The 288,358-nt window shown below is 39.2% G+C and overlaps 3 protein-coding genes and 2 pseudogenes across 3 annotated transcripts; 2 read left to right on the top strand and 3 right to left on the bottom strand.

The window, feature by feature from the left end:
• Positions 1–33,013: 33,013 nt before the first annotated feature.
• Positions 33,014–160,783, bottom strand: SH3BGRL (SH3 domain binding glutamate rich protein like). The gene is made up of 4 exons (XM_008155342.3): positions 160,562–160,783; positions 56,249–56,434; positions 51,082–51,162; positions 33,014–35,247 (listed from the first exon to the last, which is right to left on the bottom strand). The coding sequence occupies exons 1-4, from the start codon at positions 160,604–160,606 to the stop codon at positions 35,215–35,217; spliced, it is 345 nt and encodes a 114-aa protein (XP_008153564.1). The 5' UTR covers positions 160,607–160,783; the 3' UTR covers positions 33,014–35,214.
• Positions 160,784–192,393: 31,610 nt separating this feature from the next.
• On the bottom strand, positions 192,394–194,666 carry LOC129149132 (mortality factor 4-like protein 1; annotated as a pseudogene).
• Positions 194,667–198,988: 4,322 nt separating this feature from the next.
• Positions 198,989–203,023, top strand: LOC103298558 (60S ribosomal protein L7a-like; annotated as a pseudogene).
• Positions 203,024–214,699: 11,676 nt separating this feature from the next.
• Positions 214,700–219,232, bottom strand: LOC129148897 (adenosine kinase-like). The gene is given in 3 exon segments (XM_054715378.1): positions 214,700–214,815; positions 217,266–217,562; positions 218,788–219,232. Coding segments are annotated over 3 exon segments (858 nt in total).
• Positions 219,233–258,970: 39,738 nt separating this feature from the next.
• HMGN5 (high mobility group nucleosome binding domain 5) lies at positions 258,971–266,312 on the top strand. The gene is made up of 6 exons (XM_028130893.2): positions 258,971–259,065; positions 260,808–260,837; positions 261,378–261,407; positions 261,693–261,746; positions 263,685–263,816; positions 265,121–266,312. Exons 1-6 carry the CDS (start codon positions 259,051–259,053, stop codon positions 265,784–265,786), a joined length of 927 nt encoding a protein of 308 aa, XP_027986694.2. The 5' UTR covers positions 258,971–259,050; the 3' UTR covers positions 265,787–266,312.
• Positions 266,313–288,358: the final 22,046 nt, after the last annotated feature.

Consider the following 288,358-nt stretch of genomic DNA (forward strand, 5'->3'; position numbering starts at 1 on the left):
TACTCTACAGTTCAGAAGAGAATGGAACCAAACATTAAAATTTCTGAAAAAGAAATTACTAGCCACGAATAATATATTCAGCAAAATTATTCTTTAAATATGAAGGAGAAGTAAAGATAGTCCAAGACATAAAGAATCTGAGGGATTTTATCAGGAGAAAACCTCCATTGTAGGAAATACTCAAGGGTGTTATTCCACCTGAAACAAAGAATATAAGGTCAATAGAAAACTATGAGTAAGATCACCAAATAACTTACAGCATAAGCAGGGATAATTTGTAACACCACAAACATAAAGGTGGGGGTGGTAAAGGTTTGAACAGGCAAAGGAAGAGGAAGATCAAATGCACTCAAGAGAAAAAAAATACTGTATTTATGCAGGTATATATTTTATAAACTTAATAGTAACCACACATAAAAATCACACAAACCAGGACACATAGCATAAGAAAGGGGAAGTAGAGGAAAGAATAATGGAATACCACCAAATAAAAACAATAGAAATAAACAAAGGAAAAGAATGAATGGAGACACAGAGCTACCAGAAAACAAAAGATAAAATGTCTCTTAGGAAATCCTCACACATCAATAACTGCCCTAAATATAAATGGTCTGGATTCACCAATAAAGAGGCACAGAAATGAGGCAGAGTGGATCAAAAAACAAAACCTAAGCATATGCTGCCTACAAGAGACACATCTAAGCTGCAAGACAAAGGTTGATTCAAAGTTAAAGGGTGGACAATGATTCTCCAAGCAAATAACATCCACAGAAAAGCAGGTGTAACCATGCTTATATATGACAAAATAGATTTCAAGATACCAAGGAACAAAAATGGACACTTTAAAATGATAAAGGGAACACTACATCAAGAAAACATAACATTTCTTAATATATATGCACCCAACCAGGGAGCACCGAAATATATTAAACAGCTACTCACAGAACTAAAGGGAGAAACAGATAAAAACACAACTATAGTTAAAGATCTTAATATTCCATTCACAGCTCTAAACAGATCAACTAAACAAAAATCAATAAAGAAATATCACTCTTAAATGAAATACTATAACATATGGATATAATTGACATTTACAGAGCTTTTCATCCCAGAATATCAGATTATACATTCTTTTCCAGTGCACATGGAACATTCTCAAGGATAGACCATATGTTGGGAAACTAAACTAGCATCAATAAATTTAAGAACATTGAAATTATACCAAGCATATTCTATGACCACAACGCCTTGAAATTGGAAAGCAACTGCAAAAAGCAAGTAAATAAACCTACAACTATGTGTAGATTAAACAACATACTACCACAAAGTAACTGGGTCAAAGAGAAAATAAAAAATAAGATCAAAAGATATATAGAGACCAATTAGAATGACAATACAACATATCAAAACTTCTGGGATTCAGCAATAGCTATAATAAAAGGGAAGTTTATACCATTACAGGTTTACCTTAAGAAAGAAAGAAAGAAAGAAAGAAAGAAAGAAAGAAAGAAAGAAAGAAAGAAAGAAAGAAAAGAAACAAGAAAATCCCAAGTAAAAAACCTAATACCATGAATAAAGGAACTAGAAAAAAAAATACCAAAGGCAACCTAAAATCAGCAGAAGAAAGGAAATAATAAAAATTAAAGTATACTTGAATGAGATAGAGAACAAAAAGATCATATAAAAATTAATAAAACAAAGAGTTGGTTCTTTGAAAAGATTAATAAAATTGACAAACCCTTGGCTAGACTCACTAAGAAAAAAAGGTGAAAGACCCATATAAACAAAATCAGAAATGCGAGAGGATAAGTCAACACAGACATCATAGATACATAAAGGATCAACTAGAATATTATGAAAGACTATACGCCACCAAATTTAATAACCTAGGAGACATGGATAAGTTCCTATATATATAAAACCTTCCTAGAATAAATTATGAAGAATTGATTGAAAATCTAAATAGACTAATCAGCAATGAGGAAGTTGAAAGTAACATAAAAATCCTCCTCTAAAAACAAAATCTATGACCAGATGGCCTCAACAGTGAATTCTACCAGACATTCAAATAAGATTTAAAACATATCCTTCTCAAACTTCTAAAAAACTGAAGAAGAGGCAATACTTCCTAACACATTCTATGAGGCTAATACAACCCTGATACCAAAACCTGGCAAAGATAGCACACAAAATAAGAAAATTAGAGATCGATATCTCTGATGACTACAGATGAAAAAAATCCTAAACAAAATACTAGCAAATCAAATACAACAGTACATCCAAAATTAGCACATCATGACCAAGTGGGGTTCATTCCAGGGGCACAAGAATGGTTCAACATATGCAAATAAATCAATGTAATACACCACATTAACAAAAGAAAGGATAAAAATCATATTATCTTATCAGTAGATGCAGAAATGCATTTGATATAATACAATATCCATTTATGATTAAAACTCTCAATAATAAGGAATAGAAGGAAAATACTTCAACATAGTAAAGATCATCTATACTAAATGCTCAGCTAATATCATACTCAATTGTGAAAAACTGAAAGCTTTTACTCTAAGATCAGGAACAAAACAAGGATATCAACTCCCACCACTCATATTCAACACAGTGCTGGAAGACCTAGCCAGAGCAATAAGACATTAGAAAGAAAGAAAAGGCATCCAAATAGGGAAGAAAGAAGTCAAACTGCCACGTTTGGTGGATGACATGATTCTGTATATAGAAAACCCTAAACACGCCACCAAAAAACAAAAAAAAAAACACACAAAAAAAACAGCTATTAGAAACAATACACAAATATAGCCAAGTTGCAGGATACAAAAGCAATGTGCAAAACCCATTGCCTTCCTGTATACTTACAACAAAACGTCAGAAAAATAAAGGGAAAACATTCATTTTGAAATTGCAACCAAAAGAATAAAATACCTAGGAATAAAGTTAACAAAGAACATGAAAGACCTATACACTGAAAATTACAAAGGATTATTAAAATAAATTGAAAAAAAAAACCCTCAACAAAATGGAAAAATATCCAGAGTTCATGGATTGGAAGAATCGACATAGTTAAAATGGCCATATTACCAAAAGCAATGCACAGATTTAATGCAATCCCCATACAAATCCCTGTCATTTTTTTTAAAGAAATAGAATGATAAATCATCAGATTTGTATAGAACACAAAAGACCCGGAATAGCCAAAGCAATCTTGAGAAAAAAGAATGAAGCTGGAGGTATCATGCTACCTGAATTCAAATTATACTACAGAGCTAGGATAATCAAAAAGGCGTGGTATTTGCAGAGAAACAGACATAAGATCAATGGAACAGTAAAGAGATCCCAGCTATAAAATCACATGTATATGGACAAATAATTTTCGACAAGTGACCCAGAAACATACAATGGAGTACAGATCGTCCCTTCAATAAGTTGTGCTGGGACAATTGGAAAGCCACATGCAAACAAATGAAACTGGCTTACAGTTTGTCTACATGTAAAAAATTTAATTCAAAATGGATCAAAGACCTAAATGTAAGATCTGAAACAATAATTTACATAGAAGAAAATATAAGTGCCAAACTTATGGACCCTGTTCCTAGAGAACATTTTATGAACTTGACCCAAAAGGCAAAGAAAGTAATGTAAAAAATAAATGAATGGCACTACATCAAACAAAATGCTTCTGCACTGGGAAAGAAGCTGACAACAAAACCAAGAGGTGGCCATCCACATTGGAAATGATATTTCCAAACAGTAGTTCAGACAAAGATTTAATTTCCAAAGTATATCAAGAACTCATAAAACTCAGCACCAAACAAACAAACAACCTAATCAAAAAGTTGGCAGAGGACCTGAAAATACACCTCTCCCAAGAAGACATATGAACAGCCAATAGATACCATACTTTCTGGCGTATAAGACGACTGGGCGTATAAGATTTTCCTGGGTTAAAAAGTCGTTTTATACACCGGAAAATACGGTATATTGGACTATATTGATGGGATTAGATATAATGGATTAGATATATTGGACTACTGTATTTTCCAGCGTATAAAACGACTTTTTAACCCAGGAAAATCTTATATGCCCAGTCGTCTTATATGCCGGAAAATACGGTTTATGAAAAGATGCTCAACCTCACTGGCAATTAGAGAAACGCAAATCAAAACTACAATGAGATACACCTGTTTAGAGTGGCCACTATCAACAAGACAAGCAATACAAGAAGTGTTGGAGAACTTGTGGGAAAAGGGGAACCCTCATTCATTGCTTGTGGGAATATTGACTGGTACAACCACTATGGAAAGCAGTCTGGCAATTTCTCAAACAATGAAGAATATTGCTACCATTTGACCCAGCAATCCCAAAAAATCTCCTTGGTGTACTCCCCCAAAATCTCGAAAACATGTTTTCAAAAATATATATGCACCCCCATGTTCATTGCAGCATTATTCACAGTGACCAAAACATGGAAACACAAAAAGTGTCCTGCAATAGAGGACTAGATAAATAATATGGCAAATATACACAACAGAATGTTACTCAGCCATAAGAAAGGATGAAATAGTGCCATTTGCAACAACATGGATGGACCTTGAGAATATTACGCTAAGTGAAATAAGTCAGAAAAAAAGCTAAGAACCATATGATTTTACTCATATGTTGGATAATAAAACGGAAACTCATGAACACAAACAGCAGTGTGGTGGTTGCCAGAGGGAAGGGGGTAGGAGGAGAAGGGGCTCCTAATATGGGGTGACAGAAGATTGGAATTTTGGTGGTGGGCATATGGTACAATATACAGATCTTATAATATAGAAACCCACACGTGAAACCTATATGTTCATGCTGACCAATGTCACCCCAATAAATGTAATAAATAAATATTTTTAAAAGGATAATAATACACAAAGGATATGCTGGAACATCCGCCAAGAATGGTCAGTTGATGGAGCCTCATTCTTTGTACCAAAATTTTGCAGGTTTGATTCCCTCTCAGGGCACATATCTGCATTATCAGTTTTTCCCCGGTTGGGGCACTTACAGAAGGTAAGTGGTCAACGTTTCTCTCTCACATTGTTGTTTCTCTTCTTCCCTCTCCCTTTCTCTCTCTCTAAAATCAATAAAAATATATATATATTTAAAAAGAATACACTGAAAGAATAAAAAGTAGATTGAATGAAACAGAGGATCAAATCAGTCATTTTTAAGATAAGGTAGAATAAAACACACCAAATCAGGACAGAAAAAAGAAAATAGAATTAAAAAGAATGAGGATATGCCTAAACCGGTTTGGCTCAGTGGATAGAGCCTCGGTCTGCGGACTGAAGGGTCCCAGGTTCGATTCCAGTCAAGGGCATGTACATTGGTTTCAGGCACATCCTCAGTAGGGGGTGTACAGGAGGCAGCTGGTCGATGTTTCTCTCTCATCGATGTTTCTAGCTCTCTAACCCTCTCCCTTCCTCTCTGTAAAAAATCAATAAAATATATAAAAAAATAAATAAAAAGAATGAGGATAGTTTAAGGGAAATTTGGTAGAACATGAAAAATAACAATATCCCCATCATAGTGGTAACAGAAAGAGAAGAAAGTGAGCAAGGAATAAATAACTTTTTTGAAGAAATAATGGCTGAATTTTCCTGCTTACAGGAACATTCACACAGGTTCAGGAGGCACAGAATCCCAGTAAAGATAAATTCAATGAGACCAACACCAAAGCACATCATAATTATAATGGCAAAGTTTAAAGACAAAGAGAGAACCTTAAAGACAATGAGAGAGAGCTAGTTAGTCACCTAAAAGGGAGTTCCAATAAGGCTGTCTGTTGGAAGCTACCCATTGTCTTCACTATCAGAGAAGTGTAAATAAGGAGCCTGGAACACTGGTGAACCTTGAGCCCTGGCAAGGGCCAGAGCTATGCACCAATTGTTTAGTCGAGACAATGGTAGCTCAAGCAATTTCCTGACCAAATAGTCTCAGAGGAAATCTTTACTTATATTTACTGACCTTTAAGATTGTCTGTTACTGGAATTGCCTGCCTGACTAAGGGTTATATGTGTATCCAAAATTGAATAAAAGGTTGGCAAGGCCTGGGCACCAGTGAAGTCCTTCCCCTTGTGTTAGACTCTCCATCTGGCCCCCATTATTTCCAAATTATTATTTCTTGCTTCACCTGTCATTTGTGCATGGCCTTTCTCTAGATCCCGGATCCTGAGCCACATGGGACGTGGCTCACACAGCTGTCAGCTGATTTCTCAAAATAAACACTTCAGACCAGAAAGAAAGGGCTTGAAGTATTCAAACTAATGAATAGCAAGGGTCTGAAGCTATGACTATTCTATCCAGCAAGGCCATCATTTAGAATTGAAGACAAAATAAAGAGCTTCTCATACAAAGAAAAATAGGCTAAAGGGGTTCGTTACCACCAAAGCAGAATTACAAGAAATATTAAAGGAACTAATTAAGAAGAAGAAAACTATATATGGAGAGAGAGAGAGAGAGAGAGAGAGATAAACATAGGTATAATAATGTCAATATATAAGTACTTATCAATAACATTAAATGTAAATGGATCGAATGGTCCAATCAAAAGATATAGAGTAGCTGAATGGATAAAAAGATATGACTATAATGCTGTTTACTAGAAAGCCTCCTAAGAACAAACATTGGACACAGGCTGAAAGTGAAAAGAAGGAAATAGATATTCAATGCAAATATATATTTTTAAATATATTTTATTGATTTTTACAGGGAGGAAGGGAGAGGGATAGAGAGCTAGAAACGTCGATGAGAGAGAAACATCGACCAGCTGCCTCCTGCACACCCCCTACTGGAGATGTGCCCGCAACCAAGGTACATGCCCTTGACTGGAATCGAACCTGGGACCTTCCAGTCCACAGGCCGACACTCTATCCACTGAGCCAAACCGGTTTCGGCTCAATGCAAATATTAACAAATGAAAGCTGGGGTAGCAATACTTATATATGACAAAATACTAGTAGACTTAAAAAAAAGCCATAACAAGAAACAAAGAAGGTCAGTACATACTACTAAAGGGATCAATCCAATAAGAGAATATAATCCTTATAAATGTATATCTACCCAATCCTAAATATATTAAAAATAACTCTTTGTGGGCTGTAAGGGAGAGATCAACAGCATTACAGCCATAGTAAAGGACTTTAACACAACAAAGTCATCACAGGATAGATCCTCCAAACAAAATATCAACAAGAAAATAGCAACCCTAAACAACACACCAGATCATATGCATTTAATTGATATTTACAGAACATTTCATCCCAAAGCCACAAAAAAAATAATATATATATATGCTTCTCATGTGCACATGGAACAGTCTTAAAGATAGACCAAATCTTAAGACACAAAATAAGTCTTAAGAATTCAAAAAAAGATTGAAATCATATCAAACATCTTCTCAGATCACAATGGCATGAAATGAGAAATCAATTACAATAAAAATAACTCAAAAACATTCAAGCACATGGAAGTTACATAGCATGTTATTGAACATCATTGAGTTAACAATGTGATCAAGGAAGAAATAAAAAATTACCTGGAAACAAATGAAAATGAACACAAAACAAAATATAATCTATATGGGACCCAGGAAAAGCAGTCCTGACAGGAAAGTTCATAACATTATAGGCCTATCTCTAGAAGCAAGGAAATCTCAAATAAACAAACAAACCACACACACAAAAAACAAACAAACAAATAAACAAACAAACAAAAAAACTAGAATAAACACCCAGAGTAAGTAGACAGAAGGAAATAATAAAGATCAGAATGGAAATAAGTGACATAAAAGTGAAGTAAACAACACAAAACATCAATGAACCCAAGAGCTGATTCTTCAAAAAGATAAAAAAATTTGATTCAAATTTAACCAGTCACATCAATTAAAAAAAAAGAAAGAGGACCCAAATAAATAAAATCAGAAATTAAAGAGGCAAAGTAACATCTCACACCACAGAAATACAAAGGATTGTAAGAAAAATATATGAATAACTATATGCCAACAAATTGAACAACCCGGGAGAAATGGACAAATTCCTATAAACATACAATCTTCAAAAACTGAATCAGGAAGAATCAGAAAACCTGAATAGACCATTAGCAGCTAAGAAAATGAAGCAGTAATCCCAGCAAACCAAAGTCCTTGATCAGATTGCTTCACAGGTGAATTTTACCAAACATTCAAAGAATTATTAACACCAATACTCATAAAAATATTCCAAAAAATTTAAGAGGAGGAAAGACTTCCATGCTGTTTTTTCGAGGCCAGCAGTATCCTAAATCCAGAATCAGAAAAAGACGCTAGAGAGAAAGAGAATTACAGGCCAATATATCTGATGAACATAGATGCTAAAATCCTCAACAAAATATTAGCAAATCAATTTCTATGTATTAAAAAGATCATACAGCATGACCAAATGGGATTTATTCCAGGGATGCAAGGTAGGTACAAAATTTGCAAATAAATAAATGTGATACATCATATAAACAAAAGGAGAGATAAAAATCACATGATCATATCAATAGATGAAGAAAAAGCATTGGATTAAATCTAGCACACATCTATATATATAAAAGCCTAAGCGACTGAATGACCAGTCGACTGGTAACTATGATGTGCAGTGACCACCAGGTGGCAGACGCTCAATGCAGAAGATGCCCCCTGGTGGTCAGTGCGCTCCCACAATGGAAGCGCCCCTTAGCTGACCAACTCATCCCTGCCACCCACCAGCCCGGCAGCAGCCACTAGCTCCCTCAGTAGTCCTGCAGGTCCAGTCTCTGGAGAACGGGCCAGGCACTGTGCAGCCATGGCCCATGTAGCTTGGGTTCAAAGGCCTGGAGAAAGAGCTGATGCACAAATTAATACACACACACACAAAAAAAAAATTAATACACAAGACAAGAAATATAAATTAAGAAATCATGGGGGAAGCCAGATGGAAACTTTGTTCTAGTGACTAAGCTCCGCTGAATCTCTGGACCCATATCCTTTTTATTTACTAGAATACACAATTATCCTTTAGGAATGCAAACAGTAAAGCTTAGTAAACAATAAAAGATTATCAGGTTAGGGGATTGCCTTCAGCCATTCATTCAAGAGCAGGTAATAATATGCAGATTTTCAGCCCTGCTGAATTTCAAAGTCCCATTCAACCTTCTGATGACTTCTTGCATTTGTATATTAATTACTGTTGATCATTGCCTCCAGCAAGTCACCAACAGACTGGCACCGTGAGCACGATCCGGACAGTGCCACCTGCCTCCTGGAAGTCAGCCTCAGTCACCTTGGCCACTTCCCCTCCCGAGAATCTCCACAAGGAAGAAATGATGTAAAAGCAGCCGCCAGGTGACTCCCATCAACCTGTGCAAATGTCAGCGGGATGGATCTGGATTCTGGGCTGGCAAGGGCATCCCCCTGCCTGTCCAAAGGGCCAATCATGTCACAGCCCCACCTCCATCCCCCTCAGACAGGCGCCAGACACAGGGCTCATGGCTGGTGATCACTGCTGCAAGGGCCAGGATGAGCGGGAACAGCAGGCAGGAATGGCAGGCAGCATTGGACTGCAGGTTTCAGCCCAATCCCCGCAGGCCACCCCAGGGACCCCACCAGTGCATGAATTTGTGCACTGGGCCTCTAGGTTATAATGAAAACTCTCAGCAAAGTGGGAATAGAGGAAACATACCTGAACATAATAAAGGCCATATATGACAATCCCACAGCCAACATCATACTCACTGAGCAAAAACTACAAGTGTTTCTGTTTTTTTTAAAATTCTTTATTATTTAAAGTATTACATAAGTCTCCTTTTCACCCATTGATTTCTCCCAGGCCACGCCCCCCACCAGCATACACCCTCACCCCCTACTGTCTGTGTCCATTGGTTATGCTCATATGAATGCATACAAGTCTTTTGGTTGATCTCTTACCACCTAACCCCCTGCCTTCCCTCATAGGTTGGACAGTCTGTTTGATGTTTCTGTTACTCTGGTTCTATTTTTGTTCATCAGTTTATGTTGTTCATTATATTCTACAAATGAGTGAGATCATGTAATATTTACCTTTCTCTGACTTGCTTATTTCACTTAGCATAATGCTCTCCAGTTCCATCCATGCTGTTGCAATTGGTAAGAATTCCTTCTTTTACAGTAGCGTAGTATTCCATTTTGTAGAGGTACCACAGTTTTCTAATCCACTCATCTGTTGATGGGCACTTAGACTGTTTCCAAATCTTAGCTATTGTAAATTGTGCTGCTATGAACATAGGGGTGAATATATCCTTTTCTGATTGGTATTTCAGTTTTCTTGGGATATATTCCCAGTGTTCATGGATTGGTAGAATCAACACTATTAAAATATCCATGCTACCCAAAGCAATCTATATATTAAATGCAATCCCCATTAAAATACCAATGGCATATTTCTCAGACCTAGAATTAACTCTCCAAAAATTCATCTAGAATAAAAAGACCCTGAATAGCTGCAGTAATCTTGAGAAAGAAGAACAAAGTGGTACCAGATATCAAGTTATACTACAAAGCCACTGTTCTCAAAACTGTCTGGTACTGGCACAAGAACAGACATATATACCAATGGAACAGAACAGAGAACCCAGAAATCGACCCAAGCCATTATACTCAATTAATTTTTGACAAAGGAGGCAAGAGTATACAATGGAGTCAAGACAGTCTCTTCAATAAATGGTATTGGGAAAATTGGACAGATACATGCAAAAAAAAAAAAAATGAAACCAGACCACCAATTTACACCATACACAAAAATAAACTCAAAATGGATAAAGGACTTAAACATAAGATGGGAAACCATACAAATCTTAGAAGAAGCAATAGGTAGCAAAATAGCAGACATTTGTCATAGCAATATCTTTACTGATACAGTTCCTAGGGCAATGGAAACAAAAGAGAAAATAAACAAATAGGACTACATCAAAATAAAAAGCTTCTGCACAGCAAAATTAACCACCAACCAAACAACAAGAAATCCCACTGCATGGCAGAACATATTTACCAATGTTATCTCTGATAAGGGTTTAATCTCCAAAATTTATAGGGAACTCATACAACTTAACAAAAGGAATATAAACAATCCAATCAAAAAATGGGCAAAGGACCTAAATAGACATTTTTCAAAAGAGGACATACAGAAGGCCAATAGACATACCAAAACATGCTCAAAGTCACTAATCATCTGAGATGCAAATCAAAATTACAATGAGTTTCCATCTCACACCTATCATTAACAAACTACAAGTGCTGGCAAGGATGTGTAGAAAAAGGAATCCTCTTGCATTGCTGGTTGCAATACATATGTTTCTTTAACAATCAGGAACAAACAGGTATGTTTCAAGGCTCTCTTATTCAACATAGTACTGGAAGTCATAGCAAAAAACTGGAAAAGAAGAACTCAAACTGTCATTTGCAGATGACATGATATTGTATATAGAGAACCCTAGAGATTCAGGGAAAAAAGTTACTAGATCTAATAAATGAATTTGGCAAAGTAATAGGATACAAAATTAATATTCAGAAATTGGTCACAATTTCATATATCAACTGGAGGCCTGGTGCACAAAATGTGTGCATGTCAGAGGGTCTCCTCAGCTCTCGGGGGATATCTGACTGCTGGTTTAGGCCCAATCCAGCCTGATCACCCCTAACCACCTCTTCCTGCTGGCCTGATTGCCCCTAACTGCCCCCCCCTGCCACCCTGGTCACTGCCAACTGCCCCCTCCCCACCGGCCTGGTCACCCCTCACTGCCCCCTCCCCCCCTCTGGCTTGGTCACCCCAACTGCCCCTCTGCCGCCCTGGTTGCCCCCAAGTGCCCCCCTGCCAGCCTGGTCACCCCAACTGCCCCCCCACCAGCCTAGTCACCCCACACAGCCTGCTGTTCAGTAGTTTGGTCGTCCCTCACTAACCCCCCTCCTGGCGTGGTCGCCCCACTCAGCCTTGCTGTTCAGTCATTTGGTCATCCCTCACTAACCCCCCTGCTGGCCTGGTTGCCCCACACAGCCTGCTGTTTGGTTGTCTGCCTGGTTGTTTCAGTCATGACGGTCCCTGGCTTTTTATATATTAGGATTAAGATAATGTACAATCAGAAAGAGAATCTAAGAAAACCTATTTACTATTGCAATAACAACAGAAACAACAAAAATAAGGTATGTAGAAATAAATTTAACCAAGAAGGTAAAATACCAGTACTTGGAAAATTATAAGGCTTTGAAGAATGAAACTGAGAAGGAAACAAAGAAATGGAAGCATATACCTTGTTCGTGGACTGAAAGCATTGGCATCATTAAAATGTCCATACTAGGGGAATTGGAAAAAAATGGCGACGGAATAGAGTCGGGTTTGGAGTCTGTTGCTGGGGTGGAGAGTCGGAGCAGCAGAGGCTCGCAGAGGGAGTGTATGTGGGCAAGCCAAGGGACAGCTGAACTCCAGGAGAAGGTGGGGGAGTGCTGGGCAGTGTTCCTCTGACCACATAGCACCCACAGGGGCTGGGTCCCCTCCTGGAGCTCCGGGCTCGCCGGGCGCCTCGCCATCTTGCAAGGAAAGGAGGATTTTAGTGGAAACCTGACTTTCCGCGACAACTGCAAACACTGAACTGCTGCGAGCACCAGACCACCGGTCCCCTATCAGCGCAAACATTCGGATTCAAAGAAACTCTTCACTGCACCACGGAAAGGTCAGATTTCGTCTGAAATAAGCTGCGGTTTCTAATCCCCACGGTGGGTGAGGGAAGCGCTGGGTGAGGGAAGCGCGGCAGCCACAGGACCGGCAGGAGCCAGGAGGTCTGTGCCTAGAAAAATAGGCGGCAGTTGGAACTGCCGTGATCCGTGAATGAGGAGGGGGGTCTTCTGAGCTGCTAACAGAAGTGACCTCTTGAAAGCAACTCATTTTAATCTGACGAGGAGGGTCAGACTAAGAATTTTCAGAGGAGTGCAGGCTCCTTAGTCTGGCGCACAGACCCACGGTCCGCACACTTGGGCTCTTTCCGACTCTGATTGCTAAGCCCAACACATAGAAAAACCCAGGTGGAAACCCTGAAAGACTGCAGGGGGATGGTGTTTTTTCGGAACCTGGGGACCAGAGCTGCGTGTGACCATCAGAGAGGCAGCTCTGAGGCGCACACCTCCACAAGCTCTGAGGCGCACACCTCCACAAACCTGTAGTGAGTGCCATAGAGGGGAAAAAAAAAAAAGAGAGCTAGAGAGGCCCGGAAGTCAATTCAGAAACACTGCCACCCAGGGGCTGAAACGCTAATTGTCTCTGGTATAATAAAAAATAAATACGAGAAATTAAGACACGGCTGGCTTAAAAAGCAGGACTGGCTTCCAACACTGAGGAGCCCTGGAATGAAGCTGAACTGAAATACCGCCCAGACTGGGAAAAAGGCGTACCAAACAGAAGAATAGAGGAAGTGAATGACAGCCGCTACTGCACATTTTAGTCTTCCTATTTTTTAATTTTCAATTCTTTTTTCAATTTTTTAAATTTTTTATTCTCATATTTTTTATTTTCATTTTTTGCATCTTTTACTTAAAAAACTATTTTTTTTCTTTTTCCTCACTCGATTTTCACCTTTTTAATTATTACATTTTTATTTTCAATCAGCACTATTATTACTATTATTTTACTTTTTTTTTTAATATCATTTGATTTTCTCTTTCTTTTATTTTTGGATTAGTGTCCTACATTCGATTTGCATCTTTCCCTTATAATCGCTTTATTCTATCTCAAAGCTAACATTATGCCATCACTCTCCTCCTAACCTTTCCCCTTTTGGTCCCCAGTTTATCTTAACCCTTTCTGGCTTTAGATTTTCCCTACTTTTTCAGTTTACTCCCTGCTAAAACTTCACCCTACTTATATATCTAATTCCCAACCCCCTGCTCCAAATCCATACAAACCTCTCTCTACGCTACCTTAAAAAAAATTATTTTTCTCTCGGGCCTTTTGTTGTTGTTTGCTTGAATGTTGATTAGATTGAATTTGTATGCTTTTTTATGAGATTGTTTTGATTATTCTTTTTGTTGGTTTGGTTGGTTCTTTTGTTTGCTTTGTTTTTGTTTGTTTTTTACTTTTGTTTTCCCTTGCCTCACTTGATATTAGCTGCTGTTGCAGTTTGTATTAATCTCCAGGCTCGTGTTGCTGGAATTTGCTGGGAATAGTGGTTGTTCTAGTGGAGTTTACTCCCCATATATATAGTTTGTTCCCCTTTTCTCTCTTAGTATCATTCTTGTCTCTCTTACTTTTTTTCTCTTTTCTTTTTCTTTTCTGTTATTTCTTTTCTTTCTTTCTTTCTGCTCTTTTCCCAAGTTCAGATTCACACTCTTTGTTTTTTTGTTGTTTTTTTTTCGTTGTTGTTCTTTCTTTTTACTCTCCCTCTTCCACTCCTATTCCCTAATTTGTCTTTCTCTGGTGGTTACCTTTATTGGAGGTGATTAATATCGTGAATACAATTCTGTTCAGTACCTTGTCTGTTGTGCCTGGTTGTGTTGTATTTTATACCTTTAAATCAACGCCAGAGAGAGAAATCTATATAACCAGACAGCCGGAGAAGAGAGACCATGAGGAGACAAAGAAACAGCCCCCACAGGAAAGAGAAGCAAGCATCACCAGAAAAGGAAGTAAACGATTTAGAGGCAAACAAACTATCAGAGAAAAAAATCAGAGAAATGGTCATAAAGTGGCTGAAAAGGATGGAAGACAAATTCGACAATATGAGTAAGAATCAAGAAGAAATGAAGAAGAACCAAGAAGCAATGAAAAATGACATCGCTGCTGTAAAGAACTCAATAGAAAGCATCAAGAGTAGACTAGATGAAGCAGAGGACCGCATAAGTGAGCCAGAAGACAAGATGGAAAAAAATACCCAATTACAACAGCTTCTAGAAACAAAAGTTAGAAAGATTGAGGAGAGCGTAAGGGAACTTCGGGACAATACAAAACAAAACAACATCAGGATAATAGGGGTGCCAGAAGGAAAGGAAACTGAGCAAGGAATAGAAAACCTGTTTGAAGAAATAATAACAGAAAACTTCCCTGATATAGGGAAGAAAAAACCCACACAAATCCAAGAAGCTCACAGAGTTCCAAGCAAAATGAACCCCAAAAGACCGACGCCAAGGCACATTATAGTTAAGTTGGCAAACACCAACGACAAAGTAAGAATCTTACAAGCGGCCAGAGAGAGACAGACAGTTACATACAAAGGAATCCCCATCAGACTAGCAACTGATTTCTCAACAGAAACTCATCAGGCCAGAAGGGAATGTAATGAAATATACAAAGTCATGCAAAGGAAGGGTCTAAATCCAAGAATACTGTACCCAGCAAGGCTATCAATCAAAATTGAAGGTGAAATCAGGAGCTTCACAGACAAAAAAGGACTAAGGGAGTTTATCACCACCAAACAAGCAATGAAAGAAATGCTAAAGGGTCTGCTGTAAAAAAAAAAGAAAGAAATAGGAAGCAAAGAAGGTACACAGGGGTATAGAATAAAAATGGCGTCAAATAAGTACCTATCAATAATAACTTTAAATGTAAATGGATTGAATGCCCCAATCAAAAGACACAGGATAACAGACTGGATAAGAAAACAAAACCCAGATATCTGCTGTCTACAGGAAACCCACCTCAAAAAAAAGGATGCATACAGACTGAGAGTAAAGGGATGGAAAAAGGTTTTCCAGGCAAATGGAAATGAAAAAAAAGCTGGGGTTGCAATACTTATATCTGACAAATTAGATCTCAAAGTGAAGGACATAACAAGAGATAATGAAGGCCACTTCATAATACTAAAGGGAGAAATCCAACAAGAAGAAATAACTCTGGTAAACATATATGCACCCAATACAGGAGCACCAAGATACATTAAAAAACTCCTGGAAGATATCAAAGGAGAGATTGACAGTAATACAATCATAGTAGGAGACTTCAATACCCCACTATCACCATTGGACAAATCCTCTAAACAAAAAATCAGCAAAGAAACATCAATCCTAAATGACTCACTAGAACAGATGGAATTAATCGACATCTTCAGAACATTTCACCCCAAAGCCACAGAATATACATTCTTCTCAAGTGCACATGGGTCATTTTCAAAGATAGACCATATGTTAGGACATAGGCAAAGTCTCTCCAAATTCAAGAAGATAGAAATCATATCAAGTATCTTCTCAGATCACAGTGGCATAAAACTGGAAATCAACTACAATAAAAACAACCCAAAGAAATCAAACACTTGGAGACTAAACAGCATGCTATTAAACCATGACTGGGTTACCAAAGACATCAAGGAAGAAATAAAAAACATCATGGCAACAAACGACAATGAAAACACAACAATCCAAAATCTATGGGACACAGCAAAAGCAGTCCTGAGAGGGAAGTGTATAGCTCTACAGGCCTACTGCAAAAAACAAGAAACAATGGTAATAAATTACCTAACCCAACAACTCAAAGAGTTAGAGAGAGAGCAACAAGATGAGCCCAGTGTAAGCAGAAGGAAAGAAATAATAAAGATCAGAGCGGAGATAAACGACATAGAGACCAAAGAAACAATACAAAAGATCAACAAAACCAAGAGCTGGTTCTTTGAAAGGATAAACAAGATTGATGGACCTCTAGCCAGGCTCACCAAGAAGCAAAGAGAGAGGACCCAAATAAACAAAATCAGAAATGAAAGAGGTGAAATAACAACAGATCCCGACGAAATACAAAGGATTGTTACAAAATACTACGAACAACTCTATTCCAACAAACTGGACAACCTAGAGGAAATCGACATATTCCTAGAAAAATACAACCTTCCAAAACTCAATCAGGAAGATTCTAAACAGCTCAACATGCCAGTAACTATGGAAGAAATTGAAGCAGTCATCAAAAAGCTTCCGGCAAACAAAAGCCCGGGGCCAGATGGCTTCACAGGAGAGTTTTATCAAACTTTCAAGGAAGAACTAAAACCTATCCTCCTCAGACTATTCCAAAAAATTCAAGAGGAAGGAACACTTCCAGGCTCCTTCTATGAAGCCAGCATCACCCTAATACCAAAACCAGATAAAGACAACTCAATGAAAGAGAATTACAGGCCAATATCCCTCATGAACATTGATGCCAAAATCCTCAACAAAATTCTAGCAAATCGGCTCCAGCAGTACATCAGAAAGATCATACACCATGACCAAGTAGGATTTATTCCAGGAATGCAAGTATGGTACAATATCCGCAAATCAATAAACGTGATACATCACATAAACAAATTGAGAGATAAAAATCACATAGTCATATCAAAAGATGCAGAAAAAGCATTTGACAAAATCCAACACCCTTTCTTGATAAAAACTCTCAACAAGGTGGGAATAGAAGGGTAATACCTCAACATAACAAAAGCTATTTATGATAAACCCACAGCAAACATCATACTCAATGGGCAAAAACTAAAACCATTTCCCCTAAGAACAGGAACAACAGGAACAAGCAATGTAGCGGGATACAAAATTAACGCCAAGAAATCTATGGCTTTTCTATACACCAATAATGAACTTACAGAAAGAGAGACTAAAAAAGCAATCCCATTTACCATCGCACCAAAAAAATTAAGATACCTAGGAATAAACTTAACCAAGGAGGTAAAAGACCTATACGCAGAAAACTACAGGACTCTGAAAAAAGAGATAGAGGAAGACGTAAACAGATGGAAGAACATACCATGTTCCTGGATTGGTAGAATCAACATCATTAAAATGTCCATACTACCCAAAGAAATCTACAGATTCAATGCACTCCCCATCAAAATACCAACAGCATATTTCACAGACCTAGAAAGAACTCTCCAAAAATTCATCTGGAATAAAAAAAAAACCCCGACTAGCCTCAGCTATCCTCAGAAAGAAGAATAAAGTAGGTGGGATCTCAATACCAGATTTCAAGCTGTATTACAAAGCCACTGTTCTCAAAACAGCCTGGTACTGGCACAAGAACAGACATATTGATCAATGGAACAGAATAGAGAACCCAGATATCGACCCAAACCACTATGCTCAATTAATATTTGACAAAGGAGGCATGAACATACAATGGAGTCAAGACAGTCTCTTCAATAAATGGTGTTGGGAAAACTGGACAGATACATGCAAAAAAATGAAACTAGATCACCAACTTACACCATACACAAAAATAAACTCAAAATGGATACAGGACTTAAACATAAGACGGGAAACCATAAAAATACTAGAGGAATCCACAGGCAGCAAAATCTCAGACATATGCCACAAGAACTTCTTCACTGACACTGCCCCTAGGGCAATGGAAGCTAAAGAGAAAATTAACAAATGGGACTACATCAAAATAAAAAGCTTTTTTACAGCAAAAGAAACCATCAACAAAACAACAAGAAAGCCCACTGCATGGGAAAACATATTTGCAAATGCTATCACTGATAAAGGTTTAATCTCCAACATCTACAGGCAGCTTATGCAACTCAATAAGAGGAAGATAAATGATCCAATAAAAAAATGGGCCAACAGACCTAAACAGAATATTTTCAAAAGAAGACAGAAGGAAGGCCAAGAGACACATGAAAACATGTTCAAAGTCACTTATTATCCGAGAGATGCAAATCAAAACAACAATGAGGTACCATCTCACACCTGTCAGAATGGCTATCATCAACAAATCAACAAACAACAAGTGTTGGCGAGGATGCGGAGAAAAAGGAACCCTCGTGCACTGCTGGTGGGAATGCAGACTGGTGCAGCCACTGTGGAGAACAGTATGGAGTTTCCTCAAAAAACTGAAAATGGAACTCCCATTTGACCCAGTAATCCCACTCCTGGGAATATATCCGAAGAAACTAGAAACACCAATCAGAAAGGATATATGCACCACTATGTTCATAGCAGCACAATTTACAATAGCTAAGATTTGGAAACAGCCTAGGTGCCCATCAGCAGATGACTGGATTGGAAAACTGTGGTACATCTACACAATGGAATACTATGCTGCCATAAAAAAGAAGGAATTCTCATCATTTGCAGCAACCTGGATGGAATTGGAGAACATTATGCTAAGTGAAATAAGCCAGTCAATGAAAGAAAAATACCACATGATCTCACTCATTTAGGGATAATAAAGAACATTATAAAGTGGTGAACAAAAAGATAGATACAGAGACAGTAAAGCATCAAACAGACTTTCAAATTACAGGGGGAAAGTTTGGGAAAGGTGGGGGAGTTATGAAATCAAACGAAGGACTTGTATCCATGCATATAAGCATAAACAATGGACGCAAAACTCTGGGGGGGAGGGCATGTGTGGGTGTGGGGTGGGGGGTAATAGTAAGATATGTACACATATAATACCTCAATAAAAATATTAAAAAAAATAAATAAATAAATAAATAAATAAATAAATAAATAAAATGTCCATACTAGCTAAAGTAATCTATATATTCAACACAATTCATCTTAAATCATCACTGCCATATTTCACAGATCTAGAGCAAATATTCCAAAAATGTATAAGGAACCAAAATGATGAAGGACAGTGCAGCCACTGTAGAAAGCAGTATGGCATTTCCTCAAAAAAAATAAAAATGAAATTACCTTTTACCCAGTGATTTCACTTCAATAAATGGTGTTGGGAAAATTGGACAGGTACATGTAAAAAAATGAAACTAGACCACCAACTTACACCATACATTTATCAAAATGGATAAATGACTTAAATGTAATTCACAAAACCATAAAAATCCTAGAAGAAAATATAGGCAGTACTAGTAAAATCTCAGACATCTCTCATAGCAATATTCTTGCCAATATGTCTCCTAGGGAAAGGGAAAAAAAGAAAAATAAACAAATGGGACTACATCAAACTAAAAAGATTCTTCACAGCAAAAGAAACAATCTACACAACTAAAATGGAAAGAATATATTCACCAATGATACATTTTATACAGGACTGGGGGCCCAGTGCATGAAATTCGTGCACTGGTGGTCGGGGGTCCCTCAGCCCAACCTGCCCCCTCTCACATACTGGGAGCCCTCAGAGGATGTCCTACTGACAGCTTAGGCCCACACCCCACAGGGAGCATACCTAAGCCGCAGTCTGGCCTCCCTTTGTGGGAGGCAAACAGGCTGGTCAGGGGAAGGCACCAGCCCCATCATCCCACTGCTGCAGCCACTGTCAGTCACCGCAGCCACCAAGGTGTTTTCATCAACATGGACTCCAGTCCCTTCACCAAGAAAAAATGACAACTTTAGGCATTTTCAAGATGTGTCTTTCATAGGATATGGATTTCTTTACTTATTTTTATACTCACCTGAGGGTATGTTTCCATTGACTTTTAGAGAATGTGGAAGAGAAAGGGAAAGACAGAGAGAAACACTTTGATTGGTTGCCTCCTGCATGAGCCCTGATCTGGGCCACAGCCAGGGAGGAGCCTGCAACCTAGGTACATGCCTTTGATCAGAATCAAACCCAGACCCTGCTGTCTGCAGGCTGAGGCATCATCTACTGAATCAAACCAGCTAGGGCAGGATACGACATTTCTTAGCCCTCCATCAGTGGACCTTCATTTTTTTCTCCAGAAGTGTGGTGGAAAAACCCTAGATCACCTTTTTGGATTCTTATTACCCAAGTTACTAAGAATATTACCAGTGGAATACAGGAAACTTGGCCAATGTGCAGTCAGAAAAGGTGTTTCCTCTATAGTTCATGCCAATGGAGGGCTGGGCCCTGCCCAGGCCTCTCCAGCTCCCTCTGATCACTGGCTCAGCCCCTGCCCAGGCCTGCCCAGACCGAAAACCTCTTGGGCAGGAGCGGACTCCCAGCTCCCTACAATCAATCGCAGGGGGTCCTCTCCTGCCCAGGCCGAAAGCAGACCCCCAGCTCCCTGCCCAGGTGATCAATCGCAGGGGGTCCGCTGGTGTACCAGGCCGAAGAAACCCCCAGCTCCCTGAAATCGATGGCAGGGTGTCCGCTCGTGCACCAGGCCAAAAGCCTCAGGTGCTTGGCCTGCAGTTGGAGCGGACACCCAGCTCCCCGCTTTCGATGGCAGGGGTCTGCTCACCACTCCCACCATCCAGTCAGAGTGAGGAGCTGGGTGTCCGCCACGCCCACCATCCATCTAAAGCGGGGAGCTGGGTGTGTGCTCCGGCTCCAGGACAAAAGCCTCTGGCATAGGCTTTCAGTCTGGTGCCACAGCGGACCCCAGTTCCCTGCAATCCGTCACAGGGGGTCAGCTCAGGGTGCCTTTGTATGAAAATTAACTGCCATTTTGGTAGGGTTTATTTGCATACTCGCTCTGATTGGTTGGTTGGCCTGGCTTGGCTGGTGGGCGTTGCTTGGGTATAGCAAAGGTGCAATCAATTTGCATATTACTGTTTTATTAGGTAGGATTATTTTCCAAAATATAAAGAACTTGTAGAACTCAACACCAGGAAGACAATCTTGTTAAAATATGGGCAAAAAACCTGAATAGACACTTCTCCAGAGAAGACATACAGATGGCCAATAGACATATGAAAAATGTTCAAGGTCACTAATCATCAGAGAGATTCAAATTAAAACCACAATGACATATTACATCATACCTGCCAGAATGGCTACCATCAATAAATCAACAACAGATGCTGGCAAGGATGCAGAGAAAAGGGAACTCTAGTTCACTGCTAGTGGGAATGTAGACTGGTGCAGACACTGTGGAAAGCAGTGTGGAGTTTCCTCAAAAAAATTAAAAATGGAATTGCCTTTAACCAGTGATGTCATTTCAAGGAATATATCTTAAGCATCCTGAAACATCAAACAGAAAGTATATATGCAACCCCATGGTCATAGCAGTGCTTTTTACAATAGCTAAGATCTGGAAACAACCCAAGTGCCCATCAGCAGATGAGTGGATAGAAGAGCCATGGTACATTTACACAACGGAATACAAACAGTCTATAATAAATAAGGAATCGCCCTAACCAGTTTTGCTCAGTGGATAGAGCATTGGCCTGCGGACTGAAAGGTCCCAGGTTCGATTCCGGTCAAGGGCATGTACCTTGGTTGTGAGCACATCTCCAGTAGGAGGTGTGCAGGAGGCAGCTGATCAATGTTTCTCTCTATTGATGTTTCTAATTCTCTGTCATTCTCCCTTCCTCTCTGTAAAAAATCAATAAAATATATTTAAAAAAATAAGGAATTTTACCTTTTGTGACAGTATCATTTTTTCTTTTTTAACAGCATTACAGTATTGACATACTGCACATATTTCATGTGTACAGTTTTGTAAGTTGGGATATATGTATATACCCATAAAACCATTACCACAATAAAGAGAGTGAGCATATCCATTACTCCAAAAAGTTCCTTAGGAATCCTTGGTAATCCCTGTCTCCTGCCTTGCCCCCTCCCACCTCCAGGCAATGACTTACCTGCTTTCTGTCACTATACATTCATTTGCATTTTCAAAAGTTTATATAAATGGATTCATACAGTATGCACTATCCCTTTTCTGGCTTCTTTCACTCAGAATAATTATTTTGAGATTGAGTCATGTTGTAGCATCTATCAATAATAGTTTATTCCTTTTTACTGCTGAATAGTATTCCATTGCATGAATACACCACCGTTTGTCCGTTCACCCATTGGTGTACATTTGGGTTGTTTCCAGTTTCTAACTATTACAGATAAAGCTGCTTTGAACATTCATGTACAAGTCTTTTTATGGATGCGTACTTTCATTTCTATTGGGTAAATTCTTAGGACTGGAGTGACCAGATTATACAGTAAATGAATGTTTAACTTTTTAAGAATCTGCCAAACAGTTCCCCAAAGTGATATTAACATTTTACATTGTCACTAGCAGTGAAAGAGTGTTTCAGATCCTTCACACCCTCACTAACATTTGGCATAATGATCCCCTTCATTGTGTGCATTCTAATAGGTGAACATTTCTCTAATGACTAATGATGTAGGACATATTTTTATTTGCTTATTTGCCACCCATATTTCTTCATGGGTGAATTATCTGCTCAAATCTATTTCCCTTTTTTTTGTTTTCTAATTATTGAGAGTTCTTTATATAGCTCATATACAAATATGTGATTTACAGACATTTTCTTCAATACTGTGGCTTGACCTCATATTCTTGTTTTATATATTTTTATTTTTCAATTATACTTTATTTTCTATTGGTTTCAGATACATAGCATAGAGGTTGACAATCATATACTTAAAAGTGTTCCCTTGGGTATTTCCAGTGCCCACCTGGCACCATGCATAGTTGTTGCAAAATTATTATTATTTATTTTACCAATTTAACCATTTTATTTTTAATTTATTTTAAATTTTTAATTACATTTTATTTTTTCCATCATTTTGTATCCACTACATTACCCTCTATGACCTCCACCCATCACGCTCCATTTCTGCAATCATCACACTGTTGTCCATGTCCATGAGTTCTGTTTCTTTTTTTTTTTAGTCAATCCTTCTACCCCAACACCAACCCTGCCCCCACACCTGAGCTTTTTGCTTGCTCTCTATCTATGAGGCTGTCTCTATTTTGCTTGGTATAGGAGTGAAATCATATGATACTTGTCTTACTCTGACACGCTTATTTCACTTAGCATAATGTTCTCCAGGTCCATCCATGCTGTCACGAATAGTAAATTTTCTTCCCTTTTACAGCAGAATAGTATTTCATTGTGTGAATGTACCATAGCTTTTTTTAAAAAAATCTATTCATCTACTGATCAACATTTGGGCTGTTTCCTGATCTTGGCTATTGTAAATAATTCTGGACTGAACCATAAGGGTACATATATTCTTATGAATTAGTGTTTTGGTTTTCTTCAGATAAATTTCCAGAATAGGAATCACTGGGTCAAATGGCAGTTCCATTTTTAATTTTTTGAGAAAACTTCATACTGCTTTCCACAGTGGCTGCACCAATATGAATTCCCACCAATAGTGCACAAAGGGTCCCTTTATCCACATCCTCACCAACACTTGTTCATTGATTTATTGATGATAACAATTCTGACAGGTGTAAAGTGATATCTCATTGTGGTTTTAATTTGCATTTCTCTTATGATTAGTAATGTTGAGCATTCTTTTAGATATCTATTGGACAATCTGTATGTCTTCTTTGGAGAAGTATTCATTCAGGCCTTTTACCCATTTTTTAATCTGATTGATTTTTTTTGAGTGTATAAGTTCTTTATAAATTTTGGATATTAACATCTTATCAGATGTATCATTAGAGAATATGTTCTCCCATTCAGTGCTTTGTCTTTTCATTTTATTGATGGTTTCTTTTGCTATGCAAAAACTGTTTCATTTTACATAGTCCCATTTGTTTATTTTTCTTTTGTTTCCCTTGCCTGAGAAGATATATCAAACCATGTGGATTCCAGCAACAGAGAGGAATTGACAAGACTACTCCAGCCATGAAGACAGAAGAGAAGCAGTCCAGAGATGGAAGACGCTGACGTGGCCTTGCCATACTAGCAGTTAGCAGCTGTGCATCACTGCAGGTTGCCCAAGACCAAACCAGAGAGAGTCGGACCTGCATTACCACCATTTCTCCACCATCCAGAACTGTAATGTCAGTGCTGATATGTACACATAAGGAACTGTTGGACATTGAAATTGGGTCTCAAAAGAACTGTTGGCCCAGAAAGAAACTCACTACAGACTGATTCATTTGCCTGTCACCATAACCATTATTTCTTGTCTCATTTTCGGTTCTTATAAGTGTATTTCTAATAGCACATGATCTCACTCATCTAGGGGAAATAATGAACAACATACACTGATGAACAAGAACAGACCCAGAAACAAGGAGGCATGGATCAGACTGTTGGGCCTCAGAGGGAGGGTAGGGAAGGGTGGGGGTAAAGGGGAGAGATCAACCAAAGGACTTGTGTGCAAGAATATGAGCCTAACCAGCGGTTAAGGACAACAGGGGGGTGGGGCATGTGTGGGGAGGGGTGTGGGCTGGGAATGGGGGGATGAGGACAAATATGTGATACTTTAATCAATAAAGAAATTTTTTTAAAAATTAAAAAAATATATATTGCTATGAGGAATGTCCAAGGTTTTACTGCCTATGATTTCTTCTAGGATTTTCATGGTTTCAGGTCTGACATTTTAGTATTTAATCCATTTTGAGTTTTTTCTTGTGTGTGGTGTAAGAAGGTGGTTTAGTTCCATCTTTTTGCATGTATCTGTTCAATTTTCCTAATACCATTTAATGAATAGACTTTAGTCCATTGTATGTTTTTGCCTCCTATCGAACATTGACTATAAAAGTGTGGATTTATTTTGGGGCTCTTTATTCTGTTCCATTGATCTATAAGTCTGTTTTTATGCCAGTACCATACAGTTTTGATTACTATGGCCTTGTAGATATCAGGTAGGAAGAGTCCTCCAACTTTGTTCTTCTTTTACAAGATTGCTATTGTTATTCAGGGTCTTTTATGGTAACACTAGAGGCCCAGTGCACAAAATTTGTGCACTGGGTGTGTGTGTACCTCAGCCCAGCCTGCACACTCTCCAATCTTGGATCCCTCTCACAATCTGGTACTGCTGGCTCTTAACCACTCACCTGCCTGGCTGCCTGATTGCTCCTAGCCACTCTGCCTTCCAGTCTGATTGCCCCCTAACCACTCCCCTGCCGGCCTGATTGACACCTAACTGCTCCTCTGTTGGCCCGATCACCCCCAACTGCCCTCCCCTGCAGGCCTGGTCACCCCCAACTGCCCCCCCTGCAGGCCTGGTCACCCCCAACTGCCCTCCCCTGCTGGTCATCTTGTGACAACGTTGGGGTGGCCATCTTGTGATGACATGGGAGCAGCCATCTTGTGGTGGCCATCTTGTGACAACCTGGGGGTGGCATCTTCTAATGATGTGGGGGTGGCCATCTTGTGATGACATGGGGGTGGCCATCTTATGGCGGCCATCTTGTGATGATGTGGGATGGCCATCTTGTGACAATATGGGGGCAGCCATCTTGCGATGTGAGGGTGTGAGGGTCAATTTGCATATTACCTCTATTATATAGGATAAAAGTTTTTGAAACATTTGATCTAGTTCTGTTAAATATTCCATTGGTATCTTAATAGGAATTGTGTTGAATCTGTAGATTGTTTTTGGTAGTATGGACATTTTAATGCTGTTAATTCTCCTGAATGCATGAACACTGTATATGCTTCCACTTATTTGTATCCTCCTCAGTTTCTTTCTTCAATGTCTTATAATTCTCTGAGTGCTGGTCTTTTACATCCTTGGCTAAATTTATTCTTAGCTATTTTATTCTTTTGAAGCAATTGTGAATAGGATTTAAGTGTCCCTTTCTGATAGTTCATTATTGGTGTATAAAAATGACTTTGATTTCTGGATATTTACTTTGTATTCTGCTACTTTACTTAACTCATTTATCAGTTCTGGTACTTTTCTGATAGAATCTTTAGGATTCTCTATTTAGAGCAGTGGTTCTCAACCTTTCTAATGCCACGACCTTTTAATACAGTTCCTCATTTTGTGGTGACCCCCAACCATAAAATTATTTTCATTGCTACTTCATAACTGTAATTTTGCTACTGTTATGAATCGTAATGTAAATATCTGTGTTTTCCGATGGTCTTAGGTGACTCTGCTAGTGGTTCTCAACTTGTGGGCTGCAACCCACAGGTTGAGAACCGCTGCTGTAGAGTCTAAGACCATCAGAAAAAAAATATATTTACATTACGATTCATAACAGTAGCAAAATTACAATTATGAAGTAGCAATGAAAATAATTTTATGGTTGGGGGTCACCACAACATGAGGAACTGTATTAAGGGTCACGGCATTAGAAAGGTTGAGAACCACTGATTTAGAGTGTTATATCATCATCAAATAATGACAGTTTTATTCTTCCTTTCCAATTTTGATGACTTTTATTTATTTTTCTTATATAATTGCTGTGGCTAGGATTTCTATCACTATGTTAAATAAGAGTTGTGACAGTGGCCATAGCTGGTTTGGCTCAGTGGACGGAGAGTTGGCCTGTGGACTGAAGGGTCCCAGGTTTGATTCCTATCAAGGACACATGCCTGAGTTGTGGGCTTGATCCCCGGGGGGGGGGGGGGGGAGCATGTAGGAGGCAGGCAATCAATGAATCTCTCTCATCATTGATGTTTCTATCTCTCTCTCCCTCTCCCTCTCCCTTCCTCTCTGAAATCAATAATAATATATTTATATATAAAAAAAGAGTGGTGACAGTGGACATCCCTGTTTTGTTTGCAATTTTAAGGGGAATGCTTGTAGTTTTTGCCCGTTGAGTATGATATTGTCTGTGGGTTTGTCATATGTGGCCTTTATTAAATATATTTTATTGATTTTTTACAGAGAGGAAGGGAGAGGGATAGAGAGCTAGAAACATCGATGAGAGAGAAACATCGATCAGCTGCCTCCTGCACGCCCCCCACTGGGGATGTGCCCGCAACCAATGTACATGCCCTTGACCGGAATCAAACCTGGGACCCTTCAGTCCGCAGGCCGACGCTCTATCCACTGAGCCACACCGGTTTCGGCATATGTGGCCTTTATTAAGTTGAGGTATGTTCATCAGGGATATTGATCTATAGTTTTCTTTCTTTTTTGTGTCTTCATCTGGTTTTGGAATTGGGATAATTCTGGCCTTATAAAATGAGCTTGAGAGTCTTCCCTCCTCTTGAAACTTTTTGGATTATTTTGAGAAAGATTGGTGTTAATTTTCTATTAATGTTTGGTAAAATTCATCTGTAAAGCCATCATTTCCAGGACTTTTGTTTGTTGGGAGGTGTTTTTTTTTTTCTGCTTCAATTTCACTGGTTGTAATCTGTCTATTAAGATTCTCTGACTCTTATTGATGTAGTTTTGGAATATTGTATGTTTCTAGATATTTATCCATTTCTTCCATATTGTCCAATTTGTTGGCATATAGTTATTCATATTTTTTCATAATATTTTCTTACAATCTTTTCTATTTCTCTGGCATTAGTTGTTACCTCTCCTCTTTCATTTTTTATTTTATTCATTTGGGTCCTCTCTCTCTTTTTCTTTTTTGTTAATCCTCACCAGAAGATATTTCTCCATGGATTTTTAGAGATTAGAAAGGGAGAGACAGAGAGAGCGAAACATTGATGTGAGAGAGATGCATCGATTGGTTGTCTCCTGCATGGAGATCGAGCCTGTAACTGAGGTACATGCCCTTGCCCAGAATTGAACCTGGGACCCTTCAGTCCATAGGCCAATGCTCTATCCACTGAGCTAAACTGGCTAGGGCTTTTTTTTTTTTTCTTGATGAGTCTAATTAAAGGTTTGTCATTCATGTTTATCTTTTTAATGAACCAGCTCCTGTTTTCTTTTATTTTTTTGTATTTTCATTTACATCTGCTCTGATTTTTATTATTTCCTTCATTCTACTCAGTCTGGGATTTGTTTGTGTCCTTTTTCTAATTCCTTTAAATATAAAGTTAGAGTGTTCATTTGAGCTTCTTCTTGTTTATTTGTTTTTTGAGCTGAGCCTGTAATGCTATGAATCTCTCTCTTAAGACCATTTTCCCTTTGTCCCACAGATTTTGGGTTGTTTTGTTCTTATTTTATTTTTTCATGACATTTTTTAATTTCTTCCTTGATCTCATTGTTAACCCATTCATTGTTTAGTAACATGTTATTTAGCATCTATGTCTTTGTGTGTTTTTCAGTTTTATTCCTGTGGTTGATTTCAAATTTCATAGCATTTTGGTCAGAGAAGATGCTTTATATGATTTTAATTTTCTTAAATTTATTGAGACTTGTTTTGTGCCCTCACATATGCTCTATTCTAGAAAACGTTCCTCTGATGCCTTGGGGTGAAATGCTCTGAAGATGTCAACTAAATCCTTTTGATATAGTGTGCCATGTAAGACCGCCATCTCCTTATTTTATCTGGAAGCTCTATCCACTGATGTCAATGGGGTGTTAAAGTCTCCTGCTATAACTGTATTACTGTAAACCTCTCCCTTTATGTCCATCAAGATTTGCTTTACATATTTAGGTGCTCCTATGCTGGGTGCATAAATAGCTACAAGGGTTATATCTTGTTGGATTGATCCCTTTGTCATTATGTAGTGTCCTTCTTTGTCTCTTACTATATCCTTGATTTTAAATTCTATTTTGTCAAATATAAATATTGCTTTTTTCCCTTTCCAGGTGCATGAAATATATTTTTTCCATTCTTTTACTTTTATTCTGTATGTATCTTTTGTTCTGAGGTTACTCTCTTGAAGATAGCATATTTTCTTCTCCATTCAGCAATTGCATGTCTTTTGATAGAAGCATTTAAACAATTTACATTTAAAGTGATTATTGATAGGTATGTATTTCTTGCCATTTTATTTTTTAACTATGTTTCTCTGTTTTTTTTTTTTCTTTTTCCATTTCTTTTTCAAAAATATATTTTTATTTATTTCATTGAGGAAGGGAGAGGGAGAGAGAGATAGAAACATCAATGATGAGAGAGAATCATTGATTGGCTGCCTCATGGATGCCCCACACTGGGAATCAAGCCTGCAACCCACACATATGCCCTGACTTGGAATTAAACCGTGGCCTCCTGATTCATAGGTCGATGCTCAACCACTGAGCCACGTGGTCTGGGCTCTTCTTCCACTTCTTAAAGCAAACCATTTAACAATTCTTATAATGCTGGTTTGGTGGTAGCAAACTACTTTAGGTTTTTCTTGTCAGGGAAGCTCTTTATTTCTCCTTCAATTTTAAATGATAGCCTTCCTAGGTAATGTAGCCTTGGTTGTAGATCATTGCTTTTCTTCACTTTGAAGAGTTAATGCCAATTCCTTCCCACTTAAAATGTTTCTGTTGAGATATCACCTGACAGTATTACGGAAACTGCCTTGTAGGTCACTTACTGTCTTTCCCTTGTGGCTTTCTAGATGATCTCTTTGTCTTTAGCTTTTGGCATTTTAATTATGATACGTTGTGATGTGGGCCTCTTTGGGTCCATCTTGTTTGTGAGTCTCTGAGCTTCCTGGACTTGCATATCTTTTTCTTTCACCAGGTTAGGAAAGTTTTCAGACATTATTTCTTGAAATAGGTTCTCAACCCCTTGTTCTCTTTCTGGTAGCCCTATCACATGGATGTTGTTGTGCTCCTTGTTGTCACAAAGGTCCCTTAAACTATCCTCATTTTGTCTGAGTCTTCTTTCGTTTTTCTGCTCTGACTGGGTGTTTTGTTTTGTTCTACTTTATATTCCAAATCACTGATTCGAACCTCTGCTTCATTGAGCCTGCTGTTTGTTCCTTTCAGTATATTCTTAATTTCAGATATGGCATTCTTTGCTTCTGACTGGTCCTTTCTTATGGTTGCTATGTCTTTTTTTCATACTCTTGAGAATCCTTATAATCATTACTCTGAACTCTATATCTGATAAATTGCTTATCTCTACTTTATTTAGCTCTTCTTCTAGAGAATGATCTTGTTCCTTCATTTGGAACCTGTTTCTTTGTCTCCCCATTTTGGTTGCCTGTTTGTGTTTGTTTCTATGTATTAGATAGATCTGATGTGACTCACAGTCTTTGTAGGGTGGAGTTATGTAGTAGGTGATCAGTGGGCCCTATTGGCACAGTGTACCTGATCACCAGAACTGGGTATTCTAAGGATGTCCCTTGTGCATGATGTGTGGTTCCTCCTGTTGTTATTGAGTCTTGATTACTATTGGCCTTTTTGTTTGTGGGCTCAACCCTCAGGCTGTCTGAGAGTGAGGCCCAACTCCCAACATAGTGTGCAGGCTGCTGTGTAGATGCTAATCACATAAAATGGAATCTACCTCAGCAGGGTTTGTTGCCTGCCACTATCTGCCTGTGGATATGCTGCTTGTGAAACTTATTGGATCCTGCTCTATTGTCTGCAGTTGGCCACTGGGTGTACTTGTCTTGGCCTCTTCAGAGGGTCTCTGGTGCAGACTAATGTCAGACACTGTCTGTGCTTGGCCCTGAGCAACCTGTTTGGAGCTATCAGCAATCCACAGCTTGTGGCTCCCTCTGCTGGGCCTGTGTACATATGGAAAGGACCAAGCTGAGCCCTATGTTCTGCATTTACTAGTTCCAGGCCCAGGAGCAGATCAGACAAAGACTCAAAGCATACACGGATCCGCCTCTGCCTGCAGGCTGTCAGTCTTAGTCACTTAATGATCATCTGGCCGTGGTCAGGGCTTAATCTCCACAGGGTGGGATGAGCGGGATCTCAAAGTATATGGCTATCACACCCCCCACCCTAAGCTAATGCTACCTGGATGGTAACTGTCTGCCTGATAATGATGGCTTCTGCAGTATGGGGGAATGGCTCAGCACAGGGATCCAGGAGGTTGTCCTCTCAGGTCTCTCACCAAGGCTACCAGCTCCAGATCCCCTCACACAGTGGTAGTCCCCTCTGCTGAAGGCCAAGGTGAATGGCTACAAACAAACTTTTTGTGCATTGGCCCTTTAAGCGGGTGCCTGCATTTCTAGCCATCTCTTCCTGGTGGACAGAAAGCCCACTTCTTTTCAAAGCCAGATGTTATGTTAGCACCTTTCCCTGTTCTGGTGATCTGGGCTGTGGAGCCTGGTTTGGGGGTTAGACTCCAGACTTCTCAGAGGGAACCCCCACAGCTGAGAATCTCTTCAAAACTTCAGCTACTGCCTGTGGAAGCTTGGCTAGCCATCTCACATCTCAACACTTCCTACCAGTCTTGATGTGGCCTCCTCTTTAAGTCCTTGGTTATAAGGCTTCTCTCAAGCTAGTCTTCAGTTGGTTATTCAGAATTATTTTTCTATATTTTAGTTGTAATTCCAGTTTGGTCCCAGTAGAAGGTCAATGTAACTTCCTCCTAGTCCACCACCATGCCAGGCTCCCTCACAATATTATTGACTATATTCCCAATGCTGTACTTTACATCCCCATGACTATTTTGTAACTACCAATTTGTACTTCTTAATCCCTTCACTTCTTTCATCAAGTTATCCAACCTCCCTAGAACATATTTTGCTAAATGAACTGTCAGTCAGAGAAAGACAAAGACCATATTATTTCACTTATATGTGAAATATAAACAACAATATAAATATAAAAAAAGGAACAGACTCATAGATACAGAAAACAGATTGATGGTTGCCAGAAGGGAGGTGGACTGAGGTACTAGCTGAAAAATGTGAAGAGATTGAGAAGTACAGATTGGTTATTACAAAATAGTCATGGGGATGTAAAGCACAGTATAGGCGATATAGTCAATTATATTGTAATAAGTATGTACTGTGCCAGACAGGTGCTGGAAATATCAGGGAGAACAGTTTATTATTTGTCTAACCATTATGCTCTACACCTGAAACTAATACAAAATAATATTAAATGTAAATTGTAATTTTAAAAATAAATTTAAAATATAGAATATAAAAAAAGAAAAGAAAGACAATCCATGGAATGGGAGAACATTTTTGCAAATTGCATATCTGATAAGACATTTTTTCTGAATATACTGTGTAAAGGACACTTGCAATTTAAGAATGAAAATATAATCCAGTTGAAAATGGATAGAGTATTTGAAAGGATATTTTTTAAAAATATATTTTATTGATTTTTTACAGGGAGGAAGGGAGGAGGATAGAGAGTTAGAAACATCAATGAGAGAGAAACATCGATCAGCTGCCTCATGCACACTCCCTACTGGGTATGTGCCTGCAACCAAGGTACATGCCCTTGACCAGAATCGAACCTGGGACCCTTGAGTCCGCAGGCTGACACTCTATCCACTGAGCCAAACCAGTTAGGGCTGAAAGGATATTTTTATAAAGTGGTTATATAAATAATCATATCACATGAAAAGATGCTCAATATATTTAATCATCAGAGAAATGTAAATCACAATTATAATAAGATATAAATTTACAGCCACTAAAATGACTATATTAAAAAAGACAAATAATAACAACTGTCAGGCAGAAAATGAAGAAATTAGGATCCTCATATACTGCTGGTAACAATGTAAAATAGTGCAGCAACTTTGGAAAATTTTGGCAGATCCTCAAATTTTTAAACATAGAACTACCACATGACTTATATACACTCCAAAAAACTAAAAACAAATTTTGAAAAAAATTGTACAGGAATATTCATAGAAAAATTATGTATAATAGCCAAAAGTGGAAACAACTTGATGTCTCTCAACTGATTAATGGATAAAGTTGGTGATATCAACATAATTGTGCAGGCAAATTTTGTGAAAATTATTTATAAAACTCACCTTAATAATCAGAAGTTACCTTCCTGTTCTTGTATCTACCAGACATATAGTGCTCAGCTGATAAAATGAAAGATTTCATTTTAGGAAGACTCAATCTTCCTAAAATATACATATCTGTTCTTTGTAAGGTACAGTCTAGTAGATACAAACATCTCAAAAAGGTCATCTATTTTTGAAGACTGTTTGTTTTTGATAGTGTTAACTTATTTGATACTAAAATAAATGAAAATGTCCACACAGATTATTGCAAGTAGCATCATTAGCATTTAATAAAGCTCAGGAAAAAAATTATTGATCAATTTTTAAAAACATTTTACAGAATCTATTACAAAACACCCTGTTTTCTCTAGTATTCTCCAGAGTATATTTTTATACACAAAACAATGGAATATGTTTTGTTTGACTCTAGTGTGTACTGCAAAATTTAGGAACCTAAAAATGAAATTTAGAAATTGCATCCAAAATGTTTTCTTTGTTATCATATCTCTAAAAATTTGCACTGCTCACCAAAATTCATTATTAAACTATTTAGAAACTCCAGGAACTCATCAATTGTATTTCTAACAGTACTGAGTTTATTTTAAGGCATCACATTAAGTTTGAATCCCAGTAAACAAAGCCATGATTTCATTATATGTTGATTTTAGCAGAGCACAGACTTAAATACTTCAAATGACAACGAAAAAGTAATTTTAAAAAGTGTTTTATTAATAAAGTAGTGTGGAACTAAAATACAATGTATATTTCTTGTGGGTAGGTGACTCAGGCCATGATGTTTCTTGTCATCTTAGAAGTCTTTCGAATTAACATTTTAAAATTGACCTCTTTTTATCTGATACTTATACTATTAACTGGAATAGAGGCAGAGAAAATATTCCCTGTACTTAGATTAATATATTCATATAGTATGTGGCCATGATGAAATACAAAGATCAAATATCTGAGAGATAGTGGCATTTGTGATCACAATTTATTTTAAAAGAAGGAAACCACTAATATACTGCTATCAAAGACCCCCAAAATAGACTTAAGCAATTAATGCTGACCTATTTTATAACAGTTAATTAAAAGTCTGAGCTCTTTACAAAAGAATGACACTTTAAATGTATTTATCATCCCACTTTCATAACATATGTATGCATATTTCACTGGAGCAAGCAACTATGAAACATGATTACATCATTATGCTGCGTAGTTAAGCAAAAAAATCTGTCAAACAAAGGCATTATTTTGTGGGAGGTCATCTCTTCTAATCACTGAAATATGCAATGAAAGGCTAAATTTAAAAGCCTGGAAAACCTGTACTCCAGTACATATAGGTTTCAACTACAAAATAATGGGAATGTTATAATTACCTTTGGAAATTACAATGTCTTCCATATCATAAAAATTACCTGCAACTACTTTTTAGTCACAATAACATCACATCAAAAAGATACATGTTTTTATTCACAAAAAAATTAATGAGGCAATTTGGGAACAAAAGACAGATTCTTTCTCTCCTTTTTAAATTCCTCAATGTAGAGCTACAGATATACTTAAGCTGCAATAATAATACCAACAAAGTACAGAAATGTTTGCTTTATAAAATCATTGAAGTACATAAAATCTTTTGGCAGATAACAAAACTATTCCATAACATCTACTTAATATTTTATGTTCATTCACATTCTCCTTATCATAACATTCACATTTCATTATGTATTCAGTTTGATTGTTAGCATGCAAAAACACCAACGAAGCTATTATTTCAAGACAACCTATTTATTTTGAAGCCAAGATAATTCTGCTATTTTTATAAAAATAATGGAGATTCCTTTTCCAGGATGCATAAGGCAGAATGTTTAAGGGTTATGCTTGCTGCTTTGCCTGCGCTTCTGCTTCCTGAAATGAAAAACAAAACAAAACAAAAGCAGTTATATTTAAATATCACAAAGCAGACATCCATATCTATGTGTATTTTGGTTGGACTACATTAGTTTAAATTATTAAAAACAGTCAAAAGCAAAAAGTGGCCCTTAGAAAAGACTCTTCTACCCAGGACATGAATCACCCTTGGTGCAACATATCTACACTATATATTATACCCACTCAGTAGTCACTTAAGTAGCTGTCCAAACAACTTCCATAGTGTATTCAAATAACCTTTACTGAACTTAATAATGGCCCCCAAAGTGCAAGAGTACTATTGCTGGCAGTTCAACTATGCTAAAGAGAAGCCATAAAGTGTTTTATTTAAGTGAAAAGTTAAGTATAATACAATAAGAGAATTTTAGAGAGAGAACACACATAACTTTATTACAACATATTGTTTAAATTGTTCTATTTTATTATTTTTGTTGTGACTCTCTTACTATGCCTAATTTATAAAGTAAAATTTACCATAGGTATGTATAGGAAAAATCATATTATATATATACTTCAATATATCCATTATCCATTGCAGGGACTGACCAGCACATCCTGAGTGACGGATGAATGATTACTCTGACACATGTTTCTGTGAAAGAGAGGGCTGAGGGACTGCTTGGCTAAAGAAACAGACAATTCCATTCACCTGCCTCCTCAGGCTTTTATTATAGCAACAGCTTGAACTAAAATTAAACTCTAGATACTATCAGCAGGGTAAGTATCCTTGAGAAAACACCTGTATCTGTAGTGTCTTCAAAACAAGGACATTTTGAAGTCTAAACATAAAGATTCCAGTAAAATACCCAGGGGCTCAGACTTGTTTGGAAAAGTCAAGGCAGGGTCTGCCACCTTTGGCAAGAATCCCCTAGAGGCCTCCGACCTTTCAGAGAATCCTCCTTACAGACTTTCCAACCAAGTCCCATGCTTCCCCACAATCCATGGTTTCAGGCATCCACTGGGGGTGTTTGAATGTATCCCCTGCAAATAAGGGGGGATACTCTACCATCAAGTACAAGAATATATATATGCAATGGTTCCAGTTGATGCCTCTGTAAAAATGTCTTAATGTCACTTCAGTATTTTGAAATTCCTAACAGCGTTAATGTCACATTTTCTGTGAACCTGTCTCCAAACTCCTTACTAGTAATGTATGATTATTTCTTCTGGACAGCTGAAGCCCTTATTTAAAACAATCATATAGGATTTTCTGTAGTATGTCTTTTAATTTTTTTTCATAATATGTCCTAAATTATAATTATTTGTAGACATATATATTGTATATTTATTTGTATACAAGGCCCTCACTAAAAACCTCGAAAGTAGGGACTATTATGTAGTATTCACTGTATTTGCTCCATCATCAAGGCTAAGACAATGCTTGACATTCAATACTTACTTGTTGAATGAACAAATGAATTAATGATTGCTACATTTAATTGAAGGAGAGTTATTGTCACATAAAACAGACTATCCTAACTTCCATACTTCCTAAAATATGTACTGAAATCAATTACTTAAATTGCATTTTACTAATTTTTAAACAAAAATGCCTTACCCAACATTTCTTGTGACTTAAATTATACAAAGCCTAAAAGAAGCAATTTTAAGAAAGTTTGACAAAGAAACAGAATTTCACAGTAACTCAGATAACAATGCAAGTAAATGCTCTCTAGTGAAAACATAAACAATAACACAGACTCTCAAAATTGGAGGAGATGGATTTAAAAGAATCTGTTCAATATAAAATCAGTTCCAGTTCCTAATAACAAAATGCAAACTGATGGAATAGGGGACATACAGTATGATCAAGCTAGCCAGTGTGGAGAAGACCTACAGTAAAAGGCAAAGGTATATTTATTTATTTATTGTTATCTCCCATTTTATTAATTTATTTACTTATATCTTTATTGTTGAAAGTATTTAGATGTCCCTTTTTGCCCCAATTGTCCCCCACTTCCCCACTCTACCCATTCTCCAGGCAGTAACCCCATTGTAGGTTATGTATATATGCATGTAAGTTCTTTGGTTAATCTAATCCCACCCCACCCCTTCCCTCTGAGATTCCTCAATCTGTTGCATGCTTCCATGTCTCTGGATCTATTTTGTTCCTCAGCTTATTTTGTTCATTAGATTCCACATATGAGTAAGATCATGTGATACTTGACTTTCTCTGACTGCTTTAGCTTAACATAATACTCTCCAGGTCCCTCCATACTGTCTCAAAGGGTATGAGATCCTTCTATTTTATAGCTGCATAGTATTCCATGGTAAAAATGTACCACAGCTTTGTTATCCACTCATCTACTGATGGACACTTGGGCTGTTTTCAGACCTTAGCTATTGTAAATAGTGCTGCTATGAACATAGGGGTGCATATGATATTTTTGATTGGTGTTTCAGGCTTCTTAGAATATATTTCTACAAGTGGGATTACTTCAATTTATAAGTTCCATTTTTAATTTTTTGAGAAAACTACACAGTTTTCCATAATGGCTGCACCAGTCTTCAGTCCTAACAGCAGTGTACTAGGGTTCTGTCAGAGTTCTTACTCCTTTATCCTGCTCAACTACACCAACTGTGGGGCCACAGGTCCTCCTCTTCTGGGACCTGGACCTTCATTGATGCCAGGCAGTGGATAAATATATTAGCAGTATATAGGTATATGGGAGAGTTTTATTGCAGCCCAAGTAGCCATTGCTAACAAGGGACCATCTGCTAGAATACTTATTCAAAGTAGCTTACAAAATATTCCAGCAAACATAGGAGCCACTGCACACACAGGAGCCCAGCCCTACATACAAGCAGCCTTGTACAAGCTGGTCAGTAACATATCTTTATATCAACTTAGATAATAAAAGAGGCTTCTTGCCAAATAGTGATATCAATAAACTAAAAGTGGAACTCCCATTTGATCCAGTGATCCCTCTTCTAGTATTACATCACAAGAAACTAGAAATACCAACCAGAAAGGATATATGCACCCTTATGTTCATAGCAGCACAATTTACTATAGCTAAGATTTGGAAACAGTCTAAGTGCCCATCAGCAGAAGAGTGTATTAAAAAACTGTGGTACATTGTTTCAGCCTCAGATTCCAAGATTGCCACATCCCCAGCTGATGGATCCTGAACTGCCTCATGATTCGAAGAGGGAAATCACTTTGGCCAGAGTCCCTCTGCCTCAACAACAGACTACGAGACACTGGCCCCCCACTGTCACAGGTTATGGGCCCCTCGAAGTGAAGTACAGAGTGATTTTAATCCAGAAAGAGTCACACAACACTGACCAGAGTTACAGTACCTGATCCTCAAGCCCCAAGACTCTGGGAACCCTCAGTGAGCACATAGTAGTGAGGCCTCAGACAACCTTTTCCACAAGAGCCAGAAACAAAATCACATCCAAAACAGCTTGCACAAAGAAGCTGAGGGTGAGTCACATTGCCAGTCTGCGATGAGACTTCATCCACGAATAAGAAACTAAAATTCAAGATGCAACAACATCAAGAGAACACCAATAGCTCAAGTAGGAAGCTCTGCTAGATCACCAAGCCCAGGAGACCTGAAAAACCACACCACTAGAATCACCCTAAAAAGAACCTGGGTAGCAAAGCAGTTGGACTTAAGACAATGAAACAATTAAAACCTTACAGCAAAAAATAGGGAGAAAAAAAATTCCCAAAGGGAAGAAAAAAAGAGAGAAATCACCAGAAAGGGAATTAAATGAAATGGAGACAAGTAACATGTCAGATAAAGAATTCAGAGTAATGGTTATAAGGATGCTTAAACTGCTGGATGACAAATACACACAACACAATGAGAATTACAAGGAGCTGAATTAGAATGTCACCAACATGAAAAGGAATCAAGAGGAAATGAAGAATAACATAGCTGCAATAAAGAGCACAATAGAAGGATTAAACGGTAGACTAACGACGCTGAGGACAGCATCAGCGAATTAGAAGACAAAGCAGGAAAAAAACAAAACAGCAGCAACGGGAAATAAAAAGCAGGTAGAGAGCCTAAGTGAGCTTTGGGACAACACGAAATGAAAGAAAATACCCATAATAGGGGTACCAGTTTGAGAGGAAGCAGAGGAAGGAATAGAAAACCTGTTTGAAGAAATAATGACAGAAAACTTCCCTGATGTTTGCAAGAAAGAAAACCATGCAAGTCCAAGAAACACGTAGAGTTCCAAACAAGAAGAACCCCAAAAGATGAACACCAATACATATCATAATTAAATTGGCAAACATCAATGACAAAGTAAGAACTTTAAAGGCTGCCAGAGAGAGACAGAAAGTTATGTACAAGGGATCTCCCATTAGAATATCAAGTGATTTATTAACAGAAACACACCAGGCCAGAAGGGAATAGAATGAAGTATACAAAATGATGCAAAGCAAAGGACTGAATCCAAGAATACTCTACCCAGCAAGGCTAACATTCAAAATTAAAGGTGGAATTAGCAGCTTAACAGACAAAAAAGGGCTAAGAGAGTTTATTACCACCAAGCCAGCAATGCAAGAAATGCTAAAGGGACTGCTGTAAAAAGAAGAAACAGATAGGCAAGAAGGAACACAAACTTAAAGAATAAAAATGGTGACAAACAAGTACTTATCAATAATAACATTAAACGTAAATGGATTAAATGCTCCAATCAAAAGACATAGGGTAGCTGAATGGATAAGAAAACATGACCCATATATTTGCTGTCTCAAAGAGACCCACCTCAGAACAAAGGATTCAAACAGACTGATAGTGAAGGGATGGAATTTTTTTTTCACAAAAATGGAAATGAGAAAAAAGTTAAGGTTGCAATATTTATATCTGATAAAATAGACCTCAAAGTAAAGGCCATAACAAGAGATAAGGAGGGCCACTTCATAATACTAAAGGGAGCAATTCAACAAGAGGATATAACTCTGGTAAACATATATGCACCCAATACAGGAGCACCCAAATACATAAAATAACTTCTGGAAGATATCAAGGGAAAGATTGACAGCAATACAATCATAGTATGGGACTTTAATACCACACTGACACCACTGGATAAATCCTCTAAACAAAAAATCAGCAAAGAAACAGCAATCCTAAATGACTCAGTAGATCAGATGGGCTTAATTGATATCTTCAGAACATTTCACCCCAAACCTACAGAATATATATTCTTCTCAAGTGCACATGGGACATTTTCAAATGTAGACCACATGTTAGGACACAGGCAAAGTCTCTTCAAATTCAAGAAGACATAAATCATAACAAGCATCTTCTCAGATCACAATGGCATAAAATTAGAAATCAATTACAATAAAAACAATGAAAAAAATCAAACACTTGGAAGCTAAATAGCATGCTATTAAACAATAATTAGTTTACCAAATACAACAAAGAAGAAATAAAAAGCATCTTGGAAACAAATGACAATAAAAACACAAAAATCCAAAATCAATGGGAAACAATGAAAGCAGCCCTAAGAAGGAAGTTCATAGCTCTACAGGCCTACCAGAAAAAAAAAAGGTAATAAATTATCTAACCTTTCAACTTACAAAATTAGAAAGAGAGTAACAAGTAAAGCCTACACTTACCAGAATGAAGGAAATAATAAAGATCAGAGCAGAAATAAACGACATAGAGACCCAAAAAAAAAAAAAATACAAAAGACCAATGATACCAAGAGCTGGTTCTTTGGAAGGATGAACAAGATTGATGAACCTCTAGCCAGGCTCACCAAGAAACAAAGAGGGAGGACCCAAATAAACAAAATAAAAAATGAAAGAAGGAAAGTAACAACTGACCCCACAGATATACAAAGGTTTGTAAAAAAATACTACGAATAAATCTACTCCTACAAACTAGACAATCTAGATAAAATGGACATATTCTTAGAAAAACACAAGCTTCTAAAACTCAATCAGGGAGAATAAAAAAACCTGAATAGGCCGGTAACTACTGATGAAATTGAAACAGTAACCAAAAAGCTTCCAGCAAACAAAAGCCCTGGACTGGGTACCTTCACAGGGGAGTTTTACCAAACATTCAAAGAAGAACTATAACCAATCCTTCTCAGACTATTCAAAAAATGCAAGAGGAAGGCACACTTCCAAGTCTTTCTATGAAGCCAGCATTACCCTAATCCAAAATCAGATAAAAAGATACTATGAGGAAAGAGAATTACAGGCCAATATCCCTGATGAACATAGATGTTAAAATCCTCAACAAAATTCTAGCAAACTGGAGCCAGCATTACATTAAAAAGATCATATACCATGACCAAGTGGGATTTATTCCAGGGATGCAAGGCTAGTACAATATCTGCAAATCAATAAACATGATATCACATAAATTGAGAGACAAAAATCACATAATCCCATCAATTGATGAAGAAAAGGCATTTGACAAAGTACAACACACTTTGCTGATAAAAACACTCAGCAAAGTGGGAAGAGAGGGATCATACCTCAACATAATAAAAGCCTTATATGACAAACCCATTTCCAACATCATACTCAATGGGCAAAAACTGAAACCATTTCCCCTAAGAATAAGAACAAGACAGGGATGCCCACTGTCACTACACCAGTTAAACATAGTACTGGCAGTGCTAGCCACAGCTATCAGACAAGAAGAAAAATTAAAAGGCATCCAAATTGGGAAAGAAGTAAAAATGTCCTTATTCACAGATGACATGAAACTGTACATAGAAAACCCTACAGACTCCATCAGAAAATTATTAGACTTAATAAATGAATTCCCCAATGTAGCAGGATACAAAATTAATGCCAAGAAGTCTATGGAATTTTTATACACCAATAGTGAACTTACAGAAAGAAAGACTAAAAAAACAATCCCATTTACCATCACACCAAAAAAATTAAGATACCTAGGAGTAAACTTAACTGAGGAGGTAAAAGACCTATACTAGGAAAACTACAGGGCACTGAAAAAAGGAAGACATAAACAGATGGAAGAGCATACCGTGTTCATGGATTGGTAGAATCAACATCATCAAAATGTCCACACTACCCAACTCAATCTATAGATTCAATGCACTCCCCATTAAAATATCCAACGGCATATTTCACAGACTTAGAATGAACTCTCAAAAATTCATCTGGAATTAAAAAAGACCCAGAATAGCCACAACAATCCTGAGAAAGAAGAACAAAGCAGGTGGGATCTCAATACCAGATTTCATCTGGATTACAAAGCCACTGTTCTCAAAACTGCCTGGTACTGGCACAAGAACAGACATATAGATCAATGGAATGGAATAGAGAACCCAGAAATCGACCCAAACCACTATGCTCAATTAATATTTGACAAAGGAGGCAAGAGCATAAAATGGAGTCAAGACAGTTTCTTCAATAAATGGTGCTGGGAAAATTGGACAGATACATGCAAAAAAATGAAACTAGGCCACCAACGTAAACCATACACAAAAATAAACTCAAAATGGATAAAGGACTTAAACGTAAGATGAGAAACCATAAAAATCTTAGAGGAATCCACAGGCAGCTATGCCAAAGCAATAGCTTCATCAATACAGATCCCAGAGCAATGGAAACTAGAGAAAATAAACAAATAGGACTACATCAAAATAAAAATCTTCTGCACAGCAAAAACAAACAAACAAAAAAACAAACAAAAAACCACAATCAACAAAACAACAAGAAAGCCCACTGCATGGGAGAACATATTTGCCAATGTTATCTCCAATAAGGGTTGAATCTCCAGCATTTACAGGGAACTCATACACCTTAACAAAAGAAAGATAAATAATCCAATCAAAAAATAAGCAATGGACCTAAATAGATACTTTTCAAAAGAGGACATAAGGAAGGTCAAGAGACATGAAAACATGCGCAGAATGGCTATCATCAACAAATCAACAAATGACAAGTGCTGGTGAGGATCCGGAGAAAAGGGAACCCTTGTGCACTGCTGGTGGGATGCAGACTGGTGCAGCCACTGTGGAGAACAGTATGGAGTTTCATAAAAAAACTAAAAATGGAACTCCCATTTGACTCAGTAATCCCACTTCTAGGAATATATCCCAAGAACCTAGAAACACCAATCAGAAAGGATATATGCACCCCTAGTTCATAGCAGCACAATTTACAATATTTAAGATTTGGAAACAGCCTAAGTGCTCATCAGCAGATGAATGGATTAAAACACTATGGTACATCTACACAATGGAATACTATGCTGCTGTAAAAAGGAAGGAACTCCTACCATTTGCCAAAACATGGATGGAGCTATAGAGCATTATGCTAAGCAAAATTAGTCAGAGAAATATAAATATCACATGATCTCAGTCATTTGTGGATTATAATGAACAACATAAACTGATGAACAAAAACAGATCCAGAGACAGTGAAGCATTGATCAGACCATCAAACCTCAGAGGGAAAGTAGGGGAGGGGGAGGGTAAGGGGTAGAGATCAACCAAAGGACTTGTATGCATGCATATAAGCATAACCAATGGACATAGACACCAGGGTGGTGTGGGCATGAGCAGGGAGGTGACAGGGTAATGGAGAATAAGGACACATATGTAATAACTTAGTCAATAAAAAGATCCTGCTGTAATAATAATAAAAACACACCCTGTGGTACATCTACACAATGGAATACTACACTGTTGTAAAAAAAGAAGGAATTCTTACCATTTGCAACAGCATGGATGGAACTAGAGAGCATTATGCTAATCAAACTAAGCCAGTCAGAGAAAGATAAATATCACATGATCTCACTCATTTGTGGAATATAAGGAGCAACATAAACTGATGAACAAAAACAGATCCAGAGACAGAAGCATCAATCAGACCATCATACCTCAGAGTGAAGGAAGGGGAGGGTGGGGTAAGGGGGGAGTTCAACCAAGGACTTGTATGCATGCATATAAGCTTAACAAATTGACACAGAAACCAGGGGGGTGAGGGCATGAGCAGGGAGGTGATGGGGTAATGGGGGGATAAGGACACATAAGTAATACCTTATCAATAATAAATAAATAAATAAACTTAGGCTACAGAAAGGCATGCCTGAGCATTGCATACAGTACAATAGCTATGTCCTTGCTTTTGCACCTGTGTATGGCAAATACACCTTGAACATCCTGTGTACTCTGGACAGGGCCCCCACAGTCAAATTGGCCTTGAACATCCAGTGTACCTTGGACAGGTTCCCCTCGCCAGCATTTGTTGTTTGTTGATTTACAATAGCCATTCTGGCAGGTGTGAGGTAGTATCTCATTGTGGTTTTAATTTGCATATTTCTCACTAGAGGTCTGGTACACGAAATTCATGCACTCGAGGGGAGGGGGGCTGGTGGTGGTCCATCATCCTGGCCTGTGCCCTCTCACAGTATGAGAGTCAGTGTGGATGATGTCCTACTGACAGTTTAGGCCGGCTCCCCTGAGATAGCTGGCCTACGCTGTCAATCGGACATCCTTAGTGCTGCTAAGTAGGCAAGAGACTCTCACATCACCGCCTTTGTGCTTGCCAGCTGTGAGCCTAGCTTCTGGCTGAGTGGCACTCTCCCTGTGGGAGTGCACTGACCACCAGGGGGCAGCTCCTGCATTGAGCATCTGCCCCCTGGTATTCAGTGTGTGTCATAGTGACCGGTCATTCCAACGTTTCATCAATTTGCATATTAGCCTTTTATTATATAGGATGATTAGTGACATTGAGCATTTTTCATTTATCTCTTTGCCATTTGTATGGCCTCTTTGGAGAATTGTCTATTTAGGTCCTCTGCCCAATTTTTAATTGGATTGTTTGTCTTCATTTGGTTGAGTTGTATGTGCACTTTATATATTTTGGAAATTAACCCCTTATCAGACGTATCATTGACAAATATGTTTTCCCATACAGTGGGTTTTGTTTTAAGTTTTATGATGGTATCTTTTGCTGTGCTGAAGCTTCTCATTTTGATGTAGTCCCATTTGCTTATTTTTTTCCCTTTGTTTCTCTGGCCTTAGGCATTGTATCAGTAAAAATTATGCTATGTGAAATGTCTGATATTTTGTCACCTATGTTTCATTCTAGGATTTTCATTGTTTTGAGACATACCTTTAAGTATTGTATCCATTTTGAGTTTATTCTTGTTTATGTTGTAAATTGGTGGTATAGTTTCAAATGTTTTTGTATGTACTTGTCCAATTTTCCCAACATCATTTATTGAAGATACCATCTAACTCCATTGTATACTCTTGCCTCCTTTAGTAAATATTAATTCAGCATAATATCTTGGGTTGGTTTATGTGTTCTCTGTTCTATTCCACTGATCTATATTCCTGTTCTAGTGCAAGTACCATGCTGTTTTGATTATAGTGGATTGCTAGTGTAGCTTGATTATCTGCTATTGTGATCACTCCAACTTTGTTCTTCTTTCTCAAGTTTGCTGTGGCTGGCTGGTCTTTTTTTGGTTCTATATAAATATTTGGAGTGTTTGTTCTAGATCTGTGAAATATGATATTGGTATTTTAATGGAGATTGTAATGAATCTATAGATTGCTTTGGGTAGTATGGACATTTTAATGATGTTGATTCTAACAATCCATGAACATGGTATATTCTTTCATTGCTTATATCCTCTTCTATCTCTTTATTCAACCTTCTGTAGTTTTTTTAGTACAAGTATTTTACCTCCTTGGTTAAATTTATTCCCAAGTATCTTAAATTTTTATTGCAATGGTAAATGTGGTGGTTTTTTTTTCTTTCTGAGAGTTAAATATTAGTGTGTAAAAATGCCATCAATTTCTGGGTATTAATTTTGTATCCTGCTATATTTCCAAATTTATATATTAAATCTAATAGTTTTTTGGTGGAGTCTCTTTTTTGGGTGGAGTCTTTAGGTTTTTCTATGTACAATATCATGTCATTTGCTAATAATAATTTTACTTCCTCCTTTCCAACTTGGATATCTTTTATTTTTTTCCTTTCCTAATTGCAGTGGTTAGTACTTCCAGTAGTATGTTTAATAAGAGTGATGAAAGCAGATATACTTGTCTTGTTTTTGTTCTTATGGGAAATGGCTTTAGTTTTTGCCCATTAAATATGGTGTTGGCTATAGGTTTCTCATATATGATCTTTATTATGTTTAGGTATGGTCCCTCCATTCCCACTTTGCTGAGTGTATTTATTAAAAATGGGTGTTGTATTTGGTCAAATGCTTTCTTTTTCTGCATCAATTGATATGATCATATGATTTTTGTCATGAAATTTATTTATGTGAGGTAACATCTATTGATTTGCGAATATTGCACCAGCCTTGCATCACTGGAATAAATCCTACTTGGTCATGGTGTATTATCTTTTTAAAATATTGCTGGATCTGATTTGGAAACATTTTGTTGAGTATTTTAGCATCTATGTTCATTAGGGATATTGGTTGGTATTTTTTTTTCTTTGTAGTATCTTTATCTGATTTTGGAATTGGGCTTATGTTGGCTTCTTGAAAAGAGATATGAAGTATTCCTTTCTCTTGGATTATTTTTGAATAGTTTGATTAAGGTTAGTTTGGCTTTGAATATTTGGTAAAACACCCCAGTGAAGCTATCCATGTCAGGGCTTTTGTTTGCTTGGAGGTTTTTAATTACTGCTTCAATTTCATCAGTAGTTATAATCCTATTCAGGTTTTCTCATCTCATTCTTCCTGGTTGAATTTTGGAATATTGTATTTTTCTAAGTATTTGTCCATTGTGTCCAGGTTGTCCAGCTTGTTGGCACATTGTTTATAGTATTCTCTTACAATATTTTGTATTTCTGTGGTGTCAGTTGTAACTTTACCTTTTCATTTTTGATTTTATATATTTGTGATTTTTTCCTCTCTCTGTTTCTTGCTGATACTGGCTGAAGGTTCATCAATCTTGTTTATCCTTTCAAAGAAGCAGCTCTTGTTTCTATTGATATATATTGTGTGTTTTTTAGTATATATGTCATTTATTTCCACTCTGATATTTATTATTTCTTTCCTTCTCCTTACTTTGGGCTTTTCTTTTATTCTCTTTCTAATTCTTTAAGTTGTAGGGTTAGATAGTGTGGGGAAGAATGGAACTTGTTTGGGAAGTCTGTAAGGAAGACTATTTGAAAGGTCAGAGACCTTAGGGCAGTGGTCAGCAAACTCATTAGTCAGTCAACAGAGCCAAATATCAACAGTACAATGATTGAAATTTCTTTTGAGAGCCAAATTTTTTAAACTTAAACTTCTTCTAATGCCACTTCTTCAAAATAGACTCGCCCAGGCCATGGTATTTTATGGAAGAGCCACACTCAAGGGGCCAAAGAGCTGCATGTGGCTCATGGGCCGCAGTTTGCCGACCATGGCTCTAGGGGATTCTTGTTGAAGATAGCAGACCCTGCCTTGACTTTTCCAAACAAGTCTGAGCCCCTGGGTGTTTTGCTGGAATCTTTATGTTTAGACTTCAAAACATCCTTGTTTCAAAGACACTACAGATACATGTGTTTTCTCAAGGACACTTACCCTGCTGATAGTATCTAGAGGTTAATTTTAGTTCAAGCTGTTGCTACAATAAAAGCTTAAGGAGGCAGGTGAATGGGGCTGTCTGTTTCCTTTAGCCAGGCAGTCCCTTAGCCCTCTTTATCACAGAAACATGTGTCAGAGTAATCATTCATCCATCACTTAGGGTCTACTGGTCAGTCCCAGCAAGATAGTTTATTAGAAATTTTTCCTGTTTTTTGAGGTGAGCCTGTAGTGATATGAACTTCCCTTTCAAGACTGCTTTCACTGTGTTCCATAGATTTTGAGTTGTTGTGTGTTCATTTTTATTTATTACCAGGAAGACTTGATTTCTTCTTGATTTCACTGATAAACCCTTCATTGTTTAATAACATGTTATATAGCCTCCATGTGTTCGAATGTTTTGGGGGTGTTTTTATTGTAGTTTATCTCTAGTTTCATGCTATTGTGATCAAAGGTGATGCTTGTTATTATTTAAATCCTCTTGAATTTTTAGAAACTTTGTGTCCTAATATGTGGCCTATATATAATAATGCCCCATGTTCACTTGAGAAGAATGTATATTCTGCAGCTTTGAGGTGAAATGTTCTGTAATTTCAATTAAATCCATTTAATCAAATGTGTGTTTTAGGTTTGCTGTTTCCTTTTTGATTTTTTTGTCTAGAAGTTCTATCCAATGATGTCAGTGGGTGTTAAAGACCCCTACTATGATTGTATTGCTGTCTATCCCTTAATATCCTCCAGAAATATTTTTATATATTGGGATGCTCCTATATTGAATGCATATTCATTTACCAGAGTTATATCCTCTAGTTATATTGATCCTTTTAGTATTATGAAGTGTCCTTCCTTATTTCTTGATATGGCTTTCACTTTGAAGTATATTTTGTCAGAAATGAATATTGCTACCCCAGCTTTATTTTTCTATTTCCTTTCACATGGAAAAAAATTCCATCCCTTCACTGTTATCCTGTAAGTGAATCTTTTGTTCTGAGGTGGGTCTCTTGTATATGGGTCATGTTTTCTTATCCATTCAACTACCCTATATCTTTTGATTAGAGCATTTAGTCCATTTACATTTAAAGTTATGATTGGTGGGTACTTATTTGTTGTCATTTTTATTCTCTTTGCATGTGTTCTTCCCCCCGCCTCTCTCCTTCTTACAATAGTACTTTAGCATTCCTTGCAATACTACATTGGTGGTAATAAACTCCTTTTGCCATTTTTTGTCTGCAAAGCATTTATTTCACATTCAATTTTGAATGATACACTTGCTGGATAGAGTAGTTTTGGATTCAGTCCTTTCATTTTCATTCCTGTGTACTGTATACTTCATGACACTCCATTCTGACCTGAAGTGTTAGTATTGAGAAATCAGCTGAGAGTCTAATGGAAGCTCCCTTGTAGGTAACTTTCGGTCTCTCTCTTGTATCCTTTAAGATTCTTTCTTTGTTTTTAATGTTTTCAATTTTAATTATGATGTGTCTTGGTGTGGGTTTTGGGGGTTCATCTTGATTGGGACTCTGTTTCCTGGACTTGTGTGACTTTTTCCTTCTTCACATTAGGGAAGTAAGTTTTATGTCATTTTTTCTTCAAACAGGTTCTCTATTCCTCACTCAGATTCTTTTCTTCCTGGTAGCCCCATGAAGCTGATGTTGTTACATTTCATGTTGTCCCAAAGCTCCCTTAAACTTTCCTTTTTTTTCCCAATTGCTTCTCCAAATGGGTGGTTTTCTACCTTGTTTTATAATTTGTTGATCCAGTCCTCAGCTTCAAATCTACTGTTGATTTCTTCCAAGACATTCTTTATTGTAGTTATATCATTTTTCATTTTTGTTTGATTCTTATTCATGGTTTCATCCTTCTTTTCATGCTTATGTAATTCTCATTAAGTACCTAATAGTTACCATTAAGTTCCTTGTAGTTCTCACTAAGTTGTTTGAACACCCTTATAGCCATTACTTTGAATTCTTTATCTGAAAAATTGCTTTCCTCCATTTAATTTAGTTCCTTTTCTATAGATTGTCCTTTTATTTCATTTGGAGGTTGTTTCTTTATCTCCTCATTTTAGCAGTCCAGTGGTCCAGGGTACTGGGTGAGACCGGCCAGGTCAAGGAGGCAGGTCCGTGTGTCTGAGAGTTTCAGGTCTCAGCTACGGGGCCAGTACCAAGGTGGCCAGGCTGGTTGTCCAGGATTTCCTTGCCAGGCACAATGATTCTTGATGGTAGGTTCATGTATCTGGGGATGTTCTGTCATGATGGCAGGTCCAGGAGCACCACTTCAAGTCACTGTGGCCTGTTGTCCATGGGTTCCAGGTCTGGCATGCCAGAAAGGGGCAACAAGTCTGTGCATCCAGGCTGACTGCACGTCAAGTTGGTGAAGCAGAGCACACGCACTGCATATCATGAGTTGGTGTAGGCCACGCATACCACTCCTCAAGATGTGGGGGTGAGTAGGGCACTCCAATCATCAAGGGGGCTGGGCAGCCAAGTTCATCTCTAGTCAAGGGCCAGGCAGTCAACTCCTTTAGGGGGCAGGGTGGGCAAGACCCTCTGCTAATGAAGGGGGTGGGCCTGGCTGGACTTGCTGCTTCTCAAGGCCTCCTGGTAGGCAGGGCACTCCTATTTTCAAAGGGGTAGAGTGGCCAGGTATGCCCTATTTACTTATTTTTATTTTACTTTTTAATCCCTACCCTGCATTGACTTCTCCTTCCCACTGGACCTGACAAAGGTATATTTAAAGTCCATAGTTCTGAGACATTTCATTATATAGGCAATTTAGTTTTTGATTCTTTTCTTTATATGGTCTTCATGGGAACACTGCAACTTGAAATATTATTTTTTGTTGTTGTTGGCAGAGGAAAAGCTCCAAATTTAGCCATCAATTTTGTGACCAGTTTGGAAACTCAAATGTCCTCAGTTAATTTGAATGGATGACTCTAACAGTTGCCTCACACAAAGAAAATAGATGCTGCCAAGAAGATTACTATGAACTAAGACGCTTTATGTCAATGTAGAACCATGAATGGCAGCTGGAATAATGGAGTCTTTAAAATGCTTACCACTTATTTGCAAATGGGATAATGAGAAATTTGCTGCCTTGAGAAGATTGATGAAGAAGTCACTCTACCTACTTCTTACTCACATACTTATGTATTTGACTGCCCTCCTAGGGATTAAGTGCATGCAGAGCAGGAACATTTCCTTTCAGTTATGTTGTCTGGCCTCGGGCTTAATCTTAGTATTTAATAAAGGTAGAAATCTTACAATTAAAATAGCTCAGCAGCAATAAAGTGGCCTATAAAGCAGGAAAATCATACCTTTGAACCTGGTGGGGCTGTCAAGCCTAAAAAGGCATACACTGCATTATTTTCTCTGGCTTCAAAGAAGGCATCATAGTCCTCGGTGGAAAGAAAAAAAAAGGTAAGAAGAATTAGCAACATGCAACCAAAAAAAAAAAAAAAATAGAATAAAAGGGAAGAAAAATAGGACATTTATTTAAAATGGCTTGACTAGTCAACCACCGTGGTGGCAGCAGGCTAACTAACTTCCATAATGCTAGAATTATGGAAAGGATAATAAAGAGGCAAGGTTTATTGGATCTCATTTAATGTAGATAGAAGATATGCTGTTCTGTTGGGAAGAAACTGCAAAATGGCTTATTCCACATCACACAGAATTGAAATCTGTCTTTGGGCAAGCAACTTTCTCCACAGCTCAAAGCAGTTTACCAGTAAGAGGTTATTTATTCTGGCATGAATTTGTTGTTCCCATTTCCCATTATTTTTGTTCTATTATTTATTAGGTAGAGGTGTCCTCAGAGCCTATGGTAGACCATATATTTGCTAGATATGTCCAGGGTGATAAGAATATTAAATTTGTGCTGTCTTTGGAGGAAGTGAATATGATTTTTATGAAATATGACCAGAAGAGCAAACAAGCTACTAAAAGGTCTCTATCTGGTGAGCCAAGCAAGCCTCATGTGACTGAATTTGTTTGGGTTTTCTTTATACTGTCATCCTCTAAGCCACCAATTATTTTCCAAAAATAACAAATAAAATACCCTAAATTTGACTATGGAGTTACCAACACACCTACTTTGGAAACTGAGTCATTATCTATACCTGGCCTTAGTTTGTTTTGATTTTAAATCGAGATAAGCTTAGCATTTAACTGACTTAATTAACATTCAATCTGCTGGCTTCTCTAGAGATTGCCTCACTAACAGATCACAGTCTTATAGGGTTCTTTTCTAGCATGTATAGTTCTTGGTACCTGAAGAATCTGGACGTATAAAGTTGAGAGCCTCTCAAGCCATTGGTGACCCTAAATTTGAGCCCCACCCCATGATACATCAGAATTTCTCCCTTATTTAGGGATTATAGTCAGAATTGTTTAGAGCCCTAGTATCTCCACAAAGATTGACTCAAATCATCTTTTTGTGTACCCTAGATGTTGACAAAGGAATAAGCCCTAAATAACAGGCATATATGAGCCTCCTATACTCTTTGAGCTTGCTATTCAAAAGTGAAACTAACTGGATCTTGATACCAGTTCCATACTGAGACACATGACCTATAAGCAACTCAAGGTAAACAAACAATACAGGTCATATCTATACTTACTCACTTTGAAGTAACCTCAAAATGCTAGTTAAAAGAATCTAGTAAGAGATATTTCTTACTAACATCAAAGCAACAAAAACAATGCATATCATTCTTTAAAATTATGGGAAAGAAAGCAGGTCTTCAGCTTTATTGAAATCTGATAAAAATGCTATGTAGGGGACTCTTGTCTTTGTTTCAAGTGTTTTAGTATCAAAGTATATTATGATTTGTTGGCCTTGGACTTAGCAAACACAAACAGGTTTGTAACTCTGAAAGAAAAGAACACTAGTTTCTCAATTAAGCCAGATTAAATAACTTAGTCAGCAAATATATATTGAGCAGCTACTACATTACAATCACTATTCTTGGTGCTAAGAATATAAGAGTAAACAAAACAGACTGTGATATAGTCTGCTTCCTATATAAGAATTCTCTTGAGCCGAAACCGGTTTGGCTCAGTGGCTAGAGCGTCGGTCTGCGGACTGAAGGGTCCCAGGTTCGATTCTGGTCAAAGGCATGTACATTGGTTGTGGGCACCTCCCCGGTGGGGGGTGTGCAGGAGGCAGCTGATCGATGTATCTCTCTCATCGATGTTTCTAGCTCTCTATCCCTCTCCCTTTCTCTCTGTGAAAAATCAATAAAATATATTAAAAAAAAAAGAATTCTCTTGAGAAAAAATAAATATAATTTATTTACATCTCTGAGATTCTAATAACATTAATACAGAATGTATTATACCATCTGTTGGTATAATATTATTTATTATTTCATGGAAATGTGTTTTGGTTCTTCATATAGAAGTGTAGATCTTTCAGGGCAAAGCTTACTTTATAAAATTTGTATCTTTTCTATCAGAGTCTCATGTATATAGATAGGGTAGTTGTTTCAGTCACATTCCAGTCTGGAAATAAGAACCTAAGCTACCATAGTTCAGTATTTCTCAACAGGGGTAATTTTTCCCACAGAGACATCTGGCAAAGTCTGGAGAGATGTTTTCACAACTGTGAGGGTGCTACTGGAATTCAAGGATAGAAGCCTGGGTTGCTGTTAAACATCCTACAATGTGCAGAGCAGTCGCCCACAACAAAGAATTGCCCAACCCAAATGTCAGTAGTGCCAAGATTGAGAAACCTTGAGATAGTTAAAACAGGCAATTTAATATGAAGAACTACTTAGAAGAGATTAAAAATCTGAAAGGCAAACAGGTGATGGTGAGACAACCCAGAGATTAGGAAACAACAGGAAGCTGCTACCAAATCTAGGGCAAAATGAAAGAGTAAAGAAGGTGATATTACAGGACCCAGGAGCTGGTACAGCTGGTACCATAAAGGAGATTCAGTCACTGTCATGGATCATCCAGATAGATAGGATGGGGATAGTTTGGTTTTTCCTCTCCTCCTGCCCTCCATTCTTCAAACTAGTACATCCTATTATCAACCAAACCTAATAGGCAGCCAGTTGGCAATGTAGATTAGAACATGTAATTTGCTGTGATCTGACCCACCACATAATGGAACAAGACAAGAATGAAGATGTAAACTTTGAATAAACAAGGAAATGAGCAATGCAGTATATAATACGCACAAAACACATAGCACAATAGATGAGATGCAACATTTTTTTGTATGAAAGGTTGCTATATACTCTTCTAAGTGTCTGTATAGGGACAAATCTTCATTCTTATTGTTTTTAAACTCCTAACTCAGTGCCTGGCACATAGCAAGTACTCACTAGAAGTTGGATTCCTTTTCCACTAAGAAATGTTTAAGCATTTGGTTGAGTTTCACCCTCTTGTCCCTTCCTTTCCATCTTCCCATTTCTCAGTGATTCTTGCCTTATTTCCAAAACATACTCCATTCCCTTGCAGTGTGGCTTCACAAGGAGAAATAAACCAGGTAAATGTGGTTTCTCAAATGTTATCCTTATAACCCAAAATGTGTTTGTTTTCAAAAATCAAACAAATTGAGCCGAAACCGGTTTGGCTCAGTGGATAGAGCGTCGGCCTGTGGACTGAAAGGTCCCAGGTTCGATTCCGGTCAAGGGCATGTACCTAGGTTGGGGGCACATCCCCGGTAGGGGGTGTGCAGGAGGCAGCTGGTCGATGTTTCTCTCTCATCGATGTTTCTGACTCTCTATCCCTCTTCCTTCCTCTCTGTAAGAAATCAATAAAATATATTAAAAAAAATCAAACAAATTGAAATGTCTGCTTTAAAAAGGAGAGGGTAAGAAAATATATACTAGTTTAGATTGCACTGTATGACCCCTGAGGCCTCTTCCAACCCCTCTAATTCACCAATTTTCAGAAATTTCAAATATAGAGGAAGTGAGATTTCAGTATCTAAATGGATAGCATACTTGCCTTTTCCTTATCTGTAGTTTGTCTTTACACATTGGCTATGTCTGCAGCAACAGATGAAATTTTTAGGACCCCTCCTCAGAAGTGACTAATTACATTCACAAACTCGTCTGTGCCAATGAACTTCTCAAGTTTGTCACACCCATCCCTTATATGGTTTGAATTGGTCCATGAAAAGATCCCCACCAAAAAGTGTCTGCCTCACTCCTATATAAACCTATGAGCTAGAACAGGCGTCCTCAAACTACGGCCCACAGGCCACATGCGGGTGTTTTTGCCGTTTTGTTTTTTTACTTCAAAATAAGATATGTGCAGTGTGCATAGGAATTTGTTCATAGTTTTTTTTAAACTATAGTCTGGCCCTCCAACGGTCTGAGGGACAGTGAACTGGCCCCCTGTTTAAAAAGTTTGAGGACCCCTGAGCTAGAAGATATGGATTGCTGGCTCTAAAAATATCTTTTCTTCACTAATGCTAATTCTGAGGATATAGCAATGCAAACAGTTCTCTATTGGAAATTCTTATTCTTATAGCCCTTACTTAGGTTTTCTCTACCATAACTTCATAACTATTCTCTAATTGTTTCAGGTATGTATGATTCTCCTCACACCCTACTCCTAATCAGCTCCTTAAGAGAAGAGGCTGTGTCTTCTTTAGATTTCTACTTGCCATTGTGCTGCCTAGAATAGCCATAAACTATAAATGGTACTTGAGTATACAATGAGAAAAGTATTAAGGAAAATGCTCCATGGTTTAAATGAAAACTAAACAAAATAGCATACTTGAAAGCACCAGTCACAAAGCAAATAAAAATAAAAATATTTCTCCCATTTCTTACATAAGTTCAATGAGCTGAATTAAAATTTTAACAAAATTCATTAATGATACCAAAATAAAAGTATTACTAGTTTCAAGCAGAAAATAAGACATTCCTCTTTTTAAAAAACTAATGTTAATCTAAATAAGTCCAACTGCTGGCCTCTTTTCAGAGTCTCCTTCATGTATATACCAGAAACATTAATATAATTGCTCTGATTGGAATTGAGATGAAGAAATGTAAAATTTTATGTCAAAAATATGTATTTCACCAAAACCAGTTTGGCTCAGTGGATAGAGAGTCGGACTGCGGACTGAAAGGTCCCAGGTTCGATTCTGGTCAAGGGCATGTACCTTGGTTGCAGGCACATCCCCAGTAGGGGGTGTGCAGGAGGCAGCTGATGGATGTTTCTCTCTCATCGATGTTTCTAACTCTCTATCCCTCTCTCTTCCTCTCTGTAAAAAATCAATAAAATATATTAAAATCTTTAAAAAAATATGTATTTCTACATTTACAGGTAATTTTAATGGGTGACTCATTTACCTCCTAGTCATAGGCAAAATACCTCAGCTGCGTAGGATGGTTGCAAAGAATGAACCAGAGAAATGATTGTATGCATATCTAGGCAAGAGAGTGAAATGGATAGGATGGATTTGAGCAAATCCATTTGAAAAAAAACACACACCAAGTATTTAAATTGATTCCTTACCCCACGGTACTGGCTTTCATTGAAAATCTGAGGTGGTAGGGGGTACCCTGAGGCTGGTCGACTATTTTCAGGTACATTTTCTCTCATCCACTTCCGATTTTCTTCATTGGCAGCAATATCTTTTTCTTCAAATCCTATTTTGTTAGCTTCTAAAAAACCAAGCACATCTTGCTGTTTCTTCTTAATCTAGGACCCAAAGGACAACAAACTATATTACTGAACAAAAAGCTTCTATTATTTTCAAATTTAACAAAAGTCAGTGTTTATGAACTAGCATAAATAAATTCAGACATGGATCAATATTTGTGGTTTCACAGAAGATACATAGTTTTCCCGCTTTATTATTTTGTTGTTAACAATGTTTCACAAGTGGATTGAAGAGCTTTCAGGTGACAGATCCTTTTATCAACCTGACTTTTTCTTTTTCTAGAAAATTTCCCACATCTAATGAGCAAAAATAAGGCTAGCTGATGCATATCAATAACCTAAAATGCAGTTAATGCAAAAGTGTGAGTAGTAGGAAGCTTTGGTTTTCTGGTTATCTAAAAGCTCTTCTTAGTTTCAGCCCTTGTTAAAAGTCTTCACAAACAATCCAAGTCTACTACCTATCTTAATAAGCATCATGTAATGAACAGAAATAAATAGTTCCTTGAGAATGTTACAAGCCTCAGAGTCATTCTGTGCTTCAATGTACATTGTTTACAACAGAAACTGAATAAGAAGATATGACCTGCCGAAACTGGTTTAGCTCAGTGGATAAAGCGTCGGCCTGTGGACTCAAGGGTCCCAGGTTCGATTCCAGTCAAAGGCATGTACCTTGGTTGCAGGCACATCCCCAGTAGGGGATGTGCAGGAGGCAGCTGATCGATATTTCTCTCTCATCAATGTTTTTAACTCTCTATCCCTCTCCCTTCCTCTCTGTAAAAAATCAATAAAATATATTTTTAAAAAAAGAAGATATTACCTAAGTCTCCTTGTATACTAAGTCTGGAATATACATGTACCACTCATTAGTCATTAACATGTGTTGCTAAGGGATCTTTCATGTGTATCTGTGCTACTTCTTCAGCTAGATTAACAGGTAGAGATAATACAATTATTTTGTTTCCTAATCATACCTAAAAGAGAGTTTTAAAATAGTAAAATTAATACTATTTAGTTAGGTTTTTCCTCTAATATGCATTTATTTTAGAATGTTAATACACACTTCTATGGTAATTTGTTCAAATTTAAAACTCTTACTTAATATTTCTGAGGTGCAGAGCATAATCAAAAAATTATTCATGGAGTCACACTAAAAAGAAACATGGAGTAGAATAATCAGAAAAATAAAATCAAAAGAAGCAGTCCTCCCAATGGAAATAAAAATACAAAATAATAAAGCTTCCATATAGCCAAATCCTCTATGGATTCACATACCCCCCCCCCCACACACACACAGAGATTTGTATATTTGTCCTTCTAACTTGCTTGTGTGTAAGTAATTTTCTCTCTCATCACATAACTCCAGAGAAAAAATTCTCAATTTCTCCCAAATAGAATTGAAATTTCCGTAGGCTATTTAGATCAGAGTATAGAATGCCCTTCTTTAAAGATCACTAATTTTTCCAATAGGAATCATATTTCCTTAAAGTGGTAATATGCAAATTGACCATCATTCCAACACACAAGATGGCTGCCCCCATGTGGTCAAAGATGGCCGCCACAAGATGGCCAGCAGGGGAGGGCAGTTGGGAGGAACAAGGCCTGCAGGGGAGGGCAGTTGGGGGGGACAAGGCCAGCAGGGGAGGGCAGTTAGGGGTGACCAGGCCAGCAGGGGAGCAGTTAGGCATCAATCAGGCTGGCAGAGGAAAAGTTAGGGGGTCATTAGGCTGGCAGGCAGAAGCAGTTAGGGGCAATCAGGCAGGCAGGCAGGCGAGCAGTTGGGAGCCAGCAGTCCTGGATTGTGAGAGGAATGTCCACCAGGATGGGCCTAAACAGGCAGTCGGACACCCCTCAAGGGGTCCCCGATTGGAGAGGGTGCAGGCTGGGCTGAGGGACACCCCCCTCCCGTGCATGAATTTCATGCACCGGGCCTCTAGTTAGCTTATAAAATCAAACTTCCAGTCCTAAATATAACATATGCTCCTTTTTTAATTTTGATAAAAATCAATGTAAAAGTCAAATATTTAGGAGTGAATGTCTAATGGACTAGACCAGTGATTTTCACTTGGTGTGCCACAAGAATTTTTAAAACATGGAATATCTGACTATTTAGTCAGAGACCCTGACCTCTTTTTCCTTAGATTGTCAAATAAAAATAAAAAAATGACAATAGCCAACACAACAATTGCCACCTGGTGTTAATGAATCAAAATTATACCCATTTTTGTCAGATTGGCAAAGAATATATATTTTGGTGTGCCAGATAATTTTAGTAATAAGTATATGTGTGTCCTGAGATGAAAGGTTGAAAATTTCTGGACCATAAGCTTGATAGAATGTTCAGTTAAATCAGTGGTTTTTAATCTCCATGATATAACAGGAAGTGTTCAGTTATTATAAATTTTATCAAGTAATTTATCTATTTTTTGCATATTTGCAAATTTAAGTAGGTATAAAGATGTCCCTAAATATGGTACTTTGAGTCACTTGCCATTTGCAACAGATAGTTTTAAATTAATGAAGAGGTAACATTTAGCTAACATGCTAAAAATTATACGTGGCCCTGGGTTAAAGTCATCTGTCATGTTTGTGTGAGAAAAAGGATAGAAGACCTTTAAGATAAATGACTCTGAAGCCTTCTTACCTTAGTGAATGCTTACTACATAGAGAGCAGTGTTCTCTCTGCTAAGTTAAGATGGTAGCCAGGCTTGTTATCACTGGGCATTGTAGTATAACTTCACTGATATCTTTACTCTCCAGCCATAATTTCTGGACCACAAGTATTTCTCCCATGCTCTGGAACTACCTGACAATAAATACACATACTTCCTATAATGCTCTGCACCTCCATAAGGCTGAAGAGAATGGATCATAACAACATTTTTAGTAGGTTCTGTCCTGTCAAATGTGAACATTTGTTCAATTTTGAATCTTCGGGGAATGTTAAAAAATATTTCCTAACTTGGTCAAATCTGTAAGTCCAAAATTTCAAATAGCAAATTTATTTCTAACAAGGCATATTTTTTATCTAAAGAGTTATTGCTTTGTTATACACCTACAAGCACATGTTCACTACAACATATTTTGATAAAGGGGCTTCAGGTGGTTCTAATTTCCTAATTTCCCAATGGGACTTAAAATAAAGAGACACAGTAAACACAGGTGACTGAAAATCATAAAATGCAAGAACAATTAGGAATGGGAATCACAAGGGTTTACTAAGGAATACAATTTAAATTTTCTACAGAAAAAATAATTTGCACTTCCAAGTAGACGATGGCACTGTCCAGAAATTCAAACCAATTTTCTTCAAAGAGCAAATCATACTGCTCACCCAAAGAATGTCAAGTATTTTTTCTCACATGTCTGGGTTTTTTTTTTTTGTTTTTTGTTTGTTTGTTTGTTTGTGTTTTTTAAAATATATTTTATTGATTTTTTACAGAGAGGAAGAGAGAGGGATAGAGAGTCAGAAACATCGATGAGAGAGAAACATCGATCAGCTGCCTCCTGCACACCCCCTACTGGGGATGTGCCCGCAACCAAGGTACATGCCCTTGACCGGAATCGAACCTGGGACCTTACAGTCCGCAGGCCAACACTCTATCCACTGAGCCAAACCGGTTTTGGCACATGTCCGAGTTTGAAATTCAAGGTATCCTTTCCTCCAAAGATACAGAGCAGGGCTACTGAGGAATGTTACCTAGAGGGAACAGTTACTTTCCAGCTAGCTTCAGTAAGCTCCTTGTCTGTCATGACAAGGGTAAAATAAATTAATTTTAAATGAAGGAAACTGACAAGGCATCTGTATGGGCTTTAAAATGGTCCAGTGTGAATGTTCAACTTTCAATGGATGACCGAAACTTTAATAACCATGCTTCAATTGGGAAAACAATTAATTTTCATAAAGTGCCAATCTACCATAAAACATTTAATAAAGGTGACGTTTTATCTTGTTTTATTTTTTTTCTTTATTGACTAAGGTATTACATATGTGTCCTTATCCTCCCATTACCCCCCAACTTCCCCGCTTGTGCCCTCACCCTCTAATATCTGTGTCCATTGGTTATGCTTATATGCATGCATACAAGTCCTTTGGTTGATCTCTCCGCCTTCCTCCACCCTCCCCTGCCTTCCCTCTGAGGTTTGACAGTCGGATTGATGCTTCTCTGTCTCTGGATCTGTTTTTGTTCATCAGTTTATATTGTTCATTATATTCCACAAATGAGAATCATGTGATATTTATCTTTCTTTCTCTGACTTATTTCGCTTAGTATAATGCTCTTCAGCTCCATCCATGCTGTTGTAAATGGTAGGAGTTCCTTCTGTTTTACAACAGCATAGTATTCCATAGTGTAGATGTACCTCAGTTTTCTAATCCACTCATCTGCTGATGGGCACTTCAGCTGTTTCCAAATCTTAGCTATTGTAAATTGTGCTGCTATGAACATAGGGGTACATATATCCTTTTGATTGGTGTTCTGTTTTCTTGGGATATATTCCTGGAAGTGAGATCACTGGGTCAAATGGGAGTTCCATTTTTAGTTTTTTGAAGAAACTCCATACTGTTCTTCACAGTGGCTGCACCAGTCTGCATTCCCACAAGCAGTGCATGAGAGTTCCTTTTTCTCTGCATCCTCACCAGCACTTGTCATTTGTTGATTTGTTGATGATAGCCATTCTGACAGGTGTAAGATGGTACCTCATTATCATTTTGATTTGCATCTCTGAGATGATTAGTGACTTTGAGCAAGTTTTCATATGTCTCTAGGACTTCTGTAAGTCCTCTTTTGAAAAGTATCTATTTAGGTCCATTGCCCATTTTTTTTATTAGATTGTTTATCTTCCTTTTGTTAAGTTGTATGAGTTCTCTGTATATGTTGGAGATTAAACACTTATCGGAGATAACATTGGCAAATATGTTCTCCCATGCAGTGGGCTTTCTTGTTGTTTTGTTGATGGTTTATTTTGCTGTGCAGAAGTTTTTTATTTTGATATAGTCCATTTGTTTATTTTCTGTTTAGTTTCCAATGCCCTAGGAGCTGTATCGGTAAAGATATTGCTTCAGCATATGTCTGAGATTTTGCTGCCTGTGGATTCCTCTAAGATGTTTATGGTTTCCCATCTTATGTTTAAGTCCTTTAACCATTTTGAGTTTATTTTTGTGTATGGTGTAAGTTGGTGGTGTAGTTTCATTCAGAAATGAAAGAGGTGAAATAACAACAGACCCCACAGAAATACAAAAGATTGTAAAAAAAAAAATACTATGAACAACTCTATTCCAACAAACTAGACAACCTAGACAAAATGGACATATTCCTAGAAAAATACAATCCTCCAAAACTCAATCAGGAAGAATCTAAAAATCTCAATAGGCTGATAACTATGGAAATTGAAGCAGTCATCAAAAAGCTTCCAGTAAACAAAAACCTGGTGCCAGACGGCTTCACAGGGGAATTTTACCCAACATTCAAAGAACTAAGACCTCTCCTCCTCAGACTGTTGCAAAAAATTCAAGAGGAAGGAACATTTCCAAACTCATTCTATGAAGCCAGCATTACCCTAATGCCAATACCAGATAAAGAAAACAAAGAAAGAGAATTACAGGCCAATATCCCTCATGAACATAGATGCCAATATCCTCAACAAAATTCTAGCAAATCAGATCCAGCATTGCATCAGAAAGTTCATACACCATTACAAAGTAGGATTTATCCCGGGGATGCAAGGATGGTACAATATCAGCAAATCAATAAATGTGGTACATCACATAAAAAAATTGAAAGATAAAAATCACATAGTCATATTAATTGATGCAGAAAAAGCATTTGACAAAATCCAACACCCTTTCTTTTTTTAATGTATTTTATTGATTTTTTTTTTTTTTTTTTTTTTTTTTTTTTTTTTTTTTTTTTTTTTACAGAGAGGAAGGGAGAGGGATAGAGAGTTAGAAACATTGATGAGACAGAAACATTGATCAGCTGCCTCCTGCACACCCCCTATTGGGGATGTGCCCGCAACCAAGGTATATGCCCTTGACTGGAACTGAACCTGGGACCCTTCATTCCATAGGCCAATGCTCTATCCACTGAGTCAAACCAGTTAGGGCTCCAACACCTTTTCTTGATAAAAACCCTCAGCAAAGTGGGAATTGAGCGATCATACCTCAACATCATAAAAGCCTTATATGACAAACTTACAGCCAACATCATGCTCAATGGGCAAAAACTAAAACCATTTCACCTAAAAACAGTAACAAGACAGGGATGCCCACTTTCACCACTCCTGTTTGACATAGTACTGGAAATGCTAGCCATAGTCATTAGACAAGATGAAGAAATAAAAGGCATCCAAGTTGGAAAAGAAGAAGTAAAACTGTCATTGTCTTGTTTTATAACCAACCTCTGTCACATTGTCTCCACTAACAATTTAAAAATATATATATTTATTTTTATTGTTAATAGTATTACGGATGTCTCCAATCTACCCGCCCCTACCACCCATGTATTTACCATTCTCTTGCCTATGTTCATAGGCTATACATATAAGTATATAAGTTCTTTGGTTTATGTCTTCTTGTTGCCCTAGCCCCTCATTAAGGTCTGTTCCATGCCTCCATGCCTTGGGCTTTATTTTGGTCATCAACTGATTTTGTTCATTTGATTGCACAAATAAGTGAGATCATGTGATATTTGTCTTTCTCAGATTGGCTTATATCAGTTAGCTTAATATTCTCCAGGTCCATCCATATTGTTCCAAAGGGTAGAGATCCCTCTTTTTTACAGCTGCATAGTATTCCATTGTATAAATGTCCCACAGCTTTTTCATCCACTCATCTACTGATGGGCACTTGGGCTGTTTCCAAATCTTAGCTATTGTAAATCACACTGCCATGAACATAAGCGTGTATACATTCTTTCTGATTGGTGTTTTGGGGGTTTTAGGATATATTCCCAGAAGTGGGATCACTGAGTCAAATGGAAGTACCATTTTCTTATTTTTTAGGAAACTCTATACCGTTTTCCATAGTGGCTGCACCAATCTGCATTCCCATCAGCAGTGAACTAGTGTTCCCTTTTCTCCACATCCTTGCCAGCATTTGTTGATTTTTTTATGAGAGCCATTCTGACAGGTGTGAAGTGATATCTCATTGGGTTTTAATTTGCATTTCTCTGATTAGTGACTTTGAGCATTTTTTCACATGTTTCTTAGACATTTGTATGTCCTCTTTGGAGAAATGTCTATTCAGGTCTTGTGCTCATTTTTTAATTGGATTGTGTGTCTTCCTTTTGTTAAGTTGTATGAGTACTTATATATTTTGGATTTTAACACCTTATCAGATGTATCATTGGCAAATATGTTCTCCCATGCCATAGTTTCTGTTTTCATTTTGATGGTGCTTTCTTTTGTTGTGCAGAAACTTTATTTTTATGTAGTCAATTTATTTATTTTCTTTGCCATAAAAGATGTATTGGCAAAATTTCTGCTACATGAGATGTCTGAGATTTTAATGCCTATATTTTCTTCTAAAATTGTTATGGTTTAATGCTTTACATTTGTTTTTCATCCATTTTGAGTTTATTCTTGTGTATGGTGTAAGTTGATGGTCTAATTTCATCTTTTGGCATTTGTTGGTCCAGTTTTCCCAACACCGTTTATTGAAGAGACTCTCTTTACTCCATTGTATGCTCTTGCCTTCTTTGTCAAATATTAACTGACCATAATCATATGGGTCAATTTCTGGGGTCTCTGTTCTAATACATTGGTCTATATGCCTGTTCTTGTGCTAGTGCCACGCTGGTTTGGTTATTTTGGCTTTGTAGTATAGTTTGATATCCTGTGTTGTAATCCCTCCTACTTCATTGTTCTTTCTCTAGATTGCTGCAGCTATTCAAGTCTTTTATGGTTCCACATAAATTTTTGGAGTATTTGTTCTAGTTCTGAGAATTATGCTCTTGGTATTTTGATATGGATTGTGTTGAATCTACCAATTGTTTTGGGTAGTCTAGACATTTTAATGATGTTAATTCTTTTAATCCATGAACATGGTATATGTTTCCTTTTTTTTTTTTTGTATCTTCTATTTCTTTTTTCAATGTCCTATAGTTTTCAAGTACAGGTCTTTTGTCTCCTTGGTTAAGTTTATTTCTAGGTATCACATTTTTTTTGGTTGCAGTGGTAAATGGGATTTTTTTTTAAATTTTCTGTTTCAGAGAGTTTATTATTGGTGTATAAAAATGCTATAAATTTCTGGATGTTGATTTTGTATCTTGCTACCTTGTTGAATTCATTTATTATGTCTAGCAGTTTACTGGTAGAGTTTTTAGGGTTTTTTATGTACAATATTACATGATCTGCAAATAATGACAGCTTTACTTCCTCCTTTCCAATTTGGATGCCTTTTTTCTCTTTTCTTTGTCTGATTACCATAGCATACTTACTATGTAGAGTAAGAGTGGTAAAAGTGGATATCTCTGTCTTGTTCCTGTTCTTAAGGGAAACATTTTTAGTTGTTGCCCATTGAGTATTATCTTAGCTGTAGCTTTGTCATATATGGCCTTTATTATGTTGAAGTATGATCCCTCTATTCCTACTTTCTTGAGAGTTTTTATTAAAAAAGGGTGATGGATTCTGTCTAATGCTTTTTCTACATCAATTGATATGACAGTGTGACTTTTATCTTTCATTTTGTTTATGTGATGTATCACTTTTATTAATTTGCAAATATTGTACCAGCCTTGCATCACCAGAATAAATCCCACTTGATTATGGTGTATGATCTTTTTAATGTATTACTGGATCCAATTTGCTAATATTTTGTTGAGGATTTTAGAATCTGTGTTCATCTGGGGTATTGGACTGTAATTTCCTTTCTTTGTAGTGTCATTATCTGGTTTTGGAATTAGGATGATGCTGGATTCATTAAAATAGCTTGGAAGTATGCCTTCCTTTTGAATTTTTTTGGGATAGTTTGAAGAGGATAGATGCTAATTCTTCTTTCAAAGTTTGGTAAAATTCTCCTATAAATCCATCTGCTCCAAGACTTTTGTTTGTTGGGAGTTTTTTACTGCTTCAATTTCATCAGTTACTATTGGTCTACTCAGGATTTCTGATTCTTCCTGATTGAGTTTTGAAAGATTGTACATTTCTGGGAATTTGTCCATTTTGCCCGGTTGTCCAGTTTGTTGGCATATAGTTGTTTATAGCATTTGCTTACAATCCTTTGTATTTCTATGATGTCTGTTGTTATAGCACCTCTTTCATTTCTGAATTTATTTATTTTGGTCCTTTCTCTTTGTTTCTTGATGAGCCTGGCTAGGGGTTCATCAATCTTGTTTTTCTTTTCAAAGAACCAGCTCTTGTATTCATTTATCTTTTATACTGTTTTATTAGTCTCTACCAGAGGCCTGGTGCATGAAATTTGTGCACGGGGGGGGAGGGTGGCTGATCCCTTAGCCTGGCCGGCATCCTCTCACAATCCAGGACCCCTCGGAATATGCCGGGCCTAAATCTGCAGTCAGACATCCCTCTCACAATCTGGGACACTGCATGTATCAGTGACCATAATTTTCATACAGGTGAAAGGCATCTTGCTGTTGTATGAGCAGGTACATTTTTTTGCCCTGATTATAAAAAGTAGTACATAATATGATCCTTCTGAGGGAGTAGTACCATTTTCCCCATCTTATTGGTGGAAAAACTGAAGCAGAGAGAAGTTAAATAATTGGCTTTGTCACATAGTTATAAGTATCAGAATCAGGGCTAATCACAAAATGTGCAAACCAGAGTCCATGCATGTCATTGTGGCATCATCCTGTTTTTTCAGTGTTAGAGTAGCCTTGCCAGGTTTTAGTTTTTAAGTCTAAGATACTGTTCCCAATATATACAATAGTGCCCCTAGGCCTGGCCAGCAATCAGGGACATCTGTGGGGTGACCGGCAGGTGGGGTGATTGGGGGGGGGGTCCCTGCTGGCACCTGCCTTGGCTGGTGGCCTGGCACTGCCCACTGGCTGTCCGCAGTCCCCGGTTGCCACCACCAGTCTCCTGCAACTGTGTTGAGCATCTGCCCCCTGGTGGTCAGTGTGCATCATAGCGACTGGTCATTCTGCCATTTGGTTGATTTGCATATTAAGGTTTTATTATGTAGGATGTAATTTATTTCTTCTCGGATTTTTATTATTTCTTTCCCTCTAATTCTACTGGGCTTTCCTTGCTCTTCTCTTTGTAATTCATTTAGTTGTGGGTTTCGATAGTTTATTAGTGCTTTCTCTTGTTTCTTGAGGTAGGCCCTGTAATACTATCAACTTCCCTCTCAGTAGTGCTTTTACCTTGTCCCATAGGTTTTGGGGTTTTGTGTGTTCATTTTTATTTGTTTCTAGGAAGCTTTTCATTTCTTGCTTTATCTCATTAGTAACCCATTCATTTTTTAATAGCATGCTATTTAGCCTCCATGTAGTTGACTGTTTTTGAGGTTTTTTTTTTTTTTATTGTACTTGATTTCTAACTTCATGCCATAATGATCCAAGAAGATGCTTGGAATTACATCAATCTTCTTGCATTTGTATAGACTTTGTGTCCAAACATGTGGTCTATCTTTGAGAATATTCCATGTGTGCTTTTAAAGAATGTATGTTTTATTGCTTTGGGATAAAATATTCTATAAATATCAGTTGGATACATCTGATCTAGTGTGTTATTTAAAGACCCTGTTTCCTCGCTGAAAGATCTATCCAGTGGTGTCAGTGGGATGTTAAGGGCCCCTACTATGATTGTATTGCTGTTAAACTCTCCCTTTAAGCCCATCAAGATATTTCTTTATGGCCCTTGCCAGTTTGGCTCAGTGGATAGACCATAGTCCTGCAGACCAAAGGGTCCCAGGTTCAATTCCCATTAAGGGCATGTACCTTGGTTGCAGGCTCCTCCTTGGCCCAGGCTCTGGTCTAGGCTCATGTAGGAGACAGCCAATCGATGTGTTTTTCTCACATTGATGTTTCTCTCTGTCTTTCCCTCTCTCTTCTACACTCCCTAAAAATCAATGGAAAAATATTCTCAGGTGAGGATTAACAAAAACAAACAAGTTTTTTTATGAACTTGGGTGTTCCTACATTGGGTTCATATACACTGAGTGGCCAGATTATTATGATCTCTGAACACATAATAATCTGGCCACTCAGTGTATATCCTATATAATAAAAGGCTAATATGCAAATTGTCCCCTCGACCAGGAGTTCGACCAGCAGACAGGCCAGCCAACCATCCATGTCCTCTCCCCCTGGCCAGGCTGGCCAGACCCCACCCATGCACGAATTCATGCACCGGGCCTCCAATATATATATATATACACACACACACTGAGTGGCCAGATTATTATGTGTTCAGAGATCATAAATAATCTGGCCACTCAGTATATGTTTACAAGGGTTATATTATCTAGTTGAATCATTCCCTTTAGTATTATGTAGTGGCCTTATTTGTCTCTTGGTATGGCCTTTGTTTTGAAGTCTATTTTGTTTGATATGACTATAGCTACCCCAGCTTATTTTTCCTTTCTATTTGCATGGAATAAATTTTCCAACCCTTCTCTCTCAGTCTGTGTGTATCTTTTGTTCTGATGTGGGTCTCTTGTAGATCGCATATATATGGGTCATGTTTTCTTATCCATTCAGTTACCCTATGTCTAGTCACTGGAGCAAATTAATCCATTTACATTTAAGGTTATTATTGATAAGTATTTATTTATTGCCATTTTTATTTTCTTTATGCGTATGATCCTCTCTCTCATTTTCTTCTTCTTAAAGCAGTCATTTTGACATTACTTGCATTGCTGGTTTGGTGGTAATTTACTCCTTTAACGCTTTTTTTTTTTTAATATGGAAAGTTTTTTATTTCACCTTCAATTTTAAATGATAGCCTTGCTGAATACAGTAGTCTTAGATTTAGTTCCTTGCTTTTCATCACTTTGAGTATTAAATGCCAGGAGTGTTTCTATTGAGAAGTCAACTGACATTGAAATGGGAACTCCTTTGCAGATAATTTTCTTTCTCTCTCTTGCTGCCTTTAAGATTCTTTCTTTGTATTTAATGTTTGTCATTTTAATTATGGTGTATCTAGATGTGGATCTCTTTGGGTTTATCTTGATTGGGGCTCTCTGTGCATCTTGAGCTTGTGTGACATTTTCCTTCACCAGGTGGGGGTAGTTGTCTTACATTATTTCTTTAACCAGGGTCTGGTCCCTGCTCACCTTCTTCTTCTTCTGGTATTCCTATAATGCAGATGTTGTTATGTTTCATGTTGTCCCAGAGCTCTCTTAAGCTACCTGCCTGCTTTTTAATTAATTTTTTTTCTATTTGCTGCTCTAATTGGGTATTTATTTCTACCTTGTCTTTTAAATCACTGGTTTGATCCTCTGCTTCATCCAATCTACTTTTAATTCCTTCCAGTGTGTTCTTGATGTCAGATATGTCATTCTTCATTTCTGTTTTGTTCCTGTTCATGGCCTCTATCACACTGTTTAATTTGCACTAAGTTCCTTAAGCATATTTATAACAATTGCTTTGTGTGTTTTTTTAAATAAATCTTTATTGTTCAGATTATTACAGATGTTCCTTTTTCCCCCCCATAGCTCCCCTCCACCTGATTCTCCCCCACCCCATGCCCTTACCCTCTGCCATTGTCCTCATCCATAGATGTAAGATTTTTGTCCAATCTCTTCCCGCAACCCTCACATCCCCTTCCCCCTGAGAATTTTCAGTCCACTCCCTTTCTATGCCCCTGATTCTATTATATTCACCAGTTTATTCTGTTCATCAGATTTTTTATTGGCTTGATTTTTAGATTCACTTGTTGATAGATATGTATTTGTTGTCATTTTGTTGTTCATAATTTTTATCTTTACTTTTTTCTTCTTCTTCCTCTTCTTAAAAAATACCCTTCAGCATTTCATATAATCCTGGTTTGGTGGTGATGAACTCCTTTAGCTTTTTCTTGTCTGTGAAGCTCTTTATCTGACCTTCAATTCTAAATGATAGTTTTGCTGGGTAGAGTAATCTTGGTTGTAGGTTCTTGCTGTTCATCACTTTGAATATTTCTTGCCACTCCCTTCAGGCTTGCATAGTTTCTGTTGAGAAATCAGCTGACAGTCGTATGGGTACTCCCTTGTAGGTAACTGTTTTTCTCTTGGTGCTTTCAAGATTCTCTTTGTCTTTTGCCCTTGGCATTTTAATTATGATGTGTCTTGGTGTGGTCCTCTTTGGATTCCTTTTGTTTGGGGTTCTCTGTGCTTCCTGGACTTGTAAGTCTATTTCTTTCACCAAGTGGGGAAAGTTTTCTGTCATGATTTCTTCTAATAGGTTTTCTCCTCTTTGTTTGGGGTTTGGAAGTTTTGGAGCTGTCTGACCCAGCTGCAATTTGTTAGGTTAAGCTGCGAAAGGGCAGGCCATTCATATGCAAAAGCCGCTGTGCACAGCTCGGGTGGGTTTGAAAATTGGGTGGGGCGGGGTCTCAGGGAATCACTAGGGTGTGACAACCAGCAATAGCTGCCAGTCAGCTGTCTCTGCGTCTCTGTGTTTCTTTTTCTCTGTGTTTCTGCGTCCCCATGTCCCACACCCCAGCACAGTAAACAATTATTCCTGCGTGCACCTCTGTGAGAAAGCCACCCACACTTTCCGACCCGATGCCAGACAGTCCAGTTTCTTCCAGTAGGAGTCTGGGTTTCCAGAGTCTTGCTGGAAACTGGAGTTCAGAGCAGTCTGGAGCTTGTATCTCCCTTCCAATTGAAAAAAACAGCACACCCAGTCACCAGTCCGATTTGCACACCAGCATACCTCTACTTTTCCATGGCTCTGCAGCTCCTACACAGTCTCAATGAGCTTTTTCCTTTCCTTCTAGTTGTAAAACTTCTACTCAGCCAGCTTTCCCATGATTCTGGGTGATAGTCGTTTTGTCTTTTAGTTGTAGTTTTGGTGTGGTTGCGAGAGGCAGCATGTACAGGTGTTTATCTTATGCCTCCATCTTGTTTTTTTCCTATAACAATTGCTTTGAATTTTATGTCTGATAGGTTTCTTACCTCCCTTTCATTTAGTTCTTCTTCTGGACATTTTGTCTTTCCTTCATTTGGGGGTTCTTTGTCTCCCCATTTTATTTGTCTCTTTGTATTTGCTTCGATGTATTACATAGACCTGCTATTGCTCCCAGTCTTTATGGGATGGCCTATGTATAAATTGTCTTGAGAGGTCGAGTGCTGCAGTCTCTTTGTTCACCTGAGCTGGATGCTCTAGGAATGCCCCTTGTGTTTATTATTTGGGCTCTCCAGTTAAAATTGGGACTTGATTGTTGATGTCCCATTCATGGTAGTGATCTCCCCTCCAAATTGCTGTCAGTGAGGTTCAACCCTAATGTCATCATGCCAGCTAAAGATCTGCAGCCTGCCATAGCTGGTTTGGCTCAGTGGATAGAGCATTGGCCTGTGGACTGAAGAGTCCCAGGTTCGATTCCAGTCAAGGGCGCATGCCTGGGTTGCAGGCTTGATCCCCAGTAGGGAGCATGCAGGAGGCAGCCGATCAGTGATTCTCTTTCCTCATTGATGTTTCTATCTCTCTCTCCCTCTCCCTTCCTCTCTGAAATCAATAAAAATATATATTAAAAAATAAAGATCTGCAGCCTCTTCGGTATCCTCAGGTCCACAGTTCAATAAGTCTAGGTCAGGGGAGGCTACATCCATCCCATGGCCTTCAGCATAATTCCTGCCCCTGATTCCTGGTGGTGGAGTCTAATAGCTGGGCTCTAAAGTGGCAGTGGTAACACAGTAGCAGTGCTAGCAGGTGAGTACACCGCAGGGGCAAAAGCTCTGCCATGTCAGTGGTGGTCGCATGTTAGTGGCACAGTGTCCAGGCTGGGTACTTTTAGGCACACGGGTTCAGGCTAAGAGAATGTCAAGCATGCAGAGGACCCACTAGTATCTGTTGCAGGCACGCAGGTCTGGGTGGTTACCTCTGTAGACACACCAGGACAGGGGCAGGATGAGTCTGGATGGTGGTGAAGCTTGGCACCTAGCCACTGCAGCTCCCCACAGTCTCCTCTCAAGGAGGACCTTGTAAAACCTTCAAGATGGTGTGCTCTCCAAGCCGGAGCTGTGCCCAGGAAGTGGTTGTGGTGGTAGCAGCAGCTCCTTGTGGAAGTTGTGTGGGGTCCTGCAACTGTTCACTTAGGTGCGGGGACCAATATTGTCTGCAGGGAAGGGTGTGTGTGCATAGGGTCTGAGTTGTGTCCTTGGGGCATACCCTAACAAGGGGTCTAGGGTGGGGTGCCTGTGTGTTCAGGCCCCAGCCATGGCTAGACTGGGTCTGACACTTTTTTAAAAGCTTTTGAAAAAACTTTATTTTTATTGTTGACACTATTACAGATGTACTACCACCACCCCTTTTTCACACCTCCACCCCGACCCACCATCTCCTCTTCCCTCTGGCCATCATCACACTGTTTTCTGTGTCTATGGGGTATGCATATATGTTATTTGGCTAATCCCTTCTACTTATTTCATCCAACTCCTCCTCCCTTCTCCCCTCTGACAGCTGTCAGTCTGTTCCATGTATCCATGCCCCTGTGTCTATTTTGTTTATCAGTTTATTTTGTTCATTAGATTAATGAACACTGACAGAGGTTCCCACTATAATGTACAAAATAGTAAAATGATTATCCAAAATTGTATTTAGTAGCCATTTCAAAAGAATGTCTTGGGTACCTATTACATGTGTAAAAATTTTATTTTAGGTTCTTTGACATGCCTAAAGAAAAATAGCAGATATGTTCTCCCATGAAGTGGGCTTTCTTGTTTTGTTGACAGTTTCTTTTGCTGTGCAAAAGCTTTTTATTTTGATGTAGTCCCATTTGTTTATTTTCTCTTTAGTTTCCATTGCCCTAGGAGCACTGTCAGTGAAGAAATTGCTTCGGCATATGTCTGAGATTTTGCTGCCTGTGGATTCCTCTAGTATTTTTATGGTTTCTTGTCTTATGTTTAAGTCCTTTATCCATTTTGAGCTTATTTTTTGTGTACGGTTTACGTTGGTGGTCTAGTTTCATTTTTTTGCATGTATCTGTCCAATTTTGCCAACACCATTTATTGAAGAGATTGTCTTGACTACATTGTATGTTCATGCCTCCTTTGTCAAATATTAATTGAGCATAGTGGTTTGGGTTGATTTCTGGGTTCTCTATTCTATTCCATTGGTCTATATGTCTGTTCTTGTGCCAGTACCAGGCTGTTTTGAGAACAGTGGCTTTGTAATACAGCTTGATATCTGGTATTGAGATCCCACCTACTTTGTTCTTCTTTCTCAAGATTGCTGCAGCTATTCGAGGTCTTTTTTTATTCCAGATGATTTTTTGGAAAGTTCGTTCTAGGTCTGTGAAATATCCCGTTGGTATTTTATTGGGGAGTGCATTGAATCTATAGATTGCTTTGGGTAGTATGGACATTTTGATGATGTTGATTCTACCAATCCATGAACACAGTATGCTCTTCCATCTGTTTATGTCTTCCTCTATCTCTTTTTCCAGTGTCCTCTAGATTTCCATGTATAGGTCTTTTACCTCCTTGGTTAAGTTTATTCCTAGGTATCTTAATTTTTTTGGTGCGATGGTAAACGGGATTGCTTTTTTAGTCTCTCTTTCTTTAAGTTCACTCTTGGTGTATAGAAATGCCATAGATTTCTTGGCATTAATTTTGTATCCTGCTACATTGCTGAATTCATTAATTAAGTCTAATAATTTTTGATGGAGTCTTTAGGGTTTTCTATATACAGTATCATGTCATCTGCGAATAAGGACAGTTTTACTTCTTTTCCAATTTGGATGCCTTTTATTTCTTCTTCTTGTCTGATCACAATGGCTAGTACTTCCAGTACTATGTTGAACAGGAGTGGTGAGAGTGGGCATCCCTGTCTTGTTCCTTTTCTTATGGGAAATGTTTTTAGTTTTTGCCCATTGAGTATGATGTTGGCTGTGGTTTTGTCATATATGGCTTTTATTATGATGAGGTATGATTCTTCCATTCCTACCTTGCTTAGATTTTTTTTTAAGAAAGGGTATTGGATTTTGTCAAATGCTTTTTCTGTATCAATTGATATGACTATGTGGTTTTTATCTCTCAATTTGTTTATGTGATGTATCACGTTTATTGATTTGCAGATATTGTACCATCCTTGCATCCCCGGGATAAATCCTACTTGGTCATGGTGTAAGATCTTTCTGATGTACTGCTGGATCCGATTTGCTAGAATTTTGTTGAGGATTTTGGCATCTATGTTCATGAGGGATATTGGCCTTTAATTCTCTTTCATTGTGTTGTCTTTATCTGGTTTTGGTATTAGGGTGATTATAATCTAAAGGGAGGGATTAGACATAGATATATTTAAAAGTTCAATTATAACATGACATTTAAATATGAAGCTAAGACAACCAGCGATACTAGGTGGTTAGGTGAGAGAGGCCTAGTGAATAACAAAGCCAGTGATTGTAAAAAAAAAACTAAGAAAAAGCAAATGCTTATTGCTATTAATGATGTCACTTATACTAAGCTTAATAATAATAGCACAAATTCTATATACTACACCCATGATGCAATTTTTAGTTTTAGTGAAAGGATGATGTAAAGCTTAATATAACTAGCCATTTGCAAAAACTGAGCCAACAAATGTTATAGAATATTGCACCAGAGCAATGAAGATATGGTAGTACAAAATAAACTTGGAAACTTTCTAAATGAATGCTCAAAAATTCTATGACTAAATTCTTACACATAATTAAGGCCTATTAATAAATAAACAAATGTATAGTTATAGTTGTATATTTTGTCATTTTCAACATGTCATAATTTGTTACCTAATTAATTTCTATAAAAAGAAATTCAGATATATAAATTCCCTCTAATTCATTCTATTTATTTCAACACTGTCCTAAGAATATCATTCTACTTGTAAAAAATAATAAGCCCATCTTTGCCTATCCTGTTGCCTAAGAATTTAACAGTGGGGTGAAAGTAGAGTGAATAAATAGCATTTAAAGCTGCATTTTCAGTTTTTTTCTAAACTACTTACAAAATTGATCTAAAAGGAAAATCAAATGTGAATCCCCAGTTAGTCTGTTTTTCACTGTGTAGCCCTTTTGGTAACCAGAGAGATATCTGTGCGTTTTTAAATGAATACTGTCATGAGTCCATAAGCCACTGAATTCCTATTGCTTAATCTAATGGCATAACCACATCATGAGACAGTTGTTTTCAGCTTGTCTGTTTTGCAATATTTTCAAAAATGCTTTGATCACAATCAGCAACATACAACTTGTAATTCAGAGCTCTTCTCCAGCAAGTCTGCAACAAATCTGAGTTAACACGAGTATCAACAATTTTCTTGATCTCCCACCTCTATTTAAAGCTCCCTGGAGTTATCTCCAAACAGATCCCAAGATGTGGCAGCAAAAGAGCACAATCTAAGGTTTGCTATTTTGCTGCTGCCAAAACAAAAAAAAATGTACTGTTATTATTTCCTTTTCAGTTGCAATTCTAACCATGTCTAAAAATATGTTAAGGCCCAAATAATTTCAAAAGTAGATCCTGGTATGAAAAGAGGAGAAATTTGATATTAATGGTAGTTTTTCAAAAATAGAAATGTCTTAACATGGCCACAGTAAAGAAAATACAGTCATTCCCATTTTCTGGGTTAAAATGTTTTTTCTTAAACAAATGAAATAGTCCTAAATAATCTCTTCTTTACAGCCTTTTGTTATCTGACACTTATATCTGCCTATACTCTTTTTTTCTAGAATCAGAAGGAACTTTAGTCCCTCTCCCATTCCTTCAGAGATGGCTTTCTGTATACTAGATACAGGAGGTTGTGAAATATATAGCACTGGGAGTACCATCCTACCTCAAAATTCTATCCTCTGCTGACTGAAACCCAACCATTACTGATTTACTAGTTTGGCTTTCATAGAAGGGGCAGGCAGTGTGCGTGTTTGGAATGTAGGTAGGGACTTCCTGGAGAGACACAGGTAAAGAGGACAGTCAAGTTCATTTGCTTGCCCTAGAATTGTGCCCATAGTTGTTCTTATATAAACTCTAACAGCGAATCACATGAAAAAGCAGCAGGAATGGCCTTCCTGTATAATCCTAAGAGGAAATTTCCAAGCCTTACTATATGTTGGTACTGGGTTAAGCTTTGCAAAAGGGAGACTAACACTTAATTGAGTGCTTGCTGAGTATCAAACTCTTTGTGAAGCTATTTACATGTATCCCTTCAAATCCTCACAATTCTGAAAGGTTATAGTATGATTACTCCTACTTTACAACAAAGGAAATTGAAGCTCACATAGGTTAGGGGACCTATTGAGGAAGCCAGATATTTTAATTGCCTACACCAAGTTATAAATCTAAATCTATCTGACTGCAAAGCCTTATTGTTTTTCACTATATGCAGTACATACTATAATTCCCAATCTAGCTGGGGAGATAATAATGGCATATATGAAAGAGTTCCTTATAAACTATATAATATTGATTAGAAAGACAAAAGTTGAGATATGTTCTCTTCTAAATAGTCCATTTTTTTTAGTTTGAATTCATAGTTATTATGGTCTCTTTCCCCTGGGCCAGTTTAAATTGACCCCAATGAATTAATTCCTCAGCCTATTAATTTGTGACCTGGCTTGCACATAGACAGCATGCACACAGAATAAAATAATTGATGAGGCCTCTGGCTTCTCATTAATTGCATGGAGAACAATGCAGCCTATGCCTTCCCTTTGTTAAGCGGTAATCCACTTTAAAAAAAAAAAAAGATATCAGGCACTTAATAGTTCTCAGTGGGCAAAGTTGGTGTAGAGGGTATTAATTTCTATACTTTAAACTTACAAAAAAACAGACAAGAAAGTTCAAAGGCATCAGAGCCTTCCCATTCTTTATTTTATTTTTAAATGAGCAGTATACTTGTCACTTAAAAAAAATTCAACAGCCTTTCTAAGGAACAAAATGATCAGACTGAGTCAGTAACAGACAAAAGGACTAAAGTTCCTGCTTCTGGAAAAGGGTATGGTCAGACAAAGATTCCAGATAAGAAAGAGCTTATAGATGAGGTTATTCAGAACTGACATATGATTCAATCAAGAAAGGCTTTTTAAATCCAGAACATGAGCATGCCTGTACTTTTAACTCTTGCAGGTAAACTTCATCCCTACACAGTCTTAACAAATGTACATGCTGAGGGAGGTGTTAGCAGGTTAATAAATGTTAGACATAGATTTCACCAAGAACTAAAAGCCACAAAATGAAACATAAACTGGAATACTACTGCTGTTACATTGGATCTCTGTGACCAACTTCAACCCGACCCCAAAGCTTAACTTTCAAGATTCTGCATAAAGGCTCTGAACTAGCTCCCTTTCTATGGATATGCATTCCCCTCCCTCTCCCAGATCAGATCAGGTTGCCTTTAATTTTATCTGAGTCTATTCTACTCAAGACCTCAGGTCTTTTTTCTGTTCCCTTCAACTGCAAATCTCCTCTCTCTCCAGGGTTGCAATTCTAAGCACTCATCCAGGTTCACTCCTGCTGTGAGGCACTTCATTGGCCACTCCAGCCCTCACTTTTTGACTTCCTACTGTCAGTATTACCAAGTTTAGAGCTTAATCAAATACATGTAATACCAATGTTTGCTAATCTCTCCTCATGTCAAATCTTCTTCTCTTCAATTAGTTATTTGACAAGCCATCTGAAAGTATGAGCCACACCTTTTGCTTATGTCTCTTGACAGTGCTAACCTTCAAGCTGGACACAAAGTAGATAATACTGATTAATAAAAATATTGTTTTAAATTCAGCACTACCAAAATGTTTTATTTTTAATTTTTTATCTTAATAAACTTCAACTTTCGAATAATTTTATATTTAGAGAATATTTGCAGCTATATTACAGAGAATAGGTGTCACTCTGTTTCCCCTGATGTTAACATCTTACCTCACAGTGGAAAATAACATTGGAGCAGCACTATTCATTAAACTACAGACTATTTGAATTTCTCTAGCTTTTCCACTAAAATTCTTTTTTTGGTTTCAAGATATCTCTTTCAAAATACCACATTACATTTGGTCATGTCTCCTTAGTCTCCTCTGGTCTGTGACAGTTTCTCAAACTTTTCTTGTTTCCCATGATTTTGACAGTTTGGAGGAGCACTGGCCAGGTATTGTATAGAATGTCCCTCAATTCAGGTTTGTCTAATGTTTTTCTTTTCTCTTTTTCCTAATGATTAGATTGGGAGTATGGATTGGTGGGAAGAATATCACAAAGAAGTGCCTTTCACATAACATTATAACAGAGGGCACATTATATCAACATGACTTATTGATATTGTTATTAACCTTGATTACTTAATTAAGAAAGTATCTTCCAGCTTTCTCCACTGAAAAGTGACTGTTTATCCACTTTCCATTCTTTGTGTTTAGGAAGCAAGTAAATAAGTCAATTATTCTATATCAGTGGTTCTCAACCTTTCTAATGTTGCGACCCTTTAATACAGTTCCTCATGTTGTGGTGACCCCCAAACATAAAATTACTTTCGTTGCTACTTCATAACTGTAATTTTGCTACTGTTATGAATTGTAATGTAAATATCTGTGTTTCCCGATGGTCTTAGGCAACCCTGCTAGTGGTTCTCAACCTGAGAACCTCTCTTGTAGAGCCTAAGACCATCGGAAAACACAGATATTTACATTACGATTCATAACAGTAGCAAAATTAGTTATGAAGTAGCAACGAAAATAATTTTATATTTGGGGGTCACCACAACATGAGGAACTGTATTAAAGGGTCGCGGCATCAGAAAGGTTGAGAACCACTGTTCTATATAATAAAAGGGTAATATGCAAATTTACCGGGAACCAATTCCAGCATGTAATAATTGCAAGAAGCTTGGGTGGCTCAACAAGGGTGAGCCACATATGTAGTTTACCTGTTGGAAATGGCTAAATGGCACTTCCCTCAAACCTGAATAGTATAATAATTTGCTGCCAGACAGCTCAGGGCATTTTATTGCCTCCTGTTGGACAAACACCTGAAAAGCTGTAGGCTATTCCCCAAACTGACAATGATTCTGTACCCTTTGATACCTTACCCTTTGAAGTGTATATTTCCACCTTGCCTTAGGACAAATTGTGTTAAATAAATACCACAGGGTCCTTAGACAAAAAAAGAGTCTTTAGCTACTTCAGTTGAAGATCCTCTGACCCCCAATGCCTTTCAAAACTATCTTTCGTCTTTGGACTCCTTCTTGAATCTACACGCAGCCCCGTTCACATCCTGAATGCTGAACCCTTTGTAAGGCTGGTGCAAGAACCGTAGCATTATGGTGCCCAACGTGGGGCACCAACAATTATGGTGACCCAACCTGGGGCTTAACCCTGGAAAAACAAACATCAATGGAAAGCTTCTGGAGAAAGAAAGATTTGCCTGAGCGGGTGGTAAAGTTTACTGTGCGTAGAGCCCTTGTGAGCTTCAGAATGCCATGGATCCAGAATTGCGTGAGTGATACTTTGTGTTTAAGTCAGATTATTATGGGGAAAAATTTGGTCAATAGGCAAAATTATAAAGAAATTGGAAAATCAAAAGGTACTTTTTAAAATCAGGCTGAAAAAAGTGCCGTGGTCATCTTTAATGTGGTTTCTTGTTCAAATCATGAAAAACCTAATTTGTTTTGAGGATCGAAAATCTGTAATTTCTAAAAAGCCACCAGATCTTCTGCCCCTGGAGAGGAGAGACTGGGCAGCTAGAGAGATTAAAGCCGTCAGCTCTCTCCCCAGGAGATTACTCAATGTTTTGTTTAAAAATTATAGAAGAACTCGCTGGGAAATTCAAAATTTGGGAAAGGTCACCTTGGGTGCTAGTAATTACTTCGGAAAGTGAAAAAGAAAAAAATTTAAGATCTGTCTTTGTTTATTAAGCATGAAAAGAAACTCAGCCAGATCTGTTACTGAATCTTCCCCGAAAGCAAGCAGGATGTGGGGGAAGGGAGACATGTGGCAAGCCACTACGGAAGCCCACTCTCCCAGTATGCTAATTTAAAGTCTCCTTTCTCGCCATAAAAATTTAGAAATGTGTCTGGGATTTCCGTGCACGTGTAAAGAGAGAAGCTAACTTAAAACCAAATGCACGCAACTGTCCAATTTTTGGACATATTAGATAGGTTTTAAGCTGAACTTGAATCTCTTTACAAGAACTGCAGAAATGAACAAACCTGAAACTGTTTTTTTTTTCTAAGAAAAATGGCGAATTTGACCCAGGAAAAGACACAGGCTAGTTCTAGCAGCCAGATTGGCATTTCCATGATAAAGAGTAGTTTTTTAAATACTAATGAAGGGTGTTCAAAAGTTAATTTTAAGGCCTTCAAGAAAATCAGTAAATTGTCTCTGTTACAAAAATTTGCCAAAAAAATGCTTTAAAATAATTATAATTGACTCTAGAATCTCAAAGAAATTGTTGAAATATAGATAAATAATGTATTAATTATAAAGATCAAGTAGCCCAGGTAAAGACTGGATACACCCTTTGTTAATGGGGGAAGGGGTCATCACCCTTCCCCCAGCAGACAGGTAAATCAGTTTCCCGCCAGGAGCCATCTTTAAGGAATGTGGTAATTTACATTCGAATATACCAGACCTGGTTTTCCAAAGCCACTTGCAAATAAAAAGTTAAGTTTAAATTTGCCTCATGAAAAAATCTAGAGGAAAAAATTTAATCTATTAATTGATTATGTCTTGTATTTTTTAAATTTATTCGTAAAAATATAAAGGTATTACTAATCAAGTAATGTTAAATATTTGACTTGCCAGCTCTAAAAGTTTAAAGTTCAAATTAAATTGGGAGAAATTATATAGTTGTGGTAATTAAATGCCTAAAGAATAAAAATTTAATTTTGAAAAATAAAATGCTGTGTTTTCTGCTGAAAAAAATTAGGAATTCAAAATATGTTGTTTATTGGTCTAATTAAAAAAGAAAGATTAATTCTGTGATCCCAAATGAAAATTTTTAATACAAAGACCAGTTTAAATTTAATTGCTATCTTAAGATAATTATAAAAAGTATTATAATCTTTAAATCATTATATATGTGTATGTGTGTGTGTGTGTGTGTGTGTGTGTATACACATACATATATATATAATTTGATGGCTTTTTCCAAGTTAAATCTCAAGGCTGTAACCAAGGGATAATTTAGAACATTTTCACAGGCCCTGAAATGTTTTCAAGAAGTTATTCTCTCTTCTTAAAGGAAATTTAACTGATCTAATATACTTGAAATTGCATGGAAAACTTTATCAAATAAAATTTAATAACTATATTTTACTTATAAATGTTATGAAAGTTTTGGCCTCTTAGAAGGGCAAAACAAATAACTAAATATTTCTTAAAATCCAACAGCAAAATTTTAAGATGAAATTTAAAACAAAAGCCTCTTGCCGCCTGCATTTTTACTTAGGCTAGAAGTACAGCAGACTTTTTTGCCTTGTGAATCAGACATAAACATTTACTAAATTTGCTTTGCTTTTTATTTTTATTTATTTATTTATTTTTAATTTCTTTATTGATTAAGGTGTCACATATTTGTCTTCATCCCCCCATTCCCATCCCACACCCCTCCCCACGGATGCCCCAACCCCCTGTTGAACTTAACCATTGGTTAGGCTCATATCCATGCACACAAGTCCTTTGGTTAATCTCTCCCCCCTCCCCCCACCATCCCCTATCCTCCCTCTGAGGCCCAATAGTCCGATCGATGCCTCCTTGTTTCTGGTTCTGTTCTTGTTCATCAGTCTATGTTCATCATTTCCCCTAGATGAGCGAGATCATGTGTCACTAGAGATATACTTATAAGAACTGAATGTGAGACGAGCAATAATAGTTATGCTGACAGGCAAATGAATCAGTCTGTAGTGAGTTTCTTTCTGGACCAACAGTTCTTTTGAGACCCAATTTCAATGTCCACCAGTTCCTTATGTGTACATGTCAGCACTGACCCCTCAGCTCTGGATGGTGGACAAATGGTGGTAACGGATGTCCGACTCCCTCTGGTTTGATCTCGGCCGGACCCAGGGGCACGGCTTCACCCGGACTCAGGGGCACGTGGCCTCACCCGGGCCCGGGACCCAGTCTCACCCGGATCCAGGGGCACACGGCCTCACCCGGACCCAGGATCCGGCTTCACCCGTACCCAGGGGCACGAGGCCTCACCCGGACCCAGGGGCGCATGGCCTCTCCCAGACCCAGGGGCGCGTGGCCTCACCCGGACCTAGGTGCGTGCAGCCTCACCCGGACCCGGGACCCAGCCTCACCCGAATCCAGGGGCACAGGGCCTCGCCCGGACCCAGGATTCAGCTTCACCTGGACCCAGGGGCGCATGGCCTCACCCGGACCAAGGGGCGAGTGGCCTCTCCCAGACCCAGGGGCGCACGGCCTCACCCGGACCTGGGACCCAGCCTCACCCGAATCCAGGGGCACACGGCCTCGCCCGGACCCAAGATTCAGCAAATAAAAATACCTACTTTAATTACTTAAATAAATTAGCTTTTTAAAATATAATCAAGGTTTCATAAAATTTCATCTAAATGAAAAGCCAATATTTTTATAAACAATTAAGTTATAATAAAGCCACCAGAAACAGCTAGTGAAATTTCTGTTTATCTGCAATATAATTTTGACTGTATCTTTTAGGAATTTTGGTTTGCTCTTCCCTTGTTTATTGTGAGAATAAACAAACCATCTTTTCTGTCAAAGAACAGTTTAGACAGCTGCCATTGTGGACTGCCTGACTTGGCAGCCACCATGTTGGTCACATGGCTTGCTGCTCCCCTGGGGGCCGCCTTCTTGAAACAGCAAAGGCCACCCCCTCCCTTTAAATAAGCAAATGTCTTTCCACCCCATCCCTTTGAATAAGCAAATGTCTTTGTAAGCAATTTGATTAAGTCTTCTAAGAAAAGTTACTGAGACCTCCCATGATCCCTCTGTATATGCAAATGAGCCTAAGGGGATACTCTAAAAATATAATTCTAAATTTAGTGAAAAGGAGAAATTTTAAAATTTTGAAATCTCTTCCACTAATATTTACAGGGTAAACTAAGATTGTTGTTAAAGTATTAAATTTAATCTGTACTAGTAGTCACCATAACCTTAAGAGAAGTTGTTTCATGTGACATGGCCTGGCAATATCTGCCAGGATTAAGCAATATCCCTGTAGGTTGCTTGGTATAAAGAAAAAGATTTTTAAATGAAACTCTCTGTAGCCTGAAAATTATTTTAGAAGGAAATAAAGAGATATTTCCTTTAAACATCCGAAGACCTGTAATTAAAAGTCAATATATTTGGCCTCATAAACTAAAGTAAGTAATTTGTGTTTTTGCCTCCCTGACAAAGTTTATGTTAAATTACTCAAAGACTAATTACAGAAGTTTAACAAAAAAATTAAAATTAAAAGTTATCAAGACTGCGTTGTAAAATTTCCAAAAGCCTCCTAATATTTAAATCAAAAAAAGGGGGGAGAGTAGAATAATATCTTGTAAGAAATAATATACTGTGAGTAAATTACATCAAGAAATATTTTACTTTGAAAATTATTTTTCATTTGTAATACTGATAGCAAGACACCCATGAAAAATCATATGTTGCCAAAATAAGCCAAAGGAAAATTGTTTGGGCAAAAATGATAAAGGATCTCAAGCCAAATTTATAGAAAAGATTCCTTTATTAACCTTTGGTTGAGAATATGTTTGTATATTTCCAGAAAACTCCAAGCCCCTGCGGATTCCTGCAACAACGGATCCCAGAGAGGAACTGACAGGACTGCTCCAGCCACAGAGATAGCAGTGGCCCACAAGAACAGAGGAGAAACAGTCCAGAAATGAAGATGGTGAAGACACCTTGCCATGCTAGCAGTCAGCAGCTGTGCGTCACTGCAGGTTGCCCAGGACCAAACCAGAGAGGGTCGGACCTGCATTGCCACCATTTGTCCACCATCCAGAACTGTAATGTCAGTGCTGACATGTACACATAAGGAACTGTTGGACATTGAAATTGGGACTCAAAACTATTGGACATTGAAACTGGGACTCAAAGAACTGTTGGCCCAAAAAGAAACTGACTGCAGGCTCATTCCTTTAATGCCTGACAGCAATTTAAAGGGATTTGATAGAATTCTGTCCTTTCCATTGAATTTAAAAAATCTTAAAACATACATTCTTATTTAATTTAAAAAATCAAAAAGGGTGAGATGCCGGGAACCAATTCCAGCATGTAATAATTGCAAGTTTCACCAAAAGGTTGGTGAAGCTTGGGCAGCTCAACAAGGGTGAGCCACATATGTAGTTTACCTGTTGGAAATGGCTAAAAGGCACTTCCCCCAAACCTGAATAGTATAATAGTTTGCTGCCAGACAGCTCAGGGCATTTTATTGCCTCCTGTTGGCCAAACATCTGAATAGCTATAGGCTATTCTCCAAACTGACAATGATTCTGTACCCTTTGATACCTTACCCTTTGAAGTGTATATTTCCACCTTGCCTTAGGACAAATTGTGTTAAATAAATACCACGGGGTCCTTAGACAAACAAAGAGTCTTTAGCTCTTTCAGCTGAAGATCCTCTGACCCTCAATGCCTTTCAAAATTATCTTTCATCTCCAGACTCCTCTTTAATCATCTACGTGCAGCCCCCTTCTCCAGAATGCTGAACCCTTTGTAAGGCTGGGGCAAGAACCCCGGCACAAATTAACCATCACTCAGTCACAAAGATGGCATTGCCTATAGCCACAAGATGGTGACGCCCGGTCCTCTCAGCCCTGCCGGAGTCCCCCAGTCCTGGGGGTGTGGCCGCTGAGAGCGGGCAGCATAAGTGGCCTGGCGGAATGCTTGCTTCGTTGCCACACCCAGCTCGGGCTGGCCCCCAGAGCCAGAGCGAACATGGACAGGGACAGGGGGGCTGGCCCGCAGCCTCTGAGGCTAAGCGCAGGTCCGGAGAGGAGACAGTGGGCCCGCCTCCCACAGAATCAGAGCGGGTCCCTCCAATCTCCTGTGGAAGCAGCACAGTTCCCAGTGGCACACTGCGGTTCCCATGGGCTCCCGTGGAAGTGGTAGGCAGCCTACTGAGCGTGATATCACACAATGGGCTACTGGTACATAAATAAAGCTGGAAAAAAGTAAGTCCAGCCATATAAAGGAAGCAAAGTACTCATTTGAAAACTCTTACGGCATACTGGAAACCTAACAATACTTTCTGGAAAGTTCGAGAAAATTGAGGTGGCTATAATCAGCAACCTATGAGACACATCAGTCTTTGAGGATGATTGGGCTGAATTTCTCATAGATTAACTGTTATCCAGAAATATGTCTTAAAATAAATTTCCTGTATTAAACATCTTGTGCATCAAATTAGATGGATGGGTTCTCCACAATGGATTGGAGATAATTCAATCTATTAGTGAATTTTAGTTATGCTTTAGATACCTTTTAACCCTTTGTACTCTCTTGCTTTTTTCTCGATTCCTTTATTCTACTCGGGATTTAATTTTTTAAATACCCCAGATTTTACAAAGCGCGGCAATAGAATAAAAATATGGAGTTTCTTTTCATACAAACTTATTTATTTGGATTTTTTATATTTCAAATTATTGATACATTCAAAGAGTAATTTTAATCTCTATAATTTTTCATGGTGTGATATTTTTTGAAACATTCACCCACATGAAGACCTGGTTTACATTCACAAGTTTTGCAAATATAAATCGTCTCTCTTCTTCCTCTTTTGATTTTTCTGTTAGAACAAACAACACAATCTTTGTGTTTTTTGTTAGGGTGAGGTGTGATTATATGGAGCTTTCCATCTAAACGTTGCTCTAAGTTAGTGGATAATAATCTACCCCTGGAAGTTAGTGTACCATCTCTGAATTCTCCAATAAGATCATGTACTAGTTTCCTAATAAATTTCACATGCGTTATCTGTTTTTCATTTTTTCTTTTTTGGCATTCTTTGTACAATATACAGGAATTTACAATACTGACCTCAAGCCCCCAGAAAAACAATTTACGCCACCATTTTAGAGTCTTCCTCATAAAACAGTATGTGCTTGTGTAGTGATCAGCTATATCAACACCCCCCATAAACTTTGTATAGTTGGTCACGACCTTGGGTTTGAGAACTATTTCCTTCCCACCACCACGCACTCTCCTTTCCACAGACTCAGTCTCTGAAGTGTCCCATGTACTGAGCATTGTGACTATCCTCTTATCTTCCACACAAGAAGCATTACATTTTCATCCCTGAAAGCCACTATCTCTCCTTTCATTAGCTTTGGATGTTTGATAACAGGTGGATTATCTTTCCTATTGGGCATTATTGTCCCTGTCAAGTGTGTTTTTTCCTTGAACAATTCCTTTGCAAGAGTGACACTAGTGTAATACCTGTCAGTGAAGAAATGATAACCTTGAGAACCAGGTACTGAGTTCTTCAATCTTTCATGAAGCTCTAAAACTATTCAGCTAGTAAAAGGGAGATCAGGTCTCACCAACGTTTCAGATGTTATTCCTCCATAATAAGGGACAAATGAATGTACGTAACCACATTTTGAATCTGAGAGGACATATAAACGAATACCCCATTTTGTTGGCTTTTTAGGATTATATGTGATGAAGTGTATCTTTCCCTTGAAACCAACAACAGCCTCATCAACAGCAATCTCTCTTCCAGGACAGAATCTCTTCCTAAATTTCATTTCAAGGTATGACAAGAAGCAGTTTCCCTTCTCGGTTCTTGTTCTCAAATCTTTACTTGACTTTTGGTCGTTTTTCAAGTGTAACATCCAAAATATTTGCAAGAACCTTTCTCTTTTGAAAACAGATCGAAAAAATGGTATATGAGACTCAAAATCCATGGACCAATAACTCTGCAAGTTGGGGTGATTCAATACACCCATATTTAGTATTACACCAAGAAAAGCCTTCATTTCCTCTATCATTACATCTTTCCAATTATTCCAAGTGGGTCGCTGGGATAGTTCTTTCTGGCTAATTTTATGCCTAGCATACTCATTTGTCTCATTCGTTATGTTTTTTATCTTCTCAGTAAAAAACAACTGAAAAAAGTCTATTGGTGTGTCACATCCAGAAGGAACTTGAGGTCCAACATGTAACTGACCAGTGGAGAAAGGGATTCTGCTAGGCTCTTTGTCATTCACAGATGTAGATGTCCACTTTTCTTTTTCCTGTTTTCCCCTAGAAACGTAACTTTCACTGGGTCTTATACCTGATTTCTCAATGATATCACCTATATCTCTATCACTCTCACTCGAATAAACAATTGTGCATCTTCGTTTTGCCTTTATGAATTCAATGTCACTGTCACTGTCAGTACTTTCAGCCAGATCTTTGGGCAAAGCAAGGGACTTTTTCCTTTCTGTAGTTCCACTAGGACCAGCGATTTGTTCATCATCTCCACTCGCATCCTCGGAGAACTCACTTTCATCACTATTACATTTTTCACTTTTTTCTTCGTTTTCGAAGTAAAATTCATCATCGCTGCTTTCTATGTCTTTGGAAAACTTATCCATCCTGAGGAGGGGAAATTCACTCAGAATGTGCGACTGCTAGGGGGCAAACCAATCATCCAACTAAACCCTGTGTCATGACAACATCTGTGATATGCTAATAGAAACCTAAACAAACCTAGGAGACGAAAAGATAAGGAAGGTTCTTTACCAAGGGAAGATGATGCAAACTCAAAAAGGCATGATGCAACGACTCATGCCTTGGACCCTCCTATTCAAGATTGCTGCCTATGCAAAAGATAAGCTTAGGTGGTGGCATCAGTTGAGACGGCATTTACATTTTACTTGTCCTTTCATGCTAATGAAAATAAGAAAAGATACTGGAAAAATAGACAAAATCCCCCTTTCCCCCGTGGTGAAACTATGTGTCGAGTGTGGCTCGACATACGAGCTGCTACCGATGCTAAACGTGTCGAGTCACACTCGACATCCGAGTGCAAAAGGTTAAAATATCAGATATTTTTGTCACTCTTAAAGTATTGATAACTGTGGAATTTTCAATATGCCTATATATATTCTATTTACCCAAGATTTGAATGCAGAGAAATGTTGCTAAGGATTACTGTTTGCACACAGACTCTTTTCCATCCCCAACTAGCAAAGTAAGTCTTTATTTTCTAAAATAATGTTTGGAAATCCTAGAACAAAGTTGATTAGAAGATAGAGCCCTTAGAAATCTCCAAAGCCCAACAGAGCACATCATTACTAGCACATTTCATGGCAAGGACACAGAAGCCGCATTAAGCAAAGTATAGATCTATTGAAGTTCAAAAGTTTCACAAGCGTTAGAGTTTCTGGGTTCACAGAAGCTTTGGGTTTGTCCAGGATAGAGAGATACTTTGGGATATCAGAAGGTACTCAATAATTATTCCCAAATTCTCAGAAATTTCAAGTTATGGTTGTGTTCAGACAAGACTGAAACAGATACTGTCTTCTTATTACTCATACCAATTATAACTACCATTTATAGAAGTCCAATTAAGTGACTGTAGCTAAAAGTAATCATTTTACATGTTATTTCATTTAATATTTCAAATAACCCTCTAAGATAGATATTATTATTGCTGGAGGATTGAGTTGGTGGGATTCCTCCATGGCTAGTGGGAGTGGGGTGGTTTTTGTGGTATCTTCAGAAAAGGTATTTTCTAAGACTTGCATGGGAGAATGAATGGTTTTTATTTGTGTGGAATTATATCCTTGCTTTGTAAAGTCCCATAGTCTCTAATGCATTCCTGGAAAAGGTACAGCTGGGAGCTCAGCAGTGCCAGAAGCAAAGCCAGTGTCCAGAGTTTCCATTCCATGGAGCTAGGTCTGATGTAGTATTAGGACAGATTTAGTCCATTGTGTTGGTACCACATGACCATGAGCCATGTGAGAGAATGTAGGGGAGCATGCCCCCTGCAATACGAGTCCTAAGACAGCATGAGGGCCAAGAATGCAAGGGCACAAGAGAGAGAACTCCCTTTGTTCTCAAGTTTAAATATTAAATCTTCCTGCACTTGTATTGGCCACGTCTATTCTGGCCACCAACTTGTCCCCAGGTGTGACTGACAGGTAAGCATCTTCCCATGTCACGCAGACCTTATAGGGCATGTGTCTATTGTCCAGTCCCTTCCCCCAGTGATTTGTAGGGAATAGACTTGGAGAGTCTTAAATTGTAGGTTTCTGGAAAAGCTGTATAAATGCCATGTCTATATTATCTAGGTTACTTTTTATTTCTTTCCTGTTATTTAATAACCATGTTACTATAATGATATTATTACCACCATTTTACAGATTAGAATACTGAGGCTCAAACAGGTTATTTATACAAAGTCATAAAGCTAGCGGGGGACAGGTCCAGCATTCAAACCTAGATGCTCCTAACTCCAAAGCTTAAGTTTGTTCCATTTATTTCCCTGCCCATCTTCATGATATTTTTGTATGAATTTTTTCTTAAGAAAATTTTACATAAGGTTAACAAACTCTTATCAAGACTAGTACCACTTTTTAATGTGTTCTTAATATATAATTTCATTCTAAATCCTACTCACAGACTATGCTTTTCCTGCCTTTATCACTGAAATGAATATGTATGTATACAATTTGATCATTCTCCACATCAATATGAATAAAAAGTGACTGTAATACCCAGTTCCACTTCTAAGATTCTCTGCCGCCAGGAAAAGATTAGTCTTAAAACCCTGCTTAGATGTTAGGGGCTACCATTTAATCAAGGATACAATTGCTACACACACACTGGGCCTCAAGGCCACTGTTCTTACCTCGATAGAAATAAAAATAAAATAGAGGTATTATTTATGGTCTTAGGAATTTAAAATTAGAATTATAGAATTATAAATTCTATACTAGCAGATAATTTAAGGGATGGAATCTAGCCAGTTCTTTTTTTAAAATCCTCACCCAATGATATGTTTTTATTGATTTGAGAAAGAGAGGAAGGGAGAGAGTGAGAGAATCATCGATCTAAGAGAGAAACATCCATCAGTTGCCGCCTATACACTCCTCAAAAGGAGATTAAGCCCTGACTGGGAATCAACAACATTCCAACTGAGCTACGGGCTGGCGCTAGCCAGTTTTAAAGTCTGACTTCTTTCTGTTGCAGGTAAGTGGGTGGATTAGGGATGGGCTAATAAAGGGAAACAAAGAGACACAGATCCCACTTTAGGGTGTGCTAACAATGGGTTGCAGAATTTTATAGGTACCAGATGCCTCTTTGCATTGTATCAAACATAATCTCACTCTAAAGTATAATAATAATTGTTTATTAAGTGCTTCCTATGGACCAGACACTATACTAAGCCCTTTATTTGCTTATCTTATTTAATTCTCATAATAATTTTTTGAGGTAGCTGTTATTATTTTCATTTCATATTTACAGATAAAGAAACAAATGTTCAAGTGATTTAGTAACTTTCTCCAAAGCACACACTTGCCCTAGATCTGTCAGAGTAAAAAGCACTTCTTAAACACTACCATGCTTATCTCATGCTAATTAGATTGTCAACTTAATGATGGCTTCTTGACTCTAAATATGGTTCATAATTTTTTGTATCATTCTTCATTCCAAAGCTTGGCCTAAAGTAAGAGCAAGAAATCCTGTTGATTATTTTATATATGGGGTATATTTTCCTATATTACCCCTTCTATCTTTCCCACTCTGAGGTTCTATGTTAATTAAACAAAGAAACATGCCAGAAACCAATAAAAGACTCCTGGGAATTTAAGTCTTGGTAAGAAAAAGTTATAGTGAAGAAGTAATGTTTGATAAGAATTCCATTGCCTGTACTAGAAAAAACAAAGTTGCACCACCATTTAAAACTGTCATATATTTGGACAAATAAAGTGTGAACGTAAGGTCATTTTAAAATGCTTCCACAAAAGTGTCAGTGACTTGTCACCTAGGTGGCTACAGGAAATGAGTGCTAATGTAGCAAGTACTTTAGGTTGTTCTGGTAGTTTGAGGAAAATCCTTAAAGCAAACGTTTTCCGTGAAACAAAGCACAATAACTTTTAAAATCAAATATCAAAACTAAATATTTGTGACAAGTGTTAGTCTAACATATGTGAGTTTATGTTTCAAAAAACTTCATACTAAGGTATTTAAAATTACTAAGAATTTAAAATTAAACAACTTCATTCCAGCCTTCACCTCCCTGCAATAATCACTATTATTAACAACTATATACAATGCATTTCTATACAGATTTTTAATTCCCTTTAGAACTCTGTCATAGTAGAAAGAAGGGAATTTGCTTGATATATGAAGAGGTATAAAATGTTTGTGATTTTATCATCAGCAAAGATGTTTTCCAACTCACTGCCTCTCAATGAAACAAATTCTGGCTGTACTAGTAAGCAAGCTTAATTTCACAAACCACTGCTTTCGCCTAAAGCCACACTTCCTGAAAATACTGCAGAGCTTCTAATTCTGGTCAGACATATTTCCAGGCTGCTTTCCCATGTAAGGATAAGCAAAAACACACAAATCCTCCAGGAGGCTGATGTAAGGTCACAGGGCAGGCTTATGAGAACCAAATATGGTAGCTAAATTCTCCAGCTCACAACAGATTTTTTTTTTTAAAGCTGTAACCACTAATTCCAAACTATCAGTTCTTGAATCACAAGAAAATAATACACAATTCATCTGTTCTTATTAGTTACCTGGGTGGCAAATGTGAGTCAGTCTGCTACATAAAACATTAACTCTGCCTTTTTCTTCTTTTCCTTTTCCACTGCAGAAAAGGCTACTGTAAAATAGCCCAAAGGCTGCTAAAGTGGACATATTGAAAAACGGGGTATTGCATCTAGGTAAATAAATTAGTCCAATCTGTAACTATACATAAGGAAATATAAAATTTCCAAATGTCTCATTTTAATAGCTCTGCCTCATTATAGGGAGGGCACGGTCCTACACTATGAACAAGAAAAATATCCATATAAGTGACATCATTTTGTACTAAGAAAAAGTCATGAGGGGATCCTTGTCATCACATAAACTCCAGGATAGAACGACACCCTGAGATCTGACTGAGGTCCATGGCCATAAAGAGAAGATAATTTCCTTTACTTCATACTATGAAACCCCCATGATTAAAAGCAAGTAAGGCCCAGCCAGCATGGCTCAGTGGTTCAGTGTTGATCTATGAACCAGGAGGTCAGGGTTCTATTCCCAGTGGGGGGATGCAGGATGTAGTCCATCAATGATTCTCTCTCATCATTGATGCTTCTATCTCTCTCTCTCTCTCTCCCCTCCTCTCTGAAATCAATAAAAATATATTTTTAAAAATCTGATCACAAAAACATTTATGTAAAAAATCAAGTAATTTTATTTTTGGATTCCTAGTCTAAGTAAATCATGGTAGAGGATAAAAACTACGTGCCTGAAGAGGTTATGCAATGTTTTAGTATAGTTTTGTTGTTGTTGCTGTTAATTTGTTTCTTAGTGGTGGAGGATTGAAAATTACCTGCATATCCAACCATTCAACTTGGTCAAGTAAACAGTGGTGTGGTCATTTGAAAGACTGCAAGGAGCACATTGAAATTGACCACTATATTATTATGTAGCTACAAGGAAAAATATGATAACATGAATGAAAAATAAGTTTAGATAATCATGTATTTGCTATGATTCTGTTAAAAGAAATGTGTATGTTTTTAAAAGACTAAACAGGAATTGAAACAATTATTATGACTGCTTAGAGATAGTAGGCATGAGCACTTAGCACATTGTTCATAGGTTAATTGAGCTGTGGTGGGATCAAGGGATTATAGGATCGCTCCACCAAACTTTTACAGTGATGTTATATTGCTTTATATAAGTTAAAAATACTTTAAAAATTAAACCATGTATATTGAACTCTTACTAAAGGCAGCATAGCATAATGGAAAGGCCACATACTATGGAATCTGTGCTAGACACACTCTTATGTTGCCCCCCCCCCCCATGATCCTCACCTCCTGTTGTTCACTACCTTGTATATACCCTTTCCAGAGTGTAGACAGAACCTGTTACTTGTTTCTAATCAATAGAATATGGCAAATGTAATGGGATGTCACTCTAGTGGTGGTACTGTCATCCAAGGCCTTATCTTTCTAGCTGATTCACATTAAAGTCTCTACCTCTCTTATTGGCTATGAAGAAGCAAGATGCCATGAGTATGTACTATCGTCTCAAGGAAATGAATTCTGCAAACAACCACATGAGCTTGAAAGTGGATTCTTTTATAGTGGAGCCTCCAGAAAGAAAACCAGTCCTGTTTGACACGTTGATTGCAATCTTGCAGAGGACCCAGCTATGCCAGGTCTCCTGACCCAAAGGCACTATCCTATATAATAAAAGGCTAATATGCAAATTGTCCCCTCAGGAGTTCGACCAACTGGGAGTTCTACCGACCTGGAGTTCGACCACTGGCTATGACGTACGCTGACCACCAGAGGTGGCACAGAATGAAGAAAGGCCCCGGCCAGCAGCCGGAGAAAGGAAGGCCCCAATCGGCCCTGATTGCCAGCCAGGCCTAGGGACCCTACCCGTGCATGAATTTCATGCACTGGGCCTCTAGTGATATAATAAATGTGTATTGTTTTAAGCCACTAAATTTATAGTAATTTGTTACACAATGCAGTACTCAACTGAGTTGGATTTGAATCTCAGAGCCTCCATTCATTATTGGTGTGGCTGAGTTGATTAATCTTCCTGTGTTTCAACGTCTTCACTCATTATGAGAAAGGCCGGTAAGACAGGACAAGTGGAATAGGGAAACAGGGAGATAGCTCAACAAAGTGGCAGAGCAATTTATAGCAAATACAGAAGGTCACATTCCTAGAGATAATATCTAAGGCCTCAGTTATATTTCAGCTCCAGGCCCAGAAAAGCAGCAAAACCGGTGGGTGACACCAGGACCAGCTGCAATGACTACTGACCCCTTGCCCTGACACTGACCAATCAGTGGAGAACACAACACTGAAAGAGCACACCTGGAAAACTGATGAATTTTCTGATGAAGCTCTCCCCTAAGATTTCTACCTGCAAAGGAGAGATAAAAGCCTCAAGACAAAGAACCCAACATGTGCCCTCTCCCTCTGGGAAACAGCCCCCACCAACATTCCCTTTCCATTCTTCTTCCCCTACAGACATGCATCTCCTAAACTCTAAAGGACCCCATGAAGCTTGCAATCAGGAGAGTAATGGGCAGCAGCAGATAATCCTCCGAGCCTGCCACCAGTGACTCCTTTTCTCTGACTTCCCAGAGAGTTAAGGCAGCCCAGCCTAGGCTCTCCTGTTGCTTTTTCTGTGATAAAACCTTCATTGTTTTACTATCCCTGGCTTTAATAAATGTTTTCCCATAGTCACCTGGACTCCTGCTGTGAAATTTTTCCTTCATGAAGTCAAGATCCCACATACTACCCTAGGCAGACCCGCTCAGGGCCAGGTTACCTATCCAGTAATAATTGGTTGAGAACTATACCCACTTCCCAGAATTGCTGCACAGAAAATTATAGATAATAGACACAATGTGCCTCTCATATTGCCTAGATTGTAAATTATAAGCACTCTCATGGCTAGAACCTTGTCTATCCTGCTCATCATTTTATCCAGTGCCTATTATCATATCTGACCCATAGCAAGTATTCTGTAAATTTGTAGCAAATGAATAAATAAATAAGAATAAGCTCTCAAAGTATGCTAGTTACTATTTTAAATATGTATAAGGTACCGTAATTATATATGATTGAGAAAGAACCCCTGCCCTCAAGGTATTAAAAACAATTAATTATACCATGATGTATCATTCATAATATAGGACAGTCCTGGAGCAGTATGATATTGAGACAATGCAAAGGAAAAGCCACAATTCAATGTAACCTTTTTTATAAACTGCTATGAATATCAATAGAAACTACTCATGAAGCAGATAAATAAGTGTTTAAAGCAGGCAGTGTAGTCCCTAAGTCTTCACTATAAGGAAAGTGATTTGTAAAATGCTGGTCTGATTCCTAAGCATTCATAAAGTTTAGTGACTTTCTTCCCTCACTGCATGGGACTCTGAGAAGCAAGATAGGCTGTTTAGCACACCCAGCAAATATTTGAGAGACCACTCAGACACTGTAAATTTCTCCTTGAGAAACCTTAGAAAGATGCAACTACTAGTATTTATTGTATCACAGTAAAATTCCAGAAGTGTTGTGCTCAAGAAAGTATCAACCAAAGTAAATTATTTTACTCTGATAAAATAAGAGTCTAACAGAAAGTTTACTGGCAGTTAAATATTGTCAAGCAATAAATTTCTTGAACCTTAGAGTTAATTTATATTAAAAATATCCTTCCATACTGTAAAATTGCTCTTTTTCTTAAATTAGCTACTTTACCTGGTATCTATTAAACTTCTCCAAATGCAAAAGAAATATAATTCCCAACTGTCAGATAAATATGCAGCAGTAGAAAAAATTCCAAAGGCAAGTCAATTTGAACCATAAATTCACAACACTCAGCTAATGTTCACTGTAAAAATCCATCAATATTTGTTTCCATGAAAAGGGAAAGACCAAAAATATTATGAAACAATGAGTAAGGATGTCATTGTCTAAATATCTGAAAGTCCCCAAAATCATTCTATGAAAAAGACCAATCGATACTTACATATATATACATGCACATTCTCAGAAATGCAAATTCTAATAACTCTAGGTTGAGAGAAAATGATTTTTCTACTTCCATTTACTTTTTAAAGGGGAAGAAAGCTATTTTGCATACATCTTAATAAACATCTCTTTGCTAGAACCTAATTCTCTCTCAGTACAATAAAATATTTTAACACAGTGGCTTTTTCAAATTCAAGAGTGGTATTATGGTGGCAACAGAAAAAAAGGGGGACAAAACATAAAGAATGATTCAGGGAGGCTTACCCTACTGCTAAGGGCATCACTCAAGTAAGGAGAGAATCTCAACCTAACACCCACCAGGTAGCAAAACATCAAATACAGGGAAGAACCAAAATCCTTTCACATGTTGATCAAAATCATGGAAATGTCACAAACTGCTTCAATTCAATGTAAATTTAATTTATTTATCCTTGAAAATTACTATTCTATCAAATGCATAATAATAGGAGATATCAAATCTTTGTACACATTATTTAACTGGATAATTTTCACAAGTGATTGTCAGATTTTTAGATCACAAGGTCAGATTTCCAAGCAATGAAAACTTCCTCTGACTAAATGCTTTATTAATGTCAGATGATGAGACAAATAGGCATGGCTTTATTCTTTTTTACACATTGAAAACAAACCCAGCCACCCAATTTTTAGCCACCCCACACTTATAATCTATTAAAAATAAAGGACTTAAGGTGGCTTTACACAAACATATGATGACTGCAATTTTTTTTTTGCTTTTTAAGGAATTTGGAAGACTCTCCAAAAAGTAATGTATATTACCAAATATTGTTTAACAATCTAAAAGTTGTTTATATGCATGCTTCTTCAAGGTTGTACAGGCTCAGTTGGTAGATAATTCTTGATACAAGTTACCTTCACAATCAAAAAATATATGCATGCCCTGGTCACCTTCTCTAGACCCTTTTGGGAAAATAACTATAACTAGAACCAGGTTATGGCACGTCCATAGTATAATATTTACACCTAAAGGGCTGCCCACATCTTCAGAAAATACACAAAAACAAACAAAAATACTATCTTTTCAGCTACCCGAGCTATAGTATGATTTTATTCCTCTACAGTTGGTAAGGTGATAACATTTCATTACAAAGGAAATTAAATACTTTCATTTAAAGGAAGCATGGCAACTCAGCAAATTGTGTATTCTGGCCAAACCAAATTCATTTGCCATAGGAAAAATATTCTGAATCTTTAGCTGAGCAGTGTGCTCCAGATGAACAATCCAAAGAACACTATGAATGCACTCCCAGATAAGAGCCAATAAAGCATGTTCTAAACTGTCAAACTGCCTAATTAGTTAAATAAGAAAAGGGTTAAATGGTCTAATAATTTAACCAACTAGTAAACTAAAGTTGCTAAAACAAAAGAGATATGGATCATGTAGTTCTGTAAGCTCTAGTTCTGTGAGTTCTCTGTGACATCAGTGAGTTTCTCGGCAATTTAATTGTTATTGCTGTTATTTGGACTATGACCATCAAGAACAACAGCATGTCCAGCAATAAGAATGGTGAAAGATCTGATGTTTTTACCTTATTTGCAAACTAACAAGTTTTAAATATGATGGCAGAAAATACGAAACTTCTGGGTCACAGCAACAGCAGAAGCCAGAGTAACAGCATTTTCTTAAATCTGTTCCTTGATACTCAATTCCTGCAGAGTGACCCCAGAAGCCAGGTTGTGGAAACCAAATGTTTTCTACTGGGCAGTAAGCATATCTTCCCTTTTCTTGAGACAGAGACACTATCTCATCTTTCAATGCTGGTTGTCTCCTTGTAAAGATAATACAGGACAAAGATATTCAATGCCTCTGCTTACAAGATGTGCACCAATGCAAAAGGCCAATGGAGAACTGTCTTCCAACACCTACCATTATGAATCCTTTATAATAAAGAGGTAATATGCAAATTAATCCTCATGCCCTCGCACAAGATGGCCACCCCCATGTGGTCAAAGATGGCTGCCACAAGATGGCTGGCAGGGGAGGGTAGTTGTGGGCAATCAGGCCAGCAGGGAAGGGCAGTTAGGGGCGACCAGGCCAGCAGTGGAGGGCAGTTGGGGGCGACTGGGCCTGCAGGGGAGAGCAGTTAGGGGCAACCAGAACAGCAGGGGAGGACAGTTGAGGGGACCATACCTGCAGGGGAGGGCAGTTGGGAGGAACCAGACCTGCAAGGGAGGGCAGTTGGGGGCAATTGTGCCAGCAGGAGAGGGCAGTTGGGGGCAATTGGGTGGGCAGGAGAGCAGTTAGGTGTTGATCAGGCTGGCAGGGGAGTGGTTAGGGGGTGATCAGGCTGGCAGACAGGCGAGTGGTTGGGAGCCAGCAGTCCCGGATTGTGAGAGGGATCCCAGATTGGAGAGGGTGCAGGCTGGGCTGAGGGACACCCCCCCACAGTGCACAAATTTTGTGCACCAGGCCTCTAGAATAGTCAATAATATTATAATAACTATGCATGGCATCAGATGGTTATTAGACTAATTAGAATATTACTTCTTAACTTTATATATGTTTAATAATTATGTTGTACACATAAAACTAATAATACTTTATTCTTCAATTACAGTTGACATCCAATATTAAAACTAATACAATATTACATGGCAAGTGCAATTGAAATTGAAAAAAACTTCTTAAAACAATACAAACTATTTGGTTATTATAAGATTCTCAGCTCTTGTCTTAGAGGTTTCTGAAGGGGAAGCTAATATGAACATCAAAAGTTTTGGGTGATGAAAGCCTATAATTTCACCACGTGGTGAAAATTTGGGGAGTTAAGTTGTATAGCAATTCAATTCAAAATAGAAATCATGGATTTATCAAAAATCTATCAAGCCAGACTGAACTCTTCTACCTCCAGGGATAACACATTATTCAGCAATTCCTCATAAGGTGGGTTGTTATTTGTAAAAATAAATTATTGTGGTCAATATTACATCTTTAACTTCTCTCATTCTAAAACCAAATATCCATATGTGTGCCTAAAGAGAAAAAGTAAATCATGACTTCATTTTAAAGTCCAGACATGCTGCAAGGCATTTATACTCTCTGTAAACATGCTTTTGTCTTAAGGATTTTGATCCTGATTCAGGAAATAATTTGTTGAATTAAATATAATACTAAAGAAGTTTATAAAAAAAATAAAAAACAGTAGTTATCACTACAGAATCCTTACTGAAAGTAGAGAAAAGAAGGACTCTAATGTCTTGTGTCACAACTAAAATGTTATATAGCAGATTTGCTTTGTTATTTTGTTTTGTTTTTATTTTAATAAATATTAGAAGTAAGCATGTTATCATAAAAACTGCAGAAATTAAAATACTTATTTTACCTTATGACTTTTTCAAAGTGTTCACTGTTTACTGCAAAGGTGGCCAAAATCTACATAGGATCCAAGCAGAATCCATATACTGAAAAGTGAGGCTCAATTATAGGCCAGTTTTCAAGGTGAGTCAACAGGATATATTCTCTTCATTAAAATTCATATGTACAAGGGAAATGAATTATTCTAATGCATCACCTAGTGATCCCACAATAGATAGGTTATTGAAATATATCTAATTGTCCAGAGCACCTGACTCATTCAGACTACAGCAAATAATCATAGCTATAATTAATAGCAAACAGATATTGAATCCATGCCTATTAAGGTCTTTCTAAAATGTGAATGTTACTGATTAACTCTGTGCAATCTACCAAAGTAATAACATATCATGTTTGTTTGTTGTTTGGTAGGTATGCAGTTTTCTGAAACTTTATGGGTCTTTTCAAAGATCTGCATCGACCCATGCACCAAGTGGTCACCAGTTGGATTCCTGGTCAGGGCACATGTGCAGGTTGCGGGCTCGATCCCCAGTAGGATTCTTGTAAGATGCGGTCTATCAATTGTATCTCTCTCATTGATGTTTCTATCACTCACTCCTTCTCCTTCCTCTCTCTCTAAAATCAATAAAAACACATTAAGAAACATAAAAAAAGTTTAGGCTTTTCACAGAAATACAAATGGATAAGGGTCTTTATGTTAGATCAGCAAGTATTTAAGAAGTGTTTGTTCTGGGCCCAGCATTGCACTAAATGCTCTGGGAACTACAACAGAGGATAAAAATACTACATAAGCAGGAGGTTATTGACATGTGCAACTTTGCAGCCATAGGAGAGGTTATTTAATTTTGAAATTCACATTTTAAGAGGTCTTCTTAATTTATGAACCATAAACCCCCTAAACTATGTTTGTATATGCCTTTAAAAACAGAGTTCGGAGCTTGCATCAGGTTATCAGCATAACTAGAATGTAAGCCCTGTTAATGTTTCAAAAAGATAGGGTGAAATAATTTCTGGTACATCTTGTAATCCAATAAGCAACAGAAAGACAAAGATTTCACACAGCACGTGAAGTTTTCACATCCCCTTCTTTCATTTGAAACAAGAAGTATTTGGAGAAGATTTCTTAAGTAATGAAATGAGATGAGAGAAACAGTGTTTGAGGAAAATTAATAGAGTAGTAGTAGGCAGGAAGGGTTGAAAACAGGTAAGAAATAGGTAAGAAACTATTGTTTAGATTATTGCAAGGTGTGAGCTGAAAATGTGCAGAGGAAACAGATTCAAACTGTCTCTATTAAAATAAAAATTGAAAGGATTCTCTGATGGATTGGTTCAGAAAGATTAAGGATTACGATTTATTTAATTAATCATCTATTTAACAAGCAAATACTTGATCTGAGCCTATTAGTTCCTGGCACTTGTTCTAGGCATCAGAGAAAGAGCAAAAAAAGAAGTCAAGGAATGTCCCTACCTCCATGGAGTTTATAATCAAATGAGGGAAAGCAGAAAATAAATAGGAAAACAAATTAATAGAAAAAATAATTCCAGATAGTGATTAAGTGATAAATGTTATCAGTTATCAAAGTATCAGTATACCAGAGGCCCAATGCACGAAATTCATGCAATGGGTTTGGCCCTCGCAGTCCCGGCTTCATCCGGAAGGTTGTCCAGAAGGACATTTGGAAGATCATTCGGCTGCCCAGTCTAATTAGCATATTATGCTTTTATTATTAAAGATATGAAAGATGACTTATAGGATATGAAGAGGACAAGTACAAGGGCACTAAGTTATTATTGGACTAGGCTTTTTTTTTTGAGGACACTCCATACTATTTTCCACAATGGTTATACCAGTCTGCATTCCCACAAATAGTGCACTAGGGTTCCCTTTTCTACACATCCTTGCCAGCACTTGTTGTTTATAGATTTATTGATGTTAGTCATTCTGGAAGGTGTGAGGTGATATCTCATTGTGGTTTCAATTTGCATCTTTCTGATGATTAGTGACATTGAGTATTTTTTCATGTCTATTAGCCATCTGTATGTTCTCTTTGGAGAAGTGTCTATTCAGGTCCTTTGCCCATTTTTTATTGAACTGTTTTTTTCTATCTGGTATTGAGTTCTATAAGTTCTTTATATGTATCATTGGTGAATATGTTCTCCCATATGGTAGATTCCCTTTTTATTTTGTTGATGGTTTCTTTTGCTTTGCAGAAGCCTTTTAGTTTGATGTAGTACCATTTACTTATGTTTGCTTTTGTTACCCTTGCCCTAGGAGGTATATAGGCAAAAATATTGCTACACAAGATGTCTGAAATTTCAGTGCCTATGTCTTCTAAGACTTTTATCATTTTGCAACTTAAATTTAAGTTTTTATCCATTTTGAGCTTATTCTTGTGTATCACATACAAGTATTTTTAACCCTACTAGATTACAATCTCCTCAAAGGTAAAACCCACATCTGATTTATGTTTCTGTCCATCAGACTACCAAAGAGAGTTTCTTATACATTGTAGTACTTAATAAACATTTTTTTTTTTAGTAAATGCCCCTTCAAAGCAGAAGACCTTATTTAATCCACAATGCATCATTCTGATGGTTCTTCTCTCATGAGAATGCTAACTAGATTTATTCTATTGATAGTATAACAACCATGAAGTCAGTTACTGTCAATATTTTCATCATTCAATCAAAGAAACTCAAAGAAAATCAGAGTATATGAACTTTTGGGATGAAGAACTAAGCCAGAGAATAGGCAGGTAAAGGTGTATAATATGTAAAAATGTTTTGCTAGCATCTCTGACTTTGCTCAGGTTTTTATCTTACTCTTCCCAAGCTATAAAATGTCTTCTGTTTGTGAACAGTAAAAAAATCTTTTGCTTGGCCGGTGTTGCTCAATGGTTGAGTGGCGATCTATGAACCAAGAGGTCATGGTTCAATTTCTAGGTCAGGGCACATGCCTGAGTTGCAGGCCCAATCCCCAATAGGGGGCGTGCAGGAGGCAGCTGATCAATAATTCTTTCTCATAATTGATGTTTCTATCTCTCTTTCCCTCACACTTCCTCTCTCTGAAATCAATTAAAACATATTTTTTTAAAATTCTTTCTTAATGTTGTTAACCAAATGCTTGACACATGAGTCACTAGATGATCTATCTATAATAGGTAAACTTCAAAGATAACTACATATATACAAGTGGTTTTTACTATCTGCCTGTCTAGTTTGAGAAGGTAAATAATTCAAAGAAGAAACATACACAATGAGGCAACAAGCATGAAATTGTGTACTGCATATAGACATTATGTCTCAATGTTCATGAAAGATGAGTCTCAGTTTAAATGTTTATGGAAATATGCTGTGTTGATCAACATTTTAAAAATCAAGTGAGAATACTAGACAATAGTCATGAATAAGCTCAAAGAGATTCAAGAAAATTCAGAAAGGCACTCGAAGGAGCTAATAAATAAAACTAATGAACAAAAAGTTTACTATACCAGATAGATTGAAACTTTTAGAACAAACAAATTCTGGAGCTGAAAAACTAAATAAGTGAGATAAAGAATGTCTTAGAAAGCACTGGAAATACAGAAGACCAGATGGATAATGGAATTATTGATCTCAAAGATGGAAATCTAGAAATAATTAAGATGGAAGAAGAGAGAGAAAAGAGTTTTAATAAATATAAACAAATTTTAAGGAGAACTGTCTGACTCTATTAGAAACAGCAACGTAAATATAATGGGTATCCTAGGAGGACAAAAGAGAAAGAAGGGAACAGAGAGCCTATTTGATGAAATAATTGAATAGAACTTCCCAAACTTAAGGAATGAGCTAGAAATATTAGTACAAGAAGCTAATAGTATGCCTAATTATTTTAATGCAAAAAAAACTTTACCTAAGACACAGTATATTAAAACTGTCACAAGTTAATGACAAAGAATTCTCAAGGCAGCCAGGGGGAAAAAAGATAGTAACCTGCAAATAAAATCCCATCAAATTTTAACCAGTTTTCTCAGTAGAAACACTATAGACAAGAAGGAGTGGAATGGAGAAACCAAGATGGCGGCATAGGTTAAACACCTAACCTGCAGCGGGGCACAACAATTTCAAAAATACAACTAGAGGTCAGAACGGACATCGTCCAGAACCACAGGAGAGCTGGCGGACTGAAATGCCCACAGCTGGGGGGAAGGAGAAGGCCACGGGGACAGTCGGGGAAGCCGTAAAAGCCTGAGGTATGGAGAAACGGGCGGAGACACGAGCACACGCGCCTGCGGGGAGGATGGAACCGGAGAGGAGGGGGCGGCTGATGACCTGGCCGGAGTTCACTGGCAGGAAGGAGATAAAGGCTCCGGAGTGCGCTGAGCACCGGCTCCGATTGCACTGAACCCCATTCCGGGCGAAACCCTGGGAAACTCACTCACTTTCGCAACTCCGCCGCCCCCGCAGGCTGCCCGGCCTGGGACGCTGGGGACGCCGCCTGCAGCGGCGGCGCCCGGAGCCCGGCGGCCTCCCAGCACCCGTCCCTGCCGCGCAGCCCCCGCGCGCCTGGTGCCGCGGGCCGCGCGCCCCGCACACCGGACGGAGGCCCGGGCGCCCTCTCCGTGCACCTCCCGGCGGCGCTAGACTTCAGTAGAGTTGACTGAATTCAAGGGATTAAGAAGTATAATTTGGGGGGACGCCGCGGCGGCGACGTCCGGAACACGGCGATGGCGGTGCCTGGAGCTCGGCGGCCGCCCAGCGCCCGTCCCAGCCGCGCGGCCCTCGCGCGCCTGGTTTCGCGGGACGCGCGCACCGCGCACCGGACGGAGGCCCGGGCGCCCTTTCCGTGCACCTCCCGGCGGCGCTAGACTTCAGTAAAGTTGACTGAAATGAAGGGATTAAGAAGTACAAATTGAGAAGTTTGAAAAAGATGGCGGCGGAGGTTAAAGGCTGTTCTGTTGCCTCGCACCCAGCGAAATCGGAGGGGATGAGGTGTGGAGGTGCGTGGGTCTGGCTGGTGGCGGGGGAAAGGGGCTTTTGTTCCAAACCTAAGGGAGATTAGCTCTCCATCACCCTGAAACTCATCTTCTGGCGAACCCCGGGAGACCCAGATGCCTGCGGGGAGAGGCGGGACTCTTGCAGAGGTGCGCCCAGCAATCAGTGTTTGCTGCGCTGGAGTGCGGAACGAGGGGACTTAGATACATGGAAGGCAGAAGGACCAGACTCACAGCCATCGAGGCTCGCCGCACCATGGCCTGTTGGCGCCCTGAGACCCCGCCCCGCCCTGGGACCCCCCCCGCAAGTCTTGAAGACCAGCCCCGCAAGTCTTGCAGGCACACCTGCGCCCCAAGCAACGGCTTATGCATGTGGGTGGACTGCCCTCTGGCAGCGGACCAGATGATCTGCTGTTCTAGTCGGACTGCTCCAGGGCCACTCAGACAGGAGGAAGAAACTACAGTTTTTGCTGTAATCCTTGCTGAGTGCCTAAGGCAGTAGCTGATCTACACCCCATTGGAGACCCAGAAACGAGGGCATCTAGTGGTCTGTGGGAGATGACACCAGATTTCAACCACGTGCATAAGGGACACATTCAACGGGAATATTCAGTGAGCGCCAAAGCTTTGCTGCACCAAGACCCGGCCCATAAACGTGTCTCCTGCACAGCAACTCTTCCTTTATAGACAAAGAGAGCCCCCCCAGTGACACCAACAACAATCAAGACTTAACTATACAAAGGAGGACCAAGATGGAGGCATAGGGCGGAAGCCTGATTGTTGCCTACCACAACAACTTTGAGACTACGACAAGAGAGCAGAGCAGACACCATCCAAGACCACCATAGGGCTGGCTGAGTAGATGCTCTACAACTAGAATAAAAGAGGGGGATGTGGGATGATGCTGATGCCGGTGACCCAAAGACCACACTTTAAGAACTACAGCTCAGGCGACACAAAAGAACTATGGCTCAGGCGATACAACAGCGGCCTGGAACGTGCTCGGCGCAGTTCCCCCGGCGGTCTCCGGCTGAGGGGACGGCTCCACTGGCAGCCAAGCACGGACAGACGAGCCCCTATGAGACATGGGGTGGGAGACTCTGCGCTTGCTGACCTCTGAGTCCGTCAAGAATCTCAACGCCCCGGAAGCGGCCAGGTGCGCATGCTCGGCGACCGGCCACCGATGCAGACCCAAGGGCCGACACAGCGACGCCAGACTGGCCCACCGCCATGCACCGGGTGCACCGGAGCTTCGCCGAGCCGCCGCCCGACGAGTTCTGCAGCAGCCATACTGGAGCTCCGGAAGGATGGCCAGGGGAATTGCTGAGGGGGGATTGACCGGCAGGAATTGGGATCGGGAAGACGGGGCCCCGCTGAGACCCGGGTGCGGGCGGGGTTGCGCGCCTCTGGGCTCGGGTGTGGTCACACGCCTCAGGGTATAAGTGAGGCCTCACGTCCCTGGGTCTAGGTGAGGCCACATGCCCCTGGGTCCAGGTGAGGCCGGACTCCGGGTCCGGGTGAGGCCAAGTGCCCCTGGACCCGGATGACGCTGGATCCCGTGCCCGGGCGAGGCCAAGCGCCCCTGGGTCTGGGAGAGCCCACACACCCCTGGGGCCAGGCGAGACCATGTGTCCCTGGATCCGGGTGAGGCCGCGTGCACCTAGGCCCGGGTGGGCCCAAGTGGCCCTGGGTCTGGGAGAGGCCAAGCGTCCCTGGGTCCGGGTGAGACCATGTGTCCCTGGATCCGGGTGAGGCCTCGGGCACCTAGGCCCGGGTGAGGCCACGTGCCCCTGGGTCTGGGAGAGGCCAAGCGTCCCCGGGTCTGGGCGAGACCATGCATCCCTGGATCCGGATGAGGCCTCGTGCACCTAGGCCCGGGTGAGCCCAAGTGGCCCTGGGTCTGGGAGAGGCCAAGCGTCCCTGGGTCCGGGTGAGACCATGTGTCCCTGGATCCGGGTGAGGCCTTGTGCACCTAGGCCCGGGTGAGCCCAAGTGGCCCTGGGTCTGGGAGAGGCCAAGCGTCCCTGGGTCCGGGTGATACCATGTGTCCCTGGATCCGGATGAGGCCTCGTGCATCTAGGTCCGGGTGAGCCCAAGAGGCCCTGGGTCTGGGAGAGGCCAAGCGTCCTTGGGTCCGGGTGAGACCATGCGTCCCTGGATCCGGATGAGGCCTCGTGCACCTAGGCCCGGGTGAGCCCAAGTGGCCCTGGGTCTGGGAGAGGCCAAGCGTCCCTGGGTCCGGGTGAGACCATGCATCCCTGGATCCGGATGAGGCCTCGTGCACCTAGGCCCGGGTGAGCCCAAGTGGCCCTGGGTCTGGGAGAGGCCAAGCGTCCCTGGGTCCGGGTGAGACCATGTGTCCCTGGATCCGGGTGAGGCCTCGTGCACCTAGGCCCGGGTGAGCCCAAGTGGCCCTGGGTCTGGGAGAGGCCAAGCATCCCTGGGTCCGGGTGAGACCATGTGTCCCAGGATCCGGGTGAGGCCTCGTGCACCTAGGCCCGGGTGAGCCCAAGTGGCCCTGGGTCTGGGAGAGGCCAAGCATCCCTGGGTCAGGGTGAGACCATGTGTCCCTGGATCCGGGTGAGGCCTCGTGCACCTAGGCCCGGGTGAGCCCAAGTGGCCCTGGGTCGGGGAGAGGCCAAGCGTCCCTGGGTCCGGGTGAGACCATGTGTCCCTGGATCCGGGTGAGGCCTCGTGCACCTAGGCCCGGGTGAGCCCAAGTGGCCCTGGGTCTGGGAGAGGCCAAGCGTCCCTGGGTCCGGGTGAGACCATGCGTCCCTGGATCCGGATGAGGCCTCGTGCACCTAGGCCCGGGTGAGCCCAAGTGGCCCTGGGTCTGGGAGAGGCCAAGCGTCCCTGGGTCCGGGTGAGACCATGTGTCCCTGGATCCGGATGAGGCCTCGTGCACCTAGGCCTGGGTGAGCCCAAGTGGCCCTGGGTCTGGGAGAGGCCAAGCGTCCCTGGGTCCGGGTGAGACCATGTGTCCCAGGATCTGGGTGAAGCCTCGTGCACCTAGGCCCGGGTGAGCCCAAGTGGCCCTGGGTCTGGGAGAGGCCAAGCGTCCCTGGGTCCGGGTGAGACCATGTGTCCCTGGATCCGGGTGAGGCCTCGTGCACCTAGGCCCGGGTGAGCCCAAGTGGCCCTGGGTCTGGGAGAGGCCAAGCATCCCTGGGTCCGGGTGAGACCATGTGTCCCAGGATCCGGGTGAGGCCTCGTGCACCTAGGCCCGGGTGAGCCCAAGTGGCCCTGGGTCTGGGAGAGGCCAAGCATCCCTGGGTCCGGGTGAGACCATGTGTCCCTGGATCCGGGTGAGGCCTCGTGCACCTAGGCCTGGGTGAGCCCAAGTGGCCCTGGGTCGGGGAGAGGCCAAGCGTCCCTGGGTCCGGGTGAGACCATGCGTCCCTGGATCCGGATGAGGCCTCGTGCACCTAGGCCCGGGTGAGCCCAAGTGGCCCTGGGTCTGGGAGTGGCCAAACGTTCCTGGGTCTGGGTGAGACCATGTGTCCCTGGATCCAGGTGAGGCCTTGTGCAACTAAGCCCGGGTGAGGCCACGTGCCCCTGGGTCTGGGAGAGGCCAAGCGTCCCTGGGTACGGGTGAAGCCAGATCCTGGGTCCGGGTGAGGCCGTGCGCCCCTGGATCCATCCGGGTGAGGCTGGGTCCCAGGCCCGGGTGAGACCACGCGCCCCTTGGGTATGGGTGAGGCCACGTGCCCCTTAGTCCAGGTGACGCCGTGCCCCTGGGTTCGGCCGAGACCAAACCAGAGGGAGTCGGACCTCCATTACCACCATTTGTCCACCATCCAGAGCTGAGGGGTCAGTGCTGACATGTACACATAAGGAACTACTGGACATCGAAATTGGGTCTCAAAAGAACTGTTGGTCCAGGGGGAAGCTCGCTACAGATTGATTCATTTGCCTGTCAGCATAAATATTATTGCTCGTCTCACATTCAGTTCTTATTAGTATATATCTAGTGACATTTGATCTCGTTCATCTAGAGGAAATGATGAACAACATAGACTGAGGAACAAGAACAGAACCAGAAGCAAGGAGGCATCGATCGGACTATCGGGCCTCAGAGGGAGGATAGGGGAGGGTAGGGGGAGGGTGGGGGGAGGGGGAGAGTTCAACCAAAGGAACTGTATGCATGCATATAAGCCTATCCAACGGTTAAGTTCAACAGGGGATTGGGGCATGCGTGGGGAGAGGGGTGGGATGGGAATGGGGGGATGAGGACAAATATGTGACACCTTAATCAATAAAGAAATTAAAAAAAATAAATAAATTAAAAAAAAAAAAGAAGGAGTGGAATGATATATTCAAAATATAGAAAAAGACAAACCACCAGCTAAGAATAATATGTATAGCAATGTTATCCTTTATTTATTTATTTATTTGCTAGCGGCCTGGTGCATGGAATCATGCACCGGTGGGGTCCCTCTGCCTGGCCTGTGCCCTCTCACAATCCGGGACCCCTCAAGGGATGTTGGAGAGCTGGTTTTGGCCTGATCCCTGCAGGCCAGGCCGAGGGACCCCACTGGTGCACATGCACCAGGCCTCTAGTGTGCATATAAAATCTTTGGTTAATCTCTTCCCGCTCACCACCCTCCCCGCTTCCCTCTGAGATTCATCAGTCTATTCCACGGTTCCATGCCTGTGGTTTCCGCTCCTGCATTGAGTGTGTGCCCCCTGGTGGTCAGTGCGCATCATAGTTACCAGCCTGTTGGACAGTCAGCTGATTGGCCAGTTGCTTAACTTTTATATAGATAGATATATAGATAGATAGATAGATAGATAGATAGATTGCTTTTTTGATAAAAAAATACACTTTATTGATTTTTTACAAAGAAGAAGGGAGAGGGATAGAGAATTAGAAACATCGATGAGAGAGAAATATTGATCAGCTGCCTCCTACACACTCCCTACTGGGTATGTGCCCTCAACCAAGGTATATGCCCTTGATCAGAATTGAACCTGGGACCCTTGAGTCTGCAGGCCAACGCTCTATCCACTGAGCCAAACTGGTTAGGGCATAGATTGCTTTTTTAAAAGCATATTTTATTTCTCCTCAAGGGGGAATTTCCAGTTCAGATTAGCATTTTTAAAAATCTTTATTGTTGAAAGTATTACATATGTACCCTCCCTCACCCTGCCATTGACCTCTTCTAGCCCACCCTTGGCAATGCTATCCTTTACAAATTAATAAGAAATAAAGGCTTTCCCAGACAGACAAAAACTAAGGAAATTGAACACCACAATAACTGCATTACAAGGAATATTGAAAGGACTTCTTCCACCTGAAACAAGATCAAATTACACAAAAGTTTGAGTAAGGTAATAAGCAGACAGAAATAGCAAATTCATTTCATGATAAGGTGTTAAACACTTAAACACTTAATTGTAACAAAAACATTAAAGGGGGAAAATAATTAAAAATAACTATTGCTGTTACAATTTGGTAACAAATGCACAGCATAAAAATGGATAATTTGAGGAATAAGAGATCTCCAAGATGGCGATTGGCAGGAAGGTAGGGAGGGAGAGAGTGTGAGAGAGTGAGGGAGCAATAGAGGAGTGTGTGGATGTGTGTAGTGTGTGTGTGTGTGTGTGTGTGTGTGTGTGTGTGTGTGTATGAGCTGGGGACAGCTAGATTCCGCAGGTCTTCCAAGGGGCTGCCAAACTGGGCAATCTTAGACAGCGGAGCCACGCTGCCACTGCAGACACTCCAGGGGCAGCCAGTATGGGCACAGAGACCATATCTGGAAAAACAGAGCTGCTTGAGACTAGGATCCTAGCCTCAGCACCACCCAGTCTGGTCTTAGATGCAAACTGGGACCCTACAGCCACTGGGGACAGAGACCTGCACCCACAGCTGAAGACCCACAGACACCAAGAATCAAGACATCCTGGCCGCAGATTTCTGTGTGTCACAGAGACCATCCCCCTCCCTGCAGGCTCACGGCAGTGCCATAGGAACTGCTAGACCCTCCGCTCACACAGGGCTGCAGTGCTGCTACAGGAATTTGAGCTTGGGCTCACACAGACACTGGGAATCTGTTCCCAGCAACGCAATCAGGCGACCAAACCCCATGCCCATGTAGGTTGGCAGTGCCACCTGACTTTGATTCTGGGAAAGCGCACACAGAAGTCTGTTTTCCACAGCACAGGAGTGGACCTCCTGCCCACACAGTGCTACTGTGCAAACCGTTCTCCAAGCAGACAGGGACCCTGATTCTCCACACGAGAGGCAGCACTGAGTACCAGTGACTTGACTCTGTTTCTCATCGTGTGTGCCTGGGATCCCTGATTCCCAGTGAATTCACACTAAGAGCCAGTGACTCCAATTTTTGGTGCATGCACACACAGGGACCCTGATTCTTGGTGCAAGGCCACACCAAGCAACAGAGACTCTGATACTCGATTCTGGGTGCGGGCACAGGGAAACTCTGACTCCTGGCACATGCTAGGGGACTCTGATTTTTGGCACACGCCAGCGGGGACTCTGTTTAAGTGCAGCGCAAGTGGGGTCCCTCATTCAAGGTGCATGCACGAGGCCACACTGAGCACCGGTGACTCTGACCTGGGGCGAGCATGGCTCCCACCAACCCACAGAAGCCACATATCTTGGTGTCGGAGCTCTTCAGTGACACTCTGGTGGTGTGAAGCTCCCACTGCACACGGCCCAGGCCCATGCAACTTGACATATGAAAATTCAGAATGGAGAGACGACACAATCCCCAGAGGAAATAAAGGAGTCACCAAGAAAAAAAAGAAGTGAAATGGAAGCATACAACATGACAGAAAAAGAATTCAGAGTAATGGTCGTACAGTTCATACGCCAGATGGATGAGAAAATCAGCAACTTATGCAAAAATCAGGAAGAAATCAAAAGTGATATAGCTACAATCAGAAACACCATAGAATGTTTCAACAGTAGACTAGAAGAAGCAAAGGACCGAATTAGTGAGTTAAAAGATAAGGTAGAGAAACAAGCTCAATCTGAACAGCAACTGGAGAAAAAAATTAAAAAGCAAGAGGAGAGCCTAAGGGAGCTTTGGGACAACACAAAACAATGTAACATACATATAATAAGGCTGCCAGAAGGACAAGAAGAGCAGCAAGGATTAGAAAATCTATTTGAAGAAATAATGACAGAAAACTTCCCTGATATGGGGAGAAAAAAGTTACACAAGTACAGAGAGTCCCAAGCAAGATGAATTCCAAAAGACCCACACCAAGATAAGTCATAATTACAATGGCAAATGTTAAAGACAAAGAGAGAATCTTAAAGGTTGCAAGAGAAAAACAGAGTTACCTACAAGGGAACCCCAATCAGATTATCAAATGATTTCTCAATAGAAACACATCAAGCTAGAAGGGAATGGAAGGAGGTATACAAAGTGATTCAGAGCAAAGGACTGAATCCAAGAATACTCTATCCAGCAAGACTATCAATCAAAATTGAAGGGGAAATCAGGAACTTCACAGACAAAAAAAAAAAAAAGGCTAAGGGAGTTTATCACTACCAAGCCAGCAATGCAAGAAATGCTAACGGGAATGCTATAAAAGAAGAAATAGAAAGGGAGGAAGGAAAACAGGCATAAATTACAGAAATGGCTACAAACAAGTCCCTATCAATAATAACATTAAACGTAGATGGATTAAATGCTCCAATCAAAAGACATTGAGTGAGTGAATGGATAAGAAAACATGACCAATATACATGCTGTCTACAGGAGACCCACCTCAGAACAAGGGATTCACACAGACTGAAAGTGAAGAGATGTAAAAATATCTATCAGGCAAATGGAAATGAAAAAAAAGCGGGGGTAGCAATACTAATATCTGACAAAATAGACCTCAAAGTGAAGACCATAACAAGAGACAACAAAGGCCACTTTATAATTCTAAAGAGATCAATACAACAGCAGGATATAACTCTGGTAAACATTTATGCACGCAATACAGGAACACCCAAATACATAAAAAAAAAACCACAAAAAACTTTTGGAAGATATCAGAGGAGAGATTGACAGCAACACAATCATAGTAGGAGACTTTAATACCCCATTAACATCACTGGATAAATCCTCTAGATAAAAAATTAGAAAAGAAACATCAATCTTAAATGACACTCTAGATCAGATGGACTTAATTGACATCTTTGGAACATTCCACCCCAAAACTATAGAATATACATTCTTCTCAAGCACACATGGGACATTTTCAAAGACAGCCCACATACTGGGACACAGGCAAAGTATCTCCAAATTCAGGAGGATTGAAATCATATCAAGCATCTTCTCAGATCACAATGGCATAAAATAAGAATTCAATTACAGTAAAAACAATCACAAAAATTCAAACACTTGGAGGCTGAATAGCACACTATTAAACAATGAGTAGGTTACCAAAGAGATCAAAGAAGAAATAAAACACATCCTGGAAACAAAAGACAATGAAAACACAACAATCCAAAATCTTTGGGACACAGTGAAAGCAATACTGAAAGGGAAGTTCATAGCATTACAGGTCTACCTCAGAAAACAAGAAAAACTGTTAATAAACCATCTAACTCTGCAATTTGAAGAATTAGAAAGAGAGTAACAAGAAAGCCCAGTGTAATCAGAAAGAAGGAAATAAAGATCAGAGCAAAGATAAATGACATAGAGACAAAAAAGAAATACAAAAGATCAATGAAACAAGATTGATGAACTCTAGCCAGGCTCACCAAGAAGCAAAGATAGAGGACCCAAATAAACAAAATCATAAATGAAAAATGTAAAATAACAACAGACCCCACAGAAATACGAAGAATCATAAAAAAATACTATGAGCAACTCTACTCCAACAAACTGGTCAACGTAGAAGAAATTGACATATTCCTTAAAAAATACGACCTCCCAAGGACTAAAATAAATCTGAATAGGCCCTAGCCGGTTTGGCTCAGTGGATACAGTGTCGGTCCTACGGACTCAAGGGTCCCAGGTTCGATTCCAGTCAAGGGCATGTACCCTGGTTGCGGACACATCCCCATTGGGGAGTATGCAGGAGGCAGCTGATCGATGTATCTCTCTCATCGATGTTTCTAACTCTCTATCCCTCTCCCTTCCTCTCTGTAAAAAATCAATAAAATATATTATTTAAAAAAAAATCTGAATAGGCCGATAACTAGGGAGGAAATTGAAGCAGTAAACTAAAACTTTCAACAAACATAATCCCTGGACAAGACGGTTTCACAGGGAAGTTTTAGCAAACATTCAAAGAAGAAATAAAACCTATCTCCCTCAGACTATTCCAAAAAATTCAAGAGGAAGGAGCATTTCCAAGCTCTTTCTACAAAGCCAGCATTACCCTAATCCCAGAATTAGATAAAGACAATACAAAGATAGAGAATTACAGGACAATATCCCTCATGAACATAGATGCCAAAATCCTCAACAAAATTCTAGCAAATCAGATCTAGCATTACATTAGAAATATCATACAGCATGACCAAGTGGGATTTATCCCAGGGATTTAAGGATGGTACAACATCTGCAAATCAATAAATGTGATACACCACATAAACAAACTGAGAGATAAAAATCATATAATCATAGCCATTGATGCAGAAAAAGCATTGGACAAAACCCAACACCCTTTCTTGATAAAAACTCTCAGCAAGGTGGTAACAGAAGGATCATACCTCAACATAATAAAAGCCATATATGACAAACCCACAGCCAACATCATACTCAATGGGCAAAAACTAAAACCATTTCCCCTAAGAACAGGAACAAGACAAGGATGCCCACGCTCACCACTCCCGGTCGACATAGTACTGGAAGTACTAGCCATTGCTATCAGACAAGAAAAATAAATAAAAGGCATCCAAATTGGGAAAGAAGAAGTAAAATTGTCCTTATTCATAGATGACATGATATTGTACATAGAAAACCCCAAAGATTCCATAAAAAAAACCACTGGACTTAATAAATGAATTAGGAAATGTAAGAGGATATAAAATTAACACCCAGAATTCTATGGCTTTTCTATACACCAATAATGAACTCACAGAAAAAGAAATTAAAAAAGCAATCCCATTTACCATTGCAACAAAAAATTAAGATACCTAGGAATAAACTTAACCAAGGAGACAAAGGACCTGTACTCAGAAAATATCAGGATGCTAAAAAAAGAGATAGAGGTAGACATGAACAAATGGAAGAATATACCATGTTCATGGATTGGTAAAATCAACATCATTAAAATGTCCATATTACCCAAAGCAATCTATAAATTCAATGCAATCCCCATTAAAATACCAACAGCAAAAAAATATATATATATACCAACAGCATACCTCAAAGACCTAGGACAAATTCTCCAAAAATTCATCTGGAATAAAAAAAGACCCCAAATAGCTGTAGCAATCTTGAGAAAGAAGAACAATGTGGGAGGGATCACAATACCAGATATCAAACTATACTACAAAGCCACTGTTCTCAAAACTGCCTGGTACTTGCACAACATCAGACATATAGATCAGTGAAACAGAACCGAGAACCCAGAGATCGACACAAGCCAGTATGCTCAATTAATATTTGACAAAGGAGGCAAGAACATACAATAGAGACAAGACAGTCTCTTCAATAAATGGTGTTGGGAAAACTGGAGAGATACTTGCAAAAAAATGAAACTAGATCACCAACTTATACCATACACAAAAAATAAACTCAAAATGGATAAAGGACTTAAATGTAAGATGGTAAACTATAAAGATCTTAGAAGAAGCCATAGGCAACAAAATAGCAGACATTAGTAGTAGCAATATCTTTACCAATACAGCTCCTAGGGCAATGGAAACTAAAGAGAAAATAAACAAATGGGACTACATCAAAATAAAAAGCTTCTGCACAGCAAAAGAAACCATCAACAAAACAACAAGAAAGACCACTGTATGGGAGAACATATTTGCCAATGTTATCTCCAATAAGGGTTTAATCTCCAACATTTACAAGGAACTCATACAAATTAACAAAAGGAAGATAAACAAACCAATCAAAAAATGGGCAAAGGACCTCAATAGACACTTTTGAAAAAGAGACTTACAGAAGGCCAAGTGACATATGAAAACATGCTCAAAGTCACTAATCATCTGAGAGATGCAAATCAAAACAACAATGAGGTACCATCTCACACCTGTCAGAATGGCTATCATCAACAAATCAACAAATGACAAGTGCTGGAGAGGATGCGGAGAAAAAGGAATCCTTCTTCACTGCTGGTGGGAATGCAGACTGGTGCAGCCACTGTGGAAAACAGTATGACATTTCCTCAGAAAATTAAAAATGGAACTGCCATTTGACCCAGTAATACCACTTCTAGGAATATATCCCAAGGAAACAGAAACACCAATCAGAAAGGATATATGCACCCCTATGTTCATAGCAGTGCAATTTACAATAGCTAAGAATTGGAAACAGCTTCAATGCCCATCAGCAGATAAATGGATTAGAAAACTCTGGTACATCTACACAATGGAATACTATGCTGCTGTAAAAAAGGAGGAATTCTTACCATTTGCAACAGCATGGATGGATCTGGAGAGCATTATGCTAAGTTAAATAAGCCAGTCAGTGGAAGATAAATACTACATGATCTCACTCATTTGTGGATAATAAAGAACATTTCAAACTGTTGTACAAAAATAGACAGAGGCAAAGAAGCATCGAATAGACTGTTAAACTACAGCGGGAAGGTAGGGGAGTGTTGGGGGGGGGTAAGAGATCAACCAAAGGACTTGTATGCATGCATATAAGCACAACCAATAGATGCAAGACACTGGGGGCGGGGGGACGAGGGCAAGTCCCAGGGGGTAGGGGAGTCCGGGGGGAGGTCAGTGGGGGAAAAAAAGAGAGACATATGTACTACTATTTGTAATACCTTAAACAATAAAATTTTCAAAAATTAATAAAGTTAAAAAAACAGATAATTTGAGACAACAAAAACATAAAAGAGAATAACAAATAGAAATGAACTTATATAGGCTAATAAAGATAAGATGTCATCAGAAAATAGGGACTATTGTATATGTGAGTCATTTTATACAAACATCATGATAAACACAAAACATTTAAAAAATAAAGAAGAAATGGAAAAAAACAACATAGAAAACACCAAACTAAAGTAGCAGACAGAAATACAAGGGAAAAGAAATGATGGAGGTACAGAGCAACCAGAAAACAAAAGACAAAATGGCTGTGGTAAGTATTTTAAATGAACTTAGGTCAAAATCAGAAGGCACAGAATAGCAGGACAGATTAAGAAACAAGACCCAATTATACCCTGGTATGTTATCTTTTGGAGACCCATCTCAACTCCAAAGACAAACATAGGTTCAAAGAGACAGTGTGTAAAATGATACTCTAAGCGAATGATACCAAGAGTAGAGTAGGTGGAACCATAGTTATATAAGACAAAATACATTGCAATATTAAAAAAGGTAATAAGATATGCCTAAACTGGTTTGGCTCAGTGGATAGAGCGTCGGCCTGCGGACTCAGGGGTCCCAGGTTTGATTCCGGTCAAGGGCATGTACCTTGGTTGCGGGCACATCCCCAGTGGGGGGTGTGCAGGGGGCAGCTGATTGATGTTTCTCTCTCATTGATGTTTCTAACTCTCTGTCCTTCTCTCTTCCTCTCTGTAAAAAAATCAATAAAATATATTTTTTAAAAAAAGGTAATAAGATATAAAGATGGACATTTTATAATGAAATAGAGGACAATTAATAAAGAAGACAGCTATTACACAAAACCTAGGAGCACCAAAATACATAAAACAATTATGAACACAACTAAAGATATAAATTCATACAATCACAATAATAGTAAGGGACATTAATACCCCTCTTAAATGAATAAATAGATCAATCAGACAATTAAGTCACCAAAAAAACATTGGTCTTAAATGACACATAAGAGCAGATGGAAATGTAACATGCTCAAAGATAGACCATATGTTGAGACAAACAAGTCTTAATAAATTTAAGAAGATTGAAATTGGGCCCTAGCAGGTTTTGCTCAGTGGATAGAGCATCAGCCTGCAGACTGAAGGGTCCCAGGTTCGATTCCAGTCAAGGGCACATGCCCAAGTTGCAGGCTCCATCCCCAAAAGGGAGCATGCAGGAGGCAGCCTATCAATGTTTCTCTCTCATCATTGATGTTTCTATCTCTCTCTCCCTCTCCCTTTATCTCTGAAATCAATAAACATATATATATTTTAAAAGATTGAAATCATACTGAACATCTTTTCAAACTACAAAGTTATGAAATTAGAAATCAGCAAGAAGAAAGCTGGCAAAAACCACAAATATATGGAGATTAAACAACATGTTACTAAAAAACTATGCATCAATGAAGAAATAAAATCCTACCTAATAAAATAGTAATATGCAAATTGACCACTCCTTCGCTATGCCCAAGCCATGCTCACTAGCCAAAGCCACGCCCACCAGCCAATCAGGGTGAGTATGCAAATTACCCAACAAAGATGGCAGTTAATTTGCATACGCTGAGGGAGGGAGGAATGAAGACTGAAGACAACTTGGAAGAGGGAGGAAAAGCGGAAAACAAGGTGGCTGCTAGAGGGAAAGCCTGGGCGGGGCGAGGCAGGGCGGAGCAGGGTGGGGCAGAGCGGGACGGGCCGCAGCGGCCCTCGGGTGCAGGCAGGCGGCCGAAACTGTGGCGGCAGTGGCAGCGCACGTGGCTGCAGCGGCCGATTGCAGGATTCTTCCTGCAAATGGGCTACTAGTAAGAAATAAAAAGATACATAGGGACAAACGAAAATGAAAATACACATATCAAAATTTGGGGGATGCAATAAAAGAGGTACTAAGAGGGAAGTTTATGCCAATATAGGCCTACCTCAGGAAACAAGAAAAACATCTCAAATAAGCAATCTAATATTACACCATAACGAACAAGTAAAAGAACAACAACAAAGTCAAAGTCAGTAGAAAAAACGGAAATAATAAAAATCAGATGAGTGATAAATAAAATAGAGAATAAAAAGATAATAGAAACACTAAAAACAAAGATCCAATTCTTTGGAAATGAAAAAAATAACCTGTCAAATCCAAACCTCTAGCTAGACTCACTAAGGTAAGAAGAGAGAAAACTCAAAGAAATAAAATCAGAAATGAAAGAGAAGTTATAATGGATACTATCGAAGTATAAAAGATTATACAAAATTCCATGAAAGGCTATATGCCACCAAACTATAAGCATCAAATGAACAAATTTTTAGAAACAGACAACCTTCTGAGACTGAATGATGAATAATTAGAAAATGTTTATAGGCCAATTACCAGCAAGGAAATTTAAACAGTAATTAAAAATCTCCCAATAGACACAGGTCTGGGACCAAATGGCTTCACTAGTCAATTCTTCCAAACATTCAAAGGAAATTTAGTATCTATCCTTCTAAACCTTTTGCAAAAAATTAAAGCCGAGGGAACGCTTCCTAACTAATTACAAGGCCTGTATTACTCTATATAAAAACCAGGAAAAGGTTCCACTAAAAATTATAGGCCAATATCTCTGATGAACAGAGATACAAAAATTCTCAACAAAATAGTAGCAAATTGAATACAATAGATTAAAAGGGTCATACAGCACAATCAAGTGGGATTCATTTCAGGAATGCAAGGATGGCTCAAAATCTGCAAATCAATGAACATGATATATGCCACATTAATAATATGAAAGATAAAAATCATACAATTATCCCAAATGATGCATAAAAGCATTTGACAAGTTACATTATCCATTTATGATTAAAGCTAACTCAATAAAATAGATATAGAAGCGAAGTACCTTAACATAATAAAGGCTATATGCAAACTGTAAGTTAACATACCCAACAGTAAAAAATTGAAAGCTTTTCCTAAGGTCAGGTAAAAGACGAGGATACCCATTATCATCACTGTTATTCAACACTAGAGGCCCGGTGCACAAAATCCGTGCATGGGGGAGGGCAGGTGTCCCTCAGCCCACCCTGAACCCTCTCCAATCTGGGACCCCTCGGAGGATGTCTGACTTCAGGATCGGGCCTAAACGGCAGTTGGAGATCCCTCTCGCAATCCGGAACTGCTGGCTCTTAACCACTCACCTGCCTGCCTGCCTGATTGCCCCTAACCACTTCTGCCTGACAGCCTGATTGCCCCCTAACCGCTCCTCTGCCATCCTGATTAACGCCTAACTGCCCTGTCTTGCCAGTCCAATAGCCCCAAACTGCCCTCCCCTGCAGGCCTGGTCACCCCCAACTGCCCTCCCCTGCCAGCCTGGTTATCCCCAACTGCCTTCCCCTTCTGGCCTGACTGCCCACAACTGCCCCCACCTGCCGGCCATCTTGTGGCAGCCATCTAGTGGTGGCCATCTGTGATGGCCATCTTGTGACAGCCATCTTGTGGTGGCCATCTTGTGACAACATGGGGGTGGCCATCTTGTGGCAACCATCTTGTGGTGGCCATCTTGTGATGACATGGGGGCAGCCATCTTGTGATGACATGGGGGTGGCCATCTTGTGACGATGTGATGGTGTTGTGCAAGAGCACGAGGGCCACCTAGGCTTTTATTAGTATAGATAGTACTAGAAGTCCTAGTCAGAGCACTTAGGCAAGAAGAATAAATAAATGGTATCTAGACTGGGAATTAAGAAGTAAAATTCTCACTATTTTCAGGTTACATGATTTAATGTGTAGATAACCCTAAATATTCCACCAAAAAAGTATTAGAAATAATAAACACAGTAAAGTTGAAACATACAAAATCAATATAAAAATGGGTTATGTTTCTATATATTAACAATGAAATATCAGAAAGAGAAGTTAAGAAAACAATTGCATTTACAATCTCAACAAATGGAATAAAATACCTAGGAATAAATTTAACAAACATGTGAAGGACCAGTACAATGAAAACTATAAGATACTAGTATTATTGAAAGAAATTTAGAAAGCTATAAAGAAATGGAAAGATGCCCATATAACCTAAAGAAATCTACAGATTTCGATGCAATTTCTATCAAAATCCCAATGGCATTTTTCACAGAAACAAAACAAAACAAAAATCCTCAAGTTATTATTCAATTACAAAAGACCTCAAATATCCAAGCAACCATGAATAAAAAGAATGAAACCAGAAGTATCACACACCCCAATTTCAAACTATACTACAAGGCTATAGTAAGCAAAATAGTATGGCATACACAGAAAAACACATAGGCCAGTAGAACTGAATTGAGAGCCCAGAAATAAATGCATATATTTATAGGCAACTAATTTATGACAACGGAGGCAAAAATATACAATGCAGAAAGAAAAATCTCTTCACTAAATGGTGTTTGAAAAACTGGACAGCCATATGCAAAAGAATAAAACTACACCACTATCTTAAACCATACTCCCAAATTAACTTAAAATGGATTATATGCTGCAGAGTAAGATCCGGAACAATAAAATACATAGGGGAAAAAAAACCACATAGGCACTAAGCTTCTGGACATTGATCTTAGTAATGTTTATGTGGATTTGACTCCAAAGGCAAGAGGAAGAAAAGCAAAAATAAACAAATAGGACTACATCAAACTAAAAAGCTTATGCAAAGCAAAAGAAGCCATCAACAAAATAAAAAAGCAACCAACCAATTAATATAAGCTATTTTTAAGTGATACTTCCAATAAAGGGTTAATATCCAAAATATATAAGTAACTTCTACAATTCAACAACAAGAAATCAATTTGATTAAAAATGGGCAGAAGATCTAAATAGATCTTTTCCCAAGGAAAACATATAAATGGCCAACAGGAATATGAAAGATGAAGTTAAACTTCACTAGTTATTAGAGAAATGTAAATCAAAACCGCAATGAGATATCACCTCATACTTGTAAGAATAGCTATTATCAAAAAGACAACCAATACAACCAATAACAAGTGTTGGAGAGGATGTGGAGAAAAGGGGAACCCTTGTACAATGTTGGTGGGATTGTAAATTGGTGCAGCCACTATCAAAAACATTACAGAGGTTTCTCAAAAAATTAAGAATAGGAATTCTATATGATCTAACCATTCCTCTTCTGGGTATTTACCCCCCAAATATGAAAGCACTATTCAAAAAGATATATGTACTCCTATGTTTGCTTCACTATTATTAACAACTAGAGGCCTGATGCACAAAATTTGTGCAAGAGGCTCAGCCCCCACCGTCGCTGCAGCCACCTCTGCCTTGGCCCCCACCACCGTGGCTTCATCTGGAAGGTCATCCAGAAAGACATCTAGTCTAATCAGCATATTATGTTTTTATTATTATAGATTATTATAGATATCCAAGACAAGGAAAAGACTGCCATGTACAACAACATAGATGGGTCTTGATAGTATTATGCTCAGTGAAATAAGTCAGATGGAAAAGGACAAAAACCATATTATTTCACTCATATGTAGAATATAAAATCAAAAAGTAATAAACTAACAAAACAAACAAAAACAAACTCATAGATACAGACAACAGAATGATGGTTACCAGAAGAGAAGGATGGTGGGGAGAAGGCAAATTGGGTAAAAGGGGACAAATATATGGTAACAGAAGGAAACTAGACTTTGGATGGTGAGCACGCAATAGAGTATACAGATATCAAAATATAATGTTGTACACCTGAAATTTATATAATGTTATTAACAAATAATACCTCAATAAATTTAAATTTAAAATAGTTTTACCCACTAGTTATGTGTTAGCAAGTCACAAATATTCTGTGCCCCAGTTTATTAATTTCCAAAAGAGGGACATGAATACTTTTGCTTATAGGATATTATGAGTCTTAAAATTGATAAACGAGAATATAAATGAAATAACTTTGTAAATATAATTAAATAAGTATTTTTAATTATTTTTTTAATGTTGAGATGGATTTAATTCAATAAAATCACTTGAATTTTCTCTCACTCGATTGTACCTAACTCCCATGGTCCCAAATCTCCAGCTTGTGTCTGCTTTCTTACTGGGTGTTCCTTAGTACTTCAAAGCCATATCAAGGCTTCTTTGCATTATTATCCTATTTTCTTTCTCTTTTCCTCTCCCTCTTCCTTTCCCTTCCCTTCACTCCCTTCCCCTCCCCCCATCTCTCTCACACACATATAACAAAAAAATTACTGACTTCAAATAATTTTCTTTCCTTGTTTCCTAGAATCCTATATATTATTTGAGGCCCGGTGCATGAATTCATGCATGGGTGGGGTCCCTCCACCTGGCCTGCGATCAGGGCTGATCAAGGCCGTCTTGCCCAGTCCTGATCAGGGCTGATCAGAGACGGTGGCCAGGGAGGGACCAGGGGAGAGCTCCAGGGCATGTCCAGCCCCCTCTCACCCAGTCCCAATTGGCCAGACCCCAGAAGCAAGCTAACCTACAGGTCGGAGCATCTGCCCCCTGGTGGTCAGTGCATATCATAGCGACCAGTAGGTCAACCACTCAGTTGGGCACTTAGCATATTAGGCCTATAGATAGATAGATGATAGATAGATAGATAGATAGATAGATAGATAGATAGATATATAGATAGATAGATATCTCAATTGGCTTCCTGGACTAATTACAAACACTGCCACTATTAGAAAGTCAGTATTCATTCTCAAAACTATGCAGTTTCCAATCCTTTAAGAAAGTCCTGGGTTGATCTTCCCAGGTCCTCAGCTCCATAACTTTAGTTATATATAGCTAATTGATGTTTTTGGATGCTGCACTTGCTGTTCAAAATGCAATGTCTTGAGTCATATTCCCATAGATTCCAATTTAATAGGTTTGCTGCATCCATACATAAAATCTTTAACAATAATTCTTAGAGATTTTTGAAGCAGATGGTCCTCATACCATAATATGAAAAACAATCAACTGTTTATAGAACACCAAACATTGAGTCATTCACCAGTCTCCCAGTCATATCTTTGCTCTTACTATTGCTTCTCTCAAGAATGCTCTTTCAACTCTGATAATGCAAATATTACTAATTACTAATTTTTGAGATCCACCATCTTAAATGAAGCCTCCCAGTCCACACTTGTGCCCTTTTCCATTGAACAAGATATGGGACATTATCAGCACGGGGCTATAAATCCTAGTATTGAGTGATTATAGAGTCTCTATGCTTCACAAACTGAATATTTACATCCAAGTCTGTGGCCTTGAGAAGTTTGCTATATGACCTGTAAACTGGGTAAACTAATAGAAAAGTAAACAATACTCAGCATCTGATTGGTCAGGGGAGTAACTCATAGAAACTGGAAAGGAGGACAGTCAACAGTGTCAAAACCAATGATTAAAAATGATAAGTAAACAAATAGAAATAGTTGTAAGCTAGAAAATTATACAAGTTCAGTAAGGTCTAGTCAAGTGATAATACCCCAATGGTTTCAGCGAAAAAGGTGGCTGGTTACATAACTACCTAAGTGAGTTTGTCTATTTGGTGTAGGTTATAGAAAGGAGACGTGAGCTAAGAGTAAAGCTGACAGTGACACATGAGAAGAATAGAAGTCATGAATACAGTTAATAAGTGCCAAAATAGGGATTTAAACCCATATCAACCTGATTTCACTATACTAGTGGATTTTCAAACCTTAGTGTGACTTGGAATATAATTCAAGAGGTATAGACCTGGGCCCAGGAATGTGCATCTAAAATACACCCCTCTAGGTATAGACGGGCAGTCTGTAAATCATATGTGAGAAACAGCTGCTCACTGTTTGCTTGAGGCACTATTTCTCTCCCTCTCCCTATTTCCATGTTAGTCTTTCAGAGATACCCAACTACCTAGCAAGCTCAAGCATTACAAAAATAAATTTTATGACCTCTTTCCTCTTTTATCCATCTTTTCAAGCTCTGGGTTCTTAAAGTTAGACTCCTTTAAACTTCATAAAAGATAAGAGATAGCTTGGTAGTTAGTGGTTTCTCTGGGGCATACCAGATCCAAAATCCTTAAGCTCATAAATACATTGTGTGTTTTTTTGTTAAAGTTAGACATCATCATTATCATCATCATCATCATTACCACCACCCTCATCATCCTCAACTTACATTTTATTGAGTGCCCTGTATGTGCTAGGCACAGTGTAAAATGTATCATATTTTCCCTTAAACTTTATAAGACATCTGTAAAGTTGATATTATTATCTTTATTTGACAGATAAATAGATTCTCTAAGAGGGATAAGTTAAGTAATTCACAAAAACTACCAGTAAATGGTAGTTTAAACCACTACATGGAATTTGAACCCATGAGGCCTGAATTGAAAGTCTGTGTTCTTGATTGTGCAACACTACAGTCTGTGAAAACACAGATGTTTCATGATTATTTGGCAACTCACAAATATCTAAAATAACAACTGGCATGGGTCAAAAACTGCCACAAAAATATTAAAGGAAAAGGACCTAGTCCAAAGCCCAGAATTATAATCTGTCATGATAGTAGAACATGCCTGACAAATCTTCATGACCAAGCTTATACAGACATAATCATGTATATTTGTGCCTCAAAGATTCAGAGATGTTTAATGATTTAATGGAAGATTTAATTGGAAAAAAGATGAATAATTCCAGTTAAGTCTCTTCTAAGAATTTTGACATTTCCATAACTTCTATGTGTATGTTAAATATCATGTGTCCTGTCACAAAACAAGTATTTCCATTTTAGTGGAATAAAACTCAATGGAAAACATTTTGCGGTGACAAATTATAAAACAAGATAATAAAAAAATCACATGTACTGGCTGCATATGGATACAAAATAATCAGAATAACATTGGAAAAAAGAATAATTAAAATCTTAAAAAAGAAAAGTTGCACAACTTTTTATAAATACACTTTGCAAAATATATCACAGACAACTAAAGATAAAGTAAAAAAAAAAAGACTTTTCTCTATGCACAATGAAGAACTGATTTTATAATGTTTGTTTTATTATTTTTAGAAAGTGAGCAAGTTAAGGTACTTCTACTTTGCTGCAAACTATTTGTAATGGGAACCTTCTTCACGTGCAATTTGAGAAATTTAGAAAGGATGATCAAGGGACGACATATGTTTCTGTGACCTGCTTCAGATAGCCTGTGAAAAAAGAGATAATTCTGGGCCATGGAAAGAGCCTAGGCAGTGGAGTTAAACATTCATATTAAAGTCAATCATATATTAAATAATGGTGGTCTAGAGATGTAAAATTTCTCAACAAGATATTCAAAAACACAGAGATAATTAATATTGGCTTGCCAAATTAGTAAGTACAAAAGCAAACAACTGCTAAAATTTCTGTGGACTCCACAATTACCAGTTCAAATGCATACTCTCTTTATCATCATTAATAGTAGTTTCCTTCTGGCCTTCTCATTCAAATAATGATAATTTAAAAGTCTTAGGTAAGAATCTTGACTCTGCAAATTTACTGGTTTTAAGAAATTGGCCAAAAGATGGGTAGAAGATTTACTGGGATGATCATTTTGTAAAGTATATAAATGTCTAATCACTATGTTGTACACCTGAAAGTAATATAATGCTATATGTCAAGTATAATTGAAAGTAATTTTAAAAACACTTTAGCCAAGTTATTCAAATATTTGAAGATTTGGTTTTGCTATATGTAAAATGGCATAATATGTCTACTTCATAAAGGTAAGGACTAAATGAGAATAGGAATGTGAAGTGCATGGATTTGAGCCTGGCACTCCAAAGGCACTCAATAAATAAAAAGTATTTCCACGCCTATTTCTTCCTTTTCTCTTACCCATTCTTCAAAATCAGGCAAAAGTCCTACATTTCCTAGAATATGTTTTAGGCACACTGATTTGCCTTGTATCTGAATTTTTATAGAAGTAGTTTCTAATCTGTGTTCCAGAGATCACTATGGGGAAGAAAAATTATTGTAAAAGGCCTACAAAGCTCTAAGTACACAAAGAATTTCTACAAACTGAAAGAATAAGTCGTGCACTGAAATATACAACTATGTTTTTCAAAATGTATAAATACTGTTTTGTAAATTAAAATGTAATTTTATTTCAAGGTGTTACCAAATTAATGGTAGCGTTTTGTTACTATTTATTTTCTTAATCAATGGAGAGTAAAAATTCAATTACTATTATTTATACTCTGAAAAGCTAGATTCACTATCACAAGTGGCTCTATAGTTGTATGGGGTGCTTCCATTGTTTCAACTAGACTAGGGTGAAAGAAGTGAGGCACTTAACTGAAGTGAAAACTTAAGGGGTACCAAAAAGCTTAGTCATCAAGATAAATAAGATTTTAAAGAAAATTTTAAAATAAACATTAATGCAAATATATATGATGACCAAAAATGCCAAATTTCAAATAAAGACATGATGTGACAGGGCCAAGATTATAGTGAAGTGAATTAAGTGAGTCAGATAAGTGCAGGGTCAAACTTTGGTTCATAAACATATTAAGAATTTGACCCTTCATGTCTAAAGAAGAAAAAAAAACCTGTTTCTATTTCATAATAAGTGCTCATTAAAATGTTCATCTGGACCTCTGAAAGAGTAGGCAAATCCATGCCATTAGTGCTTTCAGGAAGAAACATCTGCTTTTGACGTGCAAAAAAACAGAGCAAGCATGGGGGAGAGAAAGAGAGGGTATGAGAACAGAGAGAGATGGGTAAGCATGTTGAAAGTCTGAATTTACAAATAGAACAAAACAGCTCTGTGAGAGTATTAATTAAGCAGCAAAAGTCTTGTTCAGAAAGGCTGACAGCTGCCCTACATTTGTTTTCCAAAAGGCAAGTGTCATCATCTTCTTTATCATCATCATATCATCCTATCTAATAAAAGAGTAATATGCAAATTGACCATACCTCTGCTACACCCACAAACCATGCCCACAAGTCACACCCACCAGCCAATCAGGAGCGAATATGCCAATAAACCCAACAAAAATGGCTGTGGCCACAGAAAGAGCAGGAGGGAGGCTTGGGTTTCCCCAGCAATAGAGGAAGCCAAGCTTTCCGCTTGCCCTTGCTGGCCCAGGCCTCCGCTTAAGGCTACAAAGTTTCAATTATAAAAGATAAATAAATCCCAACAGAAATGGTTTCCACCACAGAGCAAGCAGAAGGCTTGGCTCCACTCCAGGCTACAAAGTTTCAATTGTAGAAGATAAATAAATCCCAGATCCCAGGGCCTCTGCTTGGGTCACCAGGGGGCATGGCCAGCCTGCAAACCACCATAGGCCCCTCACCCAGGCTGCCCCACAACCCAAGTGAACCCCCACCCTGATCCAGGACACCCTTCAGGGCAAACCAGCTGGCCCCCACCCATGCACCAGGCCTCTATCCTATCTAATCCTATCTAATAAAAGAATAATATGCAAATTGACTATCACTCCAACACACAAGATGGCAGCCCCCATGTGGTCAAAGATGATTGCCCCCATGTGGACACAAGATGGCCACCACAAGATAGCCAGCAGGGGAGGGCAGTTGGGAGGGACCAGGCATGCAAGGGAGGGCTGGCCAGCAGGGGAGGGAAGTTAGGAGGAACCAGGCCTTCAAGGGAGGGCAATTGGGGGCGATCAAGCCTGCAGGGGAGGGCAGTTAGAGGTGACCAGGCTGGCAGAGGAGGGAAGTTGGGGGAGACCAGGCCTGCAGGGAAGGGCAGTTGGGGGGGGGGGACCCAGGCCTGCAGGGCAAAGCAGTTGGGGGTCCAGGCCTGCAGGGGAGGGCAGTTAGAGGCAAACAGGCTGGCAGGGGAGCAGTTAGGCATCAATCAGGCTGGCAGGGGAGTGGTTAGGGGGTGATCAGGCTGGCAGGCAGAAGTGGTTAGGGGCAATCAGGAAGGCAGGCAGGCAAGCAGTTGGGAGCCAGCAGTCCTGGATTGTGAGAGGGATGTCCGACTGCCCGTTTAGGCCCAATCCTACTGGGATCGGGCCTAAATGGACAGTCGGACATTACTCGAGGGGTCCCATATTGGAGAGGGTGCAGGCTGGGCTGAGGGACACCCCCCGCCCCCCGTGCACAAATTTCATGCACCAGGCCTCTAGTTTATTGAATATTTACTGTGTGCCAAGCACAACACTGAGAGCTTCATCTTATTTAGTCATCACAGTGATTCCATGTTATATATGTAATTTTATTACCCTCATTTTATTAACTGAATTTCAGAGGGAATTAAATTGCTTGTACCCTAATATACAGTGCTGTACTTCATAAATGATTTTAGGGATAATATTAAATTATCCAGGTATAACAATAATAATAATAACAAAAATAACAAATATTGAACAGTTCTTGTTTTAAGCACTGTGCTACACATACTGTCTCATTTAAAGTTTATGACAGCCAAGTAATGTATGTAGGTATTATTATCCTGTTTCTACCGTGGCTTAGAGTGGGGGAGAGAAAGAGAAAGAGAGAGAGAGAATACTTGAAATAACTGTTCAGGCCCAAGATGAAGCAGTTTCTTCCCAGGATGACATGTCAGCAAACCAAAACTCAAATAACTTTCATGTCCCTGAAAATACTTTACTTGACCAGAAACTCAGTATATCCAGTCAGCCGATCCCTAAACGCCAAGCCAACTCTGTGCCTTCTCACGCCAACAAGGTTGACTATGTGGCCCCAAACAATTAGATAGTTTTCTATATTTCTCTTCCTTATTCTTTATTCTTCATCCTAGAAAGCTTCCTGCCTTCCATGCCCTTTTTGCATTTCTCTGAATGAAGACCTTTTGCTTTATGAGATATTAAATAAAATTTGTTTATGTTCCCTAAATTGTCTTCTTTAATAATTTATATATATAAACACACACACACAATATATGAACATATATATATCTCACATCTACTACATGCAAGGTATTATGTTAAGAACCACATACATTATCTCATGTGATTTAATTTTCTAATTCCCAGGGAATAGTGATACTGTAATTTTGTATCCAAAGCTGCCACTTTCACAACTGGGATTTTCTAACAGCTTGGCATTAAATTTTATCTGACTGAGTTTCATATATACTATAAGACTCTGAATGGTTCTCCTAGAGATATTACAGCTATAACTTATGGAGACTGATAAAGTTTACAAAAACCAGAACCAAGGAAGACTCTTGGAATTTAAATGGAAAACATTTGTGTTTTAATCACAAAACAAATTAGCCACCATTGTTGGATAGTTATTTTGGCAACAACTATATGTCATTTTTCTACACCAACAATCAATTTTCTGACACCAACTGGGTTTCCAAAAACACATTTCTGACACTACATTAGTTAGATCAGATGTCACAAATTAGAGGGCTCAGTCTAATAAGAATGCCCCCAATTCCAATGATAGCCACAAGTGAGGCTCCCAGGTGACCCACCTTTCTGCCTGGCCAATTATAAATTCAAGGGTTCCCACAACCCTCCCTTCAGGATAAATACTTTACTTGAACAATTCATGGAATTCAGGAATGTACTCTCTTTGCTATTAGTTTATTATAAAGGATACAAATGAGCAACCAGATGAATAGGTACATAGGGTGAGATTTGGAAGGGTCCCAATTGCAGGAGCCTCTGTTCCTGTGGAGTTAGGGTGCAACACGCTCCTGGAACATGGACATATTCACCAACTTAGAAGCTCCCTAAACACTTTTGGGGGTTTCACTTTGTAGGCATGATTGATTAAAACACTGACCCCTAGTGATTGAACTCAATCTGGCCCCACTCTCTCCAGAGTGAAAAGTTCCAGTCCTCCAATACTTTGGTTCCTTTGGAGACTATTCCACATCCTGAAGCTACCAAAAGGCCCTAACCTGCCAAGAGCCACTTCATGAGCATAAACTCATACTGGGTTGAAAGGGGCTCATTATGGATAACAAAAGGCACTGGCATTATTCATAAAACTCCACTGGGTTTTAGAAGTTCTGTGCCAGGAGCCAGAGACAAAGACCAAATATATATGTGTATTATACCACAATGGTATTCTAAAAATTATAATAAGTCATTTTGAAAATTAACACATTAATTTTTCGCAAATTGAATATTCTGTTTTGAACTTAACTATACTTAACTTTTCAGCAAAAAGTTGACTAGTTCATCACAAAATTGATGACACCATCATCATTTAATAGCTATCAATTTAGTTCATAACTGCTGGAAGCTGGTATGAGTTAGGAATCCCCTTTCCAATCAAGTATAGTATGGAGGAAAAGGGGCCACATACTAAACCTGACAAGATCAGGGGAGGCCTTCCTCATGGCTTTACAAATTCATAAACCTAAAATAACCACAAAGGATGGTCTGAAATTAAAACCTTTTAACTAAAAGTAGTTCATAATGAGTAGTCATGTCCTAGGCCAACATTTTCACTGACAAATGTCAATCTTTACCTTAACTGAGCCTGTCTATTGTCTTTTTGTATCTACAATAACATATGTTGGGAATGTCTAATTTTCCTTTTTCCGGACTCCTCAATGCACATGCACAAATACCCTCATTGCAATTACATTAATTGTTGACTGTTAACTATCCTATACCCACCTATGTAAAAGAAACATGTGTTTATCATTTTACTTTTTATCCAATCTCAGAGGTTTCCCCAGTTTGCTTTCTTCCTAATATATCACCAATGGATTACATGTAACCCACTTACATCTCCTCTTTTGATTTTAATGTATAAAATAAGGTGCAAAACTGCCATTCTCTGGAGCATTATCTCAATTCGTTGAGGTTTTGCTTCCTGGAAATTGTCAACAGTTTGGCTCAAATAAACTCAGAAAAATTCTCTATTAGGTTTGAATGTTTCATACATTGACAATAGTAACAAGTCAACTGCTTTCTAGCAGAGGACAAAATCCCATAATAAAGTTTACTATTTAGTTTAAAACCTTAGGTTCAGATATAAATGGTTAAAAAAAGAAAGTGTCCAAAACTATAACCTAACTTCTCTATTCTAAAAACGATAACAGATACCAATGCCTTTAGAGGCATTGTAATTGCAAATTTATGTATGATTACATCTTTAATATCTGCATTTTCTAATAAATGTATGCTTAATGAAAGTAGGGTATAGGTCAATCTTATTCACTGCCAAATCTCCAGGGCCTAGCACAGAGCCAAATACATAGAAAATGCTTGAAATATACTTAATGAATGAATAAATGAATTACTATATGTTCACTCATTCTAGTATACACATTTTCTAGTTGAGGTCAGTGAGGTTCACAGAAAGTAGGAGACCTGTAACATAGCTCTATGAATGGAGGAACTAAAACTGAATTTCTTACTCCAAATCCAGTTTACTTTCCATTACATATCCAGAAATTCCCTAATTACTAGTACCCCCATGTTATTTAATCATTTGCACCTCCTTCACAGCCTGTGGAAATTAATTCTCAGCAGCAGAGATAAATATGCATCACAGACTTCCTTGTAAAAGAGTTAATCAGTTATCTGTGTTCCTTTCAAAAGAAGACCACTATTCCATACAGACCACTCAGGACTCCCAAACTTCAGTAATAGTTAATCTTAAAACCTCTAAGTCCTATATGTAACTCAAAAGCTATATGTCATGTGTCACAATGTCATTTTGTTGAAATAATTAGAATTACACACCCAAAACATATGAACAAAGTAAAATGGATTAACATTATTACTGGATAAAATTGACTATTTTTCTTGTAAACACTAGGAAATGTCTATATATGTTCATGTAACATCACTGTAATTGTATATTTTAAAGCCTTGGCATATAAAATTGCCTGCTTGGTGAAATATATAAGAGAAACTGAAGCTACATGATCACAGTTTATTTTATAACTAGAAGCCCAGTGCATGATTGAATCATGCACATGTAGGGTCCCCTACACGCTTTCGCTTTTCGCGGTGGAGCTGGGTGCCTGTCCGCTGGTGCACCAGGCCTTTCAGAAGCCTCCGGCTCACGGAGGCTTCTGAAAGGCCTGGTGCCGGAGCAGACAGGCACCCAGCTCCCCCACTTTTGATGGTCCATGGCTGCTAAGGGGGGCTACCCTGCTGTTGAGAGGTGCAGGGGGCGGGACTCCTGCCCCCTGCACCTCTCAACAGCCACTGAGGGGGGCTGCCACGGACACCTGGCTACCCTGCTGTTGAGAGGCGCAGCTGGGTGTCCGCAGCAGGCCCCCTCAGCGGCCGCGGATCTGGCCGTTGAGAGGCGCAGGGGGTGGGAGTCCCACCCCCTGCGCCTCTCAACAGCAGGGTAGCCCCCTCAGTGGCAGCGGATCCATGCCTCTCAATGGCTGGATAGACCACCCCGAGTCCCGCCCCCCAGCCTCCTGCCGCCCAATCATGGGCGTAGTGGAGTGATGGTAATTTACATGTTACTCTATTATTAGATAGATAACTTCTGTAAATTGCTAGAGAGTGCAGAAACCCAAGAAATGAGATAGCATATTATCATGTGGGTTAATGCTCCAAGCATTAGTTTACTTTGCACTGTACTCAGACCACTCTTGGCTTAGGCTAGTTAAAGCAAGTCCAGCTTACATGAATTAAAAAAAGAACAATAGAATTTTAATTCCATTATTACGAGTATTTACAAGTAAATGTTATTTCTTAAAACTTAAAAGTAAATGAAATTATTGTGCCTTTTATTATTTTTTAAATATATTTTATTGATTTCAGAGAGGAAGTGAGAGGGAGTAAGAGTTAGAAACATTAATGATGAGAGAGAATCTTTGATTGGATGCCTCATGCACTGCCCACACTGGGGACCGATCCCAAAACCTGGGCCTGTGCCCTAACTGGGAATCGAACCCTGACCTCATGTTCATAGATTGATACTCAACCACTGAGCCAAACCAGTCAAGCATCATTGTGCCTTTTAGATACATATCAAGACAGCAAACAAAAATAAGTCATTTCTAAATTAAAATTAAAGAAAATGAAAGAATTAGCTAAAGAACATATGTACATAACCCATGGACATGGACAATAGTGTGGTAAAGGTCAAGGGAAGGGGAGGCAGAGGTGGGTAGAGGTTGGAAAAGAGGAGGAAAATGGGGGACATCTGCAATAGTGTTAACATTAAAAACTTTTAATACAAATTTTTTAAAAACACAAAACTGGTTTCCTTTAGGCTAGGAAGTTGTCACCAGTCCCATCTGATAGTTTATTCAAGAATTTTTGTGCATTCTTCACATAGATTAGATTCCCAAGGGTTTTGCAAGCCACAAGACAGGCTCTCTGCTCTGAAATAGACCCAACAGAGTGAGGATATATATTGGTAGGAAATGTACAAAAGGAAACATTTTATTTGCTTTTAAGAAGAAAGATAAAATAAAACTCTCAAATAAGAGACGGATTGCTTTAGCAATGGCTCTGGTGATCTCCAGATCAAAATAAAATAAGGGAGTTCCATTCTGTGGGACTCTGCACTTGTTCTTCAATAAATCTCCACCTTTGATATACCACTTTCTGTCCATGAATTTGTTCTTCGATTCCAGCGGACAAAGAATCCAAGTTCCAGACCAAAAATCGGTATCAGATGCATCCACACAAAATCAAGAAGGTAAAAAAAGTGAAACAAAAGGTAAGATTCTGATTGTCTCCCCTGAAGTCACAGCTCGGTTTTTTATCTACATTGTGCTTTTCATATTGAAAGCCCTCCATGAACCCCGAGTAATTAATCTTTGCCTTCTGCCTGCGAGTTATCTAGCATTTCAGAAGGAAAGATATGTCACCGGGAAATGAGAAATGAACATTGGGTGGTGAAACTTCACAAAATCTACAACTACAGCACCCACCGAACAGCTGCGAACCCGAGAACACCGGTCCCCAAGTGGTGCAAGCACGCGGATTCAGAGGAGCTCTACACTCCGTCACGGAAAGGAGAGAGAGAACCACATAACCAGACACCCGGAGAGGAGAGATCATGGGAAGACAAAAAAAAAAAACAGCCCGCATATGAAAGAAAAGCAGGCATCACCAGAAAAGGAAGAAAACTAAATGGAGGAAAGCAACCTGTCAGAGAAAGAATTCAGAGAAATGGTCATAAGGTAGATGAAAAGAATGGAAGACAAATTCAACAATATGTGTAAGAACCAAAAGGAAATGAAAAAGAACCAAGAAGAAATAAAAAATGACATTGCTGCTGTAAAGAACTCAATAGAAAGCATCAAGAGTAGACTAGAAGAAGGAGAGGACTGCATCAGTGAGCTAGAAGACAGGAAAGGAAAAAATACCCAAGAAGAGCAGCTTCTAGAAAAAAAAAATTAAAAAAGCAGGAGGAAAGCCTAAGGGAACTTAGGGACAACATGAAACAAAACAACATCCGCATAATAGGGGTTCCAGAAGGAGAGAAAACTGAGCAAGAAATAGAAAACCTGTTTGAAGAAATAATGACAGAAAACTTACCTGATATAGGGAAGAAAACACCCACACAAATCCAAGAAGATCACAGAGTCCCAAGCAAAATGAACCCTAAAAGACCGACGCCAAGGCACATTATAATAAAATTGGCAAACACAAATGACAAAGTAAGAATCTTAAAAGAAGCCAGAGAGAGACAGAAAGATACATACAAAGGATCCACCATCAGACTAGCAACTGATTTCTCAACAGAAACACATCAGGCCAGAGGGAAATGGAATGAAATATACAAAGTCATGCAAAGGAAGGGTCTGAATCCAAGAATACTGGACCCAGCATGGCTATCAATCATAATTGAAGGTGAAATCAGGAGCTTCTCAGACAAAAAAGGACTAAGGGAGTTTATCACCACCAAACCAGCAATGCAAGAAATGCTAAAGGGTCTGCTATAAAAAAAAAGAAATAGGAAGCAAAGAAGGAACACAGGGGTAAAGAATAAATATTGTGACAAACAAGTACCTATCAATAATAACTTTAAATGTAAATGGATTAAATGCCCCAATCAAAAGATATAGGGTAACAGATTGGATAAGAAAACAAGACCCATATATCTGCTGTCTACAAGCAACCCACCTCAGAAAAAAAAAAAGACGCACACAGACTGAGGGTGAAGGGATGAAAAAAGGTTTTACAGGTGAGTGGAAATGGAAAAAAAACTGGGGTAGCAATACTTATATCTGACAAATTAGATCTCAAAGCGAAAAACATAACAAGTGATGAGGAAGACAACTTCATAATACTAAAGGGAAAAACGCAACAAGAAGAAATAACTCTGGTAAACATATATGCACCCAAATACATAAAAAAACTTCTGGAATATATCAAGGGAGAGATTGACAGCAGTGCAATCATAGAAGGAGACTTTAATACCCCACTATCACCATTGGACAAATCCTCTAAACAAAAAATCAGTAAAGAAACATCCATCCTAAATTATTCACTAGACCAGATGGAATTAATTGACATCTTCAGAACATTTCACCCCAAAGACACAGAATATGCATTCTTCTCAAGTGCACATGGGTCATTTTCAAAGATAGACCATATATCGGGTCATAGGCAAAGTCGCTTCAAATTCAAGAAGATAGAAATCATATCAAGCATCTTCTCAGATCACAGTGGCATAAAACTGGAATTCAACAACAATAGAAACAATTAAAAAAAAATCAAACACATGGAGACTAAATAGCATGCTACTAAACAGTGACTGAGTTACCAGAGAGATCAGAGAAGAAATAAAATACATCATGGCAACAAACGACAATGAAAACATAACAATCCAAAATCTATGGGACACAGTGAAAGCAGTCTTGAGAGGGAAGTTCATAGCTTTACAAGCCTACTGCAAAAAACAAGAAACAATGGTGATAAATTACCTAACACTACAACTCAAAGAGTTAGAAAGAGAGCAAGAAGAAAAGCCCAGTGTAAGCAGAAGGAAATAATAAAGATCAAAGCAGAGATAAATGACATAGAGACCAGAAAAACAATACAAAAGATCAACAAAAGCAAGAGCTGGTTCTTTGAAAGGATAAACAAGATTGATGAACCTCTAGCCAGGCTCACCAAGAAGCAAAGAGAGAGGAACCAAAAAAAAAAAATCAGAAATGAAAGAGGAGAAATAACAACAGACCCCACTGTAATACTAAGGAGTGTTAAAAAAAATACAAGGAACAACTCTATTCCAAAAAACTGGACAACCTGGAGGAAATGGACACATTCCTAGAAAAATACAACCTTCCAAAACTCAATCAGGATGAATCTAAACATCTCAATAGGCCAATAACTATGAAAGAAATTGAAGAACTCATCAAAAAGCTTCCAGCAATCAAAAGCCCAGGGCCAGATGGCTTTACAACTGAGTTTTACCAAACATTCAAGGAAGAATTAAAACCTATCCGCCTCAGATTATTCCAAAAAATTCAAGAGGAAGGAACATTTTCAAGCTCATTCTATAAAGCTAGGATCACCCTAATACCAAAACCAGATAAAGACAACACAATGAAAGAGAATTACAGGCCAGTATCCCTCATGAACATAGATGCCAAAACCCTCAATAAAATTCTAGCAAATCAGATCCAGCAGTACATCAGAAAGATCATACACTATGACCAAGTAGGATTTATCCCAGGGACGCAAGGATGGTACAATATCCACAAATCAAGAAACATGATACATCACATAAACAAATTAAGAGATAAAAACCACATAGTCATATCAATTGATGCAGAAAAAGCATTTGACAAAATCTAATATCCATTTTTAATAAAAACTCTCAGCAAGGTGGGAATAGAAGGATCATACCTCAACATAATAAAAGCCATATTTGATAAACCCACAGCCAACATCATGATCAATGGGCAAAAACTAAAACCATTTCCCCTACGAATAGGAACAAGACAGGGATGCCCACTCTCACCACTCCTGTTCGACATAGTACTGGAAGTATTAGCCATTGCAATTAGACAAGAAGAAGAAATAAAAGGCATCCAAATTGGAAAAGAAGAAGTAAAGCTGTCCTTATTTGCAGATGACATGATTCTGTACATAAAATACCCGAAAAACTCCATCAAAAAACTATTAGACTTAATAAATGATTTCGGCAAAGTAGCAGGATACAAAATTAATGCCAAGAAATCTATGGCATTTCTATACACCAATAGTGAACTTACAGAAAGAGAGAATAAGAAAGCAATCCCATTTACCATCGCACCAAAAAACTAAGATACCTAGGAATAAACTTAACTAAGGAGGTAAAAGACCTATAAGTGGAAAACTACAGGACACTGAAAAAAGAGATAGAGGAAGACATAACCAGATAGAAGAACATACCATGTTCATGGATTGGTAGAATCAACATCATTAAAATGTCCATACTACCCAAAGCAATCTACATCTACAGACAACTTATACAATTTAATAAAAGGAAGATAAATGATCCAATAAAAAAAATGGGCAACGGACCTTAATAGAATCTTTTTGACAGAAGAAAGAAGGAAGGCCAAGAGACACATGAAAACATGCTCAAAGTCACTAATTATCCAAGAGATGCAAATCAAAATGACAGTGCGGTACCATCTCACACCTGTCAGAATGGCTATCATCAACAAATCAACAAATGACAAGTGTTGGCGAGGATGCGGAGGAAAGGGAACCCTCATGCACTGCTGGTGGGAATGGAGACTGGTGCAGCCACTGTGAAGAACAGTATGGAGTTTCCTCAAAAACCTATAAATGGAACTCCCATTTGACCCAGTAATCCCTCTCCTAGGAATATATCCTAAGAAACTAGAAACACCAATCAGAAAGGATATATGCACCCCTATGTTCATACTAGCACAATTTACAATAGCTAAGATTTGGAAACAGCCTAGGTGCCCGTCAGCAGATGACTGGATCAGAAAACTATAGTACATCTATACAATGGAATACTATGCTGCCATAAAAAAGGAGGAATTCTTACCATTTGGAGCAACCTGGGTGGAACTGGAGAGCATTATGCTAAGTGAAATAAGCCAGTCAATGAAAGAAAAATACCACATGATCTCACTCATTTGTGGATAATAAAGAACATTATAAACTGATGAACAAAAAGATAGATACAGAGGCAGTAAAGCATCAAACAGACTGTCAAATTACAGCGGGAAGGTTAGGGAGAGGTGGGGGAAATAAGAGATCAACCGAAGGACTTGCGTGCATGCATATAAGCATAACCAATGGACACAAAACACTGGGGTGTGAAGGCATGTATGGGAGGGGGGGGGGCATTGGTAAGATATGTACACATATAATACCTTAATAGAAAAAATGGGGAAAAAAAGAAAAATATCCAAAGAGAGGAGATTTTAAAAATATTTTGCAAATAATTATAAGAGCTACTACGTAATAGATTAAAAAGAAATTGTGGTGGGGAGGAAATCATTTAAAGAGAAAGATTACCAATGAAAAGAATGTGATCATTTTCATTAGCATAGGATTCTCTTTCCAGAACACAATACTAAATATACAAAATTCTTTATATGTGACAATTTTTTTGGAAATATGAATGTCACAAGCAGCATTATTAGCCAGAGTTCACAATCCTGTATAATTTTTTAATATATTTTTTCTTGCTTAAAATATATCTCCTTTGGGACACACTCTATTATTAAACATCACACTCAACTAACTGCAAATCACTATGCATTCCTTCAAAGGCATAGAAAAGAACCAGAGATGGAGAGGGAGGAAGGAAGGAAGAGAGGGAGATGGAGATGGAGAGAGAGAAAGAGAAAGAGAAAGAGAGAGAGAGAGAATACAAACACAAGAGCCAACAGTATTTCTCTTTAAGAGAAGAATTTATTTTCAATGGAAAAGGAATATTTGGTAGGACACTATTCTGGGACAATATTGAGATTTCAAAACAAAACAAGAAGCTGAGATTCTCTTGAAACCTAATCTTGGACTTTCAAAAACAAACACAAAATCCCAATTTAAACAAAAATAGAAAGCCCATTTTACCTTTACAGTTTTAACAATTTATTTTAGGCTTGGAATGAAAAATATTTTTTTTCAAAGGAACTGAAAGTACTTGCTATTAATCACATTTTTTGCTATTAATCATATTTTTAAAAATCTAAGTAACATTCTTTGGAAGTAGGGATAAGGTCATTTCTTCTGTTTTACAGAAGAGAAAAAAAAAGAAAAATAGAGAGACTAACCTATTATCCTAAGGCCTTTGCTCCCCAATCCAGGTTGATTAGTACACTAATGATGAGAGAGTCCAAACAAATTACTATTAAACAACATTAAAATGCCACACCCTTAAATTCAGAGTTCTAAAACAGCTATGTTTTTTTTTTTTTTTTTAAAAAATATATTTTATTGATTTTTTACAGAGAGGAAGGGAGAGGGATAGAGAGTTAGAAACATCGATGAGAGAGACACTGATTCAGCAGCCTCCTGCACACCCCTTACCGGGGATGTGCCCGCAACCAAGGTACATGCCCTTGACCGGAATCAAACCCGAGACCCTTCAGTCCGCAGGCCGACGCTCTATCCACTGAGCCAAACTGGCCAGGGCTAAAACAGCTATGTTTTTTTTCTATAGCAGAAAGCAGCACTCTTCATAATTTTACAACAAAATATTTTTCTGAAAATTGAAACTTTTAAAGGAATTACATTAACCATAGTGTATAATTTTCATCATTAATAACACCATTATGTATCGTAAATGAACACTGCCCAATACGTGGACTTCAGGGAATTATTGATTTAAAAATGTTTAAAATGCTGATTTCAAGATTAGTTTAAATTCAATAAATCACAAGTCTCACAAAATAACCAATATATTATAATATTCCCTTATGGCATGATCTTAGAATGTACTGATCTACAAGCATAACAATATCTACCATGCTTCCTCAGAAAAGAAAAGGGGTAGAAGAGAAGAGAAAAAAATCACCAGACCTATTTCAAGCTTTCCAAACCAAGGTAGGTTGTAAGCTCTTTCAGGACAAAGACTTTGTCCTGAATTGCACATTTTATCAGCAGATATATAGAAAACATACTTTAGATTGATAACTGGTAGATCTCTACATATCATATAGTGCTTTGCCTCCTTTGCTTTAATGTTTTTCTAAAAATCTGATGTTCCTCTTCATACAAAAAGAGGTAAAAATATCCTTCATTGGTCACACTGATTTCTACAATCTTAGTCTGAGTCTAGGACAACAAGTAATAGAAAGTAGTACTGCAGCATATTACCAAGGGAGGTTGTATATTTCCTTCTTTGGAGAGTTTACTAAAAGAAAATTGATTACAATCTTTCTGGGACAGTTCACAGGCAGTCCTTATGTGGATGGACTGGATGACCTCCTATGTTCCATTCTATCCAGACGCTTCTGATATTTTATTTTCAGTATGTTTGATGCTGATAAAAATAAAACAGACCAAAAGCCTTTTTTTACAATGGAGAGGGAATTTGTGTTATACTCTAGGTTCTTAATAATAAGTGGCATTAATCACAATAAAGATTAATGTTTCCCATACCCTCTATATAGATATAGTTGTTTTAGTCTACTAAAGCACCATTATAAAAATTTGAAAGCAACAATCCTATTTTAAGAAGAATGATCTGGTACTAGGAAAAGTTATACACCAGAACAACAAGACCCAACTACATTATGATGCTTATTAACTCTTGGAAATGAGGCAACCAGTGATGACAGAGTTTAAATTTTTGTGGTTGGGAAAGGACAATGGGGTGAATGGGGATGTATGTAATATTTTCAAAAATAAAGAATTTAAAATTAAATAAATAAATAAATAAATAAATAAATACACCTAAGACTTTTGTAAGGCATAATTGTTTACACAAACGATCAAGGCCAGGGTGATCCCAAGGTGAAGGATTACAGAGAAGTCTAAAGGCATTTTTCACACAAAGAAAAAGGGCCTTAGTATGCTTCATTCCAGTATCCAAAGATAACTGGTAGAAATAGGCAATGAAGCCACAATATTTTACTTGGTATCATCACTGCTACATTTGGCTTTAATCAGAACTGTATAATAGTCATCACTTGCAACCTGTTCAAATATAAGAAGAAATGGCAAATTGTGCTTATAATCTACTTTCCACACCTTTTTCTAGTGAAATGGTAGGAAAACTGAGTAAAAGTTGAATTGAACTGATAAACTATTGCTGTTTCCAGAATAGTTATTCAAGGAGGAAATCATTGTCAGGATAACTGGAAGGGGTAGAGAAAGTACATTGGGAAATTTGTTGTGGGGCAGTAGATTGATTCCTGTGAGACAATGTACCAGAGTGCATGCAAGTAGTCCCTAAAGTATTTCTGCTTTTCAGCCCATCATATACCTCCTTTTTGCAAACATTATAGTTTAGTACCCCAAACTGACATATCCATACATCCTTCCTTATTCTGCTGGATCAGTGAGAAGGCTGAGAAATCTTTAATCCTGATCCTTTTTTGTACTGGAGGACCTTAGTCTAGAGTCTAGCTCAATGGATGGCAAAGAAAAATGTTTTCTGAATAAATTAATTTATGGTAAAAGGAAGAGAATCCTCAGCACAGCCTATAGATCCAGGCTTGGCAGGGCCTGTCTACATAATTTATTCAAATTGTCCACCTAATGTAAAGCTGTGCTTTTACACATCTCTGCCAAGTTTATATGGTATGTATGTGTACATATAATATTATGTTTTCTCAATTAGAAATATAGAAATATCATCAACAAATCAACAACAACAAGTGCTGGCGAGGATGTAGAGAAAAAGGAATCCTCATGCACTGCTGGTGGGAATGCAGACTGGTGCAGCCAGTGTGGAGAACAGTATGGAGTTTCATCAAAAAACTAAAAATGGAACTCCCATTTGACCCAGTAACCCCACTTCTAGGAATATAAAAGGACTAGAAACACCAAGAAACTAGAAACACCAATCAGAAAGAATATATGCACCCCTATGTTCATAGCGGCACAATTTACCATAGCTAAGATTTGGAAACAGCCTAAGTGCTCATCAGCAGATGAGTGGATTAGAAAACTGTGGTACATCTACACAATGGAATACTACGCTGCGGTAAAAAAGAAGGGGTTCTTACCATTTGCAACAGCATGGATGGAACTGGAAAGCATTATGCTAAGTGAAATAAGCCAGTCAGAGAAAGATAAATGTCACGTGATCTCACTCATTTATGGATTATAATGAACAACATAAACTGATGAACAAAAACAGATCTAGAGACAGAGAAGCATCGATCAGACCATCAAATTTCAGAGGGAAGGTAGGGGACAGAAGGGGTAAGGGGGAGAGATCAACCAAAGGACTTGTATGCATGCATATAAGCCTAACCAATGGACACAGACACCAGGGAGGTGAGTGCATGAGTGGGGTCGTGGGGGGCCAATGGGGTGATAAGGACACATATGTAATACCTTAATCAATAAAGAAAAAAATTAAAAATAAATAAAAATAAAAGCCAGGAAAAAAAAGAAATATTACACTCTCTGATTTAGAATTTAATAATTTAAATTATGTGGAATCCCAAATATCCAATTTCTTTCCATTTATTTTTCATTGTTGTTTTTTCTTTAATTGCATTCACCAGACCCCAAGTCAGTCCAGAAATCTTAAGTAAGCTATCCGCCTACTGGCCTGCCAATCCTTTACTAATTCTATCTAGCCTATTGGAAACCAGAATAGGAGTAGAGGAGGGGAACTAGATGGAAAACACTAAATTAAAAAAAAAAAAACAACAGATTGGTTGTACTTTCTTATGAATAAAATAATCCATTTCATAGCATGAAGTTAGAACAATATTTTCTAAAGAGTTAAACTGGTTTTTACTTAAACTTGGCAAGTATGGTAATGAAAAATGTCCAGATGTACTTCATAATTTCTATAAGACATTCAACTTTCCTGCTTATTCTCTTACAGAGTTAACTTAAATTTACCACTAAAAATAAAGACATGTGTCCACATGGTCAACACAGACTTTATAAGACTTTATTTCTAACTAAAATTAGCAAAGGCTCTTAAACTTTAAAGATAATGTTGTCTGAAATAATTTGATTTTTCCTGGTGAAATATTCATTGGAAATTTTCAGATATAAATCATAAAGATGATCATTTGGTTTCATTGTTTTCTAATCATATATATTCATCTTCTCTGTCATAATTTATAAAATATTAATTTTTGAATATTTCAGCCACTAGTCATTGAGTTAGCTTAAAGTTGATTCCACACTGAAAATTTAAAATAAATCAACAATGTTCTAATAAATATAGGCTGGGAAAACTGACAAATAGTATTTTTCGAGGTGAAATTCTAGTTCACTTAGTGTTGTTCTTTTTTTAATAGCTCTAGAATAATTTCATTTTCTTTTCAACTACCTTCCTTCTCCTTTGTTTTCATCAAGGTACTCAAATATTAGTCTATATGCTTACCTCTCCCTCATTATACTGCATTTTGTAATACTTTCCTATTAGGCTGTTTCCTCTTATTGCACTGAAACTCCTATTTCAAAGGTCACTAATAATTCCCTTATTTTGGATTCAATGACCTTTTGAAGTCAGTTTTTATTATTTCTGTATAGTACCAGCAACAATGTTCTTCACCCTCCTTGAAAACTCTTCCCTACCCATTTCTATTAAGAACACTACTCTGATGTCTCAATGAAGCCTCTTGTTTCCTTACCCACCTGCTTCCTTTCAAATCATCCTAAATGTGAGCATTCACTAGGGTCCTGTCCTTGGTCTCAGCCATCTTTTCATCTCACTTTATAATTACTCCCTTCAAGTGATCTCATTCTTTCCTATGGTTTCAAGCACCTCTTTGTGAATGACTCCCAAAGAGTAGTTTCCAGCCACCACCTTTACCAAGTTCTAGTTACACATTTCCTATTAGCAACTGCACATCTCTATTTGGACTACTTGTTTCAACTTAAATTTAAACATGACATCCATTAATATCACAAATATTATTTAGAAGCTTACCATGTATAAGCATATGATGGGCAATAAGAAGCTCATGGTCTGGTGGAGAAGGTAGATAAGTTGTTGTTGATATCTCTGTTGAATTTTGAAGTAGTACTATTCCAAAGTATATCTCTACAAAGTATCTTCAATTTTGACAGACCCATTGATATAAGAGGAGAAACGCTAGGACATTAACTGTAAAAACATTGACTTGGCCTCAAAATCTGTTTTCTTTATGTATGTGACTTAAAATAAATACTGTGATAGAGACAATATCCATAGATTAAGAAAATGTTTAGGAGAAAAATTTAATGCTATTATATACAACATGTCTTTTATCATTTTATCATATTCTTTTGCATAGAATAAGCGCTCATCTCTAATCATATGAAATGAAAATTGCTAGACATTTTACTAAAACAAAGTATTTATGTCCACCATTCCAACCTCAAATATTTTCAAGATAGTTTATAAGGACATAAAATGGTGGTCCTTTTTGCAAGTGAGGGGTCATAATTATCTCAATCACTCGGAGATGATCTATCTAATTTTACTTATAATTGTTGGAGCAATCCAAGTTTTGATAACCCAAAGGTTCAAATTTTGGGTTTTTTCTTCCCCAGAATCTCTTAACATAAGCTGTTGCACAACATGGTATCTAGTTGTACCATTATCACCTTTCTGTTTTTAATAGTTTTATGGACTGTTTCCCTAGTTTTATATATTAACACTAGTAGCCCATGGTGCGATATCACGTGCAGTAGGCTGCCCGCCGCTTCTGCGGGAGCCAGTAGGAACCGCAGCGAGCTGTCAGGAGCTGCACTGCTTCCACGGGAGCCATGTGGCTTCCATGGAGATGGAAAATAGCTGCCAGCACCCACTGGAACCAGGAGGGAGCTGCATTGCTTCCGTGAGAGGTGGGCCCACCGTTTCCTCTCAGGGCCTGTGCTCAGCCGTGGAGGCTGTGGGCCGGCCCCCCTGTCCCCCAGAGGCCCTCCACAGCCAGGGCATCGCCGCGGCAATGAAGCAAGTGTCTCGCCCCAGCCACTCCTCGCCCACTACCCAGAGGCCCTCCGTTGCCGTGGTGACGAAGCAAGAATTACACCAGGCTGCTCACGCTGCCCACTCTCAGCAGCAGCCCCCCCAGGACTGGGGGACTATAGTGAGGCTGAGGGGACTGGGTGCCACCATTTTGTGGCTATGGGCGCTGCCACCTTTGTGACAGAGCGATGGTTAATTTGCATATTACCCTTTTATTAGATAGGATAAAAGTACAAGTCTAATATGTCTCTGTCCAACATTTGTTCACATTTTGCAGTGAAAAAATCAAATCCATTTTTGTAAATTAGTGATTTCCAAAAAGTAATTAGATGTTGATTTACAGTAAATCAACTTGGGCATCTAAACATACATTATTTATATAAGATTGTGTTAGATGCTTTGTGTTTTAAAATATCATCTGGTACATCACTTTTCATAAAATATAAATGTAGTCACTGACTTTTGAAGGTAAATACAATGCCCTGTGGCTGGTGGGAAATCTCTGAAACTGTCTCTGACATTTGGGAAGTGAAAGGATCCCCTGTGATGTGCAGTTTTAGTTCTCAAAGTCAACTTTTTAGTGGAGCCAGATTCAATTCCAAGTGATATACTAGTATACTCCTTTCTTAAGCCTATTATGCAGAGCCTGATCATAATACAATTTCTAAGGTAATACACTCACCAGTCAAAAATCATTCTTTGATTTCAACTTCAAAATGTAATCTAAGTCTGAATGTAACTGGGGAATAAGTGTTTAGTCACATTTTCCTCACAATATTTTTATTTGCGTTTTAACGACCTCTTTTTTAAAATCAGACAAATTCCAAGTCTAGTATAGAATTGGCCTCATTCTGGATTTTGTCATATTTCCTATTTATTCCCATTAAAACTTTCCAGGTGTTTGTCTTGTCACCTGGCTAATTCTCTATATCACTACCACTTCCCCTGATTGTCCTGTCAACATTGATCAGAAGATTTAAATTTTAACACCTCTCATTTTTAAGTAGAAATTCACTGAAAAAGTTTTACCCAAACCACTGCCTCTTTTGAGCTCAAAATATTTAGTTGATACATAAGACAAATTATGTTTTAGTTTCTGATGTAACAGACCAATTAACTAAGAAGTACTTTTTATAATTTTCCAAGTTCATCAGAAAAGCAATTTTGCAATGACTTTTAAATCAGTTCCAGAATCATATTCAAGTGAGTAATTAATATGTATCAATCAGTAGTCAGGATCATGGACTCCAGAATCAGATAGACCAGGGGTGCTTTGCTAACTCTCTGACATTATTAGCTCTTTGAGCCTATTTCCTCTTCTTCACAAAGGGCATAACAAGAGTACTGAATTCATTGAGTTGCCACAAGAATTAAATGATATAATACATATAAAGTTCTTAGCACTATGCCTGGTACATTTTAACTGTACAATAAATGATAGCTCTTATTAACAACTAAAGCTGACAAATTACTTGCATGAGAAATTAAAGGGAGATAATGTACCATATTTTAACCTATTAAATAATTATGCTCATATTCCTTCTAAATTAATTTTCAAATATCACACTGGATAGAATAGTTTCTGTTTACACATTGCTACTACTAAATATATATTTACTGTTACAATTTTAACATTGAGAAAATGCTGTACTTTGATTAAACAATTTGCTGAGTGGTAGCTGTGAAACAGACAAAATTTTCTTATGTTAGAATTGTTAACTGAGATGAATATTCTCTGATGTTTAAAAGGTGAAGTTATCCCCATCTTGACACTGTTGGAAATAACTTAAGCAAAAATGTTTGCCTTCACTCCAACTCTTTGATAGGGTCTCATTTCAAGAAAGAACTAAGCCAAAGGGACAGAACTCAAAGACTAAAGTAGCAGTGCCTTCCTGATAAATTTAGAATATTTACAGAATCATAAAAAGCCACCTTTACTGCCCATATTTTCTTCTAGGATTTTATGGTTTCTAGCACTGTTGGTGGGAATGCAGATTGGTACAGCCACTGTGGAGAGCAGAATGGAGTTACCTCAATATATTGAAAATAAGAAGTCCTGCATTTGGTCATACCACCCCTCTCCCCAAACTGAAAGGGCCATTCCCCCCCACACACACACACCCAGAGGAGCTAACCACTCTCAGTAGCCATAGGGCAGAAAAGAAAAAAACCCCAGCCTGAGGTGATACAGCCCGCCCCACCCTCAGGAGTCTTGTATGCCACAGCCTGCATTTGGACCTTTTCAGAGGAAACAAAAGCAGGTGTCAAGCTTATAGGTTTGAATAGTCTCACAAAGTTTCAGTGACTAGACTGGAGAAGGGGCCATATGCTCACTATCCTGGGAACCTGATTGCTACTATCCCCATATGGGAAAGCAGATAAAAACTTCATGTTTCCAGCCAGTCTCACTGGACTGCCATACTAGGATCTCTGCCCAGCCAAGAGCAGAGTGATATTTTGGGCCACTTGCAGAGTAGCAGGTCTAGGAGAGGGAAGCACACCCACCACATTCCCTGAAAGCTGAACATCACCTCCCCTCCCTAAAGCCCTTTCAGAAACAGACTTTTGAGAGATTAAGCTTGACAGCCGCCTAGCAGGCCAAGGTGGGCAGAGGCCCAGCCCAGGAATCAGGGGAAGTTTGCTGACCAGACCTGGGCCCCATACAACTAACCTACTTTAGAGGGCAGATTGGCCCCTCCTACTTGTAGACAAGTCTTAGGGAGACAGACACAAACACTGCATCACTTGGAGCTTTAAGCTGGTTGCTGAAAGCAAAAGGGCAATTTCTGACAGTGGTGAGCATCTAAGTACCTCACAAGAAGCCCAGAATTGGCAGACAGAATAGTCAGCCTCAGTCATCAGAAGAGCAGGATCCAAATGGAGCTCCCATGAGGCACTGAAGTCTGCTAAACCAAAAGTCATTTCACTTTTTTTCTCTCTTTTCTTTTCTTCTCTTTTTTATTTGTTCCTCTTCCCTTTATTTTGTTTCCTTTTTTAAATTTATCTTCTTTATCTATCTGGGTTTTTTTTTGTTTTGTGTGTTTTTTTAAATATATTTTATTGATTTTTTTTTTTTTATACAGAGAGTAAAGGAGAGGGATAGAGTGTTAGGAACATCGATGAGCTGCCTCCTGCACACTGCCTACTAGGTACAGGTACATGGCCTTGACCTGAATAGAACCTGGGACCCTTCAGTCTGCAGGCTGACACCTATACACTGTGCCAAACCAGTTTGGGCTATCTGGGTTTTTTTTTATTTGTTATTATTCTAGTCTCTATTGTTTTGTTCATATATCTAATTTTCCTTATACCTTTTCCTATTAAATGTTTTCCTTTTTTAACTAATCATTTTTTTCTTTTCTTTCTCTTTTCTTTTTCTCCTGCTTTCTCATATTTTATCCTTTTCTTATTTTAGCTCTATGTGCTTTCTCCTCATTTTCAAATTTTTTCTTTTCTTTTCTTTCCTTCCTCCTTTATTTAAAAAAATTTTCCTTCCTCTATTCCCTTAATTTTTTATTCTTTTTTTCTTTATCAGTTCTGGACCTACTCCCCCCACCCCCCACCCCTTATTTTTTTGTGTGTGTGTGATTTTTTGGTTGGTTTGTTTTGTTTTCTCATATTTACTTATTTATTTATTTTCTATCATTTTTACTTTATTTTCTCTTTGCTAATTCTATCTTCTCTGATGGTTGCTTCTATTGGTGCTGTAGGGGTCTTGTGTGTGTTTTTGTTTTGTTCCTTTTGTTTCGTGTTTTGTTGTGATTTATTTTGTTCTGTTCCATCAGCACCTCCACAACTGCTCACATGACATGGTCAGAGATGAGTCATATAGTCAGCCAGCCTGAGAGGACACTCCATCCATGAAAGGGACAATAACATTCAAGACCTGACTACAAGACGAGAACCTGAATAACACAAACAAGAGGCTTTCCTGGAGCATCAATTTCAGGACATGTAAGAGAATGCACACTGGGTCCTATAAAACACCTATTACATAAGACCAACCCACAAAGTCTGGGAGGCATAGCAGTTTGATCTAATACACAGAAAAGAAATCAAAGGGACAGACAAAGAAATAAACCCCAAATGACAGAAAAGGAAGAATCACCAGGAAAGGAACTAAATCAAATGGAGGCAAGCAATTTGTCAAACAAAGAATTCACAGTAACTGTAATAAGGTTACTCAAAAAACTCAGTGAGAACTGCAAATAACTTAATGAGTATTATAAGGGACTTAATGAGAACTATACCAACATGAAAAGATAGGTTGAAAAATAAGTAAGAATGAATTGAAAATGCGTAATGACATACCTGAAATAAAGAACATGCTGGAAGGATTCAACAGTAAACTAGAAGCTGAGGACCAAATCAATAAACTAAAAGACAAAGTAGAAAAAAAAAAAAACATTCAGAGAAGCAAATGAAAAAAAAAATTAAAAAGCAGGAGAAGCTAAGGAAGCTTTGAGATAACATAAAACATAACATTTGCATCATAGAGGTACCAGAAGGAGAAGAATATGAGAAAGGAATAGAGAATCTGTTTGAACAAATAATGGCAGAAAAATTCCCTAACCTGGTGAAGGAAAAAGTCACGCAAGTTCAGGAAACACAGAATCCCTATTAAGATGAACTCCAAAAGACCCAAACCAAAGCACATAATAATTAAAATGGCAAACATTAGGGACAAAGAAAGAATCTTAAAGAAAGCAAGAGAGATACAGAAAGTTACCTACAAGGGAGCTCCCATTAGACTGTCACCTGATTTCTCAACAGAAACACTTCAGGCCAAAAAGGAGTGGCATGAACTATACAAAGTTATGAAAGCCAAGGGACTGAATCCAAGACTACTCTATCCAGCAATGATGTAACTCAAAATTGAAGGTGAATTAAAGAACTTCACAGACAAAAAAAAAAGGCTAAGAGTTTATTACCACCAAATCAGCACTGCAAGAAATGCTAAAGGGACTGTTGTAAGAAGAAATAGAGAGAAAGGGAAAGTGGGTATAAAGAATAAGAAAGGAAACAAATAATAACCTTAAATTTAAATTGCTTAAATACTCCAATCAAAAGACCTATGGTAGCTGAATAGATAAGAAAACATGACCCATATATATGATTTCTACAAGAGACCCACCACAGAACAAAGGTCTCACACAGAATGAAAATGAATGGATAGAAAATATTTCCCAGGCAAATGGAAATTAAAAAAAAAGCTGGGGTGACAATACTCATATCTGACAAAATAGATTTCGAAGTGAAAGCTATAATAAGAAATAATAAAGGCTACTTCATAATACTAAAGGAATCCATACAACAAGAAGATATAACTCTGGTAAGCATACATAACTCTGATAAGCATACTCTGGTAAGCAAGAGGATATAACTCTGGTAAAGATATAACTCTGGAAAGCATGTAACCCAATAGGGAAGCACCCAAATATGTAAAATAACTTATGGAGAATTTTAAGGGAGAGATCAACAGCAATAAAGTCATAGAAGGGGATTTAAACACCATCATTGGATATATCTTCTAGATAAAAAATCAACATGGAAACTGCAAACCTAAATGACACACTAGCTCAGATGGAATTAATTGACAGTTTTAGAACATTTTATCCCAAAGTTATAGAATATACATTCTTCTCAAGTGCACGTGAGATATTTTCAAAGATAGACCACATGTTAGCACATCAAATACTTCTCTTCAAGTTCAAGACTGAAATCATATCAAGCAATTTCTTGGATCACAATGCCATGAAATTATAAATCAACTATAATATAAACACTCAAAAACAATCAAACACAAAGAGGCTAAACATCATGCTATTAAACAATGAATGGGTTACCAAATAAATCAAAGAAGAAATAAAAAACATCCTGGTAAAAAAAAATGAAAATTAAAACAAAACAATCCAAAATCTATGAGAAACAGTGAAAGCAGTCCAGAGTAGGAAGTTTACAGCTTTACAGGCCCACCTAAGAAAAAGAAAGAAAGAAAAAGAAAAACTAATAAGTTAGCTAACTCTACAACTTAAAAATTAGAAATAGAATAAGAAAAGCACAGAATAAGTAGAAGGAAGGAAATAATCAGAACAGAAATAAATAATATACAGAAAAAAATAAAAAGGTCAATAAAACTAAGAGCTGCTTCTTTGAAAAGATAAATAAGATTGATGAATCTTTAGCCAGACTCATCAAGAAACAAATAGAGAGGACCCAAATAAACAAAATCAGAAATTAAAGAGGTGAAGTAATAACTGACACCACAGAAATACAAAGGATCATAAAAAAATCCAACAAACTGGACAACGTGGACAAAATAGACATATTCTTAGAAAAATAAAATCTTCTAAAACTGAATCAGGAAGAATTGGAAAAGGTGAATAGGCTGATAACTACTGATGATATTGAAGCAGTAATAAAAATAAACTCCCAGCAAACAAAAGCCCTTCTCTGGATGGCTTCACAGGGGAGTTTCACCAAACATTCAAAGAAGAACTAACACCTATCCTCCTAAAAGTATTCAAAAGAGGGAAGAATACTTCCAAGCTCTTTTTTTGAGACCAGCATTATCCTAATTCCAAAACCAGATAAATACACCACAAAGAAAGAGAATTACAGCCCAATGTTCCTGATGAACATAGATGCTAAAATCCTCAATAAAATATTAGCAAGTTGGATCCAGCAATACATTAGAAAGATCATACACAATGACCAAGTGGGATTTACTCCAGGGATGCAAGGTTGGTATAGTAATGCCAAATCAATAAATGTGATACATCACATAAACAAATTGGAAGATAAAAATCACATAATCATATCAATTGATACAGAAAAGCATTCAACAAACTCTAACGCCATTTTTTTTTATAAAAACTCTCAGCGAAATGGGAATAAAGGGTGTATACCTCAACATGATAAAGGCCATATATGACATACCTACAGCCAACATCATACTCAAAGGGTAAAAACTAAAACCATTTCCCCTAAGAACAGGAACAAGACAGGAATGCCCACTTTCATTAGTCTTATTCAACATAGTATTGGAAGTCCCAGCCACAGTGATGAGACAAGAAGAAAACATGAAAGGCATCCAAATTGGAAAGGAGGAAGTAAAATCCTCATTATTTGCAGATGACATGATATTATACATAGAAAACCCTAAAGACTCCACAAAAAAACTACTAGGTGTAATAAATGAATTTAGCAACGTAGCAGGATAAAAAATTAATACCCAGAAATCTATGGCATTTGATATACAAATAATGAACTCTCAGAAAGAGAAATAAACAAACAAACAAACAAAAAAAATCCCATTTATCACTGCAACAAAAATTAAGATACTTAGGAATAAACTTAACCAAGGAGGTAAAAGACCTATACTCGGAAAACTACAGGACATTGAAAAAAGTGATAGTGGAAGATATAAACAAGTGGAAGAATATACCGTGTTCATGGACTGGTAGAATCAACATCATTAAAATGTCCATACTACCCAAAGCAATCTATAGATTCAATGCAATCCTTATTAAAACACCAATGCCGCATTTCACAGATTTAAAACAAACACTCCAAAAATTTATATGGAACCCAAAAAGACCCCAAATAGCTGCAGCAACCTTGAGAAAGAAGAACAAAGTTGGAGGGATCAGAATACCAGATGTCAAGTTATACTGCAAAGCCACTGTAAACAAAACAGCCTGGTACTGGCACAAAACAGACATATAGATCAATGGAACAGAACAGAGACCCCAGAACAGATCCAAGCCATTATGCTCAATTAGTATTTGATAAAGGAAGTAAGAACATACAACTGAGTCAAGCCAGTCTCTTCATTAAATGGTGTTGAGAAAATTCGGCAGGTGGATGCAAAAAAATGAAACTAGCTAGACCACCAACTTACACCATACAGGAGGATAAACTCAAAATGGATAAAAGACTTAAATGTAAGTCGTGAAACTATAAAAACAGAATAAGAAACCATAGGCAGCAAAATCTCACACCTCTCTCAACCTCTCTCATAGCAATATGTTTACCAATACATCTCCTAGGGCAAAGGAAATTTAGGAGAAAATAACAACTGGGACTACATCAAAATAAAAATCTTCTGCATAGCAAAAGAAACCATCAACAAAATTAAAAGAGAGCCAGCTGCACAAGTGAACATATTTGTCAATGATACATCTGATAAGAGGTTAACTTTCAAACTATATAAGTAACTCATACAACCTAACAAAAGGAAGACAAACAATCCAATTTAAAATGGGCAAAGGGCCGAAACCGGTTTGGCTCAGTGGATAGAGCGACGGCCTGCGGACTGGAAGGTCCCAGGTTCGATTCCGGTCAAGGGCATATACCTTGGTTGCGGGCAAATCCCCAGTAGGGGGTGTGCAAGAGGCAGCTGGTCGACGTTTCTAGCTCTCTATCCCTCTCCCTTCCTCCCTGTAAAAATCAATAAAATACAAAAAAATAATAATAAAAAATAAAATAAAATAAAGGACCTAAACAGACACTTCTCCAAAGTGGACATACAGAAGGCCAAGAGACATATGAAAAAATGCTCAAAGTCACTAATTATCTGAGAGATGCAAGTTAAAATGACAATGAGGTATCACCTCACACCTGTCAGAATGGCTATCATCAACAAACCACAAGTGTTGGTGAGGATGTGTAGAAAAATAGAACACTAGTACACTGCTGGTGGGAATGTAGACTGGTACAACCACTGTGGAAAACAGTATGGCATTTCCTCAAAAGATTAAAAATGAAACTCCCATTTGACCCAATTATCCCATTTCTAAGAATATATCTTAAGAATTCCAAAATACCAATCAGAATATATGCACTCCTGTGTTCATAGTAGTTAAATTTACAATAGCTAAGATTTGGAAGCAGCCCACATGCCCATGAGCAGATGAGTGGATAAAAAGTCTGTTGTACATCTTTTCAAAATGGAATACTATATGGCTGTAAAAAGGAAGGAACTTTTCCCATTTTCAATAGTATGGATGGACCTGGATAGTTTTATGCTAAGCAAAATAAGCCAGTCAGAGACAGATAAGTATTACATGATCTCACTCATATGTGGAATCTAATGAACAAAATAAACTGATGAACAAAATAGATCCAGAGACATAGAAGCATGGAACAGACTGGTGAATTTCAAAGGGAAGGCGGAGGTTGGGGGTTAGTGGGGAGTGATTAACAGGGGAACTTATATGCATATATGCATAGCCCATGGACACAGACAATAGTGTGGTGAAGGCTTGGGAGGTGGAGGTGCAAGCTTGCTTTGGTCAATGGGAAAAATAAACAAATGGGACATCTGTAATACTTTAAACAGTAAAGATAAATTTTTAAAAATTTTAAATAGAACTGACTTGCCCTGGCCAGTGTCATTCAGTGGTTAGAGTGTCAGCCCATGTACCAAAGGATTTCAGGTTCAATTGCTGCTCAAGGACATGTACCTGGGTTGCAAGTTTGATCCCTAGCCCCAGTCAGGGAGCATGCGGAAGCAACCAATTCATGTGTCTCTCTCACATCGATGTTTCTCTCTCTCTCTCTCTCTCTCTCTCTCTCTCTCTCTCTCTCTCTCTCTCTCTCTCTCTCTCTCTCTCTCTCTCTCCCTCTCTCCTTCCCTTCCACTCTCTCTCAAAATCAACAGGAAAAATATCCTCAGGTGAGGATTATCCAAAAAAGTTGAGTATGTGAACCTGAAATCCCACTTCTGGTAATTTATAAAAAGAAACCTGAAACACTAATTTGAAAGTACATATAGCCCCTATGTTCATTGCAGCATTATTTAAAATAACCAAGATTTGGAAGCAGGCCCAGTGTCCATAAATAGGTGAGTGGAGATACATTTTTTTAAAAAGTGGAGGTACATTTACACTGTGGGATACTACTTGGCTGTAAAAAAGAAGGAAATCTTACCCTTTGCAATAGCAGGGATGAACCTGGAAATCATTATGCTAAATGAAATAAGCCAGTCAGAGAAAGACAAGTACCATATGATTTCACTCATGTGGAATCTACTAAACAAAATGAACTGACAAGTAAAATAGAAGACAGACTCATAGACAGAGAGCAGGATGACAGCTGGGATGGAGCTGGGGCTGGAGGGGTGGAGGGATTGAGCAAAAAAGAAAAAAAGACAGAAAAGTAATGGACGAAGACAACAGTGTGGTGATTGCAGGGATAGGGGCGCAGAGGAGGGGGAAGAGAGTAGAGGGGGGGATAAATGTTGATGGACAGAGAGTGTTGGACACACGATACAATGAACAGATGATGTACTGTAGAATTGTGCACCCGAAACCTGCATGATTTTGTTAACTCGTGTCACCCCAATAATTTCAATAAAATATTTTAAGACACCTTTTTATTATGTTCGTCTATAGCCACACAAAGACAATTTTCAGGGAGATAAATTAATATACATAAAAGTTCAATATGTAGCACAAATGTTACTTTAAAATGTGCCCTTGGTTAGGTGGCTCAGTTGCTTGGAGCATTGTCCCATACACCAAAAGTTTCAATTCCCAGTCAGGGCACATACCTAGGTTGCAGGTTTGATCCCATCAGGGCACGTACAAAAGACAACTGATCAATGTTTCTCTCTCACATGGATGTTTTTCTCTCTCTCTCTTTCCCCCTTTCCTCTCTCCCTACAATCAATAAAAACATATCCTCCCATGAGGAAAATAAATAAACAAACTGTACATGAGAATGGCGTTACCAACCTCCCTACCTCCCCCACTCCCACCTAACTCTCATGCAGATTATGGATACAGACACATTTGTTTGGTTGTTAGGTAGGCATCCTCCAGCCTTTTTCTTTCTTTTCAGAAATCATCCCATCTTAAATGGCAATTACAGATTCCTAATCATATTAGAAGATTTTAATGTACATTGATATATCTCTGTTCAATACCTATACACTAAGTGGATGTGTAAACAACACAGTATTTAGGAGTGGGTTCTTATGCCAGTTCTGCCATTTGCAGCTCTTTGATCTTAAGCAATGTACCTTATGTTTCTTGGTCTTAGAGATACCCCCTCTGATCACAGGACCTGGATCTAATAACAGCACTTAACTCACAATGTTATTTCAAGGATAAAATTAATTGAGATAATGTATGTAAAGCACAAGGCACAATGCCTAACATATATGATGCATAAATAAATATTAGTCTTTACTATCACTAGAGTCAAATCTTGATTAATCATGTTAATGAAAGGGTAATGAAACATAAAAAATCTAGCGGCACTGACACTAAATAGTTTTAAATATACAACCTTTGAAATTGTCATTATATTTTAAAACTATTTTTAAGTTTTGCCTCAATTCTGGCAATCTACAGCACTTTGAACCAACTGATAAAACCTAAATGTGAGAGACTGGGCTAGAAAATAATTCCTTTGCTTGGAATTCTTAACTATTGGCCAAATGTAAAAAGTTAGCTTTGTCTCTCATATTACTAAAAACCGTCAGCATAAATGAGTTTTCCCTTCTCTCTTAATGTAAAGTTGTTTAATCTTGGTCTGGATAGAGAAGTAATTAAGTATCATGTTTAAAAGGCCTCCTGGTGGACTGCAAAAGAGATTTGAAAGAAAACAGATGGTCAGATAGTCACCAACAGATTCTCAATCTATTTATCTTTATCCGTAAGTAATGAAATATAACATTCACCACTTACAATTCACTTAAGCCAGAAAACATTCCTGTAAAAGATATATGTTTAATTGCACAGTATATATTTTAGAAAATAATTTAAAGATTAACTACAGAGAATTTGAACATTTGACCTGATTGTGTGTGGGGCTTAAATTTATTTTATTATGTTTTTGAGACTAACCCAGGGGAAGGACTGGCTTTAAGGTTTATTGATCAAAATGCTTCCTCAATAGTGTAACTAGTCTTTGAGCTAGAGATAAATGCATTTTATTCTTCTTATTCTTCTCTTGTGCCAGATTATGAATCTTTTACTAAATTCTATAATATATTCTTCCCTATAACTATTTGACTTTTAAGTATCTTTTAAATATATGTTTTTATTGATTTTAGAGAGAGAGAAAGGGAGAAGGAGAGAGAGAGAGAGAAACATCAATGATGAGAGAGAATGTGCTGCTTCCTACATGGCCCCCTACTGGGGATGGAGCCTGCAACCAGGGTATGTGCCCTGACCAGGGACTGAACCAGGAACCTCTTGATTCATGGGTTGATGCTCAACCACTGTGCAGCACTGGCTGGGCTTAAGTACCTTTTTAAATACTTATGAATCATCATCATTGATAACTGTGTTTTCCAAGCTCTTTTAAGTTGGATCAAATTATTCCAAATATTCCATCATTGCTGTGAAATTTAGGAAGTCAGTCATCAAATAGAGAGCACCCAGCTGAAGGCACTGATCTTGAGTTCCTACATTTGCCATGTAAAAACTGCCCAGTTTCCACTGTTAAAGACATCCAAAATCCATGTCCAGTCATCTGATGAACAGTTTCTGATTTTGCTCCTTTAAGTAGTTTATAAATAGCTTTAAAGAGAATTCAATCAAACCTTGGAAGCTATACAAAGACCACTGCATACATCAAATCAATGTTTGATTTATAAATAAAGAGAGGCAACAAAGTTGTCACCTAAGATGCAATTAATTGAGAATTATATAGATGAAGAACTGGCTTGTTGTTCTATATCCTTATTATCTAAAAGAAGAAAACACTGTGACTAGTGACTCATGCACTGGCTATCATGAGTGTTCATTTTACTCACTTGTTTTTTACAACATGTACACTGAATACTGCCATAGAGAAAATGTATGCATATTTCATTTGCTATATGGACAACCAAGTAGTTTATGCTTTAGCAGTCATAAAAGGGATCATTTTACAAAAGTTATTTCATAAATCAAACTCACAGAAATCATCTATCTACCACAACTTTAAAATATCTACATAAATCATACCTAGAATGCATAGAGGCCACAAAATGGAGATTATAGATCTAAGGGAAAGAAGTATAGAAAGAAAATTTCTAAACCAGTTTAAACCAACCTATTATCACTCTAGTAATTCTGACCATAGGCCAATGTTGATTTTTGTTAAAAGCCATTGAAATTTAGTAAGCTATATAAGCTCTGTGCTTACTATTTCTTTTCCATTAAAAGTAAATTTACAGGGTATTACAATCTCAAGAAAATCATACCATATATTACTGTTATAGTGGATTAAGATATGCATGAATAGTTCTGAACATGCAGAAATCACTTCCTATAGACTGACAGTTTGGGAGCTGCATTCCTTCTAAATGGTATCCATAAAATGGAATAGTATTAAGACCTGAATTTCATACCTTGACCTATAAAAAATCAGTTCCAAATGTGCATGTCTTCACAATCTCCCAGATCTTGAATGGTCATTTATTCCACTTACTGGCACTCACCTTTAGATATACTATCCCTCCTTCACACTAGCCCCCTTTTTTCCTATTCCCCTATATGTATATGCCCAGGCAATTGTTACACTTACAAGACTTACTCCTTTCCATACTTCTCACCTCATGTTGACATTTATCACCTCATTCCTCCTAGCTGTCAAGCATCACTTGGAAGGTATATATCTTGTTGTTTAAACACAGTATTTGGATTCAAATAACTTGTATGTGATTCAAGCTCTGTGGCCTTGGGAAAGCTATTTAACCGCTCTGAACCTGTCTTTCCTTATCTTAAAAATATGATAATCATAGTATCTAATTCATAAGACTACAGTTGTCAAGAAAAAAATGCGATAGTATCTGACACGCTTAAGTGTTTCTACTATCATTATTATAGTTACTATCAAGAAATGCATTGCAAGAACCAACATATTTGCTTTCATTTCTAAACTCTTGAAAAGCAAGTCTTACTCTTCCATATTGGGACAGAATTGAGTATTAGTTTGAAAACTTTTTTTAAAAATCAGGCTATGAGGTAGGCTTTGAGGTAAAGGGAAACTTGAGAAAAAGAAAGAATGTTAATATGTCATGCAATTCTAATAGATCCTACACTGCCTGATAAAACATTTAATATTGGTTATTTTTATGACAACAATTAGGAGTCAGAAAACTGTCAGAGATTACTAATACAAAACCAATAGCTATATTTTAAATGTTCTTCAGAGAACTACACTTAGTCACTTAATAGGAATACTTTTGTGCAATTGTTGGGTTCCCATTATGATGCTTGCTGCAAAATTTCTAAATTGTATCTTAAAACAACATTGCATCAGTCTTTAAGGAAAACCCTTAGTATTGTAAACTGAAGCGCGCCCGTTTATTGTATAAAGGATCTCTTCCTGAAGTACACTCAATTTATAGTGTTTTAGTATTATTTGAAAGTACTATAAGATTATAATAAAACAAGGATTTATTTTGGCAATATGCAGTCGAACATTGATAACAGATGCATCAGAAGTATTGCTGCAACAACAGACAAATCTCTAATTATCCATAAGAAAATAAAATACAAGTAGCATAAATATTTACTTGCATAGACTTCAACAATGGAGGCTAAAAATGGACATAAGAGGAGAGAGCAGTCATTTTTCAGGCTCTTAGAAACTTATCTAAACAAAGAGAGAGGTACAATTGCTCTTGCATGAACAGAAATTCTAAAAGGAGTTTCTTCTTAACTCTTCTTCCAGGGAAGAATAAATAGCAATATTGAAACTGCCTATCACCCAAAGTAAAACTAATTTCTTGATCTGTTCAATCTAAGTAAAGGTTTTACTAAAGGTATTAAGCTGGTCTTTAAAATTTTACAATCATTGTATTGTACTTGAGACTCTGAACAACTCAAATATTACTTTGAAATATAAAAAATAATATACATGGAAAATAATAAGGCAAGAAGCTCATAAGGTTCAAAGGCAATATAAAACATTTTCTTTTGTTCACCCTAACTTTGCTGGAAAAATATAAGGTTAAGTATTCTATTTCAAAACTGTCTAAGCAACCCACACATGGTGGCCAAAAAGACAAAGTTAAACGTTCAATCAAGGTTCTTGTGATTTCACACAACCTTCAGTTCTACTCCGAAATCTCTTAGGGGGTAAATAAACAACAACAAAAAAAAACACACCTAAAACATGGAAAAGCTGCTGCTCTGAAGCTCAGAAGAGGGAGGGGGTTCCTACATCCTGCATCTGAACCCACACATCTGCTCTGTTGGCTTTTCTCTTGAGTTGTAAACAGAGACACTTTCACTTATCATGGATATACACTAAGCTTTCACCCTTTTGCTACCCATAGCTACTGAAAATTGTTTATCCTTTTGCTACCCACAGCTGCTGAAAATTATTATAAATTAAGAGCATGTGAATTGGGGGGGAGGGGCGGGTGTCCTATCATTTGAAGAAGGAGCAACTTTAATCTTCCACTGCATAAGAAGCTATTCCTTAGTTCCCTTTCCATTTCTCAATGCATTTGAAGCAGTTAGGAATTATTAGAAGTAAAATCTTCTGAAAGAAAACCAAAGTCAAAATAAGAGACAATATGGGAGGGGGGAAAACAGATCCCTCATCTTTAATTTTTTTAAAAACCACAACTTTGTTTCCTTGTTCCCAGCTTCCCTTCTCATTCTGCCTAGTTCTAGCAATCTTTAGACTTAAGTTAAACACCCTCTCCTATATACTAGCAAAATAACTCTTTGATTACTCTCTGAAAATAAACACAATACCTCAGTGAGCCTCTACTCAGTCATTATGTTACAGCATGTTTTACATCCTTTACAGATGTGCACTTCTGCCCTGTACCTCAGTAACTAGAGCATGTATGTCAAATGTCCCACTTTTGAAACTCACCAGTATATGATTTTTACCTGAGTTCTTCACCTAACCTTAAAGACTCTCTAGCACCAACTCTCATCTACTAAAACTCGGTAGCTTTCTTTTTCCTTCAAAGGAAAAATGAGGCCCTAACGTCGTGTCACAAGGCAAACAAAGCTAAATTCCATGAAAAATGAAATCGATGCAACAAAGGGAAGAAAGGAAAGAAGGCGGGGGGGGGGGATGTCTTTCAAAAGAGAAGCTGCTAGAATTTCTGCAATTTAATGATTCTCCACAGCAGAAGCCTGGTGTGTAGAAAAACAAAAAAGGTGGGCTCCCCACCCTTCTTACCGCCGTAGAGCCTGAGGAAGATGCAATATACACGCGGATCACCATCCTGGGAACAGTGGTTGAGGTTGTTTGGGTCCTGCAAATGGCTGGAGAGCAGCTGCAGCAAAGGCTGGAATTGAGCTAGGGGCCTGAGCAGAGGTTGGAAGAGAAGGGTGGGAAAATGGGGTAGGTTGATCTCGCCAGAACCCCGCCTCCTTCCTTGGCTGCTTTCACTACGCTGGGAGCTCTGCAGTCCCTGCCCCAAATCCCGGAAGGCACAGACTTGTTTGCATCATTCTTTTTTTTTTTTTTAATAGGGAATCTCGAATAGCACCGCGAGATCTGTTGAAACATTACTTTTTGACGATTGCCTCCCCGAGAAGAGGAATAGAAGAAACAGAAGAAAAAAAAAAAAAGAGCTTTTAATTAAATTAGACTAGAATGAAGGACCTTTTCCCTCGAAGACGGAAAGTTCTGCATATAACTTTCTGCTCATAAATGTATGCAAATAAGAAGACAGATATTCCTTGAAAGAGGAAGCTGTATGTTGAATCCAGACACTAGTAAGAAAGCCCATGCTCTCAGAACTTTGTACATTTTAAGACTCCTATTAATTATGTACTGATTGTTCTGATGTTGGATAGCAGCAGGAATTGGGCACTGAAGGACTGAGAGATGCCACATAAGGTTTTAAAAAGTTTCAGGTTTCCCTAAGCCCAGAAAAGGCAGGATTGGGTTTCTTTGTGAGCTTTGCTTTTTGTTAAGATAGGGGATCCTGCTTCTGTGAGAATACTCAGCAAGACTGATTGACTGGCAAACTCAAGAAAGGAGGAAGAAGTTGAAAACCAAAAAAAAATTGAAAGTACGGTGTTAGAAAGTAAATGAGTTTTTGTTTTGTTTTGTATTGTTTGCTTAATAACTAACTGAGGAAAGGGTGTTTGGATCCTATGTTGTAGGAGATGTTGAAATGGTAAGCAGAAAGAGAGAGCAAAAGGCTATTTATAGCTCTAGGGAAATGAGCAAACAAAAATGTCCAGAGAGGGACCATATACCTCAGACTGTAATTTCAATTTCCAAATTATGTCAAATGAACAGAATTAAGGATCTTGCAAATTGAATGGATAGAGGGAGTCAGTCACCTGTGTCCTACTTCTTTACTTTTCCTTTTCAGTTTGTTTCCCTCTATATTCAAGTGGTTTTATCACCATTCAATAATTGTAGTAGCTTCCTAACTCCTCCCTGTTCACAGGTTTCCCCCTTCTCCAATTTATGTGATCCATAGAACAACCTTGAGAGGTGAATATTATTACATCAGTTTTACAGAAGAAACTGAGACTCAAGAAAATAAGTAATTTCCCCAAAGTCATATAGCTAGTAAATTCCAGAGTCAGGACTAAAACTCAAGTCTAACTCCAAAGGCCACCCTCTTAACCATAATTGCAATATACTGCCTCGAACAGGGAAAGTACTCAATAATTGTTAACTTTTCCCCCCTTAAAACATCACTTTTATATGGCACTAAAGACAATGTAATCTGAAATACTTAACATAGTTCTCCATTGACTATCAATCCAAACCTACATTGTTTCTAAGGAGCTCCCACCATAATCTGGCCCTACACTATTCATACAATCTTCATTGCTTCCATAAATTAACTTCCCTGTATAATTGTTGTTGACTCCCCACTGCAATCACAGTACTTACTCATTCTCATGCATTTCCTCTTCCTATCCCTTTGTTCATCTTTCCCACATCCCCATACTCTTTTTTGCCCTCCCCATCTGTCCAACTCTTGCCCTTTGTATACCCAATTTAAAATTATTATACAAATTACCTGGCAAGGTAATCCAGCCACCCTCATCATTGTCAACATCGAGGTGAATGCTATTGTGCCTCCCAGGCCACAGGACAGGAAAATCTGCCATCAGATTTTGATTCGTCAAAATGGACTTAATTTGCCATATACTAGCATAGCCCAACCTCCAACCCTTAGTGGACAACATGTATTTTATTTGGACCTGTAGTCTCTTTTGAATTGGTGAAAAAATAAAGAGAAATAAGGAAAAACTTTTTATTCTACATATCCATAAGGCAAAATGAATATCTCCAGAGAACTGAATGCTAGGATTAGCAACAAGTCCAGTGGGCTTTATTTGGAACTTTGAGGAATGGGAAGATGATTCCTGATACTTCATTAATTTTAAATACAGGATGTGGAGGGGAGCAGAGGGGGCTGAAAAAAAATACAGGATGTGTTAATCTAAGTGAAAATTTCCCCAATAAACGTATATATAAACAAAATCTTAGGATGCATTGGTAGTAGCAGGGGAACTTTATCAGTATTTTTGCCCTAGAAATGAACATCGTATGTTATATTAGACTTGCTCCTTACTATATTCAACCATCCCTGGAATGTATATTCTAGAATGGTCATTTTTGCTTCATTTTATTCCTTCATAGAGCTGTCCCCAAAACCATTTGTTCATATAATTTGACTTAAAAGGTTAAAGTTTGATTAAGTAAGATGGATCAAAAAGTTTTCAAACAGTATTTGTGACCTATTGACATGAGAAATCTAATTATTTATTAACCAAATGCTAACATTTTACAAAAATTATAAAATAAATGCATATTCTGTACAGAAAACTTGGCAAACATTGAAAAAAATCACCCCTACTGGCACTTTTTAATATGTTGTTGTAAGTCCTTTCAGGCCTAGTCAGAGATAAATAAATGAGGGTGGGTGTGAGGGAAGTGGCAGGAAAGGAAGAGAGAGAGAGTAAATATATTTTTAAAATGTATTTATAATACAATACATACTATTTTATAAATGGTTTTTCATTTAAAAATATATTTTAAAAATTATACAGAGAGCCCGACCAGTGTGGCTCAATGGTGAACCAGGAGGTCATGGTTCAATTCCTGGTCATGGTATATGCCCAGGTTTCGGGCTCAATACCCAGTTTGGGGCACGCAAGAGTCAGGTGATCAATGATTTTCTCTCATCATTGATTTGTCTATCTCTCTCCCACTCCCTTCTACTCTGAAATCAATAAAAACATTTTTAAAAAAAATTATAGAGTGGAAAGCAGTATGGAGTTACCTCAAAAATTAAAAATGGAATTGCGGCCCTAGCAGGTTTGGCTCAGTGGATAGAGTATTAGCCTGTGGACTGAAGGGTCCTGGGTTCGATTCCAGTCAAGGGCATATGCCCAGTTGCAGGCTCGATCCCCAGTAGGGGTGTGCAGGAGGCAGCCAGTCAATGATTCTCTCTCATCATTGATGTGTCTATCTCTCTCACCTTATCCCTTCCTCTCTGAAATCAGTAAAAATATATATTTTTAAAAAAGAATTGCCTTATGACCCAATGATTCCACTTCTGGTACTTTACCCAAAGAAACCCTAATTTGAACAAATATATACACCCCTAGGTTCATTACAGCTTTATTTACAACAGACAAGATTTGGAAGCAGTCCAAGCCTCCTTCAGTAGTTGAGTGGATAAAAATCTGAGGTACATTTACAAATGGAATACTACTCGGCCATAAAAAAAGTAGGAAATCTTACCCTTTGTGATGGTATAAATGGACCTGGAGAGCATTATGCTAAAATAAATATTCAGTCAGAGAAAGATAAATACCATATGATCTCATTCATATGTGTAATCTAATTAATGAACAGAGACAGATTTATTGATGGAGAGCAGGCTGACAGCTGTGGGGGGAGTTTTGGGGGCCTGAGGGGTGGAGAGATTGAGCAAAAAAGAAAAAATAAGAAAAAAAAACTAATGTACATGTACAACATTGTGGCGATTGATGTGGGAAGAGTGATGGGGGAGATAAAGGAGGGTATAGAGGGATAAATGGTGATGGAAGGAGACTTGATTTGAGCTGGTAAACACACAATACAGTGTATAGATGATGTGTTGTGGGATTTTGCATTTGAAACCTGTATACTTTAAGTAACCAGTATCATTCCAATAAATTCAATACAAAGGTGAAAACTGTAAAGGGCAAATAATAAGAAGAATAATGATATAGAAAACAGACTGGTGGTTGCCAGAAGAGAGTGGTGTTGGGGGAACTGGATGAAAGAGGTGAATGGATTAAAAAATCCTAATTGGTACTTAGAAAATAATCATGGGGTTGTAAAGTACAGCAGAGGGAAAATAGTCAATAATATTGTAATAAATATATGGTGCCCAGTGCATACTGGAAATATTGGGGGGAACACTTTGTAAAGTATATGATTGTCTAACCACTATGATGAAACTCATACAATATAATATTGAATGTATACTGTAATTGAAAATTAAATAAAATAAACTATCCCATATCAGAAAATATAATTTTACAAAGTGATTTTTCATTGCTTTATACTATTCAATTTTATAGATGTATAAAGGTTATGTAAACAATTCTGCGTTATTAAACATATTGCTTGTTTTTAATTATTCTATACTAGAGGCCCAGTGCATGATTAAATCATGCACGTGTAGGGACCCCTAGGCCTAACCTGCCATCCAGGCCGTATCCACTGCCCCGCAAAGCCTAGCACGCTCCGCGGACACTGCTAGCAACCTGCTCCCTGCTTTTCATGGCATGGGGTCCGCTGGTGCTGGAGCAGACACACAGCTCCCCACTTTCGATCGCAGGGGAGCTGAGTGTCTGTCCGCTGGTGCACCAGGCCTTTCAGAAGCCTCCGGCGCGGGGGAGGCTTCTGAAAGGCCTGGTGCCAGAGCGGACAGGCACCCAGCTCCCACACTTTTGCTTTCGATCGCAGGGGAGCTGGGTGCCTGTCCGCTGGTGCAACAGGCCTTTCAGAAGCCTCCAGCACGGGGGAGGCTTCTGAAAGGCCTGGTGCCAGAGCGGACAGGCACCCAGCTCCCACACCTTTGCTTTCGATCGCAGGGGAGCTGGGTGTCTGTCCGCTGGTGGACCAGGCCTTTCAGAAGCCTCCAGCGCGGGGGAGGCTTCTGAAAGGCCTGGTGCCAGAGCGGACAGGCACCCAGCTCCCCCGCTTTTGATGGTCCGCGGCGGGACATGGGCTTGCTGCCCCAGAGGCCCCTTCTGTGCCACAGCACAACCATGGCGCAGACGCTGAGCTCGCGCCGCCGCTGGCGACGCAACCTCAGTGTCCCTCGGGCCCAATCAGCCACCCCAGCCACCCTGAGTCCCGCCCCCCCTGCGCCGCCTGGCCAATCGTGGGCATAGCGAAGGTGTGGTCAATTTGCATAGTTGTCTATTATTAGGTAGGATTGTAGTTAGTGCTGAAGTATATAGTTATCAATAAATTTTTACCAACCTGTTTAATGATTTCTTCAGAATAAATTCCTAGATGTAGAATTTCTGGCAAACTGAATAGCATTACAGCTTACTGTTACAATATTATAATTTGTGCCCAGTATTGCCATGAAAATTTCATTGAAGAAGTAGCTTATGTTACTCCAATCACAATTCCTTCATTGTTTTTCCTGATAAAAGTCTCTAATATTTGGAACTTTCCTAAGGTGGCAGGTAAGTTCTTACAAGTACTTCACTGCCCCTTATTCTTTTTGAAGGATCAGGTACTCCTTCTGGTAATAGTGTCAGACTACAGCACTACCCAAAATACACATTTTGGTTGCCTTTTCTAAATTTCTGTGGCAACTGCTGAGCTAGTGGGTGGTATAGTGAGCTGTACATACAGAGGTAGAATTTGGGTGTAAGGCATGGGCAGAAGTGAACAGAGAGAATAAGATAGAGGCAGAATTTAGGACAGCTGTTCACATGGAAGGGTTCCATATAGGATTTTAATAATATGGGTCATACATATGGCATAGGATAAATACACAAAGACATCTTCAATTCAAAAACTCTACCTCAGGCTTGAGTCTCCATGCATCCCTCTTCCAAAACCATTCACTGTATTCACTAAGATTCTACTTTTCAGAGATGAATGGAGAGGGAGAGAGAGAAACATCAATGATGAGAGAGAATCATCGATTGGCTGCCTCCTGTATGCCTCCCACTGAAGATTGAGCCCACAACCGGGACATGTGCCATGACTGGGAATTGAACCATGATCTCCTGGTTTATAGGTTGATGTTCAACCACTGAGCCATGCCGGCTAGGCTGATAATTGCTTCGTTAGGGCAGCACTTACCCCTAACGAAGTGGATACTGCTTATGCTCTCAGGCCCCACTCAAAGTTAGGAGTCTCTAGGTGGGTTATCTTTATTCCCCATGCCAAAAGAGAAGGTCTGACTAGAAGCTTCATTTTCTTGCTCAGCAAACACTCCCTGGAGTAAAGCAGGTTTAGGTCATCACTCAGCTCTTTGGAGTTGAAATCTATCCCCCCTATTTTTTTAACCTGGTAATTCTTCACTTTCTTGTCTAGGTCCTTCATGTTTTTAAGATTTTGTAATGTGGTAGATTAAAAATTGTGGTGGAATAAGTGGATGCTACACAGACATGCTCCCAAGACCAAACTGGAATTACAACTAAAATACTAAAAAACAAACAAACAAAAAACATCCTGATTGGAGAGAATCCAACCAAGGATGGAAAGTGGAGACTGCATAGAGACTGGTAGGAAGGGTGGAGGCACAAATTCCAGAGAGATATCTCAGCTGTGTGGGGATGCCACTGAGAACTCTTGGGTCTAATCTCCAAGCTTGGCCCCCCAGTAGAGAGCACCAGAACTGAGAAAGGTGCCCACATAACATCTGACTGTGAAAAGTAGCAGGGTTTCTGTCTTCCAGGGAGAGATGTCTGGAAATTCAGGCATCCTCTTAAAGTGCCAACACACAAACTTTAGTGTGCATCCACTCACCTTGAGCTGTGTGAGCAGAAGTCAGGTTTGGGGTCTCTGGGGTTAGAGCTTATAGGGAAGAAATCTCAGTTTCCTGTGCTGAGTCATTCCCTCACACTCCAGAAGTCATCTTTCTCAGGCAGACCTTTGCTAACCAGATTGGTTTTGACTCGGGGGAAGACAGTTGAACCACCCTATTTGAAAACTCCTTGCCCCACCTGTGGAGTTTCTGAGTCCCATTAAAAGACTTAAAATAACAATTAACCTCCAGGCATGCTGGGGTGTTTCTCAGCATCTAGAAGGGTTCAGGAATCTGGAGAAGAGCTTCAAGTAAATTAATAAAGAGACTAGACATTAAATATAAATTTGGAAGGCATTTTGGGGAGCCAGAGGAGACCTAGCTTCAGTAACCAAGTTCTTTGAATCTCTGGACCCCTAGAATTTTATTAACACAAATTGCCCTAAGGCAAAGCAGATATACATATCAAAGGTTAAGGTTTGGTATACAGTAGGCATTGTCAGGTTGGGGGAACTGCCCTTGGCTGTTCCAATAACAGGCAATAATATATGTAGATTTTCAGGTTTGGGGAAATGCTTTCAGGTATTCCAGCAGGCAATATGATTCAGTCCTGCTGAATAGAGAAGCCCATCAACCTTTTGAGAACTTCTTGCATTTATTATGACATGCTGGAATTAGCTTCCAGCACAGGCAAAAGCAATTTCTCCCACTCTGCTGGAAAACCTCTTGCCACACCTGTGGATGATTGCTTGAGGGCTACTCAAGAATGAATCCAATCAGTCTGCAGGCAGAGGTGGGTCTCTGGAGGCGTTAAGTCGTTGCCTGATCTAATTACTCAGAAATAGCATTTAATGCATTTCTGCACTAGAGATTGGAAAGTGTAGCAGATCTACATAATCCACAGTCACAAACCCAAACAGGCAGCCAAAATGGGGAGACAAAAAAACAACCACCAGATGAAAGAACAAGAGAATTCTGAAGAAGAAGAGATAAATGAAATGGAGATAAACTTATCGGATATAGAGTTCAGAATAACGATGGTAAAAATGATCAACAGCATGAGAAAAGATACAGGAACTATGTAAGAAGAATGGTCAGGAATAAAGAATGATAGAGCACTAATAAGGAACAAATTGGAAGGAATACATAGCAGATTAAGGGAAGCTGAGGATCAGAATAGTGAATTAGAAGATGGTATGAAAAATCACTCAATCAGAGAACAACAACAACAACAAATTAAAAACAGCAGGACAGCTTAAGAGAGCTGTGGGTCAACATGAAACATAATATTCAAATAATATTTGTGCAAGAATGAGAAGAAAGTGAGCAAGGCATAGAGAACATATTTGAAGAAATATTATCATAAAACTTCCTTAACCTGATGAAGGAAAAAGTCACACAAGTTCAAGAGGCACAGGGAGTTCCAAGCAAGAAGAACCCAAACAAGCCCACATCCAGACACATAATAATTTAAATGCCAATAATTAAGGACAAAGAGAAAATCTTAAAGGCAGCAAGAGAAAAGCAATTTGTTACCTAGAAAGGAACTCCCATAAAGCTGTCACCTGATTCCCTATCAGAAACTCTACAGACCAGAAGGGAATGGCATGACATATTCAAGGTAATGGAAAACAAGGATCTGAAACCAAGATTTCTATATCCAGTAAGGCTATCTTTCAAGATAGATGCTGAAATAAAGAGCTTCCCAGACAAAAAAAAAGGCTGAAGGAATTTATGACCACCAAGCACTTCAAGAAATGCTAAAGGGACTGTTATAACGAAAAGAAGAAATGAGAGAGAGAGAGGCATAAAGAATTAAAATGGCAATAAATAACTACCTATAAATAATAACCTTAGATTTCAATGTATTAAATGCTATAATCAAAAGACATAGGATAGCTGTATGGTTAAAAAAATACATGAAACAATTATATGCTGTCTTCCACAGAACCAACTCAGAACAAAAGACTCACACAGAATGAGAGTGAAGGGATGGGAAAAAAATTTCCATGCAAATGGAATAAAAAATTTGGGAGAGCAATAATCATATCTGAAAAAGTAGACTTTGAAATTAAATATGTCACAAGAGACAATAAAGGTCACCATATAATACTAAAGGAATCGATCCAACAAGAGGATATAAGCCTGGTAAATATATATGCACCAAAAGGGGAGCAAATATATGTATGTGTATATATATATATATATATATATATATATATATATATATATATCAAATCTTCTAAAGGACTTTAAAGGAGAGATCTATACCATGCTATAGATTATATAGCAATACAGTCGTTATAGAGAACTTTAACACCTGGCTGACTTCACTGGATAGATGTTCCAGACAAAAAATTAACAAGGAAATAGTGACTCTAAATGACACAGTGGATCAGAAGGATTTAATTGACATTTATAGAACATTTCACTCCAAAGCTACAGAATATATATTCTTCTCAAGGGTACATGGGCCATTCACAAAGATTGATCACATGTTAGGACATAGGCTTAGTCTTTACAAGTTCAAGAAGATGGAGATAATATTAAGGAACTTTTCAGATAACAAAGGAATGAAATTAGAAATCAACTAGAGTAAAAACACTCAAAAACATTCAAACACATGAAGATTAAATAGCATGTTATTAAACAATGAATTGGTTACCAATGAGATCAAGAAATAAATTTTTAAAAATGTCCTAGAAACAATTGAAAACAAACACATAGCAACCCAAAATATATGGGATACAGCAACAGCAGGGAAGTTAAGAGCATTACAAGCCCACCTAAAAAAAAAAAAAAAAAAAAAAAAAAAAAAAAAAAAAAAACACAAGAAAAATTAATAATAAACTGTATAACCATACAACTTAAAGAATTAGAAAGAGAATAACAAGAAAATCCCAGAGTAAATAGAAGGAAGAAAATAATAAAGATTAGAGCAGAAATAAATGACAGAGACTAAAAAAAAAAAATACAAAAAATCATTGGAACCAAGAACTGGTTCTTAGAAAATATAACCAAGATTGATGAACTGTTAGCCAGACTCATCAAGAAACAACGGGAAATATGGTGGCTAGCAGAACAGAGGTGAGGGGGATTATGTGAATGAGTGAGGGGCTGAAAGGACAGTGTGTGGATGTGTGTGGTGTGTGAGTGAGTGAGGGAGGGACAGTTAAATCCAGCAGGAGTGGCAGGGGCTGGCAGACCAGACTTTCCTAGACAGGGAGCACCTATCACTGCTGCAGACACTTCCCAGGGTGAGGGGCTCGGGCATGGAGCCTATGCTATCTTGAAGGGGAGAGCACCCTCTTCTAGGAACTCATCAGCACCACCACCCAGACTGGCCTTGGACACTGCCCATAACCCTGCAGCCACTCCAGCCAAAATCCTGCTGCCCCACCCACAGACCTGCAGACCCTAGGACCTCCACCTCCAAGGATGCACAGCTCCCACAGCAGTAAGTAAAACTTCCCCCTCCTCAGCTACTGACCTTCGGACACCTCAGTTGAGCCTTCCCAGCATGCAGATTTCCTGAGTCCACCGCTCCACAGGCCGCTCTTGGGTACCGCTGTGAGCCCTCGCTGGGCACACTCTTATACAAATACGGGCACAATGCCCCAGCAGTAGAAATTCTGAATTCACCCTTCCTGGCTGCCTGCCCACGGACACCTCAGTCACGCAGCTTCAGTGCGAGGGCCCCTCTCAGTATGTGCGTGCACCACCCTGGCAAGGGGCCCCTGGTGCCTCTGTGAGCCGCCACTGGGCACACATGAATACAACCAATGCTGCAAGGCCCCAGCAGCAAAAACTGAGTCTTCCCACACCACAGTTGCCAACCTTCAGACACCACAGTTGTGCTTTTCCAGTGCGCAGGCCTCCTGAGCCCACCGCCCAAAAGGCGGCTCTTGGGTGCCTTTGTGATCCCCTGCTGGGTGTGCTCTTATCCAAAAAAAGGGCGCACAGCCCCAGCAATAGACATTTGGGCTTTCCCCCTCCCAGCTGCCTGCCCACAGACACCACAGTCACATGGCTTCAACACAAGGGCCCCTTTGAGTGCACTGCCTTAGCAAATGGCCCCCAGGTGCCTCTGTGAGCCACAGCTGGGCATGCACAAATCCAACCAAGGGCACAAAGCCCCAGAAGCAAAAACCGAGTCTTCCCACTCCACAGCTACCGACATCCAGACACCACAATCATGCCTTTCCAGTTCACAGGCCCCCAGAGCCCACCACCACAAATGTGGCTCTTGGGTGCCTCTGTGACCCCCTAACTGGGTGCACTCATATCTAAACAAGGGTGCACACCACCGGCAATAGAAACTTGGTCTTTCAGCTTCCTGCCTGCCTGTACACAAACACCGTGGTCACGTGGCTTCAGTGCAAGGCCCCTCTGAGTGTGCCACCCTGACAAACGGCTCCCGGGTGCCTCTGTGAGCTGCCACTGGGCGTGTGCAAATCCACCCAAGGGCGCAAGGCCCTGGCAGCAAAAACTGAGTCTTCCTCCTCCAAAGCTGCTGACCACCATACACCGCAGTGGCGATTTTCCAGTGTGCAAGCCACCTGAGCCCCAACACCCCAACAGGCAGCTCCTAGGTGCCCCTGTGAGCCCCCACTGGGCACATGCAAATTCAACCAAAGGTGCAAGGCAGCAAAAATTGGGACTTCCCCGTCCTCAGCTGCTGACCTCCAGTCACTACAGTTGCACTGATCCAGCATGCAAGCCCCCTGAGCCTGCTGCCCCAGCAGGAGGCCCCTGGGTGCTTCTCTGAGCCACAGCACGGCACAACCTTGGCCACTAGCATCCAGTCCCTGTAGTAGCTCCTGTGCAGCTCTGTAAGCAGCTACTGGGTGCGTGTATCCAACCAAGGGCGCATACCCCTGAAGCAGAAGATGAGACTTCTCCTTCCACAGGGCTGGTGGCACACCACAATCGCTCTGATCCAGCGTGTGGGCCCCATGAGCACACAGCCCTTGCAGACAGCTCCTGGGCCCCTCTGTGAGCTGCCACTGGGCATGGGCCTCTCCAACCAAGGGCACATGGCTCCCTCATCAGGATCTATGACATCCCCCTCCCATCTACCTACCTCTGGAAAACTTGGAGAGTTACTGAGGACTAGTGTCCCCAGACAAGGTCACATTGTTTCAGCCACAGTCTCTGAGATTCCCACATCCCCAGATGCTGGATACTGAATCCCCTCATGATTCACTGAGGGAAATCACTTTGGTCAGAGTCCCACTGCCTCAACCAGAGGCAAGAAGACACCCGCCCCTCACTGTCACAGGGCGCAGGACCCTCAGAGTGAGTTGTAGAATGACATTAATCCAGTAAGAGTCACACTACACTGGCCAAAGTCACAGTACCTGAGCCTCAGGGCCTAAGACTCTTTCCTCCCAGGCCATGGGCTCTGGGAACCCACAGTGAGCACATACCAGTGAAACCTCAGACACCCTGATCCACAAGAGCCGAAACTATGATCACATCTAAAACAGCTTGCACATTGAAGCCAGGGGTGAGTCACATTGCCAATTCATGAAGAGACTTCATCCACAAATAAGAAACTAACATCAAGATCCAACTACATCAAGAGAACCCAAATAGCACAAGTAGGGAGCTCTTCTAGATCACCAAGCTCAGGAGACCTGAGAGACCACACCAGTAGTACAACCCGCAAAAGAACCTGGGTAGCAAAGCAGTTTAATTAAGGAAATTAAATAGAGGCAAGTAACAGGTCAAAGAAAAAATTAAAAGCAATGGTTATAAAGATGCTCAAATGGCTGGATGACAAATACACACAACTCAATGAGAATTAAAAGGAGCTGAATGAGAATGTCACCAACATGAAAAGGAACCAAGAGGAAATGAAGAATGACATAGCTGCAATAGAGAACACAATGGAAGGCTTAAACAGTAGGCTAGAAGAGGCTGAGGACCACATGAGCGAATTAGAAGACAAGGTAGGAAAAAACACACAAAACATAGCAGCAACTGGAAAGAAAACATAAAAAGCAGGAGCCTAAAGAGGTTTGGGACAACACGAATTGAAACAACATACACATAATAGGGGTACCAGAAGGAGAGGAAGCAGAGCAAGGAATAGAAAACCTGTTTGAAGAAATAATCAAAGAAAACTTCCCTGATGTTTGCAAGAAAAAAAAACCACATGAGTCCAAGAAACACAGAGTCCCAAACAAGATGAATCCAAAAAGACCAACACCAACACACATAATAATTAAATTGTCAAACATCTACGACAAAATAAGAATTGTAAAGGCTGCCAGAGAGAAACAGAAAGTTACCTACAAAGGATCTCCCATTAGAATATCAACTGATTTATCAACAGAAACACACCAGGCCTGAAGGGAATGGAATGAAATATACAAAGTGATGCAAAGCAAGGGACAGAATCCTAGAATACTATACCCAGAAAGGCTATCATTCAAAATTGAAGGCCAAATCAGGAGCTTCACAGAAAAAAAAGGGCTAAAAGTGTTTATTACCACCAAGCCAGCAATGCAAGACATGCTAAAGGGACTGCTGTAAAAAGAAGAAACAGAAAGTCAAGAAGGAACACAAACATAAAGAATAAAAATGGCAACAAGTACTTATCAATAATAACATTAAATGTAAACGGATTGAGTGTTCCTATCAAAAGACATAGGGTAGGTGAATGGATGAGAAAACATGACCCATATATTTGCTGTCTGCAAGAGACCCACCTCAAAACAAAGGATTCACACAGACTGATAGTGAAGGGACAGAAAAATTTTTTTTCAGGCAAATGGAAATGAGAAAAAAAAAGCTTGGTTTCCAATATTTAGCTCAATATCTGACACAATAAACCTCAAAGTAAAGGCCATGAAAAGAAATAAGGAGGGTCACTTCATAGTACCAAAGAGAGAAATTCAACAAGAGGATATAACTCTGGTAAACATATATGCACCCAATACAGGGGCACCCAAATACATAAAACAACTTCCTGAAGGTATCAAGGGAGATATCGACAGCAATACAATCATGGTAGGGGACTTTAATACCCCTTACTGACACCACTGGATAAATCCTCTAAACAAAAAATCACCAAAGAAACAGCAATCCTAAATGACTCACTAGATCAGATGGACTTAATTGACAACTTCAGAACATTTCACGCCAAAGTTACAGAATATATATTCTCAAGTGCACATGGAACATTTTCAAAGATAGACCACATATTAGGACACAGGCAATGTCTCTTCAAATTCAAGAAGACATAAATCTTAACAAGCATCTTCTCAGATGACAATGGCATAAAATTAGAAATCAGCTACAATAAAAACAATGAAAAAATCAAACACTTGGAGGCTAAATAGAATGTTATTATACAATGATTGTGTTACCAAATAGATCAAAGAAGAAATGAAAAGCATTCGGGAAACAAATGACAATGAAAACACAGCACTACAAAATCTGTGGGACACAATGAAATCAGTCCTGAGAGGGAAGTTCATAGCTCTACAGGCCTACCTCAAAAAAACAAGAAAAATTGTAATAAATTATCAAACCTTGCAACTTAAAGAAGTAGAAAGAGAGCTACTAGAAAAGCCCACAGTAACCAGAAGGAAGGGAATAATGAATAATAGAGCAGAAATAAATGACACAGAGACCAAAAAACAAACAAACAAACAAAAACAAACAAACAAACAACAACAAAAAAAACACCAAAAAATACAAAAGATCAATGAAACCAAGAGCTGCTTCTTTGAAAGGATAAACAGGATTAGTGAACCTCTAGCTAGGCATACCAAGAAGCAAAGAGAGAGGACCCAAATAAACAAAATCAGAAATGAAAGAATTGAAGTGACAAATGATCCCACAGATATAAAAAGGATTGTAGAAGAATACTATGAACAACTCTATCCTATAAACTGGACAACCTTGATGAAATGGACATATTCCTAGAAAAATAAAAGCTTCCATAACTCAGTTAGGAAGAATCAGAAAACCTGAATAGGCTGATAACTACTGATGAAATTGAAACAGTAATCAAAAAGCTTCCAGTAAACAAAAGCCCTGGATCAAGTAGCTTCACAGGAAAGTTTTATCAAACATTCAAAGAAGAAATAAAACCAATCCTTCTCAGACTGTTTCAAACAATTCAAGAGGAAAAGACACTCCCAAGGTCCTTCTATGAAGCCAGCATTACCCTAATCCCAAAACCAGATAAAGACACTACAAAGAAAGAAAATTACAGGCCAATATTCCTGATGAACATAGTTGCTAAAATCCTCAACAAAATTCTAGCAAACCAGATCCAGCATTACATTAGAAAGATCATACACCAAGACCAAGAGGGATTTATTCTAGGGGTGCAAGGCTGGTACAATATCTGCAAATCAATAAACGTAATACATCACATAAACAAATTGAGAGACAAAAATCAAATAATCATATCAATTGATGCCAAAAAAAAGGCATTTGACAAAGTTCAATACCCTTTTCTAATAAAAACTCTCAGCAAAGTGGGAATAGAGGGATCATACCTCAATATAATAAAAGCCTATAGCCAACTTCATACTCAAGGGGCAAAAACTAAAACCACTTCCCCTAAGAACAGGAACAAAACAGGGATGCCAGGTTTTGCCACTCCTGTTTGACATAGTACTGGAAGTGCTAGCCATAGCAATTGGACAAGAAGAAGAAATAAAAGGCATGCAAATTGTAAAAGAAGAAGTAAAATTGTCATTATTCGCAGATGACATGATACTGTACGTAGAAAACCCTAAAGACTCCATCAAGGGGAAAGGAAGATGGCTGCTGATGGGAAGGCAGACTGCAAGATAGTGTGTGAGTGAGAAAACAAAGGGAGAGTGTGTGGTCGCACGGGGAGTGTTTGTTGGTGAGTTGAGGGACAGCTATACTCCAGGAGACTGGGAACTGCTTGACAGAGCTCCCCTCACCAGGCAGCACCTACTGCTGCTGGGTTCCCTCCTGGAGCGACCGGATTGGACACGGAGACCGCGCCATCTTGAAGGGGAAAGTGGATGTTATCAGAATCCTGAAAATCTAAAAATTTGGCATCCACCGAACAGCTGCAAACCCAAGAACATCGGTCCCCAATTGGCACAAACACATGGATTCAGAGGAGCTCTACACTCCACCACGGAAAGGTCAGATTTCGCCTGGGATAAGGTGAGGTCTCTGGTCCCGGCAGGAGAGAGAAACATGCACACTTCAGGAGCTGGAGGACTGGGGGAAGTCTGTGCTTAGAAAAATCCATGACTGTTGGGGCTGGCATGATCCCTGAATGTGGAAGGGGGTCCTCAGAGCTTCTAACAGAAGGGAACTCTAAAAAGCAACCCATTTTGATCTGATGCAAAAGGACAGCCTAAAAGTGTTAACCCTTTGCACTCGGATGTCAAGTGTGACTTGACACGGTTAGCAGTAGAATAAAGGAATCGAGAAAAGCAAGTGAGTGCAAAAGGTTAAAAGTGTGCCGGCTGCTTAGACCTAAGGGGGGAAAAAAAAAACTGCACAGACTTGCATGCAGCCCTGGAGTTCACACACTTACACTGGCTCTTTTTTTTTTTCTTTTTCTTTTTCTTTTTTCTTTTTCCTCTTTAAATCCTTGCTACTGATTACTAAGCCCAATACATAGGATCACCCAATTGGGGACACCCTAAGAGACTGCGGGGGAAAGTTGTTTTTCTGGAACCTGGGGACCAGAGTGGGGAATAACCATCAGAGAACCAGCTCTGAGGCAACCCACTCCCACAAACTGGTATTGAGTGCCACGGGGAAAGCAGGATCTAAGCACTGGCTAGAGAGGACCTATAGACCCAGAGGTCAATCCAGAAACACTGCCACCCAGGAGTTGAATCACAAATTGACTCTTGTGTAAACACAAATAAAGGAATACAAGAAATTAAGACACATTGCCTGCTTAAAAATCAGGACTGGCTTACAACACTGAGAAGCAGTGGAACGCAGGGAACTGCAATACTGTCCTGACTAGGAAACAGGCATGTGCCAAACAGAACAGTAGAGGAATTGAATGACCTTCACTACTGCACATTTTTATTTTATTTATTTTATTTTTTCATCTTTTACTTAAGAAACTTTTTTCTTTTTTCTTTTTACCTTTTTAATTATTATATTTTTATTTTCAATCAATATTATTACTACTATTTTTTACTTTTTTTTAAGTGTCATTTTATTTTCTCTTGATTTTACTTTGGGATTAGTGTTCTACCTTCTATTTTCATCTTTCCTTTAGCATTATTTTACTCTATCTCAACTCTACCTTTATGCCATCACTCTCTTCCTAACTTTTCCCCTTTTGTTATCCTGTTTCGCTTACCCTTTTCCTGCTTTAGATTTTCCCTATTCCTTCTTTTTACCCCCTGTTAAAATTTTACCCTACTTATATATCTAATTTCCAATCCCCTGCTCCAAGTCCATACACACCTCTCTCTTCTTTGTCTTCACTAACCAAAAAAATGTTTTTTTCTCTCTGTCCTTTTGTTATTGTTTGCTTGATTGTTGATTATATCAATTTTTATGCTTGTTTGTGAGATTGTTTTGCTTATTCTTTTTTTTGTTTGTTTTGTTTTTGGCTTCTGTTTTCCCTCATCTCGCTTGATATTAGTTGTTGTTTGTAGTTTGTATTCATCTCCAGGTACTTGTTGCTGGCATTTTTTGGGATTAGTGGCTGTTCTATTGGAGTTTTCTCCCCATATATATAATTCGTTTCCCTCTTCTTTCTTATTCTTTCTTTTCTCTCTTACTTTTTTTTCCTTTTCTCAATTTCATTTTTGCACTCCTTTCTTTTTTTTCTCTTCTTCTTTATCTCCTATCCTCTAATTTGACTTTCTCTGTTTGTCACCTTGATTTGAGGTTACTAATATCGTGAATACATTTCTGTTCAGTGCCTGGTGTGTTGTACTTGGTTGTGTTGTATTTTGTGCCTTTAAATCAATGCAGGAGAGAGAGAACTACATAACCAGACACCCAGAGAAGAGAGACCATGGGGATACAAAGAAACAGCCCGCATATGAAAGAAAAGCAGGCATCACTAGAAAAGGAAGTAAATGAAATGGAGGCAAGCAACCTGTGAGAGAAAGAATTCAGAGAAATGGTCATAAGGTGGATGAAAAGAATGGAAGACAAATTCAACAATATGTGTAAGAACCAAGAGGAAATGAAGAAGAACCAAGAATAAATGAAAAATGGCATTGCTGCTGTAAAGAACTCAATAGAGCTGAAACTGGTTTGGCTCAGTGGATAGAGCATCAGTCTGCGGACTGAAAGGTCCCGGGTTTGATTCCAGTCAGGGGCATTTACCTTGGTGTGGGCGCATCCCCAGTGGGGGTTGTGCAGGGGGAAGCTGGTCGATGTTTCTCTCTCATCGATGTTTCTAGCTCTCTATCCCTCTCCCTTACTCCCTGTAAAAAAATCAATAAAATATATATTTTTTAAAAAGAACTCAATAGAAAGCATCAAGAGTAGACTAGAAGAAGCAGGGGGCCGCATCAGTGAGCTATAACACAAGGTGGGGAAAAATACCCAAGTAGAGCAGCTTCTAGAAAAAAAAATTAAAAAGCAGGAGGAGAGCCGAAGGGAACTTTGGGACAACATTAAACAAAACAACATCCACATAATAAGGGTTCCAGAAGGAGAGGAAACTGAGCAAGGAATAGAAAACCTGTTTGAAGAAATAATGACAGAAAACTTCCCTGATATAGGGAAGAAAACACCCACACAAATCCAAGAAGCTCACAGAGTCCCAAGCAAAATGAACCCCAAAAGACTGATGCCAAGGCACATTATAATTAAACTGGCAAACACCAACGACAAAGAATCTTAAAAGCAGCTAGAGAGAGACAGAAAGTTACATACAAAGGAACCCCCATCAGACTAGCAACTGATTTCTCAACAGAAACTCATCAGGCCAGAAGGGAATGGAATGAAATATACAAAGTCATGCAAATGAAGGGTCTGAATCCAAGAATACTGTACCCAGCAAGGCTATCAATCAAAATTGAAGGTGAAATCAGGAGCTTTGCAGACAAAAAAGGACTAAGAGAATTTATTACCACTAAACCAACAATGCAAGAAATGCTAAAGGGACTGCTGTAAAAAAAAAAAGAAAAAGAAAAAAGAAATAGGAAGCAAAGAAGGAACACAGTGTAAAGAATAAAACTGGCGACAAACAAGTACCTATCAATAATAACTTTAAATGTAAATGGATTAACCCTTTGCACTTGCTTGCTTTTTCTTGATTCCTTTATTCTTATGCTAACGGTGTCAACTCACAGTCCACATCCGAGTGCAAAAGGTTAAATGCCCCAATCAAAAGACATAGGATAATGGAGTGGATAAGAGAACATGACCCATATATCTGCTTCTACAAGAAACTCAAATCAAAAAAAAAGACGCACACAGACTGAGGGTGAAGAGATGAAAAAAGGTTTTTCAGGTGAATGGAAATGAAAAAAAAAAAAAGCTGGGGTAGCAGTACTTATATCTGACAAATTAGATTTCAAAGTGAAGGACATAACAAGAGATAAGGAAGTCCACTTCATAATACTAAAGGGAGCAATTCGACAAGAAGAAATATCTCTGGTAAACATTTATGCACCCAATACAGGAGCACCCAAATACATAAAAGAACTCCTGGAGGATATCAAGGAAGAGATTGAAAGCAATACAATCAGAGTAGGAGACTTTAATACCCCACTATCACCATTGGACAAATCCTCTAAACAAAAAATCAGCAAAGAAACATCCATCCTAAATTACTCACTAGACCAGATGGAATTAATTAACATCTTCAGAACATTTCACCCCAAAGACACAGTATATACATTCTTCTCAAGTGCACATGGGTCATTTTCAAAGATAGACCATATATTGGGTCATAGGCAAACTCTCTTCAAATTCAAGAAGATAGAAATCATATCAAGCATCTTCTCAGATCACAGTGGCATAAAACTGGAAATCAACTAAATAAAAACAATCCAAAAAAAAAAATCAAACACATGGAGACTAAACAGCATGTTATTAAACAATGACTGGGTTACCAGAGAGATCAAGGAAGAAATAAAAAAACATCATGGCAACAAACGACAATGAAAACACAACAACCCAAAATCTATGGGACACAGCAAAAACAGTCTTGAGAGGGAAGTTCATAGCTCTACAAGCCTATTGCAAAAGACAAGAAACAATGGTAATAAATTACCTAGCCCTACAACTCAAAGAGTTAGAAAGAGAGCAGCAAGAAAAGCCCAGTGTAAGCAGAAGGAAGGAAATAATAAAGATCAGAGCAGGGATAAATGACATAGAGACCAAAAAAACAACAACACAAAAGACCAACAAAACCAAGAACTGGTTCTTTTAAAGGATAAACAAGATTGATGAACCTCTAGCCAGACTCACCAAGAAGCAAAGAGGGAGGACCAAATAAACAAAATCAGAAATGAAAGAGGTGAAATAACAATAGACCCTACCGTAATACAAAGGACTGTTAAAAAAATACTATAAACAACTCTATTCCAACAAACTGGACAAACTGGAGTAAATGGACATATTCCTAGAAAAATACAACATTCCAAAACTCAATCAGGAAGAATTTAAACATATCAATAGGGCAATGACTATGGAAGAAATTGAAACAGTCATCAAAAAGCTTCCAGCAAAAAAAAGCCTGGGGCCAGATGGCTTCACAGGGGAGTTTTACCAAACATTTAAGGAAGAACTAAAACGTATCCTTCTCAGACTATTCCAAAAAATTCAAGAGGAAAGAACACTTCCAAGCTCCTTCTATGAAGCCATCATCACTCTAATACCAAAACCAGATAAAGACAACACAATGAAAGAGAATTACAGGCCAATATCCCTCATGAACATAGATGCCAAAATCCTCAACAAAATTCTAGCAAATCGGATCCAGAAGTACATCAGAAAGATCATACATCATAACCAAGTAGGATTTATCCCAGGAATGCAAGGATGGTACAATATCTGCAAATCAATAAATGTGATACATCACATAAAAAATTGAGAGATAAAAATCACATAATCATATCAATTGATGCAGAAAAAGCATTTGACAAAATCCAACATCATTTCTTGATAAAAACTCTCAGCAAGGTGGGAATAGAAGGATTATACCTCAACATAATAAAAGCCATATATAATAAATCCACAGCCAACATCATACTCAATGGGCAAAAACTAAAGGATGCCCACTCTCACCACTCCTGTTCAACATAGTACTGGAAGTATTAGCCATTGCAATTAGACAAGAGGAAGAAATAAAAGGCATCCAAATTGGAAAAGAAAGAGTAAAGCTGTCCTTATTTGCAGGTGACATGATACTGTACATTGAAAAACTGAAAGACTCCATAAAAATACTATTAGACTTAATAAATGAATTTGGCAATGTAGCAGGATACAAAATTAACACCAAGAAATCTATGGCATTTCTATACACCAATAGTGAACTTACAGACAGAAAGACTAAAAAAGCAATCCCATTTACTATTGCACCAAAAAAATTAAGATACCTCAGAATAAGCATTACTAAGGAGGTAAAAGACCTGTACGCAGAAAACTGCAGGACACTGAAGAAAGAGGTAGAGGAAGATGTAAACAGATGGAAGAACATACCATGTTCATGGGTTGGTAGAATCAACATCATTAAAATGTCCATACTACCCAAAGCAATCTGTAGATTCAATGCACTCTCCATTAACATACCAATGGCATATTTTACAGTCCTAGAAAGAACTCTCCAAAAATTCTTCTGGAATAAAAAAAAGAACCCGAATATCCACAGCAATCCTGAGAAAGAAGAACAAAGTAGGTGGGATCTCAGTACCAGATTTCAAGCTGTATTACAAAGCCACTGTTCTCAAAAGAGCCTGGTACTGGCACAAGAACAGACACATAGACCAATGGAATAGAATAGAAAACCCAGAAATCGACTCAAACCACTATGCCCAATTAATATTTTACAAATGAGGCATGAACATACAATGGAGTCAAGACAGTCTCTTCAATAAATGATGTTGGGAAAATTGGACAAATATATGCAAAAAAAAATGAAACTAGACCACCAACTTACACCATACACAAAAATAAACTCAAAATGGATCAAGGACTTAAACATAACACAGGAAACCATAAAAATATTACAGGAATCCACAGGCAGAGAAATCTCAGACATATGCCTAAGCAATTTCTTCACCGATACTGCTCCTAGGGCAATGGAAACTAAAGAGATAATAAACCAATGGGACTACATCAAAATAAAAAGCTTTTGCACAGCAAAAGAAACCATCAACAAAACAACAAGAAAGCCCACTCTAGGGGAGAACATATTTGCAAATGTTATCAATGATAAAGGTTTAATCTCCAACATCTACATGGAAATTATACAACTTAATAAAAGGAAGATAAATGACCCAATAAAAAAGTGGGCAACTGACCTAAATAGAATCTTTTTGAAAGAAGACAAAAGGATGGCCAAGAGTCATGTGAAAACATGCTCAAAATCACTAATTATCTGAGAGATACAAATCAAAATGACAATGCAGTACCATCTCACACCTGTCATAATGACAATCATCAACAAATCATCAAACAACAAGTGATGGCGAGGATGCGGAGAAAAAGGAACCCTTGTGCACTGCTGGTGGGAATGCAGACTGGTGCAGCCACTGTGTAGAACAGTATGGAGTTTCCTCAAAAAACTAAAAATGGAACTCCCACTTAACCCAGTGATCCCACTTCTAGGAATATATCCCAAGAAACTAGAAACACCAATCAGAAAGGATATATGCACCCCTGTGTTCATAGCAGCACAATTCACCATAGCTAAGACTTGGAAACAGCCCAAATGCCCATCAGCAGATGAGTGGATTTAAAAACTATGGTACATCTACACAATGGAATACTATGCTGCTAAAAAAAAGAAGGAATTCTTACCATTTGCAGCAGCTTGGATGGACCTGGAGAGTATTATGTTAAGTGAAATAAGCCAGGGAATGAAAGAAACATACCACATGATCTCACACATTTATGGAAAATAAAGAACATTATAACCTGATAAACAAAAAGATATATACAGAGGCAGTAAAGCACCGAACAGACTGTCAAATTACAGTGGGAAAGCAGGGGAGTGTTGGGGAGGGGGGGGGGGAGAGATCAACCAAAGAACTTGTATGCATGCATATAAGCATAACTAATGGACACAAGACACTGGTGGAGTGGGATGAAGGCGTGCAACAGTGGGTAGGGGAGGCAGGGGGAAGGTCAAGGGGTGAATAAAAGGAGATATATGTACCACTACATGTAATACTTTAAACAATAAAAAATATTTAAAAAAGAAAAACAACTCCATCAAAAATTATTAGACTTAATAAATGAATTTGGAGATGTACCAGGGATACAAAATTAATGCCAATAAATCAATGGCATTTTTATACATCAATAGTGAACTTACAGAAATAGAGATTTTAAAAAACCATCCTATTTACCATTGCAACAAAAACATTAAGATACCTAGGAATAAACTTAACTAAGGAGGTAAAAACCTGTACTCAGAAAACTACAGTACACTGAAAAATGAGATAAATGGACATAAACAGATGGACAAACATACCGTGTTCATGGATTCATAGAATCCACATTATTAAAATGTCCATACTACCCAAAGCAATTTACAGAATCAATGCACTCCCCATTAAAATACCAATGGGATATTTCACAGATCTAAAACGACCTCTCCAAAAATTCATCTGGAATAAAAAAAGACCCAGAATAGCTGCAGCAATCCTGAGAAAGAAGAACAAAGTAGGAGAAATCTCAATACCTGATATCAAGCTGTATTACAAAGCCACTGTTCTCAAAACAGCTTGGTACTGGCATAAGAACAGACATATAAACTAATTGAATAGAATAGAGAACCCAGGAATGGGTTCTCTATTTGACAAAGGAGGCAAGAGTATAGAATGGAGTCAAGGCAGACTCTTCAATAAATGGTGTTGGGAAAATTGGACAAAAAATGAAACTAGACCACCAACTTACACCATGCACAAAAATAAACTCAAAATGGATAAAGGACTTAAACATAAGACAGGAAGCTTTTAAAATATTAGAGGAATCCACAGACAGCAAAATCTCAGACACATGCTGAAGCAATATCTTCACTGATTCAGCTCCTAGAGCAATGGAAACTAAAGATAAAATAAACAAATGGGACAACATCAAAATAAAAAGCTTCTGCACAGCAAAAGAAACCATCAACAAAACAACAAGAAAGCCCACTGCATGGGAGAACATATTTGCCAATACTATCTCCAATAAGGGTTTTGATGGGGAAAATGATACATTTTGGGGGTCTAGCAATCTGAACCTGTGCCATTAACCTAATGCACATTCTTATAGGCCTATGGTCTAGTTTCTGTCCCTTTAATTGTCTGGTCCTACAGGACCTGTTTACTCCCATTTTAGAAAGGCCATAAACTATCCCCAGACGGAATCATCAGTGCTAGTTCCAGGCCAGGCCTTTAGTTGTGGTCTCAAGGCCACAGCACATGGGGCTCTTTAAGAACGTGCAATTGGGACTGAAAAAAAAACAACAACTTATTTGGGAGACAAGGAACTGGAAATAGTATAAATAGGGAAAGCTTCCTCCATGTTTTTGCCCAGAATTTGAAAGATATTTTTCTCTGAGCCCACCAGTGTAATAATAATAAAGTGTAACTCCATTTCTCTAAGCATTGCTTGGTTTTTCTCCAGTCTTCTGTAACAGTTTAATCTCCAACATTTACAGGGAACTCATACAACTTAACAAAAGGAAGATAAACAACCCAATAAAAAAATGGCCAACAGACCTAAGTAGATACTTTTCAAAAGAGGAGATAAGGAAGACCAAGAAACATATGAAACCATGCTCAAAGTCATTAATCATCTGAGAGATGCAAATCAAAACAATAATGAGGTACCATCTCACACCTGTAGGAATGGCTATCATCAACAAATCAAAAAACGACAAGTGTTGGCAAGGATGCGGAGAAAAAGGAACCCTCATGCACTGCTAGTGGGAATGCAGACTGGTGCAGCCACTGTGGAGAACCGTATGGAGTGTCCTCAAATAATTAAAAATGGAACTCCCATTTGACCTAGTAATCCCACTTCTAGGACTATATCCCAAGAAACCAGAAACACCAATCAGAAAGGATATATGCACCCCTATGTTCATTGCAGCACAATTTACAATAGCTAAGATTTGGCAACAGCCTAAGTGCCCATCAGCAGATGAGTAGATTAAAAAACAGTGGTACATCTACACAATGGAATACTATGCTGCTGTAAAAAGGAAGGATCTCCTACCATTTGCAACAGCATGGATGGGCCTGGAGAGCATTATGCTAAGCGAAATAAGTCAGTCAGAGAAAGACAAATATCACATGATCTCACTCATTTGTGGATTATAATGAACAACATAAACTGATTAACAAAAACAGATCCAGAGATAGAGAAGCATTGATCAGACCATCTAACCTCAGAGGGAAGGTAAAAGATGGTGGGGGTAAGGGAGAGAGATCAACCAAAGGACTTGTATGCATGCATATAAGCCTAACCAATGAACACAGACACCAGAGGGGTGAGGGCATGAGTTGGGGAGGGTGGTGGGGCAATGGGGTGATAAGGACACATATGTAATACCTTAATCAATAAAGAAAGAGAAAAAAAGAAAAAAATGAAAGAAACTTGTTAAACAATCTGGAAATACAAAAAAAAAAAAAAGAAACAAAGGAAGAAGACCTCTCTCTCTTAAAATAATTAAAATAAAAAATGAAAGCAGAGAAGTAACCACTGACATCACAGAAATACAAAGGATTATAAGAAATACTATGAACAACTATATGCCAACAAGGTGGAAAATGTGGATGAAATAGACAAATTCCTAGAAAAATACAATTTCCCAAAACCAAATTAGGAAGAATCAGAAAACTTGAATTGACAAATAACAATTGATGAAATTGAAGCATTAATTTAAAAAATCCCAGCAAACAAAAGCCCTGGTCCGGATGGCTTCAGAGAGGAGTTTTCAAACATTCAACTAAGAACTAACACTTATCCTCCTAAAACTATTCCAAAAAATCCAAGAGCAAGAAACACTTCCAAGCTCCTTTTATGAGGCCAGCATTATCCTAATTCTAAAATCAGATAAAGAAAATACAAAGAAAGAGAATCACTGGCCAACATCCCTGATGAACATAGAGGAAAAATACCCGACAAAAGATTAGCAAATCAGATCCAGTAATATATTAAAAAAGATCATATACTATGACCAAGTGGGATTTATTTCAGGGATGCAAAGCTGGCACAATATTCAGAAATCAACAAAAAGATAGATACAGAGACAGTAAAGCATCAAACAGACTTTCAAATTACAGGGGGAAAGTTAGGGAGAGGTGGGGGAGATATGAAATCAAACGAAGGACTTGTATGCATGCATATAAGCATAAACAATGGACGCAAAACTCTGGGGGGTGAGGGCATGTATGGGTGTGGGGTGGGGGGTAATGGTAAGATATGTACACATATAATACCTCAATAAAAAAAAAGAAATCGATAAGTCTGATACATCATATACATAAACAAATTGAAAGACAAAAATCACATGATCATATCAATAGACACAAAAAAGGCATTTGAAAAACCCAATACCTATTTTTTAACATATATTTATTTATTTCAGAGAAGAAGGGAGAGGAAATAAGAGAAATGGAAACAACAAAGATGAGAGAGAATCATTGATGCGCTGCCTCCTGCACGCCCCTTACTGGGGATTGATCCTGAAACCTGGGCATGTGCCCTTGACTGGAATCAAACCTGGGACTCTTCATTCTGAGGGCCAAATATTTATTCACTGAGCCAAATCAGCTAGGGCCCAACATCTATTTTTGATAAAAATACTTTCAGCAAAGTGAGAAAAGAGGTGTCATAGCTCAACATAATAAAGATCATATATGACAAACCTATAGCCAACATCATACTCAATGGGCAAAAACTGAAATAATTTCCTCTAAGAACAGGAAACAAGAGAGGGAAGTCCATTTTCACCACTCTCATTCAACATAGTACTGGAAGTCCTAGCCATAATGATATGACAAAAAGAAAACATAAAAGGCATCCAAATTGGAAAGGAGGAAGTGAAACTCTCATTATTCACAGATGACATGATATTATACATAGAAAACCCTAAAGAACCCACAAAATTCTGCTAGATTTAATAAAGAAATTTGGCAATGTAGCAGGATACAAAATTAACACCCATAAATCGATGGCATTTTTATACACCAATAATGAATTCTCAGAAAGAGAAACTAAACTAACAATCCCATTTACCATAGCAACCAAAAAATTAAGATACCTAGGAATAAACTAAACCAAGGCGGTAAAAGACTTGTATGTGGAAAACTATAGGACTTTGAAAATAAAATAGAAAAGATATAAACAAGTGGAAGAATATAATGTGTTTAATGATTGGTAGAATTAATATCATTAAAATATCCATACTAGCCAAACCAATCTATAGATTCAATGCAATCCCTATTAAATCACCAAGGGCAAATTTCAAATATCTAGAACAAATACCCCCAAAATTTATATGGAACAAACAAACAAACAAAAATCTGAATAGCAACAGCAATTTTGAGAAAGAAGGACATAGTTTTAGGGATCACAATTCCAGATATCAAATTATACTACAAATCTATTGTACTCAAAACAGCCTGGTACTAGCACAAAAATAGACTTACAGATCAATGGAACAGAATAGACCCCAAAAATTGACCCACGCCATTATGTTCAATTAATATTTGACAAAGGAGGATGGAACCTAAAATGAAGTCAAGACAATCACTTCAATAAATGGTGCTGGGAAAATTGGACAGATACATGCAAAAAATGAAACAAGACCACCAACTTACACCAAACACAGGAATAAACTCAAAAGGGATAAAAGGCTTATGTAAGTTGTGAAACTAACAATTCTAGAAGAAACTATAGGCAGCAAAATCTCAGACATCTCTCATAGCAATTTTTACAGATACATCACTTGGGTCAAAGGAAACTAAGAAGAAAACAAAGAAATGGGAATACATAAACATAAAAAGGATGTGCACAGCAAAAGAAACCATCAACAATATGAAAAGGGAGCCCACTGGACTGGAGAACATATTTGGCAATGATGTCTCTGATAAAGAGATAATATCCAAAATATATAAGGAACATACAACTTAACAAAAGGAAAACAATCCAATTAAAAATGGGCAAAGGACTTATTTAGACACTTCTCCAAAGTGGGCATACAGAAGGCCCAGAGACATATGAAAAAATGCTCATCAGAGAGATGTAAATTAAAACGACAATGAGGTATCACCTCAAACCTATCAGTATGGCTATATTCAACAAATGACAAGTGCTGGCAAGGATGTGGAGAAAAGGGGACCCTAGTATACTGCTGGTAGGAATGCAGACTGGTATAGCCACTGTGGAAAACAATATGGAGTTTCCTCAAAAAATTAAAAATGGGATTCCCATTTGACCCAGTGATTCCACTTCTAGGAATATATCCTAAGAAACCTGGAACACCAATCAGAAAGAATGTATGCTCCCCTATGTTCATAGCAGCACAATTTACAATAGCTCATATCTGGAAACAGTTCAAGTGCCCATCAGTAGATGAGTGGATAACAAAGCTGTGGTACATTTACACCATGGAATACTATACAGCAACAAAAAGAAGGATCTCTTATACTTTGAGACAGCATGGAGGGACCTAGAGAGTATTATTTTAAGTGAAATAAGCCAATCAGAGAAATACAAATATCACATGATTTCACTCATATGTGGAATCTAATGAATAAAACAAATTGTTGAACAAAATTTATCCAGAGACATAGAATCATGTAACAGACTGTCAAATCTCAGAGGGAAGTTGGGAAGCATAGAGAAGAGATTAACCAAAGAACTTCTATGCATATATGTATTAACCATGGACAAAAACAGAAGGGTAGTGGAGGCCTAGGATGAGGGATAGGGATGGTCTGTAAGAGGTCAATGGAAGAAAAAAGGGGACATTATGTAATACTTTCAACAATAAAAATTTTTAAAATCTTCACAATATCAGTAAACAACAAAAAGATCCACTGAATAAAATAAATATAAAATTTTTATCAGCTGTGTACAGAATTCCAGCAGAGTCACGGGTAGAATGTCATTTTATCTGCTGTCCCTGAGCAGTAACAAGAAGAGTTCTCAGGGAACAATAGGACTTCAGGTAAGAGCAATAACTATCTCTAAAATCTTTGGATACTTACAGTAAGAGCAACTGGCCTTTTAGTCTTTCACTAGAGGACTGATGCATGAAATTCGTGCAAGAGTAGGCCTTCCTACCCCAGGCTGCTGGCACCGGCTTCCCTCTGGCACACAGGACCTGGGCTTCCCTCGCAGCCCCGGCTTCATCTGGAAGGACATCCAGTCTAATTAGCATATTACACTTTTATTATTATAGATTGGGTATCACTGATTCCAGAAGAGTAGTGAGTCAACCTGTGAAGATAACTCAGTTATAATTAGAAAGAGATGTAATGGGGGTTAGGGTGCAAGTATTATTTCTTCCAAAGAGAGGCTAACTTTCAGATCTCTCACACACACCCTCCATGATTTATGGAATTTTTTAAATTTATTTTTTGTTTAAAGTATTACAAATAGTAGTGCATATGTCTCCTTTTTACCCATTGACCTCCCCCCTGCCTCCCCTAACCCCGAGCACATGCCCTCACCCCTCTGCCCCAGTGTCGGTGTCCATTGGTTATGCTTATATGCATGCATGCAAGATGTTCGGTTGATCTCTTACCTGCCCCCAAACCCTCCCCTGCCTTCCCGCTATAGTTTGACAGTCTGTTCAATGCTTCTTTGTCTCTGTATCTATTTATGTTCATTAGCTTATGATGTTCTTTATATTCCACAAAGGAGTGAGAGCATGTGATGTTTATCTTTCTCCGACTGGCTTATTTCGATTAGCATAATGCTCTCCAGTTCCATCCATGCTGTTGCAAATGGTAAGAATTCCTTTGTTTTCACAACAGCATAGTATTCCATTGTGTAGATGCACCAGTTTTCTAATCTACTCATCTGCTGATGGGCACTTAGACTGTTTCCAAATCTTAGCTATTTTAAATTGTGCTGCTATGAACATAGGGGTGCATATATCCTTTCTGATTGATGTTTCTGGTTTCTTGTGCTATATTCCTAGAAGTGGGATTAGTGGGTCTAATGGGAGTTCCATTTTTAATTTTTTTAGGAAACTCCATACTGTTCTCCAGAGTGGCTGCACCAGTCTGCATTCCCACCAGCAGTGCACGAGGGTTCCTTTTTCTCCGCATCCTCACCAACACTTGTCGTTTGTTGATTTGTTGGTGATAGCTATTCTGACGGGTGTGAAATGGTACCTCATTGTTGTTTTGATTTGCATCTCTCAGATGATTAGTGACTTTGAGCATATTTTCATATGTCTCTTGGTCTTCTGTATGTCCTCTGTTGAGAAGTGTCTATTTAGGTCCTTTGCCCACTTTTTTGATTGGATTGTTTATCTTCCTTTTGTTAAGTTGCATGAGATCACTGTAAATTTTAGAGATTAAGCCCTTATCAGAGATAACATTGGCAAATATGTTCTCTCATGCAGTGGGCTGTCTTGTTGATGGTTTCTTTTGCTGTGCAGAAGCTTTTTATTTTGATGTAGTCCCATTGGTTTATTTTCTCCTTAGTTTCCATTGCCCTAGGAGTTGTATCACTAAAGATATTGCTTTGACAAATGTCCGCTGTTTTGCTGCCTGTGGAGTCTTGTAAGATTTTTATGTTTTCCCATCTTACGTTTAAGTCCTTTATCCATTTTGAGTTTATTTTTGTGTATGGTGTAAGTTGGTGGTCTAGTTTCAAAGGATGTAGTAGTGCGCCGGGGAGGAGCCGGAGTCCAGGCTGGATGCCTTGCTGCTCCCGCTCATTCTGGCCCCACTGCGCCTGCAGCCACCGCCACTTGGTAGTACTGCCATGGAAGCTGGAGAGCCTCGAACTGCCACAGCCAGGCTGGCCAGCTGTGAGCCCCGCTTCTGGCGCCTGTTTGTCAGCTGAGCAGTGCTTCCGCTGTAGGAGCGCACTGACCCCCAGGGGGAAGCTCCTGTGTTAAGCATCTGCCCCTTGGTGGTTGCTAAGCATTGTAGTGACTGGTCGTTCAGTCATTTGGTTGTTGGATCACTTAGGCTTATATACAGTATATGTATATATAGATTATTGACTGTATTCCCAATGCTGTACTTTATTTATTTATTTTTTGAAATTTAAAGAAAAAATTTATTGAAGATCTGAAAAACAATTCCTAAAAGATTGGCTTTTCCAGAAAACCGCAGCTATACAATGTGTTGTGTCTATCGTGTGAAAACGTGCATGAGACACAAATACAAAAACCATAAACAAGCCACTATCCTCAGCAATCTGAGCAAAGATACAGGCCCAAGGAACCATGTGGACTTGCAAAGAAGCTCTTTACTGTCAGCACCAGTAAAAAAAAAAAAAAAAAAAAAGGAGTATAAACGGATGGATGGGGTCAGTTATATACATGGAGTGAACCTTTGGCACTAGGAGTCAGCATTTTGTCATAGAGCATCAACACATATTATAAAAGTGTTTAGTGTCAAAGGAGGAGAACCACCAGCATTAAAAGCAGCTTTGTCAACTAGGCATAGAAGACTCTAGAGTATGTCTCTCTATTGTCCATCGATACACTGGTAGCAACTTCAAAATGAAAAAGAGAAAAGGAAAAGAAAAAAGGAGTTGGAACCCCTTTTATTTTCTCTGTTTAAAATCCAACAGAAAACAAACACCGATTCTGTTATACACTAACATTTCCAAAGTACAGCATTTGTACAAGAGGACTAAGAACAGAAAGCGTTGCCGAGATCCCAACACGAGGGAAGCGCAAGCCTCACACAGCTTTCCAGTGGTACTCGGGAGGGGCCACTTCGTAGTAGCCGGCATTGAACCAAGTCTCGGAGTCCTTTGCCAGGTACTTGAGGAAATCGTGCAGGTAATTCAGTAACAAGGCCAGGCTCTTCTCGTCCAGAGGCGTATAGGCCAGCATGGCGCCGATGCATACAAATAGTCTCAGTAGATGCGGCGCTCTGTACACTTGGGACATGGGCACGTCAGGGTGGTCTGCAAGGATTTCATCATATTGCGGCCTCTCAAACTTGTAGAGCAGCTGAGTGCCCAACATGACGTTGAAGTACTCCTTGATCCCAGCCACCACTTCATTCACAGCATACTCCTTATTCTCGTGTTCCCAGGAGATTTCTTGTAATTTGCATAATCCTCCAGGATGGAATCCACATTCTTCTTGGCAGGAAGATAAAAGAGCTGTTTCTGGCGGGTAATTAAGTCCCAGTCATCAACAAGCCATGGTTTTAGCTCTTCAGGCAGGAATCTTTACTTTGACTTCAACTCTGTTTATGAATGTTTCCTCGTTTTCCACAGTTGGATCCACTCGCGCTCTCTTTGCTGAGGGGTCTAGCTGGTGCTGCCACAGTCTCCATTCCCAGGTGTTTTCTGTTTGTTCTTTTTTGTTTTCACTTCCAAGCTCTTCTTTTTTTTTTTTTAATTTCTTTATTGATTAAGGTATCACATATTTGTCCTCGTCCCCCCATTCCCATCCCACCCCCCTCCCCACACATGCCCCCACCCCCCTGTTGTCCTTAACCACTGGTTGGGCTCACATGTCTGCACACAAGTCCTTTGGTTGATCTCTCCCTTTATCCCCACCCTTCCCTACCCTCCCCCCGAGGCCCGACAGTCTGATCCATGCCTCCTTGTTTCTGGGTCTGTTCTTGTTCATCAGTCTATGTTGTTCATTATTTCCCCTAGATGAGTGAGATCATGTGCTCTTAGAAATACACTTATAAGAACCGAAAATGAGACAAGCAATAATGGTTATGGTGACAGGCAAATGAATCGGTCTGTAGTGAGTTTCTTTCTGGGCCAACAGTTCTTTTGAGACCCAATTTCAATGTCCAACAGTTCCTTATGTGTACATGTCAGCACTGACATTTCAGTTCTGGATGGTGGACAACTGGTGGTAATGCAGGTCCGACTCTGTCTGGTTTGGTCCTGGGCAATCTGCAGTGATGCACAGCTGCTAACTGCTATTATGGGAAGGCCACATCAGCGTCTTCTGTCTCTGGACTGCTTCTCTTCTGTCTTCATGGCTGGAGTAGTCCTGTCGATTCTTCTCTTGCTAGAATCCACATGGTCTCGGAGTTGTTTTCTGAAAATATACAAACATATTCTCGACCAAAAGTTAATAAAGGAATATTTTCTATAAATTTGACTGGGGATCCTTTTTCAATTTTTGCCCAAATGATTTTCCTCTGGCTTGTTTTATCACCTTGTGTGTTTTTCATGGGTGTCTTGCTTTTAGCCTTACAATTAATTTTCTAAAGTATTAATTTTCTAGATGTAATTTACTTACAGGATATTTTTCCTTACATGATATTCTTCTACTATCCCCTCCTTTTTTGATTTAAATGTTAGGAGGCTTTTGAAAATTTTATAATGTAGTCTTGATGGCTTTTAAATTTTAATTTTTTGTACTATAATATTACTGTTTTAGGTTCATTACATGGTGCACAATTTTATCGTGAGATGAAGTATCAATAAAGATTTTAGTTGATACTTTAGGAACACCTTTTTGTCCAGTACAGTTATTTTTCTAGAATATTCACTTGTTTCAACTGGCCAATTTAAATTTGCCTGAAAACTTGACTACTATTTTACTGTCAAATTTATTACTCTAACAATAATCTTGTTTTACCCTGTAAATATTGGTGGAAGGGATTATTTGCCTTCTTGAGTAGGTCCTGAGCATTCCTGGTGGTAGGCTGGATTTAGATATCATAAACCCACTTCCCCACAACATGGGTACAAGACAACTCAAACAATTCTTGTCACTTCCAAGCTCTTCTGCTGCAGTCCCGACATCTTCTTCCCTGGAGCTGCCCCTTTCATCTTCCCCTCTGCATACTGCTCCTGATTGGCTTTTTGAAGTTTGCGCTATTTCTGCAGATTGATGTCCATGTATTTGAGCACTCTGCTCTCCGGGACCCATTCATCCCAATTTTTATTCCAACCCCTGTAATGTATAAAGTATTTCACTTGTTTGTCCTTTATGGCAACCTTTACACACTTTGCTTCATAGAGAAGAGTCCCGTGAAAGCACAGCACTCACTCACCCTCCTGGAATTTAGGCTTCGTCTTGCTTCATCGCCATTTATAGGGATTCACCGCCTCCGCCGCCTCCTCCTCCTCCTCGCACCACCCTGAGTACAGCCCCCACTCACCCCCCCACCCAGCTGGGCATCAGACTCCGAGGGAAGCACCTAGGCTCTACATCCCAGGTGCGATTTGCTGGTGCCCGAACACCTCACAGAGCCGGGAGTGCGCAGCCGCATTGCCAACCACCACCCCCCTAACCCCCACCCCTATGCTCTGCCCCAATGCTGTACTTTAAATCCCCATGACTATCTTGTAACTACCTATTTGTATTACTTTTTTAAATAAATATTGTTCAGATTATTACAATTGTTCCTCTTTTTTCCCCCCATAGCTCCCCTCCACCCGCTTCCCACTCCACCCTCTGCCCTTACACCCCCACACACACTGTCCTCATCCATAGGTGTACGATTTTTTTCCAGTCAATTCCCACACCCCCCACACCCCTTTCTCCCAGTCCCCCAAGAATTGTCAGTACACTCCCTTTCTATGCCCCTGATTCTATTATATTCACCAGTTTATTCTGTTCATCAGATTTTTTTAATTCACTTGCTTTTTAGATTCACTTGTTGATAGATATGTATTTGTTATTCATAATTTTTATCTTTACCTTTTTCTTCTTCTTCGTCTTCTTAAAGAATACCCTTCACCATTTCATATAATACTGGTTTGGTGATGATGAACTTTAGCTTTTTCTTATCTGTGAAGCTCTTTATCTGCCCTTCAATTCTGAATGATAGCTTTCCTGGGTAGAGTAATCTTGGTTGTAGGTTCTTGCTATTCATCACTTTGAATATTTCTTGCCACTCCCGTCTGGCCTACATAGTTTCTGTTGAGAAATCAGCTGACATTCATATGGGTGCTCCCTTGTAGGTAACTAACTGTTTTTCTCTTGCTGCTTGTAAAATTCTCTCTTTGTCTTTTGCCCTTGGCATTTTAATTATGATGTGTCTTGGTGTGGTCCTCTTTGGATTCCTTTTGTTTGGGGTTCTCTGCACTTCTTGGACTTGTAAATCTATTTCTTTCACCAGGTGGGGGAAGTTTTCGGTCATTATTTCTTCAAATAAGTTTTCAGTATCTTGATCTCTCTCTTCTTCTGGCACCCCCAATAATTCTGATGTTGGTACGCTTGAAGTTGTCCCAGAGGCTCCTTACACTATCTTCATATTTTTGGATTCTTTTTTCCTTTTGCTTTTCTGGTTGAGTGTTTTTTGCTTTGTATTTCAAATCTTTGACTTGATTCTTGTGATCCTCTAGTCTGCTGTTAGATCTCGGTATAATATTTTTTATTTCAGCCAGTGTATGCTTAATTTCTATTGGTCCTTTTTCATATCCTCGAGGGTCTTGCTAAATTTATTGGCCTTTTCTAGAAAATTCTTGAAAAACCTTATAACTGTGGTTTTGAACTCTATATCCAGTTGTTTGCTTTCCTCCATTTCTTTCATTTGTGATCTGTTTCTTTGTCTCTGCATTTTGGCTGCTTCCCTGAGTTGATAGAGTGGCTTTGTGTGCTACGTGTCCTATAGGGCCCAGTGGCTCAGCCTCCCCCATTACCTGAGTTTGACCCTCTTGGTGCACCCCTTTGTGGGCTGTGTGCACAGTCTTGTTGTAGTTAAGCCTTGATTGTTGTTGGTATCACTGGGAGGAATTGACCTCCAGGCCAATTGGCTGTGAGGATCAGCTGTGTCTACGCTGGGAGAACTTTTGTGCTGGAGACACCCTTATGAGACAAGGCTTGCAAAAGCTTCTGTGCTCAGCTTGGATGGGGTGGAGTCTCAGGGTGGAGCAGACAGCATTGGTTTCCCATCAGCCCTGCCCTAATAGGCCCCTGTGTCTCAGTGTCCTGTGGTAATCGCTGCAAGCACCTCTGAGAGAAAGCCGCCTTCAAGTTCCACCCGCTGCCAGACAGTCCATTTTCTCCCCAAATGAGTCTGGGTTCCCAGAGTCTTGCCCAGAACTGGAGTTCAGTGCAGTCAGGAGCTTTTGTCTCCCTCCTGCTTGAGAAAGCCAGCTGCGTACTCAGTTGCCTGCCCTCTCTGCAAGCGCACCTCAGTACCTCTGCCTCCTGTAGCTCCTCTGAGTCTCAATGTGCTTTTCTCTTTCCTGATAGTCCAGTTTCACCCCGTATGAGTCTGGGTCCCCAGAGTCTCTCCCGGAACTGGAGTTCAGTGCACTCGGGAGCTTTTGTCTCCCTCCCGCTTGAGAAAGCCAGCCGGGCATTCAGTTGCCAGTCCTCTCCGCTCTTGCGTCTCAGTACCTCTGCCTCCTGCACCTCCTGAGTCTCAGTGTGCTTTTCTCTTTCCTTCTAGTTGTAGAATTTCCACTCAGCTAGCCTTCCCGTGGTTCTGGATGATGTCCGTTTTGTCTTTTAGTTGTAGTGTTGAAATTGTTGTGCGAGGCAGCAGTTTAGGTATTTACCTATGCCACCATCTTGGTTTCTCCTCTCAATTTGTATTTCTTAATACCTTCACCTTTTTCAGCCATCGCCCAAAACCCCCTCCCAACTGGCAACTGTCAAAATGTTCTCTGTGTCTATGAGTCTGTTTCTATTCTGTTTGTTTGTTTATCTTGTTTTACAAACTCAACTAGAGGCCCAGTGCACAAAATTCATGCATAGGTAGGGTCCCAAGGCCTGGCCAACAATCAGCCGATTGGGGCCTTCCTTCCCCCGGCTGCCGACTGCCAGCTGAGGCCTTCCTTTCCCCGGCTGCTGGCCGGGAACTTCCTTGGTTCTGCACCATCCCCTAGTAGTCAGCGCATGTCATAGCGAGCAGTCGAACTCCCAGGGGGACAATTTGCATATTAGCCTTTTATTATATTGGATTGTTAATAGAAATGAGATCACTGTAAATTTTGGAGATTAAGTCCTTATTTGTTGCCATTTTATTGTTTATATTTTTATCCTTTTATTTTTCATCTTAAAAAATATCCTTTAACATTTCATATAACACTGGTTTGGTCATGATGAAATGCTTTAGCTTTTTCTTGTCCTGAAAGCTATCTGTCCTTTGATTCCAAATTATAGCATTACTGGTTAAAGTAGTCTTAGTTGTATATCTTTGCTTTTCATCACTTTATTTCTATCTGCCCTGTAATGTTTCTGTTGAGAAATCCCACCTGTCCTGCAATGTTTCTGTTGAGAAATCAGCTAACAGTGTAATGGGAGTTCCTTGGTAGGTAACTAACTGCTTTTCTCTTGTTGCTTTTAAGTTTCTCTCTGTCTTCAAACTTTGGCATTTTAAGTATGATGTGTCTTGGTGTGGGTCTCTTTGGGTTCTTCTTGTTTGGGAGTCTCTGTGCTTCCTGGACTTGTATGTTTATTTCCTTTGCCAGGTTAGGAAAGCTTTCTGTAATTATTTTTCAAATAGGTTTTCAATTTCTTTCTCTCTCTCTTCTCCTTCCAGAACCCCATGATGCAAATGTTGGTACAGTTAAAGTTGTTCCGGAAACTCCTTACACTATACTCATTTTTCCTTTGCTGTTCTAATTTGGTGTTTTTTCCTTCCTATATTCCAAATCATTGATTTGATTCTCAGCTTCATCTATTCTACTGTTGATTCTCTGTAAACTATTCTTCATTTCAGTTAGTATATCCTTCATTTTAATACTGTTGAAGTTCTCACTAAGTTCATTGAGCATTCTTATAACCAATGTTTTGAACTCTGCATCTAGTAGATTGCTGTTTCCATTTTGTTTAGTTCTTTTTCTAAAGTTTTGCTCTGTTCTTTCATTTGTGACATGTTTTTTTTTTGTCTCCTCATTTTGGCACCCTCCCTCTATTTGTTCCTATGTATTAAGTAGAGCTGCTATGTCTCCTAGACTTGGTGGAGAGTCCTTGTATAGTAAGTGTTCTGTAGGACCCAGTGGTATAACCTCACCAATTACTTAAGGTGTGTCCCCTATATAACTTCCTTTTATAGTTTAACTTTGATTGCTGTTGGCACATCAATGGAGGGATTTACCCCCAGGCTGACTACCTACAAGGAATGACTGTGACCACCAACCTCCAACCACCACGGAGGATCAGCTGAATAGGGACCCACCCCATAGAGCAGGACTTACTTCAGAGGGTCTCTGGTACCTGCTGAGTCTGGCCCTTGAGTGTGTCACTTGTGGAAGTGGTTGAGTGGTGATGCTTCTATGTGGTATTAAGCTGTTCACTGGCTCTGGGGTCTCCTAAGAGGTGCAGGTAAAGGTCATCTTCCACCTCTGTTCTGCCTGTGGCCACCTGGAATGAGCTATAAAGCCATCTGCAGATGGCTGGACTTGGAAGTGCCCAGGTGAGTCCAAGCTTCAAACCAAGCTGCTGTCAGTGCCAGGGCTGGATTCACTTAGAAAGAAATATGGGGGACATTCAGGCCAGATACTGCTTGTTTAAGAGATTTTAGGAAAATCTCTGTGGTGCTTTTATTTTTAAAGCTACAATACACCAGGAATTTAGTTGTATGTAAGGTTTTAGATATGGATCACATTTACATTTTTAAGTAGACATTCAAGTATTCTAGTACTAGAAACTGGGGGGGGGGGGTAACAATCTTTTTCCACTGCTTTACAATGCACTATTGTTAAAGATCAAATGATCATACATGCATGGGTGTTTGTTTCTGCTGTCTTTTTTCATCTATACATGTCCATCCATACATTCTTTTCTTTTTTTAATTGAATTTATTGGGGTGACATTGGTTAATAAAACCATACAGGTCTCCAGTGTACAACTGTATAATACATCCTCTGCATAATGCATCGTATGTGCACCACCCAAAGTAGAATCTCTTTATGCCATCATTTATCCCCCTTTGCTCTCTTCCACATCCCCCCACCCTCCTTTCCCTCTGGTAATTACCATAATGTTGTTTGTGTCTATAAGGGATTTTTTTTTTTGCTTAATCCCTTCACCCCTTTCTCCTTTCCCTCCAAACTCCTTCCCTCTGATAGCAGTCAGTTTGTTCTCTATCTATGAGTCTGTTTCTATTTTGTTTGTTAGTTTCTTTTGTTCATTAGATTCCAAATATGAGTGAAATCACATGATAATTGTATTTTTCCAACTGGCTTGTTTTACTTAGCATAATTCTCTCCAGGTCCATCCATGCTGTTGCCAAAGATAATATTTCCTTCTTTTTTTCTGATGGAGTAGTATTTCATTTAGTAAATGTACCACCATTTTTTTTATCCACTCATCTACTGATGGGCAGATGGGCTACTTCCAAATCTTGACTATAGTAAATTATGCTGCAATGAACATATGGGTACATATATTCTTTCAAAATGGAGTTTCAGGTTTCTTGGGATATACTCCCAGAAATGAAATAGTTAGGTCATAAGGCAGTTCCATTTTTAATTTTTTGAGATTAACTCCATACTGCCTTCCACAGTGGCTGCACCAATCTGCATTCCCACCAACAGTGCACGAGAGTTCCTTTTTCTCCACATCCTTACCAGCACTTATGATTTATGGATTTATTGATGATAACCATTATGACATGTGTGAGGTGATATCTCATTGTTGTTTTTATTTGCATTTATCTGATGATTATTGATGTCAAACATCTTTTCATATGTACATGAATGAATTTAAATTCAATAAAGCTAAATAAAATAGAAATCCAGGAAACAATGATCACAGGATTAAGAGTAGCTTAATCTGGGTAATGGAATGGTGGGAGAAAAGTATATGGTTAAATATCAAGTTTATTTTAAGATCTACCTTTTATTTTTGTGCATTGGATTTGTGCATGCTTATTACATTATATAAAACTAGTGGCCCGGTGCACAAAATTCATGCATTCAAGGGAGGTCCCTCAGCCCAGCCTGCGGCCTCTCACAGTCTGGGAGCCCTCAGGGGATGTCCGACTGATGGCTTAGGCCTGCTCCCTACTGCTAAGCCATCAGTCAGACATCCTTAGCACTGTTGCGGAGATGGGAGAGGCTCCCGCCACCACCGCTGCACTCACCAGCCATGAGCCCAGCTTCTGGCTGAGCTATGCTTCTCCTGTGGGAGCACACTGACTACCAGGGGGCAACTCCTGTGTTGAGCATCTGTCCCTGGTGGTCAGTGCACATCATAGCAACCGGTTGTTCTGCTATTGGGCTGAAACCGGCTCTCCAACATCTCACAAGGGGTCCCAGATTGCAAGAGAGCACAGGCCAGGCTGAGGGACCCCACTGGTGCACAATTGGGGCCAGGAAGGGATGTAGGAGGTTGGCCTGCCAGGGAGGGACTATGGGAGGGCTCCAGGGCATGTCCAACCTGTCTCATTCAATCCCAATTGGCCAGACCCCAACAGCAAGCTAACCTACTGGTCAGAGTGTCTGCTCCCTGGTGGTCAGTGCACGTCATAGTGAGCAGTTGAACAACCTTAGCATATCATTAGCATATTACGCTTTGATTGGTTGAACGGCCGACCAGATGACCAGACACTTAGCATATTAGGCTTTTATTATATAGGATGATTTACTAAATAAATGGTTCAAAGTAGTCCATGTATGAGACCAGTGGAAAAAAATAGGTCATAGAAAATGTTTATGATGAAGCCAATTGTGTGCTGCTGAGATCCAAAAATTTTAAAAATAATTTAGAAATCAGGGTGAAAAAATGTTTGGTGTTCACTTAAAAATGTATGAGGGTATACAAAATTCTTTTAAATGTTATACAAGCAAAATGTTTAAAGATGACTGATCTAGAAAACATTTTTCCACCTTCCTATCTAATAAAAGAGTAATATGCAAATTGACCATCACTCCAACACACAAGATGGCTGCCCCCTTGTGGACACAAGATGGCTGCCACAAGATGGCCAGCAGGGGAGGGCAGTTGGGAGGGTCCAGGCCTGCAAGGGAGGGCCGTTGGGGGCAATCAAGCCTGCAGGGGAGGGCAATTAGGGGTGACCAGGCTGGCAGAGGAAGGAAGTTGGGGTGACCGGGCCTGCAGGAAAGGGCAGTTCAGGGGGGGACCCAGGTATGCATGGGAGAGCAGTTCGGGGGTACCAGGCCTGCAGGGGAGCGCAATTAGGGGCAATCAGGCTGGCAAGGGAGCAGTTAGGCATCAATAAGGCTGGCAGGAGAGTGGTTAGGGGGTGATCAGGCTGGCAGGCAGAAGCGGTTAGGGGCAATCAGGAAGGCAGGCAGGTGAGCAGTTGGGAACCAGCAATTCTGGATTGTGATTGGCTTAAACAGGCAGTCAGACATCCATTGAGGGGTCCAAGATTGGAGAGGGTACAGGCTGGGCTGAGGGACCCCCCCCCATGCACAAATTTTGTGCACCGAGCCTCTAGTAGATTAATAAAATGAATTGTTTTAAATGACATAAAAATCTATATTATAAAAACCCAGTGGCCCTAATGCCATAATGACCAAAGACCAGTGCGGGTGGGCGGGGTTGTGCATGTGGGTGGGTAGGGCCACATGATTTTGCATGCTGGGCTTCTAGTTAAAATATAATATGTCTGCTTATTCTCATTTCTACTAATCTATTAATCTATAAAGAAACTTAAACTAGCTCTCCTCCTGCCACCCAAGAATCTGAAAGGAAGGAGGACTAAGGGGAAAGAGGTGCCTTGCTGTCATAAAGAAGCAGGAGGTCAAGAAGGTAGTAAATCTCTTGTTTGAGAAAAGGCCCAAGAATTTTGGCATTGAACAGGATGTTCAGCCCAAAAAGTACCTCACCTGCTTTGTCAAATGACCCTACTACATTTGGCAGCAATTCTATATAAACATCTGCAAGTGTCTCCTTCCATTAACCAGTTCAGCCAGTCCTTGGACCACCAAACAGCTACTCAACTGGTTAAGCTGGCACACAAGTACAGATCAGAGACAGAGCAAGAAAAGAAGCAGAGATTGTTGGCCTGGGCTGAGAAGAAAGCTGCTGCCAAGAGTAATGTACCCACCAAGAGGCCACCAGTCCTTTGAGTAAGTGTTAACACTATAACCGCCTTGGTGGAGGACAAGAAGGCCTATCTGGTAATGATTGCACGTAATGTGGATTCCACTGAGCTGGCTGTCCTCCTGCCTGCCCAGTGCTATAAGATGGGGGTTCCTTATTGCATTATCAAGGGGAAGGCCAGCTTGGTACATCTAGTCCACAGGAAGACCTGCACCACTGTCACCTTCACACAGGCTACTTGGAAGACAAAAGAGCTCTGGCTAAGCTGGTGGAATCTATATGGACCAATTACAACAAATATGATGAGATCTGCTGCCACTGGGGAGGCAATGTCCTGAATCAAAAGTCAGTGGCTCATATTGCCAAGTTGGAAAAGTCAAAGGCTAAACAACTGGCCAGCAAACTGGGCTAAATGTACATTGTTGAGTTTTCTGTACATAAAAGTAATAAAAATTATTCTTCAAATAAACAAAACAAAAAAAGAAACCTAAACTAGAACCATATTTTCAAAACTATCCTATCTAATAAGAGAATAATATGCAAATTGACCATCACTCCAACACACAAGATGGCTTCCCCCATGTGGTCAAAGATGGCTGCCCCCATGGGGACACAATATGGCCACCACAAGATGGCCAGCAGGGAAGGGCAGTTGGGAGGGATCAGGCCTGCAGGGGAGGGCAGTTGTAGGCAATCAGGCCAGCAGGGGAGGGCAGTTGGGAGGGACCAGGGCTGCAAGGGAGGGCAGTTGGGGGCAATCAAGCCTGCAGGGGAGGGCAGTTAGGGGTGACCAGGTCTGCAGAGGAGGGAAGTTGGGGGCGACCGGGCCTGCAGGGGAGAGCAGTTGGGGTGTACCAGGCCTACAGGCGAGGGCAGTTAGGGGTGACCAGGCCTGCAGGGGAGGGCAGTTAGCAGCAATCAGGCTGGCAGGGGAGCAGTTAGGCATCAATCAGGCTGGCAGGGGAGTGGTTAGGGGTTGATCAGGCTGGCAGACAGAAGCGGTTAAGGGCAATCAGGCAGGCAGGAAGGCAAGCATTTGGGAGCCAGCAGTCCTGGATTGTGAGAGGGATGTCTGGCTGCCCATTTAGGCCCTACCAGGATTGGGCTTAAATGGGCAGTCGGACATGCCTCGAGGGGTCCCAGGTTGGAGAGGGTGCAGGCTGGGCTGAGGGACACACACCCCCCGTGCACGAATTTCGTGCACCGGGCCTCTAGTATTTTAAAACATTAGTTTGTTTGGAGTACTGTTGATAAGTAATCACGGGCACACATGCAGCTATACACAACTTCCACAATATAGGGTGGAGCAAAAGTACATTTGCAGTTGCAAGTCTGCAAAACAGAGTTTATTCTTGTGTTATTATTTATTAATCATTGTATTTTCCATATGAACAACCATAAATATACTTTTGCCTGACCTTGTAGTTATGCTGACATTTGGAAAGACTACATACCATGCTTATCTATTGGAAATATGTAATACAATATACTGTACTTTCCAGCATATAAGACAAATGGGTTTATAAGATTTTGCTGGGTTAAAAAGTCGTTTTATACCCCGGAAAGTACGGTATATTGGACTATATTGATGGGATTAGATATAATGGATTAGATATATTGGACTACCGTATTTTCCGGCATATGAGACGACTTTTTAACCCAGGAAAATCTAATACGCCCAGTTGTCTTATACGCCGGAAAATACGGTAGTGTATTAAAACTCTGAAAAGTCCTACAGTGACTTTAAGTGAATACATGTGGAGACATATTTTTAACTTTGCTTAATCTCCTGTGTCTTAGACTTATTTGGTCATAGAAAATATATATAATTTTGGCAGCAGTATCGTATTAGCATTCATTGTTCTGAGGGACACCAGTTTAGGTAACACTAGTCTACTGGTCTAGCATAGTATATTATTAGTGAACCCATACTGACATTTAGTAGTCTCCATTTTCATTTCAAAATACTTTTAAATACATTTAGAATCTTCGTTAGAATTCCCTTGTATCATTCAAATAAATAACATGTGTTCTCCCATCATCAGTTTTCTTTTATTCTTCTTATTAAGAGTACCAATAATTATCAATTTCATTTAATAATATCCTCACTACTCTAAGAAGTTGTTCTCTCATGCCTCATAGAGCCTGAGAATTAGGATAAAAGTACCATGTGTGGTAACAAGTATTTAGAATGAGGTCACTTTCTACAATAAAGCATATGAATGCTATTTTTATAAAAAAGCAGACTGCATAAAAGAACAATTCTATTTTTAGACAATAAGAATGCAAATAAATACTTTTGGAGTGGTTATTATATGCCAAGCATGTGTACAATCTATATGCACATTATTTCATCTAAATATTCATAACAAACCTGTGAAATAGCTTTCATTGCCCTATTTGTCAGAAGACAAAATTAAGGCACAGTGTTTAACTAATTTGCTCATGGTCATGCAGAGAAGCGATATTTCAAAAGTAGGTTTATTTAATTAGATTCTTAACCACTATGCTATACTGCCACCCTGAGGACAAAGACCGTATTTCACTTATATCTTAATACTTCAGAATGCCTAGCTAGCAGTTGCTCAAAAAATATTTGCTGAATGAATTAATGAATAAATGAATAAATAAATAAATACATAAATTTCTGCTAGGAACTTTTATGCATTCAAAGAATCTGCCTGCTCTAGGAAAATATTTCCATCAGTCTTGGAACTTCAAGTCTCATTTGTTAATGTTGTTCTACCACACTGGTCTATAGCAGTCTGTCTAAATATCATTAATGACTTTAAAAATTAATTATTAAAATTATAGAAACTAAGTCAAAAGGAGATTTTAAAAACAGCTTAATAGATGTTTGCATACCCTTATGTGTGGGGTCTTCATAAACAAGTGCATCAGTGTAATGAACAAAGATTTCTTAAAGGTTTGTTTCTTATTTTCCACTACTGAGACTCTATTATTTTACTAAAGAGTGATCACTTTACATATTATTAAGTATTGTGATAGTGTTTGCATAATTTAACTTATAAATTATATAGCAATTATTTATAAATTTTCAAGGCCTCTCAGTTCATTGTTTTAATTGAATACCTAATAAATCACTAGGGATTCACCATCTGATAAAAACAAACAAAACTAAGTAACTAATTCTAATGTGAGATAGTGACAAAATGCAACAAAGAGGACAAAAGTAAGATGCTACAGGAAAATATTAATTAAGACAAGGTGGACCTGAAAAGATTTAATGGGCAAATACCACATGTGAGGCATGGTGCACATTATGAAAGAGACAGAAATGCATTAACACAAGACTCCTACACTTAAGAAGTTCATAGATTTGTAGGAATGACTGACAAGAAAGAAAAATTATGGAAGTGACTAAGGAGTATTATAGAAAACTGCATTTAAATTAGTGTGGGAGAACAGTAAAAAAACCTAAATCTGCTTGGATGAAATGTGCAAGACTTGTGGAGCAATTACTTTTTTTCTTTTAAAATACTTCTTATTTATATTGTTTTAGATAACATAATATATTCAAGTGCTTCAAAATTAAAGCAATAACCAAGGTTTATAATCAGAAGTTCCATTTATATTCCTTCTCCATCTGCACCTCTCTCCCCTATATCCTGCAACTAGTGCTTTTATTAATTTTTGTGGATACTTCCAGTGTTTTTATATGTAAATAAAGAAAATGATGATATATGCCATTATCACTTCCATCCTTTATTCAAAAGGTATTACACTATAGATATTCTTTTTCTAACTCTCTTTCACTTATTTATATACCCCAGAGATCTTCCCATATCAGTATATACAGAGAGGATCCCCATTGTTTTTTATTATTATTTTGTTGTTGTTGTTATTAATCCTCACCTTAAAATATTTTTCCATTGATTTTTGCGAGAGGGTGCAGGCTGAGCTGAGTAACAGCCCCCTCCCACCCCCTGTGCACACATTTTGTGCACTGGGCCTCTAGTCTAGTGGAAGAGAGAGGGAAAGACAGAGAGAAACATCAATGTGAGAGAAACACATCAGGCAGGCAGGCAGAGGCAGTTAGGGGTGATCAGGCAGGCAGATAAGTGTTTGGGGCAATCAGGAAGGCAGGCAGATTGGTTAGGGGCAATCAGGAAGGCAGGCAAGCAGTTAGGGCATCAGGCAGGCAAGTGGTTAGGGGCGGTCAGGCAGAGAGGTGAGCATTTAGGGTAGATCAGGCAGGCAGCAGAGTGGTTAGGGGAGATCAGGCAGGCAGGCCAGTGGTTAGGAGCCAGCAGTCCCAGATTGCAAGAGGGATGTTGGACTGCTGGTTTAGGCCTGATCCCACAGGGGTCCCAGATTGTGAGAAGGTGCAGGCTGGGCTGAGGGACCCACCCCCCCTCTGTGCACAAATTTCGTGCACCAGGCCTTTAGTCTATATATATAAAAGCCTAAGCAACTGAACAACCAAACGACCAGTCGACCGGTCGCTATGATGTGCACTGAACTTGGACAGACGAAAAGAGAAACAGGCGATTGAGTCTATGAAAGATCGCACACAGGTGGGGCTGAGCTGCAGTTTGCATTGGGAAGCTGGGCCATTGGCCCAAATTTCGTTGCTCCCCAGGCACTGCTCCGGATTGAGGGATGGAGGGAGGGAAAAAAGAGACCACAAACTCCGTCCCTGGCTCCTGCCTCCTTCTATCAGACTGCAGCCATCCCAGGACTTGCAAGAAGGCACTTGAAGTGGGTGGCCTCACCACGCAGCTACCATGACTCCCCGGTCTGCCCTGAGTGCCCCTCGGGCACTCACCCACTCCTCTGAGCCTCAGTCTGCACCCCTAGTGAGGCTATGGGAGCTCCACCCTAGAGACCCACTTCTCCATAGCTAGGTGCGGCAGACCAGGAGATGTGAGGGGTGGCAGTGAAAGATGGGGGTGAGATGCTCAGCTGACTGGGATGAGTGGGTTCCAGGATGAGTGGGAGAAGCTCCTCCCCAGCCGCCTTCCACTTCGTGCACTTCTACATCCCTCGGGTGATGTCAGATGCCAGTTGCAGCTCGATCCCCACAGGCCATGCCAAGGGACGCCACCGGCACATGAATCCATGCACTGGGCCTCTAGTTAATAAATAATAATACAAGAATAAACTCTGTGTTTCATGTACTCACAATTGTAAACGTACTTTTAAAAAATTTCTTTATAGTTTAAAGTATTACATATAGTATTACAAATGTCTCCTTCCCCCCCCCCATTGACCTCTCCCCAGCCACGCACACCCCAGCACATGCCCTCACACCCCTAGTATCTGTGTCCATAGGTTATGCTTATAGGCACACATGAAAGTCCTTTGGTTGATCTCTTCCCCCCAGTCTCCTGCCTTCCCTCTGAAGTTTAAAGGTCTGTTCAGTGCTTCTCTGTCTCTGGGAATATTTTTGTTCATCAATTTATCTTTTTCTTTAACATTGGGAGTTTACTCTCTAGTTTAACTTGGATGTTCAGTATACATTATGACTTTTTTTTGCATCTATTTCTTCCTTTGATTTTTGCTGGCATATTTTAAAGCAAATTTCAGACATCATATCTGTTCCCTCCCTAACCACTTCAATATGTATATCTAATTTATAGGGCTTATTTTCTCCATATTAACTATCATGCCACTATTATACCTAACAAAATTAACACTAATTCCTTAACACCATCCAATACCCAGGCTACATTAATTTCTTCCTGATTACCTTCAAGGTGTATTTTACAACCATTTATTTTTCTCTTATCACCATACAAATAAGATCTATGTGTTACATTTGACTGTTTGTTTTATTCTATATCCTTCTGTTTCCCCTCTATTATGTATGTGCATTTAATGTGTAGACAGAGGAGAACCAGAAAAGTGCAGGGTCACTCTTTAAAACTAGCTTTAGAGCCTCCTCAACATTTTTCAAGAAAGAAATAGGATTTAAGCAAATAACATTTAGTTTTGCCCAGCATATTTAGTTTTATAAAGACATGTGATTCATAAAAAGTAACTTGCTCTTGATAAATCCTAACTTTACTAAATTAATGTAGAATTCTTCAAATAGTTCCTGTGAGCATACTTATCAGTTGTCATTATATATACTTATTGTAATATTTGAAATAATTTCAGAAATGTATCATAATTTGGGTACAGAATGTACAATGGCCTTGAAGCAGTGTGACAAGACTGTAATGAGCAAGGGTTTGAGTGACTTGAGATGAGGTGCAGAGAAAGAGGCTGATGCCAAACAATGCAGGGCTTTCTAGGGCCATAAGGATTTTGGTTTTTATCCTGAGAACAATAGAAAATCATTGAAAAGTTTTAAAGTTTTATACCTTCAACTCAGGAATGTTCTGAATACTTCTATGTTGATTAATTATCTCACATAAAAATACATGAGGAAATGCAAGCTGTTTGGTTTTCATCTACCAACATGAAAGTTAAAACTGAGTACATTATTTTGTCAAGCTTGGAAACATGCCATTATGTTTCAGTTAACATTTCCACCAACTCCTGAAGTTTATGCAGAACTAGAACTGACCTTCTATCTGACATATAAGAATTTAAGGTTCAAAAGTTTATACTTGTAAAGAAAATAAATTATATTTGTGTAAAAAAATTACCTTTTCAGATATTACTTTATTGCCATTGATTTTCCTTTCCATTTGCCTAAATGTATGGGTGGGTTGTTTTTTTCTCTGTAATGAAAGCTGCAATTTCATCACTATTGTTTTGCCATATATAAAATCCTATTTTCTTTTTCATTTTTTGTTGATGGCTTCTTTTGCTGTGCAGAAGCTTTTCAGCTTGATGTAGTCCCATTTGTTTATTTTCTCCTTAGTTTCCATTGTCCTAGGAGCTACATCGGTAAACTTACCTGTCCTATGGCTACTGGGAGAAGCTAGCTCCTCTCAAGGAAAATAGCCATTTTGGTTTGGGCACTTATGAAAAACCTAATACTCCTGGCTGTTGCTTTTCCATGTCTCCCTGCAATGTTTCCCACCCCAGCTTCTCCTTAAGCACCTCAAGTCCAGGCCTCCTTGCCCCAAAGCCTCAAGTGAATAGCTGCAAATGAAAACTCCTGCATTCTGGTTTTAGAATTTAAAAAAAAAAACCTGCCAATTTCTTTCCAATCAGCTATGGTCTATAGGATCCAGCCTCCACTGCAGCCAACAGCCCTGCTGCCTTTCACTGCTGGATGTTACATAGGCCAGTGGTCTTGGCTCTGGTGCTCCAGGCTCTGGGTACCAGCCTGGGTTCTGGGCCTCTATTTTCTGATGGAACAGGCCCTCATTTCTCAGCCTGCCAGCCTGCTGCCCCTCGGCCCTAGAAGTTGTGTCAGCTCCTTTCGAGACCTCCCCCTTCTGACAAATATCCAGGTGTTTTCTCTTTCCTTTATATAAGTTTCCTCCTCAGCTGGACTTCAGTTGTTAATTCCAGGTGAATATTCTTCAATTTATTTGTATTTCCAATATGGCCCTGAGATAAGGTGCATGACAGGTCTGCCTATTTGGCTGCCATTTACTTCCCCTGGTGATGGTTTCTGTTGTTGTGTAAAAGCTTTTCATTTTTATATAGTCCCATTTGCTTATTTTCTTTTTTAACATCATTAAAATGTCCATACTGCCCAAAGCAATCTATAGATTCAATGCAATCTCTATAGAAATACTAACAGCATATTTCACAGATCTAAAACAAATATTCCAAAAACTTATATGGAACCAAAAATACCCTGAATAGCTGCAGCAATCTTGAGAAAGAAGAACAAAGTTGGAGGGATCACAATACCGGATATGAAGTTATACTACAAAGTCACTGTGATCAAAACAGCCTCGTATTGTCACAAGAACAAGCATATAGACCAATGGAATAGAACAGAGAACCCAGAAATTGCCCCAAGCCATTACACTCAATTAATATTTGATAAAGGAGGCAAGAGCATACAATGGAGTCAAGACAGTCTCTTCAATAAATGGTGTTGGGAAATTTGGACAGATACTTGCAAAAAAAATGAAACTAGATCACCAACTTACACGATACATAAGCATAAACTCAAAATGGATAAAAGACTTAAATGTAAGCCATCCTATATAATAAAAGGGTAATATGCAAATTGACCCTAATGGCAGAACAACCAGTTGCTATGATGTGCACTGATCACCAGGGGGCAGACGCTCAACACAGGAGCTGCCCCCTGGTGGTCAGGGTGCTTCCACAGGGGAGCACCACTCAGCCAGAGGCTGGCTCATGGCTGGCCAGTGCAGTGGCGGTGGTGGGAGCATCTCCTGCCTCCATGACAGTGCTAAGGATGTCCGACAGATGGCTTAGGCCTGCTCCCATTAGTTGGACATCCCCTGAGGGCTCCCAGGCTGCCAGAAGGATGTCTGACTGCTAGCTTAGGCCCAATCCCCCAGGGAGCGGGCCTAAGTCATCAGTCGGACATCCCCCGAGGGGTCCTGAACTGCAAAGAGGGTGCAGGTTGGGCTGAGGGATTCCCCCCACCCCACCCGAAGTGCATGAATTTTCATGCACCAGGCCTCTAGTGACACTATAAAAAGCCTAGAAGAAACCATAGGCTACAAAATTTTAGACATCTCTCGTAGCAATGTGCTTGCTGATATATCTCTTAGGACAAGGGAAACAAGAAAAAAATAATATTTAATACACTCTTAATGATAAATTTTGGCTATTTGAGATTTATTAGCTTTTCTCAGTATATATTATCAGCTGATAGTCTCTCATTCATAACTAATGCATTTCATCATTGATATCTCATTGATAATCACTTCTTATTAATTTTTGAAATATAATTTAATTCATTATTTATGCTTGTAGTGCATACATGTATAAATTAGGCCATTAACATTACCAGACAAACTGATTTTACCTAATTTTGCATTATTTTCTTAATATACTAGTACAGGGTTGGGCAAAAGTAGGTTTATAATTGTTCGTGTGGAAAATAATACAATAATTAATAAATAATAATACAAGAATAAACTCTGTTTGACATAATCACAACTGTGAACCTACTTTTGTCCCACCCTGTACTCAGTTTTTCTGTTATACATTTATTTTCTTACTAGAAATGTAATATAATCATAAATGACTTTCGTTTCTCAGGCCACATTATCATGGATGTAAAATATATTTATTCCAACAAATAGTTTCTACAACTCTGGATTTACTTACTTTAAAAAATGTAGTGCCTTCTCTATCTCACCTTACTCATGGTCTTAGTGAAACACAAATAGTTTTGAGAGTCCTTAGGGTACATCTTTCAGATGCTGTGTGAATCAGTCAGTCCTTTGTCTGCTACTTAATGCCTCCCATTTTCTTACTCTTTGCTGTGGTAATGCCTCATCCTTGTCCATTAAAAAAAAAAAGCTATGGAATCCATTGCCTCTTAAGATAGCACTCATTACGAAGGCTTTTGAAGGCACTTGCTGCTGATGGTACTCATGGAAATTTTTGCACTAAGGTTGCTGATACCTACTGCCTTTGCCTGAGAGGGATATGTGGACTGAGATTGCCATCTCTCATCTAATGTTGCTCACATTAATGTTCCTAATACCTCAATGTAAGGATTAAAAAATGTATAATGAAAAATGGCATGGCTATAGTAAAACAGTTGTGTAATTCTGTATAATAGGCAAAACAGCTTGTGACATTTTTCATTCTTTTTCCTGTTTGGGTACCGCTCTAGAACTGAAATGTGAATGCCTGTGAGTGAGCTAGGTCAGTGACTAATCCAACTGAGTGACATATACTGTGCTATAATTAAAATCAATGTTTCTAATAGGGCTAGCACATTGAACTCATCTTGAATTCTGTCACTTTTTGTTCCCTGAGGATAAGTTATTTTCCAAGAGGTTCTTTGGGCCCTCAGGTAACTAGGTTCTTGGACTGCTTTTCCACAAGTTCTCCAAGTATGTGTAGACATGTTAAAAACCTAAATGGAACAAAACTTGGGTGCATACTGAGACTCCCTACAATAAGCATGCCAAACTCAAAGGCTAACACGGGCCAAATAAACAAGGTTTAAGTTTATGTGAGCCGCAAAAAAACAAAAGCTTTACTTTTCATAGAAATGCAGGTTTATTTCTATAGAGACATGCTGAATACAAAGGGCTGAAATAAATGAGTAATTGTTAACATAAAATAATAGAACATTTTAATAAAAATTAATAATTTTTCTTGAACATTAACTTACCAGACACTGAATAATTGCACAAATTAATAAGCGTAACCCAAATAAACCTATTTTTCTTGTTCTCTGAAAGTGAAATATTTCCTACTGCACACACCAAACAAGTCAGACGTGGCAATCAGCTGCTAAAATATTCACTGCTAGTATTAGTGGACAGAAATGGTGCACCTGCATGTAAGGCACGTAAGGGAAATGAATGCAACATGATTATAGTAATCAGCCATTAGAGAACTTTGTAGTTCATTGTTAATAATATGTATAACAGGATATTGTAAAAATTAAGTTACAAAATTTTTATTGAAACATTTCTTACATGCCATTATGTTGGCTGGGCCACAAAAAATACTTGTGGGCTGCATGTGGCCCGCGGGACGCGAGTTTGACATGCTTGCCCTACAACTTCCTCTTCCTAGTCAAAACTTTGCAGTACAAGCTACAGTATGAATCTTTATGCAATAATTAATTATCAAATCTTGCAAAAAAAAATGGGAAAATAAGCAATCTTTTATCTTGACACTCTAAGATTGGTTCACAGGCCCAGGCTTTCACATACCAAACAACCTTGGGCTTTTTTTGTAACATCCTCCCTTGGCACAACCAGGGTGATAGAATAAAGCTGGCCTATAATCCAGATTTCAAATTACCTCCGCTGTGAATTAGTACTCTTTTACAAGATGAGCATTTTCTTTTCTGACTCTGATCCCTTTTCTCCTAGAGAAGTAAGCCTCCAGGCCCTTTGTGTTTTCTGTAACTTCGTGAGGCCTCTCTGAAGGAGCCTTATGTTAAAAAACCAAACAAACAAACAAAAAAACCACTGTCCATTAGAAAGTCTATGGGTATGGATAGGCAGACTCTTTAGCTTATGATGACAACCACTCCAGACTCAACTTCTCATTCACTTTCTACCTCTCTTTCTCATGGAAATCAAACACAGTGAACTATAAACTTTTTTTAAGCCAAGGACAGATGATTCACCTTCCTGCCTTGGTTCCCAAGTGCTGGGCATACCAATGTAGGAAAAGTATATTTCCCTAATTCATCTTCAGGCGATTGATAATGTTTATAGATCCCCCTTATTAGATCCACCCCATTTTATGCCAGCTCTTTTTACATAGGCCTCAAAATTTAATCCCACTAGATTGGGTATAATGTTCACCTGTTATTCAATTTATACTGGACAGGGGTACCCAAAGTCTATAACAGTACTCATCACCTAACTTGGTATCTCTGGCACCAAACTTGAGCATTAACACCACTGCTATGAGCCACAATGATTTTTCATCTGGGAATGTCCAGTTGTTTTTCATTTTATCTAGCCACATAATAGGTCAGGCTTATTCAATTACCATTCTGAACACCCACCACAAGTTAGGGGTTTGGGGACAGGCAGGATTCTCTATAAATATAAAAAAAAAGAAAGAAAGTGGCTTTTTAAAGAGTCTTTATAGTCAATATCTAAGAATGTCATATATCAACCCTTTTTGCTCTGTCCACACTCCCTGTTTCCTGGCAAGTTCAACAAAGTCCAATCAAATATTTTAGTTTGTGAATTTCCTTGAGAATCATGATGGTGTGGTTCTGGATTTTTATGTGCCCATCATCTGGACTACTTTGCATAATAGCCTAGAGAGAGAGAAAAGCATTTCTTCCACAAAACCTAAGCAACTATAATTAGATCCCTTTATTTTTGGGCATGATGGATAAAAAAATATATATTTTCCAAGAGTTTGCTGCTCCCACAGTTTTGCTATCTGGTTTAAAAACAAGACATCTTTATTCATTAACACTATGAGTTTGTCATTATGGATTGTTTCCAGAGAGGCTGCCAAATTTGGACATATTTTGCCATGTGCAGAAGTTTCATAGTGTATGTACTTAATGTCTTCAGTCACTCTTGGCAACCAAAACAAATGAAAATTCAGTTCCAAACAGTTTTAAGGTCTTTTCTCTTTTAATAGGCACAGTAATTGATAATGCTATTATAAATATATGCTGATATCCTTTGAGGAAAACCAAATGTGTAAAATTAATCAAACGTTTCTATTTCCCTTGCACATACCAGTGCAAAAGTTGGTATACCTGATTGACTACTTCCAAATTATGTAATTCTTAAAGTAAAATATTAGTCACCCTAGAAAAATATTTTTCAAACTGCAGATTATAGCCCATTAAGTAGTGAAGTCAAGTCAGTGGGTTGTTAACAACATTTTTATAAAGTGAATTATAATAGGACAGAGTAAGAAATACAAGTATGCATGGTATTTCAAAAAATATTTTGTGAAACTTTTATTTCTGTTAAATATTTATGTGAATATATGCATATATGTTTATAGATAGAGCCATAAAATTTAATACTGTGGATAGTAGTTGGAAAAAATTGAAATGTATTTTCATAGTTAATCACCAGTCTTCTTGGTTTAGAAGGTTTTTTTTTCTTAGCTCTTAATGCTCTGTATCTATCCTTTACCGCATAAATTGAGACAGCTACTACAGATATTGTCTGGAGGCAGACATAAATTATCAGACATGTTTGCTAAAACAGAGTACCATATACTTTGGGAATTCCAAATAGACCCAATTTTCTTCTTGGGAATAGTTTCTATTTCCTATAGGTTGAGTACCTAAAATGGCATATCTTTTCTGCTAACCCTATCCCTGTAGCATAGGTTAAAGCCTTTAAATTTTAAGCTGGAAAATCCACCACTCACATATGCCTTGTAACATCTAATTTTTTTGAAGGTACATATATATTTATTAAAATTATTTTAAAAAACTATACAAGGTACATTTTCACAGAAATAGAACAAAAAATCCTAAATTTCATATGGAACCACAAAAGACCAAGAACAGCCAAAGAAACCTTGAGAAAGAAGAACAAGGCTGGAGGCATCACACTTCTTGATTTCAAACTATATTACAAAGATACAGTAATCAAAACAGTATGATACTAGTATAAAAACAGAGACACACAGGTCAAGGGAACAGAATAGAAAGCCCAGAAATAAACCCGGATATATGTGATCAATTAATTTATGACAAAGGAACCATGAACATAGGAAACAATAATCTCTTCAATAAATGGTTTGGAAAATTGGACAGCCACATGCAAAAGAATGAAAGTGCACCATTACCTTACAACATACACAAAAATCACCTCAAAAGATTAAAGACTTGAAAGTAAGACCTGAAACCATTGAACTCTTAGAAGAAAAGGGGATAAGTTCCTTGACACTGGTTTGGTGACAATTTTTTGGATTTGACACCAAAAGCAAAGTCCGCAAAAGCAAAATAAACAATTGGGACTAGATCAAACTAAAATCACAATCAAACAAACAACCAAACAAAGAATATTTCTACACAACAAAAGAAACCATGAACAAAATGAAAGGGCAACCTATGGAATGGAGAAAATATTTGCAAATCACTTATCTGGTAAGGAGCTAATATCCAATATATATACCTTATACAACTCAACAAAAAACAAACATAAAACAAAACAAAAAAATCAAAAACAAACTGAAAGATCTGAGTATTTTCCCATAAAAGACATACATACACATGGCCAACAGGTATATGAAAAGGTGCTCAACATCATTAATCATCAGGGAAATGTAAATCAAAACCAAAATGAGATCAACTCACACCTGCTGGAGTGGCTATTACAAAAAAGACAAGAAATATGTGTTGGCAAGGACATACATGAAGAAAAAGGAACCCTTGTGCACTGTTGATGGAAATGTAAATTGATGTAGCAACTATGAAAAATAGTGTGGAATTTTCTCAAAAAATTAAAAATAGAACTACCATATGATCCAGCAATTACACTTCTGGGTATTTATTTGAAGAAAATGAAAACACTAACTCGGAATGATATCTGTACCCTCATGTTCATTGCAGCATTTTTTACAATAGCCAAGACATAGAAGCAACCTAAGTGGTCAGTATGATGGATGTAGGGATAAAGAAAATGTATATATACTTATAGATTTTTTATACATTTATACATTAAAATAACATTCAGCCATAAAAAAAGAAGGCAATCCTTCCATTTGCAATGATATGGATGAACCTTGAAGGCATTATGCTAAGTGAAATCAGTCAGAGAAAGACAAATAAGGTATGATCTCAGTTGCATGTGAAATCTAAAAACACCCGAAATAGATACAGAGAACATATTGATGATTGCCAGAAGTGTGTGTGTGTGTGTGTGTGTGTGTGTGTGTGTGTGTGTAAGCAAAATGAGTTAAGGTGGTTTAAAAAAAGTACGGTGTTTTGAATTAAATATAATAGAAAGAATGGAAATTTTGTTATAAATGATTAAGCTCCATAATACTGGTTTTCTCACACAGTTTGCATGTTTTGAATTAATTATGTTAGAAAGGATATAGACTTTTGTTATGAATGATTAATCTCCATAATAATGGTTTTCTCACACAGTTTGCACATGTACCTGTAGCCATTATAGTGTCATCACTCCCTTGGGTGAAAATCACAACTCGCTGCCTCTTCGAGTTCACCTTTGGCAGAGCTTGGGTCTTTCTGGCTATCTCTTTAATATCTTCAGTCTCAAAGCCTTGCTCTCTAGCAAAAGTGGCAACTTCTGTCTCATTTCCAAAAAGTATGTCAACATACGGCATAACTTTCATCAATGATTCCTTGTAGAATTGACTAATAAATGGTGCAGACAGGTTCAAAGTGAAAATTCTGTTGTCCGCAGAAGCTTGCTGAGCCACTTTTAACACCGACTCTGGTGAAACGGTAAGAAAAAAGCCTGTTATATAATAAACTTTTGCCTTTTCTACTAACAACCAATTTTTCTCCATATCAAGATGTTTTTCTTTTTTATAACAACTAGAGGCCCAGTGCACGAAATTCGTGCACGGAGGGGGGTTGTCCCTCAGCCCAGCCTGTACCCTCTCCAATATGGGACCCCTTGAGGGATGTCCGACTGCCTGTTTAGGCCCGATCCCAGTGGCATCCCTCTCACAATCCAGGACTGCTGGCTCCCAACTGCTTGCCTACCTGCCTTCCTGATTGCCCCTACCTGCTTCTGCCTGCCAACCTGATCACCCCCTAACCACTCTGCTGCCAGCCTGTTTGCCCCCAACTTCCCTCCTCTGCTGGCCTGGTCACCCCTAACTGCCCTCTCCTGCAGGGTTGATCACCTCCAACTGCCCTCTCCTGCTGGCCATCTTGTGGTGGCCATCTTGTGTCCACATGGGGGCAGGATCTTTGACCACATGTGGGCAGCTATATTGTGTGTTGCAGTGATGATCAATCTGCATATTACTCTTTTATTAGACAGGATAGAGGCCTGGTACAGGGGTGGGTGCCAGCTGGTTTGCCCTGAAGGGCATCCCGGATCAGGCAGGGGTTCCCTTGGGGTGTGGGGCGGCCTGAGCGAGGGGCCTGTGGTGGTTTGCAGGCCGCTCATGTCCCCTGGCAACCCAAGCAGAGGCCCTGGTATCTGGAATTTATTTTCCTTCTATAATTGAAACTTTGTAGCCTGGAGCGGAGCCAAGCCTGGGGCTCCCTCCGAGGCCGAGGCCGGCAGCCATTTGTGTTGGGGTTATAATTGAAACTTTGTTGCCTTAAGCGGGTGGGCCCGGCCAGGGTGTGCAGAAAGCTTTGCTTCCCCTGTTGCCGGCGGCAACCCTGGCCTGCTCTCTCAAGCTCCATTCTGCCGCCAGTTGTTTGAATTTGTTTACCTTCTATAATTGAAACTTTGTAGCTTGAGTGGAGGCTTAGGCCTGGCAAAGGCAGGCGGAAAGCTTGGCTTCCTCTGTTACCTAGGAAACCTTGCTCTCTGTGGCTGTAGCCATCTTAGTTTGGGTTAATTTGCATACTCGCTCTGATTGGATGGTGGGTGTGGCTTGTGGGCGTGGCTTGTGGGTGTGTCGGAGGTATGGTCAATTTGCATATTTGTCTATTATTAGGTAGGATTGGCAGCAGCAAGATTAACTACAAGGGACCTGTTGCCCCAGTGATGCATGCAGCACCAGTTCCTGTTGGCTGCTCATTCTGCTCATAGTAATGAGCATCCACATGCACTTCAGCAGCTTTTCTCTTCAGGATCTCCCCAAATTTATCTATCCCAATGCATCCAAAAAATGTTGCTGCTTTGTGTGGCTTCTGAATCATGCACTGGGCCACTTTAATTGAATTCTGGGTAGAACCGCCAGCATGATATTCGAATTTGAATTTTTTTACAAGTTCATTAAAGAGTTTCTTGTGTTTGTCTTCAGCCAAGATTTGGTCATTTGCTTTAAGAGAATACTTATCAAGGAAATCCTTATCCACTACAACAGTGATGTCGAGAAGAGGATTTCCCATTCCAAAGAGAATATTTTCACTCAGCGCTCACAATGCCTCCACCTTCAGCTTTTTGGGCTTCGGCTCCTCCTCTGTTGCGGCCATCTTCACACTCCCACCCCACTTAGGATCCAGCATGCACCCCACCCCTAAGGTGTTCCAGTGCCTCCCCATAACATCTAATTTAAAAGTGTTATTCAATACCTTCTGCAATACAAGCAAGATGTTAGGGACAATGGAGACCAAGGCATAATATGGCATCCTAGGAATTTGTTCCAGCAATAATACAGAAATGATTATTGGGATCTTGTCGCTCATGCAACTGGTTGGCTGAGGCCAAAAATGTATGAGCCTTTGCTTCGACTTATCTGAGGTTCTTTGTGTGATTCTCTCTTTAATAGCATCTTGACAGAACTAATATTTTCTATAGGTCTATTCAAATTGGCTGTAGTCGGGGGGCTTGGGACATTAAATAGCCAACATCCATGTCCTTTTAGTGTCCTGCTAATGGCAATGCTGTCATTTAGAACTTCCAATACTTCTAGATAGTTTATGTAATCCATTATCTTTCAATTTTGTGTTGTGAGGTGGCAAAAACTATTGTTTTTCTCTAAAGTAGCCTCTTAAACTGATCTACACTAATAAAAGAGTAAGATGCAAATTGACCGTACCTTTGCTACACCCGCCAATCAGGAGTGAGTATGCAAATTAACCCAACAAAGATGGTGGGTTAATTGCATACGCAGGCGCTGAGTGGCTGGAGGCAGGGCCTCTAGGCAGCTCTAGGCAGTGTGGGAAGGAGGAAAGGCACCTCCGGGCCTGAGTGAAAAGGCGGCTCCGGCTGGAGCGAAGGAGGTGCCAGCAGCCAGAGGAAGGAAGGCCCATTCTTGCATGAATCTTCATGCATCAGGCCTCTAGTAAAGATATATTTTCCCTGCATCAATTATTATAATTTTATCTTTCATACAAATAAAATTGAGTAATTTTATTAGCTTCTTAATAAGCCATTCTATACATCTTGTATCTGGTCATATTGCCTGTGAATATGATAATCATGCCCATTCAAAAATGTTCTGATTTTGTCTCATTACCACCACAGGTAAGGTGTATGTACAGAATGAATTGGTAATAATACCACTAGTTTATAGTTCTGTATTATGATTTCTTAGGTTATTAACCTCTGGTAAAGCAATCTTCTTAGATCAATGGCTATAAAACTGGGGAAATTTTTGCTATTCGGGTTATTTCACAACACCTGAAGACATTTTGGTTGTCAAAACTTTGGGGGAAGTGTGCTACTGGTATTTAGTGGGTAAAACCTAGGGATACTGTTAAACATAACACAATGCACAGGGCATCCCTCTCACCCCAATGCACACACAGAATTATTTGGTCCAAAACGTCAATAGTGCTGATGCTGATATTGAAAAGTCCTGTCCTGACCCTGACATTTAACCCTAATATTTCCTTGAGTCATTCAAAGTTAAGTTGACCTATTCCCTTAAGCACCTATCATTTATACAGAGGCTATACCATGTCCCTAACCCTGCTATTTCTTCTCAACCCCTTATTCTACTTCTCAAAACTTGACTAAATCTCAAACTCGAAATTAAATTAGCTCAGATCTTAAACAATGAATGTTCTAGGATTTTAACCAGGAGGAATAAATAGAGATTGAAAGTTGGTTTTGTTTCCATTTATCTATAATTCTGGTGAACTAGTGTATATAAGGTAAGTAAAGGGAGTTTGTTATGGATATATCATCTGCCGCTGGAAATAATATTTTAGGACTTAAAAAGGCTAAAATTAGGCTCAATCAATGTCATTTATACTACAGAAGGATTGATTTAACTCATCTTAGTGGGGGAAGATAATGAATTCAATTTGAAATATGATGAGATTGAGATGCCTATAAGTAATTCAAGTGGAGTTGTAAAGCAGGTAATTGAACATATTAAATTGTTGATAATAATAAAAATGTGGGCATCATCAGCCTATATATGGCAAATGAAGTATTGGGAGTGGATGATAACAGCTGAGGAAAAAATATAGATTTAGAAGAGAAAGTAGTCCACAACTGAACTCTTAGGTAACTCCAACATTTGATATCAAATAAAGGATTAATTCAGATTCAATATCTTTCTACTATATCAGTCTGTCTCCTAGACAGAAGGGGAATTGAATTTAATCATTCAATAAAATTTTATATTAAACACCTATTATATGCCAGAAACTATTGTAAGTACTTGGATATATTAGTAAACGAAACTGACAAAAATACCAGACCTTAGGTAAGCTTATGCATAGCAAGTTTCTTTATAATGAAACAGGGGTTTCAGAGGTATTCCCTGTTCTAAATCCTCTGGTTCTCTGAAAACCTAAATTCCCACCTTCAATATTAGAGAGAAATTTTGATGCAATTCTATTCACCCCTTCTCCCCACTTCAGTATCTTTGTTCAATATTGCATGTGATTTATAGGTTTCTTACAAATTTGCTGGTTGCTTTAAATAAGTTACATAGATAATACAGCGATCCAGAAATTAGAGAGACTTTGGCCTTGGACAAAAGGAAAGAGAAAAAAAGTTACATAAAAAGAATGAGAGGCCTTCATAATGAAATAAATTACATTATAAATACAAGTTAAGAAAAGTAGACAAAGAAATCTCAATTCCAAGACTGACAAAATATAACAAAGATGGGACAACATAGCTACACAGTATTGGAGGGAGTTAGGGTAAAAGGGTGGGCCTGGTTTGAAAATGCATTAGGAAAAGAATATTTAGAGAAAACAGAGGTAAACTCAAACAATCATCTTTCTGATTTTGTATCTTTGCTCTTCTTTATCTCAGACTTGAGTTTTACTCCCATCAGGCAACAAATGGATGAGTCAGACCACATAATGAATGCATTGAACTACAATTTTATGATAATACTTTAGACTTTCTCAGCACTTTTGAAATAGTCCTATTATTGTAAGGGAGGTGAATCACTGATAGAAAGAACCCAGTTATATATATATATATATATATATATATATATATATATATTTTTTTTTTTTTTTCATTTAAGGCTTGTATGTTTATTTAACTGTGAAATTATAGTTTAGAAGCACATTTATTTTATTTTATTTTATTTTATTTTATTTTATTTTATTTTATTTTATTTTATTTTATTATCACCATTCATCTCCCCTATACCATCTTTCACATCCACCCTCTCACCCCTCCCACAATCACCACACTTGTTATCCTTGTCCATGAGTTCTTCCTCTTTTTTTCATTTTGATCAATCCTTCCATCCTCCCCAATAACTGCCCCCCCCCATCGCCAGAACTGTCTTCTTGCTCTCTATGAATCTGTCTCTATTTTGCTTGTTATTTACATTTGTTCATTAAATTCTACATATGAGTTAGATCATATGGTACTTGTCTTTCTCTGACTGGCTTATTTCACTTAGCATACTGTTCTCCAGGTCCATCCATTGCTGTTGCAAAGGGTAAAATTTTCTTCCTTTTTCAGCCAAGTGTATTCCATTAATACCATATCTATTTTATCCATTTATTTACTGATGGACACTCAGAGCCCAGTACTTAATGACAGCTTTTCTACTTCACCTTTAAATAACCTTATTACTACTGTGAGGCCTCTATCTATTTTTGTGTACCCCTGAAATTATATATCAATGAAAGGACCATGTTTAGAGAAATATTAAACTTCAGAGCCTTATGTTGCAACTCAAAGACACTTAAAATTTTTTATTGATTTCAGAGAGAGAGAGAGAGAGAGAGAGAGAGAGAGAGAGAGAGAGAAACACTGATTTGTTGTTCACCCATTTATGCGTTCATTGGTTGCTTCTTGTATGTGCCTTAACTGGGTATCAAAACCAAAACCTTGGTGTAATAGGACAACACTTTAAACAACAGAGTTACCTGGCCAGGGCAACTCAAGGACACTTATAAAATAATTTCAGTTCCTAATGATTCCATTTGTCTTTTTCAATGCCTCTGACTGCTGAGAAATTGATAATTGCTAATATTCCCCTGAGACCTATCCATTATCTTGTATCAATCATAGAAGCTCAAGTGGAGAAAACATAAGAATTTCCAGGGGTTAGGGTTTTTTTTGCACTACATATTCCCTTTTATTACCCCTTATAGATTATAATATATACCTCCTATCCTTATACTTAAATACCACTGTTTTAGTGAGACACTGTTACTTATGAGAATGGGATTCGTTCCTTATGTGTGTTAGGAGGTTAGAAAGGTTGAAGTGGACTGACCAGTTTGATATATTTAATCTATTCCACAGATATATTTCTCATACAAACTCCTAATCCAAGTAACAATGAGTTTTCTGTACTATCCAGGTTAAATTTCAAAAAATGCAGGTTCAGCCCTAGCCAGTTTGGCTCAGTGGATAAAGTGTAGGCCTGAGGACTGAAGGGTCCCAGGTTTGATTCCAGTCAAGGGCATGTAGGTTGCAGCTCTTTCCAAGCCTATATATATATATATACTAGAGGCCTGGTGCATGAAATTTGTGCATGGGAGAGGAGGGTCCCCTCAGCCCAGCATGCACCCTCTCCAATCCGGGACCCCTTGGAGGATATCCAACTGCTGGTTTAAGCCCAATCCCCGGACCACCCTCTCACAATCCTGGACTGCTGGCTCCCAACTGCTTGCCTGCCTGCCTTCCTGATTGCCCCTAAATGCTTTTGCCTGCCAGCCTGATCACCCCATAACCACTCCCCTGCCAGCCTGATTGATGCCTAACTGCTCCCCTGCCAGCCTGATTGCCCCTAACTGCCCTCCCCTGCAGGCCTAGGTCCCCCCCAACTGCTCTTCCCTGCAGTCCCCATCGCCCGCAACTTCCCTCCTCTGCCATCCTGGTCACCCCTAACTGCCCTCCCCTGCAGGCTTGATAGCCCCCAACTGCCCTCCCTTTCAGGCCTGGTCTCTCCCAACTGCCCTCCCCTGCTGGCCATCTTGTGGCAGCCATCTTGTGTCCACATGGGGACAGCCATCTTTGACCACATGAGGGCAGCCATCTTGTGTGTTGGAGTGATAGTCAATTTGCATATCACTCTTTTATTAGATAGGATATATACATACATACATACATACATACATACATACAGGTTCAAAAGTCTAAAAATGAAATGCCTCATACAGAAATATCATAGAACACTCCACCTATCTGGCTAGCACCTGACTTATGAATGAAGTTTACTGGCTATTAAGTCCTGTTTCAGTTACCATTGCAATATAACTAACCATCCAAACTTAATGGCATGTACCAACTTATTTATTATGCACATATGTTTTACAGGTTAGGAATTGGGAAAGGACACATCAGAGATGGATTGTTTCTGCTCCACAGTGTCTATGGCCTCAGCTTGGAAGAATCAAAGACTGAGAGCTAACATCATCCGAAGCCCCACTCACTCCCATGTTTGGCAATTGGTGCTGTCATCTCTGATCTCAGCTGGGACAGTCTGCTGGAACCTGTGACCTCTTCACATAACTTCTTAGACTTCATTACAGCCTCGTGGCTTTTTTCCAAGAGCAAGTGTCCCAGTAGTCACAAAGTAGAAACTCTATCACCTTTTATGTTCTAGCCTTGGAACGCACATAGAATCAGTTGTTCCATAGTTACAAGCCCACTTAAATTGAATGGGAGAGAACATAAACCCCAACTCTTGATGAAAGAAATGTCAAAGTCACATTTTAATAAGAGCATATGATATGGAAGATATTGTTATAGTTAACTTTGGAAAATGTAATTTGTCACAACTTGCCCACTGGCTATAACAATTATCATCTTTCCCACAAGCAAAATACACTGATCCCCTCCTCCAAGTCTAATCCCATATGACATAAGTTTAACTACCAGATAACATTCTCTAAATAAAGTGTAGGTATAGATGAAGATGCTCAGGTTTGGTTCTTAACATACAGTTTGTTGAGTATATCTTGACTTGAAGATAGGAAAACTAAAGTTACAAGTTATCTGATAGACATACTCAACATACAGTTGTGGGGGCAGGCCTAACATAGCCACTATAGACACTGATGGAAATGAGAGGAGGGAAAAATAGAACAAATGTTGCAATCACTAGTTCATAGCAATTCTGAAATCTAAGTATGAATATGTTGCCAATTCCTCCTTGTGTTCTATTGCTTGGAAATTGCTTTCTATTATTCCTCACTCTACCTTCTGGTCACTTGGTTCCAACTCTAAGGCATCTTTTCTTGTTGCATAAAAACAATAGTTTATGTTTGAAGCTGAATAATTCTCTCAATTTGCTTCCTCCTGTAGTAGTATGGACATCCAAAGCACTCCATTTTGTAACATTTCTATCCTTATTAGTCCAAGCTGATACAATTTCTTGAAAAACTTTGTGGGCTTTCTGTGTCCTAATTTATAATTCATTCCATTAGGGGGGGAAAGCCATGCGAGACTATAGTAGGTAGTTAAAATTTTTAAAAGCTCTATTGTTTAGCAAAAAGGATCTGTAAGGTATGTCCTTAATATCCTTAGAAGACCTTTGTCTATCTGAAATATTCTAGGAGGAACTATCTGACATCTTTTTGAGGTTTTAATAAAATATTTTACAATCCCAATCTGGTTTTGATATTTGGCCTAAAGCCCTTTCTAATTTGAGAATCACAGTCTAGACAGGCTAGCAGAGAGAAACAAACTTATTTTTCAAACCCAATAAGTTCTGGATTCTTTAAGTTAATTCTTTAGCTCACATCTCTCCCCCCACATCTACACATATAAAAACCTAAGCAACTGAATAACCGAACAACCTGTCAATCAGTCGCTATGATGTGCACTGACCACCAGGGGGCTGACACTCAATGCAGGAGCTACCCTCTGGTGGTCAGTGTGCTCCTACAACCAACCTCTCCCGGCCCCTACCTCCAGCTGGCTGGCCCTGATAGTCCTGATCTGGCCAGCTGGCCAACCTCCCTTGGCCCCTCCCCCTGGCCCACCTCCCACAGCCTCAATTGGCCTGGCCAGGTCAAGGGACCCCACCTGTGCACGAATTCGTGGACTGGGTCTCTAGTGTTATAATATTCAGTGAAAAGAAGTCAAGAGTCACTTTCAATGTTTTGCCTGTATATCTCTCTATATAGACAGATAATCAAGTTTATTAGGTATATTTCCTATTTTCCATATTACTATAGTAGGACATTGCTGCTTTCTGCTGCTGTGTAATAAGGACTCCATTTTTTTTTCAGCTTCCAATTTTCTTTAAGCCCTTACCAACTGCCCCTTCCAGGTCTGTATGATTTTTCTACTACTCTTTTCAAGACCTTTCCATTTTCCATGTGCTACCTGGCCCTAAAGCCAATGACACAAATTTTTAGGTTTTGTTATAAAAGCACTCCACCTACAGGTACAAACTTATATTCCAGTTAACTCTTGCTGAATAATAAATCATTCCAAACTTAGAGGCAGAAATAAACAACCATTTTATTATGATGACAAGTCCTTTGGGTTAGGAATTTGGACAGGACAAAACAAGAATTTCTTGTTTTTGTTCAAAAATATCTAGGGTCTCAGCGAAGATGCTCAAAGACTGGGGGTTGGGACCACTCGAAGACTTATTTATTCACATATCTGGAATTTGATGCAGTCCATTGGCTGGGGCCTTAGCTGAGGTTGTTGGTGAGAACTTCTACATGTGTCTTCTTCATGTGGCTACTTGGAGACTTCTTTTTTAGAGAGATTATCTTGAGGACATACATCATCATGTGTCCCAGGGGTTAATCATTACAGCTTGGAATATTTGAACCAATCAAAAAGAACAACCCATCTCTAATGCATTTAGGCACTGTTCTGGCAGCAATTCAAGTAAAAATATGAATGTGATAAGTAACCAGAATGTCTGGTTGGACACATTGTTATGTTTCACATTGTCCCACAGCACCCTTAAGTTTTTCTGATGTTTTTTGGTTTGTTTTTTTTGTTTGTTTTTTGGTTCTCTGATTGAGTGATATTTCAACTCTCTGTCTTCTAATCCACTGATTCAATCCTCAGCTTCCCCTAATCTGCTGTGTATTCCTTCTAATGTGTTCTTTATTTGTGTTATGTCATTCTTTATCTTAGACTGTTCTTTTTTCATAATTAATACATCTTTGTTCATACTGTTGAGCATCTTTACCATCATTACTCTGAACTCTGTTTCAGATACATTTCTTATTTCTGCTTCATTTATTTCTTCTTCTGGAGAATTCTCTAGTTCTTTCATTTGGGGGTTGTTTCTTTGTCTCCTCATTTTGGTTGTCTGTTTGGGTTTGTATTAGGTAGATCCTCTACACCTCTCAATCTCTAGTGCAGGACAGTATTAAAGGCTGTTTTTGACTAATTGGATCAGGCAAAGACTCAAAGTCTCCAGAGACTGCTTCTGTCTACAGACTAATAGGATTCCGACTTGAATTGCCCTCAGGCAATTGTCCTTAGGTATAGCGAGAGTGTTTTCAGTGTGGGGCAGTTGCTTCTGTCTGGAGGCTAATTGTTACTTTTACTCTTTTAAGTGGCCTCAGGACAAGGTGTTTTCCAATAGTGTGTCTTCCTCCAAGGCAAGGCAAATGGCTATGTGGGAAAGATGTCCTCTGCTGGATGAAGGAATGACTCAGCCCAGGAAACTTAGGGTGCCTGCCTTCTGAGCTCTATCCCTCGAGTCCCCAGTCCTGGCTTCTGCTCTCACAGTTCCAGTTCACTTCACCCCCCCTCTGCCAGGGCACAAGGTGGGTGGCTCCACAGGGAATTTTTGTGCATTGGCCCTTCAAGAGGGTGCCTGAACTTTCATTTGCCACTCCCCGGCAGACAGCACCCTGGTGCTTTTCACAGCTAGATGTTATGTGGGTACTCTCCTCAGATTTGGTGCTCTCTGCTCGGGAGCCCAGTTTGGGGATTAGATCCCAGAGTTCTCAGTGCCCCCCGCCCCAAGCCCCCAGCTGATATATCTCTCCATGACTTCAGTTGCTGCCTGGCCAGCCCTTTCGCACCTCCACCCCTCCTACCAGTCTCTATGTGGATTCCACCTTCGGTACTGGGGTATCAGGGTTCTCTACTGTGAGTTTTCCGTTGATTATTCAGGAAGCTTTTCTGTATTTCAGTTGTAATTCCAGCTTGTTCCTGGGAGCATGTCTTTGCAGCATCCACATACTCTACTGCCATTTTTAATGATTGGTTGGACACATTGTCATGTAAGCCTGGATGATTTGGTATAACAGAGACCACTTAACCTCAGAAGATCATCCACCATGAAAATGTTACAACCATGTTAGTTGGAAATAATTCATCAGATCATTACAAATAGTCTTATGTGAGGCACTTTGTGAAAGACACCAAAGTTGTAGACAGAACTGGAAGTCTATTATACAGATGATTGTTTGAAGTTGTCAGCTCAGAAACTCTGCACACAGTTATATGCTTCTGAAAATTACCGCATAGTCTTCCTGAGAAAATTATAGTGAATTTTATTGGATTTCTATTGATTTTTACATGGAATGATGCCATTCAACAACCCGCAAACATTCCTGAACCTAGGAACACACAACAAGTCCTAAAGCTGCTAAGATAGCCTTATCAAAATTTATATAATATTGATAAGAATATTGATATAATATTGAGATCCTATTGTAAATATAATTTTGAATTGGTCCTCTTTTTTAACTTTATTTGTATTTGTTTATACTATAACAGATGTCCCCATTTCCCCTCACTTTTTCCCACCTCCACTCAGCCCACACCCCCACCTTCCCTCTGGCCTTCACCACACTGTTGTCTGGTGATCCCACTTCAGGGAATATATCATAAGAATCCCAAAATACCAATTCAAAAGAATATATGCACCCCTATGCTCATAGCAGCATTATTTACAATAGCTAATATCTGGAAACTTCAGTAGATGAATGTATAAAAAAAAAGCTATGGTATATCTACACAATGGAATACTACATGTCTGTAAAACAGAAGAAACTCTTACCCATTTGTGACAGCATGAATGGACCTGAAGATTATTATGCTAAGTGGATAGGCCCTCTTCATCTACAATTATATCAAAACTAGAGGCCCGGTGCACGAAATTCGTGCACTGGGGGTGGGGGTGGGGGGGTGTGCCCCTCAGCCCAATCTGCACCCTCTTCAATCTGGGACCCCTCAGGGGATGTCCAACTTCCAGCAGTCGGACATCCCTCTCACAATCCGGAACCGCTGGCTCCTAACCACTCACCTGCCTGCCTGCGTGATTGTCCCTAACCCCACTGCCTGCCTGCCTGCTCGCCCCTACCTTGATCTCCTGCCAGCCTGATTGCCCCTACCTTGTCCTCCCCTATCAGCCTGATCACCCCAAACTGCCTGTGCCTTGGCCCCCAGTCTGGCCTCCCTCTGGAGGCACCACCCCCATAACCCCAATGCTGCTGCCACTGCAGCTGGTTATGGCTGCCTGAGCCTTGGCCTTTGTAGCCACTGCGGCTTTGTCTGGAAAGATGTCCGGAAGACAACCACTCTAATTAGCATATTATCCTTTTATTAGTATAGATTTGGGGACCATTAAAACCACGCAGAACTTGAAGAAAACACATGGCCCTGGTCAGTTTGGCTTAATGGAGAGAGCATCGGCCTGTGGACTGAAGAGTCCAGGTTTGATTCTGATCAGGGGCACACATGCCTGGGTTTTGGGCTCAATCCCCAGTAGGGGGCCTGTGGGCGGCAGCTGATCAGTGATTCTTTTTTTTTTTTTTAATATATTTTATTGATTTTTCACAGAGAGGAAGGGAGAGGGATAGAGAGCTAGAAACATCGATGAGAGAGAAACATCGACCAGCTGCTTCCTGCACACCCCCCACCAGGATATGTGCCAGCAACCAATGTACATGCCCTTAACTGGAATCAAACCTGGGACCTTCCAGTCCGCAGACCGACGCTCTATCCACTGAGCCAAACCGGTTTCGGCTGATCAGTGATTCTTATCATTGATGTTTCTATCTCTCTCTCCCTCTCCCTTTCTGACATTTTAAAAATATATATTTTTTAAAGAAAACACATGAGCTTCACTTTGGTCTTTGTCATCTTACAATATCCTTTGTGCAGTGTTTTAACTTCCCTCAACTTTCCTTTACCCACCTTTAAAGTGCAATCTATTTTGGGGAAGATGATCAGGAAAGTGATTCCAATGGGTAGAAGTTTTTTTTGGAGGGGATGGGTCATGAAGATATTTAAAAATTGAGCATGGTGATGGTTGTACCACTCTGAATTTACTTTAAAAAACCAGTTCATTGTACACTTTAGGTGACATGTACAGTATATGGATATTTCTCAACAAAGCTGTTCTTTTATTTCTTTTTAAATAAAGACCAGTCTTATAATCAATTGCAGATGTTTACAGAGGCCCCTCAAGATTTGCTCACCATGTCCCAAATCACGGCTGTGATTCCCAGTTGCCTCCAGTCCTGGTGGATCTGGATGGTGTGGTTTGCAAAGGAGAAGGTGGCAAGAGGCTTATGGAATTTCGGCAACCCCATTCCCCCTGGTCTCCTCATAGGGCACCAGGGCCATTCCCACTGTGCCAACTCTGCTCCCTTTAACCTGTTGGGCAAAAGAATCCTGCGTGCTCTGGCCAGAAAGTGCATTCTTTCTTAGGTGGCCCGGATGCTTTTTTTAAGGTCGTTTTATGGATTCAAAAGAATAAACAGAGATGTGGAAAGCTTTTGTCAAAATCCTTTTACATGGTTCTTCCAGTGTCATGGGAAATGAGATGTGGCTCTGAATTCATCCCAAAGTGTGTCTTTGGGCAAAAGCACCCAGAACGGCACAACTCCTGCAGAATCCTGGGAGAAGGTAGCGCTTTCTACACTGCCCAGGCCACGTGGACTACAGCAGTACCCGCCCAGGTGGGCAGGGTGTTTCTGCTGTTTTGTTTTGGTCTGGCCTCCACCCCGTCAGCCACAGACCTGTGCCTGCACTGAGACTGAATGCTTTGATGGCCCTACTTTTTGGTGGACAGTGGATGCACTCCCAGAGACTGGCAGTTAGACTCTGGTGGCTTCTGAGTCCCTTGTGGGGAGAGTCCGGCCCTAGGTCAAGAACAGACTCAGGCGTCCTCGGCCAGGAGGCCTCCTTGGGCTAGGGGCCGCCACAGTTTGAAGGCTGGCCATGACCCCAATCCTGGCAGGGGTCTCCTCTGGGGTGCTGGCAGGCCTGGGCTAGGGCTGCGGGAGGTTTAGAGGCTGGTCACGCCCCCGATCCTGGTGGGGATCTCCTCTGGGCGGCTGGCAGGCCTGGGTTAGGGTCACTGGCGGTTTGGAGACCGGTCACGCCCCCAATCCTGGTGGGGGTCTTCTCTGGGGTGCTGGCAGGCCTAGGCTAATGGCCACCCTGGTTTAGAGACTGGTCACGACCCCGATCCTGGTGGGGGTCTCCTCTGGGGTGCTGGCAGGCCTGGGCTCTGGCGCCGCAAAGGGAGAGGTTCCTGAATCTGCTTCCCACACACCTAGGCTAGGATACATCTTGTAGGAGGCGGCTTTAATGCCCGGGGTCGGTGACCAGGTCCTCCGGAGCCTCGCTTTCTGGGCTGCAGTCCCACGTCTCCCAGTGCCCCAGCCTCGGATGCGCCCATGCAGTTGCCCCCACCACCAGCCACCTCAGCGCAGGCCACAGCAGCTGAAGCCAGCCTCTTGGAAGCCAGGCCACCACACCCACCACCTCTAGTAGCTCTCTGCTGCTTGCTCTCTGTGCCCTGTCCACTGGGGTGGGGGAGTGCTCCCAGCCCAGAGGCCCTCCCTCCCTCCGCAGCCTGGCTTGGGAAGCTGGCCTCATGCTGGGGCTACTATGCCAGCATGCCCACTCGGCTACTATGGGTGCGACTCGGGCCCCACGGAGGCCAACCTGGAGAACGTGGACCCCAGCTCTGCATCCGGCTGCTGCAGATGGCCTCGGTGGTCAACTACCACCTGCTCCTTCCACTGGCCCCATTGATCCCTCTCAGCACCAGCCATTTAGGCGAGGGTGGCGATTGCCCAGGGACATCACCCCTGGAGTGGCTGGCCATGCCAGGCCACGCCCCCCCGGGTCGCGATGGGTCCCGGGACCCCGCGGAGGCTGCTGGCCGTGCCCGGCCACGCCCCCCCGGGTCGCGCTGGGTCCCGGGACCCCCTGGAGGCTGCTGGCCATGCCCGGCCACGCCCCCCTGGGTCGCGATGGGTCCCGGGAGGCTGCTGGCCGTGCCGGCCACGCCCCCCGGGTCGCCATTGAACCTGGGACCCCTGGGAGGCTGCTGGCCATGCCCGGCCACGCCCACCGGGGTCGCGATGGGTCCCGGGACCCCCGGGAGGCTGCTGGCCGTGCCTGGCCACGCCCACCCGGGTCGCCATTGAACCTGGGAACCCCGGGAGGCTGCTGGCCGTGCCCGGCCATGCCCACCGGGGTCGCGATGGGTCCCGGGACCCCCGGGAGGCTGCTGGCCGTGCCCGGCCACGCCCACCCGGGTCGCCATTGAACCTGGGACCCCCGGGAGGCTGCTGGCCGTGCCCGGCCACGCTCCCTGGGTCGCGATGGGTCCCGGGACCCCCGGGAGGCTGCTGGCCGTGCCCGGCCACGCCCCCTGGGTCGCGATGGGTCCCGGGACCCCCGGGAGGCTGCTGGCCGTGCCCAGCCACGCCGCCCCGGTCGCCATTGAACCTGGGACCCCCGGGAGGCTGCTGGCCATGCCCGGCCACGGCCCCCGGGTCGCCATTGCACCTGGGACCCCCGGGAGGCTGCTGGCCGTGCCCGGCCACGTCCCCCCGGGTCGCGATGGGTCCCGGGACCCCCGGGAGGCTGCTGGCCGTGCCCGGCCACGCCCCCCCGGGTCGCGATGGGTCCCGGGACCCCGGGGAGGCTGCTGGCTGTGCATACCACGCCCCTCTAGGGTTGCCATCACTCACCAGGACCCCCGGAACTAAGAGGATTTGGCGCCGCCATCTTGGTTTTCTCAATGGCCAGTTAGGCCACTCGGAGTCCCGCCCCCAGCCTCTGGCAGGCCCAATCATGGGCATAGCGGAGGTGCGGTCAATTTGCATGTTTCTCTATTATAATGTAGGATAATTTTTCTGGTAATTGCATTTTCTTCATAACTGGGAATATTCATTTCAATGTATGAATGTATGAATATTAATTTCACACATTCCCTCGAAGTGCAGCATGCATAAAATATATTTGAATGGCAAACAACAACACTAAAGTACACCAATAAATTATATATCCATTTCATATTTCAGAAATGACCATTATTGTGGGGCATGTTTTAAAGCAAAGGGAAAGTACCACTTTTTTAAAATATATTTTACTGATTTTTTACAGAGAGGAAGGGAGAGGGATAGAGAGCTAGAAACATCAATGAGAGAAACATCGATCAGCTGCCTTCTGCACACCTCCTACTGGGGATGTGCCCGCAACCAAGGAACATGTCCTTGACCAGAATCAAACCTGGGACCTTTCAGTCCACAGGCCGACACTCTATCCACTGAGCCAAACTAGTTAGGGTGAAAGTGCCACTTTTTAATTTATACATTAAGATTTGCACCTTTATCATAAATATACTTTTTAAAGTACTAAAAATACTGATAGAATTTCACAAGTGAGTTAAAAACCATTATAACTTTGATTGCTATTTGAATTCTTCCTCTGATTCAGGTCACCCATGGTTCATCCTATCATCTAAGATCCCCTGAGTAGTATTCTTACTGGATTCTCCAGAGCCTAAAGTGTAGTAAATGACCATCCTATCTAATAAAAGAGTAATATGCAAATTGACCATACTGCCACTACACCCACAAGCCATGCCCTCCAGCCAATCAAGAGTGAGTATGCAAATTAACCCAACCAAGATGGCTGTGGCCACAGAGAGCAGGAGGCTTGGGTTTCCCCAGCAATGGAGGAAGCCAAGCTTTCTGCCTGCCCTGGCCGGCCCAGGCCTCTGCTCAAGGCTACAAAGTTTCAATTATAGAAGATAAATAAATCCCAACAAAAATGGCTGTGGCCATGGAGTGAGCAGGAGGCTTGGCTCTGCTCAAGGCTACAAAGTTTCAATTATAGAAGATAAACAAATCCCAGACACCAGGGCTTCCACTTGGGTCACCGGGGGGCGTGGCTGGCCTTCAAACCACCACATGCCCCTCGCCCAGGCCACCCCATGCCCCAAGGGAACCCCCACCCTGATCCGGGACACCTTTCAGGGCAAACCAGCCAGCCCCCACCCTTGCACCAGGCCTCTATTCTATCTAATCCTATCTAATAAAAGAATAATATCCAAATTGACCCTCATTCTAACACACAAGATGGCTGCCCCCATGTGGTCAAAGAAGACTGCCCCCATATGGACACAAGATGGCCACCACAAGATAGCCAGCAGGGGAGGGCAGTTGGGAGGGACCAGGTTTGCAAGGGAGGGCAGTTAGGGGTGACCAGGCCAGCAGAAGAGGGCAGTTAGGGGTGACCAGGCCTGCAGGGGAAGGCAGTTAGGGGCAAACAGGCTGGCAGGGGAGCAGTTAGGCATCAATCAGGCTGGCAGGGTAGTGGTTATGGGGTGATCAGGCTGGCAGGCAGAAGTGTTAGGGGCAATCAGGAAGGCAGGCAGGCGAGCAGTTGGGAGCCAGCAGACCTGGATTGTCAGAGGGATGTCTGACTGCCCGTTTAGGCCCGATCCTACCTGGCCTAAATGGGCAGTTGGACATCCCTTGAGGGGTCCCAGATTGGAGAGGGTGCAGGCTGGGCTGAGGGACACACACCCCCGTGCACGAATTTCGTGAACCAGGCCTCTAGTAATATTATAAAATCCATAGCTCCAGAAGCACTACACTTATGGACATAGAAGGGCTGACAGCAATCCTGTAGTCCTTTCACTATTTTTTTTTTCAAAATAATTTACAAAACTATTGCCTCTATAATTAAGTCATTCTCCTATATATCAGGACACATCTGCATAATTCCAGGAATTCCATATCTTTTACGAACAGTTTCCTTTATCTGGCTCAGTTGATGAAATTTCTTACATAACTCCATGGACAGTCAGGCCTCACACTTATGAGCAAGGCAGAAGAACATTTTAGATAATCCTGGTGATGGAGGAGATAGGTGAATGTCATTCTGCACATTCAAAAAGTCATTCCCTATGCCAGATCTATGTTGGATTAGTATAAGCACTCTGGATGTTATGTGATTTTATGCTAATGAGGAGATGTCAAAACTTTCAGAGTAGGAGGCAGACCCTGTATGAGTTCCAGTTTTTTTAAAAGATGTACTATGGAATTATGCTGCTCTGAAAAATAACACCCAAGAAAGGATTTCCACATTTTTATGTGAACAACTGATTTAGATAGCCAAAGTTAGCAACCTGGACCTGTGTGTACAGCTGAAAGGCTACCTGGACACTTGGATACATCTAACCATCCATGTTCAGTCTATCACCAGTCATGAGTGCAACATGAAATATTTTCTTGTAGAAAAGTCAGTCACTTTGTGTGTATATATATGCTGGGCCCACTAGCAAGAAATGCTGTAGCTATGCAACAATAAAAAAATTAACCAGGTTCTCTCCATCTAGCTTTATCTTAAGTCAGGGGAATCCTGGCTACCTATGTAAACTTCCTTTAGACCCACATAATGACAGATTTCAAGGAATTTGGGAACAGAACTTATTCATTGTCCAGCAGGCCTGGACACATTTCAAGCCTCTGCCAGACTTAGTGTATACATGTAATGAGCATCTGCTGCTAGGTGAAACCCACCATCTGTTAGAACATTTTAAGACAGGGAATTATACAGAACTACTCATTCTTTTTTTCCTTTTCCTATTCATTTAGTTATTTGTTTGTTTCTTTGTTTGTTTTGGTTTGGTTTTTTAAATCTTTATTATTGAAAGTATTACATATGTTCCCTTCCTTCCCCCTCCCCCCCCCATTGACCTCTTCTAACCCATCCTCCCACTCCACCCCACCCCAGGCTTTCACCACCCTATTGTCTGTATCCATGGGTTATGCATATATGCATACCAGTCCTTTGATTTCTCTCTTCCCACTCACACACCCTTCCCTACCTTCCCTCTGAAATTCGACAGTCTTTTCCATGCTTCTATGTCTCTGGATGTATTTTGTTCATCAGTTTATTTTGTTCATTAGATTCCACATATGAGTGAGCTCATGTGATACTTATCTTTCTCTGACTGGCTTATTTTGCTAAGTATAATACATTCTAGGTCCATTCATGATGTTACAAATGGTAAGAGTTCTTTCTTTTTTACAGCTGTGTAGTATTCCATTGTGTAAATGTACCACAGATTTTTTATCCACTCATCTGCTGATGGGCACTTAAGCTGTTGTAAATTGTGCTGCTATGAACATTGGAGTGCATATATTCGTTATGATTAGTGTTTCAGGTTTCTTAGGATATATTCTAGAAGTGGGATCACTGGGTCAAATGGCAGTTCCATTTTTAATTTTTTGAGGCAACTCCATACAGTTTTCCACAATGGCTGCACCAGTCTGCGTTCCCATCAGCAGTGTACTAGGGTTCCCTTTTCTCTACATCCTTGCCAACACTTGTCATTTGTTGATGATAGCCATTCTGACAGGTATGAGGTGATACCTCATTGTTGTTTTAATTTGAACCTCTCAGATGATTAGTGACTTTGAGCATTTTTTCATATGTCTCTGGCCTTCTGTATGTACACTTTGGAGAAGTATATATTTAGGTCCTTTTCCCATTTTTTAATTGGATTGTTTGTCTTCCTTTTGTTAAGTTGTATGAGTTCCCTATATATTTTGGAATTTAACCCTTTATCTAATGTGTCATGGGCAAATATGTTCTCCCATGCAGTGAGCTCTCTTTTCATTTTGTTGATGGTTTCTTTTGCTATGCAGAAGCTTTTTATTTTGATGTAGTCCTATTTGTTTATTTTCTCATTAGTTTCCTTTGCCCTAAGAGATGTATCAGTAGATATATTGCTTTAATCATAATATTGTAATTTTGATGAATTCCAATTTATCTGTTTTTATTTTTTTTGCTTGTTCTCTTGGTGTCATAACTAAGAAAGCATTGCCTAACCCAAGATCACAAATATTTACTTCTACATCTTAGTCTAAGTGTATTATCATTTTATCTCTTACAATCAGGTATGTGATGCATTTTGAGTGAATTTTTGCATGGTATAAAGAGGGAGTCCAACTTTGTTTGCATGTGGACAACCACTTTTTTCAGTGTCATTTGAAAATACTTATTTTCCTTATTGAATCTTCTTTGCACCCTTCTTGAAAATCAGTTATTCAACATATGTAATAGTTATTTTCTGGACTCTCAATTCAATTCCAATAATTTGTGTTTATCCTTATGCCATGGTCTTAATTAACATTGTTCTGTAATACGTTTTGAAATTGGAAACTCTGAGTTCTCCAACGTTATTCTTCTTTTCTAAGATTGCTTTAGTTGTTCTAGGTCCCTTTAATTTTCACATGAATTTAGGCATTGTGTTAAATGTGCATATCAATTGGGGTGGTGGTTAGGAGAAAATGGGGAGTGACTTCTAATGGGTAAAGGTGTTCTTTTTGGAGTGATTCAAATATTCTAAATCGATTGTGATGATGGTTTCACAACTCTGAATATACAAAATTCATTGAATTGTACACTTTAAATGGGTGAATTTTATAGTATGTGAATTATATCTCAATAACATTGATTAATTAACACAGACAACCCAATGTAAAAAGAACCAAGAGAGAGGGTAAGGGATTTGGGTGGGGGTGAGCAAAGGGGTGGGAAATGAGGGATGTCTATAATAGCGTCAACAATAAAAATTTTTAATTAAAAAACAAAATAAACTTAATGATGAAATGTGGAGGATGGTCATAACAAATTTAAACTATTAATGAAGACAAATAGTAAATCCAAAACTCATTGCAACATTCAAATTCAATATGATATCAAATGATAGTATTCAAACAATTGTGAAGGTCCCAAGTGGGTTGTACTAAATCCTTGTAACCAAAGAGCACAACACAATTTAGAAGTGGCAGTACAGCATATAACATGATTTCTGACAGGCTAAAGTTCAATATTCAGTCAAGTGCTATGTTTGTATTAGTCAAGTTTTATAATATGTATAAACATCGTGCTTGTTTTTTTGTTTTGTTTTGTTGTTTTTTTTTTTAGTCCTCACCTGAAGACATGCTTAGAGAAAGGAAAGGAGAGAGATAGGGAGAGAAACATCGATGTGAGAGAGAAACATTGATTTGTTGCCTTCCCTATGCTCTCCAACTGGGGATTAAACCCGCAACACCCAGGTATGTACCCTGAACAGGAATTGAACCAGCAACCTTTCATTGCATGGAACGATGCTAAATCAACTGAGCCACTCTGGCCAGGTAACACTGCTTATTTTTATTTCTTTAGTGTCATTCTTCTTTGCCAGAGGTAAATCTATTCATAGATTCATCATCAATAGATTCATTTTTTTTGGTACTCATCGAAAGCAAACAGGTATTTACATTTTCATCATATACAATAAAACAATTTCAATGGCAATTGAACTTACTTAAATCGCAACATTTTTTTTTCTTCTTACACTTTTTAGTTTTTTTTAAATTCTTTATTGTTGAAAGTATTACATATGTCCCTTTTCTCTCCACTGTCCTCTCCCAGCCTGTCCCCACGCCCAAGCCCTGGCCTTCATCCCCCTCACACCATTGTCTGTGTCCATTGATCATGCCCATACACACACAAGTTCTTTGGTTGATCTCTTATCCCCCCGCCTTCCATCCTCCCCTGCCTTCCCTCTGAGGTTTGATGGTCTGTTTGATGATTCTGCGTCTCTGGCTCTGCTCTTGTTCATCAGTTTATGTTGTTCATTATAATCCACAAATGAGTGAGATCATGTGATATTTATCCTTTTCTGAGTGGCTTATTTTGCTTAGCATAACACTCTCCAGGTCCATCCATGTTGTTGCAAACGGTAAAAGTTCTTTTTTTTTTTTTTTTACAGTAGCATAGCATTCCACCCTGTAGATGTACCACAGTTTTTTAACCCATCAACTAATGGGTATTTTGCTCAATTGATATTTATGGAGTGAATATGCTTGCAAATCTTAGAAATTGTAAATTGTGCTGCTATGAACATAGGAATGCATATGTTTTTTCTGATTGGTGGTTCTGATTTCTTGGGATATATTCCTAGGAGTGGGATACTGAGTCAAATGGGAGTTCCATTTTTAGTTTTTTGAGGAAACTCCTTACTGTTTTCCACAGAGGTTGCACCAGTCTGCATTCCCACCAGCAGTATATGAGGGTTCCCTTTTCCCCACATCCTCACCAGCACTTGTCCTTTGTTGATTTATTGATGATAGCCATTCTGACAGTTGTGAGATGGTTTCTCATTTTTTATTTTTATTTTTTAATTTAAAATATTGAAGGGAATTCACAACAAAATCAAATTTATTAAATTAAAAAGATAATAGTTTTGTGGGAATGCAGACTGGTGTAGCCAATGTGGAGGACAGTATGGAGTTTCCTTAAAAAACTGAAAATGAAACTCCCATTTGACCCAGTAATCCCAATCCTGGGAATATATCCGAAGAAACTAGAAACACCAATCAGAAAGGATATATGCACCCCTATGTTCATAGCAGCACAATTTACCATAGCTAAGATTTGGAAACAACCTAGGTGCCCGTCAGCAGATGACTGGATCAGAAAACTTTGGTACATCTACACAATGGAATACTATGCTGCCATAAAAAGAAGGAATTCTCATCATTTGCAGCAACCTGAATGGAATTGGAGAACATTATGCTAAGTGAAATAAGCCAGTCAATGAAAGAAAAATACCACATGATCTCACTCATTTATGGACAATAAAGAACATTATAAACTGAAAAATATAAATAAAAAGATAATAGTTTTAATTTTTCATATGTCAGTCCAAGTATATGGTATACATGTCATATGTTTGCTAGTCTTGTCAAGTTCACATCTTATGCAAGGAGGCTGACCTTTTCCACAAATCAGCGGGCTGTTTCATACCAGCCCTTGTTTCCTAGAGTGGCAGCTGTTCAATATCAAATTTTTTGTTTTGGCTGTACACTATCATATTCCTCCTCAATTCCAACACAGTTCTTTGTGAGGGTTTACCTGGCTCTATTCAAGGCAGAGTTCTACTTTTATCTAGTGAAGCAAGAAAAAAGAAATGTTACCTATTCAGCACTGCCTGAGAAATACACAATACCAGATGCTCATTGAATTGTCCAATTACATTTAAAAAATCAGGCAGTTGTACTGAGCCCTGGGAACATTGCCAGTGCCTCTAATAAAAGGATGCTTCTCAAAGTGTTAACATACAACCACAGGTGCTCCACAAGATAATTTGAGGAGGGGGGATAAATGCATAAATTGGCAAGTGTTCTAATACATATGTATTTGTTATTATGTCTAATACAAAAATAAGTAGCATAAGTTGGTATTTTAACAACTATTACTTCTTTAGAATGAATCAAAGTGTCTATAATTATTCGTAATTCTTTACTTGAAATGCCCATTTCTCTTCTTTTGTTTTTTTATCTTCAGTAAAATCTTTCCGGACCTCCTCACTTTCAGACAGTGTTAGTTGCTTCTTACTCTGATTCCCATACTATTTTGCACATATATTGATTACATCACATCTCAGATTTCATTGTAATTTTATTAGGCACTCCTACCTCTGTACTAGATTATGAGTTCCTTAAAAACCAGAGTCATATCTTTGTATTCTCAGTGCCTAATGCAATAGCTAGGCCACCCTGGGAAATGCTCAATGGATATTTATGGGGTGAATAAATGTGAATTATAATTTTGGTAGCAATAATTATATTTATAAGCATAGATCTAGTATCACAGCTGGAGGGTTGGAGGCAAGATGACATCTTCTCTGTCCAGGATAAACTGAAAATATAAAACTGCAAGACAGGAAATCAAACATAATTCTCTATCTAATTAATTACATTAGCACTTTTAATTTTGTTTACTTGTAATAATAGATTTCTGAACTAAAATTCAAAAGCAGAATTATTGAATAAAATAGAAAAGTATTTTTATGCTCATTACATGTTGGAAGAACTGAAATGTAATTTAAAAAGCACATACCCTAGAGCCAAGTTCTTTTTTTTAATTTCTTTATTGATTAAGGTATCACATATTTGTCCTCATCCCCCCATTCCCATCCCACACCTCTCCCCACACATGCCCCCACCCCCCTGTTGTCCTTAACCGCTGGTTAGGCTCATATGCTTGCACACAAGTCCTTTGGTTGATCTCTCCCCTTTACTCCCACCCTTCCTTACCCTCCCTCTGAGGCCCCACAGTCTGATCCATGCCTCCTTATTTCTGGGTCTGTTCTTGTTCATCCGTCTATGTTGTTCATAATTTCCCCTAGATGAGTGAGATCATGTGCTATTAGAAATACACTTATAAGAACCGAAAATGAGACAAGCAATAATGGTTATGGTGACAGGTAAATGAATCAGTCTTTAGTGAGTTTCTTTCTGGGCCAACAGTTCTTTTGAGACCCAATTTCAATGTCCAACAGTTCCTTATGTGTACATGTCAGCACTGACATTACAGTTAGCTCTTATGAGTTTGAATTCTTGCTCAACAATTACTAGCTGTAATTATCATCTATAAACTGAAGACCAGAGATAATTCGTATAGAGCCTAAATAGTACCTGATACATAGTAAGCTTCCAATAAATGGTAGTTGTTATTATTAATTTAATCTGGAGAAAAGTAGGGGATATCTTACTAATAATCTCTAAGTAATGACTCTTTGAAGGTCTGATCCAAGTGAAAAATATAAAGTCCAGTTGTCCTTCTTATCTTGCTCCCATTCTCACCTCAATCCCTTTCATGATAACATTGTGATCATTACTTTTCCAAATTATGTCAAGCACCAGTCTAAAACACCCCCGAAGTTTCTGGTATAGATGTTCCTATATAAGGAAATAAATCATTTTTTTAATTCACACTTTCCTGGTAGCAAGCAGATAATTGTTTATAATTAAAAAGCTTTTTCATTCAATTTCTACTGTGTTACACTAAATCACAGTATTGTCAAGCCAGGAAAGTACTTAATTAAACAGAGAAGGTCACAATGAATCAGTGCAATTTGCTGGAAAAGGTTGAAGTAGGAAATCTGATTTCTATTCTCAACTTTACTAATAACTTACTTAGAAATACTAATATTAGGTGAGTTGTTTCATTTCTCTAGGCCTCAACTTCACTACTTATATATGATTAGATTTATCAGAGACAACTGACTCATTCTTAGGAAAAAAATTAAAGCTACATATTCACTTGTGCCTTAAAGAAATAAATCCCAGAGGACTTAAAAATATTTAACTATAAAAAGTAAACTATATAATTTCTAAACAGAAGTATGGATGGTTATTTTTATAATTTTGAAATGGGCAAGTTCTTCTAAAAGAAACAGAATCAAGATGTCATAAAGAAAGATGACGGCGGGCAGGACAAAGGTGAGGGACAGGGTGTGAGTGAGTGAGGGGGTGAAAGGAGAGTGTGTGGATGCGTGTGGTGTGTGTGAGAGTGAGTGAGGGACTGTTAAATCCGGCAGGAGTAGCAGGAGCTGTGAGACCAGGCTCTCCTGGACAGGGAGCATCTACCACCACTACGGGGACTCCCTGGGCTGCGGGACTCTGGCACAGAGCCCACGCCATCTTGAAGGGGAGAGCGGCCTCTTCTAGGAACTCATCAACACCACCATCCAGACAGGCCTTGGACACTGCCTGTAACCCTGCAGCCACTCCATCCAAAATCCTGCTGCCCCACCCACAGACCTGCAGACCCTGGGACCTCCACCTCCAAGGGTGCACACTCCTGCAGTAGTAAGTGCGACTTCCCCCCTCCCCAGCAGCTGACCTCTGGACACCACAGTCGTGCTTTTCCAGTGCCACAGTCTTGCTTTTCAAACACACAGGCCTCCTGAGCTCACCACCCCACAGGCCACTTTGGGTGCGGCCACTGGGCATGCTCCTATCCAAACAAGGGATCACTGCCCTTGCAGTAGAAATTCTGAATTCCCCCTTCCTGGATACTTGCCCATAGACACCTGGGTCACTCGGCTTCAGGGCTCGAGAGAACCCAACCAAGGGCACAAGGCCCCAGGCAGTAGAAATTTGGACTTTCCCACCTCCTGGTTACCTGCCCACAGACACCTCAGTCATGCAACTTCAAAATGCAAGGGTGCGCCACTCTGGCAAACGGCTCCCTGGTGCCTCTGTGAGCCACCATTGGGCGCGTGCAAATCCAACCAAGGACACAAGGCCCCAGCAGCAAAAACGGAGTTTTCCCACTCCACAGCTGCCAACCTCCGGACCCCATAGTCACACCTTTCTGGAGCGTAGACCTCCTGAGCCCCACCACCCTGAGAGACGGCTCCTGGGTGCCTCCTTGAGCCCTGGCTGGGCATGCTCATATCAAAACAAGGGCACACGGCCCAGGCAGTAGAAATCTGGACTTCCACCCTTACAGCTGCCTACCCACAGACACCACAGTCCCGTGGTTTGAGCATGCAGGCCCCCAGAGGACACCGCCCCAGCAGGTGACTCCCGGGTGCCTCTGTCAGCTGCCACTAGGCGCACTCGTTTCCAACCAAGAGCACAAGGCCCTGGCAGCAAAAACTCGGACTTCCCAGTCCTCAACTGCTGAACTATGGTCACTGCAGTCGCACTGATCTAGTGCGCAAGCCCCCTGAGCCCGCTGCCCCAGCAGGTGGCCCCTGGGTGCTTCTCTGAACTACCGCAAGGTACAACCCTGGCCACTGGCATCCAGTCCCCGCGGTAGTACCGCTCTGGCACAAGAGCCCTCTAAGCCCACTGCCCCAGCAGAGGGTTCCAGGGTGCCTCTGCAAGCAGCCATTGGGCATGCATATCCAACCAAGGGTGCACATCCTCTGAAGCAGAAACTGGGACTTCTCCCTCCACAGGGCCGGTGGCACACCACAATTGCTTTGATCCAGCCTGTGGGCCCTACGAGCACACGCCCCTTGTAGACAGCTCCTGGGCCCCTCTGTGTGCTGCCACTGGGTGTGTGCCTCTCCAACCAAGGGCTCACGACACCCTCAGCAGGATCTACAGCATTCTTTTCCCGGCTGCCTACCTCTGGACAGCCTGGTGAGTTACTGAGGACTTGCTTCCCTGGACAAGGTCACATTGTTTCAGCCACAGACCCCGAGATTCCCACATCACAGCTGCTGGATCCTGAACCCCCTCATGATTCAGAGAGGAAAATCACTTGGCCAAAGTCTCACTGCCTCAACCAGAGACTATAAGACACCCACCCCCCACTGTCACGGGCTCTGGGCACCTCATAGTGAGTTGCAGAGCAACACTAATCCAGCAGGAGTCACACTACACTGGCCAAAGTCATAATACCTGAGCCTCAAGCCCCGAGACTCCTTCCTCCCAGACTGTAGATTCTGGGAACCCACAGTGATAACATACCAGCAAGACCTCAAACAACCTTTGCCACAAGAGCCAGAACCACAATCAAATCCAAAACAGCTTGCACAATGAAGCCGGGGGTGAGTCACATTGCAAACCCGAGATGAGAATTCATCTGTGAATAAGAAACTAACATTCAAGATCCACTACATTAAGAGAACCCAAATAGCTCAAGTAGGGAACTCTGCTGGATCACCAAGCCCAGGAGACCTGAGATACCCCACCTCTAGCACCCCACTCCACAAAAGACCTTGGGTAGCAAAGCAGTTGGATATAAGAAACAAAAACAATTAAAACTTTACAGCAAAGAATGGGAGACAAAAAAAAAATCCCCAAAGGAAAGAAAAAGAGGAACTAAAACAAATCCTTCTCAGACTTTTCCAAAAAATTCAAGAGGAAGGCATACTTCCAAACTCTTTCTATGAAGCCAGCATAACCCTAATCACAAAACCAGATAAAGACACCACAAACAGAGAATTACAGGCCAATATCCCTGGTGAACATAGATGCTAAAATCCTCAACAAAATTCTAGCAAATTGGATCCAGCATTACATTAGAAAGATCATACACCATGACCAAGTGGGATTTATTCCAGGAATAAAAAGGCTGGTACAATATCTGCAAATCAATAAATGTGATACATCACATAAACAAATTGAGAGACAAAAATCACACAATCATATCAATTGATGCAGAAAAAGCATTTGACAAAGTCCAACACCCTCTTCTGATAAAAACGTTTAGCAAAGTGGGAATGGAGGGATCATACCTCAACATAATAAAAGCCTTATATAGCAAACCTACAGCCAACATCATACTCAATGGGCAAAAACTAAAACTATTTTCCCTAAGAACAGGAATAAGACAGGGATGCCTGCTTTCACCACTCCTGTTCAACACAACACTGGAAGTGCTAGGCACACCTATCAGACAAGAAGAAAAATTAAAAGGCATCCAAATTGGAAAAGAAAAAGTAAAATTGTCATTATTCACAGATGACATGATATTGTACATAGAAAACCCTAAAGACTCCATAAAAAATTATTAGACTTAATAAATGAATTAGGCAATGTAGCAGGATACAAAATTAATGCCAAGAAATCTATGGCATGTTTATACACCAATAGTAAACTTACAGAAAGAAAGATTAGAGAAACAATCCCATTTACCATTGCACCAAAAAAATTAAGATACTTAGGAATAAACTTAACTAATGATGTAAAAGACCTGTACTCACAAAACTACAGGACACTGAAAAAAGAGATAGAAGAAGACATAAACAAATGGAAGAACATACCGTGTTCATGGATTGGTAGAATCAACATAATTAAAATGTCCATACCACCCAAAGCAATCTGTAGATTCAATGCACTCCCCATTAAAATACCAACAGCATATTTCACAGACCTAGAATGAACTCACTAAAAATTTATCTGGAATAAAAAAAGACCCCAAATAGCTGCAGTGATACTGAGAAAGAAGAACAAAGTAGGAGGGATCTCAATCCCAGATATCAAGCTGTATTACAAAGCCACCATTCTCGCCGAAACCGGTTTGGCTCAGTGGATGGCACCTCGGCCTGCAGACTGAAAGGTCCCAGGTTCGATTCCGGTCAAGGGCATATACCTTGGTTGCGGGCACATCCCCAGTAGGGGGTGTGCAAGAGGCAGCTGATCGATGTTTCTCCCTCATCGATGTTTCTAACTCTCTATCCCTCTCTCTTCCTCTCTGTAAAAAATTAATAAAGATATATTAAAAAAAAAAAGCCACCATTCTCAAAACTTCCTGGTGCTGGCACAAGAACAGACATAGACCAATGGAATAGAATAGAGAACTCAGAAATCAACCCAAACCACTATGCACAAATATTATTTAACAAAAAAGGCAAGAGCATACAATAGAGTCAAGACAGTCTCTTCAATAAATGGTGTTGGGAAAATTGGACAGATACATGCAAAAAAATGAAACTAGACCACCAACTTACACCATACACAAAAAACAATCTCAAAATGGAAAAAGGACTTAAATGTAAGACAGGAAACCATAAAAATATTAGAGGAATCCAAAGGCAGCAAAATCTCAGGCATGTGTCGAAACAATATCTTCACCGATACAGCTCCTAGGGCAATGGAAACTAAAGAGAAAATAAACAAGTGGGATTACATAAAAATAAAAAGCTTCTGCACAGCAAAATAAACCATCCACAAAACAACAAGAAAGCCCATTGCATGGGAGAACATATTTGCCAATGTTATCTCTGATAAGGGTTTAATCTCCAACATTTACAGGGAACTCATACAACTTAACGAAAAGAAGGTAAACAACCCAATCAAAAAAATGGGAAAGGACCTAAATAGATACTTTTTGAAAGAGGACATAAGGAAGACCATGAGACAGATGAAAACATGCTTAGAGTTCCTAATCATCTTAGAGATGCAAATCAAAACAACAATGAGGTACCATCTCACACCTGTCAGAATAGCTATCATCAACAAATCAACAAGTGACAAGTGCTGGAGAGGATGTGGAGAAAAAGGAACCCTCGTACACTGCTGGTGAGAATGCAGACTGGTGCAACCACTGTGGAGAACTATATGGAGTTTCCTCAAAAAACTAAAAATGGAACTCCCATTTGACCCAGTGATTCCACTTCTAGGAATATAACCCAAGAAACTAAAAACACCAATCAGAAAGGATATATGCACCCTTATGTTCATAGTGGCACAATTTACCATAGCTAATATTTGCAAACAGCCTAAGTGCCCATCAGCAGATGAGTGGATTAGAAAACTGTGGTATGGTACATCTATACAATGGAATACTATGCTGCTGTAAAAAGGAGGGAACTCCTACCATTTGCAACAGCATGATAGATCTGGAGAGCATTTTGCTAAGTGAAATAAGTCAGTCTGAGAAAGATAAATATCACATGATTTCACTCATTTGCGGATTATAATGAACAACATAAACTGATGAACAAAAACAGATCCAGAGATAGAGAAGCATCGATCACATTTTCAAACCTCAGAAGGAAGGTAGGGGAGGGGAGAGGTAAGGGGTAAAGGTCAACCAAAAGACTTGTATGCATGCATGTAAGCATAACCAATGGACATAGACACTAGGGGGGTAAGGGCATTAATGGGAGAGCAGTGAGGGGTAATCGGGGGATAAGGACACATATACAATACTTTAATCAATAAAATAATACTTTAAAATGTTTTTTTTAAAAAGATGTCATAAAGAAAAAGTGATGAGATTACTTAAAACTTAAATCTTCTGTCTGGAAAAACATACCAGTATAAAAAACTCAAAAGATGAAAGAGAAAATCAAGTAGGAAAGTAAAAAATACAGTTAAATAACTAACAGTAAATAAAAGCAAAACAAAAACAAATGGCCATCATTATAAAAAGACTAGAGGCCCGGCGCACGAAATTTGTGCACGGGGGTGTGTGTCCCTCAGCCCAGCCTGTACCCTCTCTAATCTGGGACCCCTCAAGGGATGTCCGACTGCCCTACCAGGATCGGGCCTAAACGGGCAGTCGGACATCCCTCTCTCAGTCCAGGACTGCTGGCTTCCAACTGTTCACCTGCCTGCCTTCCTGATTGCCCCTAACCACTTCTGCCTGCCAGCCTGATCATCCCTTAACCACTCCCCTGCCAGCTTGGTTGATGCCTAACTGCTCCCCTGCCAGCCTGTTTGCCCCTAACTGCCCGCCCTTGCAGGCCTGGTCCCTCCCAAATGCCCTCCCCTGCTGGCCATCTTGTGTCCACATGGGGGCAGCCATCTTGTGTGTTGGAGTGATGGTCAATTTGCATATTACTCTTTTATTAGATAGGATATTCACCTTCACTCATAATTAAAGACAAGCAAATCAAAAGGAGATGTTTTAACCTATCCAGTAAGTAAAATTTAAAATTTTGTCATATATTAATGCTGGCCAAGGTAAGGCAATGGGCATACTTATGTGTTGGTGTGAGTTTAAAGTGATGCTGCACTCCAGTGCTGATTCATTTTTTTTCTATTTTTTATTTTTTAATTAAAAATTTTGGGGTGACAATGGTTAATAAGATTATGTAGGTTTCAAGTGTACAATTCTATGAGACATCTGTCTATTGCATTGTGTGCCCACCACTCAAAGTCAAATCTCCTTCTGCCACCACTGCTGCACTTGCCAGACGTGAGCCCAGCTTCTGGCACAGAGGCGCTCCCCCTGTGGGAGCGAACTGACCACCAGGGGGCAGCTCCTGCATTGAGCATCTGCCCCCTGGGTGGTCAGTGTGCATCAGAGCAACTGGTTGTCCGTCATTCGGTCTATTTGAATATTATACATTTATTATATAAGGATATGAGTGAAATCATATGTTATGGTTCTTAACCTTTGTTGTCTGACTTTTTTGCTTAGCATAACATTCTCAAGGCCATCCATGTTGTAGTAAATGTCAGTATTTTTTCTTTTTCTATGGCTGAGTAGTATTCCATTGCATATATGTACCACATCTTTTTTTGAATATGTTTTTATTGATTTCAGAAAGGAAAGAAGGGTAGAGAGATAGAAACATCAATAAAGAGAGAGTCTCATTGATTGGCTGCCTCCTGCACACCCCCAACTGGAGATTGAGCCCGCAACCTGGGCATGTGCCCTGACCGGGAATTGAACTTTGACCTCCTGGTTCATAGGTAGATGTCTAACCACTGAGACACACCCAACTGGAAGGGGCGTACCACATATTCTTTATCCAGTCATCTATCAAAGCATACTTTGGTTGTTTCCATGTCTTGCCCACCATGAATAATGTGGCTATGAACATCGGGGTGTATATATATTTGCCAATGTACATTTTCAAAATTTTTGGGTACTTCCCCTGGAGAGTGGTTGCTGGGTCATATGGTAACGCTATTCTTAATTTTTTGAGGCCTCTCCAAACATTTTTCCATAGTGGCTGTACCAGTGTACATTCCCACCAGCAGTGAATGAGGGCTCCTTTTTTTCCACAACCTCTCCAACACTCATTATTATTTGTCTTATTGATAACTAGAGGCCCAGTGCACAAATTTGTGCATGGGTGGAGTCCAGCCAGCCCGGCTCCAATCGGGGCAGATCAAGGCTGGGCCTGTCAGGAGGAGGAGACAGTGGGAGGTTGGCTGGCTGGCCTGCCCCAATTGGGACCGATCAGGGCTGGGCCAGCTGGGGGGAGGGGCTGTGGGCTATTGGCCAGTGGGCCCCACCCCAGATTAGGGTGGGGGCGCCGATCAGGGATCAGCGGCAGGGAGAGGGGCCATGGGAGGCTTGCCGGCCAGCCCCACCCCTGATTGGGGTGGGGGGAAATCGGGGGCAGAGCTGGCTGGGGGGCTGTGGGCTGATCAGGGTGTTGGGGGCCCATCGAGGATGGGGCCAGCTGGGGGGAGGAGCTGCAGGAGGTTGGCTGGCAAGACCTGCCCCCTATTGGAGTAGGGGTGTGATTAGGGGTAAGTCTGGAAGGAGGGCCTGTGGGCTGATCAGGATGGTGGGGGCCCATGGAGGCGGGGCTGGCCAGGGAGAGGGGCTTCAGGCAGTTGGCTGGGCAGCCCTGCCCCTGATCAGGGTGGGGGGTGATCTGGGGTGGGGCCGGGTGGGGGAGGGGCTGCAGGAGGTTGGCCTGCCAGCCCTGACCACTATTGGGGTAGGGGGGATGATCAGGGGTGGGCCGGCTGGGGGTAGGGGTTGTGGGACAATTGGGGTGGGGGCCATCGCAGGTGGAGCATCTGAGGGGAGGGGCTGTGGGAAGTTGGCTGGCTGGCCCCACCCCCAGATCAGGCCAGTTTGCTGGCCACAGTGGGCATCACAGCGTTCGGTCATTCTGGTCGTTACAGCGTTCCGGTCTCTGGCTTTTTATATATATAGATAGTCATTTTAACAGGTGTAAAGTGATATGTTATTATAGTTTTGATTTGGATTTCCCTAATAGCTAGTGAAGTTGAGGATTTTTTCATAGATCTGTTGGCCATTCTTGAGAGAAGTGTCTGTTCAGGTCCTCTGCTCATTTTTTAATTGGATCATTTGTTTGGTGTTGAGTTGGAGGAGTTCTTTATATATTTTGGATATTAACCCCCTGTCAGAGTTGTTGTTCAAAATCCCAATGACATTTTTTAAAGAAACAGAACAAAAAAATCATGAGATCTGCATGGAATCTAAAAGACCCCCAATGGACAAAGCAATCCTGAATGCATGAGCGAAGACAGAAGCATCACATCTACACAGTTCAAGTTATACTACAAAGTTATAATAATCAAAATAGCATGGTGTTGGCAGAAAAACAGACACACAGACCAATAGAACAGTAATGAGAGTCCAGAAATAAAACCACATGTATATGGGCAAATAATTTTTTATAAAGGAGCCAAAAGCATACAATGGAGAAAAGGAAGCCTCTTTAATACATAGTGTTGGAAAAATTGGAAAACCACATGCAAAAGAATGAAACTAGACTAATTATATATACACTAGAGGCCCGGTGCACAGATTCTTGCACTGGTGGGGGGCGTGGCCTATGGGGATTGACCTGCTTTATTAGCACTGCTCATCCCAATCAGCCAAGCGGCTGTGGACCAGCCCTCTGAGTGGCTGTTGAATGAAGAAATTAGTCTGAGCTGATATTTCAGAGTAATGTCTTGGGTAAAGGCATGTTCTGTATCCTGGAGGAATCTGGTGGAGAGCTTTGCACCCCAAAGCTGCTCAGTAAATGCCCTTGATGTGTGATGCCAGGTTGGTGGCACCATCAGGGATGTTCAGAGCAGCTATGCTCCAAGATCCTCAGCCATCAGGACAGCCTCCCCAGGGGACCCACAGTCACGTCACCTCTTGCCATCCACCTATGCCAGATCCCCACACTCTTTCTAGAACACACCTTAAAGTGCCTGCATCAGCTGGTGGGGTCAGACCAGAGTGTGGATTATCTTAGGTTTAGACAGGTGCAGAGACTTGACCTCACCCTGGGCCTGCTAGTGGCTTCTCCCTCTGTGGGAGAAGCCGCTCATCCCAGTCAGCCCAGCAGCACTCCAACTGCGGAAACACACTGACCACCAGAGGCCAGCTCCTGCATTAAGAATCTGCCCCCCGGTGGTCAGTGCACATCATAGTGACTGGTCGACTGGTCGTTCTGGTCATTCTACCATTTGGTTGCTGGGCTTTTATATAAATACTAGAGGCCCAGTGCATGAAATCTGTGCACTGGGGGGGGGGTCCCTCAGCCAAGCCTGCACCCTCTCCAATCTGGGACCCCTCTGGGGATCGGGCCTAAACCGGCAGTCGGACATCCCTCTCACAATCCGGGACCACTGGCTTCTAACCACTCGCTTGCCTGCCTGCCTGATTGCCCCTAACTGCTTCTTCCTGCCAGCCTGATTTCCCCCTAACTGCTCCCCTGCTGGCCTGATTGACGCCTAACTGCTCCCCCACTGGCCCAATCACCACCAACTGCCTTCCCTTGCCAGCCTGATTGCCCCCAACTGCCCTCCCCTGCCGACCTGATCTCACCCCCAACTGCCCTCCCCTGCCGGCCATCTTGTGGTGGCCATCTTTTGACAACATGGGGGCAGCCATCTTGTGACTACATGGGGTGGCCATCTTGTGTCAGCCATCTTGTGACAACATGGGGGTGGCCATCTTGTGACGACATGGGGGTGGCCATCTTGTGACGACATGGGGGTGGCCATCTTGTGATGACATGAGGGCATTGTGCGAGGGTGCAAGGGCCACCTAGACTTTTATTAGTATAGATACATGTGAACCTTTGAGAAATTTTAGGAAAGTCTGCAGCATGGGGTGGAGCTGCCTGGCCATTTGGGAAGATTAGCTCCTGAAAGAGGTTTGGTCTTGTGTGGGTTGTGTGTGGCAGGATTCAGAGAATCACCAGGGCTAGGTGAAAGGTGTTAGGTTGATGGAGACTCAGATACAGTGCCCACCTGTGCCTACAGGAGGAGGGTGCAGCAAAGGAACAATGGCACCTCCTGAAGAGAGCTGCCCCACTGCCCACAGCCCTTGCCCTGAAGCCAGACAATGCAGTTTCTCCCTGTATGTCCTTGGTGATTTTAAGCTGATGTCTCTTTACTGGAACGTGGAGCGAGTGTTTTTGAGAGCCCTTTAAGATGACACCTGGGATTCCAGACTTGTGCTCTGGGCTGAGGAGCCAGGTGTGTGACTGGGACCTCTCACTCCTCAGGGAGGACCTCCACAGCCAGTATATTCCTCCTGTTTCTTAACTGCCACACGTGGGTGAAGGACCAGACAATTCTGTATCTCTGCTCCTTCTACTAGTTTCAATATGGCTTCTTCTTTATATCCTTAGTTATAGGTCTTCTTCTTTTAAAATATATTTTATTGATTTTTTCAGAGAGGAAGGAAAAGGCATAGAGAGTTAGAAACATCAATGAGAGGGAAACATCAATCAGCTGCCTCCTGCACACCTCCTACTGGGGATGTGCCTGCAACCAAGGTACATGCCCTTGACCAGAATCAAACCTGGGACCTTTCAGTCAGCAGGCCAATGCTCTATCCACTGAGCCAAACCGGCTAGGGCATAGTTATAGGTCTTCTTGTTCAGCTAGTCCTCAGGTGGCTCTCAAGAATGATTTTTCTATAAATCAGTTATAATTTTGATGTGGTCATAGGAGGAGGTGAGCATAACATTTACCTACTCAACTATCTCCTAAAAATGACCCTTAAGTGATAATTTATTAATGATTCTTCAGTGGCTCTTCTTTTTTCTCTTCCTTCCTGCACTTTTCTTTTGTTATACACTCTGAAACATTTTTAGAATGAGCACCTTTTTTACAGCTGTTTATTCATTTATTCTCTTTAAGGAATATTCAGTAATAATGATAGCACAGATTGGCAATTTAGCAAAACAAAATTCACTTCATTTCTATGACTTCATCAGAGCATTTACCTCTATAGTTTGATGATTGAAGAAAACTAGTTTTAACTTTGTTGTCACACTGTAGATATTTCTAAATTTACACAAAGCTTCAGTAGAAGGTCCACATGTTTCAAGTAATTTACAATAAAATAAAACAATTTGGAGGGTGCTTATTATAAAACATTCTGATACATAAGGCTCTAAGTGAGTAGATGAAAGCCAAAAACAGAAAAATGGTAAAACAAACAAACAAACAAACAAACAAAAAACACCTAGCATGATGCAAAGAGAATCATTCCTCTATACTAGGCATGTTAAAAATCCAATATTTACCTTTAGCCTGTGGTTAAAATGGTATCAATTTATTTAAGTTGAATATTTTTATTAATGAAGTTACTGGTTTGTGACACACAACCTATTTGACAGGTCACCACAGTGAACTGTGATTGTTTCTAATCAGCTCTCACTGATGGGCAGTTGGACTATACCAAAAATCTGTTCTTGAATATAAGCTCTAGTCTCATATGCAAAGCATGCAGCATTTATCAACTTTTAAATTATTTTAAATAAATCTTTCTATAAGGGAAACCAGCATTAATGAGCTTTCTCAGGCGAGAGAAGAAGCCTGGAGCATTAAAGTAAATATATATATACTCTTAAACCAAATATGCTATTGTTTTATGAGTATACCATAATATGCGCATAACTTGTAGAAGTGTCCCAATCTAAATCTTAGTAGTTTATATACTATGGACTAATATCTATACTTCTATATGATAAGGCTGATCATAAAATATTACAAAAAATTTAAGATTTCAAAAGTCTTATATTTCATTCAAAACATAGATATTAACCATAACAAAAACACAAATTAAGTTAAAAAGATTTTAGTGAAGTTAAGAGAACCAGAAATCTATAGTTAAAGTGAGAAACTTTGAAACTCTTCAAGTAAATGAGACCTACTAGAAGTTGAAAATCTTTGAAAACTCTTCTGGCAAAAGAAAGAAGAAAACATGGACAAGTACTTGTCAAGTCCTAATAGTCTCCTCTAAGCTATAAGGTCTGAAAGCCTAAAATAGGATTATATTCAATGATCACTTTAAGAGTAAATAAACATTTTCCAGTTAAAAACGTAAAATTGTATTATATTCTTTTTCCCCCTAGAAAGCAGTCCTATTTACTTTTTGCCATTGGAAACATACTTTCCAGATCCTTCATATCAGGGGCCACTCATTAATTCAATATTTTATTAGTCTCAGGCCTGCTGTGAATAAACATAGAATATGGGAGGCTTTGAGTCCCAGGGTTATAGTTTTTCCAGATTTTCAGCTAAGTGCTGTCATCAATCTAAGCAAATTCCTCAAATCAATCTTAAACAAAGCTCAAAAATAAGTACATTGATGTATTTGGCTCACTGTATTGAGCCAGTATTGATACATTTATTTTGCCCTCTAAAACCAACAACTAACAATACAGGGTATGCGCAGTTTGAATAATTATAAAAATAGTGTTCATTAAAATACATTTCATTTTCAAAATGTAATAGAATCAGCTGTTAGAGTATACAACATTTTTTGGGACACTCTACATATTTAAAATACAGTATTTTAATTATATGCTAGAAGTCTTACATTATTATTTCCTAACAATAGTAAGTAGTTTTTTTTATATTTTCCATTTTTTGTTAATATAATAAGGATAATAATGGTAATGAATGAGGCCAAAATTAAAGATAATTTAATAAGGAAAAGAAAATATTATTAATCAATCAGTATTTTTGAGATCCCATTGCATGCAAAGCAGTTTATATAGAAAAACTTTTAATGATGCATCATTAATATATTTTTAAACTATGATTACGCAGAAAATTTGAAGATCTCATTTATCTTAACTATCTAGCATCTCTTAATAAACACATATTTTCTTTTGGATTTTCTTTCTCAAGCATGTTAATGTTAATGGTGTCTTTCCTCTATAATATTTTAAATCATCCCATGTCATTTCTCAATGGTTACTAAAATAGACATGCTCCTTATAAGTTTTCAGTGTGGCAGTAGGCATACTTAATACCCAGTGAAAATTAGAGGGTCCTGCAGAGAAGTGTCTGGCAATCAACCTTCACAGTCATTAAAAAATATTCTAAAAAGATAAACAAGTCAATGTAATTTTAGGGAAAAAATGAACCAATAAAAAGGCTCACTTCGACAATTGTACAAAAGTAAACAATTTTACTAAGAAATAATTTATAAATTTTAGAAAAGTAGTTTTTATAGTTAGTAAGTTCTATAGGATGTATATAGTGTGGTGTGCTGAGAAAATATTCAAACAAGAGAAAGTAAGTATATAAAAATTCAATTAAATGTGAAGTAGGACTGAGTTGTAGGGGAGGTAGTGGAAAATATCAAGTTTTCTTGTGTCATATGAGTGGTACAATCTAAATTCTATAGTATAACAATAAGGTAGGATCTTTTAGGGCTAAAACTATTGGAGAAGCTTTTTTTTTAAAGAGGTGATATTTGACTGGGGCCTGAACAGTTTGGTAGATATTTGATATAAGAGAATGGGACTTCAGTGGATAGTAATAATATAGCAAAGGCAAAGAGCCTAGGGCAGGTTGAGTTGTACAAAAGACCACCTGGTTAATGGTAGAAAAGAAGAACATGGAGGGTGGAGGCCAAGAATTAAAGAAATGCTTCACACGGAAAAAATTCTTATGCATGCATGACTATTTTTGCATTCTGATAAGACATAAATCACAGTTGCAACAGGTAGACTGCGTGGAAGCAAAACTGACTAAAAAAGAAAATTGCTGACAAACTTAAGAGGAATCTTAGAGCTCACTGACCTGCAACATTTTGCTTTGCCTCCAAACTGTCTTACCTCCCAAGGCTCCTCATAATCATTTGTTTCAATTCACTTTGGGCAAGGCATTCTGTTCTCGGAATAAGAACAAACTTTTCCTACCTCTGCATTTGATATAATATAACAATCTACCCAACAATTCAGAGCAAATTGTACTTAGATTGCACAATTTACAAACAACCTCAATTTATAAATATGTATGCATCTGTTTGCTCTATCCTACAAACATAAAAATCATTGAAGTCAGAAACCACGCAATGCAAGTTTTCATGCCACAATGTTTTATGTTTTCTTAGACTAGCCTACAAAAACAAAATCCAACTCACAAAATAATGCTAAATACATATTTGTTGAATAAATGTGTTTTAATATTGATACTTTTTTCACTCCCTTCATGTTCTTCATATTTCTCTTTATCCTTATGAGGCAATCCTTATATTGAACCCAACATTCATGCTTACCTTCTAGCTCTTAGAAAATAAAATGATTAAAACATAGCTAGTCTCATCCATTAATGCTTTCACCATAAAGGTAAAAAGAAGCATCTAGGGTATCTAGATATGAGCCTAATAATGATGGGCAAAGGAAAGAATTCAAATGCCTTTCTTATTTACCTGCTTGAATTAGAATGCAATATGAAGTTGGAGGAGGGAAATTGAGCTGCACTCAAATAGTGTTATACTACCTGATCTGTTTAATTGCACACTGTAGGTGCTGCAGAAGAATGGATAAAAACAAAAATAATGGTATTTTTTTTTTGGTAGGCTGTATTTTATTTTATTTTTTAAAAATATTTTTATTGATTTCAGGGAGGAAGGGAGAGGGAGAGAGAGAGATAGAAACATCAATGATGAGAGAGAATCATTGATTGGCTGACTCCTGCACTCCCCACACTGGGGATCAAGCCCACAACCTGGGCATATGCCCTGACTGGGAATCAAAACATGACCTCCTGGTTCATAGGTCAACGCTCAACCACTGAGCCACACCGGCTGGGCAGTTAGACTGTATTTTAATTTGAAGAGATGGTTTGGTATTCTGTAACAGCTATGAATATTTGTTTTTAAACTCACAATTCCAATTTTATTTAATCCACCTGAATACAATGGAATTCTTCTCTTAAAAATGTTCAAAAGGTTTATTTCCTTTTTTAAACAAAAAACAACCTTCCAGAATAGGGATTTGAGCTGTTGTTGGAGCACTTTTAAGTCCAATTAATTGTTACAACAACCAAAGCAAGGCGCTGTGACAAAGAGCTTCAGGGACTTGTATTCTATGTTTTACCCATAATTATATTCAAGTACCTTATTTGCCAATTCCCTCCCCAACTCCAACAACCTTTAGGTCTCAGGAAATAACTTTGAAAGGCAGATAGAAGCCTCTTTTACAGTAGAAATCCACTTAAAATGGCTAGGACTAGGCAGATGAGGCTAAGGAAGCCCTCTCCTTAGGCACAAAATATAAGGGGGTTCCCCAAAACTCAATAATGAAGATAAATTTTAATACACTAGTTTAAAGATGTAAATTAATGTAGAGTCCATGATGGACAAAATATCAAAATTTAAATAATGACAGGATCCTACCCTGCACTTGCATGGTTTACCTCAATCACTTCACTTTAATCTCCTGAGTTTGGGGCGCATCCGTAATTTTGCGCCAGAGGTGAGTGCCTTAAGCACTTAATCCTAGTCCAGAATTGAGTCCTAAACACTTTCATATGTGGACCTCCCTTTGGATTCAAAATACATTGCATCAGCACCTTTCCTCTGGATAGACCTCTGTTATTACAAACCTCACGCGGGATCCTGTTGAATTCTTGGTGGACTCCCACCAAGTGGCATAATAGTACTTTTCAGGTGTCCCTGCCTTCAGGCACCTCCTACTCTTCTAGCTCCCAGTTTTGTTGCTAATCTCCACTGGCAGGAGACAGGCCATTTTGGCACTTTCCTTGCGTCAGGGCCACAATCCTGCTTTGGCGGAAAGTACTTACAACCAGAGAAACAACTTCACTCTTTTCTACTTTCTGAATGAGCGCTCAGTTCATCTCAGCAAAGGTAGAATGGAAAGACTGGAGCCTACACTCAACCAGTTGTCAAAAGCACCTCCCAAACCCCGCCCCGGGAAGAAGTAAAAGTGGAGGTTTTGGAGACTGTGGAGAAAACAACTGCAGTGACTTTCGCCTGTCATTACAACATAAAAGGGGAAAAAATGATCAAGACAGCTCCGGCTTTCCCACTGGTTTTATGCTTGAGCACTTTGCGTCTTCCAAGTCCATGCGCTCCTCTACCCCACCAGCGGTCCAAGCTGGTAGCACTGAGGGCTCAGGGCAAGTCCGTGGACCATGCCTCCTGGGCTGGTCACCTCCCCTTATTGGCCTGACAGCCTGTCACTCCAACTGGCTCCCACTCCAGCTAACCATTCACGTAGTTCGGTTTCGTCTTGGTATGTTTAATGTTGCCAATAACGAGTGATTTTTTTTTTGGGGGGGGGGTGAGGGGGGAAGGAGGCGAGGCGAGTACAGGTCGTGCTGCAATTAGTTCATTGAAAACTCAGTTGCTCTCGGAGCGGTCGAGCGGAGACTGCTTTCAGCTTTTTTCTGCTGACTGTTAAAATCTCCTGTAGAGAGCTGCAACAATGCCCAAAAGAAAGGTAAGTTAAAAAGAAAGATATAAGGTGGATTAGCTACTGAAATACATATTTCCTAATTGGCAGAAATTTAAAAAAACAAACACATTTCAGCTTCTAGTTCAATTTTGTGATGTACTGAATGGAAGGGGAGGGAAGGGCAAAGAATGGTCGGTGTAACGTTTAGGCTCGTCTCGCATGCAACTAGTAGTTCACTTTTGACTTGTTTTGTTTAAGGGAAAAAATTGCTTAAGAAGTGTCTCCATGCTGAATTACAAACAGCCATAGCGCTGTGCTGTCGCTTCCTACCCCACCCCCCTTCCTCCGCTTACCCTATTGGAGAACGCTTCTCCCAACCATGCTTCCAGGCACCAGTGTCCTCCTCAGCCTCCAGTTTTTCTCAGGGAACCGTCCTGTGTGGGAGTAAGAAAGCCATGGCTTTCTCCCATATTTGCCTTTGTTCTTCCCGTTTTCTTTTTCCATTTTTCCCCTTCCCTCCTCCACTTCTTGTCATGCCAGATGACTATGCAATGTTAATCCTGTGCCATTAGGCGGCGCAGACTGCAAACTGTCCGAGAGAAGGGAGAGATTCACCACTGTAATTAGCAACTTCAGGGCTGAGAGATCTGGAGCTCTCCAAGTTCTCTCTCTAAAGGTGGAAAGATAAGAGAACTGTGTCAGATAAACAGCTGTAGATGTTGGGATAGCATCGATTTGTTCACTTAAGTCATGCAGGATTGATTTGAGCTACTCAAGGGCTACAGGTCTCCTGAAAACCCTCACTTCAAAATTCGTGGCTCCTCTCTTCGACAGGAAAAAATTTATGCGTGGTGTTTGTTCGTTTTAGGAGGAGGGGTCCCTTAGAAGTGAAATCGAACGCAGTTTCATGCTTGGTAAAATTGTAAAACACTGTCCTAACATAAGGCATTGTGATTTTTAAAATATTATTTCTACTTATCCATCTGCTTTCCCTGTTTCTATAACCTAGGAATAAAATCGAAATCCCCCGGGGCTCCGGCACTGTGGTATGAATCTTGCAATAGCTTGATAATTCCCAGGCTAGAGCGCTGCTCAGGCACAGGAAGCAAAGGTTTTTAATCACCATCCCCCTTTCTGAGATCTCTGCCACTGCAATTTTCTAGGCCTGTGCAATAGGTCTTGCTATTTTACAGAGCTGACAGCAACCTTGTCTAGCAGGTAGTGGCGGGAAGTTTTAAAAATGCGGCTGGCTCCTCAGTATAACGCATTGACGTTGTAACAAAGAGCCCCCTCCCGCTCCAAAGCATTGTGGGGGTTGTAGTTCTTGTATGCAGAACTTGGGAGGGAGGATAATCCAGTCTTTAGAGAGGTTCAGATAAGTACAATTGCATCTCAAACATAAGGCAAAACAGGGAAATTGCATGAAGCTTTGTCTTCATTCTGCCCGCCCCCACAATATTTTGGTTTTAACACTGGCTACAGCAGGTGGATATTAAAATTTAAAATGTTTGTTTCTTAGGAGATAAAATATACACAAAAAGATGAAACTGATTATCATTTGTGTAAACTTATGTCTTGTGAATGCATTTGCATCTTGGTGCACATGTGCACATTAATGCACAGAAGTATGTAGCATGCTACTAGGAGATAACACGCAGCTACTTGAGCAGAAATCCAGAAAAAAATCATAAACGGTTATATTGCAACTGTAATCCATAAGTAATATTTTCTCATCTACATGTTTATATCGATGACCTTATTTCTGTATGGTTTTCTCCTCTGTATAGGCTGCAGGTCGAGGTGATATGAGGCAGGAGGTGAGTTTTTTTAGTTTTAGAATCTGTCAAAAAATACACTCATTTTGAAACTTGAGGCTCATAAGCAGCTAACAAAATAGATGCTGGTTAGTATATTTTACCACATGAGTACATATGGAATGTCAGTGAGTTCCCTCAAAAATATACTAGGTATTGAAAACTCCAAACTTCTTGGGATTTACAACATTATTGTGCTTGTCAATATCTGGACGGAACTTCTTCCTTTTAAGCAAAAGAATTGCTTTGTCAGTTTACAAAAAGGGGCTATATTGTCATTTCTAAATATGCTCCTTGTTACTAGTGATTGTGTTCATTTAGCCTAGCAAATGAAGTTTAATTTGGGATTTTTTTCCCCCTTAGCTATATGAAGAGTCTAGATGAGGGAGAAATCAAAACATATATATTTCTACTATGACATTTTATAATCAACTTCATAACTGCTTCTGTAATGACAATATTTATGTATTTTCTCTGCAATATAAATAATTCTAATTTTGTGTATCCATAATTCTCTTAACTGATAATTTTTTTCACCCATAGCCAAAGAGAAGATCAGCCAGACTGTCTGCTGTAAGTAGTCTTTTTAAAAAGCTGCCCACGTATTATAAAATATAATTTTAAAATTCAGGCAATCTTGGACAATACTGTATTTAATACAAGATTTATTTTTAATGTTTTAAGAAAAAACTCTCACACTAAGGAATTTTCCCTGGTGTTCAGTTTGAACTCTCCCAATTTTTTTTAAATTAAGAAATTGGATTTTACTGTTAGTGATCATTCTTTAATTCTGATTTCTTCCATCCCCGCCCCTCGCCCCAGTCCATGACTTGTGTTGTTTTGTTTTGTTTTCTGCAGATTCCTGTGCCCATTATATCAGAGTTGAAGCCAAAAAGAACATCAACTCCAAGGGTAAATATTCAACATGCAATGTTGAGGAAAAATTGCTTTTCTTCAGAAATAAATTTTTGGAAAAGCATACAGCTGATCATTTTGTTTTCTTTGTTTTCTGTTCAGTTAATAATATATTACATTATACCATATGGTACGTGTAATCACTTTGAGTAAGGAATATTTGTTCATGTTCTGTGAATGTGATTGTCCACTGTGTTTTGGCAGTTTCATTAGGAAAAGACAAACAAAATTTTAGTTTGGTAGACTCATAAAATGTATATGCCTTTGACATCATATAGTAACAATACCTTTATTCCTGGAAAAACAAAAGGTGTAAACTATAGTAACCAAAACAATGTTTTTTTAATTGTTGTAGTAACTAATATTTGATAATAATTTTTAGTTTGCAAAGTGCTTTCAGGTACCTTATTTTTAAATGGACACAGTTGATTTAATATAGGCTTCTATACCTTGATGTTGTGGCTAAAGACACTGGAAACAGGCATAACCTCAATATTAAGTTCACCTTCCTCCCTTTTATTTATATTTGTTTATCTGTAAGTGTGTGAATATAATTCAATTTTATTTACTTTGTTAACTGTTTTATTGAGATATCATTGATTAAAGATTGGTTGAATTGTTAAAGTAATAAAAGTTTAAGACTATGAGAATATTAGAGTCATGTAATCCCATTGTTTTATAGTTAAAGAAAGTGTATTGTAGTCATATTTGTAAAATGCTTTGACATTATTGATTTAAAAATATTGTTAAAACTAAAGCAAGTGAAGTTTTAATAATAATAGTGACAGCAGAAGAGAAATTTTCTTTTATTTTTTTCTATTTCACATTTGAAGGTCACTATTGTCTAAAATTAGGTACTTAATTTATAGATTATGACAATAGCTGACACTATTTATGTCCTTTAAAATATAAGATATTGCTAGAATAAAACAAGTACCATTTAATCATGGACTTTAAAATACTTTACACTTCTTGGCTCTTGATTTCAATGTTAAAATAGTAAAATCCTGTCTATATTGTATTTTACAGTTTCTAAAACAATTTCACATACATTTTATCATTTTCTCCTTATAACACCCCTATGAGGTAGGTGGCATGACTTTATTTTACATATGAATGAATAAGCTCAGAAATCTATGCTTTTGCCCAAGGTCACATCAAGTAAGTAGCAGATCCAGAATTCAAACACAGATTTTTCTGGCCTCTTTGCCCAGTGCTCTTTCTACTACATACATACTTAGGCAAAGAGCTTTCTTGGTAAAGCAATCATGATTCAAGTTATTCTAAAAACTTGTAGACACAAAAATTGAATCCCCTTTGTCCCCAGATGATCTCTTTCAAATATATCTAAATTGATAATCTCACTAGCATTTCTACATCTAACCTGATGCTGGAAGTTGGCCCTGAGTGTTCATCATTTAACTTGTTGTTTCACATTGAAAATTTATTTGATTTGTACCAGAAGAACATTATTCATTTTTTAATATATATAAAGGGATTTATTTTTTTAATTTTTAAATTATAGTTGACATTCTATATTATATTAGTTTCATGTATATAGATTAGTAGTTAGACATTTATATAATTTATTAAGTGATTTCCCCCATTAAGTTTAGTACCCACCTGATACCATACCTAGTAATTTTAATATTATTGACTATATTCTCTGTGCTGTACTTTACATTCCCATTAATGTTTTGTACTTCTTAATCCCTTCACCTTTTTCACCCAGCCCCACAATCCCTCTTTTTTAATACTGCATCAGTTTACAATGAAAGTGAATGTATTTAGTGATAATTGTGTTGATAAAAAGTTTGTATGGGTATTTTAAACATTTTTCATAAATTATTACAACTGGTAGAATAACTTGGGCCATTTAATCAATATACCAGGTAAATTTTATATTTATTTTTAATATTGTGTGTTACTGGACAGAAAATGAAAAAAGATGATATGATGGGAAATAACGCAGATACAAGTACCCAAACAATAGCTGAAACCAAGCAAGAAGTTATTAAAGAAGAATACAAGGAAAATGCTGAAAATGGAGAAGGCAAAATTATAGAGGTATCTTACAATATTAACAGATTTGTCTGTTTAAAATTTTAACAATAGGTATGAATGAAAGAAATCTTATTTGCCTTGTAGTTTAAAAGAAAAAGTTGAGACACATTAATTGAGTAGTGGTTCTATAGAATCATAATCTGTTCAGGTTGCTATAACAAAATACCACAAACTGGGTGGTTTATAAACAACAGAAATTTGTTTTTCACTGTCTGGAAGCTGGGAAGTTCAAGATCAAGGCTACAGAATTTCTGGTGTCTGGTGAGGACCTGCTTCCTGATATTTAGGTGGCAGTCTTTTCTCTATGTCCTGACATGATAGAAGGGATCATCAGATAGCTCTCTAGAGGCCCTTTTATACGGACACTTGATTCCATTCATGAGGGCTCTAACCCTTCTACCTCCAAATACCATCACATGGGGGATTAGATTTTTATCATATGAATTTTGGAGGATACAAACATTCAATCTATAGCAAGTAGTATAATGGTATCTAAGGGGAAAATAAAGAAAATGAATTTAAATGTGAGATTTACAGGCATGGATAGTGGGAGCAGTGGCTTAGCATTGCTATTAATAGAACAATGATCATGATTCAGTAATATAACAACTATCTTATTAAATGCAAGTTAATTTTCTATTCCTTTTGTCAGCACATGCATTATTTGTAAATCATTTTCCCAGATCACGATTCTTTTTTTTACTCCCCTGCAGATTGCAAGACAAATTATTATGTAAATGTTTCTAATAGCTCTTATGTTGCATATTTAACGCATACCACATTTTTAGATATTAGTAAAACATTGAAAATGGGATAAAGTGCCAAATCTACAAACCAAACCTAGACATAGAGGGAACATATTTTTATAAGTGATCCTATGATATAAGGTAAAAAAATCTAAATCTCACTATTATAGAAACAAAACATATTATTTCTTTAAGGAATGTATTTTTGTTTACATGTATGCTCTTCATTGAGAACAGTTGATAAAAAATATGTCATTTTAAAATATATATTCTTTTTGTTCATATTTTAATGAAATTATTTATTTGAATATTTTTTTCCTGAAGTTATGTGCCAAATATCTGTTTGTATATGTTTGTGTGGAGATATTTTAATTAATCCTATTTCTTAGAATGTTTTCCTTGTACAGTGATATTTAGGAGGCCTTTCCATAGGAAAATTACCTTTTTGTAAATGAAGTGTTATTATTTTCATAAAAAAATATGTAATTTTATCTAAATATTTAGGGGGAACAATTCTAAATTTATAAATATAATCGTGCTTATTTTCTCTTACACATATAGGCACCAGCTCCTGAAAAAGAACCTGAGGAAGTAAAAGAAAAAAAAATGGAAGATGTTGAAAAAGAAGGATTAGAAAAGAAAGAAGCAGTGCCATCAGGAGAAAAGAAAAATGAAAAAGAAGATCAGGAAGGAAATGGAAAAGACCAAAACAAGGAAGAAGAGAAAAGAGAAGATGGAAAAGAGGATGAAGATGGAAAAGTGGAAGAAGACCAAAAAGAAAAAGGAGATGAAAAAGCAGGTGAAGATGGAAAAGAGAAAGAAAATGGCAAAGAGGAAGAAGATGTAAAAGAGGGTAAAAATGGAAAGGGGAAAGTAGAAGAAGGCAAAGAATGTGAAAATGAAAAAGATAAAGGTGAAGATGAAAAACAAGAAGACAGAAACGAGGAAGGAGATAAAAAAGATGATGAAGATGAGAAAGGTGATGAAGATGGAATAGAGGATGAAGATGGAAAACAGGGTGAAGATGGGAATGATGATGAAGGTGGAAATGAGGAGAAAGATGGAAAAGAGAAAGGAGAAGCTGAAAAAGAGGATGGAGGAAAAGAAGGGGAAAATGGAAAAGGAAATGGGAAAGATGGAAAGGAAAAAGAAAATAAGGCTGAAGTTGAAAAAGAAGTAGCTGAAAAAGAAGATGTCAAAAAAGAAGCATCTCAGAGTATTGTTTAAAGCTGCCCTATGTAGTTTCATAATTTGGTAATATGTACCTTCATGTTGTAATGTTAATAGAGATAAATATTTTTATCAAATATTTTATAAATGTGGTTTTTCTTTAGCATTAACTGAATTTCAGAATATATTCATACTGATCATTAGCCACAAATTTCTTAACATGAAAACTTTATAAATCTTGTGATTATAATAGGGGAATATATAGAAAAAACATGCTTGAAACTTTGTCAGTAAATTTCCTTTTGGGTAAGTTATATGTTAAATCTTTGAATTTTACTTCTGTATGTGATAATTTCATAAAATGGAGAGATCTCAAAAGAAAAATGGTATGTGGTTCTCTAAGTTGCTTTTATGAAGAAGGTGAACTATTTTCATGTAATGCTGCGGAGTTAGAATTATCTTTTCCCAATGTGACTTTAGTTTTAGTTTGGGGAAAAAATAAAATTGTAATTTCATTTTAAAAGAAATGAAAATGTTTCTTTCAGAAGGGCAGTTCTGATTATATGTGTATACACAAATATTTACTGGATTTATCTTAATAAAATTTTTCTTCAAAGATTATTGTAGTTTGTTATATATCCAAAATAATAGTTAATGAAATATTATAATGCTTGACTTTTTTCTATTGCGATATTCATAAAATCATTAAATTTTTTTTCACTTAGATAAAATTAACAACATAAAAGTCAGCATTTTAATCTTTTCAAAGTGTACAATTCAGTGGTTTTTAGTATATTCAAAATGTTGTACAACCATCACCACAACTCCACACCCACTGTTCCCTGGAAACCACTAATTTATTTTCCATCTCTATAGATTTGCCTATTCTAGATATTTCATATAAATGGAATCATGTAATATATTCCATTTTACATGTGACTTCTTTCACTGGGCCTGTTTTCAGTTTCATCTCTGTTGCAGCATATATTATCATTTCGTTCATTTTTATGGCTGAATAATATTATATTGCACCAAAATACTATATTGTTTGTTGATGGACATTTGAGTTGTTTCCATGTTTTGTCAGTTATAAATAATACTGCTATGAACATTCATATGCAAGTTTTTGTGTACATATTTGTTTTCATTTATCCTGGGTATATAGCTAGGAGTGGAACCACTGGTTCATACAGTAATACTATGTTTAACTTTTTGAGAAACTTCCAGACTATTATCCAAAGTAGCTTTAGCATTTTATATTCTCACCAGAAATATAAAGGTTCAGATTTTCCCACATCCTTGTCAACACTTGTTATTGTCTACCTTTCTATTATAACCATACTACTAGGGGACTTGGCGGTGATAATAATCATAGTGATTTTGATTTGCATTTTTTTAATGAAATCGAGCATCTTTTGCACTTTTGGCCATTTGTATATCTTTTTGGAGAAATGTCTATCAAAGCTTTTGCCCATTTTTACTTGAATTGTCTTTTTAGTATTAGGTTGTAAGATTGTGTACATTTTGGATATGTCTCTTATCAGATATAATGATTTGCAAAAATTATCTCCCAATTTATGGTTTGTCTTAACATTTTTATAGTGTCATTTGATGCATCAAAGTTTTTAATTTTGATTAAGTACCATTTATCTACTTTTTCTTATGTTGCTTGTGGTTTTGGTGGCATATTGAAGAATCTGCTGCCAAACTGCAGGGCACAAAGATGTTCACCCATATAAAGAATGTTATTTATAGTTGAATCTCTTACATTTAGGTCTTTGATATGTTTTGCATTATTTTGTATATGTTGTGAAGTAGGGGTCTGACTTCATTCATTTACATGTGGCTATCCATTTGATCAAGCATAATTTCTTGAAAAGACTATTATTCATATAACAATGCCAAGGTATCCTATATAATAAAGAGGTGATATGCAAATTGACCATCACTCCAACACACAAGATGGCTGCCTCCATGTGGTCAAAGATGGCCACCCCCATGTGGACACAAAATGGCCACCACAAGATGGCCAGCAGGGGAGGGCAGTTGTGGGAAATCAGGCCAGCAGAAGAGGGCAGTTGGGGGGACCCAAACCTGCAGGGGAGGGCAGTTTGGGGGGACCAGGCTTGCAGGGGAGGGCAGTTGGGGGTGACCAAGCTGGCAAGGGAGGGCAGTTAGGGGTGACCAGGCAAGCAGGGGAGGGCAGTTAGGGGCAAGGAAGCTGGCAGGGGAGGGCAACTAGGGGTGACCAGGCTGGCAGGGGAGAGCAGTTAGGGGCAATCAGGCCGGCACAGAAAAGGTCAAGAAATACACTTGGCTGAAATCGGTTTGGCTCAGTGGATAGAGCGATGGCCTGCAGACTAAAAGGTCCCAGGTTTGATTCCAGTCAAGGCCATGTACCTTGGTTGTGGGCACATCCCCAGTAGGAGGTGTGCAAGAGGCAGCTGATTGATGTTTCTCTATCATCGATGTTTCTAACTCTCTATCCCTCTTTCTTCCTCTCTGTAAAAAATCAATAAAATATATTTTAAAAAAAAGAAATACACTTGGAGTTTCTTTAGTATTATGCAGCATCTTTTGTTAACTATCATTGGCATCACATGTATTTGGTAATATATAATACTGACTCATCACAAGAATTGATTTTGTAAGCATACAGTGTTGAAGTGTTTTTCCATTGCAGTTTTCTTTTTATTAATAATTTACCTTTATTGTTGAAAGTACTACATATGTCCTCTTTTTCCCCCATTGACCCTCTCAACCCTGCATCCACTCCCAGGCCTTCACCACACTATTGTCTGTGTTTATGAGTTTTAATCTAAAATTTTCTGTTGTGATTTTGAAAGGCTTGCATCACTCATAACCATTAATGTGGAAGGGGAAGGCATGCCTCAGGATAAAAAAAATAATAGAAATAATATTTGAAATCATATTATAATTAGATAGAAAAGTATGATTTAATCTATGGCTGTACCTTCAGAAAAAGAGTATACACAATTATTCAGTGGCATATCTGCTGCATAAAGTAAGGCCTGCCTTTAATATTTCCCCCTAATCATTCTTAACATGTTTTATTTTTTTTCATGCTGAACATTATAAATTCTTATTAACAACTCATGTTTGGGATGGTATGAGCAAAGGAAGACAGAGAACATTTATACTGGAGCTGGGATCTAATCTTATAAACCACTAGAGGCCAGGTGCATGGATTTGTACACAATGAAAGTAAATTAATTAGAAGGTGGCCGGCGGGCAGGACTGGGTGAGATGGGCCAGACAAACCCTGGAGCCAACCACCCGTGATCCCTCCCTGGCATCTGAGGAGTGAGTGGGGTCCCTCAACTTGGCTGCAGGGATCGAGCCAAAACCAGCGATCAGACATCCCCTGTGGGGTCCCGGAGTACGAGAGGGCCCTCTGCAAAGTTGCTGTCACTCGGCAGCTCCCGTGTTGAGTGTCTGCCCCTGTTGGTCATTGCACATCATAACTACCAGCTGGTCAGCCAGTCAGCCAGTTGCTTAGGCTTTTATATATATACTAGTAGCCCGGTGCACGAAATTCGTGCACATTGAAAGGGAATTACTTAGATGAAATATTTTAATATTGCTATGTGCCCTTTCTCTATAATAAAAGTGTGAGAGATAAAAGGAAATGAGTACAATGTATAGGAAAATAATACATAATTTTATTAATAACTAAACAATAACAAAATTATATAACAACAATAACAAACTCGTAATATAAAAACAACATTGATGCAAATAATGACTGATAAAGTGATTAAACTTATTCTAATATCTCCCTGTATACCACATTAAGAGTAAAAACACTTTCAGAGTACTTGACTAATTCCCCTTGAGATAAAGTATTTACAACTTTAACTTTAACGTAACATGCTCTTTGAACTCAAGAGAAAGCAACAGCCATAACTGGTTTGGCTCAGTGGATAGAGCATCGCCCTGTGGACTGAAAGGTCCCAGGTTCGATTCCAGTCAAGGGCATGTACCTTGGTTGCGGGCATATCCCCTGTAGGAGGTGTGCAGGAGGCAGCTGATCGATGTTTCTCTCTCATCGATGTTTCTAACTCTCTGTCCCTCTCCCTTCTTCTCTGTAAAAAAATCAATAAAATATTTTTAAAAAATACTTTAAAAAAAAAAAAAGAGAGAGACAGAGAAAGCAACATTAACTGACCATGTCCAAAAGCGGGTCCAGGTAGGAATATTCCTACTCTGTCTAGAGTTTGTCCTTGTGATTTATTAATAGTCATCACAAATGCTGGCATAACGGGAAACTATCTTCGAATTAATTTAAATGGGTGGCCAGTGTCAGATGGGGACAAATCAATTCTTGGAATCAGAACAATCTCTCCCTCTGTAGATCCTGTTAATATTTCAGCTTTGATAATGTTAGGTCGCAATCTTTTGATAATAAATCTGGTACCATTACAAAGACCCCATTTACTATTAAGATTTCTCAATAGCATGATGATTGCACCCACTTTCAATCTTAATTTATGACACGGCATTCCAGAAGGAGTAATACTATTAAGAAATTCAATAGGAAAATGTTCCTTTTCAGCACCATCTGTTGAGTCAATGGAATCATCACTCAAATAGGTGTGAAAATCTCCATCAAGTATATCCAAAATTTCTTCATTTAATTTTTGAACGTGCTCATTTTTTGAACAAAGAATTGCACGTTTAGATATATTTTTAATATTATCTATAGATATACTATTTCCAAAGGTGGATTTAATAATAGATCCATTAAAAATCATTTCATGGGGAATTTCAATAATATCCATTCCTAAATGAAAACTGCTATCAAGTTTGCCATCTCCAAGTTTTACTAACCATTCACTATAAGCAGAATCCTCTGATCTCATATTTGTTTTAAGAGACAACTATCTGAAACATCCCCAAACACTACAGTATTTTAAACTTATTTGTGCTATGGCCAATCGTATAGTATGGTGGCACAAAAATCCCCTCTGAAAAGAACTTTCCCACCAAATGCAACATTCAAAGTAGCGCCTGCGAGAGCTTTATATGTATGGCACGTGTGCGAGTCAAAGTTTATTTTTAAATTTCCAGTGTGTGTCATATGTACAGTTGGTCAGACGGATGGACAAATGTCGGTCACTTAGCCTTTTATCTATACAGATTATGAGTCATGATTTTACCTTTTTTTTTCTTTTTTTTAATTAATTTATTTATTTTTATTGAGGTATTATATGTGTACATATCTTACCATTACCCTCCCCCACCCCACACCCTTTCATGCCCTCACCTCCCAGAGTTTTGTGTCCATTGTTTATGCTTATATGCATGCATACAAGTCCTTCGTTTGATTTCATAACTCCCCCACCTCTCCCTAACTTTCCCCCTGTAATTTGAAAGTCTGTTTGATGCTTTACTGTCTCTGTATCTATCTTTTTGTTCATCACTTTATAATGTTCTTTGCTATCCCTAAATGAGTGAGATCATGTGGTATTTTTCTTTCATTGACTGGCTTATTTCACTTAGCATTATGTTCTCCAATTCCATCCAGGTTGCTGCAAATGATGAGAATTCCTTCTTTTTTATGGCAGCATAGTATTCCATTGTGTAGATGTACCACAGTTTTCTGATCCAGTCATCTGCTGATGGGCACCTACGCTGTTTCCAAATCTTAGCTATTGTAAATTGTGCTGCTATGAACATAGGGGTGCATATATCCTTTCTGATTGGTGTTTCTAGTTTCTTCGGATATATTCCCAGGAGTGGGATTACTGGGTCAAATGGGAGTTCCATTTTCAGTTTTTTGAGGAAACTCCATACTGTTCTCCACAGTGGCTGCACCAGTCTGCATTCCCACCAGCAGTGCACAAGGGTTCCTTTTTCTCCGCATCGTCGCCAACACTTGTCGTTTGTTGATTTGTTGATGATAGCCATTCTGACAGGTGTGAGATGGTACCTCATTGTTGTTTTTTTTTATATATATATATTTTATTGATTTTTTAACAGAGAGAAAGGGAGAGGTTTACAGAGTTAGAAACATCGATGGGAGAGACACATCGATCAGCTGATTCTTGCACACCTCCCACTGGGGATGAGCCTGCAACCAAGGTACATGCCCTTGACTGGAATCGAACCCGGGACCTTGCAGCCTGCAGGCCGACGCTCTATCCACTGAGCCAAACCAGTTAGGGCTGTTGTTTTGATTTGCATCTTTCTGATAATAACTGACTTTGAACATGTTTTCATGTGTCTCTTGGCCTTCCTTCTGTCTTCTTTTGAAAATATTCTGTTTAGGTCTGTTGCCCATTTTTTTATTGGATCATTTATCTTCCTTTTATTAAGTTGCATAAGCTGCCTGTAGATGTTGGAGATTAAACCTTTATCAGTGATAGCATTTGCAAATATGTTCTCCCATGCAGTGGGCTTTCTTGTTGTTTTGTTGATTGTTTCTTTTGCTGTAAAAAAGCTTTTTATTTTGATGTAGTCCCATTTGTTAATTTTCTCTTTAGCTTCCATTGCCCTAGGGGCAGTGTCAGTGAAGAAGTTCTTTTGGCATATGTATGAGATTTTGTTGCCTGTGCATTCCTCTAGTATTTTTATGGTTTCCCGTCTTATGTTTAAGTCCTGTATCCATTTTGAGTTTATTTTTGTGTATGGTGTAAGTTGGTGATCTAGTTTCATTTTTTTGCATGTATCTGTCCAATTTTCCCAACACCATTTATTGAAGAGACTGTCTTGACTCCATTGTATGTTCATGCCTCCTTTGTCAAATATTAATTGAGCATAGTGGTTTGGGTTGATATCTGGGTTCTCTATTCTGTTCCATTGATCAGTATGTCTGTTCTTGTGCCAGTACCAGGCTGTTTTGAGAACAGTGGCTTTGTAATACAGCTTGAAATCTGGTATTGAGATCCCACCTACTTTATTCTTCTTTAAAAGGATTGCTGTGGCTATTCGGGGTCTTTTTTTATTCCAGATGAATTTTTGGAGAGTTCTTTCTAGGTCTGTGAAATATGCTGTTGGTATTTTGATGGGGAGTGCATTGAATCTGTAGATTGCTTTGGGTAGTATGGACATTTTAATGATGTTGATTCTACCAATCCATGAACATGGTATGTTCTTCCATCTGTTTACGTCTTCCTCTATCTCTTTTTTCAGTGTCCTGTAGTTTTCTGCGTATAGGTCTTTTACCTCCTTAGTTAAGTTTATTCCTAAGTATCTTAATTTTTTTGGTGCAATGGTAAATGGGATTGCTTTTTTAGTCTCTCTTTCTGTAAGTTCATTATTGGTGTATAGAAAAGCCATAGATTTCTTGGCGTTAATTTTGTATCCTGCTACATTGCCGAATTCATTTATTAAGTCTATTAGTTTTTTGATGGAATCTTTTGGGTTTTTTATGTACAATATCATGTCATCTGCAAATAAGGACAGCTTCACTTCTTCTTTTCCAATTTGGATGCCTCTTATTTCTTCTTCTTGCCTAATTGCGATAGCTAATACTTCCAGTACTATGTCAAACAGGAGTGGTGAGAGTGGGCATCCCTGTCTTGTTCCTGTTCTTAGGGGAAATGGTTTTAGTTTTTGCCCATTGAGTATGATGTTTGCTGTGGGTTTATCATATATAGCTTTTATTATGTTGAGATATGATCCTTCTATTCCCACCTTGTTGAGAGTTTTTATCAAGAAAGGGTGTTGGATTTTGTCAAATGCTTTTTCTGCATCTATTGATATGACTATGTGATTTTTATCTCTCAGTTTGTTTATGTGATGTATCATGTTTATTGATTTGCGGATATTGTACCATCCTTGCATTCCTGGGATAAATCCTACTTAGTCATGGTGTATGATCTTTCTGATGTACTGCTGGAGCCGATTTGCTAGAATTTTGTTGAGGATTTTGGCATCTATGTTCATGAGGGATATTGGCCTGTAATTCTCTTTCATTGAGTTGTCTTTATCTGGTTTTGGTATTAGGGTTATGCTGGCTTCATAGAAGGAGCCTGGAAGTGTTCCTTCCTCTTGAATTTTTTGGAATAGTCTGAGGAGGATAGGTTTTAGTTCTTCCTTGAAAGTTTGGTAAAACTCTCCTGTGAAGCCGTCTGGCCCAGGGCTTTTGTTTGCCGGAAGTTTTTTGATGACTGCTTCAATTTCTTCCATAGTTACTGGCATGTTGAGCTGTTTAGATTCTTCCTGATTGAGTTTTGGAAGTTTGTATTTTTCTAGGAATATGTCAATTTTCTCTAGGTTGTCCAGTTTGTTGGAGTAGAGTTGTTCGTAGTATTTTGTAACAATCCTCTGTATTTCGTCGGGGTCTGTTGTTATTTCACCTCTTTCATTTCTGATTTTGTTTATTTGGGTGTTCTCTCTCTGCTTCTTGGTGAGCCTGGCTAGAGGTTCATCAATCTTGTTTATCCTTTCAAAGAACCAGCTCTTGGTTTTGTTGATCTTTTGTATTGTTTCTTTGGTCTCTATGTCATTTATCTCCGCTCTGATCTTTATTATTTCTTTCCTTCTGCTTACACTGGGCTTATCTTGTTGCTCTCTATATAACTCTTTGAGTTGTTGGGTTAGGTAATTTATTACCATTTTTTCTTGTTTTTTGATGTAGGCTTGTAGAGCTATGAACTTCCCTCTCAGGACTGCTTTCGCTGTGTCCCATAGATTTTGGATTGTTGTGTTTTCATTGTCATTTGTTGCCAAGATGTTTTTTATTTCTTCCTTGATGTCTTTGGTAACCCAGTCATGGTTTAATAGCATGCTGTTTAGTCTCCAAGTGTTTGATTTCTTTGGGTTGTTTTTCTTGTAGTTGATTTCCAGTTTTATGCCACTGTGATCTGAGAAGATACTTGATATGATTTCTATTCTTCTTGAATTTGGAGAGACTTTGCCTATGTCCTAACATATGGTCTATCTTTGAAAATGACCCATGTGCACTTGAGAAGAATGTATATTCTGTGGCTTTCGGGTGAAATGTTCTGAAGATGTCGATTAATTCCATCTGTTCTAGTGAGTCATTTAGGATTGATGTTTCTTTGCTGATTTTTTGTTTAGAGGATTTGTCCAATGGTGATATTGGGGTATTGAAGTCTCCTACTATGATTGTATTGCTGTCAATCTCTCCTTTGATATCTTCCAGGATTTTTTTAACGTATCTTGATGCTCCTGTATTGGGTGTATATATGTTTACCAGAGTTATTTCTTCTTGTTGGATTTCTCCCTTTAGTATTATGAAGTGGCCTGCATTATCTCTAGTTATGTCCTTCACTTTGAGATCTAATTTGTAAGATATAAGTATTGCTACCCCAGCTTTTTTTTCATTTCCATTCGCCTGGAAAACCTTTTTCCAGCCCTTTACTCTCAGTCTGTATTCGTCCTTTTTTTTGAGGTGGGTTTCCTGTAGACAGCAGATATCTGGGTTTTGTTTTCTTATCCAATCTGTTACCCTGTGTCTTTTGATTGGGGCATTCAATCCATTTACATTTAAAGTTATTATTGATAGGTACTTATTTGACGCCATTTTTATTCTATACCCCTGTGTTCCTTCTTTGCTTCCTATTTCTTTCTTTTTTTTTTTTTTTTTTACAGCAAACCCTTTAGCATTTCTTTCATTGCTGGTTTGGTGGTGATAAACTCCCTTAGTCCTTTTTTGTCTGTGAAGCTCCTGATTTCACCTTCAATTTTGATTGATAGCCTTGCTGGGTATAGTATTCTTGTATTTAGACCCTTCCTTTGCATGACTTTGTATATTTCATTCCATTCCCTTCTGGCCTGATGAGTTTCTGTTTAGAAATCATTTGCTAGTCTGATGGGGGTTCCTTTGTATGTAACTGTCTGTCTCTCTCTGGCCACTTTTAAGATTCTTACATTGTCATTGGTGTTTGCCAACTTAATTATAATGTGCCTTGGCGTCGGTCTTTTGGGGTTCGTTTTGCTTGGAACTCTGTGAGCTTCTTGGATTTGTGTGGGTTTTTTCTTCCCTATATCAGGGAAGTTTTCTGTTATTATTTCTTCAAACAGGTTTTCTATTCCTTGCTCAGTTTTCTTTCCTTCTGGCACCCCTATTATCCTGATGTTGTTTTGTTTTGTGTTGTCCCGAAGTTCCCTTAGGCTCTCCTCAATCTTTCTAATTTTTGTTTCTAGAAGCTGTTGTAATTGGGTATTTTTTTCCATCTTGTCTTCTAGCTCACTTATGCGGTCCTCTGCTTCGTCTAGTCTACTCTTGATGCTTTCTATTGAGTTCTTTACAGCAGTGATGTCATTTTTCATTTCTTCTTGGTTCTTCTTCATTTCCTCTTGGTTCTTACTCATATTGTCGAATTTGTCTTCCATCCTTTTCAGCCACCTTATGACCATTTCTCTGAATTCTTTCTCTGATAGGTTGTTTGCCTCTAAATCGTTTACTTCCTTTTCTGGTGATGCCTGCTTCTCTTTCCTGTGGGGGCTATTTCTTTGTCTCCTCATGGTCTCTCTTCTCCGGATGTCTGGTTGTATAGATTTCTCTCTCCGGCGTTGATTTAAAGGTACAAAATACAACACAACCAGGCACAACAGACAAGGCACTGAACAGAATTGTATTCACAATATTAATAACCTCCAATAACAGTAACCACCAGAGAAAGACAAATTAGGGAATAGGAGTGGAAGAGGGAGAGTAAAAAGAAAGAACAACAATAAAAAACACAAAGAGTGTGAATCTGGACTTGGGAAAAGAGCAGAAAGAAAGAAAAGAAAAGAAAAAGAAAGAAAAAAAAAGTAAGAGAGACAAGAATGATACTAAGAGAGAAAAGGGGAACAAACTATATATATGGGGAGTAAACTCCACTAGAACAACCACTATTCCCAGCAAATTCCAGCAACACGAGCCTGGAGATTAATACAAACTGCAACAGCAGCTAATATCAAGTGAGGCAAGGGAAAACAAAAGTAAAAAACAAACAAAAACAAAGCAAACAAAAGAACCAACCAAACCAACAAAAAGAATAATCAAAACAATCTCATAAAAAAGCATAAAAATTCAATCTAATCAACATTCAAGCAAACAACAACAAAAGGCCAGAGAGTAAAATAATTTTTTAAGGTAGCGTAGAGAGAGGTTTGTATGGATTTGGGGCAGGGGGTTGGGAATTAGATATATAAGTAGGGTGAACTTTTAGCAGAGAGTAAACTGGAAAAGTAGGGAAAATCTAAAGCCAGAAAGGGTTAAGATAAACGGGAGACCAAAAGGGGAAAGGTTAGGAGGAGAGTGATGGCAAAATGTTAGCTTTGAGATAGGGTAAAACGATTGTAAGGGAAAGATGCAAATCGAATGTAGGACTCTAATCCAAAAATAAAAGAAAGAGAAAATCGAATGACATTAAAAAAAAAGTAAAATAATAGTAATAATAATGCTGATTAAAAATAAAAATGTAATAATTAAAAAGTTGAAAATCGAGTGAGGAAAAAGAAAAAAAATTTAGTTTCTTAAGTAAAAGATGCAAAAAATGAAAATAAAAAAATGAGAATAAAAAATTAAAAAAATTGAAAAAAGAATTTCAAATTAAAAAATAGGAAGACTAGAATGTGCAGTAGCGGCTGTCATTCACTTCCTCTATTATTCTGTTTGGTACGCCTGTTTCCCAGTCTGGGCGGTATTTCAGTTCAGCTTCATTCCACGGCTCCTCAGTGTTGGAAGCCAGTCCTGCTTTTTAAGCCGGCTGTGTCTTAATTTCTCGTATTTATTTTTGATTACACCAGAGACAATTAGCGTTTCAGCCCCTGGGTGGCAGTGTTTCTGAATTGACTTCCAGGCCTCTCTAGCTTTTTTTTTTTTTTTTCCCCCCTCTATGGCACTCACTGCAGGTTTGTGGCGGTGTGAGCCTCAAAGCTGCCTCTCTGATGGTCAAACTCAGCTCTGCTCCCCAGGTTCCGAAAAAACAACTTCCCCCTGTAGTCCCTCAGGGCCTCTCCACCTGGGTTTTTCTATGTATTGGGCTTAGCAATCAGAGTCGGAGAGAGCCCAAGTGTGCGGACAGTGGGTCTGTGCGCCAGACTGAGGATCCTGCACTCCTTTGAAAATTCTTAGACTGACCCTCCTCTTCAGATTAAAAAGAGTAGCTTTGAAGAGGTCACTTCTGTTAGCAGCTCAGAAGACCCCCCTCCACATTCACGGATCACGGCAGTTCCAACTGCCGCCGATTTTTCTAGGCACAGACCTCCCGGTTCCTGCCGGTCCTGCGGCTGCCGCGCTTCCCTCACCCAGCGCTTCCCTCACCCACCGCGGGGATTAGAAGCCACACCTTATTTCAGGTGAAATCTGACCTTTCCGTGGTGCAGTGAAGAGTTCCTTTGAATCCGAATGTTTGCGCCGATAGGGGACCGGTGTTCTGGTACTCGCAGCAGTTCAGTGTTTGCAGTTGTCGCAGAAAGTCAGTTTTCCAATAAAATCCTCCTTTCCTTGCAAGATGGCGAGGCGCCCGGTGAGCCCGCAGCTCAGGGAGGGGACCCAGCCCCTGTGGGTGCTTCAAGGTCAGGGGAACACTGCCCAGCACTCCCCCGCCTTCTCCTGGAGTTTAGCTGTCCCTTGGCTTGCCCACGTACACTCCCTCTGCGAGCCTCTGTTTCTCCTACTCTCTGCCCCAGGACCAGCCTCCAAACACAACTCTATTCCGTAGCCATTTTTTTCTCTCTCTGATTTTACCTTTTTAAAAATTATCCTTTAATACCTCCAAAGCACAATGAGTAAGAATCTGAAGGTTTATGTGGCTTCTATTTGGTTTCTAGGACAAAGTTCTTTCCTTTACCCATCACTCACTTCTCTCCTTTTATTCTTGAATGTTAATTCCAACATAATTTTTGTAACACCTCTTGAAAAGGATCCCACCAAGTTTTTGATAGTCCACATGATAAAACTTACAGAAAAACTACAGCATGAGACTTTCATTCTATCACTAACTTCTTCATATAACTGTAATTCCTCAGTCTCTATAGAATGAAAAAGGAAAATAAAAGTGCCTTCTCTCATTCCAAGGCCTTTCTCAGTCAGGCAACCACAAAAAGAATGAGCCTACAATTCATGCCATGTAATCTCTATCAGGCATAATTCAAATCAAATCCCATCAGGCAAAGTCTGGGATAATTAAAATGTATAAGAGAACAGTGGTGACCTGGGGGAGAACTTATGAAACCTTGTCTCCTGCTTTTGCTGAATATTATTTTTGTTATGCTAGACTCCAAGTCCCTATCGGGGACCTGGTCAGGCAGCTGCGGGCGCTAACCCATGCCGCCTGCCCTGGTCCGTGTTCCGTGATCATGCCGCCTGCCCAGGTCCGTGATCCAGGATGGCAGACCTGGGCAGGCGGCTGCCGGTGCTAACCCACGCCGCCTGCCCTGGTCCGTGATCCGTGATCGTGGACCTGGGCAGGCAGCTGTCGGCACTAACCCACACCGCCTGCCCTGGTCCGTGATCCGGGATGGCGGACCTGGGCAGGCAGCTGCGGGCGCTAACCCACGCTGCCTGCCCTGGTCCGTGATCCCTGATCGGGGCTTCGAGTCAGCTTAACCGCCTGCCCCAGTCTACCATCATGGCTTGGATTCTACCGGCAGCAGGTGCTACCCCCTCCCCCCACCATCTTTGCTGGTTTAATGTGTATATTTGCTCTGGATTGGCTGGTGGGCATGGCTGGTGGGCGTGGCTTTTGGGTATAGCGAAGGTACGGTCAATTTGCATATTACTGTTTTATTAGGTAGGCTAGATTATAGGTATTATTGTGATGCCACGGCCCACATGGCCTCAGGTTCAAAGACTTGGAGAAAGGGCTAATGTGCAAATTAATACACAAGACAAGAAATATAAATTTGGAAATTATGGTGGAAGCCAGTTGTGATCTTGATACAAGGGACCAAGTTCCACTGAATCTCCGTTCCCATATGCTTTTATTTATTAGAATACACAATTGCCTTTCAGGAATGCAAACAGACATATCAAAGGTGATTGTTTAGTAAACAGTAAGATTATCAGGTTGGGGGAGTTTGCTTTAGGCCATTGAGTCATCAGCAATAGGTAATAAAATGCAGATATTCACATTTATATTAATTATTGTTGATCTTGGTTCCCAGCAAATTATTACTGACTTACCAAGATCACACATATACATTTTGACATCACCTTCAAAATCAAGTGTTGAAAGTCCCCTAACTGTAATATTTTGGTTCTAAAATAATTTTTCTTCAAAATGCTATTGGAGCAATTTTCTAAAATTAAATAACAACTGTGGAGCAAGTTGCTTAACATGCTGAGTGGGCGAAAGTAAGTTTACAGCTGTTTGTATGGAAAAATATATAATACAAGAATAAATAATAATACAATAACAAACTCTGTGTTTTGCATACTCACAACTGTAATCTACTTTTGCCCTCTCCAACAGAAGAAAAACCCACCAAATAAGCCACAGTTTATAGCCTCCTGTGCTAAATTTAAATTAAATTGAATCTATAACATGACAGGAGGTAAATGATTTGTGTGAAAGTACTTTTTTTAGAATACAGAAAAGGTGTTTTAATGTGATATTTACACTATAGATACAATTAATTTTATCTTAAAATACATGGATTTAAGACTTATCATTAATAATGATTGATTTGCATCTTCTGAATCCAGTATAGTCTTTCACATTATGTAGAATTCCTTAACTTGGAAAACAGTAAGTAGGCAAAAGTCTAATTTTATATAGAGTAATACTGATTTTCTCTCACATAGTATCTGAAACTAGAGTTTTTCATTCTGATTATTTATTACTGATTTTTAAAAACTTTTTATTTATTTATTTTTTTTTTAAATATATTTTATTGATTTTTTTACAGAGAGGAAAGGAGAGGGACAGAGAGCTAGAAACATCAATGAGAGAGAAACATCGACCAGCTGCCTCTTGCACACCCCCTACCGGGGATGTGCCCGCAACCAATGTACATGCCCTTGACCGGAATCGAACCTGGGACCTTTCAGTCCGCAGACCGACGCTCTATCCACTGAGCCAAACCGGTTTCGGCAAAAACTTTTTAAAATGTTGTTTTTCCCATGAACATTGTCTTTACATATTTATACCTAGTATCACATAATAGTGTAGATCAAAATAGGTTCCCTTTCTTTAAGAGTTAAGTATTAAATTCAGAAAAATTAAATATTCCTTAAGAACCAGAACTATGATTTAGTATATGTTGACAACATATGCACTGTATTATGCAGTCTATGCTTGGTGGAATTTGCTAAATTATGTAAGTGAATTCCAATGTTCACAGAAATTTTGCTTAGATCAGTGATGGCGAACCTATGACACACGTGTCAGCACTGACACGCGTAGCCATTTCTGATGACACACGGCCGCATGCCGAGGATGAAACATTTGCTGCTCCTGAGGATGAAACATTTGCGACTAGAGTCTTGGAGTTAGTTTTTTCCTCAAAGTGACACACTACCCGAGTTATGCTCAGTTTTTTGGCGAAGTTTGACACACCAAGCTCAAAAGGTTGCCCATCACTGGCTTAGATTATATAATGAGGAAGGTTGTGTGTTTGTGTGTCTGTATTTTCTAGAGACAAGAGAAAGGATAAATCACCAAGTGAAATGGATGATTTTGAAAGTAATAGTGGTTTAAAGGGGCTATTTTTTCCATGTAGATTCGGAGTTCTTACCAAGGGTTAAACAACTTTAAATATTTAATACATGTAAACATGTTTACTATATATGTGTCAAGCACTTTATTAAGCATATAGATACATATATTATATATACACATATTTCACATATATGTAAAATTATTTGCATATAACAACCATATGAGGCAGGTCCTATTCTTATTCCCATTTTATAGATGAGGAAGCTAAAGCACAATGGCCAATCAGTTTAGTTTACTTATGGTAAATCCATAGTTTCCAGGATTTGAAATAGGTTATCTTATCTCTCAAATAGACTTAATCCACAAGCCACTTCTGTCCAATAGGATTTTGTTTTGTAAAAATAATCTTATAAATCCAATGAGAAATGACATCAATCACCAATGTTACAATTTAAATTCCTTAATTTTGGTCACTAAATATTTATTGAGTACCTACTATGTATCAGGTAGGTACTCGGGTAACATCTGTCAAGAAAATAGGGATCTTCCTTGCCTTCATAGATCTTATAGTACAACAGAGGAAACCAATATATTTTTAAATCACATATATAATTATATAATTACAACTTTTGTTAATGCTGTAAGATAGTCAAAAGACAGAATGACAGAGACTTGGGAGAATCTAGCACTTGTGGGTGGTTAGAGGTGTCAATTTTCATGTAATATGGTATCTAACCCACTCACTCAGACATATAGGTTCTTTAAACTCAAGTGGTAGATTCTCACTTTTGGTTAGCCATGCAATTAGTACTTAAGCATATAGTGGCTGGGGTTGGAATCAACTGAAATACCAACTGAGCAAATATTTAGCATGGCTTCTTGAATCAACTGTCTAGCACCTCAGCTTGGTTGGTTTTCCACATGGCTAGCTAGCTTGTTTTTTCTTCACAAAATGGTTGACTCAGGGTAGTACAAATTCTTACAAGCCTGGTGGCTGGTGGCTGACAGCTGGTGGCTGGCTTCCTCCAGAATGTGTATTCCAGGAGACCCAAGAACAATTTACAGGGCTTCTAATGACCTAGCCTGGGAAACCATGTATTACATCTGACACAAATTTTGTCTAAAAGAAAGGTCAGATCAAATACAAGGGAAGGAAAACAGACAAGGACATAAATACAGGAAGACAAGGCTCACTGGGAAGCCATCTTTGAAGATTAGCCACCATTACACTCCATTTTCTTCCCAGAATCCCTACTACATGGATATTAGACCTTCTGGAGTTATTCCTTACTTAAATTTGTTTTCTTCTATTTTGCTTCTCTCTTTTTCTTCTTTCTGGGATATGCCTTTATAGTTTCATCTAAATGTCTATCAAAAGAGAGGACCAAGATGGTGGCATACATAAACACCATTATTCGCTGCCTCACACAACCACATCAAAATTACAACTAAAATACAGAACAACCATCATTCAGAAACCCTGAAATCTGGCTGAATGGAAATCCTACAACTAAAGAAGTAAATAAAGAATAAAGCACACTGAGACTGATAGGAAGGGTGGAGGTGTGGAACTGGCTAGTCCGGTACCAACATGTGGCATTATTTTTAATCAGGAGGGTTGTCTCTACTGCAGAGTGAGACACAAGGGGTCCCAGCTCCATACCAGAACCTCAGCCTAGGGTTCCAGAGCAGGGGAGTGAAGTCCCTGTAACTTCAGGCTGTAAAAACCAGCGGGGACTCTGGCTGAGTGACACAGAGGGGGCTGGATACCCAAGCAGTTCCTCTTAAAGGGCCAGTGCATGAACTTACATGGTCAAACTTCCTGTGACCTCCAACGCCAGGAGGCAGCTCTGGGAAATCCAGGGACATATGAGGAGAAACTGAATTTCTGGCATTGGGGCAGGAACTCTGGGCAGCTTTCTCCCAGACCAGGGTACTTGCAGCAGTCATTGATCCTGTGCTGGGACCTCCCCTATTGGAGAGCTGTCTGGCAACCATATCTGAGTTTCCATCAGTGTGGCCCACACTATTCACTCCATCCCGGTGATTCTCTGAGACCCCGCCCTATTCAATTTGCAGCCCCACCCATGCTGTTTGCAGTGGCTTTTCCATATGAATGGCTTATCCTGGTTCAGGCTTCAGACTTTTCTAAAATCTCTCAAATAAGCAGCAGCTGGTGTCAGCATGCCCCAAATCTACCAATAAGAGGCCCACTAGTACCAGTCTGCCTTGCTTCATAGCTAGGCCTCAACTGAGCACTTCCAAGCCCAACAAAAGTAGCAGCCATCTGCATATCTCTCTGTAGCTCCTGCTGAGGAACCCCAGGCAGTGGCTGCATCTGCACCTCCCAGGAGGACCCAGAGCCAGGACACCTGGCGATCAGCTTCAGACCACACCAGATTACACATCTAAAAGCAACACACTCAAGGGGCAGATTCAGTGAGCACTGAAGCAAGTCCTGCTCCAGAGGGGTGTCTCCTGCACAGCAGCTCTTTCACTGTAATCAGAGCTGATCCTCACATCAAATTGACCTGGAGGTCAATTCCTCCTAGTGACACCAACAGCAATCAAGGCTCAACTATGAGACTGTGTACACAGTCTACACAGGGTCACACCTAGAGTGCCCAGCTCAGGTGACTGGGGAGGCTGAGCCACAGGGCCCTACATGACACCTACTATACAAGGCTATTCTACCAGTACAGGATACATAACAGCTCTACTAATACATAAAAACAGACACAGGGAAGCAGCCAAAATGTAGAGACAAAGAAACAGGTCACAAATGAATGAACAGAAGAAATATCCAGAAAAAGAACTAAATGAAATGGGAGCAAGCAAACTACTAAATACAGAGTTCAAAACCCTTTTGTTTCAAAGTCTCTGTTGACTAAAATTCTATTCTATCTTATAGCTGCTTTGACAAATAGAATGTTGCAGAAGTGATGCTGTGTCAGTTTTGGGCCTAAACATTAAAACAGTTTCTCAAATTCAGCATTACTGACCTTTGAGTGAATAATTTCTTGCTGCTCATTATAGGGTGTTTAGCAGCATCCCAGGCCTCTACTAACTAGATGCCAGTTGCACCCTCCTTCCACTTGTGACAACTAAAAATGACTTCAGACATAGCTAAATATCCCCTGGGATAGGGGCAAAATAACCCCCAGTTGAGAACCACTGATTTAAAAAGATAGTAGCTTCAACTTCCTTATTCTTGGAATACTGAGTTCTGGAATGTGTGTTTTGGAGAAATCCAGTCTCCACATGAGAGGTCTGATTACCCTGAGATAACCATACTATGAGGAAGTCCATGTATGGAGAAAAATGACTGGCTAACCCTGTGCTGTTTCAGTCATCAAAGCTGAGGTGTCAGGCATGTAGATGAAGAAATCATTTTGGACAGTCAGCTAGTGACATTTTCAAATGACTTGAGGACCCACTGCCATTTGACTGGGACCACATGAGGGAATCCAAATGAGGACAATTCAGCTGATACCTGTAAAGTCACAGAATTTTGAGAGATAATAATGCTATTAATTTTTATTTTATGTCATTATGTTTTGGGTCAGTTTGTTACAAAATAAAAAGTAAATGGAATATAAATTATTGAATAAATAATACATTTAGTACTAAGTACCTGAAATTATGAATTAAAAGTATATGTCAAGTGCCTAGCACAATTAATTAAAAAGGAAAAATGTCAAGGGACATCATCTGGAAATTTAGAGCATTATGGATTAAAAGACTAGCCCAAAAGCTTGCTCTCCTTCTCCTTCTCCTTCTCCTTCTCCTTATTTTCTTTCTCTCTCTCTCCTCTCTTTTTTCCTTTCCTCTCCTCTCCTTATCTCTTTCTCATGCATGCATAGATGCTTGTACACCCCCCCATACAAATCATTTCTTATACAAAGGAGAAGGACTAAGAATGACAAAGTACTTCTCAACAACACTAGAAGCTTGAAGATAGTGAATTATGACTTCAAAATTATTAGTAAAAAGTAATTTATAACCTAAACCTAGAATATATATCTATAAAATATATCAATCAAATATGGGAGTAAAATAAGAACATTTAATGCCCTAGCCGGTTTGGCTCAGTGGATAGAGCATTGGCCTGCAGACTGAAGGGTCCTGGGTTCGATTCCAGTCAAGGGCACATGCCATGGCTGTGAGCTCCATCCTCAGTAGGGGGTGTGAAGGAGGCAACCGATCAATGATTCTCATCATTGATGTTTCTATCTCTCTCTCCTTCTCCTTTCTTCTCTGAAATCAGTAAAGATATTTTTAAAAAAGGACATTTTCATACATGAAAAGTCTCAAATATTTTATCTCCTATGCACTCTCTCAGAAAGATAATATAGGAATATTATTTAGTTATGTCAAATTTTATGATTAAATTTTATTTTTTAAATGGACTGTTAAATTATATCTATAGGAATTATTTTATATTACCACTGTCTTAGAAGGAATTAGAAAGAAAGGGATGAGAACAAATTAATTAAGATAGTGGAAATTGGAGGCAAATTAAAACCTGGAGGAAGGGTTTTTTATAGGAAAGGAAAACAGATCAGAATGTGACATTCAAATATGGGCTCCATCCCAGGAGGTGTCAGGAGGACTCTGCTCTCTGCAGTAACAGAGACCCTAGTAGTTGGGATATTCTTTAACTATATCAAGTTTGGAGGTTATATATTTTAAATGGAGTGTTACCTTATATCTATGGAATTTATTTTATATTTCCACAGTCTTAGAAGAAGTATGAGTGCCAAGCCAAATAAAACATGAGAGCAAGTTCTACAATGAGTCAAAAAATCTCCTAGGTTTGGGCTCCATTTCTTAAGATCAGGAGAAAATACTTCTTGGTCTTCATTTTTATATTTCTTTTTTTTTTCCATTTCAAAAATAAAGAATGAGCTCTCCCCAATGCAAGTGTGTGTGTGGAGGGAAGCCAGCCTGAATAAAAGAATAACAAATAGCCAAAACTGGTTTGGCTCAGTGGATAGAGCATCAGCCTGCAGACTGGGAGGTCCCAGGTTCGATTCCGGTCAAGGGCATGTACCTTGGTTGCGGGCACATCCCCAGTGGGGGGTGTGCAAGAGGCAGCTGATCGGTGTTTCTCTCTCATCGATGTTTCTAGCTCTCTGTCCCTCTCTCTTCCTCTCTGTAAAAAATCAATAAAATATATTTAAAAAAAAGAACAACAAATAGAGTAAACACCTTTATCAGAGCATACCTAGAGCATTCTTGCATCTGAACATCATTCCATATCAGATCAACACAGAGTCCATGAGGCAGCAGTATGAAAGATAGTTTGGTAGATATAAAATATATGTGTTCACAAGTAACTAAAGTTCACAAAGAACTCTTCGATGAAGATAAAATCTTCAACCATACAGTCAAACATGAAAAAGGACTGGGGACATGGGGGAAAAAACTAGCTGGGAGGAAAGAATAGCCCCAGAACAGTTCTAACTGCATCACCTCACATTGATTATTACAGCAATAGTGCTTACCTTATTAATATAATAGAAAATAAAAACAAGCAATTAACTGTTCCAAAGAGATTACTCATTCTGATGTAGCTATTTTATTCCTAATACTTGTGTACTCATAGAGTATGTCATGAAACTAGAGGAAAAAGGATTTGCATGTTCAATGGAAATTTTAGGGTTGTAAGGCCTCATTGATGAGAATTTCAATGAGAAAATATTAGAAGGTATCATTCAAAATTGAAGATAGATCATTTTATGTAAAATCCCAAGTGGTTAATACTGAAACAAATTCAAGTTTTAATGGTTATATCTAATTGGGCATAAATAATACTAGAGGCCCGGTGCATGAAATTCATGCATGGGTGTGTGTGTCCCTCAACCCAGCCTGCACCCTCTCCAATCTGGGACCCCTCCAGGGATGTCCAACTGCCCATTTAGGCCCGATCATGCTTGCCTGCCTGCCTTCCTAATTGCCCCTAACTGCTTCTGCCTGCCAGCATGATCACCCCCTAATCACTCCCCTGCCAGCCTGATGACACCTGACTGCTCCACTACTAGCCCAATTGCCCCTAAATGCCCTCCCCTGAAGGCATGGTTGCCCCTAACTGCCCTCCCCTGCAGGCCTGGTCCCCTCAACTGCCCTCCCTTCCAGGCCTCGTTCCCCCAAACTTACCTCCCCTGCAGGCCTGATCTCCCTCAACTGCCCTCCCCTGCAGGGCTGGTTCCCCACAACTACCCTCCCCTGCAGGCCTGGTCCCCCACAATTGCCCTCCCCTACAGGTCCAGTCCCCTCCAACTGCCCTCCCTTGCAGGCCTGGTCCCTCCCAACTGTCCTCCCCTGATGGCCTGATCACCCACAACTGCCCTCCTCTGCAGGCCTGGTCACCCCTAACTGCCCTCCCGTGCAGGCCTGATCACCCACAACTGCCCTCCCCTGCTGGCTTGGTCACCCCTAACTGCCCTCCCCAGCCAGCCATCTTGTGGTGGCCATCTTGTGTCCACATGGGGCCAGCCATCTTTGACCATATGGAGGCCGCCATCTTGTGTGTTGGAGTGACGGTCAATTTTCATATTATTATTTTATTAGACAGGACAAGAAGTACTTGGAAGCAAGCATAGTGAATAAGCTCAGTAATTAAATGAGGCATCAAAATGTGCAAGTATCAAAAAAAAATGTGGAAACCATAACATTTCAAAAGTGATCTCATGTAAGTAGTTACTAGGAATTAGACACTGGCAGCCAGATGGCTCAATTTTGCCTGGACTCTAATTTTGTTTTGTTCACATAGTTTGGTTGGTTGTTTTTTATTAAATTTATTGGGGTGACAGTGGTTAATTAAATTATATAGGCTTCGGGGGCACAGTGTTATAATACATCATCTGTATATTGTATTGTGTATTCACCACCCCAGGTCAAGTCTTTTCCATCAAGGGGTGATAAATAGGAATTGCTTATTTTGTTTACTTAAATTCAATTATAATATACATATAGAAATTTACACATCATAAGTTAAAAATTAAATAATTTTCAAAATTGCACATACCCAAATCAAGAA

This window comes from Eptesicus fuscus, chromosome 1 (assembly GCF_027574615.1).
Source record: "Eptesicus fuscus isolate TK198812 chromosome 1, DD_ASM_mEF_20220401, whole genome shotgun sequence".
In the NCBI taxonomy this organism is placed as follows: domain Eukaryota; kingdom Metazoa; phylum Chordata; class Mammalia; order Chiroptera; family Vespertilionidae; genus Eptesicus; species Eptesicus fuscus.

Bases quoted from the DNA above. Each gene is read 5' to 3' on its own strand.
- SH3BGRL (XM_008155342.3), bottom strand. From the start codon at position 160,606: ATGGTGATCCGCGTGTATATTGCATCTTCCTCAGGCTCTACGGCG. The intron at 56,435-160,561 runs GTAAGAAGGGTG...TTTGGGTCCTAG, and splicing joins CTTCCTCAGGCTCTACGGCG to ATTAAGAAGAAACAGCAAGA. The intron at 35,248-51,081 runs GTATGATTTTCC...TTTTCATTTCAG, and splicing joins CAGCCCCACCAGGTTCAAAG to GAAGCAGAAGCGCAGGCAAA.
- HMGN5 (XM_028130893.2), top strand. The intron at 260,838-261,377 runs GTGAGTTTTTTT...TTTCACCCATAG, and splicing joins GAGGTGATATGAGGCAGGAG to CCAAAGAGAAGATCAGCCAG. The intron at 261,408-261,692 runs GTAAGTAGTCTT...TGTTTTCTGCAG, and splicing joins GATCAGCCAGACTGTCTGCT to ATTCCTGTGCCCATTATATC.